Here is a 243,793-nt window from a genome sequence, read left to right on the forward strand (position 1 = left end):
AGTTAGAGGGAAAGACGGGTAATATACATTACGTACAAGAGCAAAGAGAGAACAATAAGAGTGGAAGATGAGAACGAAGTGTTCGGATTAAAAAGGGTGTAAGACAGGGATGTAGTCTTTCGCCGCTATTGTTCAATCTATCCAGGGGAGAAACGATGACGGAAATAAAAGAAAGGTTCAAGAGTGGGATTAAAATTCAAGGTGAAAGAATATCAATGAAAGATTCCTGATGATATTGCTATCGTTTGTGGAAGTGAAGAAAAATTATTATGGGATCTGTTGAATAGAGTCAACAGTCTAATGAGTACGGAATATGGATTGAGAGTAAATCGAAGAAAGACGAAACTAATCAGAAATAGCAGAAATGAGGGCAAGCGAAAGAATTTAACATCAGCATTAGCGATCACGGATTACATGAAGTTAAGGAGTTTTACTAACTAGGCAGCAAAATATCTCATGACGGGCGGAGCAAGGAGGACATAAAAAGCGGATTAGCACTGAAAAAAAATGCATTTCTGGTCAAGAGAAGTCTACTAGTATCAAACATAGGCCTTAATTTGAGACAGAAATATCTGAGAATGTACGTCTGGATCACTGTGCTGTACGGCAGTGAAACGTGTACTAAGGGAAAACCAGAGAAAAGGATAATTGAAGCATTTGCTACATAGAAGAATTATGAATATTATTTGGACTAATGAGGAACTAAGGGGTTATCTGCAGAATCGGCGAGGAAAGGGACACATGGAAAACACTAATCAGAACAAGTGACAGGTTGGTAGGACATATGTGAAAACATCACGGAATAACTTCCACGATAACACCTGAGCTGTAGAAGGTAAAAACTGTAGAGGAAAGTAGAGGTTGGAATATATCCAGCAAATAATTGAGAACGTGGGGTGCAAGTGTTGCTCTGAGATGAAGACGTTGCCACAGGAGAAAATTCGTGGCAGGCAGCAACAATCCTGTTAGAAGACTGACGACTCAAAAAAAATCTCGTTGACACACCCCACAAAATGATGAAAGGAAAAAAGTTTATTGTATACCACATTTTCGCTGTTCGTGCAGTAGAACTTCTGGATCTGGCGTGACCTTTTAAATTGTTACTTCATTACGGCGAATTCTGTTTGCAGAAAATTTTGCAGACAATATTCACATATGCCGTTACACTAGCAAAGACATATCATTTTACGACACATAGTTTAGGAGATATGTTGCCATAAACAGTGAGCTGCGTGAAAACCTAACTGCAGGATGAAATACGTTAGAGATATAAATGAAGTATGTGTCACAAATATTTGTGATATATGTTAAATAGATGTGCGCATACGAGTGAAGCCAAGAGTAGAAAGCTCATCCTAATCCCCTGGACTGATTTCATATAAACTTGGTACTTACTATCTTGAAAGAACTATTATGGGGGTATAAACCAGCAACCACCTATTGAGGTGAGGGTGATAACGTGTGTAATATCTCTTTCTATTCTACTAATTATCACTGCACAATTGTATGAGTGAATTACGTTTCCTACTTGACCATCTATATACTAGCAGAATCGATGCGCAAAGTAGTACAGTACTATTACTATTCCATGAGCGCATAATTACTCTTTGTAATATTCGCTCTGGTGTGTGTTGAAAGGACTTCTAGGATTTTCTCCGTGCCGAATAGTCGCATGGAATAATTGTAATTTTGCTATCGAGATTACTGGAAGAAAGAGATTGGAAATATATTGTATGCTAATCAAGAGAATATATACTGAGCATTTACATAAAAGGTCTGTAAAGGAATTAATTATATATGTCTTCTCTATTTGGAAATTTGCACGGATGTGTCATTTCGTTGATAATCAGAAGGGAACTTCCAATGAATCGAAAACGAACCTGCAATTATTAGATCCAAGAGCTCCATTATTTCGTCGGATGATTAAACTCTATCAAAGCAAACTTTCCGCTTGATCTGAGGTTTCCCGACTGACTACGCGACGCCAGAAAACCAAGACATTTTATTTACACAGGACTGCAGATCGCTTCGAATCATCGAGACTGCGGACGAGGAGAGTCATCGTACGATTCTGATTAAACAAGCAAAGCTTAATTATAACTTTCTTGAGAGACTGTGATGATTGTGATATGGCTGCTTATGAATGAGATCATTAATAAAATACTAATAACTAAATTTCCTCCTCACCAACAAACTGTATATACACAATATCAATTAAAATAATACTTGTGGATAGAATGGGGAGGAGCAGGAGGACAGAGAGAGAAGGGGAAGGAGGATATGAAATAACAGAAGACTGAGATAAATACATATCTGGGCAACGCCTGTTGTTCACAGGTTAATAATAATAATGATAGTCTTGTCTATTGCGTTTGTTCTACAGCATTTTCATTTACTGACGCGTTGTTCCACCAAGAAACGACGGAAGAATAAATTAACATAGTAATAGTCCTCTTCTGCTTTTCACGAAATGGGCCTCTCGACCTGTTGTGGCATCAATTCCATCTTTAAATGACAGTCCTATGTGTACGTCCCTGTTTCCTTTAGATCTGTATTATAAGGTCATCTCCGTAATAAAAATAATAATAATAAATAGAATAAGAAAATTACATAAACACAACAGTATTTAGCATTCTCTCATCACTGAGGAAACACTGGAAGACATATCTACATCTGGAAAAAATAACACAAAAATGGTTCTAGAGGAAATTAGGATCAAGACTGGTAGATTTCAAGAGTAAAGCTTGAGACTATTATGGTCTTGTTTAGCACTCAATCAGTTTTTATATGTACAAAATTCCAACTGATACAGGTTTACCATTAGAACAGGAAACAGCTGAATCTAGATGTTAGTCTGATGAACGTAAGATGACATTAAAAAATATATCGCAACCGAAACACAAATGACCGATCTCCAAGTAGCTGTATAAATGTTTCCTAGAAGCATAATTGTGTATCTGTCCAGACAATTGAGGAGTGAACATAAGGAAGGGCAAGATTCGTCTACTGCTTTGGAGAAGAGCGATAGGAAAATAATTGAACCTGCGGATAAACGCGACATCTAGAGGTATTTAGATCTGCGAGGATGACCGTTGTTGCATCAAAGCATAAAACGGAACATAACGAGCATGTTCATGATCAGTTTTTCCTCAGGTTTGGAAGTGAAACTAAATATGTCAGGGCCTTACAACCCGAAAGATCTCCACCAGCTACATGGAAAAACACGTTCAGCAACATTGACATATAAACTTCTCAAATGCTGATTTAGACTTTCGACTTTATTAACTGGACGGAAACAGACCTTTAAGAAATCCAGACTAAACTATAATGTATTTTCACTTAGTATGGCATTCAACATGTTAAATCAGCTCATTTTACTAAGGTTTGAAGCTCGTCATGATGTTCTTCCATGTTGTCGATTTAAAATTGAGTGGTTTTGAAAATAAGCCTTATGCAAACACAATTTGTTTATTTTTGATGAGCAAAAATTGTGTGAAAAACTGAGTGGAAACAGTACACTGAATAGCTGTTAATCGAGACACCAACCAGAGACGCAACGGGACGAAAAAATGTGAGTACAGAAACGCACATAACCCACGAAACAGATCTTGATAAATATGCGTTAATTTTCTTTGTGGCTAGTTTGCAGATGACATACTGTTCAAAAAACGACAAAAAAGAGCACGTAAAAGGGTGTAAAATAATGCAGTTCATTTAGCGATGTAATTTTAAGGTGCGAGTCTAAACAAAACAAAGCAAATTGCACATACTACAATTCTTTGGCCTACAGCAGTTAAATTATTATAAATTTAGTATTGTACCTTACAGAAGTAAAAATTTGACCCACAGAAGATGACACATAGGAGTCAAAACATGTCTAGGTACATACAAAAATAAGGGATTGTTTTTGCATTAGGCTGATTTTCAAAACAATCCAATGTTAAATAAGCTGTTGAAAGGGTGACTATGAAACGTGAGAAAGGTAGCAGCGGTAGGGTATTACGAGAAACTGATTAGCTGCACGAAAATCAACTTTGGAATCTTCGGCAATATTTTTACAATATTATCTTGTCATTTCGTACACTAATAGTAACCGCATTACTTCCACGCCACTCAACGTGGTAGAAATATCCAGAACATACTGAAGGCTAAAAAACAATTAACGCCAAAATAATTGTTCTCAAAATTCAGCTGTAGTGTTTTAGTGCAGAAAACCATTCTTACAGAGTCAGCGAATAGGACTCGAGTGACATTACAATGGGGAAGCAACGGATTCACTATGTACATTGCACGTTGCTGTGCAGGGCGACAGAGGGAGGAAGGGAGGGAGAGGAGAAGGTATTGGTATTGGGTGCTAAGAAAATTTAAGAAAGTATACTTAACATTCCATTTAAAAAGGACAGGAAACACTTTCCAGCGTTCATCATTATGATTGTCCATGTTCAGAATTAGTATCAGTATAAATGATATAGGCTCTGTCGGCTCAGTATGAGGGAAACGTAGGTCATATATACAGAAAAATGAATATACTCATGTGTCTCATGTAGGAAGAACAAGATAGGTGGTCGGCCGTGGATATTTTGAAGTAAACATTCGAGATACCATTTTTTTAACCATTTGCTCACAATAAGTCCAACTACTATTTTTCTTTCTTATCATTAAAGCCCTTTCGTACAGTCTGAGAGTTTTTGATGGCTATCACTGTTCGAAGTAGAGAGGATATAAAATGTAGGCTGGCAATGGCAAGGAAAGCACTTCTGAAGAAGAGAAATTTGTTAACATCCAGTATCGATTTAAGTGTCAGGAAGTCATTTCTGAAAGTATTCGTATGGAGTGTAGCCATGTATGGAAGTGAAACATGGACGATAAATAGTTTGGACAAGAAGAGAATAGAAGCTTTCGAAATGTGGTGCTACAGAAGAATGCTGAAGATTAGATGGGTAGATCACATAACTAATGAGGGAGTATTGAATAGGATTGGGGAGAAGAGAAGTCTGTGGCACAACTTGACCAGAAGAAGGGATCGGTTGGTAGGACATGTTCTGCGGCATCAAGGGATCACAAATTTAGTATTGGAGGGCAGCGTGGAGGGTAAAAATCGTAGAGGGAGACCAAGAGATGAATACACTAAGCAGATTTCTGAAGGATGTAGGTTGCAGTAGGTACTGGGAGATGAAAAAGCTTGCACAGGATAGAGTAGCATGGAGAGTTGCATCAAACCAGTCTCAGGACTGAAGACCACAACAACAACAACATCACTGCTTAGGTACCTCTGTCTCTTCCCTTTTTTGACTATATCTTCCTCTAAATCGCACTACTATTCTTCGCCTCTCTGCTTGGTACACGAGAAATAACTTTTGTAATCAATAACCTTCCATTCGCAAAGTGTATTTACGTGATCATTGTCCATCCTATTCAGTTTCACCATATACAGAAAATATTTTCAATTCATTTTTAGCAGTGTAGCTTTTATGTAGCTTGGGTTAACAGTACCTTACCTCTTGTGAAAAAGTTCTTTTTTGCCCTGTTTGATTCAGCTGTTTTCAGTTCTTGTTTTTCTTCTATACGTTCTGGAATCAGTCGTAAGTACGTGTGTTTGAACATAGTTCAATTAAATTTTTTTTATGACGTTGGTACTGAAGATGTGCTAGTGTGCAAATCTTCGGTAGTTACCGCAAACCATTGTCTACTAGCCCGGAGAGTATAGCGAGAGATCCTAGTGGTGGACTGACCTCACAGCACCACTGAAGTCAATGCTTTGTCACAGGAGTACTGGATAATTTACAACTGCCATTGACTATTAAAGTATCACTTGATGCAAAGATTAACATACAGTTCTCCTGAGGTACAATGTTCCACATTTACGAGGTACATTCATTACGAACCTTAACTATCACATTGGTCCCGTGCTATGAGATTGACTCCTTCAGATGAAGTCACGAACCTGGGCTGAGTTCCTGCGAGCTGGGAGCTGGGGGGCGTGGTCTTGAGGAGCGCCTCGCATACGTGGTTGGGGACTGCAGCGAGCATTCACTAATGTCTGTAGTATAGATTCGTGATGCCAACTTTGGTGTCGAAACGCGAATTTTGTACGATATGACAGTGAGACTTTTCTTTTACAGTCCCGTAGTTTTAGTGATTAGCGAGCTGTGAAGCGACTACGAAATTCTGAACTGTAGTGGCTGCTTTTCCACTGTATTTTTGTATAAAAATCAAACAGAATACATTGTGCGCACAGATCTATAATTTTATTCACTTAAAATTTTGATATTCTAGCGTAACGCCGATGAGGCGCTACAGACGTAAACCGTAGTGGTATGCTGTGAAAGCATTAATGAAAGACCAGTTACAAAATTTCTGACACAGGAAAAAATGAAAGAAACTTCAGTTAGGATGGGAAGACGTAGATTTGAAGCAGACTCCTGCTTGTCACAAGTTTAATGTTTCATCGCAGTCTGTTTGTATCAAAAATGCAAGACAGATATCATGTCTCGTAAGGCTAGCATATTACCCATTCTTTAACACATTGCCGGCCGCGGTGGTCTCGCGGTTCTAGGCGCACATTCCGGAACCGCGCGACTGCTACGGTCGCAGGTTCGAATCCTGCTTCGGGCATGGATGTGTGTGATGTCCTTAGGTTAGTTAGGTTTAATTAGTTCTAAGTTCTAGGGGACTAATGACCTTAGAAGTTGAGTCCCATAATGCTCAGAGCCATTTGAACCATTTTTTGTTTAACACATTGTATCTCATAAACTTTTACAACGACTGCTTGTAACGTGCTATTATTGTGGTTTTTGTTATAGGCTTCAATGAGAACACTGGTCAATCTGGTTTATGTCACCCACATTTTCATTCTGGCGGTGTCCTAAGACTGACGAGCAGCATGAATGAATCTCCCATCTTTCTTTGACTACATGTTAAATTGATACATATGCTAATTCCTTGGCTACCACAACAAATTTTGGTGTAATAGAATACTTTTATAAGAGACTCGTCAGTTACAGCTTTAAATTGGAATGGACATAGTGCCATATTTTCAGCTACTGGCTATGTACCTCGCTGATGTTCCAACCAACTGCTCACATAGGTTAGGTCTATACGACCTAACGACATTCTCAAGGTCAATTTTTTACACTTATAAAAATTCTGTAGGTGTGAATCAATCATTTAGCTTTGCAACACTTGCCATAGATGGGATATAACGACATACAGCCTCGGACTATGTGATCACGACATTTCTTTCTCAGTTTCGTACTTCATCTGGAATACCACACTCTATAAAATATGAAACTAAAACTTATGATATGGATTCTACAGAATTATATTGGATGGCGGTACTAGCCCCTGCTTTTTCTGCACGCTAAAGAAGGTAAGAACGTCGGCTTTGTTCATGCGCCACATTTTTGGAAGAAATCTCAGAATTAGAGGTAGAGTCTGCGAATTTTTATGTCACATGCAAATTCAAACGTCATATGTACATTGCTTCACATACGGTTCGAAACGCCATATTTACATGCGGTAACTACTCTTGGATATCTGATGAAGTATAACTTCCGAAACGCATCATATGAGAAATAAAATCATTCCTTGCCTGATGTTTTTTTTTACTCGTACCATCGCGACCAGTCGTCATAATTGAAGAACTACTGATTATTGTAATAATGGTCGCCTGCCTCCTGAAAGACTTGCTGTAACATTTAGATTATTGAAATCAAAACATTATAGAAAATCTTGAAATGCTTGTGACCTATATCTTGCCAGTGTCAATGGCGATAACTAGCAATAATGGTCGAGATATTCGATTCTCGGGATGGATGAAATGTTTATATACATAATTAAGTTTGTACAGAAGCCTCAGTGTGCAAGTGATAATCGCACCTGGCCACTTTTTCTTTCTTTAACAAAGATGATTCCTGCTTTCACCAGTGTGTGTAATTTTAAATATAGCTCTATACCCAGGTTAATATTTATGCTTCTAACTACAATGTGGGTATGAAAATTCCAGAACAACGTGTAAATTATCGTCATTTAAACCCATCACCAAATTTTCATGTTGGTGTAGTCCCACCTCTATCTTTTGACTCTAAACTCTGTCCGAACAGTCCTTGAAGGCCCAACGTCATCGACCGACCGCCGAGTCAGCATCAGCTCACTGCTGTCATGTGATGCTCGTATGGAGGGGCATGTACTCAGCCCATTGCTCTCCCGGACGTTTTCATTTTTTGTGAATGGATCCGTTAATGCCCAGTCAAGTACCTCCTCTATTGGTCTCTCAACAGCTTAGTGTACCCCGCTTGCCAACAGCTCTCAGCAGATCAGACAGCCACCCATCCAAGTGATAGCCTAGCCTGACCTGACTGCGACAGGTGTTAACACTCCGTCAAGGCCGTTGGGCCGCTATCTTTTGACACGCTTGAAGAATAACAACACTATCAAAGCTAACGCAAGAGGCCAGGGAATCAGGTCAGGCCATATCCGACAAAACACGGCTACGTCAGGAACTACCTGTTAATGTGACATAAACTTCCACCACAATGTCGGCTGATTACCGTACATCCGGCTCAGCCAAAAGACAAGCATTGCAATAAAAGAGACTCAACAAAAACAAATAGCCACTGTGGTGTGGTGGCCTGATTGCTTCACGAACGGGTCATAGACTCTGTTGGGGCCACGTGATGGGAAGCACACACACAAAAAGCCCACACAAATACTCCTGATTTGTAGGTTTGTAGACGAATGCATGCATCTGGCAGCGGCAAGCTTCGAGGGGAGGTTCAGGCTGGTCCACAAGCTGACATGAATCTTCAAGCTGTCATCATGAGACTTGCCGTCTAACTGTAAGCCTACTGCTGATTCTGCGTCCGATCTCGTGGACTTTGCTGCTTCCACCCAGTGAGGCGCCTCCAGGGCTACTTCCAGTCGCTGCCATCCTTCCATCCTGGAGGACTACTGTTTGAGACTGGGGCTAGGCAGTCACTCAGGCACCTTCGCTTGTGTGGGCATATTGTCGTATCTGTCTCCATATGTAAACTCAGGTATTACAATGTCTGAGAGCTGCTTTCCTCTACGGAGTCCACGGAGATTCTGCGCCGTCCGATGTGACCTGCTCTCAGCTGCAAAGTTACTTACAGTTATACACGCAGCCACACGACCATACGTCAGCATTCTCGCTGAGTCGCTGACGTCACCGTATGCTACCCTAGGCCGCAGGCTGCCTGCTTACGTCAGCGGTACCACAACAGCTGTCTTCAGCAGACGCTCTGGGGGTCGTTGCCAGCACCGAGCTTCGTTACGAATGTTGTAATGTGTTCACCAATAAAATGTCTATTTAATCACTGATGTTTCCGTCATGAACTTCAGCCTGCAGCCAGATAACCACTCGTTGTTCCACTATTCCGCCCAGGGTGGTGAATACCATCTCCTGACGCTACAAACCCAATTCCACCATCCATCGTAGTGGCCACACACCCTCGGCCTATACAATGGCATAATTTCTCTTCATCTGTACCGTAATCAATTATGGAAGTTCAGTGGTCATTCTGGTATGAATTTCTTTTCATACAAGGGGCCACAGCGATTATAATCTAGGTCCTGCATTCTGTCTCAGGTGCCAATGTTAAATGAGCACAGGCTATAGCAAATTTTATACTGCTGACAGGCATGATACAGGGATAGTCCGTTGCGATAAAGAGCACACCAAAATCGAGACTAACTTTATTTTTGCAGGAAAAGTGTACTGACTACTTCACGTAATGACAATAGCTACAACTTGGGACGGATCAAGGAACTGCAGGGAAGTTACGTCTGAGTACGGGGATTACGTATTCAAATTCTGACCATACTGAAATAATAAACACTACTTGGAATTTCACTCTTTGAAGGAAGCCGAAATACGGTTCCCATCTCTGGCGACAAGTTGTGTCTAGGCTGGCGTAGACCTGTAGTGATCGGTCTGGTTCTGAGACGAGACTTATATACGACTTGTTTACTTCCTTATCTTTATCGGCGGACCCAATCTTATATGTTATATAAGACAAGTGGGTCATCAAATGTGAGCTGTTATCACAGATTACGCGACAAATTAGAGTAGTTAAGACTGCGTAACAAGTTGTGTTGTCAGGATGGAAAGGTACATCATCTTGCGACAGCACTCATTGCTTCACTGAGGCTAGCCGTCGTCTCGTGCCATACACAGTTTGCGCAACACAGTACTGACGAAGCGCTGGTCAGTATATAGAGAAAGAACAGACAAGTCATTATGCACGTCACGTACCTACAACTGAGTTAACGGGGGGGTGGGGGTTGCTTAAAAACACAATAAATCCGAATAAAATTATCGAGAGAGAATCTGTTGTACGTCGTACTGTTTATAATTCCAAAAAGATTTATTCAGAATTGAGCAAATATTAGCAAATGAGATGACGTCAAACAGCAGTAAAAATATGTTTTCTAAGCTGTGTTCTATTGCTAATGAAGTCACTCTATGTGATTCTTCCGAGTGCTGTCAGAAATGTGGGTTGGGAATGAAGTCAGTCAGTAAACTGGCTGCTCACTGGGTTAACTAATTTTGGAAAAACTTGTGAAGGCATATGAGAGACGTAATGGAGACTTATGGGCTAGAGAAATCGCTTGTGCTCCTCGTTCTTTAGTGAACGGTTGACATCGTGGTCCTGAAAGTCATCGTCATGTATCAAGACATTTGAGCGATGATGCTGCGACCTTTTCTCAATTACTAGTTCCACAACATATATTGTGTTTCCCTGAGTATGTCTACGTCTTGTCGAGTAATGGTTTTTTTCACATGTGATATAGATGTACTAGCCAACGGTCTTAGAATAACTGCCACCTGTAGGGAAGAACGTGCTTACTACTACGGAGTGTAGGCAACAGAGGTCGACTGCAACCTAGTCAAAAAGACAATCCGACATTCGAGGGAAGTGATGTGTAGTGGTATACTCCTTTACTGCTTTCTCAGTGTACAGACTGAATAACTTCGGGGATAGGCTACAAATCTGTCTCATTCCCTTCACAACGACTATTTCCCTTTCATGTCCTTCGACTCTTTTACATGTAGTATGGTTTCTGGACAAGTTGTAAATAGCCTTTTGCTCCCTGCATTTTACCTCTGCTACTTCCAGAAGTTCAAAGAGTGTATTCCAGTCAGCAGTATCAAATTGTTTCTCTAAATCTACAAAAATTGAAAATGTATTATTCCTTTAGTCTATCCTGTAAGACAAGGTTTAGGATCAGTATTTCCTCACGTGTCCCTATATATGAAACACTCCTCTGGAGCACGCCCGAAGTTACTTCTACGATTTACGTCTGAAAACTTCTCTCTGTCCTCAATGACATCTGTCTTTGGTCTCCTAGAATCTCTACAGTCTATCACACAGTTGCACAGAGTTGTGCTGATGTTCCTTATGCTTGTATTTTGTTCGTTAGGCGGAAGTGCGGAACCGTATCGAATGCTTTCCGAAATTCAAGGAACACGCCATCTACCTGAACACCTGACCCTACAGCTTTCTGGGTTTCGTGGACGAAAAGTGCGAGCTGAGTTTCACTCGATCTCCGGCCTCCAGAAATGTCGTAATAAGCGTGCATAAAACATCTTCCAGAATTCCACAACCGACCTACACCGGAGATATAGGCCTGTGATCCTGTGCTTCTCTTCGACGACCCTTCTTGGAAATGGGACTGTCATGTGCTTCTAGTTATCAGGAGCACGTAACTCCTCTAGAGACCTACGGTTTACTGCTTCGAGAAGAGGCGGCAATTCGTTCGCATACTCTATGTAGGATCGTATTGTCATCCAGTTACATCCACTGACCTTCTTTCTGTTCAACAATTTCAGTTTCTTTTCTGTCCCGCGGTCACTTATTTCGATATAATTGATCTTTGTCCAACGATTTAACGGAGGCACTACAGGGCGACCTTACTGTGTGAAACAGTTTTTGAAAAAGATGTTTAGTATTTCCTGTGTCAGCCTCCATTTCAGTGTCATTATGGTCACAGAGTGTCGGGAAAGATGGCTTCCGTCCGTTTAGTGACTTTGCGTAAGACCAAAACTTCTTAGGATTTTCTGTCAAGTCGGTAGACAGAATTTTACTTTCGAATTCGTTGAACCCTTCACGTATTACTCTCCTTATGCTGATTTGGTTTCGTTTCGTTTTTATTTATTGTAGCTTTTGGTACATTAAAATGTTCAGTGAAGCTCTCTCTGCTCTCGTAGTGGTTTCCTAACATGACTGTCGAATCAGGGTGAATCTCACAACTTTGCCTGTCACATATCTGTTTAAACCCTATTGTATATTGCCCTCGAAACTTATCCATTGATACTTAACGTTGTTAAGGCTGGAGATGAAATTTTTGTCCTGATTGCTAAGGTAATGTGCAATCTGTTTATTGTCGCTATTGCTAAACAGAAAGATCTTCCTCGCTTCCTTTGTATTCCTATTTACTATTCAGTCATGCTGTAACCGCTTCAAGGCCACTGAATCTCTGTTCTACGCCAACTGAGTCGAAAAGTTCGGGTCTGTTTGTCACCAGCAGGTCTAATATGTTATCTTCACGAGTCCGTTCTCTGATTAACTGCTACAGGCAATTTTCGAATAAAGCATTTACAACAATTTCACACGATTCTCTGTTCTTACTACCCATCCTAACTATATGTGTGCCCCATACTATAACTGGTAAGTTAAAACCTCCACCAAAAATTATAACATAACCAGGAAATTTACACGACATATTCTGCAAGTTTCTCCTGTGTTGAGATACTAAACTACAAATAGTTAATGAGTACTTAAAGTTTTAAGCATCTACACCGAAGCGCCAAAGAAACTGGTATAAGCATCCACATTCATATACAGAAATACACTCCTGGAAATGGAAAAAAGAACACATTGACACCGGTGTGTCAGACCCACCATACTTGCTCCGGACACTGCGAGAGGGCTGTACAAGCAATGATCACACGCACGGCACAGCGGACACACCAGGAACCGCGGTGTTGGCCGTCGAATGGCGCTAGCTGCGCAGCATTTGTGCACCGCCGCCGTCAGTGTCAGCCAGTTTGCCGTGGCATACGGAGCTCCATCGCAGTCTTTAACACTGGTAGCATGCCGCGACAGCGTGGACGTGAACCGTATGTGCAGTTGACGGACTTTGAGCGAGTGCGTATAGTGGGCATGCGGGAGGCCGGGTGGACGTACCGCGGAATTGCTCAACACGTGGGGCGTGAGGTCTCCGCAGTACATCGATGTTGTCGCCAGTGGTCGGCGGAAGGTGCACGTGCCCGTGGACCTGGGACCGGACCGCAGCGACGCACGGATGCACGCCAAGACCGTAGGATCCTACGCAGTGCCGTAGGGGACCGCACAGCCACTTCCCAGCAAATTAGGGACACTGTTGCTCCTGGGGTATCGGCGAGGACCATTCGCAACCGTCTCCATGAAGCTGGGCTACGGTCCCGCACACCGTTAGGCCGTCTTCCGCTCACGCCCCAACATCGTGCAGCCCGCCTCCAGTGGTGTCGCGACAGGCGTGAATGGAGGGACGAATGGAGACGTGTCGTCCTCAGCGATGAGAGTCGCTTCTGCCTCGGTGCCAAGGATGGTCGTATGCGTGTTTGGCGCCGTGCAGGTGAGCGCCACAATCAGGACTGCATACGACCGAGGCACACAGGGCCAACACCCGGTATCATGGTGTGGGGAGCGATCTCCTACACTGGCCGTACACCACTGGTGATCGTCGAGGGGACACTGAATAGTGCACGGTACATCCAAACCGTCATCGAACCCATCGTTCTACCATTCCTAGACCGGCAAGGGAACTTGCTGTTCCAACAGGACAATGCACGTCCGCATGTATCCCGTGCCACCCAACGTGCTCTAGAAGGTGTAAGTCAACTACCCTGGCCAGCAAGATCTCCGGATCTGTCCCCCATTGAGCATGTTTGGGACTGGATGAAGCGGCGTCTCACGCGGTCTGCACGTCCAGCACGAACGCTGGTCCAACTGCGGCGCCAGGTGGAAATGGCATGGCAAGCCGTTCCACAGGACTACATCCAGCATCTCTACGATCGTCTCCATGGGAGAATAGCAGCCTGCATTGCTGCGAAAGGTGGATATACACTGTACTAGTGCCGACATTGTGCATGCTCTGTTGCCTGTGTCTATGTGCCTGTGGTTCTGTCAGTGTGATCATGTGATGTATCTGACCCCAGGAATGTGTCAACAAAGTTTCCCCTTCCTGGGACAATGAATTCACGGTGTTCTTATTTCAATTTCCAGGAGTGTATGTAAACAGGCAGAATATGGCGCTGCGGTCGGCAACGCCTATGCAAGACAACAAACGTCAGGCGAAGTTCTTAGGTCGGTTACTATTGCTACAATGGTAGCTTATCAAGATTTAAGTAACACAGCATCTCCTACGTAGCGATGAAGTGGAGATTTTCCCGTACGATTATTTCACAAGTGTGCTCTGAATATCAGGAATCCGGTAAAACATCAAATCTCCGATATCGCTGCGTCCTGTAAAGAGATCTTACAAAAACGGGACCAATGACGACTGAACAGAATTGTTCATCGTGACAGAAGTGCAACCCTTACGCAAATTGCTGCAGATTTCAATGCTGGGCCATCAACAAGTGTCAGCGCCTGAACCATTCAACAAAACATCGTCGATATGGACTTTCCGAGCCGAAGGGCCACTCGTGTATTCTTGATGACTGCACGACAGAAAGCTTTACACCTCACCTGCGCCTTTCAACACCGACATTGGACTGTTGATTGCTGGGAACATGTTGCCTGGTCGGACGAGCCTCGTTTCAAATTGTGTCGAGTGGATGGAATTGTACGGTTGTGGAGACGACCTCAGGACTCCATGGACTCGGCATGTCATCAGGGGACTGTTGAAGCTGGTGGAGGCTCTGTAATGGTGTGGGACATGTGCAGTAGGGATGATTTGGGACCCCTGATAGGTCTACGTACGACATTACGACACTGACAGGTGACAAGTACGAAGCATCCAGTCTGATCACCTGCATCCATTCATGTCCATTGTACATTCCGGAGTACTTGGGCAATTCCAACAGGACAATGCGACATTTTACACATCATAATTCCTACAGAGTGGCTCCATGAGCACTCTTCTGAGTTTAAACACTTTCGCTGGCCACCAGACTACCCAGACATGAATATTATTGAGCATATCTAGGATGCATTGCAACGTGCTGTTCAGAAGATATCTCGATCCTCTTGTACACTTATGGACAGTCCTGCAGGATTCATGATGTCATTCCCATCCAGCACTCCTTCAGACATTAGTCGAGTCCATGCCATGTCGTGCTGCGGCACTTGTGCGTGCTCGCGGGGGCTTTGCACGATATTAGGTAGGTGCACCAGTTTCTTCAGTGTAAATGAGATAGTGAACTAATGCGTAGTCCCCACCCGAGGAATGCCATGACTTATGACTCCTCCAAAAAATTTAAAAGCTTTATGCTAGCTTTAGTTTGATGAAATATATACGGGGGCTATCCACAAAGTACATTACGTTTTGGAATTAAAAATAAATAAAGTATTGGAAATTTTTTTATTATATACAGATGAAAGCCACACTTAAATACTACTTTTCTACATAGTTGCCATTTAAATTAAGGCACTTATCGCAGCGATGGAAGAGCTTGGAAATTCTTTCGTCGTAAAATTCGGCCGCCTGCGCCTTCAACCACGTGGTTACCTCTTCTTGAAGCTGTGCGTCGTCATCAAAACGCTGCATAGCCAACCACTTCTTCATTGCTGGGAATAAGTGGAAGTCGCTCGGTGCCAGGTCGGGACTGTGCGGCGGATGAGGAAACAACTCCCACTTAAAAGATTCGAGAACTTCACGAGTGTCATTTACCGTGTGGGCCCGGGCGTTGTCGCGAATCAGCAAGATCTTTGAGCCCAACTTTCCCCTGCGCTTGTTTTGTATTGCTGAGGTTGTGCAGAGTTTGGCAATACCTTTGAGAGTTTATTGTAGTGCCTCTTTCCAGGAAATCCACAAAAATCACACCTTTTCTGTCCCAAAAGACAGTCATTACGTGGTTGAAGGCGCAGGCGGCCGAATTTTACGACGAGGGAATTTCCAAGCTCGTCCATCGCTACGATAAGTGCCTTAATTTAAATGGCAACTATATAGAAAAGTAGTATTTAAGTGTGGCTTTCATCTGTATATAATAAAAAAAATTCCAATAGTTTATTTATTTTTAATTCCAAAACGTAATGTACTTTGTGGATAGACCTCGTATATTAAAATATTGGGTGGGAGTCATTCTTGTTTTCCTATAAATTTAATCTTACTACAAGTTGGATCTCTGACTTACATCCGTCTCTAATTTTAAAAAAAATTCCAGAATTTAATTAACAATGTTAAACACTGTCTTAGACGACGAATCGTTGAAACTACATTTTTTTTATTTCCTCTCAAACGGCTTCGGAAATGTCGGAGGTACTAGCACTTCTGAAACATCCATGCAAGATGCACAGGGAATCTTGCTGATTAATGAATATTTCGAGCTCTCATGTTACTAATGAGGATCACCGACGCAATAATTTCGGTGGCAGAGTTGTCTTCGTAGCTATATTATGGACACAAAAATGCTATTATGTTCCATTTTATTCCTGTCACACATCGAGCTCAGTAGAATAGAGCACTGACGATCTCTGGTGCCAACGGAACTTTAGTCAGAGGTAGCCGAGTGCAGTCCTCGCCGTGTGAATAGTTTTTGTGTCCAACTAGGGGAGTAGTGGTAGTGTACGGAACTTGTTTCGCACTTCTGTCAGCGGAATGTAAATGCCATACTACAAGTGACTGTATTAATGCGCGTCACGGTTACTGAGCTATTCGCACGAGGCTTCCATAGAGCTGTATAACCTTGCTAGAAAATTAAGCTGTGGACGAAGTTGTTTCTAGAGCAACATTGCTCCACCTGCAAGAACGACCTGTTTCTGTGCAGATTCGGGACAGAGGGGTCTGATTCCTCTCAGCACTAGAATCGTGTCACATCTTCTGTTGTGCTCCTGAGTTAATTAGAATGTCAATACACAATTATCATATTTATTTCTGCAGCCCCACTTGTTTTTCGCTACCTGCAGGATACTGATAATCGTGTGTCATGATTTATACAGTTCTTGTCTATTACTTATCTGGCCACACTTCACTGTGACCGGCTGAGACCGGGGCACTCCTTCACTTTTCCTCGGAGACACGTCTTCTGCACAGACACCACTGTAAGGCGAAAACTTCATTCTACATAGAAGAACTTATCATTCAAAACGTACTAAGATTCATTTTCTGTTTAAAAATGTATCAAGATTAATGTTTAATGAAAATAGCTCGAGCTAAAAACGTTGTAATAGATCTGGATTATTTTCCTTTGGTTCAAAATGTTATTGATCAATCTCCTGCCTGAAATGATGCATGTACTACAATCTAATATTCAGTAACACTGTATTTTGTATTGAAATACTGCACCCACAGTTAGAAGACGCTAATAAGAGAGTTTCTTAGCAGAGAACTTGAGATTAATTGGGAGATTCGCGATATTCGTACTTTCCCGTTATTGTGATGAAGAAATGCTTCGATATGTCATAGAATCCCACGCGTTAATTTCAAGTCGGCTCTTGTCGTAAAGAAGTCTCTGTAACTAAGATGTAGTATTACACGCGTTTTCCGATATAACTTAAGATAGTCATCAGCAACAATAGCAAACGATTTTCAGAATGCCAAGTATAAAGAGACTTTATAACATGAAGTGCTGTCCAATATTATCTAATCTCAACGCACAGCACAAGTTAAGAAAGCAACTTTTCAAATATCTTACAAGAAGAATTAATTTCAGTTTGAAACCACAGTTATTCGCAAAGACTGACATGTATCATTTAATATGTTTGCTTGATAATGTTCTCTTAACAACTGACGATGCATCAAACTGCAACTTTTGAAAACTATAGAAGTTTATTCATCAAAATATTGAATATCTGCTATTACTAAATTTATACGGATCTCGTTCTGCTTCGTAGAAATTCTGATTTATGTCGAAAACTTCCTCCACATCTGCAAATCGCTCTGAGGAGCCTGAGAGAATGTACTTCACGCTGTAGCAGTTACTGGAGCTTTCTCGCGTTCCTTTCGTGTACGGAGCGCAGGAGGTAAGATTCCCTTTGTGCTCGCTGGCAGCTTGAGGATGTTGGAATATACTTGTTACACGGTTTTACACAAGCAATCACGTAAACTGATGGTGATTTGGTAGCCATTTCAAGTACTGCTCGCCTGTTGTATTTGTGGAGTATGTGATTCTTTTCAAGAGTCAGTACGGCGGTGAGACCGGTAATACGTAGCGTTTCTGTAAGTTTCTGCTCTGCAAATCGAAACATCGAGGTTTTCCATAAGGTGTTGCTCTCTCTATTCTCCTATTGCTTGTTTAATAAAACACTCTGTTTTAAGATTATCTCACGAGCTGCTGTAAAGTGATTTTGTGCCATTTATGGTGTGTATTAGCAAAAGAAGCAAAATTAAATCCATCAAAAAGAGAAACATAGCCGTTACTCATAACTGATGCTGCTTCTTCAAGTCAGAAAAGGTTAACAGTTCAGACAAAAATAACCCAGCAACTTTGTTGCGACTTTGGCAGAATCCCGTAAACCATCATATTTTTAATAGTGAACGACTGGTCTGGAAACTTACAAACGGATTTTCTCCTTGTTCTACATCTACGAAATATGAAAATAATTTTCAGCGAATAGTATACCATCATTCTGTGCCTATCCCCATTCAGTGGTGATCCCCTTCACTTTAAGAGTCCTTTGATGTGTTAAAAATAGATTATATATATTTATAATCTATTTTAAGCTTGACCACTCTCAAGCGGTTCATAAAGTAATGACAATCACATTTTTATAACATTGTGATCCAGAGACACACAGGTACCACATTTGTTATTTCTAATGGAAAAATGCCGGATTTTTGCTATAGACTAAAACTGACCCAATAAAACTCTTTCGTAACTATGAAGCTGTGAACATAATGGCGACTCACAGAACCTTGCCAACTATTCGTGAAAGTCAATATTACTGGCGAATTAAAAGGTAAGAAGATTCATTCCCTCGCACTGTGCAGGGACAAGAACGGAAAGATGGTACAGTATTTGCTGTACTTTTTCATATGCCAAATATAACTGAAGCGCGGACAGTGACAGTCATAGTCGTCTGTTATTAAAAATACTCTGGGTTACAGGATTCCCCTGATCCTGCAATAGAATTCGCGATTTATTTTCGTCTGAGTTGTTAAAATTTTTTCTTAAGAGAAGTGTCATCAGTTACGAGTTTTGAGTAACACATACATTTATGCAACTGCCACGTAAAATTTTGCTTTTTTGCCAAAACACACTATAAACTGCTCAGATTTCCCTTTGAATAGCCATCGCTACAGAAACTTAAAATAGAATGTCTTATTAAACAAGTAATGGATGACCAAAGAGGTCAATATCTTTCAGAAAACGTCATTGAGTCGGATTTGCTGTAACATAAGAGAAGAAATAGCACCTTTATTTTCATACTAGCATATTCTTCTTTTGGTACCTATAAATAAATTTTTAAGTCTTAAAATAATGCACTGAAAAAAAAAATTAAATAAAATCTGTAGCCTCGGTTACATCAGCAAAGATAAGGAAGTTCCTTATGGTAAGCATATGGCAAAATACTCTCCTTATTGTGTGTTATCATTCGCAAAAATCTGGTTTCAATATCGCGAGGGGATTAATAAATATGAGGTATGTTATGAAGATATCTTTCTCGCACGCGTGCGATCGGAAGTGAAAGTGCTACATAAATTCCTTTTTTCTCGAGGTTGAGGATAGATGGCGATCTCCTCCCAAGTGTAGAGAAATATTAAATATCTTAGCTACATTTCATCCGTAGCAAAATACGGTGTAATATGCGCCAATCGCAAAATCATAGCGACTAATATTTTTCAATGCTGCGAGTATCACAATAAATATGACCATTAGGGAGACGATGGGCACTTTACCGTGAAGGTGACATAAATAGTTCTACGTAACTAAAAATCAAATTTTTTTGATGAGTTGTTGCTGTAAAATCTTGTGAGAAAGACTATAGAGATAATGGAGCGCTCATGACGTTCTGCCCGTAATGGCTCAGCTGTACCTTCTCTACCAGGCTAACCAGCGTTCTCTGTGTGCTTCCGCAGTCACGTATAGCTGTGCTGTGCAGCGCGGCGAGTAGCAACGAAGACTGCCGACTTTCTTTCTCTTCTTATACTTAGACCTGTGGAATAGGAAATGTACAGGAACGGGTATTTAGATAAAAAAAAGTATCACTGTTTGTGTGCATTGGTTCTTCTCAGATGATCAGGCAGTTCTGAAGATAATATATGCTTTACGCTAAGAAAATTGTTAGAAGAAGTTGATAAGTGGAGATTCAAGGTAAATTTTGAGAACACTGTATACCCGTTCAGTGGTGGAACTGTAACAAACTTGAAAGTAGTGGGCCAGCATGTCAAACTTAACTGGAAAAGATAAAAACAAATTAAGAGTTGTTGAAATGGACAAAGATCCTATGGAATATCTCAGCGAGACCACGTAAGAAATACAACGATTAGGGAAATGACTCAGAATCAAGAAAGTTGGCCTGGTACGGATAGACTTACAACGCGAAGTCCGCATGAGAAGCAGAAGGAAATTTTCTACGTCATCCTAGGAGAGTTGCGCCTTTAAACAAATGAGACGGGACATGCTGCAACAATGAGGACCAACCTCTGCAGGTTGGTGTCGCAACCAGATAAGCAAGTCACCAAATTCATCGTATTTTTTTTCCGTGTCTTAAATACTGTTTCACCTTTACGATGTTTCGCCGTGTTCAGATGTTCGAACCACTTATCGAAATGTTTTCGATGTCACACAGTATTTTATTGCGTCTACTCATCCCAGAAATTAAGAAAGGTAATCAGACCTACTTGAATCTGACGTTGGCACCTGTGTTGGAGTCGTAAGATGAGAGTCTGATGAGATCGCTATCAAGTGCTGAGGAGCACACTCTCTGAGTCTGCAGTTGTTAACTGTGTAACTACAGATAACGAAAATCACTCACTACATTGTTTTCAGCTCGTCATGAATGACTAGCCACTTTAAATGTCGATAAATGCAAGATAATGTGATTTATTAGCAGAGAAATGAAACGTTAGATTTGAAAACTTCTTAGCGATAGACTTCTGCATCCAACTATTCAGTCTGTATTAGTCGATAAAGAGCCGTTACGGTAGAATGAGGACATAAAATCTGTTAGAGAGACGGCAAAACACGAGTTTGTCTAATGAGTATGGTTGTATACTTATTACTCGTTGGACAACCATACTCAAATCACGAGTTCGTCTAATGAGTGAGTTCTTATAGAGAGTGGTAATTCTAAATGGAATAGAGTATAGAAGTAAGTGTGACCTGCTCTTTAATAACGGTTCAGTTCGAAATGCTTCAAAAATGATGATAATAAGTATTAAGAAGAAAAAGTAAAATCAACAGGTCAGCCACCAAGCCATGTTCGTCAGTGATGAAACACTAGAAGACACGTCTACACCTGACAAATGGCAACAAAACTATGATAACTGAGTCAATTAGGATTTGAGAGACAAAGAAGGTACAGTTTGAGCCCCTTATCTTTTAGCACTAAATCCAATTCTGTCTATACTTAATTCAAATTGATATAGTTTCGTTATCGAAAGCAGCAACGGCTTAAAGAATGTGTTAAATCGTCTGATGTACATGGATGACATTAAGCTACATGTCTCAATAGAAGCACAGATGAATTACGTCCTGTAAGCTGCAAAAATGATTGCTTGAACTATACCACGTCACTTGGTTAGAAGAATGGACGTAAGGAAGGGAAAGATCCACCCCACTGGATTAGAGGAGAATGTTAGATACTATGAACATGACACCTAGAACTAATTAGATCTACAAGGAAGACTGCAGATTCAGGTAATCATAAGACAACAAATACAGAGTTCATATATCAACGTAATATTCTCATCTTATTGTGATGGAAGCCTCAGGTGACGTCTTCCACGTTGTGTTTTTGAACTCTGACTGCTGCAAAACACACTGCATTTCCTTTTTCTGTTTACCCCGACATGTTTTGACACCTATGTGTCACCTATCTCGTTTTATTTATTTAAAAATGTTATACAAGTTTTGTGGTTGCTTTCTATTTTAAGTATAAAAATTATAAATTATGCATTTCGATTTTCGTTTTGTTTGCTCACGTGGAATTATTTTGAGGAAAGGGTTCGGTATAGGTTTGCTTGCATTTACGCCATTTTACGGTTTTACGGCATGTCAGCTGCGAAGCAGTCGGGAGAACTTAGAGAGTTATTCATTTTGAAGTATTTTTTAGAGAGTAGTGGTCGTGTGTGTCCTAGGTTTGCATTTCCCATCTTGTTCTACATCACTGACGTGCTTTGTTGTTTGGTTGTAATTACATACACAGTCTTCCACACCTGTTACACTTCGCCCACATCTGGTATCACTCGTTTTCGTACACAGGACAAGACGTGAGAGTTAAGTATCGGAGCTTTAGTCACCGAGAGACGCAGTTATTGTGTGCGTCTGTGTGTGTGAGTGGGTGTATGTGTGTGTGTGTGAGAGAGAGAGAGAGAGAAAGGGAGAGAGAGAGGTGGTGGACGAAAGGGGTTGAGAAACAGGTGATTTTGGAGTATCGATCATGTTTCATACACTATGTTTACTTTGAGAAATTTAGCGTTGCAAACAGTGCTTGCTGCATAGTATTGTGAGTTTTCTTTCCTTGAGTTACTGGTTCTTCAGCGTCGTAGTTATCCTCTATTATTAGCTTTTGGTAGAGTGTGTTACTTTCTGTGAGTATCGGCAGTTTCAGTATTATTTGGATGATGGTTTTCTTCTATGATATAGTTTGACGAAGTGAAGCGTGTATTGTTACTTTTTAAGGCTCTGGCGTGTTCGGAATACCTAGTTGCGAAGTGCCTGCATGTTTCACTTATGTAGACAAACTTACATAATTGACAGATTGTATAGCGGAGTCACGAACGATGACCGGTGAGTTTAGCCTTGTTCGACGCACCTACGTCACGCATTCTCCGACAGCCAATGTGAGCTGTGTAGTGCTCTGAGCGCTCTGGTCTGAATTTTGTAGCCAACGCGAGCATTGGAAGTGATCGTAACTAGTTATTTAGCAAATTTTTATTCCATTTGTTGTTAGTTGCCATCGCTGATGGTGATAGTACGCGACAAATTCTACATAAGTAAGCGGCAGACATGATTTGCAAGATAAGTGCTTTCTTCAAGCGGAAAGCGCGTGTATGAGCGTACGGCAGCTGTCGCTTGGAACCGGCAGCAATGCACTCTCCACCTGTGCCTCGACTTCTGTGAATCACTATAGTTCGTGAATCGAGTATATAATTTTGTTCAGTTTGTCTGTGTAGGTGTTGTTGCAGAGTTTTTTCTGTACTATTTTGGTTGTGCGCTATGCTTTTTATAGTCATTGTTTTTATAGTATGTTCGCCACCCTGTGGACGTTTTTGTTGTTGTGTGTTATAACATAGCATGCAACATTCCTTATGAAGTGTGCCGGATTTGCTGTGATTGTCACGTGTTGGTTTCACAGGCTCTTTGAGGTGGTTGATATTTTATTATCGGTTTGTCCGTTGCTCTTTTTATTGTGCTCTTTTTATTGTGTTGTTGTTTACTGTTTGTGTGTTGCACCTATTTTGGCTATTAGCTGTATTGTGTTTAGTTTATATCCGTTGGGGTTCTATTAAGTGACAATAATTCAGTGTCTGTTGACGAGTACGGCTATATAAGTTTACTTCCAAATCTCGTTCTGCGTATATAAAATATGATACCAGGTGAGGGAGGACTGCAAAAGATTTGATAAAAGTGTAGGTAATTTCAGCTGTGCCGTAAATCTGAAATTCACTGCACGCCGCTCGCCGTTCTTCTTCCCTCGCCGAGCGCTGCTGTCACGCAAGTGTTAAGACTATAGCTTGCAGTCTGTGGCGAAGCTAGCTCCGCTCCTAGCTGGCATGGGGCGCGGGAGACGGAGCAAGACTATTAGCTGCTCCGCTTGCAACAGGGAAATACTGTTCAATGAACTGTGCCTGAAGCCCGACCAACAGGCATTACATGCATTGATCAAAAATGATAGTGCATTGAGTATGACTAGTTTCTAGCTGAAATCTGGACTTGCCAATAAAATTTAAAAAGGACGACTGATAGCTGAAATCTATTATTTACAAGTCAATATAACAGTCTCTGAGTGCAACAGCCTTCTGAATGGAAGGTAACCTGCTAAAGACTACTGTTCAAATATTTTAGAGAGGACAATGCAATAATAGAGTTCCTGACATCCTCACGTTTTCCTGTTCTGTTCATAGAGTGCACACACTTTTCTTGGAAGAGCTCTTACATAGCGGGTTCGAATTATAGTACCCTGATAATTTTCTGTTGGCATTTGTCAGATCTGTACTGCATCAAAGTTTTTGCTATGAACAGAAAGGGCTATACCATCAGCATAGAGAAAACTTAATTTATTCGAAGTCAGGGGCTGATTCTTGTGCTATATGTTGAAGAACGTTGGAGGTAGTCCACTTCCTTAAGTAAGCTATTTTTCTGTGCTCTACAGTCAGTACTATGTCTTTGGAAGTCAACGAAAAACTATCACCGTTGCACAAGTAAGCTGATAAACTCCGTGAAATGTAGTACCTGGGAATGTTGTAGAATTTATGTAGCAGCCAGTGACTGACAATGTCATATGCTGTTGTCAGATCCGCGAAAGCCACACTAGTAACATGAGGAGTTTCAAACTCTTACTTTACTAAGATTCAAGAGCTGCCATGTGCAGCTACGCCCAAGTTGAAACGCTGGAAGTAGAGAACCAATAATACACACAAATCTGTTCAAAAACACTCGTTCTAGCTGTTTGTAAAGGCGGCTGAAAAGGCTAACTTGTATATAGTGCTTGGCAGTCGTTTCTTTCCTTCCTTGGTTTAAGATGAAGTATACTGTACTCTTCCGTCATATCTGTGGTATTTGGCATCTGCTGTTGCAAGTGTTGAGAACCTGTAGGATCCACTATTTTGTTGATAGGTGACAGGTCTTAATTTGCTCTAATGGAATGTCGTCTAAGCCGGCAACTCTAGCGGTTTTCTTTTTCTTGGCAGCCACTTTGAGTTCTAGTATCTGAAATAGGCTAGTAAGAGCGTCACATTCCTTCACCCCGACATAGTGTATCTCAGGCTTCGTGTTTGACTTCTCCATTCATGAGTAGAGGGTGAGTTACCTGGTCTACAGTGTTACTGTAATGTGCAGTAACCTTAATTGTGTCGTTATTGAGATGTTTGCATAATTTGCAGACTTTGTCGCTATTTCTAGTTAGATCCGCTTCTTCAACAGTTTCTATCCCAGCTTCCCTTTGAATGCTGTCACTGACATCAAGGGTTTATGACCAGTCTGTACTGCTATTTGTAAAGACTGGAACGCTGGCTAAAGCTTTATCTTTTCCTTTTCAGGACCACAGCTGATCATCAGGTTGGTGAAGGAGTATAGGTATTTAAACAACTTAAGTAAGGTATTAACACAAGGGTAGTGGTTGTAGGTCTTGTGCTGGAATTGGTATTAAGGTACACATACTGCTTAGAAAAATTCAAGAAGTAAGATATGTGACAGCCATTTATTGCTCTTTACATAGCTACATCACACTATTGAAGCAAAGTGAGTGCTGAAAGAGAGAGCGGCCACTACGTGACGACGTTGCACATGGGGTCTGCGTTGTCGGCGATGCAGTCGACCCAGGGCACCCAGGTGTTGTTCCAGCGCTTGGGGTCGGCCAGGTCGGTCTGCGTGGCGTTGGCCCCCGGCTGCGGCATCAGCGGTTGCGACAGCGTCTCCAGCCGCTCCAGCAGAGTGTCCACCAGGCCCTCCGGCATGTCAGCAGGCGCACCGTCGCCCGCCTCGCACGGGTCATGCCTGATGTTGAAGACGCACCAGCCGCTGCTGCTAGTGATGTTGCACAGTCCGTGGGCGGGCCGCTCCGGGCAGGACACGGTCGCCTCAGCGCGCAGCCGCAGCACGTCCTCCGCCTGCGGGGACGCCCCGACCACGCTGGAGAGCGCCTGCCCCACTGGACTGGCCAGCACCTCCTCCGGGTCGTAGGCCGCCGTGAACAGCGGGTCCTCAGCGCCGCTCGCCCCGGCGTAGTAGTCGTTGTTCTGCACACCTGCCGCACCTCGTTCTCGCTTCCCGCGCCCGGGTTCCCGGCTTCGATTCCCGGCGGGGTCAGGGATTTTCTCTGCCTCGTGATGACTGGGTGTTGTGTGATGTCCTTAGGTTAGTTAGGTTTAAGTAGTTGTAAGTTCTAGGGGACTGATGACCATAGCTGTTAAGTCCCATAGTGCTCAGAGCCATTTGAACCATTTTTGAACCTGCCGCACCACCACACCGCTTACGGTTTCGATTCAAACAACTTACGACATTAAATTTACAGTAAATGGCCCAACATCGTAAAAAGTACTACTTCTTCATACTCTCTCATTCCTCCCACACCTGCCAATTTTCTTCTCACCCCATCAGAAGGCGTAGTGTGCATTAAATAATTTACATAAATGTAGCGACCCTTCTTTGACCACTTTTTAGGGTTAGCAGCTGGTGTTGCACACATCTCGCGGAAACCACTACACGATGTGCGAACACCGTATGAGTAACCACTTTCTATATTGCACACTTTCCTTCTTTAGTACCGTCATCACTGGTTTCCAGAGCACACTGTCAATGGCAAAAATGTAAGAAATGGTCCCCTGATCTTCAACAATCGAATATCCATTATTAAATCTTACTGTGCCCTGTCGATTTTCCTCAGGTTTTTTGGTTTATATGCTTCCTTATCCTTCATGGCCAAAATCTGTTCACAAAATTTTACCATCATATAAATACGTGACCGAATCCTTCCACTTAAATATCTGATCAAGTTTCCCGTTTATCACTGAGTTGCCTTAAGACAGCAAATACAACACTTTTTTCGATCTAGGAAATAGGATTTCACTGAATATTAATACAGAAGAATATTTATAATACACACATCAGACTTGTACAGGATGTAATGGGCATAAGTGCAGATACTGCTGACTAAGGATGCTGTACTGAAAAGCATTACATCAGTATGTACATCATTTGCACACTAACAATTATAACTATCACAAGCCGAATTTGTTAGTCGTGGATTGTACCTGCCAGAGAATGTGGCAAGAGTAATCCATTAATACTAATTTTCCCCTGTAAATCAAGTCAGTTGTTGAAGGGTGGACGCTTGGACACAAAACGGTAAGTCTATACCGAGAGCTGTAGTCCACTTAATGATGCTGTTACAACTGTGCAGAAAACATCAGGTGGGTAAGGTGTTTGTGGGAAACCTCTTAGCTGGAGAGAAGAAACAACCTATACACTGATGTGTTTACACATTTAATGTACCACATATAAAGCTGTCTGCAGTTATACTCGTTACATCCCCTACGTGAACTCTATGCTCATCGTAGCCACAAAGTCTGTCACATATCACTTAATTGTGCACTGTTCGCTGTGCCATTCCACAACTGCAACTGTTGTGTGACGTGGATTGACCCAGTAGTACAGCGTCTGATGTATTTGATAGGTTCCAGACAACGCCAGTCCGGATATGGCTGCTACTGACCTTTGACCAGCTTCCAGTCGCCGACGCGGACTGCGCCGTTCTCGGCCACCTCGTCGTAGTTGAGGAGTATCTCCGTGCGCTGGCTGGGCTCTCCAGAGACCAGCCGCGGCCACATGTTCACGTCGTCCGGCAGGTCTGACGCATTACCTCCTGGAAAAGGCAGCTCCGTAAGCGACAAGGGTATGTTCCTACATTCAGGCTTCAGTGTGCACATACAGAAGAGCTGCATTGGATATAGCTGCTATGAAAACGGCATTCAATTTGCTTTTAAGGGATTTCTAACTTCAGTACCTAATGGACGACTTGCTAAATAACTGCCATTAAAACGACAATAAAATTGCTTTTAAGGAATTTCTAACTTTAATACCCGATGGACTGTCTGCTAAACTACACCCACAAAGTAACAGTAGAAAAGTCACAATAAATGACATTCGTAAAAGGAGTCGATGAACTGGAGTAGAAAGAAGTATTTTACTGTTCAGAGATGATAGTAGCTAGTCACCAGAAAGATATATGGCGTCAGACCTATTAGACCTTTCAAAATCCATACAAAGGTCGGGCCAGTATTGTGAAGACTAATGTTGTAATAGCTTGATTGTAGAAGCACTGGGTTATAATTATACACAATGTTTTGTTACGAGTAAGATTTACGTGAAATGTAAAACATTTATTAGCAATTTAATGTGATGATCACCGTGATATATATGAGATGTTAATTACAGATATTGTCATATTTGACTACTACCCAATGTGTCATAAAGTAATAATTTCAAAAAGAACACCATGTACAAAGAACTGAAATATATTCCATAGTCTGAATCGAATTTGTAGGTGAGCCAACTACGGGTCGGGCCACTGATGTGGATCTATTATTGTAAAGCAAAGCCGGCCGAAGTGGCCGCGCGGTTCTGGCGCTGCAGTCTGGAACCGCGAGACCGCTACGGTCGCAGGTTCGAATCCTGCCTCGGGCATGGATGTGTGTGATGTCCTTAGGTTAGTTAGGTTTAACTAGTTCTAAGTTCTAGGGGACTAATGACCTCAGCAGTTGAGTCCAATAGTGCTCAGAGCCATTTGAACCATTTTTTGTAAAGCAAAATCAGCTGGATGAGTCAAATAGTATGACATGAGGTAGTGGGAAAACTTGTGTAGCTATGTTACCCGCACAGTAGCCATTTTGAAAGCTTCCATGTTGGATGCAACTTTTAATTTTCAAATGGAATGGAGGTCAATGGAGATTTCAAACAGGCAGAGAATTATTAAATAAATGAAGGCAAGTTCTTAGATTTTCAAATAGGTTTGGTAATTTTGCTCTGTTTACTAAAATATATAAACGAATGTGAAATGAACGGTGCATGGTGCGCTGTCAGTTTGTTTATAACATTTGTTTTCTATCTTTTATAGTGCAAACCATCATCCGTGTTGAATATTATTAGAGTAACATGTCTTTTAAGTCTTATTGTTATTAACTTCTTTTTATTGAATTATACACGTATAAATAACTTTACGCTGTTTTAACGTACTCATCTATGGCTGACGCACATGACACACGTGGTTTTTATGTTGGTTTCACACAACTGGTGACGAACTGCGCTTTTCGGTTCAATATATGTGTGTGGATTAGTAATATTTTGTTCTTATTTGTACAAAGCATCAGAGATGTGTTTGTGACAACGCACTTCTGTAAATTTTTTATTGTTGTTGCCTTTTTTTTGTCCCAACCTATACCTGAAGATGATCTGAAACGCAGATTGAAAGTTGTAGCCGGCAGTAAAAAGCTTTTTTTTTTCAGACCGCGTTTGTTTACGTATTATACGTAGACAGTTACAAAAGAAAAACAAAGTTGCCTTTCTTTTGAAGTCAGTTTTATTCATTACGCAGTTTTATCTGATTGTTTTTCCTTGCAGGTGTCGTGAAAACTGATAGCGTTAACACACACCGCACGCGTTGATATCGTTCACGTATCAGGAGAGAGAAGCACCCGTGTTATCTCTGAGCATTTCAAGCAGTACCACAGTACGTTAGTGAAAATTACAGCGTTATTCCGTGAAACTGATACTGTCGCAAACAAACCCGAAGCAGGGCGACCGAAAACGGTGACGGATGGAGCAACAACGACTGCCTTTCCGACATCGTTAACTTATGAAATCCAGAGCGCAGTACTCTCCGCAGCTCACGGGGAAAAGCTGTCAGCCGTAAATGTCACTTTACAAATCGGGTACCTGCTGCTTGTCCTCTCATTCCGATACATGTATTGATTAAAGTCCACGGAGAACGGCTGAAATGGATGACAGCAACCTTGTAACGAGACGGACAACGCCCCAAGCTCATCATTTACCCTCGATGTGCCATCACCTGAATTAGCTTCGTACAATACAGAATGCAACAGAATTCGAGAATGGATAACACTGTGGTCAAATGAAAGACGCCATACATCTTCTAGTTCAATTCTCTGTCTGCTCGATATGTCACATCACTCCTCCATTTCAAAATCAAGAGTTGCAGCAAAAATTCCGACTTCCTAAATGGCCGCCATTTTGGTAACATAGTTTCAGATGTCTACATTTAAATGATGACCATGAAATTTGCAGTTAAGTGCCTGGCAGAGGGGTCATCGAATTACGTTCAAGCTGTTTCCCTGTTGTTCCATTCTAGAACAGTGCATGAGAAAAAAGAACACTTAAATCTTTCCGTGCAAGCTCTGATTTCTCTTATTTTATTACGATGATCATTTCTCCCTCAGTAGGTGAGTACTAACAAAATATTTTGAATTCAGAGGAGAATGTTGGTGATTGAGATTTTATGAGAAGATCCTGCTGCAACGAAAGACACCTTTGTTTTTCCACCCCATTTCTCGTGCCATATCTGTGACACACTCTCCCCCCACAAAACGAGCTACCCTTCTCTGAGCTTTTTTGATGTTCAAATGGCTCTGAGCACTATGGGACTTAACATCTGAGGTCATCAGTCCCCTAGAACTAACCTAAGGACATCACACACATCCATACCCGAAGCAGGATTCGTACCTGCGACCGTATCGGTCGCGCGGTTCCAGACTGAAGCGCCTAGAACCGCACGGCCACACTGGCCGGCATTTTCGATGTTCTCCGTCGGTCCTATCTTATTTAGATCCCACTCCACACAGCAATACTTCAGAAGTGAGCGGACAAGCGTGGTGTAAGCAGTCTCTTTAGTAGACCTGTTGCACTTTTTAAGTGTTCTAACAATAAATGGCAGTGTTTGGTGATCGTTCCAATTTAAGTTATCGGCAATTGTAATGATTAAGTATTTATTTGAATTAACATTCTTTACATTTGTATCGTGCGACCAAATTTAGCGGATTTCTCTCATTGCTCAAGTAGATGGCTTTACACCTTTAATTATTTAGAATCAATATCCACTTTCCACAGCGTTCGGATGTCTTTTCAAAATCATATTGCAATGTACTTCAATCGTATTATGACTTTACAAGACGGTAAATGGCAGTATTATCTACAGGCAATCTAAGAGAGCTGCTCAGATTGTCTTGTAAATCGTCTATAAAGCCCAAGAGCAGCAGAGGGGCTATAACATGTGCTTGGGGAATCCCTGATATTACTTTTGTTTTACTCGATGACTTTCCGTCAATTACTACGGACTGTTACCTTTCTGAGAAGAAATCACGAATACAGTCGCAAAACTGAGACTCCATTGTCTTGCAATTTGGTTGCAAGTCACTTGCGAGGATTGGTGTCAAAAGCCTTCTTGAAATCTGAAACTATGGATTGACATCACCTCTCGATGGCACTCATTAATTCGTGGGACTAAAAAGCTAGCTGTACTTCGCAAGAACGGTATTATCCGAATCCGTGTTGGCTATTTTTCTATAAACTGTATTCTTCGAGGTAATTCATAGTATTCGAACACAGTACACGTCCCAAAATCCTACTGCAAACCGACGTTAGTGATACGGGACTGTTACCAAGCACACTACCCGTATTCCCCCACCTCACCTTTCCATTTCATACTACTTGTCTTTAAATTTCAGTTTATCCACCCGTTGTGGCCTAATGATGGTGGTTCTACGGCTGTGTACCACACTGTTCCTCTTGTCACAGAGTAGCAGTACCTACGCAGTGAGACCAGTTGATCACCCTGTTACGCGGCCGGCGGTGTGGCCGAGCGATTCTAGGCGCTTCAGTCCGGAACCACGCGGCTGCTACGGTCGCAGGTTCGGATCCTGCCTCGGGCATGGATGTGTGTGATGTCCTTAGGTTAGTTAGGTTTAAGTAGTTCTAAGTCCTAGGGGACTGATGACCATAGGTGTTAAGTCCCATAGTGCTCAGAGCCATTTGAACAATTTTTTGTCCTCTACACAGTTCTACCGTTCAACACAGTCACCATTTACTTGTACAGATATGCGCTATCGCTGAACCGAAGCATCAAAACCAGTTTGGAAAAATTTAGGATGTGCTTCTTGACCCACGATTTTAACGTTAAATGAATCTCATCCAAGTAGTACTTCCCCCAATACATCACCTCTTTGTACAGACAGGTGTCGCCTGTGTACAATATACGAGGGTGTCCCATTTATCTTGACCACCCTAAATAACTCTGTCCAGATACAAATTACGAAACGTTTCAATGAAATGTTCTTTAGCCGTCAGGGGGGCATCAATCTGAATAATTGCCTTCGTTGTAGCTTTGTTTTTTACAAAGATATGAACACCGGTATGACTTTTTTTAAATGGCACCTTGTATTTTTTATTCGGTAATTCATTTCCTCTGCTAAAGACCTATTCAAAAATGTATCACAATGTACCATTCACAGAAAAACACAACGTTATTAATTACATAACACAACACTGACTTGGAGCTCGTCATCACATAGTCGTCTACTTGCTGGAGATGTCAGAAAAGTTGGGGAAGCCAAGTAAAAACATAACACAAAATTGACTTTGACTCTGTAGTGTCACCGCCAGACACCACACTTGCTAGGTGGTTGCTTTAAATCGGCCGCGGTCCATTAGTACATGTCGGACCCGCGTGTCGCCACTGTGTGATTGCAGACCGAGCGCCACCACAAGGCAGGTCTCGAGATACGGACTAGCACTCGCCCCAGTTGTACGGACGACGTTGCTAGCGACTACACTGACGAAGCCTCGTTCCTTTGCCGAGCAGATAGTTAGAATAGCCTTCAGCTAAGTCCATGGCTACGACCTAGCATGGCGCCATTAGTAACATTGCATGTATCTAAAGAGTCTCACTTGTATCGCCACAATCTCCAGATGTACCAAAAGGATGGATTAAAGTTAAGTATTCCAGAAGCTACGTACTTTTCTTTATAGCATTCATTATGTTGTGTCGGTAGCTGGGCCGACACCGTGAAGTTGAGATGGCTGAAAATGGACGCTAGACTAACGCAGACGGGCGTGAAGTACTGGAACAGGCTACGTTATTAATGTTAAGAAGAAAAGTACGTAGCTTGATTAATACTTATCTTTAATATCATTGTGGTACATCGATCTTGACGATACACAGGAGACTTTAATTACAATCACTGTATGGCTAATGGCGCCTTGCTAGTTCGTAGCCATTAACTTAGCTGATGGCTATTCTGTCTCTCGGCTAATGAGAGAGAAAGGCTTCGTACATCTGGTCGGTAGCTAGGTTCTCGTACAACTGGGCGAGTGCTCTCTCGTATCACGAGACCTGCCTTGGTGGTGGCGCTAGGTCTGCGATTACACAGTGGCGACACGCGGGTCCGACATGTACTAAATGGACCGCGGCCGATTTAAGCTACCACCTAGCAAGTGTGGTGTCTGGCGGTGACACCACATTCCTCCCCCGCAAATCGGCGAACGGTCGTGTGATAAGGCTTCCGCCCGCCGTGGGGAGGACCACATGTTGACGTATGCGATGAGGTGGGGAGCCTAACAACAGGCGAGGCTGTGCCACCCGCACCCGGCCATTCGGTCCGAGGGGAGCTAGGAAACGCCTGAAAAACTAGTCCAGGGTGCACGTCAACATGCGGTGTATGCGCCCGTAAAGAGACAGGAGGGACCGAAGGATCAACCTCCATTGCGTCGGGGTAGCCGACGCGCGATGACGTCATGTGGTCCGGAGCGGGCGGGAGTTCCATGGCGGAGGACAGCTGGTCACGGGAAGCGATCGGCGGCGCGTGACCCTGGGAGGCGCGTGGCGGCTGCAACGAAGCGTCGAATGCGGGCGGCGCCGGCGGGAGAACAAGCGGCGGCGGCGGCGGCTGCTGCTGCTGCGGCGGCGGCGGCGGCGCGTCGCCATGGGGCAAAATGGAAGGCATCGTCGGTAACACCTGGGGATGAGGCGAGCCAGTAGATGGGTCCCCAGGGCGCTGATCGGACGGCACCGTCGCTCAAAGGAGACGGGGAGCGGCAGAACCCGAGCGACGACAGAGGCGCAGCTGATTGAGATGCCGACGCACCTCACCAGAGGCCCCCAAAACCAAATACATCGCGCGGCCGAGGCAGCGAAGAATGCGCCCTGCGAGCCAACGCCGTGAACCTCGATAGTTGCGATAAAATACAACGTCGCCTGGAGCAAAAACAGGAGTCTGCCGCTGCAAAGGAACCTGATGCGGCGGATGCAGCAAAGACATCAAGGTGCGATGAGGACGACCGTGGAGCAACTCAGCCGGCGAGCGACCATCTCGGGGCTGACAGCGATACGAAGACAAAAAGAGCAACAATGCGTCCTCCCGAGAATGCGACTCTTTCAATTTCAACATCTGTGACTTGAAAGTCCGGACCAATCGTTCAGCGGCACCGTTGGACTGAGGCGAAAACGGCGCGGATGTCAGATGTTGAATACCATTGGCCTGGCAGAATGACTGAAATTCTGCGGACATGAATTGTGGGCCATTGTCGGAAACAATAGTCTGCGGAAGACCTTCAATGCAAAAGATAGCAGACAACGCTTGGATGGTGGCGGAGGACGTCGTGGAAGACATCCGGACAACAAAAGGAAAATTACTGAAGGCATCGACCAGAACCAACCATCGAGCATTCCAGAATGGACCAGCAAAATCAATGTGCAAGCGTTGCCAAGGGGAAGTGGCTTTTGGCCACGCAAAGACTTTCCGCGGCGGTGCGGACTGTTGTTCGGCACACGCCGGGCACGAAGAACACATATTCGTAATCGCAGCATCGATTCCGAACCAAGTACAGTGCTGACGAGCAAGTTGTTTCGTTCGCACTATACCCCAATGTCCTTGGTGAAGAAGCCGTAAAACAGAGGACTGTAACGAACGTGGGACCACGACTCTGGACTGATCATTTTCCGAACGCAGCAACAAAACACCACGTCGAACAAAAAGTCTCTCCTTGTGAGCAAAAAATCGGCGAACCAACGGATCCTCGATCCGAGACTTTGACAAAGGCCATTGCGTAGCAACAAAACGTAAAACAGTAGCAAGGACAGGGTCAGCAGCTGTGGCTGTAGCGACACGACGAAAATCAATCGGAAACGATTCGACCACGTCATCGGTTTCCGAATCAATGAACATGCAAGCAAGTTCGGAAGAATCGAATGCTTTATCCTCAGCAACAGGCAAACGGGACAACGCATCGGCGTTTCCGTGCTTAGCAGTGGACCAATACAAGATATCGTAGCGGTACTGCGAGAGGAAAATAGACCAGCGAATGAATTTCTGCGCTGTACGTGGAGGTACAGGCTTGGTCGGATGAAAAAGCGATGTCAAAGGTTTGTGGTCTGTGATGATGGTAAAGTGACGACCATACAAGAAATCATGGAACTTAGTAACACCAAACACGAGAGCCAAAGCTTCTTTCTCTATCTGTGAATAATTTCTTTGCGCAGACGAGAGCAATTTGGACGCAAAGGCAATAGGGCGATCATGGGAGCCAACTTTGTGCGCAAGCACAGCACCGATCCCGAAATCCGATGCATCTACCATCAACAAAAGGGGTTTCTGGGGATCGAATGGCGTAAGGCAAGTATTAGAAAGCAACGCCGATTTCAACTGGCGAAAGGCGCGTTCGCATTCCGTCGTCCAGACGAACGGAACACCTTTACGGCGTAAGCGATGAAGCGGAGCTGAAATGGAAGAGGCATTGCGCACAAATTTATTGTAATAATTAATTTTACCCAACACACTCTGTAGCTGTTTCACATTTTGAGGGGAAGGCAATTCTTGTATGGCACAGAGGTGCTCTGGACTCGGATGTATGCCTTGGGCATTAATGACATGTCCCAGGTATGGTAAGTCACGAGCAAAAAACACACATTTGTCCTTCCTCAAGCGAAGACCATTTTGCCGCAAGACCTGAAATAATGTTCGTAAGTTCGCAAGATGATCTTCTTCTGTCTGTCCGGAGATCACTATATCGTCCAGATAGTTTGCTGCAGTAGGGACCGACGCACAAATAGTTTGTAAATATTGCTGAAACAAGGCAGGGGCGGATGCACACCCGAATGGCAGTCTTTTGAAGCGGTACAATCCAAGATGCGTGTTAACCACCAATACGCGCTGGGATTCGTCGTCCACAGGTATTTGCAAGTACGCATCGGCTAGGTCCAACTTTGAAAAATATTTTCCCGGGCACAGTTTAGCAAAAAGATCTTCCGGGCGGAGCAAAGGAAAAGTAGCAGTCACTAGCTGTGGATTCACTGTGGCCTTGAAGTCCACGCAAAGTCTCAATTTTCCGGAAGGTTTTGGCAAAATTACTAAGGGTGAGGCCCAGAGAGAAGCTTGCACACGTTCAATTACACCCTGTGATTCGAGATCGTGTAACGTTCTTGCGACCTCATCACGCAATGCGTGGGGAACATTGCGCGCCCTGAAAAATTTCGGTTGCGCGTTTACCTTCAGTTCTAAATGTGCTTCATAGTTTTTAGCGCAACCTAAGCCCGGTGCAAAAATGTCTGCAAATTCGTCACACAGCCGAGAAACACCGTCTGTAGGCACAGTCTGATTCACTGATAGGACCTGATTTACAATAGACATGTTAAACAACTGAAACAAGTCTAGACCAAACAAGTTCACTGCAGAAGAAGAACGAAGAACGTAAAATGACACAAGTTTTGTTTGTCCCTTGTATGTTGCAAGAAGGCTGCACCGTCCTAACACAGAAATTTTCTGTCCGGAATATGTAGTTAGCTTAACATTTGCAGAACGCAACGGAGGTTTGCCCAGTTGTTGGTACGTGTCATGATTGAGCAATGAAACTGCAGCTCCGGTATCGAGCTGGAATGGTATCACTTTGCCTTCAAAGTCTAAGTCCACAAAAAGTTTATTGTCCTGCTGACGACAAGAGCGACCGTTTTGTGCAATTGGAACAGACACTGGTACAGAATCACTTGCTAATTGACGTGATTTCCGGCGACGTCGACGCACAGTTTTTGTGGGACGAACACAGTTACTGTTAGAGAAAGTGTCACTGGACGAAGCGGAATTAACGACATGAATGTCCATAGGCGAAGGACCACGAGCCTGAGTGTCCTTGGTTCGATTCCGGCGCGAAGCAAAGGGCCTGGAATGATTGTGATTGTCTGATCTGAGCTTTTTCTGGCAAACACTTTGAACATGTCCTGTCTTATTGCAGAAAAAGCAAATAGCTTGGCGTGACGGGCAATGTTCACGCGAATGTCTAGTAGCACACCGCGGGCATGATTTCACTGCATTTGTGTGCTGGCGCGGCACACCTGGCTTAGCACGCGGCGGCCGCTGTGTCGACGTGCGCAAGGCCCGGTTACCGGGCCGCGCAGCGCGTCCAGCGGGCCGGTTAATGTTACACACGGCTGGCGAAGTTTCAAAAGATTCCTGAGCACAGTCAAGTGTGTCCTGTCTATCCAATATGTCTATCACTTGTTGAAGGGAGGGATTAACTAGTTTCAAAATTTGCTCCCGTATGCGAACATCAGAAACGTTCTGTGCAATTGCATCACGCACCATGGTATCTGAATAAGAAAGACCACAGTCACATTCAAAGCCACAGTCCCTAGTAAGTCCTTGCAATGTTGCTACCCACTCCCTATTAGTTTGACCGGCCGTACGTTTTGTACGAAAGAACGTATACCGTTTTGCAACCACATTAACTGTATCTTTGAAATAGGCATCTAATGCAGACAAAATTTCCTCGTAGGACAGAGTTGCTACGTCGCGTCGGGGAAACAATTTCACTATCACACGGTATGTGGACACACCGACACAAGAAAGCAAAAACGGCTGCCGCTCTTTACCTTGAATTCTGTAGGCTGCTAGATGAAAGCTGAACTGGCGAGACCACTCGTGCCAGGTCTCATCGGCTGCCACGTATGGTCGAAAGGGAGGTGCAACAGCGTTTAGTGGCAGCGGTAGCGAAGAAGCGGCGGCGGCCGCATCGGTTTGAATGATACGTTGACCCTGGACGAGCTGTCTTAGGGCATCCAGTAACGCCTGCGTCTGCTGATTCTGCAAGCGATAAAATTCGGACAGTGCATCTGGAGAATGTGGCGAAGCCATGACACAATTAAATGTAAGCAATCAGAAAGAACTCTTATCGCTCGTCGCCAATGTTGTGTCGGTAGCTGGGCCGACACCGTGAAGTTGAGATGGCTGAAAATGCACGCTAGACTAACGCAGACGGGCGTGAAGTACTGGAACAGGCTACGTTATTAATGTTAAGAAGAAAAGTACGTAGCTTGATTAATACTTATCTTTAATATCATTGTGGTACATCGATCTTGACGATACACAGGAGACTTTAATTACAATCACTGTATGGCTAATGGCGCCTTGCTAGTTCGTAGCCATTAACTTAGCTGATGGCTATTCTGTCTCTCGGCTAATGAGAGAGAAAGGCTTCGTACATCTGGTCGGTAGCTAGGTTCTCGTACAACTGGGCGAGTGCTCTCTCGTATCACGAGACCTGCCTTGGTGGTGGCGCTAGGTCTGCGATTACACAGTGGCGACACGCGGGTCCGACATGTACTAAATGGACCGCGGCCGATTTAAGCTACCACCTAGCAAGTGTGGTGTCTGGCGGTGACACCACACATTACGTATCCTGTTTCAGACCTCACGCCATCCTGCTTTAGCTTAGCGCGTGCCTTTCGGCTTCCTCCCATTGTGTCTAGGCTGTCTTGTCTAGACACAACAGACTCTCCTGTACCATTGCCCAGGAGTAGAACGTTCAAAGGTCTCAAAGTGGTGACTCTGGACACTGATACACTGGTGCACTCGTTGGATGAAAGAATTATTTACTGCTTTCAGTGTTGCCTGCGGAAGAGAATTACAAGCAAGTAAGATAAGTTCCTGCATGTCCTCTGGAGTTTTTGGAATATACCCAAAGAAAAAAGTCCTGAGGATTTAAAGCAGATAAATGGGACACCTTGTATAAGAACCGTAGACGTCCCCCGCCAAATTATTCATTTACGTCAGTTGTTGCTACGATCTGTTCTTCGTATATTATGTTTTCACTTTCTTTTGTATGGGTAGTCATAATTGGTTTACTATAGAGGAACTGAACATACGTTTTAAAAGTAACGTAACACAAGACTCCAGACTGTACGAGAGTGTAGGAGAAGTCGACTCACGCCTCTGAACGGGAAGTTGGAGCCCCAGTTGACGTCGCTGCCCGCCCCGTTGTCGGCGACGAACACTATGATGGAGTTGTTGAGCATGTCGCGCTCGTGCAGGGCTGTCACCACACGCCCCACCGACTCGTCCATCTTCGCCATCACCGCTGTCAACACAAGAACACTCCCACTTATTATACCGTAGTCTACAGTCCGTGGTACACAAGTATAACAGATAACATTTCATTTACATTAGTTCCATCAGCTGTTAAAACAAGTCTGAAATGCAACTTCGCACACTTATCGTTCCATCCCAGCATCACCGTACTGGTGGTGAAGATGTTCATAGGGGGACGGAAAGCAGTAAGAGAGTGTAACCAGCGCTGTGAAACGGCTCACCTGCGAGTATGCGGCGGTCGGGGTGCGAGATGTAGGAGAAGCTGTTGATGAGGTCCTGCGGGGCGTTGATGAGCTGCGAGTGGTCCCCGGGGTGGCAGGCGAGGTGCGCGAAGTAGAGGAACAGCGGCCGCTCCGTGTCGTGCTCCCGGATCAGGCGCTCCGCCTCCTCGGTGAACACGTCCGTCGCGTACTTGCCGTTGTACTGCCACGCCGTCGTCAGGTTCTCGCGCAGGTCGTACCCGTGGGCTCACTGCCGGGGAAAACGCAGCACTCAGCTACCAATGGGAGAGGAGGTCGTGTTGTTCTCCAAGTCTTATACACTGTATGTCAAGGACAGTTGGTAATCCAGAAAATATCTACTGAAAAGATATCGCCTTCCTTATCTCAATATTAAACTTCAAAACCTAGCGGTATTCGGCAGAGAAAAGCCTATTATGGAGCCATTTTCTACAGAACAGCATGAAACAAGAAAACCTAAAGCTCGTCTTTAACATCTAAATGAACACTATGATATTTTGTGCTTAAAACGAAATCATCAACTCGCTCCACACTGCGTAGGCACGTGCTTGACCTGCAGAGCAGTTAGCCGTTCATACGTCGTCGCCGGTTGCAGTCTATTATTACAAGTTTTGTGTTAGCCTTATAGAGCCCGTCACATTCCTTAAAAACCTGGAGCAATATTTCGATGATAGGTGAAACAAAACGAACGCGTGAAATCAGCATCAGAGGGGCGAATAGAAAACATAAATATGTTAGAAGAATTCTGCGAAAACGCAGTACATATGTAAAAGAAAACATTGTAATACGTCATTGCAACCACTCCTAGAATATTATTCCAACCTTACGAGCCCTTATCCAACGCACCGAAATTATACAAAGGCATATTATGAAAACTGTAAACAGGTTAACAGCTGGAACGTACGTAAATATAAAGATTATGCTGAAGAAATTTGAATGGCAATCCTTGTAAAAAAAATTACTTGTTTATCGTAAGTGGACAGGCGCTTTAGCAACACACTGGGCCGTTCTGCTGCCTCTGGCATATATCATGTATAAGAGTAAAACCAAAGGTATTAGAGTGACACCATGGCGCATGAAGAGTTACTTTTCCTAAGTCGCATATGCGAATACCATAGGACAGGATGTCGGTACGACATTCCTACGGCCTGCATCGTACAGTAATGCTGCAGTGGACTACAAAAAATTGAGGCGGCGTACAGAACGTTCGGAACTCATCGTCAAATGTGGACATAGCCTGGAGCACTTGAGGCAGTGGATTATGTTTTTGGATGACAGATTATCTGCACTCCTGAGATGTAGATATGCGCCCTTCCTTACGACAGGGATATGAAGAACAGAAGTGTCTACACGATCTATGTAGGTGTTGCTGCTTGTGGTTCATAGGTTCATATTAACCACGATATATATCTATATTTCAATACTAATATATATATATATATATATATATATATATATATATATATATATATATGTGTGTGTGTGTGTGTGTGTGTGTGTGTGTGTGTGTGTGTGTGTGTGTGTGTTGTGTATACATGTATATATAATTGTTTTAGACAAATGTCGACAGCCAGTCTGAAAAATTTCAGAAAACAACAATCGAGCCAATCAATTCGTTGGAATGAAGCCAGTCAGCAAATTACAGTAAGTGCATAATTAAAACTGGAGAACAAGAGCTTCTCAGTAAAAATCACTCTGTGAGTAGCCGCAACAGGATGACAGGAAATCAGTACCCTACGTTAGTTTACGAAATATTTTAAGGAAACCTTATCATCAAATTGGCCATCAATAGTGCTGACGATCATGTACATAAAAGTGCTAAATGCGGTAAGGGCAAACCTAAATCCACAATAGAATGTCGTCTGTAAGTGAAATGTGGTCTCACCATTTGGTCCTTTTTTTTGTCGATCACATGCACAATGCTACCAGTACCGTCTCAGAACAACTAGGAAAAGATGAAAGCATCTGTACCGGCTATACACTAGCAGAGTACTGGTAATTATATAAAACAGAGAAACAGATGGGAAAGCAGTTTCTTGTGAGAGACAATGGTAGTTAAAGTAGTTTGTGGAAGAGATGTTTGGCACTGAAAAACCAACATAATTTCAGTGTGGTGAGAATTACACTACCTGTCTCCACTTGTTGTCGGTGACTGAAATGCCGACTATTGACCAAAAAGTTTGCCGCTGTATAGTTTATTGTTTAATGAGAAGCTGATACTAATAACTGTACTGATGCATAATGATAATTTTTGCCTTTGATATCAACATTTTTGGGGGTGTTTATCTTGCAAGCTGATTTGATTCAATTTTGCTCCATCATGTGTGGTACATACATTCATGAATGATTCTCCAGCCCAGTAGGATTGAGAACTTTCTGAGCTTATTTCTATCGCTGGAAAGAAGCGAGATGGTTATCCTGTCTGCAAATATGTAGTCGTAGTAGCCGACGCCGGCGTTCCAGTAGCCGAGGTGGGAGTCGAACCCGCGGTAGGTGGGCGTGTAGACCTTGGAGTAGTGGCCCAGGTGCCACTTGCCGATGGCCCTGGTCACGTAGCCCAGGTCCTTGAGGTACTGCGGCAGGATCTTGCCCTCGGGCAGAGCGTGGTGCTCGTCCCCCAGGATCACGTGGCCCTACATGCCTGCAACAACACGAGGGATCCATTAGTTACAGCGCTGACGCCTAGAGAGTAAATGCGTGGGGCTGCACACCTGCTGGGAACTGCAGAGCAATACCTCACCGAGAAAAAGATAGGCTCACTTCGAGGCCTCGCAGTGTATGACTGAAATAGAAGCCGCTATGTCACTCTAGTGGATAGTAGATACTGTTTCTGCTGAAGCCGTATGTGTTCACCGTGCTCTTGATTTCACTTGATGGCCGTGATTCAGCTCAAAGTTATTACCTAGTAAGACTATACTCTCGGGAGGAACGAAACTTTCACCTGGCCACCAACACTTGCTGACTTGTCTTTTCTCATGTGACATAAAAACCTCGAGGAGTATTTTGTTAATAACTCTAAGAAAGTAATGGGCACCTGTTTTGAGACTACCATGTGAAGCCTGACAGTCGACTAAACAACCTTGGTTTAATGTAATATATTACATGTATAAATAAAATCGCTTATCGGCCATGGTGCGAGGAAATGTTGGGTCCAACTGGAGACCATGAAAGAGAATGAATGAGCTTAAAGTTTTTTGTAGTAGTTCACACGAATTATTTAACATATCCCTGAGCGAGTGTTTTAGCGTTTCCCTGAGTGTTAACCGTGCATACTGATGAGACAGCTTCTTATTTTAAAAATTAATGGTACATTTGTTTAAATTATTTGCCAGATAATAATTTTTTGTTCAAAAGAACGTATAAGTATCAGTTTTTTCCAGTCATCTTCGTTATAGTGAACAGTAGCAAGACATGTTGAACGTACTGCAATTCTATAGATACTGAACTATGGGATCTCTGAATTCTCTCCGGACTCTCAAACCTCCCACAGTCTGACCTCTCAAATGTTAGACCAGCAGTATTCACTATTAGTACACTTTAAGAACAGCTTTCTTCAATTACAACCACACAGTCTATGGCATACCAAAGTGAAGCTGCACATGGTTTTAATAATAGTAACTAATAACAGAAATTCGGACTAACACTCGTTTCGAAAATTCGTGAAACTACCATAAAACGAAAAATAACAAATTATCACGTTCTTGTCCATACATACATTTCAAAAAAAAAAAAAAATATATATATATATAGAAAAATTTTAAAAAAACGTCTGAATGTGACGTAACTGTACATGTTCAAAGAAACAAGTAATTACACTTCCAGAAAGACTATGTATTATTCAAGAGAAAGAGCTTCAGAAATTGAGCAAGTCAATATCACGTTGATCCACCCCAGGTTCTTATGGAAGCGAGTTTTTCGGCTTGTAATTGATTGACAGAGTTTATGGATGTCCTCTAGAGGGATGTCCTGAAAATTCTATCCAGTTGGTAGGTTAGATCGTCAAAAACCCGAGCTGGTTGAAGGGTCCCTCACATAATGACCCAAACTTCCTAAGTTGAGGAGAGATCTGTCGAATAAGGAGTGATGGTCTCGTTTGTCATTTCTTTTCGCGGTAGGACCCCTTTACAGCACAGCGGAACGTCGATGATATTCTACGCCCCGTTTTGTTGCCCTTCATGGCAACCCATCCTGGGCTTACGTTTCTATTGCTTATTGTCCTACTTGTCAAAGCCTGTCTTGGCCAACAAGATTCCCAGATCTCTCCCCGGTTGAGAACGTTTGCATCATTACGGACAGAACCTTCCAACTGGCCTGGGATTCTGACGATCTAACGCGTCAGCTGGACAGAATTTGGCACGACAACGCACGGGAGGACATCCAAAAACTCTATCAATCAATGCCAAGCTGAATAACTGCTTGCATACAGACCGGAGGTGGACCAACGTGCTATTGACTTGTTCAATTTGTGAAGCTCGTTCTCTTCACTAAATCATCCAATTTTTCCGAAATTGTAGTCCGTTGCTTGTCTGCACACGTACGTCACATCTACCGATTTCCTTTCTGTTCCGACACTTCTCTCGTGGTGCGTCCTTTTTTTTTCGTCGTAGAGTGGATTTTATTTTATTTGTTAACAGCTATAGTTGATTTCATTAAATGTGAAGATTGTGTGCTATGTTAGGATGTAGAAAGTTCCAGAGATGATTTTTATTGCTTTATTTAGGGTCGTCGTGGACTGATAATCAATTCCGCACACTCAGTGCGAATACTCTTATGTGAATCAGTGCTAGCAGGCAATTTACTGGCTGCAGAACCTACAAATAATGAATTAATGGCAGTTTTAATGGTTCTAGAAAGAAAAAGTTTGGATTTACTAGGTCTACATCTTCGCTTCCGCCATTTTTTCTTGAAGTTCTGGGCTTTATTGTGAAAAACTTACAAAAAAATTATGATTCACAGTATTGCCCGTCGCTGGCAACTACATTCTCCCAGCTTTTCGATAGCATACGAATCCCGTGGCGGAAGAACTGGGCGTCTTTTTTTGGGATCCATGAATCGATTCAATTTTCCACTTGCCCATATGATCGAAAGTGCTGGTCAGCCATACTGTACGCCAATGTTCGAAAAAGGTGGTAGTCAGAAAGAGCAACGTATGGATAATACGGCGGGAGAGATAGGACTTCTCATTTCAACGTTTCCATGTATATTTTGACGGGTTTTGCGACATGGGGTCGAGCATTGACCTGCTGGAAAATTACCTTTACGTGTCCATCGCTGTATTGTGGTCGTTTGTGTTTCAGTTCTGGGCTCGAACGCATCAATTGCTTTCAATAATGATGTCTTGTGACTGCCTTCGTCTGTTTCAGTAGCTATGAAACGTTCTGTCTGCCCCCGCCATGCCGGTCTTCGACATCAAAATCACCGTTCTTAAGGCGTTGAAAGCATTCTCTGCACGTTCTTCCACTAATAGTTCCCTCACCATTGGTCTTCTTCAGCATTTTAAGAGCCACAGCCGCAGATTTCTTCACGTTAAAGCAGAAAATTAAAACTTCCCGCAAATGGCGAGAAATGGGAACGTAAGTTGACGTACTTAATCGAGAATAATCTTACAATGCAATCACAAATCGACTAATATTTTTATGGCATTATGTTTACAGATGCCTAAGCTTATTGTATTACACCTACGACCAACCACCTGAACCCCACTTGTCGCTACTGCCGTCTATTGCAAAACGGCGGAAGCAAAGTTGTTGACCTAATATTTTAAGACTGGCCTTGGAAGCGTTGGCTGATACAGAAATAAAACATCTCATTGGGGAAGACTGATTACTTTCTGTATTTATGAAACAACAAAGCAGTTTCATCTGCGAAGAAAGGTAACTTCCGGGTTAAGAATCTATGCTGTGGTGGAATGAAAGAAGGAGAACCGAAAACGTCTTCGGAGGTAAAATCAGAGCAAATCGTGCAGAAATTAAGATGGAAGATGGTAAAAGATTTTCGTGCATAGTATGCTTTTATGAGCCCTGACGATGAGAAAGTGCTATCGCTGAGTACATGATCGTCGCTGACGTCAGACTCACCCAGCCGGACGGCGTATTTCCCGGTCATGATGGCCGACCGGGACGGCGTGCAGACTGGCTGCACGTAGTGGCCGTTGAGGATTACCCCGTGGTACGCCAGGGCGTCGATGTTTGGCGTGGGCACCTGGTCCGAGCCGTGGAAGCTCACGTCGTCCTAGCCCTGCAACACGTTTTGCTACGTCACACACATTCTCCGGCTTACGATCACAGGTGTCTAATGAGACTAAAGTATTTTCTTTACTAACCACTTGGGCTTATCCATCGACCGTAATATACGGTTCAAATGGCTCTAAGCACTATGGAATTTACCTTCTGAGGTCATCCGTCCCCTAGACTTAGAACTACTTAAACCTAACTGACCTAAGGACATCACACACATCCATGCCCGAGGAAGGATTCGAACCTGTGACCATAGCAGCAGAGCGGTTCTGGACTGAAGCGCCTAGAACCGCTCGGCTAAAACGTAATATAACTAACAAAATAAAGATATGGAGGTGCTGAGGGAAAAAATCAAGTTGTCATAGATTATATCTGTTTACGAATATTGGGAGTGACATATTTGGAAAAAGTGAAGAGATCTCTGTTTCCTCCCTCCTTCAATACCTAAGCTAATGCACAACAAATTTCATAAGATTTTTTTTTGGATACCGTTTTCTATCGTTCCTGACGCTCATCTCGACTTAATCTGCTGCGTTAATGAGTAAAAGCCTTTTCAAGTATTGTTTCTCAAATCGCGTAATCTCTTTTGTATCTCACTTCTTCTGTTGCTAACATTTAATTTCTCAACATGAATTTCCTTAGAGTTCATAGGTACGAAAACTTTTTCCTTAATTGTCATTTTAAAATATGGTAAGAATTTTCTTTTTTTGTGTATTCTGAAATTTTCGCGCAATTCGTTCGGACTCTATTGTGCTCAGTTTCAGAGAGTACAGCGTTATGTTGCCTATCTTCTTTATAAGCGCTGTAACACGTGCTTTGTCTCTTCATTACTCCCTTCAATTCATTTTAACTTACCATCTCTTCTGTAGTTTGCTCGTCTCTAGGTTTGTGGCATATCATTTACTAATCCTCATATATCGACTGAAGAATGGATTGAAGACCAGACAAAGGTAACGTCTACATCTCGTAAGACCCGTAATTCTGATGCGGATTGACCACTGGCACAGTGAGTGGAGAGAATTTCATTACATGGACTGTAGAGAAGAGAAGACTCAGTGGTAGATCTTTGTCACTTAAGAACATCACTTTGAGACGTCGTATTCTTTGACACTAACGGAATGTAGACCGTTTCACGAGTTAGGCCTTAGAGACCTTGCCGTGTATACATCAGAGGGAGGAATACTGTGGTGTTCTACGCCACTGAAGCAAAAAGTGGCTACGCATAGCCAATAACGAGTCTACTAACTTTATCCATCCTGAAAAACATTGCACAGACTCTTCTAGTCTCAGTACATCTTCACCATCACTGCTTGGCATCGAAGTCCTAGGCTTTTAAAGACATACCGCTTAGACCCACCTGGCGTTCACATTTGCGGAATTTGTTGTAAACTGTAAGCTCTGGAGTTATCGCTTGTGCCTCGTTGCTGCAATATAGTTACTTCTGCGTAATCCCTGTGATGCATATGTAAAGTATCTTTGCAGTTTTGTGTACAACCTACTCTATTAGTACATACAGACATGACTGAGTTAATGGGTCTCCAAAAAAGTCATAATATGCTATCACAAAACGAGTCCAATAATTCTACAACAGATTAACGCCAGTGATATAAGCCTACAGCTGGGGGTACAACGGTCCGACGGCTAATCTTGAAAATTCATGAAACAAGCGTGTAGGTTACTATGTCCAGTGCACCTCAGGATAGGACGGCGACTCACCATGTCGTCGGCGACGATGAAGACGATGTTGGGCGGCTTGGCTCCTGCCTGCCCCACGGCGGCCACCAGCCACACACTCGCCACCACCAGCAGCAGTCGCATCCTCCCCAGTTGTCTCTGCCGACAGTCAGACACAGAGCAGGTGTCAGTACAATGCCTTGTTCTACTGGAAATGTACACATGGTTGTCATACTAATGAAATTCATTTGTAAGTCTTTCAGAGCCGTGCGACCAGCTTACAACTTCCAGTGGAGGAGGTATTTTGCAGCGTGTAACATTCCAACTAAAGAGTGTGTAGTTATTAATATTAATTCTCAGCCATACAATGAGTGTTCTTTGTATTGATTGTGTGATCTGAGAGTACATGCTGACTGCCCCTCCTGTGTTACCATCCATAACGCCTATTCCCGCACCTTCTACCCCTCCATGAGTGTGCCCCAGGGCTGCGTCCTCTCCCCTCTCCTTTAACTCCTGCACACGGCAGATATGCCCCTCCTCCAATAAACTCCTGCAGTATGCCGATGACACCGCCTTCCTTGCCCTCCCTCCTACCCTTCAATGGTCCCAACTCCTTCTCCAGAATCACCTTGATCTTTTTGCTGTATGGTGTAACCAGTGGCTCCTGAAAATCAATCCTTCCAAGACCCAGGCAATCATCATAGGCTGTACCACTCGCTCCTTCTGGCTCCTTGATTTCTCCCTTCCCATCTGCGCCTGTCCTGTCCACCTCTCCCCCACCCTCACCTACCTTGGCCTCACCATTGACTGTCACCACACCTGGATTCCTCATCTCCACTCTATCCAATCCCACCACCACCTCCGAATCCTCAAACTCCTCTCTGACCCAACGAGGGGGTTGAATCCCTCCACCATCCTACACGCCTACAAATCCTTAATCTGTCCCATCCTTGGTTATGCCAGTCCCGCCTCGATATCTGCCCAATCTAAATTCTATCCCTCCAGATCCTCGAGCACCATGCACTCCACCTCGCCTTCCGTATACGCCTCCTGTCCCCTAGCCAGATCCTCTAGGACCTGATTCCTTTCTCCCATCTGCCCCTTTTCCTCCCCCCTCATACCCTGGTTGCTCCTCTCCTTCTCAATCCCTGCCCTCTGCCGCACCTTCACCATTCCCCCTACCTTCCACCTCTACACCCTTCATCTCCTTTCCCAAAGTGGCTTCCATCGATTCCTCCTCCCGGATGATGCCCTCTTTCGCTCCATTTATCCCTCCTATCATCTCTGATCCTCACCCCCCCTCCCTCCTCTCTCCTTTCCCCGGGCTCCCTCTCCCCCCCCCCCTTCCATCCTGTTTTTTCCCTGTCTACCCTCTCTCTGCCTTCCTTCTCTCCCCTGAGTCCTTTTTCATTCCCCACCTCTGCCTTTCCCCACTCCCTCTTGCATCTGCCCTGCCCCCCCCTCCCCTATGAGTCTTCTCCCTCCATCGGTCCTCCCCCAGACCTTGTGTTTCCTCACCTTCCCCCCTTTTCTTCCCCTCATCTGTACAGCCCCCCCCCCATCTGCCTTTGGCAGTGATGTGTCATCTTCATGCCAACTTTTTAGTGCAGTTTTTTAAGTAAGTGTTAATTGTTGTGCGTCTTTTCTGAAGTGTTGCGAACAGAAATCATACTGTCACTGGGAGTGTTTTTTTAATTGTCTGTCTGCTATTTTACCTGTTGCTTCCTGTGTATTTTATTAGCATCGCCAACCCTTTGTTTTATGTTTTAATTTTCCGCTATTTTACAATTTAAGTCACGGTTTGTATCGCCTGATTTTATTATTTATTATCTTCTTTCTGTTTTAATAATTCTATAGGCTGAAGATCAGCGTACTAAGCTGCTGCCAGCCCGCCCTCTTTGGGGGGAATCGAAACTCAATAAAGGACAAAAAGATATGTGCTGCCATCGTTAGGTTTTCTTACACATGAATCTATCTCGTTGTACAGGGTGCCCTAGAAATATTGTGAGTAACTTAGAGGGGTTATAGACAGTGTCTCAACAAATCTAAAATAAGAACCCGTGTCCAGAAATATCAACCAACGATACTACAGAGCAGAGGAACATCAAGTAAAGCAAAATAAGGGTAATGAAATGTAGTTCGCATTAAATCAGGCGATGCTGAGGAAATTATATCAGGAAATGCGGTACTAAAGATAGTCGATGACTTTCGCTATTTGAGCAATCAAATAATTGATAATGGCAGAAATAGAGAGAAAAGATGCACACTGACAATAGCAAGAAAAGCAGTTTCAATAATAAGAAATTTTTGACACAAAATACAGTTTTAAGTCGTAGGAAATCTTTTGTTAAGTTCTGGTGTGCATTCTTGTACGGAGCTGAAAAGTGGAGACAGTTCAGACGAGAAGAGAATAGAAACTTTCGAAATGTGTAGCTAAGGAGAATGTCGATGAGCAGACGGCTAGAGTGGACAACAGATGAGAAGGTACTGGATCAAACTGAAAAAAAGGGCCACGTATGGCAAAAATTGACTAAAAGAAAGGATCTGTAGTGGGGTAAATCCTGATATATCAACAAATCAGTTTGATAATGTACAGTAGTGTGAGGACTAAATCGTAGAAGACCAAGGCTTGAATACGCTAAGCAGGTTCAAATGGAAATGAGTTGGCAGAAATGACGAGGACTAAAGAGTATAGTCTAGCTACAGGACGTTCGTCAAACTAGTAATTGCTCTGAGCACCATGGGACTTAACATCTATGGTCATCAGTCCCCTAGAACTTAGAACTACTTAAACCTAATTAACCTAAGGACATCACACAACACCCAGCCATCACGAGGCAGAGAAAATCCCTGACCCCGGCGGGAATCGAACTCGGGAACCCGGGCGTGGGAAGCGAGAACGCTACCGCACGACCACGAGATGCGAGCGTCAAACTAGTCCTTGTAGCGAAGACCACAGCAACATCCAAAGATACAATACCCTGCACACGTTGTTTTCTGTGTTCAGTCGTCCTTTCACGAAAGCGAAGCTGAATTCCGTCTCTTCGCTTAGGTATACTACGTGTACATTGTCGTGGGTACACGCACCGGCATTGTCAATTCGAAAAACAGGTAATTACATCTTAAGCAGGCCAGTGAATGCGCAGGCGTAGTAAGTTTGTACAGCATTAAAGATGTCGCAAGAATACATTTACGTAGCTTTAATCCCTTCACTTGCTGCTTACGGCGTACTTAATCTGACAATCCTGTCTTATCGGTGAAAGAACATGGGTCTTCATTCTATCAGTCACTGCCAATTCATTTTTTTTTCAACTGAAAGTTAGTGATCCGAAAGGATTTGATATAATAGGTGACACACTTGATTCATATTCGCCTGCTTCATGTGCTGATTATGATATGAATTAGCTAAATATAACTCTCATCATAATTAAGTTGCACGTTCCTCTCCCCTGCATTTACTATGCTGTCTCAAGTGTTTAGTAAGCCACATTCGGCAAATCCAACGAAGCTAAAGATTCGTAGGTAATATCTAGAGCACGTGTACATAAAGTCGAAGGTTTACTTTCAGAACAGGTGTAGTTTACGTATTCGTATCAACAGTGAATCACTATGAACTACAGTACTGTAAAGTAGTCGAAATACCTACAGTTTACGGCGTGGACGTTAAGATGTACCGAGCGAGGTGGCGCAGTGGTTAGCACACTGGACTCGCATTCGGGAGGACGACCGTTCAATCCCGCGTCCGGCTATCCTGATTTAGGTTTTCCGTGATTTCCCTAAATTTTCCTTTCGTTTCCTCTGAAAGGGCACGGCCGACTTCCTTCCCTGTCCTTCCCTAATTCGATAAGACCGATGACCTCGCTGTTTGGTCTCTTCCCCCAAAAAACCAACCAACCAACCAACCTTAAGATGTGTGCAGGCTGCTGTAGGCCTGTAGTGCTCCACCGGTTTTGAGAGGAGACTTATATACGTCTTGCTTTCATAATTATCTTGAATGTGGGAACCAATAGCACGACATTGAAACGTCCCCTTTGAACAATTTTACAAGACTGTGCTTAAACTGATACACAATATTTTTTAGCGCAACGCAATCTGACTTTCAAAATTCCCTACAAAAGAATGGCCCTGACTAACATTAAACTATACCTTTCACAGATCACTTACCTCACAAAAATCTTCGCTGCTCAAGCTACTGCAATACAGCGAGCGCCACTACTGCCAGCTAAATAAAAGATTCAAACTATGGAAGGCACTAACTACTGATAGGGATAGTTAGCAAATGAAAGATATTAATAGAGAACGAACAATGTATTTACCTTGATATCATCACAAGTCATAATATATATATCAGTTCATGACAAATTACAAAACTCCGCCATCTCTCTCCCCACATCCACCACTGCTGGCGGCTCACCTCCAACTGCGCAACGCTACGCAATGTTCACAGCCAGCTGCCTAACACTACAATGGCGAGTATTACAACAATGCAAAGCAGCCACAGACTGCACACAGCACAGCCAGTGATTTTCATATTGAGCGCTACGTAACGTTGCCAATAAGAAAACATAAACAGCCTACTTACATAGAGAAAACATAAACAGCCTACTTACATAGAGAAAACATAAACAGCCTACTTACATAGCCCCCATGCTCCCCACAAAAATTTTTACAAATTGGATGGGGCAGTGGCCAATACAGATTTGAAAAAATTTTTCATAATTACAATAACAAAGAAATCAAATGCACACACTTATTGATATTATGTTGGTCAAAAGCTAAAATTGTCTCACAGTCCATAAAGACAGTCCTAATCGTACATCATAACAGTAATTACAGGTTTTTTTTCACAAAGTCTCATTAGTAAAAGAAATTGCACACAGAAGTAGTGGATTTCCATGCAGTCTTGAAGAAGTAGTGTTGTCCTTCCAACGGAAAGACAGTGCTGACTCTTGACATGCTGACAGATAACGGGCCACAACAGAGCAAACCCACAGCAGAGTCAGTCGTAGTTTGGAAGAATATTGGTAGGTAGGTCATCACAGAGCAGACCCACTGTAGTCCTGGTAGAGAGTATGGTATTGGTGGGCCACCAGAGGTGCAGACCCACTGTAGTCCTTGTAGAGATAATGGTATTGATGGATCATCAAAGATGTAGACCCACTGTAGTCCTTGTAGAGATAGCCAGCAGCCATCTGTTGTGACTGTGCAGGTGCACAATCACCATTGAAGAGTCTTGCGGATAATATAGCAAGTCCATAAACCATCACTTGTGCACTCACAAAGTTTTTGGAATTGTCCTTAGAACCAGCAATGCTGTTATCCAGTCCCTTGCAGAATTATTAACAAACGTGCAAACACTAACAGTCCCTACTTCTCACATATTGTCCATGTACTATGACCAACAGAAACGTGTGCAGTGAAATGTAACTTACATGTTAATAATATCATGAACTGGTGACAATTACAATTTTATAACATAAGAATACAATAACAAAGGTACAAAATACATTATTAAAAACATAACAATACAGATAACATTTGTAGTAAAACAGGCTTTACAAAAGATTAGAAATAAACATATACATCAATGTTACAGGATATGTTTTCTTATTGGCAACGTTACGTAGCGCTCAATATGAAAATCACTGGCTGTGCTGTGTGCAGTCTGTGGCTAGTTTGCATTGTTGTCTGCCATTGTAGTGTTGGGCAGCACGTCCCCTTTGAACAATTCTTACAAGACTGTCCTTAAACTGACATACAATATTTTTAGCGCAACGCAATCTGACTTTCAAAATTCCCTACAAAAGAATGGCCCTGACTAACATTAAACTATACCTTTCACAAATCACTTACCTCACAAAAATCTTCGCTGTTCAAGCTACTGCAATACAGCGAGCGCCACTACTGCCAGCTAAATAAAAGATTCAAACTATGGAAGGCACTAACTACTGATAGGGATAGTTAGCAAATGAAAGATATTAATAGAGAACGAACAATGTATTTACCTTGATATCATCACAAGTCATAATATATATATCAGTTCATGACAAATTACAAACCTCCGCCATCTCTCTCCCCACATCCACCACTGCTGGCGGCTCACCTCCAACTGCGCAACGCTACGCGCTGTTCACAGCCAGCTGCCGCTGCCCAACACTACAATGGCAGACAACAATGCAAACTAGCGACAGACTGCACACAGCACAGCCAGTGATTTTCATATTGAGCGCTACGTAACGTTGCCAATAAGAAAACATAAACAGCCTACTTACATATATGAAACGTCCCCTTTGAACAATTCTTACAAGACTGTCCTTAAACTGACATACAATATTTTTAGCGCAACGCAATCTGACTTTCAAAATTCCCTACAAAAGAATGGCCCTGACTAACATTAAACTATACCTTTCACAAATCACTTACCTCACAAAAATCTTCGCTGCTCAAGCTACTGCAATACAGCGAGCGCCACTACTGCCAGCTAAATAAAAGATTCAAACTATGGAAGGCACTAACTACTGATAGGGATAGTTAGCAAATGAAAGATATTAATAGAGAACGAACAATGTATTTACCTTGATATCATCACAAGTCATAATATATATATCAGTTCATGACAAATTACAAACCTCCGCCATCTCTCTCCCCACATCCACCACTGCTGGCGGCTCACCTCCAACTGCGCAACGCTACGCGCTGTTCACAGCCAGCTGCCGCTGCCCAACACTACAATGGCAGACAACAATGCAAACTAGCGACAGACTGCACACAGCACAGCCAGTGATTTTCATATTGAGCGCTACGTAACGTTGCCAATAAGAAAACATAAACAGCCTACTTACATATATGAAACGTCCCCTTTGAACAATTCTTACAAGACTGTCCTTAAACTGACATACAATATTTTTAGCGCAACGCAATCTGACTTTCAAAATTCCCTACAAAAGAATGGCCCTGACTAACATTAAACTATACCTTTCACAAATCACTTACCTCACAAAAATCTTCGCTGCTCAAGCTACTGCAATACAGCGAGCGCCACTACTGCCAGCTAAATAAAAGATTCAAACTATGGAAGGCACTAACTACTGATAGGGATAGTTAGCAAATGAAAGATATTAATAGAGAACGAACAATGTATTTACCTTGATATCATCACAAGTCATAATATATATATCAGTTCATGACAAATTACAAACCTCCGCCATCTCTCTCCCCACATCCACCACTGCTGGCGGCTCACCTCCAACTGCGCAACGCTACGCGCTGTTCACAGCCAGCTGCCGCTGCCCAACACTACAATGGCAGACAACAATGCAAACTAGCGACAGACTGCACACAGCACAGCCAGTGATTTTCATATTGAGCGCTACGTAACGTTGTCAATAAGAAAACATAAACAGCCTACTTACATAGCCCCCATGCTCCCCACAAAAATTTTTACAAATGTTGTTGGGCACTGGCCAATACAGATTTGACAAAAATTTTTCACAATTACAGTAACAAAGATATAAAATGCACACACTTATTAATACAACGTTGGTCAAAAGCTCAAATTTTCTCACAGTCCCTAAAGACAGTCCTAATCGTACATAACAGGAGAATAGCAGTGTTTGTCTCAAAGTCTGAGCAGTAAAAGAAAATGCACACGGAAGTAGTGGATTTCCATGCAGTCTTGAAGAAGTAGTGTTGTCCTTCCAATGGAAAGACAGTGCTGACTCTCGACATGCTGACAGGTAATGGGCCATAACAGAGCAAACCCACAGCAGAGTCATTCGAAGTTTGGAAGAATATTGGTAGGTAGGTCATCACAGAGCAGACACACTGTAGTCCTGGTAGAGATTGTGGTATTGGTGGGCCACCAGAGGTGCAGACCCACTGCAGTCCTTGTAGAAACAATGGCGTTGGTGGGTCATCAAAGATGCAGACCCACTGTAGTCCTTGTAGAGATAGCCAGCAGCCATCTGTTGTGACTGTGCAGGTGCACAATCACCATTGAAGAGTCTTGCGGATGATATAGCAAGTCCATAAACCACCACTTGTGCACTCACAAAGTTTTTGAAATTGTCCTTAGAACCAGCAATGCTGTTATCCAGTCCCTTGCTGAATCATTAACACACGTGCAAACACTATCAGTCCCTACTTCTCACATATTGTCCATATACTATGACCAACAGAAACGTGTGCAGTGAAATGTAACTAACAAGTTAATAATGTCATGAACTGGTGACAATTACAATTTTATAACATAAGAATACAATTACAAAGGTACAAAATACATCATTAAAAACATAATAATACAGATAACATTTGTAGTACAGGCTTTACAAAAGAATAGAAATAAACATATACATCAGTGTTACAAAAATAGTGACATAAGTACATACATAAAATAATGAGAATAGTTTTCGAAACATTAATTTCACACATGAACATTGAAACAGAACAGAATTGTAAACAACTTTACAAAGAAAATAACATATTATTAATGCAACTTATATTTGAGGATAACAGTATTCCTCCTCATAGTGAATATAGCTTAGTATTAGAAGAGAAAAAAAATTCTATGAAACAGTACACAGAGACAGGAAGAAAACAAATACTCAAGGGTACACAAACACATTATGTAAGTAGGCTGTTTATGTTTTCTCTATGTAAGTAGGCTGTTTATGTTTTCTCTATGTAAGTAGGCTGTTTATGTTTTCTTATTGGCAACGTTACGTAGCGCTCAATATGAAAATCACTGGCTGTGCTGTGTGCAGTCTGTGGCTGCTTTGCATTGTTGTAATACTCGCCATTGTAGTGTTAGGCAGCTGGCTGTGAACAGCGCGTAGCGTTGCGCAGTTGGAGGTGAGCCGCCAGCAGTGGTGGATGTGGGGAGAGAGATGGCGGAGTTTTGTAATTTGTCATGAACTGATATATACACTCCTGGAAATGGAAAAAAGAACACATTGACACCGGTGTGTCAGACCCACCATACTTGCTCCGGACACTGCGAGAGGGTTGTACAAGCAATGATCACACGCACGGCACAGCGGACACACCAGGAACCGCGGTGTTGGCCGTCGAATGGCGCTAGCTGCGCAGCATTTGTGCACCGCCGCCGTCAGTGTCAGCCAGTTTGCCGTGGCATACGGAGCTCCATCGCAGTCTTTAACACTGGTAGCATGCCGCGACAGCGTGGACGTGAACCGTATGTGCAGTTGATGGACTTTGAGCGAGGGCGTATAGTGGGCATGCGGGAGGCCAGGTGGACGTACCGCCGAATTGCTCAACACGTGGGGCGTGAGGTCTCAACAGTACATCGATGTTGTCGCCAGTGGTCGGCGGAAGGTGCACGTGCCCGTCGACCTGGGACCGGACCGCAGCGACGCACGGATGCACGCCAAGACCGTAGGATCCTACGCAGTGCCGTAGGGGATCGCACCGCCACTTCCAAGCAAATTAGGGACACTGTTGCTCCTGGGGTATCGGCGAGGACCATTCGCAACCGTCTCCATGAAGCTGGGCTATGGTCCCGCACACCGTTAGGCCGTCTTCCCCTCACGCCCCAACATCGTGCAGCCCGCCTCCAGTGGTGCCGCGACAGGCGTGAATGGAGGGACGAATGGAGACGTGTCGTCTTCAGCGATGAGAGTCGCTTCTGCCTTGGTGCCAATGATGGTCGTATGCGTGTTTGGCGCCGTGCAGGTGAGCGCCACAATCAGGACTGCATACGACTGAGGCACACAGGGCCAACACCCGGCATCATGGTGTGGGGAGCGATCTCCTACACTGGCCGTACACCACTGGTGATCGTCGAGGGGACACTGAATAGTGCACGGTACATCCAAACCGTCATCGAACCCATCGTTCTACCATTCCTAGACCGGCAAGGGAACTTGCTGTTCCAACAGGACAATGCACGTCCGCATGTATCCCGTGCCACCCAACGTGCTCTAGAAGGTGTAAGTCAACTACCCTGGCCACCAAGATCTCCGGATCTGTCCCCCATTCAGCATGTTTGGGACTGGATGAAGCGTCGTCTCACGCGGTCTGCACGTCCAGCACGAACGCTGGTCCAACTGAGGCGCCAGGTGGAAATGGCATGGCAAGCCGTTCCACAGGACTACATCCAGCATCTCTACGATCGTCTCCATGGGAGAATAGCAGCCTGCATTGCTGCGAAAGGTGGATATACACTGTACTAGTGCCGACATTGTGCATGCTCTGTTGCCTGTGTCTATGTGCCTGTGGTTCTGTCAGTTTGATCATGTGATGTATCTGACCCCAGGAATGTGTCAATAAAGTTTCCTCTTCCTGGGACAATGAATTCACGGTGTTCTTATTTCAATTTCCAGGAGTGTATATTATGACTTGTGATGATATCAAGGTAAATACATTGTTCGTTCTCTATTAATATCTTTCATTTGCTAACTATCCCTATCAGTAGTTAGTGCCTTCCATAGTTTGAATCTTTTATTTAGCTGGCAGTAGTGGCGCTCGCTGTATTGCAGTAGCTTGAGCAGCGAAGATTTTTGTGAGGTAAGTGATCTGTGAAAGGTATAGTTTAATGTTAGTCAGGGCCATTCTTTTGTAGGGAATTTTGAAAGTCAGATTGCGTTGCGCTAAAAAATATTGTGTCTCAGTTTAAGCACAGTCTTGTAAAATTGTTCAAAGGGGACGTTTCATATGTCGACCCTTAGCCTAGGATACCTCACTGGAATCTTCTGATTTTTTCTTGTAGTTTGTGTATTTAGTGTAGATTTTGTTTATTGCTAGCGCGTAATTGTAGAGAGAATCTCCTTTGTAGTTGCAGTCTTTCATTGTTGTATAGTAAAACAGTTGTGGCATGCATGTAGATTTGCAGCAAGTATTTCGCAGCTGCGCTTGCAATTAACTAGATATTATTTTCAGTGCTATGTTAATGTGTTCTCTTATTTTTGATCTTCAAATTGTGTTTTTCTGTGTTGTCGTGTGAAATACTGTGACAATAATGGCGTGTGAAAAACGTAATACTAGGCTCCAAAGTAAACTGAGAAATGACAGTGAAGACGAAGGCAGTGTGTTAGCGCCGCAGAGTAATGAATTAACTGATGTTCAAAGTAGTAATTTGGTAATTGTGAATAGGGAAATGGAGCGGGCTGCAAACAATGGTGTAGACAGTGAAACAGGTAGTGAACAGGGAAGCATTATCGATCGATCGGTCGGCAACAGCTCGCCTCAGGAATCCGAAATGACAGGACACAATTTCGCAAATACTGTAGATTCAGGTTTTGGGTTATCACCGTTTTCTCAAATAAGTCAAGACGCATTTTCTGCTTGTCAAAATGTGAATGTTGCCGGTGCAAATGCACTGCCGAAAAGCGTAGAGAAACAGATTCCAGACACTAATACATTATTATTGCAATTAATGCAACAAATGGAACAAAATCAGAGACAAACACAGCAAAAGCTTGAAAAGTTAGACACAATGGAACAACACCAGAGACAAACACAGCAACAGTTAGACACAATGGAACAACACCAGAGACAAACACAGCAACAGTTAGACACAGTGGAACAAAATCTCAAAAAGTTAGACTCATTGGAACAAACTCTCGAACAAACACGTGAGGATTTAACTGCTGAGTTACATAACATTGAATCGAAATGTCAAAAAGTCTGTAATGACGTAAAAACTCAAATTTGTGAGCATTTTCAACCTATTTTTTCGCGTCATGAAAATGCATTACAGAATCACGAAGCAGCCATAAAAGAACTGCAAACTATTGTTCATGAAAATCACAACACCTTGCAAGCTAAAATTGACTCAGTTGCATCTACCGATTCGGTTACGCAACTTGCAAAAACTCAGGATAACTTAAAGGACACAGTAGATTCGATTTCAACACAAATGGACACTCTGAAACTTGGTTCAGAAAAACACACTGAGGAAATGTGTTCATTATCAGAGAAAGTAGATGAACTTTCGGATCAGCTAAATAATTTATCTGCGAAGGTAGATGATAATCTGAATGACGCAAAACCGGTAGTCTTTAATGACACAGAACAGAACGCACAAATTAGGAAACTGAAACAAAATCTGATTCAAATTGATACACAACACCAAAGAGAAATCCGGGAAGTACAAGATCAGCTGGCACAAGTAGTACAAGAATTACGTATTTCAGAGGACACTCGCGCCCCAATACGGGAAGAGGGACATACAAATACGGAACAGACACAAAATAATAACACAGGGCATTTCGGAAGTTATGAAAGAAATTGGCAATGTGCATCGAATTTTGAGATGGAACGGCCGACACGACCTAACAATGACCGATATGCGACTCGCCGACATGATGATTTTGACTATAAGCTGTTCATTACTACACGTAAATTCAAAACATTTAAGAATTCTGGCAACGACATTCATCCACAAGCATGGCTCCATCAATTCTCGCATTGTTTTCCTCCCAACTGGTCGTTAGAACACAGATTAGAATTTATGTGTGGCTACTTGGAGAATGAACCAGCTGTAAGAATGCGGTCGGTCATTCACGATTGCCACAGTGAAGGAGAGTTTTACCATGCCTTCCTCTCAGCATATTGGTCTCAAGCCACACAAGACCGGGTAAAACATAGCATCATAATGATGAAACGTTTCGAACAATCTGAATTTTCCAGTCTTATGAAATATTTTGAAGACATGTTGCACAAGAATCAGTACCTGTCAAACCCATACAGCCCCTCAGAACTCATCCGCATTTGCTTAATCAAACTGCCTGAACATTTACGACATATTATTTTGGCAGGGCGTTGCAAAGACGACATTGAAGCATTTCAGGGACTGTTACAAGAACTGGAAAGTGACACTGACAATCGCGGAACGCGAAAGCAGGAACACAACAATTACAGGTCACATCCGTCGCAATTCCGCGATGAAAGAAGTAATAACTTGACACGAGAAGGCTATTCTCATAACACAAATCGTGACCAAAACAGACACCACCCATATGACAACCGCTGGCAGAGTAATAATAGTTACAGGGAAAGATCACCTCTCCATGGTAATGACTATCACAGAGACAATCAGAGAAACAGACAATATGGGAACCAAAACAAGTATTATCAAGGGAGGCAGAATAACTTCAGACGCAACAGTTCGGCGCAGAGTTACAGTTCAGGGAGAAATTCTCCACCACATGACCGACAAACAAGAAACTATGTAAACTACCGACAAAACGACAGACGTGAATTTCATCAGAACTGGCGGGATTCTAACGGAGCTGGGCCCTCTCGGCAAGGCGAATTTGTAGAAGTTAGGTCTCCTAATCCCAATAACGACGCGCGCCAACAAAGAGACAATAGGCAATGACTCGCACAGCAGGCAGCCGCGTGCGCCCGCTGGCTCCGAGAAAAATAACATAAGACGCTAGCCTTGAGAAAAATTTTAGCATTCCTTACCGACGTGTAAAACATGACAATTGCTTTGCAGTTGAAACTCTGCGTACTAGGAAGAGTAAAGGTTTACACCACATTTCACATGTAAAACCGTTTATTGAAAGATAATCTGCCTTTTAACTTTGTCTTTGCCATAAAACGTTTCACTTCACGTTACTAGTATGCTTTAGAAACTGTTACCATGCAACAATGTTTGAAGTTAAATATCCAATCAAGAACCAAGAGAACTTATTTAAACAGAAATGACGAATGCATTGTTATAGTAAACAGACGTCACAGTGTTATTGTGTGTGTACATTCTTGCTTGTTTGTTGCACGATTACGTAACGACTATAAGGCTCACATACTTAGAACATTTACCAGTACTGCTAATGAGATTTTAATGCAACATTTTGGTTTATTTGAAAATATATTCTGAATTTAAAGTGCTTTCTGAGAGATACCAGATGACACAGAGGTTAGTTTATGTGACAGCTACACGATTTTTATCACGACGCTACTAATGAGTGACAATTTACAATGTTGCTTTTGCGGTGTATCTGTTTTATATCTGCACAGTTTTCTGAATTCTTCTGGAAATCAAAACGTGTTTTATTAGTAACTTTTGTGGTATAGCTACAAGGAGACAGCCTTTTCCATAGCACAACAATACGTTACAGCACAGTACTTTCTTCATCACAACAATAAGCGTAATAACTAAGATATCTCTACGCAAAGCATTTCACTTTTGTGTATTATGAGGTAAGTACATTGGCTTCTGCAGAACTTAGCTTTCAGAGGACGATAACTACGACACTTCCACACAGATTATGTTGCAACAAGACGCACATTTAGCGCTACAGTACACGTATTTGAGTGATTAATTTTGTACTTGAAACATTTATTTTTAAAGATTTTTTAATTAAAAAGAAAGTTTTCCGTGATACATTTCATTCCATTGCTGTAATCTGTATCACCTGAGGGTATAATTACATTAATCCTCAGGGGGGTACACGATTACTTTGTGTACCATGTGTGGCAACCACAAGGAACCCTAGCTAATATGGTATTTGCTTATACACCTGTACACATCGGTACCATATTTCTCTAACACACAAATTACTTTCTACGAGAGTTGAGAGAATTTCTACTAACTTATGAAATGTCACATGACTATTGAATGATATTTGTATGCTTTGGTTTGCGTAATTGCTTATTTCATTTGATACCTGTTTTCCAGCTGTGTTACAGCATTAGTTTTATAAAATAAACTTAGATGCATTTGCTAATGTGGACACTTTCTGTCAACAGATCTATTAAATGATAATTTTGTAATCCACATTCTTTAAAAAAAGGAGCACTTGGAAAGGAAAAAAACAATAAGAAGGAACTAGTAACTGCATTCATAATTTTCTTTTCAAGTAATTGGTAACTTTTTGGTAGAATAACTTCTTGTGGTGCACCACTTTAATTACATAGACATTAAGATGTGAATATACATTTCCCTTATCTGCATTGTTGTTTAGTGTAATATTTTTTCTGTTTGCGCTATGTCATGTTTAGGTATAAGTTGCTGCTGTTTGCCAGGCATAGTGTTATTGAATTTGACTTTTGCTCATTTAATGCTGCTCGGTTTGCCTTTTGTATTTTTTATCATTGCTGTTTGTGTTACTTATTTTGTGCTGCTGCATTGCCTCGTCCCTTAGTTTAGCATCTGAGCTCAGTAGATTTAAGTTAGCTTAAGAGGGGGTAGCCTCTAAGAGAATGAGTTGCGATGAATTGGAAGAAATGCATTGAGAAAACAGGTTTAGGTAGGATTTTCTTGGAAATAAATGTTGAGGTAAGAAATGTGTGAACATATAAATACAGAAAGAATGCTTAGATAGAATTTTTTTTGGTGGAAACAAAGGATGAAATAAGAGGAAAGATATATGAAGTTTTGGGTTGGACTGCAGTACCAAATGTTACACTGAAAACGAACCCTGTCCTTTCCTATTGGTGTTATCCCACTATGTGTTTGTGTACCCTTGAGTATTTGTTTTCTTCCTGTCTCTGTGTACAGTTTCATAGAATTTTTTTCTCTTTTAATATTAAGCTACATTCACTATGATGAGGAATACTGTTATCCTCGAATATAATTGGCATTAATAATATGTTATTTACCTTATAAATATGCTTGCACATTATTTATTCTGTTTAATGCTCATGTGTGAAGTTGATGTTTCAAAAATTATTGTGATCTTTTATGTATGTACTCATGTCATAATTCCACTGATGTATATGTTAGTTCGATTCTTTTGTAAAGCCTGTACTACAGATGTTATCTGTATTATTATGTTTTTAATTATGTATTTTGTACCTTTGTTATTGTATTTTTATGTTATCAAATTGTAATTGTTACCAGTTCTTCCAATTAAGTTACATTTCACTGCACACATTTCTGTTGGTCATAGTATATGGACAATATGTGAGAAGTAGGGACTGTTAGTGTTTGCACATGTGTTAATAATTCAGCAAGGGACTGGATAACAGCATTGCTGGTTCTAAGGACAATTCCAAAAACTTTGTGAGTGCACAAGTGGTGGTTTATGGACTTGCTATATTCTCCGCAAGACTCTTTGATGGTGAATGTGCACCTGCACAATCGCAGCAGATGGCTGCTGGCCATCTCTACAAGGACTACAGTGGGTCTGCATCGTTGATGGCCCACCATTACCATTATCTCTACAAGGACTACAGTGGGTCTGCACCTCTGGTGGCCCACCAATACCGTAATCTCTACCAGGACTACAGTGGGTCTGCTCTGTGATGACCTACCTACCAATATTCTTCCAAACTTCGAATGACTCTGCTGTGGGTTTTCTCTGTTGTGGCCCATTACCTGTATGCATGTCAAGAGTCAGCACTGTCTTTCCGTTGGAAGGACAACACTACTTCTTCAAGACTGCATGGAAATCCACTACTTCTGTGTGCAATTTCTTTTACTAATGAGACTTTGTGAAAAAAACCTGTAATTACTGTTATGATGTACGATTAGGACTGTCTTTATGGACTGTGAGACAATTTTAGCTTTTGACCAACATAATATCAATAAGTGTGTGCATTTGATTTCTTTGTTATTGTAATTATGAAAAATTTTTTCAAATCTGTATTGGCCACTGCCCCATCCAATTTGTAAAAATTTTTGTGGGGAGCATGGGGGCTATGTAAGTAGGCTGTTTATGTTTTCTCTATGTAAGTAGGCTGTTTATGTTTTCTCTATGTAAGTAGGCTGTTTATGTTTTCTTATTGGCAACGTTACGTAGCGCTCAATATGAAAATCACTGGCTGTGCTGTGTGCAGTCTGTGGCTGCTTTGCATTGTTGTAATACTCGCCATTGTAGTGTTAGGCAGCTGGCTGTGAACATTGCGTAGCGTTGCGCAGTTGGAGGTGAGCCGCCAGCAGTGGTGGATGTGGGGAGAGAGATGGCGGAGTTTTGTAATTTGTCATGAACTGATATATATATTATGACTTGTGATGATATCAAGGTAAATACATTGTTCGTTCTCTATTAATATCTTTCATTTGCTAACTATCCCTATCAGTAGTTAGTGCCTTCCATAGTTTGAATCTTTTATTTAGCTGGCAGTAGTGGCGCTCGCTGTATTGCAGTAGCTTGAGCAGCGAAGATTTTTGTGAGGTAAGTGATCTGTGAAAGGTATAGTTTAATGTTAGTCAGGGCCATTCTTTTGTAGGGAATTTTGAAAGTCAGATTGCGTTGCGCTAAAAAATATTGTGTCTCAGTTTAAGCACAGTCTTGTAAAATTGTTCAAAGGGGACGTTTCAACATTAATCTGGTGCTATTTCGGATACGGGATTCACCGCAAGTGGAACAGAAGCTGTTATCGTAGATAACGTGACAAATCATTGACACTGTGCAATAACGGTGTGTTGTCAGGATGACGCCGTGTGTTATCTGGAACAGCTTTCTCTGGGATCTGGGTGACTTGCGATAGCGATCGGTCACCCTTACGATGAGTCAGCAGTTCAGGGAGGAACGCAAGTCAAGATATGCGCTGAAGAACAGTAAAGCAACGTGCTTATCACTGGCTCACAATTGTACCAATGTGGCGAGTACACAAAAACCTAACAGTGCAGAGGAAATTCTTTCAGAGAAATGAATCTCTTATTCTCAATGTTGCAGGCCATCCATTTGCGAAGAGTAGAGAAGATTTACTCTTTGTGAATATGAGTTGAAAGATCACATCGCGGAACGAATTTCGTTTATTTTACATGACAAGTTTTTGGGTGATGAAACGATTTGTTTAGATCTGTTTCAATAATGAGAAACAATATCACAAAGATATGGGCGCAAATAGTAGCTTTAGTTTTTCTTAAACATGTTTAGTCTTAGAAGTCATTCGAAAAACACTTACCAAATTACCAGTCTCTTTGTTAGCTTAAAGATGCCGTTTAGAAAGACCACCGACTGAATCAATGTATTAGGGCAACACTTGTTCTGCATTTTATAGAGATACATACCCTGTCAGAGACAAAAAAATGGCTCTGAGCACTATGGGACTTAACATCCATGGTCATCAGTCCCCTAGAACTTAGAACTACGTAAACCTAACTAACCTAAGGACAGCACACAACACCCAGTCATCACGAGGCAGATAAAATCCCTGACCCCGCCGGGAATCGAACCCGGGAACCCGAGCGTGGGAAGCGATGTCAGAGACAGCAAATGAGTTAGAACAGCAGTTCAACGGAAGGACAGGGTGCTAAAGGAGAATGTAAGATGAACATTAACTAAAGCAAAACAAGGACAATGAAATGTAGTCGAATTAAAACTGTCGACGGTAAGGAATTCATATTACGCAACGAGACACTATAAGTAGATTTGAGTTTTGCTATTTCGGTAGTAAAATAGCTGATGGTGAACCGCGATAGAGACGATATAAAACAGTGGTAGTCAAGCTGGTCAGTACCGCCCACTAGTGGAAGTTCCAGCTTTCATGGTTGGAGGAAGGCGTTAGGAGTTTAAATCAAAACTCATTATATTTTCATAAAATTTTGACTTAAGTTATTTGGTCAATTATTATTATTATACGTCTTTACTTTCTTTGATTCTTTTTTTATAAGTTTTGTTGAGTAACTTCCCTACTTTATATACTGAAAAGCCAAAGAAACTAGTACACCTGCCTAATATAGTGCATGGATCACGTGAACACGCAGAAGTGACGCTTCACGACGTGGCATGGACTCGACTAACCTCGGAAGCAGTGCTGGAGGAAATGACAACCATGAATCCTGCAAGGCTATCCATAAATCCGTAAGAGTACGACGGGGTGGAGATCTCTTCTGAATAGCACGTTGCAAGGCATCCCAGATATGCTCAATAATGTCTGCGGAGTTTGGTGACCAGCGGAAGTGTTTAAACTCAGAAGAGTGTTTCTGAAATGGCTCTGAGCACTATGGGACTTAACATGTGTGGTCATCAGTCCCCTAGAATTTTGAACTACTTAAACCTAACCTATGGACATCACACACATCCATGCCCGAGGCAGGATTCGAACCTGCGACCGTAGTGGTCAAGCGGTTCCAAAGTGAAGCGCCTTGAACCGCACGGTCACACCGGCCGGCTCTGTGTTTCTGAAGTCACTCTGTAGCAATTCTGTACGTTTGGGGGGTCACATAGTCCTACTAGATTTGCCCAAGTCCGTCGGAATGCACAGTGGACATGAATGAATGCAGATGATCAGACAGGATACGTGTCACCTGTCAGAATCGTATCTAGACGTGTCAGGGTTCCCATATCACTCCAGCTGCACACGTCCCACACCATTACAGAGCCTCCACCAGCATGAAAAGTCCCCTGCTGACATGCAGGGTCCATGGATTCTTGAGGTTGTCTTCATACCCGTTTGCGTCCCTCCGCTCGATACAATTTGAAACTAGACTCGTCCGACTATGCCACATGTTTCCAGTCATCAATAGTCCAGTGTCAGTGTTGACGACCCATGCGAGGTGTAAAGCTTCGTGTCGTGCAGTCATCAAGGATACATATGTGGGCCTTCGGCTCCGAAAGCCCATATAGGTGATGTTTCGTTGAATGGTTCGCACACAGACACTTGTTGATGGCCCTACGTCGAAATCTGCAGCAATTTGAGGAAAGTTTGCACTTTTGTCACGTTGAACGGTTCTCTTCAGTCGTCGTTGGTCCCGTTCTTTAGGGCTCTTTTCTGGCTGCAGCGACGTCGGAGATTTCATGTTTTAGCAAATTCCTGAGATTCACGGTACCATATTCGTGATATTCATGGTAAACTCGTGAAATGTTCTTAAGGGAAAATCGCCACTCCATCGCTACCTCTGAGATGCTGTGCCCCATCGCTTGTGCGCCGACTATAGCGCCACGTTCAGATTCAGTTAAATCTTGATAACATGCCATTGTAGCAGCAGTTACCCATCTAACAATTGCTCCCGACACTTGTTGTCTTATATAAGCGTTGCCGACCGCAGCACCGTATTCAACCTGTTTACATATCTCTGTCTTTGAGTACTCATGCCTGTAACAGTTTCTTTGGCGCTTCAGTGTAGAACACCATTACTGAGGACGTGGAGGACGGTTACAAAATTTTATTATTAACGAAGATACAAAAGTAGACGGTAGGTGAAATAGGATGAATACCCTTGATGTAAACTGCAGAGTGGAACAGACAAGAAAAATGTTCCTCAAGAAGAGAAATTAGTTGATATCGAATATAGGTTTAAGTGTTAGGAAGTCCTTTATGGAGGCTGTTGGCTGGAAATGTAGCTTTCTATGGAAGGAAAACTTGGACATTTATCAGATCAGACAAGAAGAGAATAGAAGCTTTCGATGTGGGTGGTACAGAAGAATGATAAAAATAGATGGGTAGATCGCATAATTAATGAGGAGGAAATGAATAGAATTGTGGAGAAAAAAATTTGCCGCATAAATTGACTTGAAGGAGAGTCATTCTGTTACTTCAAGCAATCGAAAACTTAGTATTGGAGGGAAGTGTGGGGCGTAAAAGTTGTAGAGGGGGACCAACAAATGAATGCAGTAAGCAGGTCCAGAGGGATGTAAACTGCAGCAGTATTCGGAAATGAAGAGGTTTGCCCAGGATAGACCAGCGTGCTGAAATGCATAAAACCAGTCTTTGAACTGAAGACCATAACAATAACAACAACAACAACACTATTATGTTAAGCATGGCATCGTTGGTAACATAGTTTCCCGTAATTACTTACCACATATGTTTCACACGTTGTGATCCGTGATTTGGGTCTTTCAGATAGGTTACTTCATTGCTTCGGACTCACGAAATAAACTTACATACGAGTACGTCTCTCTGCTGCCAAAAGAAATATTGCTCCAGCGAACGACTCACTGTTGGCAGTTCGTTCGTAATTACTGTAAAATTCTCTTAACTGTTTTGCAAAAAAGGAAGCCACACCTTTGAACGGTCTATATATGTATTTCAATGAATAATTGGAGGGTTTTACGAGTAGAGCATCCACTCTATCTGTGCGCCAAGGAAGTACTTCATTTGCTGACCACTCTCCAGACACTATATGCAAAATTCGTACAACCAACCAAGGACACAGTCAGGAACACAAATTAGTAATGTCAAGTGAAAATATGATCACATCTAACTACAAATCAGCGTTTGCATAGTTCCGAAAGACATGTCGAGTGGTCTGGGATGCTCATGCGCCGTTTTGAAAGCAGATCATCAACCTGCCGGCTTTAGATTCGGTAGCCTGATGAGTCTCTCGACGCTAGATACCGGCACTGTGCAATTCGGTTCTCTGCTAGACACATCTTTTCGATCCATTGTTTTATGTGATCGTATGGTTACTGTTTTATCGGTTTAATACTTTTATCATGGTCTCCATAATCTCATTTGTTTGGACATGGGCTTTTCAGAAGATGTAAAGTAAATATGTAGAAGAAGAAGAATCGTAATGCATGCGGAAGTAACTATTGGTCTCACTTCTCCAAGAACGACGACTAAATCGATAAGCATGTGACAGCGCGCGCTACCTAATCTGTTCCGTAAGACAGAGAATAAAAATGAGAGTTTTCAGGGGTTCACTGGTGATAGAGAGGTAGGGTCAAGTGTTTTGGGTAGTCCTTGGGCTAAGACCATTTATAGACCCCAAAATAGGATCGCCTTACCCTAACTGTCCTACATAACGAGTACAGGGGCAAAGTTTGAGTATTACACACTTCGTGCTTTTACTTTAGATGTGGTCTAAGGCGCTCCTTAAGGGTCATCTGGAAGCAAAATTCAGTTCATTGGCGGTTCCTGAGAAAACCCGAAAAACACAGGTTTTTGGTACCAAAACCGAGCAACGGATTCCAAGACTACCATGCACAGAAAATGCCAGAAATATTTACAATACATTTCCAAGATCCCAAGCCCCAAAAACCTTGAAACTTTTCTTGATATCTTTATCCCGTTTCGAGATACAGAGGTTCAAAGCTACCCTACCTGCACACGAAAATACGCACGTAAAATACGGTCTGGGGGAAATATAAATAACAGCAGAAAAATGATCAAATTTTAAGGGTATATAATCTAGGCATTTATCTAGATGTACCATCTTCCTTTTTTTCAAATATCTTTATCCGTTATCGAGGAACACCCCATAAACATGCTTATCAGGTATCAAAAACGAGCCGCGGATTACAAGACGGCTATACACAGCAAATGACTGTAATTTTTACTTTGCAATCCTAAGATCCCGACCTCGAACAATAGTAAAAATTTTCTTAAAATCTTTATTCGTTGTCGAGGTACATAGATTCAGAGTTACCTTAGTTGCTCACGCAAGTTACGCACTTACAAATCCGGTGCAAGATGAAAAGTTTATAAAGTGACATAACACTGATAAATAAGTTGCAAAGATTGTCCGTTATCATCAGAATGGTTATGGGAACCCTGTGTTGTAGCACTGAAACATATGCAAAATTTTTATGCATATAAAACTCGTTCTCAGTTGTAAAATTAGCTTCATGTTGTTTCAATTTCACATAAATAAGCTATCAGATTGTACTGTCCCATAATGTTCTTTTGATACGAGCTATACGCCCTGTCGTGGCAGGGAAAAGAAGAAAACCAGTGGAAAAACGGAGTACAAGAAAGGTAAATATGCTCCTGTATAAAAGACTCTGACTTAAAAGTTGGTTCCAGCTGCCTCATTCTACCTTCCACAGCACTATTAAAACGTTCCCGCAGATTTCGGTGCCAACAAATTTAAGCTTTTTATGCTAAGAGCAGTCGGAAAGAGACAGCAAAATAATAAATACTGGAAGAAATTAGATAGTGGTTGTTGTACAGAAAGACCGAAGGAGGTAATGGCAGAGTGAGAGAAAGAGACGGACGCAGTGGCAATGGAACATAGTTGACAGATCAGTGCCAGTAAAAGAGCAAAAGAGTCAGTGGCATTAGGAGAGGAGTAAAGAGAAAGAGAAAGTGGAAGTGGATGAGACTCAGTCATAATGAGAGGCAGAGTGCATGACAACGACAACGACGATGAGAGAGTCGGTGAAAGTGAGAGGAGACAGCAGCAGTGGGAAGGACTGAATGAGATCATAACAGTAAGAGAGAGCAAGAGGGAGAAAATGACAGTGAGAGGAGACAGTAGTAGGACAGACCGAAGGAAACTGTGGCTGTAAGACAGGAGGCAGTGACAGAGATACACAAGGAACTAATGACAATGAGTTGGGCTGCATGACTGAATGAGAATGGGAAAGTGGGAGTGAGTGGGTATGAGCGTCATACAGCGATGGACTGACTGGTGTGAGCGAATTACAGTTAGAGGAACATATAAGAGGGAGAAGTGAGTTGTATATTAAAAAAGAGCGCAAATGTTCACATGCCAAAACCTTTGACAAAATTTTTGAAGGTACTGAGGATGGTAAAATGAGGCAGCAGGTGCCCATATTTTCAGTCAGTGTTTTAAGCAGGAAGAAATTCGCCTTCTTTGTTCTCCGATAGAAGTAATTTTCCGCTGGCCCAAGTATACACAAAGTCATATTTTACTGCGTATTGCTTTTTGTTTCCTATAAGAACTTACAATCCATTTGTACTATTTTATCTTTTCAGTCTGCCCATATTTCGCTGGATCATCGTCCTGCATTATTAAAACTGTTTATTAGTCACATGAAGACGGCATCTGGCTGTGTTAGTGAAATATCACAGAAATATCACAGCAGGCCGTGTAGCTGTGTTCGAAGCGAGTATTTGCACATAAATTTCTCTTCTTGAAACTTAGGAAAAAGTGATTTCGGTAGTAAAACGGTGCTCGTCATGCATACACTATTTAGCGTGTATTCAAGAAGAAGAACGAGTATGATAGAGAACTCGTGTATGTGCGATAAAGAAGGAAAGTGAGGTGAGAAAGGACACTAAATGAAGCGAGGTTTAACATTGCAGTGGAAATCATTTCTAAATGTATGAAATAAAATAGATTAGAGAAACATTTGATGGACTTCTGAATGATACTCGAAAACGTATACAGAAAATGAGATGCACAGTGTACATAACCCATCAAACAAGATCCTCTAGCACTCTTAAAAATTCACAGACCGTAAGTTCAGCATTGAAATTTAAATTCTGCTGTACATAATTTGAGCATCATTCAGAACCATGTCAAATGTTTCTCTAATCTGTTCTATTTATTGCTTTTAAACATATCATTTCACAAAACATTTGACCATTTTTATTTCAAACTTTTTTATTTCAATCGTTCTTTGTTGTTGTTGACAGTTAAATATCATATCAATGTAAAATTTTATGCGGAAAACATCTAGACCTTGAACAGATTAATTTCTTTTACACTTCGAAACACAAAATCACAGTGCTAAATAAATTTTTCTCATAACTATTTCTGTAACTGTCATGTAATTTCTATCATAAGTATTTTTCATTATTTTATTAATGTTGTCACGTAATGAAACTTCAAAGAAATTCAAACGAACTGATTACAAAAAATAATGCTGTAATTACGACGTTGTAAAAACGGTGGCCGAGTCAGGGAAGTTTGCTACCGTGTAGAGCCAAAGCGTGTTTGAAGTAAGGAATTTTGTCATTTTGCGCGTAAACGCCAACTCGGGCAGAAGTAATCGGAGGAAAAGAGTTGCTGGCGACAAGTGATCAGTTGCAGACGCGGTGCCTGGTAATGTATGGAATAAACGGCAAGATTTTAACATATGGACAGGCACATTATGTGGTTGTAAACGAGCACAGTAAATAGTTATCAAGAAGAATTAATATACAAGAAGAGCACTGAGGGTCAAAACTTCTTATATGGAACGACGATAAGAAAGAGCCTTTTGCCATACATTGTCGACGAATAGCGCCTTACATTGCTTCAGCAGCAACTCATTAAAATAAGATTCAACCAGTTTAACCTTTAGATTGTACAAGGATAGCCTACGTACTTTCTTTCTTAACTTAACAGCAAAGTATTTACTGCAGCAACTGTAAATAAGCGTTAAAGCCGGCCGATGTGTCCGTGTGGTTCTAGGCGCTACAGTCTGGAACCGCGGGACCGCTACGGTCGCAGGTTCGAATCCTGCCTCGGGCATGGATGTGTGTGATGTCCTTGGGGTAGTTAGGTTTAAGTAGTTCTAAGTTCTAGGGGACTGATGACCTTAGATGTTAAGTCCCATAGTGCTCATAGCCATTTGAACCATTTGAGCGTTAAATCAGCAATTTACCTAACAAGGTCCTATACTACCACTACTGATTCCGAGACTGATACATGTGAAAGACACTTGTTGTCTTATACACTGAAGCGCCAAAAAATCTGGTATAGGAATGCATATACAAATAAACAGGCAGTATACGGTGCTGCGCTTGGCAACGCCTGTATAACACGACATGGGTCTGGCTCAGTTGTTAGATCGGTTGCTGCTGCTACAATGGCAGGTTACCAAGATTAAGTGAACTTGAAAGTGATATCATAGTAGGCTCTCGAGCGATGGGATGCAGTTCAACCGACTTAGCGATGAATTGGGGATTTTATCTTACGACGATTTCATGTGTGTATCGTGAATATCAGGAATCTGGTATAACAGCAAATCTCCGACATCGCTGCGGCCAGGAAAAGATCCTGCAAGAATAGGTCCAACAACGACTGAAGAGAATAGTTCAATGTGACAAAAGTGCAAACCTTCCGCAAATTGCTGCAGATTGCAATGCTGGGCCATCAACAAATGTCACGATGCGAACGATTCAATGAAACATCATCGATTTGGGCTTTTGGAGTCGAAAGTCCACTCGCGTACCCCTGATGACTGCACAACACATAGCTTTACGTCTCGCCTGGGTCATTAACAACGACAGTGGATTGTTGATGACTGGAAACTCGTTGCCTGGTCGGACGAGTCTCATTTCAAATTGTATCGAGCGGATGGACGTGTACAGTTACGGAGACAACCTCTTGGAACCATGGACGCTGCATGTCAGCAGGGGACTGTTGTAGTTGGTGGAGGCTCTGTAATGGTATGGGACATGTGAAGTTGGGATGATATGGGACCCCTCATAGGTCTAGATACGACATTGACAGGTGATAAGTACGTAAGCATCTTGTGTGATCACCTGCATCCATTCATGTCTATTGTGCATTCCGACAGACATGGGCAATTCCAGCAGTACAATGCGACACCCCACACGTCCAATATTGCTACAGAGTGGCTCCAGGAACCTCTTCTAAGCTTGAACACTTCCCGTGGCCACAAAGCTCCCTAGACATGAAGATTATTTAGCATATCTTGGATGCCTTGCAACGTGCTGTTCAGAAGATATCTCCACCGCCTCGCACTCTTACGGGTTTATGGACAACCATGCAGGATTCACGACGTCAGTTTCCTACAGTACTACTTCAGACATTAGTTGACTCCATGCCACGTCGTGTCGTTGCATTTCTGTGTGCTTGTGAGGGCCCTATTAGGCAGGTGTACCAGTTTCTTTGGCTCTACAGTGTATCTCCGTATTTGAATACGCTGGCCGATATCAGTTCCGTCAGTTCACGTGATTTGCTTATGAGGATCTCTTCAACCTTTAGCCACAATTTAATAATTACGAAGAAAACAGGAAGAAGTTGTGTGGAACTATGAAAAAAATTAGAAAAATATACAAACTGAGTAGTCCATGTGCAAGATATGCAACATCAAAGAGCATATGAGCTCAGGAGCGCCGTGGTCACGTGGTTAGCGTGAGTAGCTGCAGAACGAGAGGTCCTTGATTCAAGTCTTCCCTCGACTCTAAATTTTATTTTCGCAAAGTTATGATCTGTCCGTTCGTTCATTGACGTCTCTGTTCACTGTAATAAGTTTAGTGTCTGTGTTTTGCGACCGCACCGCAAAACCGTGCGATTAGTAGACGAAAGGACGTGCCTCTCCAACGGAAACCGAAAACATTTGATGGCAAGGTTATAGGCCAACCGATTCCTCCACAGGAAAACACATCTGATATATTCTATACGACACTGGTGACGGCATGTGCGTCACATGACAGGAATATGTTGTCGACTCACCTAACTTGTACACTTAGCGAATGGGTAAAAAGATTCGTCTACCTCGCCCGATTTAGGTTTTCTTGTGGATGTGATAATCACTACCAAAAAAGTGATGAAAATATAAGAGTTTGTCACATAAATTGAAAGTAAAAAATTAAACTTTTCACTCGAGGGGAGACTTGAACCTAGGACCTTTCGTTCCGTAGCTGCTCTTGCTAATCACGGGACCACGGCGCTCCCTGACTACCATTTTCCTTGATATTGCCTATCATAGCATGGACTACTCAGTTTGTATATTTTACTAATTTTTTTCATAGTTCCACACAACTTCTTCCTGTTTCCTCGATTGATCTGTGTTCAGTTTTTCAAGGCCTATCCACTGTGCCAACTTATAACTAAATCTGATGGGGGTGCGATGGGGAGGTTCCCTTGTTAGTAAAGCCAAGGTGAAAGTTACGCAGTTTTAGAGCCACTTTAGATGGCGTTCCGTGGTAATCTAAGAAGAGACGACCCATTGGACTGCATGTTTGCGTACATTTTGAAGAGGTCTAGATAAAGATCTAGCAAAAGCGGTGTTTTGACTGATAATTCGTTCATAGGACTTGTGTCACAGACAGTTTCATATAATATATTGGCGCTATCAAGTCCATTAAACCAGAAGTTGAAATGAGCTGTTTATCACTCATTGTGATAGCAAGTAACTTCTGATTGTTCAATGATGAGACGGCTACTTCGACAGTCGATACTGCAGAGTCTTTGTGTTGGGTCTGACTCAGCTTGTCAGCTCTCACCTTAGTCAATCCTGACACACGTTCCCTATAATCAGAAAAATCACTGCCGAATACTGCCTATGGAATAAACCCATGATCAATTTTGAGTTCATCTCCCGCTGCAGATAGCGAAAACAATTATCATAGAAAGACTTTGCTATAGTGCCAGAAGCTGTGACATTGTATTTTATAACGGCCACAGATTAAATACCTACGCGTAAAGTGGTCATTTGCAGGACTTTCGCCTTCGTGTGCTACTTAGGTAGAATGATGCTTTTTCACTGATCGACGTACAAAGGTATCAATGCAAATAATGATTTAGGAACAGTTTGTAGTCAACTTTATCAGCTGTCGTAAATCGCTGTTGTTTGGAACACTTACGTCATGCTTCAGTGGTAAATGAGACTGTCGTTCGGGATGAGAACCTAAAAGGCTCCTAAATATTTGCCATTTACTGTACTTACCAGTATGTCGTGATACATTTCTTGGATATTTCACGCGTGTGGTTGTTGTTGTTGTGCATGAAACTAATTACTTTAGCGTACTATTTTTTTCTTAGTTTTCAAATGTCATTAACTTGTCAGAGTAGTTAAATAAGCCAGGTATACTTACCAGGGCAGTTCAATAAGTAATGCAACACATTTTTTTTTTTCTGAAACAGGGGTTGTTTTATTCAGCATTGAAATACACCAGGTTATTCCCCAATCTTTTAGCTACACAACACTATTTTTCAACGTAATCTGCATTCAATGCTACGGCCTTACGCCACCTTGAAATGAGGGCCTGTATGCCTGCACGGTACCATTCCACTGGTCGATGTCGGAGCCAACGTCGTACTGCATCAATAACTTCTTCATCATCCGCGTAGTGCCTCCCACGGATTGCGTCCTTCATTGGGCCAAACATATGGAAATCCGACGGTGCGAGATCGGGGCTGTAGGGTGCATGAGGAAGAACAGTCCACTGGAGTTTTGTGAGCTCCTCTCGGGTGCGAAGACTTGTGTGAGGTCTTGCGTTGTCATGAAGAATGAGAAGTTCGTTCAGATTTTTGTGCCTACGTACACGCTGAAGTCGTTTCTTCAATTTATGAAGAGTAGCACAATACACTTCAGAGTTGATCGTTTGACCATGGGGAAGGACATCGAACAGAATAACACCTTCAGCGTCCCAGAAGACTGTAACCATGACTTTACCGGCTGAGGGTATGGCTTTAAACTTTTTCTTGGTATGGGAGTGGGTGTGGCGCCACTCCATTGATTGCCGTTTTGTTTCAGGTTCGAAGTGATGAACCCATGTTTCATCGCCTGTAACAATCTTTGACAAGAAATTGTCACCCTCAGCCACATGACGAGCAAGCAATTCCGCACAGATGGTTCTCCTTTGCTCTTTATGGTGTTCGGTTAGACAACGAGGGACCCAGCGGGAACAAACCTTTGAATATCACAACTGGTGAACAATTGTGACAGCACTACCAACAGAGATGTCAAGTTGAGCACTGAGTTGTTTGATGGTGATCCGTCGATCATCTCGAACGAGTGTGTTCGCACGCTCCGCCATTGCAGGAGTCACAGCTGTGCACGGCCGGCCCGCACGCGGGAGATCAGACAGTCTTGCTTGACCTTGCAGCGATGATGACACACGCTTTGCCCAACGACTCACCGTGCTTTTGTCCACTGCCAGATCACCGTAGACATTCTGCAAGCGCCTATGAATATCTGAGATGCCCTGGTTTTCCGCCAAAAGAAACTCGATCACTGCCCGTTGTTTGCAACGCACATCCGTTACAGACGCCATTTTAACAGCTCCGTACAGCGCTGCCACCTGTCGGAAGTCAATGAAACTATACGAGACGAAGCGGGAATGTTTGAAAATATTCCACAAGAAATTTCGGTTTTTTCAACCAAAATTGGCCGAGAAAAAAAATGTGTTGCATTACTTATTGAACTGCCCTCGTACATATTTCATATCATCGATTCACTAGTCTAATAATTTACATTATCCTTTCTATTGCAGGATATAGGGATGATGATGAAGTCCTATACTCCGTAACAGAGCGTAGGGGACGACGCCGGAGACTCGCACCGCCGTACTAGGCAAGGTACTAGTGGAGGTGGTTCACCATTGCCTTCCTCCGACCGTAATGAGGTTGAATGATGATGATACAGACGACACAACAACACCTAATCATCTCGAGGGAGGTGAAAATCCCTGACGTCACCGGGAATCGAATCAGGGACCCCGTGGTCGGCAAGCTAGAACGCTACCGCGAGACCACGAGCTGCGGACAGCGCAATTTTACTTGTCTTTCTCTATAAGGAGTATGCCTTAAATGCTTCTCATAAATATGGTGAACACTGGCTTACGTGTCCTAGCACTGCTTCTGTCAACATTGCGTTTCATAGACGCACGTTAAACTCAACAATCTCTTCTGATGCACCAAACCTTTTGTTAAAGATCACACTCCTTCGGCCTATTAAAGCCCTTTTACATGATCGACGTTCTTGTCTCAACTGACCACTCGAAACAAGTGTGTCTACTGCAGCGTCTCTGGTGTTTCATTCCCGTACTTAGTCTTCTCTGCATTGAGTGGTCAATTTCGTTGACACGTCAGAGCCAAAACGGCCAGTGTTGTGAGAGTTGACTGCTGTGCTGTTTGGCATCTGGATGGTGAAAATGACGTTATGAGGGACTATCCTTTTTACAGAAAAATCGAAATATAGTAATAAAATTTAGAAACCTGCAATGACACTAGTGTTTATTAATGATAAGAGCAGAATTCAAAGTGAAAGTTTTTGTCAACGGTCGTGAGGTAAATTGTTCACACTCCTGAGACCTGAAACAACAGGAACAGTGTCATTCAAACATTTCAGAATATATACATTTATTTGCTGGAGAAAATATGTACTTGTAAACACGTCAGGCAATTTGTAGAACGCAGTAAATAGCGCCTCTTTTTGCTTTCTCCATTGTATCTTAGTTTCTTGTTAAGTGCCAAATAAGAGCGATTATTATTTTTCATGTCTAATAATCCTGACTTTTTCACTGTTGAATTAATTTTCATTAAAACATATTTATCTATTTACATTCTTATTCGTACATAGTCTAGGCTTTTTCCTCTGTAAAACGTAAGTAATTTTTGCTTTCAGGTATTTCCTTTCTCGTGTAGGAGAACTACAGTAGGGCAAAATACCGGGAACTTGTGTAATTTTTCAATGTGCCAAGAAAACGAAGCTAACAACATAATAAAAATTAAGAAGACACAAAAGTACAAAATCATTTTCTGGAGCTGGAATGAGATCGACCAGGAACAGGGTATAATTTCCTACGTTAGCAGACACTGCTAATGTTAAATCCTGCCTAGTAGTCGACATGGGGTGTCTAGGAAACCTGCTTTCTCGGATCGCAAGACAAAATTCAACCAAATCTTGTTAAAGAATTTTATTACAAAATGAGCGATTGCGATACTTAACTTTGTGTTACACCGATGTGTCGCAAGCAAAGGGCGACATACGAAATAATCAAGTTTCTTCTGTATAACAATTACAAAGTCTGATACATAGAGGGTTCAAACAAAGTAACAGGCTTTGATGCTTCTATGTTAGTCGCTAGCCTTGAGGATGCCGTTTGACTGGGCTGCGACCGGTCCAGTGAGGCGTTATGTCCTGTTCGCATAGAGGCCGCTGATGATGTGTTGTCGTCCTAGAGAGGGGTCGGTCAGAATGCAGTTGGCTGAAGTCCTATCACAGCTCTCTCGGCTCTATCGTTCCAGACTGGTGTGCCGGTGCTTGACTTTACGCCGTAATGGCTATAGTGTGCGCACGCGCAGTGTGCAGCATCATTGCAAATTGAGAACTATACAGTTGGCACAATCTATAGATGACTGACGTCATACACAAACTCGCATTGTGGTTGGTTGCTGATTTACACGACAGGCACAAAGAGCACACGCACTTTGAATGGTCGATTTTGACCAGAAAGTCGCTCGTGTAAAACGGACTTTACCCTCATTCTATCTGCATGAGTTCTGGTTTTATTCCATTGATAACTAAAAGACCAAGTTTCCCACAGAACTCTTGCATGCAGCCATGTGTAAAGGCAGTAGCTACAGATAATCCTGTGGATTTGCGACTGTTGTCATCCCTACACCAACTAAATTACCACTAACAGTTTTCACTAACTGGAAGGCTGTGAAATCAGATTTGTACCAGATCGATGGAACACTACAACCATCATTTCCCTGTTAACTGTTCAAAACAGTTCTCTAAATAGAGTGTTATTCGAAAGTATCTCTTAGTTTCAGAAGACAATTGTACTTGTCGATAGAGTGGGATGAATCTGAATGTTCAGAGAGAAAAATCATTTTAGTTCCAGGGGTAAATAGACACGTAATTAATAATAACCAGGGTTCAAATTAAATTATCACCTTTAAAGATAACATGAACCTCTGGCTACGCTATAGATAAATAATCACCACAACCTAGGATTAATATTCACATTCGTTGGCTTCCCCATTTCTCATCTAAACTGTCACCTTCCAACCTAACCTTGAGCTCAGGCTAAAATACTGATCAGTATATTACTACAAACTAAATTCATCCTCTGAGGTGAAATCGTTAATAATATTTCATCACATACAGTGCAAAAGTGCTGTATGCTATGTCTCATGGACGAACACAAGCGAAACAACTAAATTGGATGACCATCCAAGAGATAACAGTTGGTGCAGTAGACTCATGGAATTAAGCTGACAAATGATAAATAGGAAACCCTAGCCAGCAGATGAAGTCTTTTACTTACTTTACTTTAATAATTGTCACTTTGGTCTAGGAGACCATATGCATTCTCTACATTCCTCCATCAGTTACTTTTGTTCTCGGTTTTCATTGTTCATTCTCCTTTTCTCAGCCCCATTGCCTCTGTATCCCTGTTGAAATCATCCTTCCATCTTGTCTGTGGCCTTCCTTGCCCTCTTCTCCCCTGTATAGATTCTGAGAATGCTACAGTGGGTAGCCTTTCATCTTCCGTCCTAATCAGATGATGTGCCCACATCCGTCATCTTTTCTTCATCTTTCTGACAAATTCAGCTTTGTGAGTATAGATCTCTCAGTTCCTGGTTTTCTAATATCTCCCATTCCTATGACTGGGGCCCTCTTTGGGCCAAGTATTTTCTGTAATATCTTTCACTCAAAAACTAGCAAGTTTTGTTCATTTGTTTTCCTTAATGCGAGTGTTTCAGGGTTGTATTGCGCTATCAGGATTATTACACCTTGGTGTAGGGCCTAGCCTGATTTTAAAAGTTGTGAAAATTGCCTTCTGCACAGCACATATTGTAAGCCAAAGGTTTTTTTCTATTTGCTACTGCAATCCTTGCCTTAATATCATTTCCATTCGGTTCTGCTTGCTAAAAACGATCCCCAGATATGTATTTGTCTATTCTTTTAAAAGCTACTTCACCAACTGTCAAAAGGGCTCTATTAATGGGTGCCTTGCTCATGATCATGTACTCAGTTTTATCGTCATTAATTTGAAAATCTCTTTTCCTTGTAATATTTCTGTAAGAATTGGTCATGAACTGCAAATGCTCTTTGCTGCCACTTATTTAAAATTGTCCACATACACAAGGTGATTTACTATTACATTGTCAGTTCTTTTCCAGCTGGGTTTACTTTTTGGTATTCTGTCTGTCTTTCCAAAAATTAAATTAATTAAGAAGCATTGGGATAATATTTCTTGTCTGCAACCACTTCTGACTTTCAAATTCCCTGCCATTACTGTACTGATCACTACTCTGCAATCAATTTCCTCAAAACATGTCTGTACTAGATGTATTAATTTCTTCAATAATTTGAGACTCATTAGTGCATGTATATTTGTTCTGGGAACATTGACATGGGTGCATTCTCGACTCAGGAAGCACTGCTCATAACTGAAAATGGCACTCGTGCAGTGACACAACAATATAATTCAGCAAATATAATGCATACTCCACTAACGAGCTATGTTTGCACTGTGGTATATTTCAGTTTGTCAGCATGGACGACTGATGCAGTATTGTAAGGCTTTCTTGTCAAATTGATGATGATTTATAGGTAGTATTTTAGTGACTGACCTATTCAGTTAGAAATCGCATTGTGTTTGCTCACTTCTTGGACCCCAACCACACTTTGAAGTGACATACCCTAATAACAGTTGAGTTTTGCTCCTAGTTCGCGATGTGTCCTATGATGTGCTCGTGTTTTTCTGCAGCTGTGATATTGTTTAGTGGGATATGCATCTCCTCATTTTTTTCAGGCCTTGAAAGATGAACTGACTAGTACGATGTTTGTCAGTTGATTACAAGCTCTCAAAGCATGATTAACATTATGGACACAGAAAAACATGGAGCAATGTGGTGTGGAAAGCACTCATCTCTCTTGGAGTAGGCCCTAATGTTTAGCATCTGGTATATTGGATGTCCTAATGGCAAGAGTTTTTCTATGTGCGTTCATGCACTCAGTTAGTTTAGTGGTGCTCATTTTTTTCTAAAAAGTTGTGCAATGAACATTTTGGTTGGTAAGTGGTATGTGAGTTTTCACATGTTGCTCTGGATTTGATGTTGTAAGCTGTGCTGGTGGTATGGCTAGAGTAAGTGGTGGACAGTGGGTGCATGAGGTAAATTTTACAGCAGGAAAAGTTGCAGGAGTAGGGATAGTGGTCTGGGAGACACAAAGCTGTTATTGAGGTTAAGAGGGTGATGGAAGCAATGATGGGTGGTGTGGTAAGGCTATCAAGGCTTACGTTGGGAATGTCCTAGCCTTAGTGTACTAAAGTATTGAGGTATTTGAGGCCTGGGTAGTACAGAGTGAGAGGATTGCTTCTGAATTTCTTATGAGTGGGAGCCGTATTTGTCAGTGGATGGGAGGAGGAGACTGCCCGAGAGATTTGTATGATGTGGGTAAGAGCTGTGGGCAGGAAAGTGTGGGAGATGGTTGTTGAATTAGATGCCTAAGGATTCAGTTCTGGAACAGTTACGTTTGCCACGAATGCCTAGGATGAAGGAAAATGAACATTTTTGTGGAAAGAATCACAACTGTTGAAACTGTGGTATTTGCTTTTTGGTTGGTTTTTATATGAATTTAGGTTTGCATGTGAACTTCACTGAGTAGAGGCCAAGGAATTCGAGTTGGGTAACGAAGTTGAGCAGAAAGTGTAGTAATTGTTCTTTAATCAAATGTTAGGCCTCGAATCCAAATATGACCAATTGATGAGCTATTTTGTCCGATAATTCAAAAATGGGTACACAGCAAAAACTTCATACTGATGAATACAAAATAAATGTATGTATGAAAGGTGTGCTGAAAAGTGATGCTTCTGAATTTTTCATTCTGTTCTAAATATTCGTTAAAGCAGGGCTTCCCATCGTGTGGTCCGCGGACCCCTTAGGGGTCCGCCGGCTCTTTCTAGGGGGTCCGCGGCTACCTTTCACCAAATCGAGTAAAATAATAAGTAAAATTATTGAATAAAAATGCGAAAATGAAATTCATAATTTTTTTTTCTTGTGAAAAACATGTGTACTTTTACTTCAGGTCGTATTCCCAAGCAGCCTTTGCGGTTCCTAAGTGAGCACACACACACAGTTTAGTGCCGGAGATCGACTGTTTCGCAACAATAAGGGGGTCGTTTGACCGCCGGCTCACGGTGCTAGATGCGCTGAAACCCTTTACGCATGCGCGGAGCGAGCTTTGTCGGATTTATTATGTGAAAACGCTGCCAAGTACTCCATTGGTTGCAATATCCTGTGGAAGTGGAATGACCAAGAAGCGTAAGTACAACGAAAGCTATTTAGAAATGGGCTTTATGGAGACAAAGAAGGGTAAAGCTCAGTGTGTAATTTGTGCGCGAGTCCTTCCGAACAGTTCTATGGTTCCAGTTAAATTGCACCGTCATTTTGAAGATACTCACCCAGGTTTCCAGGCTAAAGACATCGATTTTTTCAAAAGGAAGAGTGCTGAACTAGCTGCTTCTCAGCATGCATGAAAACTCATACAAAAACAATTAATAGAAATTCATTAAAAGCTTCTTTCTTGGTTAGTTATCCAGTGGCAAAAACAGGCAAAGGTCATACCATTGCAGAAAATCTCATAAAGCCGTGTGTTAATGATATTGTTTCTTGCATGCTAGACGAATTGGGAACATGGCACGTGCATTAAGAAGTTTTCAGTTCCCATGGATTCCGCCCTGAAATTTAAAGTTACTGTGCTCTTGACTGACGAGGGGTCCGCCATGGATTTTTAACTGAAGAAGGGGTCCGCCAGCTGAAAAGATTGGGAAGCCCTGCGTTAAGGTATTACATGTCCTGTTTATTACTCGGTCGACTTTCCCATTTCACTCACACAACTTGCAATCCCCTGCCACTAGAGGGTTCTGAATTGTGGCGTATAACGTGGTGATGTGTAGCATAACTATGTCAGTGCATGAGAAACAGCTCAGAAAACTGAAAGCACGAACTGAAAGTGCTCGTCCACATATGGAACACTCTCTCCTTCAGTATAACAATGCCAGACCACTCAGAATCCAATGCCTTGGTTTCACTGCCATTGATCATCCTCCATACAGTCCCAATTTGGCCCCATCTGATCTTCACTTCTTTCCAAAATTTAGAGAACACCTTCGGGGACTTCATATTACCTTGGCATATAAGTGTGAGATTGCCAACCATAGACTAATAGTTACTAGAATTGCAAGGAACCATTAATACCACGCAGTATAGCTATTCCACGCCATTTATTCAATTCATTCTGTCACAAGTGGATGTGCACTTAGAAGAGTCAGAAAGGTGCCTTTATGTTACGCTAGTGACATGTCATACTGGTGGATTTCGGAATATATAGGTACCATGTTTTCCACACAGAAAGAAACACAAAGAAGCATGGATGTCACCAGATGGACAAACTAGAGATCAGATAGTTAGGAGCCAACGTGGAGCTGACTGCAATTCAGACCGTCATTTAGTGAGAATTAAGCACAGGCAAAGGATTTCACTATTGATTAAACAAAAAGACCACAAACAGAAGAGTTTTGACATTGAGGAACTAAGAAGAAATACGGAGAGCATATCAGACGAAAAGAGAAGAGGGGATTAAGAACGATACCGACACATCAAATGAACATATAGAAGTAATGTGGAAAAAATGTAAGGCTGCAATCCTCGAGGAAGCTGGGGAGGTTCTGGGACTCAAAGGAACTCAAAGGAAGGCAGATTGGTTTGATAAAGAATGTATGAGAAGAATTGAGGAGTGTAACATACCATGAATCGAATTATTTCAGAGAAGAACTAGAGCAAATCTGAATGAATTTGATGAGAAGATCCGTGTAGCTAAGAAAGTTTGCAGAATCAAGAAAAGAGCACTAGAAAAGAAAAAAACTGGAAGAAATTGCACAGTTAGGTGAAGAGAAGTAGGTACGTGAAATGTACCAAAAGATTAAACGAGGAAAGACTGTGTTTCAAGCCAGAACAAACATATGTAGAAATAAAGAAGGGGATATGATAACGGGGAGTAATAAAATACTCGACAGATGGGCAGAATACTTCCACGAGTCACTGAACCCAGACGTAGAAGAATTAAACCAAGAAGAACTGATGGAAATAGCTTATTATGGGCCAGAAGTCTTAACATCAGAACCCACACTGGAGGAATTGATATAAGCCATTAAGACCTTAAAAAAAAGCAGGGCACCTGGAGAAAATCAGATCCAGACAGAACTTCTCAAATATGGTGGGGAAGCATTGTGGAACGCGATACATAAAGTAATACTGAACATCTAGCAGGAGGAGAGCATGCCAATGGAGTGGAAAACGGCTATTATGTGCCCCTAACATAAAAAAGGAGATAAATAAAACTGCAAGAATTACCGAGGAATATCCCCGCTAAATACTACATATAAAATGTTCTCCAAGATTCTAACTAGGAGGCTTACTCCCTGCGTGAAGAAAGAATTGGATACTGTCAGAGTGGCTTTAGAAAAATGGGTCAACAACTGACCAAATATTCACATTACGCATACTACACTCATGCTCATAAATTAAGGATAATTGCAGAATATGGTGCCATACAACGAGGCACTACACAAAACTGGCGCTAATAGCATAGGCACATAGGGAACACACACGACACAGATCTTAAGTCCACGGTATTGGTGATAAGTTGAGAAAGCCGAGCGATTAAAGGCGCTACAGTCTGGAACCGCACGACCGCTACGGTCGCAGGTTCGAATCCTGCCTCGGGCATGGGTGTGTGTGATGTCCTTAGGTTAGTTAGGTTTAAGTAGTTCTAAGTTCTAGGGAACTTATGACCACAGCAGTTGAGTCCCATAGTGCTCAGAGCCATTTGAACCATAAGTTGAGAAAACCGTCCCGAAACACATGTGCTACAAAACGCCACTGTTTTCTGCTCATGTACCCCGACATCAATATGGGATATGATCAACATGCACAAGTACCCAGGTCGCACAATGGGTTGGCATATTCTGGATCAGGTGGTCGAGCAGCTGCTGGGTATAGCCTCCCATTCTTGCACCAGTGCATGTCGGAGCTCCGGAATTGTCCTAGGGGTTTGAAGACGTGTAGCGATATGTCTACCGAGTGCATCCCAGACGTGCTCGATGTGGTTTAGGTCTGGAGAACAGGCAGGTCGCTCCATTCACCTGATATCTTCTGTTTCAAGGTACTCCTCCACGGTGACAGCTCGGTGAGGCCGTGCGTTATCATCCATGAGGAAGAAGGTGGGACCCACTGCACCCCTGAAAAGGCGGACGTACTGGTGGAAAATGACATTCCGATGCAACTGAACTGTTACGTGTTCAAATAGCTTACGGATTTGCTGCCGGGTGCCGTCGTCGACCACTGCCGATATTTCGACAGGAGCACACCCTGCCATTCTCAAGGCACAACCGCAAGGAGGAAGCAATGTGCAAAGTCAACACGCAACCAAAGATAACCAACATCAGAAATATCGGTAGTGACTATTAATCAACAGGTGAGGTAGCACTAGTTCTGTCCCTCTGTTTTTAGATGAGAAAACGTGGGCCCTGTGAACCAAGGTACGAAGTACTCCTTCACGCTGAAATGGGTGGTGACAACTATCAGCTCGCAGATACAACTCAGTGTGAGTAGGCTTCCTATAAACAGAATATCCCAACGTACCATCAGTTTTGCTTCTGACCAACACATCAAGGAAGAGAAGGCATCCATTCTTTTCCACCTCCATAGTGAAATGAATATTCGGGTGGATTGAATTCAGGTGTTCCAAAAATCGGTTTAAATTCTACCATGAGGCCCAACAACAAAAGTATCGTCTACATATCTGAAAAAACACTCAGGTTTCAAGGTCGCTGACTCCAATGCACGTTCCTCAGAGTCCTCCACAAACAAATTGGCCACAATAGGAGACAACGGGCTTCCCATTGCAACTCCATCAGTCTGTTCGTAGTACTGAACATTGAATAAAAAGTAAGTGGACGTCAGCACATCTCGAAACAAATTTGTTAACTCGACACCAAACTTAACCTCAATTAGCTGCAACGAATCAGAGAGAGGAACGTCAGTGAAAAGAGAAACCACATCAAAACTCACTAAAATATCAGAGTCATTCAAACGCAGTCCTTGCAATCGACGTAAGAAATCTGCAGAGTTCTTAATGTGGTGTTCACACCTACCTACTAGTGGGCTCAACAAACTAGAAAGATGTTTAGCTACACGATATGCCGGAGCACCAACATTAGAAACAATAGGCCTCAAAGGGACAGCCTCTTTATGGACCTTAGGGAGGCCATATAATTAGGTGGTACAGCACAGTAACAATTAAGACTCTTGATAGTCTCCTGTGACAAAGAACTTTTCTTCAGGAGGTTATTAGTCCTTCTCTCAACACTCTTAGTAGGGTCAGTACCGATTTTGCGATACGCCGAATCAGAAAGTACACACAGCATCTTTTAAATGTAATCGTGCTTGTTCAACAAAACTGTGGCATTTCCCTTGTCCGCAGGTAAAATAACAATATCAGGATCCATTCTGAGTGAATGTCAGCTGCTGTAATGTTACACTTCGGTGGACTGTCCCCAGTCAATATACGGCAAGCTTCCCTCCTAAAATCTTCCGCAGTCTCGGAAGGTAGTTAATAAAATGGCTCTGAGCACTATGGGACTCAACTGCTGAGGTCATTAGTCCCCTAGAACTTAGAACTAGTTAAACCTAACTAACCTAAGGACATCACAAACATCCATGCCCGAGGCAGGATTCGAACCTGCGACCGTAGCGGTCTTGCGGTTCCAGACTGCAGCGCCTTTAACCGCACGGCCACTTCGGCCGGCTTAGACGCCATGAAGCTGAAATAATTCCTTACAAGGGAATCTCCCCATCGCACCCCCGTCAGATTTAATTCTAAGTTGGCACAGTGGATAGACCTTGAAAAACTGAACACAGATCAATCGAGAAAACAGGAAGAAGTTATGTGGAACTATGAAAAAATAAGCAAAATATACAAACTTAGCAGTCCATGTGCAACATAAGCAAAATCAAGGACAAGGTGAGCTCAGGAGCGCCGTGGTCCTGTGGTTAGCGTGAGCAGATACGGTACGAGAGGTCCTTAGTTCAAGTCTTCCCTCGAGTGGAAGTTTTAATTTTTTATTTTCAGTTTATGTCATAAACTCTTATGTTTTCAGCACTTCTTGGGAGTGATTATCACATCCACAAGAAAACCTAAATCGGGCAAGGTAGAAGAATCTTTTTACCCATTCGCCAAGTGTACAAGTTAGGTGGGTCGACAACATATTCCTGTCATGTGACGCACATGCCGTGACCAGTGTCGTATAGAATATATCAGACGTGTTTTCCTGTGGAGGAATCGGTTGACCTATGACCTTGTGATCAAATGTTTTCGGTCCCCATTGAAGAGGCACGTCCTTTCGTCGACTAATCGCACGGTTTTGCGGTGCGGTCGCAAAACACAGACACTAAACTTATTACAGTGAACAGAGACGTCAATGAACGAACGGACAGATCATAACTTTACGAAAATAAAGAAAGTAAGCTTATCACCCGAGGGAAGAGTTGAACTGAGGACCTCTTGTTCCGCAGCTGCTCACGCTAACCACGAGACCACCGCGCACCTATGCTTGCATTATACCTGATGTTGCCTATCTTGCACATGGACTACTCAGTTTGTAAATTTGCTTATTTTTTCATAGTTCCACTTAACTTCTACCTGTTTACTCGATTGATCTGTGTTCAGTTTTTCAAGGCCTGTCCACTGTGCCAACTAATAACTAAATCTGAGGGGGGTGCGATGGGGAGGTTCCCCTGTTAGAAACAAAATCTAATTGACTGCGAGTATAGCGGATCTTTTCACGAACAAGATCTAAACCAGCACGTTGCTTGATGCGATTGGCGGCAGGAGAATTAATATGATGCAGAACCTTAGCAAACGTTGGAACCACACTATGATTTCGACACTTAAAAAACGATAATGCACATTCCAAACTTACTCTACTGCTGCCAAGTTTATCCAACCTCCGAAGGCAACGATACATTTCCTCCCCATAGAGGTAAAGAATGAGAGACCTTAACTTTTCCCGGCGAATTGAATGTTCAAATAGCTTACGGGTTTGCTGCCGGGTGACGTCGTCGACTACCGCTGATATTTCTACAGGAGCACACCCTGCCGTTCTTAAGGTCTGACCTGTTACAGTTCCTCTGTCAAAGACACGCAGGAGTGTACGTGCACTAATCATAGTCGCACCCCACACCCTCAAACCACGACCTCCATACAGGTCCCTTTCAAGGACATTAAAGGGTTGGTACCTGGTTCCTGGTTCACGCCAGATGAAGACCCGGCGAGTATCAAACTATACCTGGCCTCTTCCGTGAACATAACCTGGGAGCAGTGTTCCAATGACCATGTACCTGACACCAGACTTAACGGGCTCTCCTGTGACCAAGGGTCAGTGGAATGCACCTTGCAGGTCACCGGGCCAGAAACCATGTTTGTTCAGTCGTCTGTAGACTGTGTGTCTGGAGACAACTGTTCCAGTGGCTGCGGTAAGGTCCCGAGGAGGGCTACCTGCAGTACTCCGTGGCCGTCTGCGGGCACTGATGGTGAGATATCGGTCTTCTTGTGGTGTTGTACACTGTGGATGTCCCGTACTGTAGCGCCTGGACACGTTTCCTGTCTTTTGGAATCGTTGCCATAATCTTGAGATCATACTTCGTGGCACACGGAGGACCCGTGCTACGACCTGCCTCCAGTCGCCCTAGTATTCTACCCTTCATAACGTCATCAATATGTGTTCTTTGAGCCATTTTCTACACACAGTCACCATTAGAACGTCTGAAAACGTCTGCACACTTACTCGCTGCATCGTACTTTGACATGCACCAACACACCTCTGCGTATGTGGACTGCTGCCAGCGCCACCGTGCGACGACCGCAGCTCAAATGCACCGCATGGTCACACCCCAAGGTGATCTAATCTGCAAACCACCCGCCACAGCGTTGTTTCACCATGTATGAGCATTAGCCTTAATGTATGAACATGAGTGTACTTGAAAAATGTTATGAACATCAAATAAACATATATCAGTTTTACATCGCTTTTAAACAAGCCTATGATAGCATCTCAAGAGTGACAATACGGAATGTGATGGAAAAGGCAGGAATATCTAATAAGCTCCTTAAACTTACTATAATGACCTTCAGTGAAACCAACTATAAAGTAAAAATGCTGGGCGAAATCTCCAGAGAAGTCGAAGGGAAGAAGGGACTGAGAAAAGGAGACAATATCTCCTCATTGCTATTCAACCGCTGCCTAGACAAAGTCATAAGTCAGATAGAGATAAATGGGGGTGGAGCCATTTTAATCGTTCACTGCAGTACCAGGCCTACGCAGATGATGTGGCATTACTCGCACGAAACACTGTTGTGCTGGTTGATACCTACCAACAACTGGAGAGAGGTGCTAGGGAATTTGGCCTGGTAGTCAATGCCGAAAAGACCAAATACTATGGCAATGACAAACCAGCGAAATCTATCAAACATTAGGATAGCCGGCAAGGAGTTTGAAAGGGTGAGAGATTTCAAGTACCTCGGAACGACTATCACAGAGACAAGCGACATCAGCAGTAAGGTGAAAGCTAGAGTAGCAGCAGGCAACGGATGCTACTTTGGCACACTACCTATGCTTAGGAGCTCACTTCTATCACGGAAATCTAAAATCCTCATCTACAAAACGATTGTTAAGACCAGTTGTTATGTATGGTGCCAAGACATGACTGCAAATGAGGAGAAGATCCTTAGCATTTGGGAGAGAAAGGTTCTGGTAAAATATACGGCCAAGACGGTTGGCGCATCCGTACAAATGCAGAATTATAACAACTTTTTGAAGAACCTGATATTGTCACTACTATTAAAATAAGAAGACTGCGATGGTCAGGACACATGGTCATAATGGAGGAAGACAGAACATGTAAGAAGATTTTTGATGGCAAGGCTGGGGCAAACGACGGAAGGGACGTCCCAGAAAGAGATGGATGGACGAAACTGAAGAAGACATTAAAAAACTGGGTGTCAGAGGATGGAGACGGAAAGCCATGGACCGGATAGAATGGCAGGATATTGTGATGCAGGCCAAGGTCCTTCAAGGGCTGTAGAGCCAAGGAGTAGTAAGAGTAGTAATAGGTACCATGCTTTTATGTCAAAGTGGAACGACAGAAATTTTTAACCCAATGAGTACAGATATCTATAGCATTGTACGTAGATCTACCACACCTATGTTTTGATCTACTAAACTGTGCGATACTGTAATAGATAAGAAGGGAAGGGATGAAAAATTATATATGTAGTTGCTCATTTGCCAGTATGTGAAATTATAGTCCTGAGAGCGATGCATCGTCTGAAAATAGCATATGTACAGGAGCAGTAGTGTTATCTAAAAAAAGGAATAATCTACAGCGTGAAGCAAACCAAGCGCTGTATCATGTGTGAGATACAGAGGCGAGCGAGTGCGGCGGGTTCACAGCTAGTAGCGCCACGTCACCTTAACGCGTATTGCACCACAATTTAGTATGAAATTAAAAATCAAAATTTATGTTTAAAACTTTGTTAAATTATAGTTTAGTGTAATAATGTTCCAAATACCAAGTCTTTATGTTCTAAACTTAATAGCTTACAGGAAAGTGCCGTTTTAAGAGAAAAATCAGAGGTGCTAAATAAAGACGCTAGGAAGCCAGAATTTGGTCAGAAGGTGCAGTTAGAAGTTATAAGTAAGTGATGCTCGTTTCCAAAACCGTAAAACAAAAATTAACGCCAGAATCCACGTTTTTCGGAAAAATCAGAGGCGCTAAATAATGAACTTAGAAACTTGAAAACTTGTTTTATGCTTCAGTACACCCCAAAAATAATAACAGAGAGTCCACGTTAATCTACCTCTTACAGTTTTTGAGTAATTAAATAAAAACTAATTTTGTAACTAAAATGTACCTAATTGTTGTAGATTAACTACTTGAAATTTTAATGATAGAGGATTTTGGTTAAACCAGATGATCAAATATATCAAATAATTGAGCTACACCAAGTTTAAGACTTGTAGCATAAATAGAACTGATACAAGTCTTAGCAAAGATATTGTTCAGAGTTAACAATCTACCGTTAGTTCCACTAAATAAATTCTATTAAGTAAGGTTTTCATTCTAGTGAGCTGAAACTTTCTACGTGCTTTCAAACTGCTTATCTGCATACCAGCAAAAATTGAGGAGTTTCTGAAGTAATTGGTATCTATATAATTAAAGATTATGTACCCGAGATAGCAGTCATTTGTAGACTGCCGCCGTATGCAAATAGACAGAGACAACAGATGTTTTCTCGCCAGTCCGCACCGGCACCGTATAAATACAGCCCCTGAAGCAGTAGGTTCACTTCACTCTCAGACAGTGTGAGGTCCACGCCAGTTCTGGTCGCGCTCTGCCTCGGATGACGTCAGAGCCGAGCTGTGACAAGCGCGTATTTGGCAGTGAAAACGGATAGTGAACTAGCGAGGACTGTACACCGTCCTGGATCGTTTAGAATTCGGTAAAATAACTGTTAGTGTACCGTCCGTGTGAAATTAAATTCCGCGTGGCAAGTGGTGAATTTACTTCCACTTTTATAGCGAGCATTAATTTTTGAACATTTATTGCGAACTTTCAGTTGAGTGATGTTAGACAGGGAGAAAAACAATCTGGTAGGAAGTTACCGTAGAGGTCGCCTCTGAACTGCTAAAGGTGCTGTTAAATTAGAAAGACATGTTTTCAATTGAACATAACGCAATTTTAAGTGTTGTTTGTGAGAAACTTTAACTAAATTAAATCTTGATTGGAACTTTAAACTTTTACTGAAGTCATAGTCCTGATCCCGCAAAGAAATGGGAAATAGACACTTTTCTTTCAGCGGGCTGGAGTGGAATGTGGCCGTGCAGACTGCAGTATGTTTCCCTTCGCTTTATGGCTGACCATCAAATTATTTTCCAGGCTCACGTGATTAAAGACGGCATCAAAACTTTATAACCAGTGAAGTAACTTACTCGCCGCCCCACAAGTGGACATCCATACGGCAATATACAAAGACAAAAGCAATAGCATGCAGACTAATATGATTCAGATACTTGTTTGCTACAGTCATATAATTCTTATGTGTGAACACTGCACTGCTTGTGACGATGGGCTTTGTCTATTTGCCAATAATTGAGTATGTCCACAGAACACTGTGCACCAATAGTGCACCCTCTGTGCACCTACACCACTGAAAAAACATTATGTCTACTCGAGTGATAAGCAATAGAGGGAGAGCCATGACACCAATATTCAGATGTATCTGCGCACATAGCAATAATTTTTTCTTAAACAATTACATAAAACATAATAGTGTTCCTCGTAATGTATACATTGTAGGTATCCATGAGTTCATGTGCTTAAATCATACACTGGAATACAAAACTTAAGGAGGAAAGTATCGTTCGCACTATGCGTCACTTCCAACTAACATGATGAGAGGTAGACATAAATGAAAGGAACTGCCGCAGCATAGTACAGAAAGAAACTAAAAAAAATACGCATTCTGACGAACAAAAATGAAGCTTTTTTCAAAGACAATAATTATACTGAAGTCATTGTGATTTATGATGGTCCCCTGGACATCAGAAAAGGTGGGACATGGTCCTCAATAGGGTGAATCATCGTAACGTGCTCCCTTACTGGCCACAACGTTGGTAACGAATTCTTGCAGTTGGGCGTTCCATTCATCCACCAGTGCGGTTGACAACTGATGGATAGTCCTTTTTGCATATAGACGTGCAGCGACGGTTCTCCCCAACACATCCTATACGTGCTCGATGAGATTTAGGCCGGGGAAACGCGCAGGTCTCTCGATTCGCGGGATATCGCTTCGTTCCAAGAGTTCGTCTATCTGTGCAGTTCGACGCTGTCGCACATTGTCATCTACAAAAATTAAGTGTACACATTCACATTAACAATATCAAAGTATTTGGGCATCAAAGTATATAAATCTACCAATCCTTAACCGTTCCAATAATTAATCTCATTGAAGTGCAGCATTTGTTGTATACGTGACGGACCTGATGGTGACGTTCCGTCAAGTGGATTCACACTTGTTATAGACAGTAATTTTTGCAAATATCATTTTTGTTGTCAAAGAACGAGTTTCAGTATTCACCATATTGTTTTCAAAAGTTAGTTTCTTTTTATACATTTAACAAGTTTAAATTATACCACCGCCTCCTCAAGAAAGTTTATTTTCTGTTTATGTGTCCACTGCATTGCACTGAGCGGAACACAATGACCAAATCTAAAGCATGATCTGCTTAGAAGTGTTGCACGTCCTTGCGTTGCCCTACGCAAGGCCTTCTCTCCTTTAGCTTGTTTGCTGTTGAGATGCATTTTTTTGTCACTTCGAGTTTTTGCTGCCACATGTAAGCCATGAATTTTTGCTACGGTCAGTTACATCACAGCCAAGACAGTAAGATCTCCATAGTTCAGCATCATGTCTCAAAATCATTATCAAGTTCAGTGTAGGTGAAGATCAGTTCAGATTACATTTCTTATGCAGAATTATTCTCATAGTTCTGTGTTACAATTGTGTGTGTATGATCATACTTTTGAATACGTGAATTTACAGGGTACTTTCATATAAACATTTTGGTTATTTATTCTTTTAAAATTCGTTTTGCAATTTTATATACCATTTTTATTCTGTTATTTTTATGTGTTGGAACTGCATGCGTTGTAGCACTATCTGCTGCTCAATATAGAATTTCACAGGACAGTTTCTTTAGGTTACGGTTTTGGTTTCCTAATTAATTTAGTGGAACGGTTTTGGTTTCCCAATTAATTTAACGGGAGCTAGTTGCAACATAGTGACACAGTTATACAATTTCATTTAGTTTTGGCGACTCATTTAATCAGATAGCTTTTATGTAGTGAAACCTCTAACGTTGTTCAGCTTTACAACACAGACACTCGAAGTTAAAAGGTAGGAAACAAGTCCTGTTTATATTTAGATCGCAACAAATACACATTTTTATTCATAAAAGATACATTTTGCGAATCCTTTGTTTAGGATGCGAGATTTTAGGAACTTTTGGTGATGTCGTAGTCAGATGAAGATTGTGTCTCATAGTGAAGCTTGAAAAGCACTTTGTGCAAAAATTGCGCATGTGCTGCTTTTCTGGCTTTTTATATTTTTCTTAGTGTATTATAACTTGTATTCTGATGTTTTTTGTTAGTTTGGAGAATTTTTTGTGGTATTTTCATGACGTTTTCGTTCGGTGAAAAGCAACTGTGCAGTCTGAGGTGATTGTAGTGCAAATTTTATGTTTGACATACATAGGATTTTCATTAGTTACTCATTATTTGGGACAGTTTCTGTTGTGAACAGTTCGTGACCGAATATTCTTTGGTTGTATTTCATTCTTGTTACAATCAGCATTATGACTACCAAAACCGTAGCTTTGTTGTCTTCTGTCGGCATGTCTGTTTAATCTGACTACACCATTATCATAGTATTGTTGCTAAAGATAAAGAAGGAAAATAAAAGAAAATACTCGAAATTGAACTAGTTGAGTATAGCAGGTCATAGGAAGACTATATGGCTGGGATGATACAGTCACAGGGAGAGATGATTACCAACTACAGGATTTGCCAGCTAAAATTAGGAAAGGGGTTCATGACGATTTTAAGCTTACTAGGAATCGTGCCGAGTGCAGACCCTATAATAATGAAAGAGAACTGCATCAACAGAACCAAACATATTTAGAAACAGATAAAAAGGTAGATGAGAGCATTTCGAATGTTGAAACAAATCAATGTCAGAACAAAGAGAAATTTGTAAAGAAAACAAAGTGCCAAGGGCTGTTTTCACTCCAGTAAATGAAAATAATGTGCAGCACAATGTTAAGTTACTATTTGCGAAACTGGTGAACAGGTGGAAGCAATGAAATTGCAATTCTAAACAGAAAAAGGATAATTTAGATATTATTTCCCATAAAGCTGACCAACTCACTACACAAATGACAAATTTGTCAACTAGCACCGACAGGAATTCAGATGACACTTTACCAGTTCATTTTCCAGAAAAATGAAAAAGTAGAGTTTAAAACAATCTGTAGATGGTAAGAAGCAAGCTAACCAACAACAGGAAAGGGAAGTAAATAGAATACTCTATCAGCTCACAGAAATAGAAAGAAAAAGTGACAGAGGTACTGACAATAATAATTTTGGTTATTTTCATGCAGATGTAGATTCAGATATTTTATTAGTCATTCAGCATTTGCACATGCAATAGACTTTGTCAGAAGATTTATTTATTAATATAACAAAATACATATTGACATTACCATTTCTAAAAATTCTTCTAAAGAACAAAATATGTTTGCTAGCAAGACACTGTGCAGTTTTACGTGAACTGATTTGCTTGGTGGTCGAGTGACATGTTTATATAATTTGTTATATATTTGGACTGCCATGTAAATATAAATCTTTCTTTGCTATCATGTTTTGTGGTAAGAGGAGAGTAATACTCATTCTTGTAATATAATATTGTATTTGATTTGCACTTAACAGTTACACTTAAAATTTGTAGTTCAGTGAGTACATAATAACACTTTCTAGAATATATAAGTTAATTACAGTTAAAATCTTATACATAGTGAAAAAAGATCTTGCAATGAGTTCTACTATTTGCTCTTGCCATTACTCTAATTGATTCCTTCTGAATTACACGAATTTCATTAAGTTTTTTGCTATATAGCCAGAGTATTAATTCGTATTTTAAAACAGACTGCAGAAAGGCAAAATATGCTTTCTTTACATATTCAAAGGTGACACATCACATCACTCTCATCAGCAAGTATGTTACTCCTCATAACGTAGCTGTTACTTGTTCTACAGGGGTACTCCATGTTAGTTTGTTGTCAAGTGAGAGACCTAATTTTTATACATTTTGATTTTTCTATTTCTGCAGTCTTTGATAAACTGAACCACATATTCTAAGTCTTATTTATATGCAATACTAAACCATTTGCACTGAACCAGGATGTTGCACTTTCTTTCACCAAATTCATTTTTTTGAGAAGGTCTTCAAATACATAGTTTACAGACAAAAAAATAGTATCACCACATACATATATGCCTTTACATTTGAATTTTCATGTAAGTCATTTAATTGTGCCAGGAACAGAACAGGTCCTAATTTTGATTCCTGTGGCATTCCATGTTGAGCTTCAAGTGTGTTTGATAACAGACCTCCTGAATTCACCACCTGCTTTCTTTTACTGAGATATGATTTCATTAATTTTAGACTTTTGCCAAAAATTCTATCGAATTCTAGTTTGTAATGCAAAACATGGTGGTAAACACAATCAAAGGCCACAGTTGTATCACAGAAGGTTAACTGTGTATGAACATGGTCCTCAAAAGCTGATAAATGCAAATGAATACAAAAACTTATGGTGTGTAGGCTGACATTCTTAGAAACAAAATTTATCTCACAAGCAAATTAATGTATGGTTGAGACGATACAATGAAGTGCATTAAAGTACACCAAAGAATGAGAATTCCAGTTGCAAGCGTTCCCTTACAGTTTGAAAGTATAAAATGTTATGAAATCAAGACCAAAAAAAAAAACAAAAAAAATTTCACCCAATTGGTCACTACTCTTTAGTGAACATGTGCAGTGGTGTACATAGGGTCCCAAGCTGTTGCAGTGCTGTTTCTATCTTTAGTTTTCTGCACTGCTTCCTACTGTCTTACTATACTCTGTATCTGTCAAAAATAGCTCTTCAATTATTGAATTAGCCAAAGAAAAAATTGGACTACTTATAATCCTGTCTGACTATATTACAAAAAAGTGACATAGGCCTGCTGCCTTATGGTATCAAAATAAGTTGGTTTGGAAATCACCAAGAATAAGATGATTATTTGTGGAAATCTGCAACTTACCAGGGTTGGTATGGTAGTGTGTCAATGTATTAATTGAATTAGTTAAGGGTTGTAAATTTGAACAGAATTTTCTTGCTGTGTAGAAATAATGATTAAAGCAAAGAAAGAATTTGCAGATGTGTGTGTTTGAGACTGAGAACTGATTACTGGATAAAGTCATGATTTTTTAAGAGCAATGCTAAGGAAAAGTTTTAGGTAATTAGTGAAATGAAGGAGGAGTAGGTGAGAATAATAGTTAACAATGAAATACATAAGGTGAGAAACGATGATGAAAGAATTGTGAGATAAAAAGAGGAAGAGAGAAAAGGAAGGTAAGATGGGGAAAGTAGAGAATATGATGCGTAAACGTCTTTAGTGACCATGTCATTATGTAAGAAAGAGGAATGGGTGGAATTAAGTGAAGTAAAATGTGGAAGTAAAGTGTCATTATGTTTCAGGAAATGAGCAAACAATGTGGAAAGTTATAATTACTGTAATGGCATGCATTATAAAAAATTGAAAACACATTTTCAAAATGAAACACAGGAAAGATACACAGCAATAATAAATTTTAACATCTTTGATTTTTGTATATGTGTACATAGCTACATTCTTGCATCTAACTGTCTACTTTCTTTTTTTTCTTTTTAGTTATGTAATAGGCATTGCTATCATTTTTACTATTGTATTTTCAACCACATGAATTGTGTTGCAATGTAGAATATATGGTATTTCTTTGATAACACTTTTCTATATACTAAAATGTCTTTTGTATATTTAAGGAATTTACAACTCCAAAGAAAGTTAAACATGTATTTTAAAGAATGCTATGGAGGAATTGCACTTACATGATAGAAGTAAGTAATAAAACAGATGTGAGATGTGCATCAGGGAAGATTAACAAAGAAGGTATAGATGTTATTTACCTTTTTCCTTGCAACATATGCAATACATTAGAATTTTCCCTTTAAAATTTAACTTTTTTGCCATTGCGCAGTTTCACTTATACAGTTGTAGAATGACCTTATGTAGAGATATGTGCTTCTTTTCAGCCCATCTTTTCATCCCTTTACAAATGATAATACTTAATGAAAATAAAATTTAGGAATATAATGGATTTAGGTAAACAGTAGTACATGCCAAAATGAGGTTCTAAATCTGGAGAAAAATCAGATGGGAGCAAAAAGTTTCATTTTGCTCAATGTCCTGGAGAAATCTAATATTTGATGGTTGGTGTTTATTTAGGTCTCTTCCTGTGTTGTGATGTTAATGGTTATGAAGTGATAAGAGGAAATATGTAGAGGTATATGGTATATACGTCCCTTTTCTAGCTGTTTGTGAATTTGGTCATTTTGAAAAAGCAAAATGAATGGTACAGAGGTAAATGAATAACGTGGTATTGTTGGATATTGAGAGAGGACATATGCTACGAAGTAAAGATGTTATCTGAAGAAAAGTATAGTTATTATCTGATAGTGGTCAAGTGCTGATGAAGCTGAATGCATATGAAGCTAAGCTAATAGGAGCAATGAAGAGAAAAGTGATAAAAAGTAAAAAAGGTAACAAAGATTTTTATAAATTCAATGCACAAAAAAGAAATGCTGGGTACTTTACTTGTGTCTGTTCCTCACTGCTAGTTTCAGCTAAGTTATATTTCAATCATTTATTCTGATTTAATCCAGACAAAAAGCTGAAAGTTAGGAAACAAAAAAGATCATTTATAACATTATTTAATAAATTATGTTCACTTTGGAGTACCAACTTTATTTGTCTTATATTTTCTTTGTTATTATAGGACAATATTTCAAGATTTCTTCTTGTGAGTTTCTGGTCACTAATGACTTTCTGGCAGGGTGTTTCTTGCAGCTAGTTCTTTGAATGGATTGAGTAACTCTTTCCTTAATCCAAACATGGTTGTTCCCTGTCCTGATATGTCTTGGTAGTTATTCCATTTTTTATGTGTGTGTGTGTGTGTAGTAAGTTAGTAATGGTTTGTGTTCTGTGTACAACTGAGTAAAATAGTAAAAAGTATCTTAAATGCATCCATAGTAATATTTCCTTTTAACTCTTTTTACCACTAATTATTACCATGTAATATCTTGACAATTACTGATGTGTATATTTTCTGTGTTGCTTGTTTTGTAACATTTGAAACATTTTACCTCTACAGGTGATAGAAATACCATGTTCACATATTTCTGCTATCATAATTACGCTACATGCATGTGCAGCTCTACATTAGTACCTTATAGATAATTTCTGTGTTCAACTTTTGTATTTGCTTTTATGAAAAAATTAGTTATGTCTGCTTAGATATGTATGTTATCATACATGCTATTTTTCATGTTCCAATCATTCTCTTCTGCCTTGTTTGGCTTATTCACTCTTACATTGTAAAGTATTTTCTGTTACGTTTCATGTTAAGGAAATAACCATTTTCACCAATGCACACAGACACCTACTCTAACCAATTGTCAAGGAATGAGTTTCAATATTCACCGTATTGTTTTGTAAACCCTTACATTGCCCTATACAAGGCCTTCTCGCCTTTAGCTGGGTTGCTGCTGTGCTACATTCTTTTCTTCTCTTTTTTTTAGAAGGGGGCGTGGGGGGGTTCCTCACTTTGAGTTTCTGCCGCCACAGAATAAGCCATGAAAATTTGTTACGGTGACTTACATCACAGTCAAGACAATAAAATCATTGACAGTTCAGCTTTGTTTCAAAATTATTATTATTAGGTTCAGTGTAAGTGAATCTTAGTTCAGAATACATTGCTTAGGCAGAAGTATTATTTTCACAGCGCAGTGTTACAGTCTGTGCAGAATACCATACCTAGTAGATGTGCAGACGTCAGGGCACGCATGAGGCAAGTGGTAATGGTGGAGTTCGCAGATACACGTTTAAAGGGAAATGCAAAGTGCTGGGAGGGGAAGTGCTGTTTTAAGCTGGAGCCTACATTTAAATTTCTTTTAAATATTAAGCGGGGCCCCTGCACGCCCACACTTGCACGGTGACCATTCTAAAAGATCTGTTACCATCTCTTTGGTCAGTATCTAAAAAGATTTCCACAAAAAATGCAGCGATGTATTTTCGCCTGGCTTTTTAATCATTAGTAATTTTCAGAGAAGTATCATGAGTGGCGAATTTTGAGTAAAATTTCTCGTGTTTCCATGTTAACATCTGCTTATTTTGCCAAAACACAGAGGTGTTCACACAGTCTCATCTCATTAATATGTACAGACGCAATTGCGAGAGAATTCTGAATCAGTGATTTGTTAAGTTCATTAAGTGAGGAACTGTGGAAAAGTAAGCTCATTATCTTATGAAAAAACACATCCTCAGTACAAAATAAACGTGTAATAATTTCACTTGCGCTGTTCCAAAACCCGCAGCATTTCCGTTTCACTAGCTGTCCACTTTTTTTCCCTTTGGGGCACACAAAAGTACATTTCTAATTTTTGGGACCCTCTAAACGTGATTTTTTCCTACAGTGGATGAAAAAAGTAAATACATAACGAACATATCTACATTTTTTTGTTTTGGAATAACTATAAGATACAAGTTTCACAATGATGAGCAATGCCATGTAAATTGGGCTACCCAATTACAATTTGTGCAGAATACCATACTTGGTAGATATGCAGACGTCAGGGCACGCATGAAGAGAGTGGTAGGGGTGGAGTTCACAGCTAGATGTTTTAAGGGAAATACCAAGTGCTGGAGGGGATGTGCTGTTCTAAGCTGGAGCCTACATTTAAATTTCTTTAAATATTAAGCGGGGCCCCTGCACCCCCACACTTGGTGATAAATTTTTATGTTCTAGATATTTTATCTGTGGAAGATTAGGAGACACTAAAAATCTTGTGAACCACCTGGTACACTACTGTATCATGACAAGGAGTCAAGCAACATTGCGATAGCGAATTATTCTGCGTCACTACTCTAACTGTTGATGAAGTCCAGGATGATTCTAGGCTTGACTGGTGCTCCCAATTTATACAGGGAATTGAAAGAAACAATACTTAACGTCTTGACTACCTCCACCGATAGCAACATACTAATGATTTGTGTATTTTGGATGCTTCTACACTGCAGCAGTGTCTCTGCTCTGATATCTAATTCAGTTACTCCTAATTACGTTCCCTACCTACTTGTCAATTTTTCTGTATCCTCCCCTAACACCATATTTCGAAGGGTTCTATTGTCCAGTGTTTCATTTCTATACAATTCTGCAGAACCAAACAAATGTTTTCAGAAACTGCTTCCTAATACTTAAACTGACATTCTGTATTGAAAAATATCTCCTTTCCAGAGAAGATAATTCGTTTAATTACACCTTTACTGTGCTTAATGGCATCCTACATTTATATTTCGTTATGAATATTTGTTATTGTCTATGTGACATAGTGTGGACACAACACAATAAGAAATGATTCAATTCACCTACAGCCATTGCCTTTATTTTACTTTTGTTGACGTTCATATTATAATCTCATTTCAAGATAACGTTCATTCCAACCAATTGACCTTCCAAGTTCTATGTGGCCTGTAGCACAATTATAATGTCACAAGCAAGTCTTGAATTTCTATTTCTTCTCTCTGAATTTGGATTCAGTTCCCAAATCGTTCCTTGGTTCTCTTTACTGCGTAGCCTACATACAAACTGAACAGTATGGGTAGAACCTGCAAACCTCTCTCACTTGCTTCTGCACTGCTTCTGTCATTCTATGTCTTTCTTCTGTTACAGTCCGGTATTTATAAAACCTTTCGTTTCCTGTATTTTATCCCTGATCTGAGAACTGTGGAGTTTTGAAAAGTGTATTACAACCGACATCAGAGGGCTACAGCTGAGTTATTTGGGTGACTTGAGAGCTGTGTTGTTAGTTGTGTTTCCTATATGAGCTTCACATCTGTCATTCTATGTCTTTCTTCTGTTACAGTCCGGTATTTATAAAACCTTTCGTTCCCTGTATTGTATCCCTGATCTGAGAACTGTGGAGTTTTGAAAAGTGTATTACAACCGACATCAGAGGGCTACAGTTGAGTTATTTGGGTGACTTGAGAGCTGTGTTGTCAGTTGTGTTTCCTACATGAGCTTCATAAGACATTATTTGTTACAACATATATCTGTTTACAAATTAGGAAACTGTTGTCTTATTCGATACACTACCTCTGGACTGGAAGGTAGTACGCTTCAAAAAAGACTGTAACAAAAATGGGAAATGAAGTTCTAATGAAAAATCAATTCTGTAAGGAGATGTCTAAATCTTTTTATTTATTCTGTTATTACATTTCAGAATAAAGGAGACAGGGAGAAGTATGTTATACCAAGACAAGTATCATTAGAGGCAATCTAGTGGATGATACAAAAAACTAAAACTCATTATACTCTACGCAGACAAAAAGTAATAAACGATAAGAACAATTAAAACAACGTAGTTAATAGTAGAACGAACAGAGTGGTGGTGATTTACATTTAGACTATGAAAATACTATAAATAAAGGAATAACCCTATAATAGATCAGTACAGATGTGAACTGACGTCTAAAGTTATTTAGACTGTGGACTTGAATCACATTTTGTGCTTGATTATTGATGGGCTGTCGAAATGGCTTGCTTAAACGAACTCAAGGGTTTGCTTGTGCAGTCGTACACCAGTGTGGGTGTCTCAGTCCTATCTGAGCACCGAGAATCCGCCACAGCATCAGTAGCAGCAGCGAACTCATTATGGTAACTACTGTGTAGTGCAGAACTGTCAACCTGAAACAGTTAAATGTAACCACATGTTGTTAAATGTAATAGAACCATACAATACAGCCTACAAGGCCGGTGTTGCCTTCCAACGTGCGATTAACTGATAGAGTACCACAGTCAAAACACGAAAGAGAACAAATTTGTTTCGAAACACAGATCGTATCTGCAAAATAACGCTTTCCCAGATTGAGTTGCGATTATTTTTCAATATTTACTGGCACGACGCATTTCGACTGCATGCTGCCATCAGTTAGATCGATATTCCACTGCTGTCTGGGGCGTGTCCAGATACGTCTTCGGCTTGGAATTTCATTGGCTCGAGTAGAGTTGTTTCCAGTAATGAGTTCCGCCTCCGATTGAGCGAAGACGCTCTAGGCAGCGATGGGATACCAACCTGACTATCGCCCTTCTTACGCCCCGGTAAGCAGGAGTAATGGTCTGGGAAGCCATTTCATTTCATATCAATACCCCTTCGGTTGTCATCTGCAGCACCCTCACGGCACAACGGTGTGTCAACGATATTCTACGCACCACTTTATAAATCTTCATGCAAGACATCCTGGGCTTAAATTTCAGCAAGATAATCTTCCTACTTGCTAAACCGTACGTTGGCCAGTAAGGTAGCCATATATATCCCTAGTCGGGAAAGTTTGGGGCGTTATGGACCAGTACTGGAGTTTGGATATCTAACGTGCCAACTGGAAGGAATTTGGCACGATAGCCCTCTGGAGAGTATCCAACAACTTTATCATTCAGTGCCAATCATCATAATTGCTTGTGTAAGGGGTACAGATGGACCAATGCGTTATTATGGTTCAAATGGCTCTAAGGACTATGGAACTTAACATCTGAGGTCATCAGTCCCCTACACTTAGAACGACTGAAACCTAACTTAACTAAGGTCATCACAGAAATCCATGCCCGAGGCAGGATTCGAACCTGCGACGGTAGCAGCAGCGCGGTTCAGGACTGAAGCACCTAGAAGCGCTCGCCCACAGCGGCCAGCCAATGCGTTATTAATTTGATGGGTGTGCGAAGTTCTTTCTCCTGAATAAATCATCCAGTTTTTCTGAAATTCTAATTATTTGTTTGCGTGCACATGCATATTATATTTACCGATTTACGACCTATTCGTTTAACTCCTTCGTGATTGTCGTGATGGCGTATTTCAACTCGTTAACCGCCATCTTATTTAACGTAAGTGTTTACTCACAGGTGTTTTAAAAGATGGCCACCGAATGACTAGTACGATTTCTATGCTTCTTAAAATGTAAGTTTTTAGCAGCATTTCATTCGTTACTTATTCACATGGTTATAAGTTTCTTTAGTTTATTTATTAAGAAAAACAGTAAGGATTTATCTGTAGGCTGAAGTTCCAAAAGGTGTAACTTATGTTTGGAAGCCTACAGAATTCCTTTCATTACACAGTTACCACATCCTCACGTACTTTAGGTATAATTCTCGTAGTGAATATCTAGTATCCTTTTAAGGTCATACAAGTGAAGTTTTGAGATTTTATAGTGCATTTTAAGAATAATCTCGTGTTATTTGAAATTCCATTTAACGCGCTTTGGAAGTAATGTAGGTGATTTATTGCGTTACTTGTGACGATTAGGACTAATGCGAACCATGGACCCCGTCGGTGGTGAGTTGGCCTGCGTGCCTCAGCGGTACAGATAGGCATACTGTATGTGCAACCACTATGGAAGGATATTTGTTGAAAGGCCAAACAGACGTGGGGTTCCTTGTGAGGGGGAACAGTCTTATCACGAGATGCAGCGGCAACAGCCTGATTGACAGGCAACAGTATGACTGACATGGTCGTGTAGTATCAACCAAAATGGTCTTGCTGCGCTGCCGCTGCGAACTCTCACCGATTGTCAGCTATCAAGTGTGTGGCCCCTTCCACGTGGATAAAGATGCATGGCAGTTAGCTACGTCAAAACGCTGCTCGGAGCGTAGTGGAGGAACACCGAGCCGGCCCACGCAGCACCTTCGGGGTCTCTGCGCAAGCCAGTCAGATCCAGACGCTCAGATGGCTGTGTCATAATGCGAGACAGTATCGCTCATTTTTGGAAACTTCGCCAGGCTATTCAAAGTTCATTCGCTCCCTCTTTCGCAAACCACAGTCGAGTGAAGATCGCTCGGATCGGCCTAGCGAATATATTGTTCTATGGGGACCTAAGACCACTGACGAGCCATACGCTTAGCATCTGTGTGTGTGTGTGTGTGTGTGTGTGTGTGTGTGTGTGTGTGTGTGTGTGTGTGTGTGTGCGTGTGCGTCGTGCGTGCTTGCGTGACATTTCCTATACTTGCAAATATTCGTGAACAATTAAGGAGTTCCCGATGTGCCACGTGAATGGATACACAGTTGCTGCTGAAGAGACTCTGCTTTCAATTCATTGTCATTTGTTCATACGATCATCATTCACAGCACCAGCTGAACTTAGGCACGGCACTTCTGGGGCGTCGACTTGTTTCTCAACGTCGACACTCGAGGCATATTACGTGAGTTCTAATCCAATTGCACTCGTTTTTCCCACTTTTGACACTATATTGTCCGAGTCTCTCCCACTCTAGAAACAGTTACACTTCTCTCCTCAACGCTGGAACAACATGTATATGTCACCTCCACTCAGTCCAGTCTGTAGCTCGTGCTCGCGGCCGCGTTATCGCTTCCCGAGTCCGGGGTCCCGGGTTCGATTTCCAGCGGCGTCAGAGGTTTTCACCTGCCTCGAGATGACTGGGTGTTTGTGTTGACCTCATCATTTCATCATCATTCATGACAGTGTTGAGATTTGACTGAGCAATGTTTGGGAATTCTTACGGTCACTGATAACAACGCAGTTGAGTGCTCCACTAACCATACATCATCATCATCCACTCAGTCCAGAGCCCGTATAAAAATCGACTCTTCGGTTAACTCAGTAACTTGGTTCGTTATCGTTTCGAGATGAAGTTCTGAAATTTCAGCTTTATAGCGAAAAAATTGGCATCCCCTCTGAGTCATCTGCAAACACGAATGGTTACAGAGTCCATGTAATTAGCATTTTTATGACACCGATGTTCCTCTCCAACAGGACAACATCCACACATCTGCTTCTGCTGTATTGCAACTAAAATACTAATGGTGTGTGCCAGTTAGGTGTTCAGTGGCAAAACTCATTTATTTCAGTGAGATCTTTCAGTCTCTTTCATCTGTTGGTATCAGTTATGAGAAATTTTGGTATTTATTAATATGTAGGTGTTATTTCAGTTTGCGTTTGGAATCACTGTTACTGAACTTTTGCATGTGAATGAAGTGCACACATAAATATTACAAAAAAGTAATTGTGTGTACAGTATAGATGTGTAGATGGAGCAAGTTTTGCAGGTCACGTAAATACCTTAGGTAAAGTCCCTTTCTTTAGGATTTTAATGAATAAAGTTTTTATTCGAAGAGAGAGCGATATTACTGTATAATATTAATATAAAACAATAAAGCAAGTATAATAGGGTAGAGATTTGTTGGGTAACACAATGATATTTGTGAGTCGACTGTAGTAGTTGTACTGAATATCATGATAAAAGAAGTACACGTACCAAAAATATTTCTTCTTGGCTGCTTCCAAGTTGTCGAAGCTCTCATTCAAGATGTAAAGGCGCAATCCACGCACACAGTTTTTATGATGCCACTCTAAGTCAACGTCTACTATGTCACAGGGAAAGAGCTTGCGGTCGGCTTCTCCCAGACGGCCCAGCATGCCCACCATGTTGTCGTCTTTGAAAGTCCACTCTCTAGTGGTGAATTTCTCCAGAGCTTGCATGACTCCATGAACACGCGAGTACACATTCCATAGTCTGCAACACAAACGCGGTGTCAACGTTGAAACAGAACCTCTTTGTCACGATTAACTTGAACAGTGAAGCTTACAGTTAAAAATAAAAATGAAATTAGGGTTCATATAATTTTTTTTGGTAAATCCTAAATATGGCAATGGCTCTTGTACTCCATAAATACAGGGCGAACATTAATAAAACCAACAAACTGGAGGGATGGATTCCTGACTATAAATGGAGGAAAAAAGGTCCTACCAACATGTGTCCAACATGCATCGTTGCCACAGTAGATGGCACTGATGAAAGGAAGTTCCTTTGACCACATGCTGTCTTTGTGTGTTGGAGCCTGTGTGATTGACACAGCATACTGGAAGCATCGGAATGGCCACTATTCATATCGGGAACAAGCTGAGATAGTATCTGTGTACGGCCAAGCATATGGAAAAAGTCGAGTGCCGCGCCATCTAACACGCTGCTACCTGAGCGGGAAGGCGTGCCGGTCCCTGGCACGAATCCGCCCAGCGGAGTAGTGTGGAAGACCTGTGTGGCGGTCAGCCTATGGATGGTTTTTAAGGCGGTTTTCCATCTACCTCGGCGAATGCGGGCTGGTTCCCCTTATTCCGCCTCAGTTACACTATGTCGGCGATTGCTGTGCAAACACTGTCTCCACGTACTCGCACACCCTAATAACTCTACCACGCAAACGTTTGGGCTACACTCGTCTGGTATGAGACGTTCTCCGTGGCGGGGGAAGGGGGAAGGTCGGGGTCCACTGGGGAGCGAACTGCACAATAACCCTGGGTTCGGTGTGTGGCGGCCGTGAGGTGGGTGGACTGCTGTGGCCTGTTGTGGAGTTGTGAACCACTGGGCTACGGCGGGACGAAGCCTCTCCGTCGTTTCTGGGTCCCCAGTTTAATACACAACACACACGCACACCGGACAGCTATATCAAAACAAGTACCCTCACTGGGACCAACCACAACATTTCATGCCTTTCTTGGCCGTTTATGTGATCAATGGTCCTTTCAGATTGACGACCGTGCAGGAAGGACTGTGCGAACACCAGATTTGTAGTACCAGGTTCTACAGGATATTGAGACGAACTCTAGTACGAGGTCGAGGCAACATGGTATAAGCCATGTACCGTTATGTGTATCCTGCATGACAACCGCTACTATCCCTATCACCTGCAGCGAGCACAAGGAACATCAGCAGTGGATTCCCCTCTACAGGGAGGATTTTGTCGATGGTTTTTGCACCAGATCAATTATGGGATTTCTGTCATCAGTCCTCTTTAAGGATGAAGCAACCTTCACTAGAACTGGCATCGTCAGTCTGCATTATTGTCATCTGTGGGCTGCAGAAAATCCTTGGGGCGCGGTTGAGGCGACTCAACAGTATCATTTCAATACCAATGTGTGGGTAGGGTTTCTGGGCGTCCACATACTTGGATCGATTACCATTCCGCAGTGCCTCCATGGACGAATGTACCTCGACTTCCTGCCTGGGATGCTTCAGAATGTGCCATCGGTAATACAACAAGTTACAAGATTTCTGCATAACGGAGCACTACACCACTTCCGCATAACGCTTCGCTGACACCTCAACAACATCTTCCTCAGATAGGGTGCGAAGGCCCTGTATCATGCCCTGCTAGATTACCGGGCTTAAACCCACCGAATTACCTCTGTGGGCATCTGAAAAGCGTTGTGTAGGCTGAACCAGTTCCTGATGTGCAGAGCCCTTAACAGTGTGTTCACGAAACCTGTGAGGCTATTCAGAGAGAAGCCGGAGCGGGCGAAAGAGTGCGGCAGTCCGTGATACCACGTGCTGAAAGCGTGCATTTCATCTCATGGGGGCCACTTTGAACATCAGTTGTGAAGTGGATGCGATGCAGCTCTCTACTGTGTTCTGGGACGATTTCTTGTCGTTGCACATTTACAGCCCATTTTCAAACACATCTTCACAGGACCTTATTTCTTCCATTTCCAATCAGAAACCCGTCCCTGCAGTTTGTCAGTTTTATTAACATTCCTCTGTATATTAATTTCCATAGATTTGTATTAGCTTTGATTAACGTCCACCTGCGACACTGAGTGGTCATCGCGTCTGACGCCACACTGGAGGATCTGGGTTTAGTCCTCGTTGCTTCAAGACATTTACCCTCGGCGAGACGAGCTTAATAGGGTGCTCTACGGCTTGTGAGACAACCGATTTGCTATTTCAGTCAGGCGACTTCAAGGTTTGGTGAATAGACAACGGATGGAAGAGCAGGCTGCTGAACTCGTACCGCATCTAAATGAAGTCATTGGAAAAAATTCGTTGATTTGGATGAAGCAGACCAAACAACGAGGTAATCAGTACCATTGGATTAGGGATGGATGAAGAAGGAAGTCGGCCGTGCCCTTCCAAAGGAATCATCCCGGTATTTTCCTGGAGCGATTTAGGGAAATGATAGAAAATCTAAATCAGGATGGCCGGACGCGGGTTTGGATCGCCGTTGTCCAGAATGCGAGTCCACTTGGAAAAAGGATGGCTCAGTGTACGGTTGTCGTAGTGCTGGTCTGTGAGACTGGTGTCTGAATTACCTTTACTGTTGTTAGATTTACGGCATTCAAGAAACCGTAACTGACTTATAAATATCACAACGAGCCCTTGAAAGTTAGCATCATATTGCTTAAGACGTGCAGCAAAACTGAAATGTACTAGCTAGCGGTTCAGTTTCCAACTAATTTGCAATTGTGTAAAGTTTTAGTGGAACTGTGTAACGACTTTATTAAAGTTCTGATGATGATTTCTGAAAGCACATTATTGCTGCTGATACAGTAGAATGACATTGTTATCTTGAGGATCTCTAAGGGTAGTTTCAATTCCCTGAGCGGAATTGTTTTCTTCCTTTGTTTATAGTGGAGGAGGAGGAGGAGGAGATTTATCGTCCTGTCGACAGCAAGGTCAATAGAGACGGAGCACAAGCTCCGATTAGGGAAGGATGGAGAAGGAAAGTGGCCGTGCCCTTTCGACGGTACCATACGGGAATGTGTCTTTAACAATTTAGGAGAACGGGAAACCTAAATCAGGATGGCTAGACACAGGTTTGAACTATCGCCCTCCCGAATGCGAGTCCAGTATGCTAACCACTGTGCTATAATCTACTCGGTTTGCTTGTAATGGAGTTTTTCTTCCATGAGATGTGAGAGTTGTGTATATCTGCTACATGTAAGTAACTGTTATGAGTAGATGTGCTATGTAGTGTGGTGTCAATGCTATTGAGGCAATCCGAGAGATAAGATGGCATCAAACCTGACTGGAGACACAGCCCGAAGTATCACAGAGGCTAACAATAAACTGCATCTAGAAATTGAACCTGGTGCATACGATATTGACGATTTAAAACAGACTGGAAAGGGATTGAGCTCCGTGCAAACATAAGTACACTTAAATCTGAAATAAGCACGGCGAATGCATCGATTGACTAAGCAGAAATGTTCAATAGGTCCACTACTGGGTTTCACAGACGCACAGGTTTTGAAGACGGATCCCAATAAATTTTACAAATCTGATCAGACAATGGATATTCCCCCTGTTGTTGAGTGTAACATTGCAACGAACTCATATCTCAACGATAGAGTGGTTCATTCAATTTACGGATCCTTTCCATGAGTTGGAACAGGGTATAAGATCGTTGAGACTTCTACCACCGCTATATACCTTCCAGTGACAGTTCAGACATTGGATTATATGGATTGCGTACTGTGGATAAGAATAACCAACTTGTTGACTTTCGCGGTGAGGAAATCATTCTGCGACTACAACTGCGACAAGATGGGCGTAAGGTATAAAACCAGTGCACACAGCCCACAGCATAGCACATCGTAGCAGAACCGCAAGATGATAACACTCTCGAACAACAAGTATCTTAAATCAGTAGGCTTGAAACCTCGCAATGACGTCGTCGCTTGATATATCTCACCCAGTGGAATATGAAGAGCGAATCATAAGCCAAGAATACTTCTCGCATAAGTCTTACGCTTCAACGACATTTAACAAGAACGATGAAATTAGGATTGTCATCGAGCTCCAAGACGTTTTTCATGCAGGAGTTTCATATATTTTCATGGAACCTCTAAGAAAAAGGATGGTAGTCATACAGCGGGATCAAAGCTTACACGTAATGCTTTGGCATACCTGTTCCAGGAAATAAGTTACGAACTTAATGGGGTAGAGGTTGATAGTACACGTAATGCTGGCATAGTATCACCCCTTAAAACTTCTCTCTCATCATCACCCTCGGATTTGAATGGCTTAGAAAATGCAGATGGTACATAGACGAGACTGTGGGCAGAACAGTAGAAGAGTACATTTACTACATGCGTACCTCTGAAAATGGTTATGGCGTACTTTGAGGACATGCTGCGAATTATTATGAATACTAAACAGGAGGTTATTCTGGTACGGAGCGCAATGGATAGCAGCTCAAGAGGTGAATCAGATCATCATCGGTAAAATTATACGGAAAATGTCGCACATCACTGTGGCAGACGAGGGGCGTTGAAAGCTTTTAAAAGTTCTGAATACCGGTACAAATCTGCCATTAACTTTCCGCTCGTGGGAGGCTTTTAAGTACCCGGTGCTACCGACAGGGAGCAGACGAACATGGGCTATTAAAACCTTAGTGCAGCTACCAAGATTCATCATACTTGCATTCCAGACAAAAGGAGGGGGAATTTAGCAAATGATTCCGCCGTATTTGACAACTGTAATTAAACTAATGCCAGAGTCTATTTGAATTCCGAATTCTATCCGTTAGACAGTTTACTGATACAGTGGGATCATGATATAGTGGGATCAGAATGCATACAGTCTAGCATTTGGCATGTTTGCAAGGTTCCGTGCTTCTTACTATGAACGTGTTGAAGAAAAAGGATGCCTACTCAGTCCACGGAAATTCAAGGAGCTGGCACCAGTCATCGTAATAGACTGTTTTAAGCAGAATGAGATAGCTAAATCAGAACCAGTAGATGTACGAATCGAATTTGAATCTTCATCAAATTTCCCAGAACACACTGCAGCGTATGCTCTAGTTTTACATGATCGTGTAATTAACTATTGCTCACTTACTGGTGTTGTGCAGCGTGCTGTGGCACGCCCAGAGCATTTCACAATGACAACTTGCTGTGTGAACATCGTTGCCGACATTCAAGGTTTCTATGATGATGGGTGTAGACAATCCACATTTAAAGATGTTGCATACACGGAAGATGCTGGTATAATAGAGACATTTTCAGCAAGAATTGCATCAGAGACCTTTCAAGGATGACAACTGTGCTAAAACACGGAGGAATGCAAAGTGGCTAACACGTTTTTCTCATGGACTTCACTGGGACGATCCTGGTATAAGTTATAAAGAAATGATGACGTCACTTCGAATATAGGATCATCCTGAGACCATGATTTACGTCAAATGCGAGGAGGAGATCACGTGGATGCAGCGAATCTTCAAGTTTGCACCTATTCAAGATCTGGAATTCTACCGGTGCTCTGCTATCCATAAGCTCTAAAAGAAGATGTGTGAAAATAGCTCCTACTTAGGTAGTATGTAGCCTTGCCCAGGTCCTTTGTTTGTGGCTTTGTTCAACCACAGGGGATATAATTTCAGCCATGTTTGCTATGTGTCTTTTGAAGCGGACACGATCACGAGGCGCCTGTTCCCGTAAGCCTACATGTGCAGTACGACAGGCGAAATCCCATGCAATCGTTACATATATTTTGTTTTCATTCATCTTAAATGTCACCTCTCTCATGCTTTAAACTAATATCTTGTGCATCTTGCACTGGCTTTACGTACATTTATAAGCGTCGGGGTTTAGGAAATAATAACAAAAACGTATGGTAACTAATAACAATTTTTTTATTCTGACATAAAAACTCACAGCAACAATACTGCTTTACATCCACAAAACTTGTTTTTACAATACACGAAGTAATACTGCTTTTAAATGCACAGTTCTTGTTAGTGTTTGAATATTTGTTGTTTACAGTTCACAGTTTTAAAGATAATAGTACTGATTGAAAAATTTTTTTGTACTTTACATTGTAGAGGTATAGTTTCTCTTACTCTAATACTGTAAGTATTACCGGCCCGCATCTCGTGGTCGTGCGGTAGCGTTCTCGCTTCCCACGCCCGGGTTCCCGGGTTCGATTCCCGGCGGGGTCAGGGATTTTCTCTGCCTCGTGATGGCTGGGTGTTGTGTGCTGTCCTTAGGTTAGTTAGGTTTAAGTAGTTCTAAGTGCTAGGGGACTTATGACCACAGCAGTTGAGTCCCATAGTGCTCAGAGCCATTTGAATTTTTTTGTAAGTATTACTAGCGAAGTTCGATCCAAATGGAAGACTTCATTTATACTTTGAACTGTATGACTCTAAACATTTTCCACCTCAAGCAGCTGAAATAACTTAATAATATAATGAAGCGAATGGCCCTAAAATGTTTATCCCAAACAGCTGCACTAAAATGAAATGGGTGGAACTCACACTTAAAACTAGAATGACTTGGATAGCTGTCGGTAGGTGAAACTTAAAAACTAATCTATTTACACATGCACTCATACACGCATATGAAGTGAAAAAACGATAAATACGGTAAACTAGTTTTTTCCTTCATTCACAATTTTTCAACTATTTTGACGATTTTGGTTCAATTTTTTAAATCTTTTTCATTAATACATTGCACATTTTTAATTTTTTTTACGAATTTTTATAATTTTTCCCAGGACATACTGCTTATACAGTCGTGTCTAGCTTATTTAGAAAAAAAAACAATATATTTACACACAGGCATACATATTTACACAGACATCCACATTCAAACCGACTCACAAGCATACACACGGACACACATAAGCACTCACACATGCAGGCACACCACACATCAAAATACAATATTTAAACTATGATAAAAGAGCCTTACTATTCGGCACAAGCTCTCTCTCAGCCAGTCACTCATTCTCTCTCTCATTCACACCGTCGGAGTCTCCCACCCTCTCTCGCACTTCAAGCAATTAGTGTGACTACGGGATGATTTCGATCCCGTCATCACAAATGGCTCTTTTACAGTCATGAGGTGACAATCTGACTTTAGATTGCAGCACAGTGTACACTCATGGTCTCGCGATAGAATACTAGTTTGCTGTACCAAATGCGGAAGTTGCGGCAGGGCGTATCAGACGCCATCGTACAGGCACTGCAAGTAGTCTTCGACCGTGAGGAGACGTGATGCCGCACAATGCACGTCCTTAGACCGCCTCTGGGTGGCTCTGTCTACTGTACGATATGCATATATTTTGGATCTTAGACCCACAAACTCCACATTCGGCAATCCATCCGCCTCATCTTTCAGTAAGCCGATAACCTCCTTGTCCTGAGCAACAATACCGTAAATACACTCCTGGAAATGGAAAAAAGAACACATTGACACCGGTGTGTCAGACCCACCATACTTGCTCCGGACACTGCGAGAGGGCTGTACAAGCAATGATCACACGCACGGCACAGCGGACACACCAGGAACCGCGGTGTTGGCCGTCGAATGGCGCTAGCTGCGCAGCATTTGTGCACCGCCGCCGTCAGTGTCAGCCAGTTTGCCGTGGCATACGGAGCTCCATCGCAGTCTTTAACACTGGTAGCATGCCGCGACAGCGTGGACGTGAACCGTATGTGCAGATGACGGACTTTGAGCGAGGGTGTATGGTGGGCATGCGGGAGGCCGGGTGGACGTACCGCCGAATTGCTCAACACGTGGGGCGTGAGGTCTCCACAGTACATCGATGTTGTCGCCAGTGGTCGGCGGAAGGTGCATGTGCCCGTCGACCTGGGACCGGACCGCAGCGACGCACGGATGCACGCCAAGACCGTAGGATCCTACGCAGTGCCGTAGGGGACCGCACCGCCACTTCCCAGCAAATTAGGGACACCGTTGCTCCTGGGGTATCGGCGAGGACCATTCGCAACCGTCTCCATGAAGCTGGGCTACGGTCCCGCACACCGTTAGGCCGTCTTCCGCTCACGCCCCAACATCGTGCAGCCCGCCTCCAGTCGTGTCGCGACAGGCGTGAATGGAGGGACGAATGGAGACGTGTCGTCTTCAGCGATGAGAGTCGCTTCTGCCTTGGTGTGAATGATGGTCGTATGCGTGTTTGGCGCCGTGCAGGTGAGCGCCACAATCAGGACTGCATACGACCGAGGCACACAGGGCCAACACCCGGCATCATGGTGTGGGGAGCGATCTCCTACACTGGCCGTACACCACTGGTGATCGTCGAGGGGACACTGAATAGTGCACGGTACATCCAAACCGTCATCGAACCCATCGTTCTACCATTCCTAGGCCGGCAAGGGAACTTGCTGTTCCAACAGGACAATGCACGTCCGCATGTATCCCGTGCCACCCAACGTGCTCTAGAAGGTGTAAGTCAACTACCCTGGCCAGCAAGATCTCCGGATCTGTCCCCCATTGAGCATGTTTGGGACTGGATGAAGCGTCGTCTCACGCGGTCTGCACGTCCAGCACGAACGCTGGTCCAACTGAGGCGCCAGGTGGAAATGGCATGGCAAGCCGTTCCACAGGACTACATCCAGCATCTCTACGATCGTCTCCATGGGAGAATAGCAGCCTGCATTGCTGCGAAAGGTGGATATACACTGTACTAGTGCCGACATTGTGCATGCTCTGTTGCCTGTGTCTATGTGCCTGTGGTTCTGTCAGTGTGATCATGTGATGTATCTGACCCCAGGAATGTGTCAATAAAGTTTCCCCTTCCTGGGACAATGAATTCACGGTGTTCTTATTTCAATTTCCAGGAGTGTATTATCGGCTGCGTGACTCGGTGTGTCAAATTCATTACCACGACACCTAATTGCTTCATATGGTTCGCAGTTCTTCACGCACTAGATGAAGCTATCTGTATCCGTATAAAGTAACCTTGGCTCCATGAAATGAGTTTTAGCAAACTCATAGTGGAAGCGGTACATGTGGAGTTAGGACATGTCCAGTATCCACATACCCAAATAGATTTCTTTCATAAACTCTACTGAAACCTTCGACATCTGCACAGCAACGAATTTTTCATTGAAAATAGTGCCCCCTTAAAATTTGGTCTGGCGATGCAGGTTCTTACGCACGAGCGCCCATCCCATTTAGTTCTAATCAAAATATCAGGTTCATTTCTTACATTCAGCACGGTTTTACCGAAAATGGAATTATTCATCAATTTGTAAAAGTCTTTTTCGAAATCACTAGTCTCAATCGTTCTCTTTTCGGTATTTAATTCAATATATTCGTTGAACCAGCGGGACTGATTGAAAGAAATAGCCTCATTAATTCTACCTATCTTCATCCCAAAGCTAGGACCCTGATGGAGGTTACGATAGTGAATTACATACCTCTGCTTGTGTCTAACAGTGGTCATCAGTTTAGGGTAGTGCTTCCTCGCGGAACTTGTTTCTCTCGACATAACGGCAAGTCGCTTGACATTACATGCAAACTAACAGGGTCTATAAGGTGTGCCTCCACCACATACCCTACATCAGAATCAGTCGCCAGACCCAATATTTTTCCACCTAATCCCTCTAATTCGTTTTTTGGCACCCATTGAACTCCACCAACCAGTAGTGGCTGCATCGTGGCACGCCCTTATAAGTTATTCACATTCAGATATAGAATATAACTTGAATCGAGGGATGCATTAAGCCCCTCACCCATATGTGGATTATTTTCCTTGGCGTGTCTATGAATGCACTGGCAAAGTCCTCCCCAGATCTCACGCTCAAAGAAAAGAAACGTATCGGCATCAGTCAAAATTTCAATACTGCGCCTCGTTTTCTTGAGCATTGCGTCCCAGTACAACCCAGGTGCCGTGTAATAAAAGGCAGGGTCCAGAGAATATGTGCCCATGCACACACTACGGAACTTTTTAAAAACATCTGCAAGCAACCGCACATCAGTGTCCATGTATAGTCTTCCGTATTCACCAAAATTTGGAATGTTGAATTCCCTCCAGTCATTCACAGCATGATCGTAATCTGCACTAGTTATGGCATCGCCTGTGAGAGTACTGTTAAATGCAGATATGTCGGGTAGCCTGGTTTCATCGAGTTTCACCTTACTATCCATATATTCATCAGGGGAAACTTCTTTCCTAGACACAAGCTGAAACATCTCCTCTTCAGGGTAAGGAGAACGGATGATATGCATATCCTTCTGAGATAGAGTTTCTGGAGTGGCGCCTGCAGCGAACGTAGTGTGTCAAGGTAGCAGAGTGTAATTTTTGGCGTCATTCGTTTCGAGAATCAAATATATTTCTCAACACTCTCAGGCAGGACACTGGCCTGATTTTTCTCCTAACCAAAACCAACCAATTGCTCAACTAGAAAGTGAGCCATATCCACTTAAATTATGGAAAAAAACGGGTATGTGTCCTGGTAATAGATACTTTAAATTCCATACATTGTCAGCTGCACCGCTGAACTTACCCGTAATATGACGATGATCTCCACGCGCAGTTTCAACTTTTCTATCTATGGCAGCCCACAAATATGATAGTTAACTGCGTCATTGTATAAATTTTTTATCCTCCTCCGTTTCGGTCATGCGGATGTTGGTGCTGTAAAGCCTATCAACATCCCATGATAATTTTTCAAGCTCAGTGAGCAACAAAACCGCAGGATTATCTCCAGCATAAGATTCATAGCGGTTAAGAGTTGAATCATATGAACAGGCAATTTGGTACACTGCCGCATGTGGTACTTGTTTTTGTGTGAAGGTGGTGTGTGAGGCTAACGGGTTCCCTTCACAGCGGGTAACAGGAGCCAAGGAGACACTCGAAGTCTGTGTATACAACAAATGGACATCGTTTCTGGTGGTGAGAATTGTTGAATTTAATGAAGTTGTTTTCTTCTGTACATAACAACACGTGCCGGTTCCTTGGATTCGCAGTCCGTCACATGTCTTTTTAAATGCTTTTCTTCTGAAAAGTTATTTAGGCACCTGAAGCAAATGTGTTTCTTATCCTTATCTTTCGACAGTTCGCTACAAAGGAGGCGGAACATATATTTGATCCATATGTAATGCTGATTATCACCTTCAGAGAAGAGTAGCATATTTACATGAAGATGATGCTCACCTGCATATTTCGAAAAATGGAGTGGTCCGAATATAGCATGCTTGTCCTGCTCATCTGGCCTGCTTTTCTGCTTCTTCTTCAGGCCATAAAAGTGAACCGAAATTCTGGGATTTTTGTGCCTCAAATTTTGTTATATCCTGAATCTTTACGGATAACTCGATATGTTCAAAGTTATATCATTCACGAATGTTGACCTATACCGTATCGAGATGTGCCTTCTAGATTTTGTTTAATTTTTCTTTTACAAGCCAGGATAGACCAAGCAAAACAAGTGATATCTTTTACTTTTGAACGTTAATGCAAGCCTGTTTCTTCTTAATATCCTCAGAGAGTTTGATATAACTGGATCCCCCTTTTAACGGATCATAGACATTAATATGGATTTCGTGGTGTGGTGTTTGGCTGAGTGCTTTAGCTGACCCTTAGCTGACTGTGAGTAATAAGAGGCGGCTGTGGTGGCCTCCTTTAGGAGCATTCAGGCTGCATGGAGGGTGCTCCATAATGCTCCTGCATCTTTGAGCCTTCACCATCGCCAGTTTTTGGGGTGGGAGATCGTTGCTCTGACTAAACCACCCATGGACGCCAGATGGTATGCGTTGGTTTGGGGGCAGGATCTACAGCAGCTGCCTCTCGCGCGGCAATAGGTGGCGCTTTGCACGGCCGTGCACGCTGCTCGGGTGTGTGCTTGACACCTGTCCCCACAACCACCACTCTGGATGCACGTGCCACAGCAAGCTGTAACACACAAATAATGGGAAAAAAATTAAGCACAATGCTCAAAATTTTAAAAAAATATATGCTGTAAACAAGTAACAAAAATGTAGTAAATTACCATTCCTCAATAGTAATTATAATAATGATAGTCACATTATAATCACCTATTATATTCTGGGTGCCAGGATTGAGCTGTTCAGTCGATCCTTCTGGTAGTTCTTCCACCCAGTCAAATATCTCCATCTCCTGTTCCAGAAGGGAGAAATGGCACAGCCTTTCAGCAGCCACCATCTCACGTTGCCACTGAAGCATCTCACCCTCGCCGGAATTGTTGTTATTGTGGAGTCATCGATCCACGTCATGGAAGTCGCCTATTGATTATCAGAAACAACAACAAAAAATTTGGGCCGAATTTGACTACAGTGAGATATTTATTATACATAACTACGAAAAATTTAAATAAATAAGTAAAAGGTTCATACCAGATGAAAGTGATGACTCCTGGTCATCATTCTCGAACCGTACCCCTACTAGAATCTCATTTTCCTCTTGAGCAGTAGCAACATCTACAACAGTGAATAATATATACCCCACACAATTGTATATGATGTAAAAAAAGTCAAATGGCAGTATATTACAACTGTACTTACTTTCTTGCTGCATTTCAGACTACAGCAGCAGCAGCAGCTCAATGTCCATCAGGTCCTGCTCTAATGCTGGTACAGTGAGATCAAAAGTTTTATAAACTTGTTATGACCTGAATACAAGAGTTGTTTTCTGAACATGTTAACTACCACACAGAATTTGGAGGTGTAGTAACCACAACCAACTGCGGGAACGCCTTGGGCTGCGGATCGGAGCCGCCAGGCGGGGAAGCCGCCGGCGGTGGAGCACGCACCACCGGGTAAACACAAGGACGAGTCGGGCGACAGACCAACGACAACCGACAACAACCGACCACGACCGACTATGACCGACACAACAAGGAAGAGATAAACAACGGAGATTTGTAGAAACCACAACACCAAACACCAACAGTAAATCCACTCGGAACCAGAGCCAGGCAAATGTCAACAACGAGCAACGACAAGAACGCAGTACCGCCGAGATAGAAACTCAATCCAGAGCGAGTACCAGACTTACTGCACTAGGTTTTTCTTTATTTTCTTTATTGTTATTTTGAAACTTGTGTACAGGCAGGCCAGCAGCAGCATACTACGCCGCTCTTGGGCCTCAGAGAAACACAAAAGATACAAATGAAGAGTCCAAGATAAAATTTGTTCAGACACTTCGACACATACATAGACGACAATTGTCACACGTGAACGTAGGTGCACAAAACGAATAACACTGAACCACTTAAGCACAAAACGACGGCACACACAGAACACGAGGCGTTGATCTCCGGCGCGCGAATGTTCACTAACCGTGTACGAGTCCGGCGACCTGCCAAGAGACGAGGAGGGGGGGTGGGAGAGGGGAGAGTAGATGCCATGCGCAGGGGTGACAGAGGGAAGGCAGGCAGGAAGGGGGAGGGGAAGCCCGGGGGAAGAGGGGTGGAGGGAGTGGACGGGGGAAAGGGAAAAGGAAGGGAGGGAGGGTGCCTAAAGGAAAGGACACAGGAACTGGGGGGGGGGGGGAGGATCAAAGTTGATAGGAGGGGTAGATGGAGGGGAGGAGGACATCATCAGGGAGGGGGAGCTGGCGGAAGCCACCTTGGGAGAGGGTAAGGAGGGTGGAGAGATGGAGACTGGGTAGGACGTGGGAATACAGGTGCGGCAGTGGGCGGGGGTGGGAGAGGATGGGTGAGACAAGCGGATGAGGAGGATCGAGTTTGCGGGAGGTGTACAGGATCCGTATCCTTTCGAGGGAAAAGAAGGAGGTGGGGGAAGGCGATGAGATCGTACAGGATCCACGTGGGGGAGGGGAGACGGATGCGATAGGCAAGGCGGAGAGCATGGCTTTCAAGGATTTGGAGGGATTTATAAAAGGTAGGGGGGTGGGGGTGGAGATCCAGGCCAGATGGGCGTAACAAAGGATAGGGCGCATGAGGGATTTATAGGTGTGGAGGATGGTGGAGGGGTCCAGACCCCACGTACGGCCAGAGAGGAGCTTACTGCACTAGGGAAGAGCGGGTCCCTATATACGAAACCGGAGGGAACGGCTATTGGCTGCTGTCTGCACGTGGTGTAGCGGTGGCGCCCTGGCTGCACGAAAGCCGCTGCGCGGAATAGCCGCCGCGGACGCGGAGCCCTCTATGGGCTGACCAATGTCCATTTGTTCTGGCGCGTGTTCGACTTCCGCGGCATGAGGTACTAGAGGAGGTGTACTTACATGATGGTAACACAACATCATCTGCTTGCTGGAGACTTTCAGCTTCCAGTTGGCATTCTAGTTCCATCAACATTTCGGGCATTAATGCTGTAATAAAAGGAACTTTTATAGCCACTTGTTACAAAAATGTATCACAATCTCGAAAAATTTTAAATACTTTCCTACGAAATTTTATAACTGTCGCAATTTTAACTCTTAATTTTTTTATAAACATTTACATGTCTGTTGACCCAAGTTTGGCCATTTCCCACCACCACTGCCAATAGCATCACTGCTGGCTAAGCGTTTCATGTTGCAGGAATCACATTGCCACAACTATGCGCTGTCAAAGACTGGTGATGATTGTGGTGGGGATTTGGCATTATATAGTTTTAGACTCCAACCTCTATTTTGTAGAGGACCAACAGGAACTCAGAGTGCCATACCATCAAGTTATAACTTGCCTTATTTTTTCTTCAAGCAGGCTTGGTGTAGCTGTTTGAGGAAAATATCACATCTATTTGGGGAGGAAAGAAAGATCTGAGACAAACATCCTTTGTTTGTTGGCAAGTGGCTAGAATATTGGATGTAGCTGCTAGCTGTAGAAAAACAATCTTTGTTCATTCTGAAGGAAACATATAGCTTGATGTTTCTTATGTCAGCTGCACCCTTCGAAATATATGTTGTTGTTAGTCAGGGTATAGCTGTGGTGTGTGGACACTAGCTTCGCGTTCTTTTTCTTCATGGTGCAGGCAGTTGCTGTGCGAGACAAAAAAAAATTCTGTAAAACAAGTAAAGACCCCTTTCCAAAAACATCCTGTGTTTGCCGGCAAGTGGACAGAAACTGGATGCAGCTGCTAGCTATATAAAAACACTCTTTGTTCAGTCAGAGACAGATAGTCTGACACACCCAATGGCAGCTGCATCCATAGAAATAAATGTTGCTGTTTTTCTTGGGACAGAACTGTGGGAGAAGACACTAACCTTTGAAAACAACTCTCTTGTTGGTGGTAATAACAAACAAAGCATGCCTTGAGAGCAGCATTGAAGACCGATTTCCAGCTTCTATGTGCTGCCCCCCTGATGGAGGCACACATGTGGTTATCGGTAGACCGCCGGACACGAGGCCTAGTGGTACATGCGTCGCAGATGTGTCATTAGGCCACCTGAGAGTTAAGAGCTAGCGTGGCATGGCACCTTTCATGTCAAAAGGCGCACAATTGACCAGGGGCGGTGTAGGCATGGCCCGCAGTGTCCCACGTTGCGAGGCAGTCATCGTGAATGCAGCCGGGCTGGCAAGGGACTGCTACCTGATGCAGGGATTGGTGGCAGCATGGAGCCAGCCATGCCGGTATTGCACCAAAGCCCTGCAGAGCACCGCGGCGCGTCTTAGTGACTTTGCGATAGCAATATACAAATCGATGAGGTGATCGGAAGTTAAACAAAAGTATCCCTGTCCTATGAAATGAAAATTATGTCCTTCTCAGAGCATAATTCTCCGATTTCCCGTCCTCTGGATTATTTTTTCTTTTTTTCATATCTCTACTGCCTATTCTCGTTTTATAAACAATTTGCGTTAATATTATGTTATCTGAACTGACAGTCGATTTGTACAGCGAAAATTCGGAATTGCTGCAAAAACAAAAATTCGAAATTTCCGCCAGTAGGGTAGGTTGGGGGAGGGAGAGGGTGGAGAGGGGGGAGGGGGCTGGAGCACACGTGCAGGCTGCGAAAAATACGTGATGTCATCTGGGGGTGGGGATGGACATGGTCATCTGCAGGAGTGGCTGGGGGAGGGGGGGGCAGGGAGTGATTATTTGGTAAATTTAATTAATTTGCATATCAATTTGATATCAACATTGCACCCATAACCACACTATCCTACTACTGTCCTATAGCACTGTATCCCTGCAGATTTTAGTATCTATTACTGAGAGCTCAATCAGGTGGCATTAGAAAAACATAGGTAAATCAGTACAGTTTCTTCATCAGTAGTACCGCATGTCCAAAGCGCTGAACATCTATATTGCCTTTGTAAATTCGATCTCCACTTCACTTTTTTCGAATTTACAGTTGGCTACACTGGGTGTTCCACTCACCTTGCTATGGCGACTACGTCTATTAATCTATTTCAACTTCTTCATGAAAGAAACATTAGTGTTACTGTCATACTCCACTTGTCATTGTTGTAAATAAATCAACAAGTCATATTATAGTCTCTATGACAGGAAAGAACTGTTAAGTCCTACTACATATTCTCGACAGTGAAAATTAAACCGGCCTGCTAGAGAGATGGCCACTGCAGCGCTCTTTGTCACTGATCAATTTCTCTGAATGCAATTTCTACTCCAAGTGATGCTTGTGCTTCTCATTATTTTGTGACAGTTGTGAAACTACCTGTGCGTTACAAAGGATTGTAATCCATTAAAGTGAGTAATTATTTTTACGATTATATTTCTTCTGTATTTCTTCCACACACGCTTTTGCTGGACTCGAACAAGATCCACATAAAGTAATCGAAGATGCAATGATCAGGGTTACATGAAGTATTGCTGCGCTGAGGAAACATCAGATCTAAATCAAATAAGAATTTTTCTGTAACTGGTGGTGAAAATGGCAGCCTGCCACATGGCTGTTTTAATATGCTGTAACAGTCCACTTCTAAGATACTTTTATCAATCTCAACCTTGTGCTTTCTTCTACCATAATAGAAGTGAGGTTACAGAATTGATTACTGTGTTAGATTTTAAGAGAACTATAGGTTGAGTAAATATTACTATGAAGTTGAACTACTTGGACACGCTGGGAAAATAGCAGTCTCTGTCACTAAAAGACAGAAATTTACAGTTTTAATGTCGCTTGTAGTGTGAAGTTATCGCTATATTGCTCGCATTCACCTCAATAAATGTAGAGAAACTGTGGAAAATCTCAATGAAGATGCCCAGATGACGATTTTATTAATATACCTGTCGAAAATATATTAGATGTAACATCTCGCTCAGTCTCTTGCATTACACATACAAAAAGCAAACTATTTATAATCAACTTCAATAACTACGTACATTAAAACTATACCATTTAGTACTGAAATATTTATCGTTGCTAAGTTGCTAAAAAAACGAAATGGAGAACTTTATCGCTCCTCAATAAGAGTATCTCTTTTACAAAACTTTCAGTGACTTTAAGAGTGGTATAGCTAAGTAGGTAGGGGGCAATGTAGATAGGCTACATGCGTCATAGACTAAGGAGCAACCTTACCTAGGGGAAGCATGCAGCCTTCAAGATGCTGCAATATTAATTATCAACACTATCCACACCTTGACACATCACCTTGACCAAGTCTCCTAAGTATAACATCGCAGGAAATTCGAACAATAGTATAGGTATAGGGGTTCTGGATTCCTCCCCTTGTGACATCATCCAAGATTTCATGCACTGATTCCGTATTCCGAATGCTCCTATGATATAGGTCTATTGCCTTGTGTATAAAATGGCGGGAAATTGACAAACTGGCAAGATGTTCAAAATAAGAAGAGGTTCCCCCCATGTGTACAATGTCACTGAAGACGCTGGGCATTTGTCCTGAGTGTAAGATGACAGATGAGTCAAAAGTCCACAATAATCATTATTCTGTTGGTGTGAAATTCATAAATCCAAGGTGGTAATCCACCATAGTGGCCTGTGTTTACTTCGTAGATTCTTACTTAAATTGCGTGTGAGTTTCGTATAGGAGGTGTAATTTCGAGTTTTAGTTACTGTAATCGTAAATTCAGGCAGATTGTAGCGCAGCCGTTAGGCATTTGTACAGGTTAGTTCATACAATCTTTGCGTGTTTCCCTTGCGTTATCTAGGCACGGACTCGTGTTTCAGTAACTGTTGTTCAACATCGATTAGAATGGACAGGTACTGTGTTTGCTGTGTTCGGATGAGGGCTGAGTTGGCATCCCTTCGCTCACAGCTGCAGGTGGCGCCGACTTCGGTCGCGCAGCTTGAGGCTGTTGCCAATGCGCGCCACTGTGGGAAGCCGGACTTGGGTATCACGGGGATGTCAACCTCGTCCCGTCTGTCCCCAGATCGGTCTGCCGCTGTGGTTGCCCCGGTTGCTGCCCGCAGTGGGGCTGAGCCCTCGCCTGTGATTGATTGGGAGGTCGTTCCAAGGCGTGGCAGGCAGCGAAAGACGTCCCCGGAGACTGATCAGAAAGCCTCGCCGATGCGTCTGACAAACAGGTTTCAGGTCCTGTCTCTGGCTGAGCCAGATGCAGCTGCCTGCCCTGTTTCACAGGATGTTTCTCAGCCTTCAAGGTCCGGGCAATCGCAGAGGGTGGGCTTATTGGTAGTTGAGAGCTCCAATATTAGGCGCGTAATGGGGCCCCTTAGGCATATAGCGGCTAAGGAGGGGAAGAAATCCAGTGTGCACTCCGTGTGCATTCCGGGTGGAGTCATTCCTGATGTGGAAAGGGTCCTGCCGGATGCCATGAAGAGCACAGGGTGCAGCCAACTGCAGGTGGTGGCACATGTCGGCACTAATGACGTGTGTCGCTTTGGATCTGAGGAAATTCTCTATGGATTCCAGCGGCTATCTGATTTGGTGAAGGCTGCCGGTCTTGCTTACGAGATGAAATCAGAGCTCACCATCTGCAGCATCGCTGACAGAACCGACTGCGGACCTTTGGTGCAGAGCCGTATGGAGGGTCTGAATTAGAGGCTCAGACGGTTTTGCGACCGTGTTGGCTGCAGATTCCTTGACTTGTGCCATAGGGTGGTGGGGTTTCGGGTTCCGCTGAATACGTCAGGAGTTCACTACACTCAGCTGGTGGCTACACGGGTATCGGAGGCCGTATGGCGTGGACTGGGTGGTTTTTTAGGTTAGAAGGCCTCGGGAAAGTACGAGGTGGGCTGCAATCTCAAAGGGTGCATGGCAAATACAGGACGTGCTTGGGTCAAGGAACAGTCTGAATTGTAGTTGTAAATTTTTGTAGTTGTGCTGGGAAAGTCCCTGAGCTTCAAGCGCTAATAGAAAGCACAGAAGCAGAAATCGTTATAGGTACAGAAAGCTGGCTAAAGCTTGAAATAAGTTCTGCAGAAATTTTTACGAAGTCTCAGACGGTGTTCAGGAGAGATAGATTAGGCAGAATTGGTGGTGGAGTGATTGTGTCTGTCAGTAGTGATTTATCTTGTAGTGAAGTCGAAGTAGATACTCCGTGCGAATTGGTATGGGTGGAGGTTATACTTAACAGCCGAACTAAGTTAATAATTGGCTCCTTCTATCGGCCCCCAGACTCCGATGATATAGTAGCTGAACAGTTCAGAGAAAATTTGAGTCTCGTAACAAATAAATACCCCATTCATACGATTATAGTTGGTGGAGACTTCAACCTTCCCTCGATGTGTTGGCAAAAATACTTGTTCAAAACCGGTGGTAGGCAGAAAACATCTTCCGTGATTGTCCTAAATGCTTTCTCCGAAAATTATTTCGAGCAGTTAGTCCACGAACCCACGCGAATTGTAAAACACACTTGACCTCTTAGCCACAAACAATCCAGAGCTGATAGAGAGCATCATGACTGATACAGGGATTAGTGATCACAAGGTCGTTGTAGCTAGGCTCAGTACCGTTTCTTCCAAATCCACCAGAAACAAACGCAAAATAATTTTATTTAAAAAGCGGATAAAGTGTCACTAGAAACCTTCCTAAGAGACAATCTCCATCCCTTCCGAACTAACTATGCAGATGTAGACGAGATGTGGCTCAAATTCAAAGATATAGTAGCAACAGCAACTGAGAGATTCATACCTCATAAATTGGTAAGAGATGGAACTGACCCCCCATGGTACACAAAACAAGTCCGAACTCTGTTGCAGAGGCAACGGAAAAAGCATGCGAAGTTCAGAAGAACGCGAAATCCCGAAGATTGGCTAAAAGTTATAGACGCGCGAAATTTGGCACGGACTTTAATGCGAGATGCCTTTAATAGGTTCCACAACGAAACATTGTCTCGAAATTTGGTAGAAAATCCGAAGAAATTCTGGTCGTATCAAAAGTACACAAACGGCAAGACGCAGTCAATACCTTCGCTGCGCAGTGCCGATGGTACTGTTACCGACGACTGTGCCGCTAAAGGGGAGTTATTGAAGGCAGTTTTCCGAAATTCCTTCACCAGAGAAGACGAATGGAATATTCCAGAATTTGAAACACGAACAGCTGCTAGCATGAGTTTCTTAGAAATAGATACCTTAGGGGTTGCGAAGCAACTCAAATCGCTTGACACGGGCAAGTCTTCAGGTCCAGATTGTATACCGATTAGGTTCCTTTCAGATTACGCAGATACAATAGCTCCCTACTTAGCAATCATATACAACCGCTCGCTCACCGATAGATCTGTACCTACAGATTGGAAAATTGCGCAGGTCGCACCACTGTTTAAGAAGGGTAGTAGGAGTAATCCATCGAACTACAGACCTATATCATTGACGTCGGTTTGCAGTAGGGTTTTGGAGCTTATACTGTATTCAAGCATTATGAATCACCTCGAAGGGAGCGATCTATTGATACGTAAACAGCATGGTTTCAGAAAACATCGTTCTTGTGCAACACAGCTAGCTCTTTATTATTCGCACGAAGTAATGGCCTCTATCGACAGGCGATCTCAAGTTGATTCCGTATTTCTAGATTTCCGGAAAGCTTTTGACACCGTTCCTCAAAAGCGACTTCTATTCAAGCTGCGGGCCTATGGGGTATCGTCTCAGTTGTGCGACTGGATTCGTGATTTCCTGTCAGCAAGGTCGCAGTTCGTAGTAATATACGGCAAATCATCGAGTAAAACTGAAGTGATATCAGGTGTTCCCCAGGGAAGCGTCCTGGGACCTCTGCTGTTCCTAATCTATATAAATGACCTCTGTGACAATCTGAGCAGTTCTCTTAGGTTGTTCGCAGATGATGCTGTAATTTACCGTCTAGTAAGGTCATCCGAAGACCAGTACCAGTTGCAAAGCGGTTTTGAAAAGATTGCTGTGTGGTGTGGCAGGTGGCAGTTGACGCTAAATAACGAAAAGTGTGAGGTGATCCACATGAGTTCCAAAAGAAATCCGTTGGAATTCGATTACTCGATAAATAGTACAATTCTCAAGGCTGTCAATTCAACCAAGTACCTGGGTGTTAAAATTACGAACAACTTCAGTTTGAAAGACCACATAGATAATATTGTGGGGAAGGCGAGCCAAAGTTTGCGTTTCATTGGCAGGACACTTAGAAGATGCAACAAGTCCACTAAAGAGACAGCTTACACTACACTCGTTCGTCCTCTGTTATAATATTGCTGCGCGATGTAGTATCCTTACCAGGTGGGATTGACGGAGGACATCGAAAGGGTGCAAAAAAAGGCAGCTCGTTCTGTATTATCACGTAATAGAGGAGAGAGTGTGGCAGATATTATACGCGAGTTGGGATGGAAGTCATTAAAGCAAAGACGTTTTTCGTCGCGGCGAGATCTATTTACGAAATTTCAGTCACCAACTTTCTCTTCCGAATGCGAAAATATTTTGTTGAGCCCAGCCTACATAGGTAGGAATGATCATCAAAATAAAATAAGAGAAATCAGAGCTCGAACAGAAAGGCTTAGGTGTTCGTTTTTCCCGCGCGCTGTTCGGGAGTGGAATGGTAGAGAGATAGTATGATTGTGGTTCGATGAACCCTCTGCCAAGCACTTAAATGTGAATTGCAGAGTAATCATGTAGATGTAGATGTAGATGTAGACATACTAGCATAGTCTCGATGATATCATAATTCAAAATAGATTCCCCATGTGGCCCATTTAGGTTTAGTGGTACAGATCTATGACATAAGCATTTAAAATTGGAGTACATGCAATGCTTACATTGATACCTCATCAAATGACTACACTAAATGCCAAAATCAACACACACACACATATTGTATGCTATTGTAGACACTGACCTTAACGTAGGATTATTCGCCTTTCAGATACTATCCTGGATCATATGTGGCTGGATCCATATTCAGGAATTATTGCACTTACAGATCAACTACTAGCACTCGTCAGACTGTGCAGAGGTGCATTGATCTCGAACAGTAACCCCAGATGTACTAAATTCTAGATCCAGCCTGAACAGTATTCCCTGATGTACCACAAGCTGGATCCACTATTAGCAATATCCAACACCTAACTCACTCCATCCCAATTTCAGTCCAAAAATTGTCGACAGCTCTTCCTGTGCCAACTGGAATGCTTACCTTTATGTTGCAGCCTTCGTGCAGCAGGTCTTGTCAGATGCTGCCTCTGTCCAGAGCCATAAAAAAGTTATATATCCTCATCGCCCCACTCTCCCACTATAAGCTGCACTTCTCCTCCTTGAATCCCATCACTCATATCGCTCTCCTTCCTACGGATTCGTGACTGGGATACACTCAAATGACATCAGCGAATACAGTGAAACATTAGAAATTTACTCAATGTCAAAAACTGGCGCCAGACTGCTCCAACTATCCTATTTCTACTACTTTTCAAGATCGCCATTCAGAGTCACAAGTAGATTACTGTAAAAACCAAACTCTTAAGATAAAAAAGATATGTAAAAGACGTCCTTGCGTTGTATTGTGCCGTGTTGCGTTAATGCTGGGATGACTCCCTAGGCCAGCTGCCTCCCAGGCTCCTGGCACGAAGTGTGTTCCCATCTCTGGCAGTTGGCAGACGCTTTCTTCTATGTTAGGCGTGTCTGGAACAGCTTGTGTCATGTAATGTGGTCTGAATGCAGGAGATGTCCGCTTTTTGTCTGATATGGGCTGGGTGACGCCCACAACTGGTACGCCCTGTAAGGCAACGCAGTTTTCAATTTCATTCTTAAGGCCACATGATTTTGCATTTGAACATGTTCTAATTTTGGAACTGGACGGTTTCTGTCCTCTAAGGCATGTGGAATGTAACCCTGTTAACATGTGAATACAATATCTATTTACTTGGCCTGAAACACATTCACCTAGCAAGGTTCTCTTGTATGGAGCTCCACATGCCATGGTCACAAAGATGAGGAAACTCCTGTACAGTAAGTGCTTAGAGGCTGCAACAATCACATACTTTCTGTCACATAACAGTGCTATTCTTCTACATCTACATATCTACATCTACATATATATTCCGCTAGCCACCAAGCGGTGTGTGGCGGAGGACACATTTCGCGCCAAAGTCATATTTCCCCCTCCACTGTTCCACACGCGGATCGCTCGAGGGAAAAACGACTGTCTGAACGCCTCAGTACGAGCTCTAATTTCCCTTATCTTTGAATGGTGATCATTGCGGGATTTGAAAGTTGGTGGTAATAACATATGCTCTACATCCTCGCCGGCCGCGGTGGTCTAGCGGTTCTAGGCTCTCAGTCCGTAACGGCGAGACTGCTACGGTCGCAGGTTCGAATCCTGCCCCGCGGGACTGCTACGGTCGCAGGTTCGAATCCTGCCTCGGGCATGGATGTGTGTGCTGTCCTTAGATTAGTTAGGTTTAATTAATTCTAAGTTCTAGGCGACTGATGACCTCAGAAGTTAAGTCGTATAGTGCTCAGAGCCATTCGAACCATTCGAATCCTGCCTCGGGCATGGATGTGTGTGATGTCCTTAGGTTAGTTAGTTTTAAGTAGTTCTAAGTTCTAGGGGACTGATGACCACAGATGTTAAGTCCCATAGTGCTCAGAGCCATTTGAACCATTCTACATCCTCGGCAAAGATCGGATTTCGGAATTTAGTGAGCAGCCCCTTCCGTTTAGGGTGTCGTCATTCTGTAAGTGTGTCCCACTTCAAACTTTCTATGAGGTTTGTAACGCTCTCGCGATGGCTAAATGTACCAGTCACGAATCTTGCCGCTCTTCTTTAGACGTTCTCAATGTCTAGAATCGCACCCAACTGGTAAGGGTCCATACAGACGAACACTACTCTCTAAGACTGGACGAACTAACGTATTGTAAGCAATTTCCTTTGTTGAAGAACTGCATCGCTTCAGGATTCTACTAATAAACCGCAATCTAGAGTTCGCCTTGCCCGTTAAATGTGTAATCTGATCATTCCATTTGAGATCATTTCGAATAGTCACGCCCAAATACTTGACGGATGCTACCGCTTCCAAAGACTGGGCATTTATTTTGGAGTCGTACATCAAGGGGAATTTTCGCCTTGTTATAGGCAGTAGGTTACACTTGTTAATATTGAGAGATAACTGCCAGTCATTATACCACCCATTTATTTTCTGCAAATCCTCATTGATTTGTTCACAACTTTCGTGTGATACTACTTTCCTGTAGACTACAGCATCATCGGCAAACAGTCTAATGCCGCTGTCAATACCATCAACCAGATCGTATATGTAAATCTTAAAAAGCAGCGGACCTATTGCGCTGCCCTGGGGCACACCTGAAGTTACGCTTGTTTCGGTTGAAGTCACCCCATTCAGGACAACATACTGCTCTCTGTCTGTTATAAAACTTAATATCCAACCGCATATGTCACCGGATAGACCATAAGCGCGCACTTTTTGGAGCAAGCGACAGTGCGTAACTGAGTCGAACGCCTTTCGAAAGTCTAGAAATATGGCATCAACCTGGGAACCGGTATCTAGAGTCTGTTGTATATCATGCGCAAAGAGAACCAGCTGTGTCTCGCAGACCGGTGTTTCCTAGAACCGTGCTAGTTTCTGCAGATGAACTTCTTAGAGTCTAGAAGGGTCATTAAGCCGGAACACAAAATATATTCCCTGATTCTACAACAAAACGATGCCAGTGAAACTGTCCGGTAATTATGTGCATCCGATTTTCTCCCCTTTTTACAGATCGCTGTGACCTGGACGTTGTTCCAGTCCCGTGGAACTTTCCGCTGTTCCAATGATCTCTGATAGATGATGGATAAGAATGGTGCTATATTTGTAGCATAGTCAACATATATCCTTTAAGTAACATCGATTTCTTTCTGTATACAGGGTTTGGTGCGAGTGGAATTTTAACCTGGGCCATTTCTGTAGTGTTTTGTACCGTAGGACTCAAGGGAGAGGACTTTGTTGTGGGTACCAGTGCACTATTTCTACAACACAAATTCACATGTGATTAATTCGGTTCTTTATTTACATGACCTGGATATTTAACTTTAATATAGTCCATGCGTTGTGGTACAAGCTATTCAGAAATAGTCCTCTTGCAGACAATATTGGTAATAGTCACAATTATGGTTGCTATGCACTGGCATAGCCTGTGCTGAACTATGCCGCCTCTCAAATTAACGACAGACGCCAACCTGGAGCAGTGAGTCGATTCAGAGAGCTGGTGTCTGAGTGACTGAGGCCCTCCAGTCAGCGGTGGAGGCCTAAATACTTGCGGTAGAGAAGGCGTTGGAGGTGTGTTGATTGCGAGGGTGCTTTGGCCTCTCCCCTGATAGGCGCGCTTGATCCAGTGGCTACTGTCGGTCTTCGCGCTACATCTTTGCCAACCGGTATGCTTGCGACAGCTCACGCCAGCACAGTTTCCAAGGAGATTTGTGTTTGGAATCTTTTATACCCAACACAACATCGGTTCTGTGTGACACAAACCCCATATAGGTTTCTCGCAGTGTATAACATGAAATGTTTACGAAATCACGTTCAATTATGAAACTTCCTGGCAGATTAAAACTGTGTGCCAGACCGAGACTCGAACTCGGGACCTTTGCCTTTCGCGGGCAAACTCTCAAGACAATTGCCCTGCTTCCATAGTGATATCACAGGAGTGGAGGAAAAACCTACCTATTTTGAACTTCCCACAAATTTTGCGAATTTACTCCAATTTATACCAAAGGCAGTTGAAATTTATCAGAGAAGTGGGGGAAATCTGGCATCAACGCAAGACGTCACCGATTATACCAGAAGGGCGGAGGGAAGTGTGGCAACAATGCAGACTGTTCTGCAATGCAAACAGCTGTAATACTGTTCGGATTTCCAAACATTCGGTACTTAGGAGAATTGGTCAGAGGTCTGCTGTGATGGCTGAAGCTGTGGAAGATGTCGGCCATTAAAACTGTGACATATGGAAGACTATAAGTTTGTCCCAACGCTACATTTGTCCCTTAGCTCACGGTGCAGGTTAGCTATCCACATTGCCCCTGCATTCGTACCCACTTGGCTATAATACCACCTGGAATGAACATTTGTCGTAACATGTGTTAACTCAGACGTCAATAGCATTACAGATGCAAGTATTTATCAGCTCTGTACGTCATTTGAAACCACTACAGGTGCTTCGGCCATCATACAAATTGTAGTTACAATTGTAATTTTGGTAACATGAGTAGTGTGGTATTTCCAATTCTAATAAAATACTTTTTCTAAGCATTAAAAGTTTTAAATCTTTTCATACACAAGTACCCTACGTGTGCAATTAAACTCAATAACTCAGTTTTATTGGGCTTCACAAAGAAAAGTTCTGGAAAAGACTAGGATAGTTAGTGAGGAAGATATGGAAGAAAAGCCGGCACTACTGTTAAGATAACTCATAATAAATTGGACTGGAACTGTAGATGGCACGACTTCATCTAAGACAGACACATTTATTTCATTATGTGAATACATTTATTTATGCTGTTGTACAAGCGACAATGGGGGAAAATATGACTCATATCAAGCTGTTCAGCAGAAGACTTTTCAGGATCTAATGCTTATCCTGTGGTATATGTGTGAGAGAGAGAGATAAGTTTCACTTCCAATACGACTACATTTACGACTGATTCAATGCGAGGAGAGAAGGCAGTTAAAACCTACTTCAAGAGTGCTTTAAGCATGGTGCCAAAGGACAAAATGTGTTGACGTGCCGTATCTTTAGGCATAATACAAGTTATCAGCAGTTTCTAATTGCTGTTAATGTCACTGGCGACAGCCACGACAAGCAAATGGAAAAAGCCAAAACATTATCCCTCCTATTTTGACGATGTTTCACTGTGAGAGTAACATTCAAGTCCTCTTAGTTAAACCATATGTACTGCCTTTCCCCTACGTATCACTTGCAGATGAAATATCCAAATTGTGCAAATCGCACAGCAGATTACCATCTCAGCAATAATACAAATTTATCGAGTCTGAGTCACTGTCATGCTTTTCAATAGACCAACTTTACAGCCATTGCTGTATGTGCCGAAACCTTGATGTTTATTTTCGAATTTTCACTTTATGTCACGTCTGCGTATATCACTAGTATGCAGTGACCTGACGCAGTACAGCAGAAAGCATTACCAGGACATAAGAATTCAGTTCTCACGCTAGCTGGAGTAACCCCCAGACCATCTGGCGCTGCCAGTATGCAACTGGGGGAGGCGCAGCGGCTAACTGTAAGACAGTCAGATACATCAGCCTCCTGTGTGTAGTGAAACCACAGTCATTACGGCGAAAATCAAATGATTTTGTTTAGTAAATATTTACTAATAAAAGTCACTTTTTCCACGACAGGTATTAGGAGAAGCCCACAGGTCATAAGTAGTTACTTACACCAACATTACCACGCAAGACATTAGTCTCTTCATTAAAGAAATGAATAATATTCAAGCTAACGGAGTTGTACGAACAGATACGATGTTTCATGAATGTAAATACGAAATCTCGATTGCTTCCCATACTCGCTAGTCACCGATGGGGTGCCTCCCGAGCGAGTTCTGTCACAGTTGTGCGGTCCTTCGTAATTTTTTGTCAGGGAAGTCATAGTTCGTAGTAACAGACGGAATGTTGCGGAGTAAAACAGAAGTGATATGGCGTTCCCCAGGGTAGTGTCACAGGCCCTCTGCTGTTCCCTACCTTTATAAACGATTTAGGAGAAATCTGAGTGGCCGTCTTAGGTTGACTTGATGATACTGTCGTTCACCATCTAGTAAAGTCGACAGAAAATCAAACCCAATTGCAAAACCATTTAGATAAGATATAGGTATGGTGCGAAAATTGGCAGTTGACCCTAAATAATGAGAAGTATGAGGCCTTCAACGAGAGTGCTAAAAGGTATCCATTAAAGATCGGGTACACGATAAATCATTCAGAACTAAAGCCCGTAAATTCAACTAAATACCTAGGAATTACAATTACGAACAACTTAAATTGGAAAGAACACTTTAAAAAGTTGTGACGGACACAAACCAAAGACTGCGTTTTATTGACAGAACACTTAGAAAGTGTACCAGATCTACTAAGGAGACTGCCTACACTACGCCTGTCCGTCCTCTTTTAGAGTTCTGCTGCGCGGTGTAGCATCGTTACCGGCTAGAATTAATGGAGTACATTGAAAAAGAGTAAAGAACAGCAATAATAGAGGAGAGAATGTCACGGATATGCCACGCGATTTGGGTGTAACATTTAAAACAAAGGCGCTTTTCGTTGCGGCAGGATCTTCTCATGAAATTTCAATCACCATCATTATCCACCGAATGCAAAAATATTTTGTTGACGCCGACCTACATAGGGAGAAACGATCATCACAATAAAATTAGGGAAATCAGAGGTCATACTGAAAGATATTGGTGTTCATTTTCTCCACACGCTTCGGGAGAGCGGAATAATTGAGAATTGTTGTGAAGGTTGTTCCACGAACCCTCTGCCAAGCACTTAAGTATGATTTGCAGAGCAGACATGTAGATGTATATGTAAGACCTTGCTCCCGACAAGTGCTAGTTTTGAGATAATAAGTGACGTATTGTTTCATCATCATCACTTTACGGTGTTTTCGCCAATAAACACATCACAGTGGCATCCACAGGCGGATTTCAAGTAATGTAATTACGCCAATCTTCACTTAGAAATACAAGGTGTAGAACTGCACTTTCCAGAGATTTCGATGGCGCTGCTACGACTTCCACTAGTGACATCAACAATGAGATCATCATGCAAAACAGGTAGGAGGAAATCCTATGTGACGTGTCAATAAGATACGAGAGGTGTCCAGAAAGTAAGTTCCAATCGGTCGCGAAATGGAAACGACTATGAAAATCCGATAAAGTTTTGCACAGATGTGTTGGACAGTGTCTCTAGTATGACCCCAGATAGCATCACGTCGCTCTTCTCATTTCTGAGCTCACACTGAGAGCGTAAAGATGTCTAGAACATAGTGTCTCTCGCCAAGTACGAGTACCTGGTGAGAAATTTCGCCTGAAGCTACGCAGAAAACATTACATAACTGTCGTGCGGTTTCTTCTTCAAGACAATTCTCAGCCACATTCTGCAGGGGCAATGAAGATGCTCCTGCATCGTTTTCAGTTGGAAATGTTTACCCACAGTACAGACAGTAATTGTCTCTCTGAGTTTCATCTCTGCTCACATTAACCGCCTGCTATGAAGACAACATTTTGCCACAGACAACGAGCCGTAGGCCAGCGTAGAGAATTGGCGGAAAGCACTGGCGGCTGCCTTCTATGATGAGGGTATTCGAAAGTTGGTACAACGCTACGACAGGCGTCTAATTCAGAACGGCGACTACGTGGAGAAGTAGCTGGAAGGTATAGCTAACTGTAACAAATAAAACGTTTCTAATTTTCACTGTGGTTTCCATTTCGCGATCAGTCGGAACTTACTTTCTGCACAGCCCTCGTAATTCAAGGAGGAACTTTCTTAATACCTGCAAATCTCGGATGGAAAAGTGGGCCAGTCATACTGTACATCTCTTATACCAACGCTTACGGGCTTGGAAGCTAGAAGGAGACGCTTCAGGAGATTTAATAAAGTAGTGGGATCTTGCATTTGGTATCTCTTGCGAGGGAAAATCCGATTCCATTTGGTAACTTCCGGCAAAAATGAATTATTTGTTGTACATCTGTGCTAAAAATTCGAAATGCAGTTCGACAGAAAGTGCGACGGAAATGGAAGCAGAAAGCGACCAATAAATTTACAAAGTGACTGAAATTTATGATTTGTAGGTAGCAACATGAAAACTGTGCCCGTCACGGCACCTTTTAAATGGAACAATGGCTGTTGAAATTAAAAAAAACTAAAAATAGGGTAAATTAGAACGTCAGTTATGTTTGTTCCATGATCCTAGTGCAAGGCACGATGTTGTAATGTTTACTTACAGTCTGCATCTACGTATACATAGATATTCCGCAAGCCACCATACGGTGTGTGACGGATACCACTACTATCCGTTTGCTTTCCTATCCCACTCGCAGATAGAGCGACGGAGAAACGACTGGCTATACGCTCCGTATGAGCCCTTATTTCTCATATGTTATCTTCCTGGTTCCTACATGCACTACTTTTGGAGGCAACATAATCGTTCTGCAGTATACTTCAAATGCCTGTACTCTAAATTTTCTTAACAACGTTCCTCGAAAAGAACGTGGCCTTCCCTGAGGTCCCGAAGTGTGTCGATACCCCTTGCGCGCTGTTCGAACCTAGCTACCGGACTCTGAATTTCTTCGCTGTCCTCCTTCAGTCCAACCTGAGCTGCCTCAAGAATACGTTGCACTATCGTCCTATATGCAGTCTCCCTTACACATGAACCAGACTTCCCTTGAATTCTTCCAGTAAACCAAAGTCGATCGTTTGCCTTTCTTACCACAGTCCTCCCGTGCTCGTTCCATTTCATATCGCTTTGCAACGTCCAGATATTTAAACGACTTGAATGTCTCAAGCACCACATTACTAGTGCTGCATCCGAAAATTACGGGTTTGTTTTTCCTACTCATCCGCATTAACTCACATTTTTCTACAGTTAGAGCCAGCTGTCATTCATCACACCAAATACAAATTTTGTCTAAGTCGTCTTGTGTCCTCCTAGCGTACACCACAGCGTCACCAGCAAACGGCAGCTGATTACTGCCCACCCTTTTCGTCATATCATTTACATATAGGGAATAATAGCGGTCCTATCACAATTCCCTGGGGCGTTCCTGACGATACACTCGTCTGTGATGAAGACGTCGGGGACAACATACTGGGTTGTATAAATTAAGAAGTCTTCGAGCCTCTCACGTATCTGTGACTCTATTCCATATGCTCGTACCTTATTCAACATCCTGCAATGGGGCACCGTGTCTAACGCTTTCCGGATATCTAGAAATATGGAATCTGGCTGTTACCCTTCACCCATATTTCGGAGAATATTAAATGAGAAAAGAGCAAGCTGAGTTTCACACGAGTGAGCTTTCTAAAACCATGCTGATTCGTGGACATAAGCTCCTCGTTCTCAAGAAAATTTATTATACTCGTGCTGAGAATGTGCTCAAGGATTCTGCAGCAGACCGATCTTAGATTCATCTAGACTTGCTTTACGCGACCAGGTAACTTCACTGTCTGCAATTTTTCTGGTCCGTTGTTTTGCCATTGTGATACACAGAAGTAATCTGCACTTTTTTTCCAGTCGCTTGGGACTTTGAGCTGAGCGAGAGATTCGCGATAAACGCAAGCTAAGTGAGGGGCCAGTACCGTAGAGTATTGTTTGAAAAACCGAACTGGGATTCCATCCAGACGTGGTAACGTACACCTTTGCTTTCAACTCTTTCAGCTGTCTATCTATGACAGGGATGCTCGTTACTATATCGTCCATACAGGTGTCTGTTCGATGATCAAACGACGGTATGTTTGCACAATTCTCCTGCGTGAACGATTTCTTGAACGTGGGATTTAAAATTTCGACTTTCATTCTGCTATCTTCAACTGCCACGCCAGACTGGTCAATAAGTGACTGAATAGAAGTCTTAGACCCACTTAACGATTTTACATAGGACCAGAATTTTCTCAGGTCCTCTGCCAGATCGTCTGGTATGGTATGATAATGGTAGTACAGGTGTATGCTTCGCGCCTAGATCTTTTCACACGCGCACGAATCTCTACTAATCTTCGCCTGTCCTCATTTGCGTGTTCTCTTTTGAACTGAGAGTGTAACAGCTTGTGGTTTCTCAGCATTTTCTGAATCTCGTTATTAAACCACTGTGGGTCTTTTCCGTACTTAATCCACTTACTAGGCACATAATGATCCTGACAACTATTTACAATCTGCTTAATATTTACACATAATTCCTCTCATTCTACGTTACTGGAACTAAGTGATGTCAGTTCACTGTGTAAGTGAGATGCTAACAACTCCTTATCTGCTCTTTGTAGCAGAAAGCTCTCCTACTAACTAACTAATTTATTAACTTTCGTAAACACAGTTGCTACAATGATGATACGACTGTTAATCTCCGACCTATTTGTAGCTACAAGGTCTAAGATATTTCTATTGCGTGTGCGCTGCCGAAAAAGCTGCTCAAGACAGTTTTCAGAAAACGAGTTCAGTAGTACTTTGCATGACTGTCTGTGTATACCCCTACAATGAATCCATAGACACCTTAGTCTATATTCGGTAGGTTAAAGTCCCTCCGACTAGTAATGCATGACCTGGATATTTACGCGCTACTGGCCATAGATATTCTTTGAATGGTTCTAGATCTGTCACAGAAGAAACGGGTGGACGGTAAAAACATCCAACAATTATCTTGGTTTCACCTAGACTTGCTTTACGCGACCAGGTAACTTCACTGTCAGACCCAAACTCGACCTCAATAGAGACAATATTTTCGTCACTTGCAATGACCACTCCCCGTCTTATGGCCTCTAATATGTATTTCCGATATACGTCCCATGACTTCCTAAATGTCTCAGTGCTCTCCACTTCGGGCTTCAACCAGCTCTCTCGCGATAACTTTTCTGGAGGACAGTAAATTCGGGAACTTTATTACGAATGCTTCAACATTTGCTGATAAAATTTTGACAGTTGTAATGTCAGACCACGGTCTGACATGCTGTGTAGTGACTGGCGGGTGTGGAGAAGAAGGAAGATAACGATATCAAACGAGGCTAGTACAGCGACGTAAGCAGAGGAAGCATCGCAGCGGCAGAGAAGGGGTGAGGTGGGGGCCCATGCGCCGAGGTCCGTAGTTCGACACACGGACGAGACACCAGAGCGGTTTGTTTTTTTCGACGCCTGCGTCGTCTATAGAGTACTAAGTTAAAGTTCATGTCGAATGTGTAGAAGTTTATTAATGATAGCGTAATGTTGTTCAGAAGTGGCAGAGTAAGAAAGTGAAAGTGTAGAACAAAACACGCCTGTAGAAAACGTACTTTCGTCAGAGAGTGGGGATACGCTTTCTCTTGTCAAATCTGAGGAAGGATCTCCAGTTGGAATGAGTGATATAGTGGGAACCGTGGAAATGCCGTTAGCAGCTTTAGAATCAACAGTAACCATGAATGACTCAAACACTCAGGCAGTTGTTAGTGACGGTATTATCACAGGAGATGAAACTAAGAAGAAGAAAAACATAGATTTGAATATGCAGGAAATGTTTCCATCCCTGATGAATAAACTAAATGTGGCTAACAATAAAAGAAGAAACTGCTAGGACTTCTAACTAACAGCTAATAAGCTAAAAAAAAAACACTGATAAATTAGAGGAATATATCATGGAGTCTGACAAAAGATTTAAAGAAGCAGATGAGACACTAGGGAATCTAATACTGGAACAGAGGACATTTGATAAGCATTTGTCATAAAGAATAACTTCTGGGATGATCACGGTAGTAAATCGTAGTACATGTATTAATGAATTCCAGCAGAATATTAAAACATCAGATGAAAATTTCAAGAATAAGACTGAGGAACGTGACATGTCAGTGTCCAGTTTAAACAACAATATCGATAGAAGTGCATCAACACTATCAAACAGAATAGATTCAGTTTAGAGTTTTGTAAAATCTAATACTAAAGAGATATTTGGTAGTGTTGCTGGTATTCAGCAGGAGGTAAGTGATTATCCTGAGAGAGGCGCTGATGTCTTTGCTGATAGGGTAGAGGAAAAGTTAGATTCAAAATTAAGAAAACTTTTTGCTGGCAATAATAATAGTGGAAACATTAAAAATGGGGAACAATAGTCAAAGGTTTGTACATTCCATAATTTTGGGCAAAAGGAAGATTACATCCCAAAGCATTTGTAAAACAATTTCCGAGGGTGTTACCAGAGAAATGGGACGACGCGAGGAAGACTGGATGGTCACCAATAGACTGGAAGTGCATGCTTTGTCATGGGGAACGAGATAAGGGGAATCGTGTCAGTCATACAAAGGGTTTAGTGAGAAGTTCTTAGCAAATATTGGTCTAACAGTACATAATGCAATGTAAGAAACAGTATTTTTGATGGGAAAAATTTCTTGTGCAGTAGGTATCACAGTTATAAAAATTACTTCTGAAGTTTCTGTGAAAAGAATTTATGTCTAGATAACACATTGCGGTAGTATTCGTCATTCTGCCAGTGAGTGTACAGGAGAAATCAAGAGAAATTTATGAAAAGTGAAGATATTTTACAAGCGTTAGTCTAGTTAGATGCTTCATCAGGAGAGGAGACATCCAATAATGTTTGGGAGGTATGAACTGGCGGTCAAAAGAAAGTGGAAACTGGCAGGCTCACAGTGGAGATCATAGTGAGACAAGAGAGAACGAGAGGCACAATAATGGTTTTAATAGGCATGGGTGGAACCGAGAAGATACGAACGAGTGAAGTAACAGACGATATAGGGAACCTAATGAGAGGAACAGTGATGACAGGTTAGAGAGATGTCATGAAAGAGATGACAACGGAATGGAAAAATAGAAAGCGGTTTCTTTGTGGTATGAACACGAACTCAAGTGACGGACGGACCAGTGACAATGACGTGGTTGATAAAATGAGGTTCTGGTGTTATTAAGAAGTTCTCCTTAAGGAAGACGAAGAATACCAATACATGTGGGAATTAATGGGATAAGGACAGTTGTGGGTACTGATACAGACAGTGAATTGTGTTCCGTAGCAGAGCGACTTTATGATCAAAAAAGAGGTACCAATACTACCGCTGTACGGAGTTAAAGTTGTCGATGAGGTAGTTGGCAAGAGTAAAATGATACAGAATCAATTACCTATTATTGAAAGTAAGAGTACAAGGAGTAGTGCTGGAGATTAGTGTTGTGGTGGTTCCATCTTGGGAAAAGTCATTAATTCTATAAATAATTAGCTGAAGAGTCATACATCCCGGACAGAAAATGCTTATGCGACTTACTTTTATATGTATACGATATATTAATATCAGTATTAGGATTCATTTTAATGGAGCTGGCGATATTTAAATTAAAATGCCACAATGGTAACTAACTTGGTGATAAGGATAGCTAATTTGGTGATTTGGATTCTAAATATGGTGATACATTAACGTAATTTTTAAATACGATGAAATTATTTATATATCTCAAATTTTTCAAATGTGTGTGGAATCTTATGGGACTTAACTACTAAGGTCATCAGTCCCTAAGCTTACACACTACTTAACCTAAATTATCCTAAGGACAAACACACACACCCATGCCCGAGGGAGGACTCGAACCTCCGCCGGGATCAGCCGCACAGTTCTCGACTGCAGCGCCCTAGACCGCTCGCTAATCCCACGCGGCGTTTATATATCTCTGAACTTTTTTCTACACAATGAAAAGGAGCATAGTGAAGCAAGATAGTTAGCAAAAATTACATATTTATAACAAAAATAACATTTACAAAGATGAGCTCAAATACCGAGTATATTGCTCAGGTCCAAATTTAACATTAATTAAAGAAAAGGGGCTGAATAACGTTAACTGATCAGCTCATATTAAGGGACTATTTATTCCTATCCAAACTGTATAATTGTAAACATCACTTAAACTGCAGATATCATACATGTAAATTAGGTTCCACTGTAAATTCGCTTTGGCAGAGTTCTTAGTAGGGAGTGTGGCATAATGAGCGTTGCGCCCATTTCTTTCAATTTTTTTTTCTTTCGTCCCTTGAATATTGCCATAAGTCCAGTAGTCATCATTGGAAATGGTATTTTTTTAAAACATTTCTGCCTTTTATTTTGCTCGTTCTAGAAGGTGAATCCAAAACAGTGCTTCTTTTTCCTTTGTTAGTTCGTGGACTACTCTTGGTTCGTATCCACAAATGAGCCTAGCCTTTGGGTCAAGAGTGCTTTCTCTCGTGATCTTCCTTCGCACATTTCCTGCTGGTGTTCATAGGATACCATTGACTGGATATAATGAGATTATTGAGGTTGTTGGAGTCCGTGGCATTTCAATAGCACGTGCCTTCGAACTCCCACCTTATGACCTGCTTGCATCAGGAACTGCTAGGCCTACCTGCGGACCAGGGCACTCAATGAGCTCGGATGGAGCCATTTTTCCACAAGACTATAAGGCATTTTTTATATTTTTCTCTGAGAAAGATTTTACCAAAGGCATATTGAAGATGATAAAGAAGTTTCTTTTATTTGTTTCCTCTATTGGGTTTTTTTGCCATGTAATCGCGCAGTTCAGCTCTCCGAGCACTCTCGATTTCCTTGTAAATGCCAAAGTCCAGAGGCTGGAGCACACACGTGGTGTGAGAAGGGATTTTAAGTAAACGGATACCATTTTGACTAGCGAGCTCAAGCAGTTGTGGGGAAATATGTGTTCCACGCCAATCTATCGGCAACAGCACAGGTGCTGAACTGCTACATTCAAGCAAAATTGAAACCATTCTGAAAACAGCACTTTAGTAGTCCACCCCTTTTCAGACAGACAAAGCTGAATGTAGACACTCCCTCTTGTAATCACTTTCCATCGAGAAAGTAATAAATGTATGCATCCTACTGCCATTAGCACAAACACAGCGTACCAAAGTCATAGTTTCTCCCCTTTCTAAGTATGTGTCTCTGTACACGAACTTCTTTTTAATCTCAATTACAACCTTCTTGGGCTTGATCACAAACATCAAGCCGATTTCGTAGACATCGTAGACAAGCCCAGTTTCTTTATGGCATCCGAAACTATGCCAATGTAATCGTCGATCATAACAGGATTAGTTTTGGATTACTGGTGTGCAGATAAATATTCAAATTCAGTCCATATCGACGTTTATAACCGAACCACCGTTTCTTCCTTGCAGTTTTCTTTGAAGTATTAAAAAATTTCTCACGATAATATGCACCTGCCAGTTCATACGCAACCACCTTCACTTGTTTGGCAGTAAGTCTAAATTCCATCTCTTGCATTGTAATTGTGCACTTCAATAATTTCTGTTCTAATTATTACACTGAAGTCACTGGGTGACCTAATTTCTTCAAACCGACAGCCCTGCCAGCATCTTGATTTTCTTTCAGGAACATTTTCAAGGAGCTCCAAGGCATCTCATTTTCTTTTGCAACTTCCTGAAAGCTACTACAATTTTGCTAAACTATTCTTACCTCTTACCTCCCTTAACATTGCACTAGAGCTGTAGATACGATAGATTCTATTTCCTTCCACTGATAGCACACTTTGCCAGCCGGAGTGGCCGTGCGGTTCTAGGCGCTACAGTCTGGAGCCGAGAGACCGCTACGGTCTCAGGTTCGAATCTTGCCTCGGGCATGGATGTGTGTGATGTCCTTAGGTTAGTTAGGTTTACTTAGTTCTAAGTTCTAGGCGACTGATGACCTCAGAAGTTAAGTCGCATAGTGCTCGGAGACATTTGAACCATTTGATAGCACACTTTTACGTTTACTGTCTATCATTTCCACTTTACAGTAAAAGAGAAAATATATCAGTCATATCTAAGTTGGTGATTCCACCTAATTTGATATAGGCTGTATGAAATTATTTTTGCTAAAATAAACCTTAGTTCTATGAGTGCTATGCATGTAATAATGTATAAAAGCATTGAAAACTGCAGATAGCAATTTAAACATGAATTATGATTCTTTGAATTTGTGCCTGTGAGCTTACTTCATAAACATGCTTGAGAAACATTGTTGTTTCACGAAAATGCTAAGCCGATTTTTTTTTCCTTTATTGCATTTCGATTCCACAACCCTCCCCCCCCCCCCCCCTCCATCCGTGAGGGGGGGGGGGGGGGAGTGGCTGGTTGTAGCGTAATATGCTGCTCTACAGCCTACAGAAAAGTTGAAAAACATAAGGGGAATAGAAACAATCAAGAAAAAAGGCGATAAAACAGTGACATTATAAAAAAACTGTAAAATGGCGGAAAGTTGTTGAATTTAAAATATTAAACCACTGTGATGACGATGTAGATAAACACAATAAGTAGACAAGCACAATTAAAAAAACAAGGCGGCAGTCTGGTTTCTGTTCACACGAGATAAAAAACACAAGTAGCGACAGTATGGTGGTTGTTCGCAACACTGACAGGTGGTGCACAACACTAACACTCACTTAAAACAGCACTATGCAGGTTACACGGTTGCAGATGGGGGGCGGGGGAGGACCTGGACCGATGAGGGGAAAATAAGGTACCCCTTATTTTCCAACCACGTTGCATTTCACTTATTTTACAAATTAACGTTTTATGTCGTGTCGGCAGATATCAGCTGCATTCAGTGAGCTCAAGCACTACTGCAGAACCCATTAGCAGGGCGTAAGAATTCAGTTCTCATGCTAGCTGTAGTAAATCCTGGACAGTCTGACGCTGTCCAATATGCTGTTGGGTGAGGCGCGGTGGTTAACCGTAAGTAGTCAGCTATATGAGCACACCCTGTGTAGGGAAACGACAGCCATTATGGCGCTAAACAAGTGATGTTGTTTAATAAATATTTACTAATATTTTACTACAGGTATTAGGAGAAGCCTTACCGTCCATAAGAACTTTCTTACACCAATATTACCACATTTCTCTAAAAAAAATGAATAATGTTTAAGCTAACGAAGTTGTACGAATTGTAGATACACGATGTCGACTATGCGCCACATTCACTAGTCGCCAATAGTATGCCTTCTGAGAAAGTTCTGTCGTACAAGACCATGTTTCTAAAAGGGCTAATTTTGAGTTATTATGTGATATATTGTTTCATTATCGTCATTTTACGTTGGTTTCGCAAGTAAACATAATAAACGTATCATAATGGCATCTACATACGTATTTCAAGTAATATAGATATCAGCATCGACACTTAGAACTACAGGGTATAGAACTGCACTTTCCTGAGAATTCGATGGTGGTGTTGCATCTTCTGCGAGAGACATCAATCACGAGATGGTCACGGCAAAAGGACTCTATAGCTAGACTGAGACACTTCTGGAGATTTAATAAAGTGACGGAAGCTGGAAGCAAGCTGGAATACGAATAATGATAGCATATATTTGAAACGAAATTTATTATCAATCCATCAAAAGTCTTCATTGCACCAATCCATGCTAAATTTTGCAAATAATGTTTAACGATACATAGTTTATAGTTTTCGATAGGTCCTCCCTTTGAAATTATACACCATTTGCCGACTAGATTTGATTTGTTCTGAAGTCTTCTGCAGTGTAGAGAAGCATAATATTTAATATTTATTGTGCGACTGCTGGGCTAATAATGGTTTTCCCAAAGTTCTCAGTGAATTCAAACTAAAAATGAAGCAAAATAAATTACAACATTTCTTTGAGAGTCCAAGTACCGTAAAGTTATCAACAGTCGTATTTTGTTGTTTTATTGTCAGCAAAATCGATTTTCGGTCACTTAGTGACCATCCTCAGTGCTGTAATATACAATTAAAATTGATAGGCACTGGTATCAAGCTATAACCACAAGCTTAGAGCGCTCACATAAACTAAGAAGTGTAAGACGGCAACTGGGATTTTGTTTACAATTTCGAAAAGAAATTACTAAGGCGTATGTGTAAGGTACCCCTTATTTTTCAATCACGTTGCATTTCACTTATTTTCCAAATTTCCTCAGTGACCGAAAATCGATTTTGCTAGCAATAAAACAACAAAATACGGCCAATGCTGATTTTCCTTCCAGTTCTATCCGCTATTTGGTCGTGGTGCACAAAACACAGCATGTAGTCGCCAATCAATAAGTTATCAATAGTGTTCGCATTAGTTTTACTGCATCGCTGTTGTTAAGTGCATATAATTAAGATTAGAAAATTTACCACGTTCTAAGACGAGTCATTTACATTACTGTTTTCTCAGAATTGTTTATCATATTGAGTGAGTACCTTTATTAGTCATATTCACTCTCAGCTATTTAAAGAGTAAATTCAGCACTGTAGGCTTGTGGAACGCGGCATTGGAAGTGCCAGTACATAAAGGACTGGGGTACTTACATTGGTTCCCTCCCCTTGAGAAACAGAAAAGTGTCTACAATCATGGCTGGAATTAGGTGCAAGAGGACGGCTACGACGACATATGCCGACTTCTGTTTGAACATGAAGCCGTAGGAGTGAGAGATATTTTTGATGCTGGGAAAATTTGAGGCATAACGTCCATCTTCTAATATGGTACCCCAGGACTTTGGATGGCGAGCAGTCGATACACAGTTGTAGACGAGCGGCCGACGTGCTGGCAGTTGTGTCAGATGTTGCCTGGTGTGTCTGTACCTGCAATAGATAACACAACACAAACAAAAGGAGTAAGTGGGCCGTTCGTTATATGTGATTACTAGTAATGTGTGGGTACAATTTAACATAGATCCGCCAGATTTCTTCTCTTCACATTTGTAACGGATGTGGCATTAGTGATGCACACGATTATGAACTCAATCACTATAACAACCTAAGCACGTGGGCACACTAAAGGAAAATTACAACAAAATTCCACTATTAGAAGAATTATACAAAAACAAGTTGTAATATTCAGGAAACAAATCACCATCGTGTTAAACGATGAAATTATTGAGTGGATAAGTAATGGAATTGAAAATCGGCAAACATGATTGGATGAGAATATACACTCATGTTGATAAATTGAGGATAATGCTGATACATGGTGAAACAACGCACTGGTTGGCGGTTTGCGGGTTTAAATCACCTCGGCGTATGACCATGCGGTGAATTTGACCTGCGGTCGTCGCACGGTGGCGCTGGCAGCAGTCCACATACGCAGAGGTGTGTTGGCACACGTCAGAGTACGGTGCAGCGAGGAAGTGTGCAGACGTTTTCAGACGTGCTAATGGTGACTGTGTTTTGAAAATGGCTCAAAGAACACATATTGATGATGTTATGAGGGGTAGAATACTAGGGCGACTGGAGGCTGGTCAAACACAGCAGGTCGTAGCACGGGCCCTCCCTGTGCCACAAAGTGTGATCTCAAGATTATGGTAACGGTTCCAGCAGATAGGAAACGTGTCCAGACGCTACAATACGGGACGTCCACAGTGTACAACATCACAAGAAGACAGATATCTCACCATCAGTGCCCGCAGACGCAGGTAGCTTTGCTCGGGACCTTACCACAGCCACTGGAACCGTGGTCTCCAGACACACAGTCTACAGACAACTGAACAGATATGATTTATTCGCCTGGAGACCTGCAAGGTGCATTCTACTGACCCCTGGTCACAGGGGAGCCCATAAAGCCTGGTGTCAAGAACACAGTGCATGATCATTGGAACAGGGGTCCCAGGTTTGTTCATGGACGAGTCCATATACAGTCTGAACAGTGATCCTCGCCGGTTTTTCATCTGGCGTGAACCAGGAACCAGATACCAACCCCTTAATGTCCTTGAAAGGGACCTGTGCGGAGGCCGTGGTTTGATGGGTAGGATTATGATTGGTGCACGTACACCCCTGCATGTCTTTGACGAACTGTAACAGGTCAGGTGTATCGGGACGTCATTTTGCACCAGTATGTCGCCTTTTGAGGGGTGTAGTGGGTTCCACCTTCCTCCTGTTGGATGATAACACGCGGCACCACAGAGCTGCCATTGTATACCTTGAAACAGAAGATATCAGGCGAATGGTGTGGCCTCCCTGTTGTCCAGACCTAAACCCCATCGAGCACGTCTGGGATGCTATCGGTCGACGGATCGCTGCACGTCTTCATACCCCTACGACACTTCAGGAGCTCCGACAGGCACTGGTGCAAGAATGGGAGGCTATACCCCAGCAGCTGCTCGACCACCTGATCCAGAGTATGCCAAACCGTTGTGCGGTCTGTTTTCGTGTGCATGGTGATTATATCCCATATTGATGTCGGGGTACATGCGTAGGAAACAGTGGCGTTTCGTAGCACATGTGTTTTCGGACGGTTTTCTCAACTTATTACCGGTACCGTGGTCTTACAGATCTGTGTCGTGTGTGTTCCCTATGTGCCTATGCCATTAGCGCTAGTTTTGTGTAGTGCCACGTTGTGTGGCAACACATTCTGCAATTATCCTTAAGTTATGAGCATGAGTGTAGATTGCGTCATGAAAAATATGGCTTACTAAGATTCTTATTGCTTCACACCTATTTGGAAAGGGCTATTTAAGAACGCTACTATCGCAGTTCAGAACGCATTGATAGGATACGATCGTGGAAAGTTCTCACCAAACCCTGCGAACTACTTCACCACAACTCTCGTAACGAGTGTCTTCCTGCGCACCAAGCCGCTTATTCGGGAAGAACCATGCGGCTGAGGGAATTGCAAAGATGCTACTACCCCACCAAGACATAACTGTCACCTGCCTGGTTGGGGGCTCAAAGGTCATCGTACCATAGGCAGCAAGTCACAGACTCACCATGTGTAACAAAGATCCATGAGATATAAAATTAAGCACGGTGGAATAGCAGCCACGTCTCATTCTTAATGATGTAAGCTGTATCCAGTGGGTCCAGATAACTTGGAATGGCAGTGGTATTTGCTGAATCCTCTGTTAAGTCATGACAAAACACACTTTTACAACACAACTATTACAGTAACAAAACAAAGTACGCTTCTAACAAGGAACCCCGTGAGTGCAAAGTCGCAAATTCAGTTTGTAGATAGGCTCACGTGTATACATCAACCTTCGATGGTATGTATGTATAACGTTTCACAAAATGAATATCATCAACATTCAAGAAATGTTCAAAACAAGCCATTACTTGCACCATGAAGACCTTATGAGAAATGGTGCTACGGTAATTACAAAGGTTCGCATCATCATGATCGATGGCGAACTCCTTGGGAGCTACAAAGCGTACAGGATGTTCAGTTGGATATTCGTTCTTAAGGAACGAAGTATATTGGTGAAACGGGGTGATAAGAATTGATGGAATGTGATGGCATGCAACCGAATGCAAAACATTGTGTAGTGGAGCTTATCGTGAAAGTGGCTGTTCTTTAAGGCGTAGCTGCAGATAGTGCAATAATATGTATTATAACACGGAAAAACAAACGTCGAAAGGCTGTATTTGTTCGGTGGTTGCAGGTGGTATGAACTGAAATGTCATACACCGTTCAGGAGGGATAATTTGCTCTAAGGAAGTATGATTTTTATGCGCAGACCAGGAATGAAGCAAAAGCAATTTATTTTGATCAGCTATTGGCCAAAAGCAGTGCTCGTACCATACTTGTAGTTCTCTTACGCTCATTTTCCCACTCTTTCTTGCTGTGATTTAAATATTCCCCACCGCCGATGAAAGATGATAAACACGATCATAGCCGTCCGTCGCGGCCGAGCGGTTCTAGGCGCTTCAGTCCGGAATCGCGCTGCTGCTACGATCGCTGGTTCGAATCCTGCCTCGGGCATGGATGTGTGTAATTTCCTTAGGTTAGTTAGGTTTAAGTAATTCTAAGTCTAGGGGACTGATGACCTCTGATGTTAAGTCCCATAGTGCTCAGAGCCATTTGAACCATTTAGAAACGTTTGTAGGGGAAGACCGTCTCCAACTTTTTGCAGCACACTAAATAATTTTACAGCCAATTTACCATACAGATTAACAGTCGGCTTCATTGTATACGAATGAGTTAAGGCATTGATAGTTTATCTTGTTACAGCACTCTTGGTGCATCTGACTTCCAGGGTTGCTTTCATATGCATTTCATCTTCAAATCTCGACTCGTCGGAGATGAGAACAAATTCCTTACAGAACGATGGGATAAGTTTGTTTAGCTCATCAACAGATTTTTGGGCCGATTCTGCAGTTTTCAGTGCATCGCCAAGTTGATGCTTTGTTTGAAACGCCGTTATCTTACGTCTTCCAGTTTCGTAGCACCCTTTGAAGTTACGTAATCACCCACTGCTCCCCTAGAAATCACTTTAATATATGATGTGCGTATCGTATTGGCTCACTATCATGCACATCCTGTAAATTGTATCGAAAGTCATTGAAAGGCATCAACACAGTTTTTATAACACGTGGATCTTGTCCTCCTCCCTTGAATATCTACATATCTATAATTTTTCTTACGTTCTGCACGTTCATATTGCTGCGGACTTATTCGGAATCTGATCATGACTTTATTTTATTTTATTTTATTTGTGTGTGTGGCGATGCGGATGATCCTCAATGTATGTAATTATGTTTAGGATCCGCTCCCTGGACAACGACTGCCCTTTACTACACCTATTTCAGTATCACATTCTCTTGTTAAGCACCTCTTGTCATTGTACTTCTCATGCACATTGTCCGTACGGTCGACACCACACATTCCACTGACTCATCTTCCAGAAAAGCTAATACGAGGTGCATTCAAGTTCTAAGGCCTCCGATTTTTTTCTAATTAACTACTCACCCGAAATCGACGAAACTGGCGTTACTTCTCGACGTAATCGCCCTGCAGACGTACACATTTTTCACAACGCTGACGCCATGATTTCATGGCAGCGGCGAAGGCTTCTTTAGGAGTCTGTTTTGACCACTGGAAAATCGCTGAGGCAATAGCAGCACGGCTGGTGAATGTGCGGCCACGGAGAGTGTCTTTCATTGTTGGAAAAAGCCAAAAGTCACTAGGAGCCAGGTCAGGTGAGTAGGGAGCATGAGGAATCACTTCAAAGTTGTTATCACGAAGAAACTGTTGCGTAACGTTAGCTCGATGTGCGGGTGCGTTGTCTTGGTGAAACAGCACACGCGCAGCCCTTCCCGGACGTTTTTGTTGCAGTGCAGGAAGGAATTTGTTCTTCAAACCATTTTCGTAGGATGCACCTGTTACCGTAGTGCCCTTTGGAACGCAATGGGTAAGGATTACGCCCTCGCTGTCCCAGAACATGGACACCATCATTTTTTCAGCACTGGCGGTTACCCGAAATTTTTTTTGGTGGCGGTGAATCTGTGTGCTTCCATTGAGCTGACTGGCGCTTTGTTTCTGGATTGAAAAATGGCATCCACGTCTCATCTATTGTCACAACCGACGAAAAGAAAGTCCCATTCATGCTGTCATTGCACGTCAACATTGCTTGGCAACATGCCACACGGGCAGCCATGTGGTCGTCCGTCAGCATTCGTGGCACCCACCTGGATGACATTTTTCGCATTTTCAGGTCGTCATGCAGGATTGTGTGCACAGAACCTACAGAAATGCCAACTCTGGAGGCGATCTGTTCAAGAGTCATTCGGCGATCCCCCAAAACAATTCTCTCCACTTTCTCGATCATGTCGTCAGACCGGCTTGTGCGAGCTCGAGGTTGTTTCGGTTTGTCGTCACACGATGTTCTGCCTTCATTAAACTGTCGCACCCACGAACGCACTTTCGACACATCCATAACTCCATCACCACATGTCTCCTTCAACTGTCGATGAATTTCAATTGGTTTCACACCACGCAAATTCAGAAAACGAATGATTGCACGCTGTTCAAGTAAGGAAAACGTCGCCATTGTATTTAAAACAGTTCTCATTCTCGCCGCTGGCGGTAAAATTCCATCTGCCCTACGGTGCTGCCATCTCTGGGACGTATTGACAATGAACGCGGCCTCATTTTAAAACAATGCGCATGTTTCTATCTCTTTCCAGTCCGGAGAAAAAAAATCGGAGGCCTTAGAACTTGAACGCACCTCGTACTTAATCTGTCACTTTTTCTAACTCTGCGAAATTTCTTGGTTTCCTTTGTAACAAAATGTCAGCTTCATGAATCGTCGTTGTACATATAATGCAGTGTTTACTTTATGGCCATTGCTCTGCCTTGTATCAACAGCACTAGCGCCGTTGTGAGTTACTCGTCGACTAAGCAGTTCAACTACCCTCAGTAGCCTCATGTTATGCTCACCGTTGGAGACCTCCAGTCCCACCCTTGTTGCCATTAGCAGCCAATATTGTGTTTGCGTGGTCGGGGCGTCGAACACCGTAAACATCATTGGCCTTTTGCGACCTCCTACTCAAGGGGATCCTAGTAAGTATCTCCATCCCTTGGTAACTGATAACCGTCTATCCTGGACAATATCTCGAGGAGCAGGGAGGAGAGTTTGGCGAGGAGTTCGTATGCAGCCAACAGTAGCCACAGCGAAGTGGTGCCTCGCGAGCCGCTGTTGGCAGCGCGGCGGCGGATGTGGCTCACGGCGAAAACGGTAGAACTCGGCGGCTGGCAGGAACGGCAGCGGTCTCGTCAGGCGTGGTCCGCGGTTCTAGATCGCCGGAGTCCGGGACGTGGCTGGCCTTCTCTACAGCTGCTGCTGGAACTCCAAGGGCTGTCTTGGTCCTCTGAAGGTGGCGGAGTTCGCAAGACGAAGTGTTTTGCCTCCCACGCAAGCGATGATATGGTTCATTGATTTTTCGAACTCTTTGGTTTCGTCTACAGAGGCTTCCTACGCAATGAGGAGATGAGGCCATCTTGTTGTGACGCTGCGATGGATCTTACGGTCCAGTGTCCTTAATTTCATGTTCCTTGACTGTCGTGTCTTAGAATAAAAGGTATGGGTAGTCGATCGGAAACTGTCTTGCAGGTGTGGGACTTCTGCGATGTCGTGGACGACACAGATGCAAAGTCTCTTGGTAGGTGCGTAGCCAGGTGGAGAGCGCAATTTTGCAGGCGTTGGAGCTTTTTCATGTGTTCTTCGGCTGCCTTCTCCCCGGACGACTGCAGCATACTCAGCCACAGGGCGGAGCAGCGTCTCGTGACATCGAGACGTGGAGGAAGTGTGGGAGTCGGGTTCAGCAGAGGATAGAGCTTGCGTAAACGATATGTGCGCTTGAATTTCAGTTGTTGAATGAGGATGTCAAATTGATTCGATATTTCTGGATTTCAAGAAGACATTTGACACCGTAATTCACAAGCGACTTCTAATCAAATTAAGCGTCTATGGAATATCGCCTCAGTTGTGCTACTGGATTCGTGATATCCTGCCAGAAAGGTCACAGTTTGTAGTAACCGATGGAAAGTCTTCAAGTAGAGGAAGTGTTATAGGCCCTCAGTTGTTCCTCATCTACATAAACAACTTAGGAGACAATCAGAGTAGCACTCTTTGATTTTTATCGAAGATGCTGTCATTTACAGTATTATAAAGTCATCAAATGATCAAATCAAATTGAAAAACGAATCAGACAAGATATCTGTATGATGCGAAAATGGCAATGGACTCGAAATAATGAAAAGTGTGAAGTCATCCACAAGAATACAAAAGTAATATGCTAAATTTCGGTTACACGACAAATCGCACAAACTTAAAGGCTGCAGATTCAATTAAAATCTTAGGGATTACGATTACGAATAACTTGAGTTGCAATGATCACATAGATAATGTTGTGGCTAAAGGAAACCAAAGACTGCGATTTATTGGCCGAACACTTAGAAAAGACCTACAAAAGAGATTGCGTACACTGTGCTTGCACGTCTTCTTCTAGAGTACTGCTGTGCGGTGTGGGATTCGCATCGAATGAGGACGGAGGACGTCGAAAAAGTTCAAAGAAGGCAGCTCGTTTTGTACTACCGCGTAATAGGGGAGAGACCAGCACTGGTATGGTACCTGAATTGGGGCAGCAGTCATTAAAATAAAGGCGTTTTTTCGTTGGGGCAGGATCTAGTCTTGAAATATCAATCATTAATGTTTTCTTACAGTGGCCCCCAATCTACATAGGGAAGAATGACCATCATAATAGAATAAGAGGAGGTAGAACTCGAACAGAAAAATTTAAGTATTCGTTTTTGAGAGTAGAACTGCGGAGAAATAGCTTGAAGGTGGTTCGACGAACCCTCTATCAGGCATTTAATTGTGAATTGCAGAGTAACCATACGGATGTAGATGTGCTAGTAAGTGGACGATCCAGAGTCACGCCGCCATGGGACAGGGCTGCTGCCGACGTCAGGCGTCACATCGTCCGGAATGGCACGACGAGTGACCACCACGAACTGCGTCATCGATCAGTTAAGGCGGAACTTGACAGCCAGCTCGGCGGAAATAACAAGAGCTGACGAGAAAAATACGTCGTTGAAAAGATAAAAGACCAGTCAACTCGTCTTTTTAACAAATTATACAAGTATCGTGAACATGACCGAGAACTTGCGAATGTAGGCCAAGCCCTACCACAACGTTGGCACAAATACAAGGCGCCTAGAGCCATTATTGCACCCCCACAGGAGCATCAAAGATGATGTAATGTTCAGTTATTTGGTGTAGTTACTGTCCATCACTCGTACGACTGCATAACAAACACCCTCAAGGACCCACAGAGAGCCCAACCTAGCCGGCCGAAGTGGCCGTGCGGTTCTAGGCGCTGCAGTCTGGAACCGCGAGACCGCTACGGTCGCAGGTTCGAATCCTGCCTCGGGCATGGATGTGTGTGATGTCCTTAGGTTAGTTAGGTTTAACTAGTTCTAAGTTCTAGGGGACTAATAACCTCAGAAGTTGAGTCCCATAGTGCTCAGAGCCATTTGAACCAGAGCCCAACCAAGGCCCTTTGCAATCGATTACACAATAAAGTAAAACCATTTCTCACACCTTGCCACTCCAGAAGAAAAAATCGCCAAAGGCGATCACTCTTTGCACACAACATGCAAAAAAAAAAAAAAAAAAAAAAAAAAAGAAAAGAAAAAAAAAGCCCACTCGTCTAGTGTGTCACTGGCGATTTGCAGTCGGCGGCGGAAGGCGTCGGCGTTCGTGCTTCTGCTGTACAGCGCCGTATCGTCAGCAAGTGAGCTGCCTGGACGCGGACTAAAAAAATGGTTCAAATGGCTCTGAGCACTATGCGACTTAACTTCTGAGGTCATCAGTCGCCTAGAACTTAGAACTAATTAATCCTAACTGACCTAAGGACATCACACACATCCATGCCCAAGGCAGGATTCGAACCTGCGACCGTAGCGGTCACACGGTTCCAGACTGAAGCGCCTATAACCGCACGGCCACATCGGCCGGCGGACGCGGACTAACGTGGGCTTCTGCCGTCTAGGTATGAGTTTATGAGGCGAACGTGGGACGTCAGTACCCACTGTACTAGTATTTTGAACATGAGGCCGGGGTGCCTGACGCTGTCAAATGCTCGTCAGACACCCAGGAAGACTGCACCGAAGTACTCACAGTGAGCTATTGCTTCGAAGGCCTCTTCAGCCAGGCACAGAAGCTGATATTCTGTCGGGTGGCCTCGGCTGTAGCCTTATTCTGTGTAGTCCATACCGTTCGGTTCCGTGCGTTGGCCTCGGTAGTGACCTCATTTTCCATTCGTCAGCCAAGGTTGCTATTCCGTACACTACTGAGGCCTGTTAACGATCGGCCCACCTGCTTAACGATCGGCCCATCTGCTATGCTGAGAGGTGGTGAGGTGTTGGTAAGGCCGTTTGTTTGGTCCAGTGCGGTTTGACTGCTCAATTATTTTTTTTTTTTAGAAATATTGTGTGATTTTCAGTTTTGGATGTGGAGTTCATATACGTTACTACTCATGCATTTCAGCCAAGAATCATGGAGGTGGACATGGTGCAACTGGCGCTGTTAAGGAGAAGGCAAGAGCAACGAACACGAGCAAGGCAGCTTGAGGAAATGTGGCACCGTGCACATCGGCAATATAATCTGTGGGACGAGACGTACCCTTTGAAAAGCCTGACAGCAACATTGTCGCAAGGTACTGATTGAGCATGAAGGACGCCCATACTTTGGTTTAGGAACTGTGGCCTTACATGAGAACCCATCAAAGGTGTACAGCCATCTTTTGTATGGGAAGGTATCTTTGTTTAGCAAGTCATGAAATGAGTAAATCAGTTGGAAAAAGCCTTATCAGTCATCAAATGTTTAACAAAGATACACTCCTGTAAATTGAAATAAGAACACCGTGAATTCATTGTCCCAGGAAGGAGAAACTTTATTGACACATTCCTGGGGTCAGATACATCACATGATCACACTGACAGAACCACAGGCACATAGACACAGGCAACAGAGCATGCACAATGTCGGCACTAGTACAGTGTATATCCACCTTTCGCAGCAATGCAGGCTGCTATTCTCCCATGGAGACGATCGTAGAGATGCTGGATGTAGTCCTGTGGAACGGCTTGCCATGCCATTTCCACCTGGCGCCTCAGTTGGACCAGCGTTCGTGCTGGACGTGCAGACCGCGTGAGACGACGCTTCATCCAGTCCCAAACATGCTCAATGGGGGACAGATCCGGAGATCTTGCTGGCCAGGGTAGTTGACTTACACCTTCTAGAGCACGTTGGGTGGCACGGGATACATGCGGACGTGCATTGTCCTGTTGGAACAGCAAGTTCCCTTGCCGGTCTAGGAATGGTAGAACGATGGGTTCGATCACGGTTTGGATGTACCGTGCACTATTCAGTGTCCCCTCGACGATCACCAGTGGTGTACGGCCAGTGTAGGAGATCGCTCCCCACACCATGATGCCGGGTGTTGGCCCTGTGTGCCTCGGTCGTATGCAGTCCTGATTGTGGCGCTCACCTGCACGGCGCCAAACACGCACACGACCATCATTGGCACCAAGGCAGAAGCGACTCTCATCGCTGAAGACGACACGTCTCCATTCGTCCCTCCATTCACGCCTGTCGCGACACCACTGGAGGCGGGCTGCACGATGTTGGGGCGTGAGCGGAAGACGGCCTAACGGTGTGCGGGACCGTAGCCCAGCTTCATGGAGACGGTTGCGAATGGTCCTCGCCGATACCCCAGGAGCAACAGTGTCCCTAATTTGCTGGGAAGTGGCGGTGCGGTCCCCTACGGCACTGTGTAGGATCCTACGGTCTTAGCGTGCATCCGTGCGTCGCTGCGGTCCGGTCCCAGGTCGACGGGCACGTGCACCTTCCGCCGACCACTGGCGACAACATCGATGTACTGTGGAGACCTCACGCCCCACGTGTTGAGCAATTCGGCGGTACGTCCACCCGGCCTCCCGCATGGCCACTATACGCCCTCGCTCAAAGTCCGTCAACTGCACATACGGTTCACGTCCACGCTGTCGCGGCATGCTACGAGTGTTAAAGACTGCGATGGAGCTCCGTATGCAACGGCAAACTGGCTGACACTGACGGCGGCGGTGCACAAATGCTGCGCAGCTAGCGCCATTCGACGGCCAACACCGCGGTTCCTGGTGTGTCCGCTGTGCCGTGCGTGTGATCATTGCTTGTACAGCCCTCTCGCAGTGTCCGGAGCAAGTATGGTGGGTCTGACACACCGGTGTCAATGTGTTCTTTTTTCCATTTCCAGGAGTGTAGTTATTCCGAGGAACGGTAGACATACTGCTCGCAACCAGTCAATAATAAAGTCTTACAGCATCCTGGTAGCAGGTTTTATTTCACATATACCACACATAAGCAACAGACACACAATGGCAATGCCACAAAGCCATTGTCTCTGGGATGTGAATATAGTAACCTTCTCGTCTACTTCCGCCATTTCCACTGGAAACTTAAATGACCAACGCTACTCACTGTAAACATACTTTCCGAAAACAACAATGGGATTAGCACGTCTGGTAGTTGTGTCAGCTGGCCGCGTCGGGTGTCGAACCCTGTACACTGCGGACACTGCGCTGCACTGTGCGAGATGCGCAGTCGTCAGGAGAGCATGCCAGCGGCTGTGGTCACTTGTCTTTGATTCGCTGGCGCAGGGAAAGATGGCAACAGGGCACGGGCCCACCTCAGTTCCTCGGGTAGCATACCGACTCGCTACCGAACGTCTTACGAAAATGTACAGAGGCTCGGTTGCAGTAACTCTACTGCTCGGAGTGCACACGTATCGAACTGATGACAGAGCGACCGAATGATAAAGAATAAGGCTACATACCTCCTATGTATGGAGCGTGGACCTATGTAGGTGCCCGCAGAAGGATACGGCGTGGTACCATGTGAACAAGTGACAGCACCAACGAAAATGGTGCCCACTGATGGCAGCGCTGCACGCTGCAAATCGCACGTGATATAGTGGCGAATCTGTCGCCCCTACACGCTGTGGCAGCTGCTGGAGGCTCGATTGCATACAGTGCCTCGCCTCGTCTATTTAGTAACAACTTCGTAGATGAGGCAGGGGCCATACCTGGCCCTTTAACAAACAAGTGTGGTGGTTGAAGTGTGCAGGGGTAGCCCTGCATACAGTACAGTATTGATAATCCATTCAAAACAGCAACATTGTTGACAACAGTAACATACTACCACACCTCCACGACCGTGCCCCTGCTGTTGCCGATCACTGGATCATAGAAAAGCCAGCTGCTTCTGGTACCTGACCACCATCACCACAATGCCGGTGGTGCTCTCATCAAATTTTGTTGGGCACCAAAAGTCACAAATAGCCACCTTCTTTGTGGACTTTGCCTTAGGAGTAGACTTTGGACTGTGTTTGGTTGGTTGATCTGGGGGAGGGAACCAAACAGCGAGGTCATTGCTCCCATCGGAGTAGAAAAGGGTGGGGAAGGAAACCAGCTGTGCCTTTTCAAAAGAACCATCCCCGTATTTACCTGAAGCGATTTAGGGGAATCATGGAAAAACCTAAATCAGGATGGCCAGACACAGGCTTGAACCATCGTCCTGTGTACTAACCACTGCACTACCTCGCTCGGTGGACTTTTTCTTCTCGCTTCTGACAGGTACGTCAATATTCGATAGGGGAGCCCAGTAAGAGGGTCAGAGCCCAGTAAGATGGTCATAAACTACATTACAACAAAGTTTTAACGTTCGGAGGACGAATCGTCACACCTGAAATTATAGTATGTGCAACTAAACTGTTCCCCAAAAAGATCAGTGATTGATCCAAAACTTCGAAGGTCAATTATCCATATGTATTACTAAGCGAATGTCCAGAGTGTGGTACTATATGCAGGTCGCCTATTTACCGGTTTTCAGTGGTAACAAGCATTTGATTTTCACGTAATTACTGGCCCCAATTTAAAATTTTAAAATGCTTTTATAACCTGCTCAAGAGACGTTTTAATATGTATCTCCTTCACCACTGACTCTGTTCACAACACACTTTGCAGAAGTATCTACAGATGTCACTGAATACACATGAGAAGTTATAACATTGTTCCAAACGCAGTTCAGGAAATATGACGTCACATACATTGACATGCGAGAAATATTTATCCAGTGTTCTATACTGAGAGCCCCTATCGACTTCCAACAAAGTTTAAGCAAAATTTCAAATGTTTTTTTCAAATTTTCCTCATTTCAACGCTTAATTCCAAATACTTAATATAAATTCGTTTGTAAAGTAACTAGAGGTTTGAGGCTGTTTTATACAAAGGGCGTTCAAAAAGTTTTGCACAGTCGTATCTAATTTTTTTATTTTTTATTTTTTTTTTTTTTTTGCAGGAGGAAAATGAAATTTTTTGTGAACATACTTGGAACATTTGGCTATAAGTTGGTAAAAAAAGTATTTTCTTTTATTTAGAGGTGAGCCATAATGGACCGTGAAATAGATATTAGGTTGCTACAACAGTCGGTGCTGGAGTTTCTCTTCAAGACCGGCGATGACTCGGCCACATCGATTTACAGGAAGTTGCTCGCTGTTTATGGGCAGGACACAGTGGATCAGTGGATCGCAGCAGTATCCATCGGTGGTTGCAGAGGTTTAAAGAAAGTGATCTCTCTTTACTGGACAACCCACGAGGCGGTAGACCATCGACGGCAGTGAGTGATGTGAATAAGGAGACCATTGATCAAATCATCCGAAATGACAGATGTGTGACAACACGACAGCCTGCTGAAATGACTCGTTTGTCATTGGGTAGTGTGATATCAGTGGTACAGTCACTAAGGTACAGAAAAATCTGTGTACGTTGGTTGTGTAGATTATTGACAATAGAAATGAAAACGATGAGGAAGAATGTGTGCGAGGGTCTCATGAAGACCTTCACTGAAGAGTGGAAACAGTATTTTGACGGCGTCATTATCCAGGATGAAACATGGTTGTTTTTGTCAAAACCTGAGAGCAAAACCCAATCCATGGAGTGGCGTTACCTGGGTTCCCCTCGGAAGAAGAAACCAAGACTTTCACGAACAGCAGGCCGAAAGGTGATGGCCTCCTTCTTCTGGGATCACTGTGGTGTCATTTTCATTTACTTTGGAACCTGGCTCCACAATTAACTGGGACCGTTACTGTTTGTCACTGGACAAGCTGCGACGTGCCATCAAGACCCAAAGACTACAGCTTCAGGGGTCGGCTTATCAGACTACACCATGACAATGCCAAACCCCATACAGCCCTTATGACGCAGGAGAAAATCAGGAAAATGGATTGGAAAATTGTTTCTCATCCTCCCTACAGCGCGGACTTCGCTCCCTCTGATTTTTACCTCTTTGGTGATCTGAAGGCGCGGTAAAACATTTGAGAGTGAGGAAGACCTTATTTCCTGTGTCAAGCGATGGTGTAAAATTCAATCCCCAGAATATTTCCAAAGTACTTTTACATCATGGAAAGAACGTTCGACCAGATGCGTCACGACTCGCATTCGGGAGGACGACGGTTCAATCCCGCGTCCGGCCATCCTGATTTAGGTTTTCCGTGATTTCCCTAAATCGCTGCAGGCAAATGCCGGGATGGTTCCTTTCAAAGGGCACGGCCGACGTACTTCCCCGTCCTTCCCTAATCCGATGAGACCGATGACCTTACTGTCTGGTCTTCTTCCCCAAAACAACCCAACCCAAACCCAGATGCGTCACAGCTGATGGAGGCTACATTGAGTAGGGTCAATGTATAACTAAATGTTCCAAGGGTGGTTACAAAAAATTTCATTCTCCTCCTGCGAAAAATAAAAGAATTAGAGAAGACTGTTCAAAACTTTTTGAACGCCCTTTGTACATGCGAGTTCGAGTCTTTAAAGAAGCACGGTTTTGCTGCCGTTGTCACTAGTCGGATGCAGCGTCATGTTATTTCCACCAACAGTTCCGTGCCAACGGCTGCCGCTTGAGCTGAAAGTGACTAAATCAGGAGGTGATATGTCTACAAGTGTACTTTATAATCTGGGCAATCACAGCCCGATAAATCATGTTAAGAAATAAAACCGTTTCAGCTGTAAAATCCTCTTGTTCGTAGGCACTACCGGTTTCACTGTACCTACAACTGCAGCTTCAGCTGGCCAGTGGGGCCGAGCGGTTCTAGGCGCTTCAGTCTGGAACCGCGCGACTGCTACGGTCGCAGGTTCGAATCCTGCCTCGGGCATGGATGTGTGTGATGTAGTTCTATGTTCTAGGGGACTGATGACCTCAGATGTTAAGTCCCATAGTGCTCAGAGCCATTTGAACCATTTTTTGCAGCTTCAGGTGAAAAACTGTGTATAAGTGGAAAAACAATCACTTAGAAAAATAAATAACCCGAAACCTTAGATGAAACCGTAATGCAGATTCTGAAACGTCCCCTTTGAACAATTATACACGACTGTCCTTAAACTGACACACAATATTTTGTTAACGCAACGCAATCTGACTTTCAAAATTCCCTACAAAAGAATGGCCCTGACTAACATTAAACTATACCTTTCACAAATCACTTACCTCACAAAAATCTTCGCTGCTCAAGCTACTGCAATACAGCGAGCGCCACTACTGCCAGCTAAATAAAAGATTCAAACTACTAAAGGCACTAACTACTGATAGGGATAGTTAGCAAATGAAAGATATTAATAGAGAACAAACAATGTATTTACCTTGATATCATCATGTATAAATATAGCAGTTCATGACAAATTACAAATCTCCGCCATCTCTCTCCCCACATCCACCACTGCTGGCGGCTCACCTCCAACTGCGCAACGCTATGCGTTGTTCACAGCCAGCTGCCTAACACTACAATGGCGAGTATTACAACAATGCAAAGCAGCCACAGACTGCACACATCACAGCCAGTGATTTTCATATTGAGCGCTACGTAACGTTGCCAATAAGAAAACATAAACAGCCTACTTACATAGAGAAAACATAAACAGCCTACTTACATAGAGAAAACATAAACAGCCTACTTACATAGAGAAAACATAAACAGCCTACTTACAATTCTACTTACTGGAGTAGGGTCATGATATGTATAATATACTACTGGAAAACCCAGGGATCACAGTCAGCCCCATGCAAAAGATTATCCCCAAAACGGCGTACGTCCTAAAAGTAATAATATGGTCGGAAATGCTCCGTAAAAGGAAGAAGCTTACCGAAAACAGAGATAGGCACCGACTTGGGTAGGGCGCATCAGAATGCCCAAGCACTGTTGAGAAATACGATTAACTGGGCAGCAAGCAGCTCCGGCATGTGAAACGGAATGTGCGTACAGACACTTCCCACATCGGCGCCTACGTCTGTTTTCGGTAAGTTTCGTACTCTGTAACTGAACATTATCACCCTTTCCATATTTGCAGCATATCATCCTGTTTCTGGGTACGATTTAGTTTACTTATTGTCTTTCCTACACTACACGTTAGTTCGCCTCTTTCAGTCTGTCTAATTTTCACGCCATGTGTAGTTTACTAGCTAAAACTTCAGGCCATGGGTTACGCTCGCTAGTTATAGTATCATTTTTATTTTAGGTTTTAATGCGCATCCTTACAATGCAGTCCATTTTCCTGGGCATATTTCTGTTAAGGCAGGAAAAGTTTTTAGACGATGGACTGTCACCTAGGTTCCACACGACAGTGGGTGTTCACCTCTACATGCTGACGTTCGGTGCGTACCTCCTAATCTCCTTTTTATCCATTGTGACGTTACGTAAAATTCCTGTTCCTTGTTTTTACGCTCCCCCGTTGTTTTTACGGGAGCGTTATTCATAATATCTTATTACTTTTAGGACATACGCCTTTTTTGTGATAGTCTATTGCATACGACTGACTATGAACGCTATGTTTTCACGTAATATGTTACGTGTATCATGGTTTGACCTCAGTGAGTGCAATGCGTATCACGGTTTCATTTTAGGTTTGGGATTATTTATTTTTCTACGCGATTGTTTTTCCACTTATATACAGATTTGCACTTAAAGATACAGCTGTAAGTGCTGTCAAACTGGTAGTGCCTAAGAAGATCTGAAATCAGTTTGTTTGCATTATTTCACGGTCCTTTTTTGCAGAACACAGCGATAGTGCAGGTTTAAACCCTGACTTATTGCTACCTGCAATACTGTTTTACGTTTGATGATGACCACTTTCAGTATCACAATACTATCACTTCAAATCAGTAAGCTAAAACGTAATGGTCCACATTTTCATGACAGTAATTAGACTGACCATCTCCTATATTAAGCATACTTTTCGAACATATAACGGTTGTAGTGGACATCTCAAGATTGTTTTGTAGTAAAATGAGAACAGGTAATCATTAACTGTGTATCAGTAGCGCCAATGAAAAATAAAATTCTATTGACATTCATAGAAGTTTGAATGATGGATGATAGACAGTCCCACAATATTTATCTAATATCAGATATCCAGGGACCGGGAAGTCCGATAGCGCCGTCATGGTGCTCCTCTGGTCATTGCGGATACTGCTGGCTGTGTGGTATGGCGTTTTATACAGGTGGGAAAACACAAAACGTCTGCGTTAAACAATCGTGACCTCCAGAAAGAGATTTTCACTCTGCAGCGGAGTGTGCGCTGATATTAAACTTCCTGGCAGATTAAAACCATATGCCGGACCGAGACTCGAACTCGGGACCTTTGCTTTTCGCGGGCAAGTTTGGAAGGTAGGAGACGAGGTACTGGCAGAAGTAAAGCTGTGAGGACGGGGCGTGAGTCGTGCTTGGGTAGCTCAGATGGTAGAGCACTTGCCCGCGAAAGGCAAAGGTCCGGAGTTCGAGTCTCGGTCCGGCACATGGTTTTAATCTGCCAGGAAGTTTCAATCGTGACCTCAGTTGAATGTGATCTCTCTACCAGTTTTCGTATCAAAAATGGTTCAAATGGCTCTGAGCACTATGGGACTTAACTTCAGAGGTCATCAGTCCCCTAGAACTAGCCTAAGGACATCACACACGTCCATGCCCGAGGCAGGATTCGAACCTGCGACCGTAGCGGTCGCGCGGTTCCAGACTGTAGCGCCTAGAACCGCTTGGCCACCCCGGCCGACAGTTTTCGTATCCTAGTTCGTACAGAGCACATTACACACAATCCAAGAAAATATTTCAGGAACGTTCTACTGACCCCTAAGCTGCTCCCGTGGTACCATACTACTCCAGCAATGTTAACTGAGTGTCTTTTATCCTTCATTTATCTACAACTAGAATTGTGTGCGTCTTTTCTTGACCAATTGTAAGGTAGGTCTTGCCGAACTGCTGTGAGGGACAAGGCTCTGTCTTCTAGTTACCTAAGGTAGTGAGCTGTTCCTCTGTAGTATGTTGATGGATAATAAAAAAAGAATTGCATTCGACTCGTGAATAGCACATGGAGGTATATGGTTAAACTATTGATATGGTTTTTAGGCAGATACCTAGGAATGGTTCACGCTAACAGAAAAACACTCAGAATAACTAATATTCCAGAAGTATCATTGTAGACAAGGTATCCAGTACAATGACCAACTCGCTGGTGAACATACATGAAATAGCGGGATGCACAAATACAGATAGCCTTAGCGCTGCATACACAAGGTACAGAAGGGCAATGCATTGGCGGAGCTGCCACTTAGGTTATTCACGTAAAAAGGTTTCCGACGTGATTATGTCCGCACGACGGGAATCAACAGACTTTGGACGCGTAATGTTAGCTGGAGCTAGGCGCATGGGATGTTCCAACTCGTTAGGGAATTCAATATTTCGAAGCTCTCAGCGTCAACAGCGTGCCAAAAATACCACATATCAGGCATTGCCTCTCACCACAGACAACCTTCACTTAACGGCCGAGAGCAGCGGCGTTGCGTAGATTTCTTCACGTTAACAGGTAAGCAACTCTGTGTAAAATAACGGCAGAAATGAATGTGGGACGTACGACGAACGTATCCGTTATGATATGGCGACCTAGTTTGGCATTACTTAGCTATGGCACCCGATGGACGATGATGCGAGTGCCTTTGCTAACAGCACGACATCGCCTGCAGTGCCTCTCCTGGGCTCGTGGCCATATCGGTTGGACCCTAGGGGACTGGAAATCCGTGGCCTGGTGAGATGAGTCCCGATTTCAGTTAGCACGATCTGATGGTATGGTTGGAGTTTGGCGTACACCCTACCAACCCAAGGTTGTCCAGAAGCCACTGTACAAGCTGCTGGTACCTTCATAACGGTGTGGGCTGCGTTTACATTGAATAGACTAGATCCTGTGATCCAATTGTACCGGTCGTTGACTGAAAATGGTTATGTTCGGCTACCTAGAGGCCATCTGCAGCCGTCCATGAACTTCATGTTCGCAAAGAACGATGGAATTCTTATGGATGACACCACGTCACTGGAGCGTATTTTATCACGATTGGTTGATGAAAATTATGGACAGTTCGAGCAAAGGGCCATCCTGATCGTCCGACGTGAATCGCAGCGAGCATTTATGGTACACAATCGTGAGATCAGTTCGTGTACAAAATCCTGTACCAACAACACTTTCGCAGTAAGCGTATAGAGGCAGCATGGCTCAATATTTCTGCAGGGGACATCCAGCGACTTGTAAAGTTCACGCCACGTCGAGTTGCTGCACCAAGTCAGCCAAAAGGAGTTCCGACGTGGTGTTAGGAGGTATCCCATGACTTGTCACCTCAGTGTACCGTCGGGTTATCTATTTTATTTCGAGGTTCCCTAATCTTTAAATGGAAATTAATATCTCTTTTACATTTTGGAGACGAAGGAAACCATAATAGACAGATTCCTTACCTGCTGAGGCACAATATTCCGAAATACGATTTTTGATGCGGGCACTTTGAGAAATTTTAGTGTCTCCTCAAAATGGCGGCAACCGTTCAATTCTGCTAATTCGTACGGATGCTCTCTTTTTTCGAAAGTTCGAACCAAGGCAGTACCTGAAACTTTGTGGACAGACTAGCTGTTAGTCCCGGCATGCAGTCCCCAACCGCAGCTCCTTTCAGCAGTTGGTACTGGGTGTACGTTTTGACGTCAGAAGCTGACTGGAGAATGGACACTGGTGTCATAAAACCCTGAAACACAACCACTCATTTCCCATTCTGCTGGCTTCTCTTCGGACCAGTTGTAGCAGCCAGAGACTCCGATGTAAACATGCTCTGCTCCCGACGTTTGCCTCTGTGAGTCAGTTCACAGTTGGGGTGTTCATTACCTTTAGCCGAAGATAATAGTGTTGCTCACACATAAGCGTCACTGATTTCACTTGGCGTGCGCGGCTACATCGCCCTGTCCATGTCAAACTGGATCTTCAGTCTTGTGGTGTATCCACGACCAATGAACCTTTGTCGCCTCAATCGTTATCCCATGGAATCAGCCGTGTTTTTCAGTTGTCAGGATTCCCAAACCCACTCAACTCTTTCCTGTAAGTCAGTTCATCATATATTGAATACGTAATGACTTGTACACTGTTATGCTTAAGGCTGTTGGGAACCATCAGGAACACTCCAAAATAGATCAGTGATAGTACAGAGAGCGGGCAAAAGTAGTAGCGTTTGGTTACCTGAACTAAGTAGTAATACTAGAGTCCTGCAAATTGCAGGTGCGCTGGGCAGCAGTAGTAGGGGGATGTTTCTCTTCAGAAATTTAACCGCTAACTCCATCTATTGTCTAGACGCTGTTGTATGGCGTCTCAGTGGAAGATGGCCACGAAAACGCACGTCTTAGCAGAGGGAGCAAGCTTAATACAGGTTACAGTGCTGCTACGCCAGTTCCCACTCACATAAGGACTGAGGAGGGGCCAAGTGACGTAAAACACTGTTGTTGCTGGCCATAATAGAAGTTTAGCTTTCATCTTAACGCTGTTGCTGCCAAACTCGAAGTTTGTTAATGTCCAGAAGCATCCCCTACCTACCAAGTAGGAAAAGGGGGAGGTATCTAAATGTGGTTGGCGAGAGGCGCTCATGAGGTGCAGAGCCAATCAGATAGGCTGAAGCTTGGTTAAGTGCCAGTGGGTTGGTGGGTCGACTATAGGGAGGGAGAGATAGTGAGGGACAACGATTCTTTAAAAACCCATGTTTTCGTAATCAGATGAGTTCTCAGTCTGATATTTAGGACGCCGACTCTGTGTCGCTCGTACCAGCCTTGGCCAGCTCTGATGTCCGTTTTTCTCACTTGGAGTGCTTGCTCTCAAGTTTGTACTTAACATGCTGAGAGAGCTCGCTACTTCTGTTAGTGCCCCCACCCCCCCTCCCCGTGGATTCAGCCACTGACTTCTGTTGCCCAACCAATTGCCTCCTTTGCTTTTTCTAATCTTTAGAATTAGCCTTTAATGTAGCAATTAGTCCCATTGCTAGTAAGCAGTGTCAATCAGACACCTGAATTCCGTGAGTCTCGTGCTGCAAGCATCCTGTCGAGTCCCAAAATCCGTGTCTCTCGTAGCTGCCCTGTGAGAACCTTTGGTACTGATCTAAGTCGTCAACCTGCCTTCACTGGAAATTTGTCTTTCTGCATTTCCTCCTCACCGCTCGGAAACTGCAGACTGGCTTCAAATCCCTGTTGTAGTATCCAGCGGCCGGCAGGAAAGAACTAACAGTTAATTTGAACACACTTTATTGTAATTAAACCCTACTTGGCATACACTGCGTTTTGAACGCAAGAGAAACAACAAAAACCCTGCTACTGTTGTGGTGGCAAATCAGATAAGGAAACATGACAATGGAAGAAAATACTGACCAAAATCTACTCTACAAAATACAAAGTACTACTACAATGCTACAGCTAATCAATACAATGCTAGGGCCGGCGTAAGTACTGGCCGGAGCTGTCCCTAGCGGTTGGTAAACACTGCCGGTCTGACAGTCCAGGCGTGCACATAAAGCCAGGTCGGCGGAGTGCTACATGAGTCATATGAGTTCCGATTGGTGAAACATTGTCACTTGTTGTTTGGCTAAGTAGTCCCATGTTTACTTGGAAAATTTGTTATTGCTTCTGTCCGCTGGCGATGTTTCTCTCTGCGCTCCTGAAAGAGGGTCGGCAATCCATCTTGCGTGTCGGTTGTGTGGGCCCTCTAAAAATTACGATACCTGTCTTCCGCTGGCCGCGGTGGTCTAGCGGTTCTAGGCGCGCAGTCTGGAACCGCGCGACTGCTACGGTTGCAGGTTCGAATCCTGCCTCGGGCATGGATGTGTGTGATGTCCTTAGGTTAGTTAGGTTTAAGTAGTTCTAAGTTCTAGGGGACTGATGACCACAGATGTTAAGTCCCATAGTGCTCAGAGCCATTTGGACCATTTTTGGACCTGTCTTCCCTCTATCCCGTGTTAGGACACGACAAGTTGTGCAGACGACGTTTCAAGCATTTTCTAATTTTGTTTGTTGGTCCTTGTATTCATTGGTTCATATACCTTTCGTGGCTGCCATGTTTGTAAATTGTATTCAAAGTGGGCACTGCTCTCGGCTCTATATGAAATCCGATGAAATACATCTCACTGTTAATCATTAACCCGTTTTATAAGTGTTGAATTCCCTGTCAACCGTCCTCACTTCTCTAAGTAATTTCTGATCATTCTTACCTGCTGCTCTACTCTCAGTTCATGACAATAATATTGAAATACATCTTACCTATCTACATTAAACTTATTCTCATGACTGAAAATCACTTTACAACATTCTAAAGTCCACGACATACGATTTTCTGCAAACTGCTATCTATCCTGTTTCTGTTTGGGTGTTAGAGCAGGTTTCTGCTGTCTCTCTTGAATGCGAGGCGTTTTTCATGTGGCAAAATTTGTCATAAAGAGTGGCCGTTACTGGCAAGTGTAAATCATCAAACAACTTGAGTAGAATAATTTAATGGTACTCTTGCTTTACCAAATGTAATCGTTTCGATGCCTCAGATAATTTTCTACTTTGCCGATTTTTTCCGTTCTGTCCATATGGTGCTACCAGTCTAATGAAATTATCAGTCACTGTACTTGAAAATTTCTGCTTCTTTCCGATTTGATGATTAGAGTGTCCCATTTCCTTGTACGCAATAATTTTTGCTTTTTCGTCATATAATAACAGTTTTACACGTAGTGCTGTCACAATAGTGGTTTAGTTCCACAAGACGTTCTGTCTCTAGTGCTGTCACGTATTCACACACCAACACCGTATAGATCTGACTACGTTTATACTTACAACCTCTACCACGTGTATCGTTGATGTCTTGTTATTTGCTGGACTACTATCAAAAATGGTTCAAATGGCTCTGAGCACTATGGGACTCGACTTTTGAAGTCATCAGTCCGATAGAACTTAGAACTACTTAAACCTAACTAACCTAAGGACATCACACACATCCATGCCCGAGGCAGGATTCGAACCTGCGACCGTAGCGGTCGCGCGGTTCCAGACTGTAGCGCCTAGAACGCTCGGACACTCCGGCCGGCACTACTGACATCAAATGCGAAACAATTTCACTGCGTATGTCCATCTACTGTATCTCATACTGTTGTATATACACTGTGCACTATTATTCCAACTGACAATGGTAATTTTCCTAGAAATATCCATGCCTTTATACTGATTTCCAGTATTGCATAAAATGTGTGGCTTGTGGGGAGCTGCTCAGCCATTGTATCCTACTGTTTTTAACTACCTACACACAGGCATTGAGTTAGCTGGACTGCTGGCAGCACTTTGGAACTCATTCTCATTTGATACGATTTTTTTATACCCTCCATCCACACTGCTCGATAGTCCACCCCGTCTCTACAGGAGATCTACCTCGTCTTGCTTTATCTGCGGTTGTTCCATCATCTTTTCAGTTTGCAGTCACACCAGCAACAGTCGACATGGGTAGCTTTAGATGGGTTCCTGAAGTACTTGCATCTCCAATGTGAAGTCGACATTCTAAGTTACTTAGCGCTCCTGAGTGACCCATTCTACTGTTACTGCGTCACCATTGACATCATGGCAGCCTCCTCTTACACTTGTGGGTCTGTCTCTCTTAACATGTCTTAGTCAGTTCCACGTTACGTAGGCATATCTAGATACTCTTCATTATATAGCGTACAAATTCACTTCTTTGCAGCATGCAAATATCGTCTCCATTAGGGAGAGGCAGTTGCTGCGGCCTGAAAATTCTAGGGCGAATTATTTACGACCTGCCGTCGGGCGTTTGGGCACAGTTGGGAGAGGCGTAGAGGGCAGGGAGTGCTACTCGTGCTACAAATGGCTTCTTAGGCACATGACAGAAAGTGAGCGCTGAATCCCCTTCTACACTTTTTTTAAATGTGCACAACACGTGACTGACATCAAGAACTATACTACATAATCATCACATCTAAGGGGTGGTCTTATTAATGCACCTCTGCAGGTGCAACGCAGAATGACGTGAGGCAACCGTACAGTCTGTACAGTTCAAGACAGCTGCTAGAAATAACATCAGCCTGCGGCGATAATAACTCCTCTCCAGGATTGCAGCTCTGGTCTGGTCAGGGTTAGGAACCCTGTGTCATTTCTCTGGAGCGTTGTGTATCCAGCACTGTCGATAGCGACTTGTATTTCTGTTTCCGTCTGGTTCGGCCTGCGCAGGCGCTGAGGCGGCTGCTGCCCTCTGGAGCGTTTTTCGCGGGGGGCCGCGCGCGCTCGGCTCGACAGTTGGATTCGCACCGAGCTGGTGGTATTTTGCCTTCCGCCCCGGCACGGAGATGTGGTCTCGTTGTTGGCGGGCCTCGTTGATTTGGCCGTTGGGCGGTGTGGCGTGTTGTTGATGTGGTGTAGTGGACAACTGATGGATCCCCGCACGCCATCGTTCGAGATTCTCCGCTTCTGAAAAGGGTGCCACGATTTCGCTTGGGTTTCCGCACCCAGGAGTTGTAAGGACTGCAGAGCAGGCTTTCTGTGTGTTTGCTCTGTCCGGTCTGGGTGGCGGGGTTCGTTTCACCTTACTTCAGCTGTTGTTGATACTTTCTGCGTGACTCCGTTTTGGCCGGAGTCTAGATGTCGAGTTTTCTGCTGGTGTGTACCCGGTCGTCGCCCCCGTTTTCCCGCCTGGGGGGCAGCCGTATCTGTTGGTGGGAATTATTTGGCAGTGTGTGTTTTGCGTGGACCCGGTGTGCTCACGCGCCCTGATTCTGAGTTGAAATTACTGTGGTCAGGCTGGCTCGGTTGCTGGAGTGTGTGTTATTGGTTTTCTGGCTTGCTGGGGACTGCGCGCGCTTGTTCCGTTTTGTGATATGGCAGCAGTCTGATATTTTTATGTGTGCTTGTTAAGTTGCTAGTAATTGCTTTCAGCCTTGTGCTTCTTTATTTTTATTTAAATTGGAGGGCATTGTCATTTGCCTGTTCTTTTACCTTTATTTATTTGTAGTGCCAGTTAAGCCTAAGTCGATGTCTAAGGTGCTAGCAATTGATTTTAGCCTCGTGTGTACTTAATCCTATTTAAATTCTTGGGCATTGCCGTTTGCTTGTTCTTTTACTCTTATTTATTTGTTGTGCCAGTTAGCCCTAAGATGATGTCAGACCTTGGTATCTGTCAACCTTATTTTGGCTACTAGCGCTCAGGTGCAATATTGCCGGGCCTATCTCTGATTTTGTCATTAATTGAGATCATTTTAAACTGTATTTTTAGTAGTAGGTTTGGCAAGTGCACTTGCGTATGGTATTTATTATGTTCCTCCCTCCCCCCCCCCCCCTCTTCCTCCTTCGTGTAAACTGATTTTGATAAGATTGCTAGGTGGCCTGCGTTCTTTTATTACCTATGTAAGTTTACCTGTTGCCGCAGTCGTAACATATTTTGACTGGCAAGCGGCCCATGTTGGCTAGAGTTTGAATGTGGTCGGCGCTGTTGAAAGCAGCAAACTTTCTGTAAGGAAGCAAATGTTGGGCTTTGCCGTACATATATTTATTATTTGAGCTAGTCATGTACGTGTTGTTGTGTTAAGGGTTTTAGGACATTTTTAATTGAGATACCTTTTGGAAATTTTATCACTCTTTTAAAGAAGGTATAGGAAGGAGTAAGTTCGACTGAAAATGTAATTGTAAATTATATATTTGCGCTTCACATTATAAAATTTAACTGTATTAGGTGAATGTATGTAGTTTAATGCACAATGATTATTTGTTAATGTATCAAATTGTGAACAGTTTTGTTTGTGGCAGTGATTCAAACGACACAAATAAGTTTCTCTGTTCACCTGTGGCATATAACATTTTTATTACCTCGTATTGTAAGCAGCTTGATTTGTTTGTGCCACTGTAATTTGTAAGCCACAGTGTAATTTATTACAATTAATTAATTGTTTTGGGGAAATAAACCTTGAATTATATGTCCCCTTTTCATTAACCAAATCCCATCCAAATCGTCCGCTCAAACCCCTTGAAGACTACGACAGCGAACTGATACAGTAACATAGTAAGAGCGAATTCCACCTGTTTCTACAAAAATGCATATTCAATTCTTGCGTACCACGTTTCAGGGCACGTGTGACATCTTCAGTAGGTCATTATTTTATTTTATATCTTAACCAATAATTCGAACTTCAGACACGACAGTTTCACTATTTTATGTCACACTTTGCATGTACTGTGCAAATTTATAGTTGCCTTTCACCTCACTCAGTGAAGTTGTAAGAAACAAACTTCATCGTCATCTCCATATCGCTTTTACTATCTACATATTTACCTTTATCTCATTAAATTTTTTATACCTACCTGATAGGTTATTATTGAGTTACTTGTAGATTTTATCGAGTTAGGGTTACTCGTCCATCAGATAGTAAAACATAAAACCGGAAGGACAACAATATCCAAAAGATATCCTTTGTGCTATTACTGCGTTTAGTGAACTACCCGTGTTTGTCATTTTACTCCATCTTCAGTGTCGATTACGCATCACCAAGAAAGAAATAATTAGCATAGATTTTCAATTTTTCGCGTATCTACTGAATGAAAGTCAAAATGCTAACAATAGCAATGAGTGAAAAACATGTAGGTAATACAAATCCAGGTATTTTTTGCCAATGACCATCAGAAAAAGTTAGTTTAAAGCATTTTATACATCAAAGGTTACTGGACACCATTTTAGACGGATGCGCATATTTTTTACCTATTGTGGTTGAACTAACATGTGGTCACTGGCTTGCTCTGCTCTATGTTAAAGATGTCCACATGAAGTTATCTATTGTGGTCGTACTTCCATATAAATTACATAATACAATAATCTCTTCGTATCACAGAAACATGTTTCACAAGTAACACCTTGAGTGTTAGTTCACAAAAGGCGAATGATGTTTACTGCTTCCGACACCCCACATATTGTCTACCATGCAACCACATATTAACTGCTAATGGCAACAGGGGGCGGGTGAGCACAGCATCAGATCACCGAGCGTAGTTGAACTGCTTAGTCGACGAGTACCTACAACAGTGCTACAGTGCTAGCGGTTGTTATACAAAGCAGAGGAATGGCAGCCATAAACAAAGCAAAAACAGCATATATCGACAGCAACAGTTGATATTTCATCAGGAAAGAACCCAGGAATATCGTAGAGAGAGAGAGAGAGAGAGAGAGAGAGAGAGCAGTAGCAGATGAAATATTGGCGTCTCTGCAAAATAAGTAAGAGGAATGTGCGATGTATACGCTCGACTGTGCGGACAATGTACATGAGTACAATGATGACGATATGTGCTTAACAAGCGAAAGTGGTATTGAAACAGGTGTCGAAACATGTAGTTCATCATCGTTGTCGTACAGGGAGCCGCAAATACCATCTCCAGAGAAATATAGTAAACGACAATCATTGTCCAAGGAACGGGTACTAAAAATAATTATGTGCATCACTAGGAGCGTAGTGAAAAGAAAACAATTATGAGTATGTGTGAAGCAATATGACCGTGCAATGCATAAGAAAAATAACCGATATACAAGCAAAGGACTAGAATCACTTGTTACAAAAAATGGTGTTTGCACGTTTCAAGAATGCTCGATACTATTTACGTGATGTTCATAATAATGACGTACTACGTTATGCTCATCAAACTGCGTGCGACTTAGACCACAGTGATTTATAGGGAAGCAGTAGGTGGTTGCACAACTTCAAACAGTGCTGTGGAATTGAGAGACGTAATATGGTGAAATTTCAAATAAAGCGCCAACTTGACGATGCACACAATACTGCGGAATCGGCCTAGAAATTCATCCCATCGTCCAGTAAGGAATTTGTTTTCAAATCCGATCAATCGGGATTTGAAGAGGAAATGCATATGAGAGGTACCCTGTAAATCAGAGGTACCAAGAGAGTTGTATCAACATCAACCAACATCAATGCTTAACGCATCCGTATAAAATTATGATGACTGTTAATCCGGATACAAACTGGCTGGAAAGCTTGTTATTGTGCTGCGAGATGGTGGAGTTGCTCTGCCCCCTACGATTGCTCGTCGTGTGCGTGATCTTGCAAGGGCAGAAGCGAATATTTAAGTCACAGCAAGCAGGAGTGAGAAAATGGGAGTAAGAGAACTACAACTATCGTATGACCACTGCGTTTGGTCAATAGCTGGTCAAAATAACATGCTTTTGCTTGATTCCTGGTCTGCGTGTAAAAGTCATACACCTATAGGGCAAGTTATCCCTCCTGAACAGTGCGTGATATTGCAGTTCATACCACCTGGAACTACTGGTCAAATTCAGCCTTTGCATATTTGCTTTTTCCGTGCCTGTAAAACATATTATCGCACTGTCTGCAACTACGCATTAAAGTATAGCCAATTTAAGGATAAGCTCCACGACAGATTGTTTAACATTCAGTTGCGTGTCATCGCATTCCATCAGTTCTCATCACCCTGTTACACCAATACGATTCGATATGCATTCTTTAAGAGAGAATACCTAGCTGAACGTCCTGCATGGTTTCTAACTACCAAGGAGGTCGCCTTCGATCGTGATGGTGCAAACCTTTGTGATCACCTTAGTGCGCCCTTTTTCATTAGGCTTTCATAGTGCAAGTTAATAGTTTGTTTTGAACATTTCTTGAATATCGACGATGTCTATTTTGTGAAGTTTAATACATACCTCCCACAGAAGGTTGATGTCTGCACCTCCCGGACACTAATTTTTTGTCTTCCTCCTGATGTACACGATGAGTCATTAGCAGCTAACATTTTTTTTTGTCGTAACTGTTAAAATAGCACTTTCAAATGAGCCTTACTACGAACAGAACTTGCAACCTTGCACTCGGGTCAGTAGCAGTGCAACGCAATTTAAGGCAATCGATTCTCTTCAGCAATTCATGGCGATCACGGCTTCGACATATGAAGAACTCACCAGGTGTCCCACGCGCAGGCGATGGTTGCGTTGGCGACCATATCAGCTGGCACAGCATCCGCCATTGCGCCTTCGTCCGTTATCACGGAGTGCAGAATTCCCAGAGCACCCCCGGCCACAATCGCGCTGGGTCCATACATGTTCCCCAGCCAGAATGCCACTGGCTCCTTGTTTGTAGCCATCACTGTAGGGACACACCAGTTTTAGCCAGCCTCGCAAATGTGTACCACCAAGTGGGGAGAGCTCTATCGCTGCTTGAGGTAGTGTGGTCGCCGAATGACGGGTTGAATGAGGATGGTTTGGGGGGGGGGGGGGGGATGGAATGTAACTCGGATTCATTACTCACACTGATTTTCAGGTTACCAGGATTCTTTTGCTAGGAGCACAAATGTATTGCCTGCCTATAATATTTCTAATTCAACTCTATTATTCACTTCTTTAAATTCTGTAGGATTGTATTGTATATAATTTCGGGGTGTCATTTGCACGACATATCCATCAGTCATTTGCGTTCAGCGTCTACTGCTCTATTTTCTTTATTTTTATTTATTCGTGTACTGTAGACCCGTTATACAAAAGAATTGCATGGATATGGAACGAGTCACAATATAAATTAACACAGTAGCCTACTTGTCTATGCTAACAAATATAAACTGCAATTGGTGTATAAGAAACAAAGTATATTAATAATTACAGTCTTAAGCATTTTCTGTGGTAAAACAAAGGTATAAAACGATAAAATAATAATTTACAATTTTCCATATTTAAACTATACATTAGCAGGAATTCGATAGTGTCATTTGCCTGAACACGAATTCCCATACTGGTAAAAGATGGACACTCCTGGAAATGGAAAAAATAACACATTGACACCGGTGTGTCAGACCCACCATACTTGCTCCGGACACTGCGAGAGGGCTGTACAAGCAATGATCACACGCACGGCACAGCGGACACACCAGGAACCGCGGTGTTGGCCGTCGAATGGCGCTAGCTGCGCAGCATTTGTGCACTGCCGCCGTCAGTGTCAGCCAGTTTGCCGTGGCATACGGAGCTCCATCGCAGTCTTTAACACTGGTAGCATGCCGCGACAGCGTGGACGTGAACCGTATGTGCAGTTGACGGACTCTGAGCGAGGGCGTATAGTGGGCATGCGGGAGGCCGGGTGGACGTACCGCCGAATTGCTCAACACGTGGGGCGTGAGGTCTCCACAGTACATCGATGTTGTCGCCAATGGTCGGCGGAAGGTGCACGTGCCCGTCGACCTGGGACCGGACCGCAGCGACGCACGGATGCACGCCAAGACCGTAGGATCCTACGCAGTGCCGTAGGGGACCGCACCGCCACTTCCCAGCAAATTAGGGACACTGTTGCTCCGGGGATATCGGCGAGGACCATTCGCAACCGTCTCCATGAAGCTGGGCTACGGTCCCGCACACCGTTAGGCCGTCTTCCGCTCACGCCCCAACATCGTGCAGCCCGCCTCCAGTGGTGTCGCGACAGGCGTGAATGGAGGGACGAATGGAGACGTGACGTCTTCAGCGATGAGAGTCGCTTCTGCCTTGGTGCCAATGATGGTCGTATGCGTGTTTGGCGCCGTGCAGGTGAGCGCCACAATCAGGACTGCATACGACCGAGGCACACACGGCCAACACGCGGCATCATGGTGTGGGGAGCGATCTCCTACACTGGCCGTACACCACTGGTGATCGTCGAGGGGACACTGAATAGTGCACGGTACATCCAAACCGTCATCGAACCCATCGTTCTACCATTCCTAGACCGGCAAGGGAACTTGCTGTTCCAACAGGACAATGCACGTCCGCATGTATCCCGTGCCACCCAACGTGCTCTAGAAGGTGTAAGTCAACTACCCTGGCCAGCAAGATCTCCGGATCTGTCCCCCATTGAGCATGTTTGGGACTGGATGAAGCGTCGTCTCACGCGGTCTGCACGTCCAGCACGAACGCTGGTCCAACTGAGGCGCCAGGTGGAAATGGCATGGCAAGCCGTTCCACAGGACTACATCCAGCATCTCTACGATCGTCTCATGGGAGAATAGCAGCCTGCATTGCTGCGAAAGGTGGATATACACTGTACTAGTGCCAACATTGTGCATGCTCTGTTGCCTGTGTCTATGTGCCTGTGGTTCTGTCAGTGTGATCATGTGATGTATCTGACCCCAGGAATGTGTCAATAAAGTTTCCCCTTCCTCGGACAATGAATTCACGGTGTTCTTATTTCAATTTCCAGGAGTGTATTAAGTTGCAAAGTGGCAATAGCAAATATTACAAGTAAAGTATTACATCTAAGCTGCAATGTAACATTAAAGAATTGATTAAGAGAGTAAAACGCTTTATCTGGGAAGATATTCCTTCAATTTACTTTTAAATTTTGGCATTTCACTGGTAAGATTTTTTATGTCATACGGGAGTGCATTAAACATCTTTATGCTTGAGTAGTATACTCACTTTTTGTATCAGCTTTTTCTGTCAACATGAAAGTCATGTTTTGTCCTTGTGTCATAGTCATGATAAGAAGTATTGGTTTTTTGCATGTGTAGGTTCTTAGCTGAAAAGCACGTAAGGGATAAGATATATTGTGAGGTCATTGTTAATATTTTGTGTGTTTTTAAAAGATTTCTGCATGAATGATTCCTGTTAGCTCCACTTATAATTCGAATTGCTCTTTCCTGAGTTAAAAATACTTTATTTGCCATTGGTAGGTTACGCCAGAATATTAAGCCATAGGATAACAATGAACGTAAATAGCCAAAATAAGCAGCCTTAACAGCATCACTATTAGCATAAGATGCTGAACTGTCTATCTCTTTTTCTCTTTCTATGCTCTTCGCTGTCTCTTTTGCTTTTGGTTGTACATGTACTTGGTCTTCAAAATGAACGGCTACTGCCTGATATCAACTATATACAGAGTCAGACATATCGCGGAAATGGAAAATGCTTTTGATGTGCAGTTTTCACAGAATGAATTGGCAGTCAGGGGCTCGTATTGTTACCCAGTACACAGATTGTAATAATACTTACAAAGTGTATTTTTGTGTAAACATACACTTTGAAACGTCCCCTTCGAAAAATTTGTGAGTTACTGTGCTGATAAACCTCTTACATTATTTGATTTTCAAACAGCTGATCAGAACTGAACGTACTCAGCCATTTCGCTCCTCACCTATTCTGATCAACACTAAACTGACACACAATATTTTTATCGCAACGCAATCTAACTTTCAATAATCCCTACAAAAGAATGGCCCTGACTAACAATATCCTATACCTTTCATGAATCACTTACCTCACATAAATCTTCGTTACTCGAACTACTGCAATACAGCGAGCGCCACTACTGCCAGCTATATAAAAGATTCTAACTACTGAAGGGACTAACTAACTACTGACAGGCATAGTTAGCAAATGAAAGATTTTGATAAAGAACAAACACTATATTTACCTTAATAGTGTTCAAAAGTCATTATATATATATATCTCCCGTGTGGGGTTGTTGGTACCCCCATCGGGCGCCTCCCCGGGTGGCGGATAGGGGAAAGCTTCCTAGATATAGGTGGTACTGGGGAAATGAAATACCCAGGGCGGACCAAAAACCAATAAACCTAGTGGTGTCTGTTCAGCATCTGGCGGCTAGTGGTCAGCGTCTGTTCCTCTAGTTGAGGCGGCTGCACAAAATCTTCTCGAACTCAAAAATCGAGTCGTATACCTGTGGTGTCAACAGAGATCACCACAAAAACTAAAATTCAACTTGAACGCATGATGGAAAAGACGACCACAGAGTCACTACCCCAGGCACCAGTCGATAGACTGGATTCACCTGATCATCGGATTCTGGGGGATCAGGGACACCATGCGGAGAAGAATCGGAGCTTCTCAAAAACTCGTCACACTCTCAAAACGAAACGTAAAAATTTTATTGGTACAATTAATGTGAACACCCTCACTAAAACAGGCAAATTAAAGCAACTCACCAACGCAATGGGAAAATTTAACCTGAAAATCACTGCACTGCAAGAGACAAGATTCACAGATGAAGGACACTTTAACACAGAGTATTACAGGATCTACAAGGGCAAACCTGCCATAAAAGTAAGAGACAAACTACCACTTTTCGGAACAGGATTCGCCGTACACACTTCCGTACTCGACTCAGTTATTGACTTCACGTCTCCCAATGAAAGAGTCTCCCTGTTATCAGTAAAATCAGCTAATAAAGCATACACTCTGATCAATGTGCACGCCCCCACAAATCACCGTAATAAAATCTACCCTGAAACAGTTGACAATTTCTGGGAAACACTAGAAGAAACAACAAATAAAGTACCTAAGCACCATGTGAAAATCTTAGTAGGCGATTTTAATGCACAATTAGGGAAGGAAAAAAAATTCAGAGATACCACTGGACCCCACACCAAACACAAACGTACCAACAAGAATGGTGAAAAACTAATCGACTTCTGCAGAAACTTTGGACTTAAAATAATGAGTACCCAGTTTCAAAAACTTGCACATAAATTAACCACATGGAGATCACCCAGTCTTAGACAGGGTGAATACCAAATAGACCATGTCGCAATTTCCAAAGAAAACATAAAAGAAATTCAAAACATCAGAACCCGCAAAGGTGTCTTTGAATCAGATCATCATCTTCTCCAAATAAAAACAAAATTCCAACCCAACAGAATGCTAAAAAGGCCACCCAAAAGTACCAAACCAGATCCGGAATATCTGCAACTGAACAAAGAAAAAAATCATCATGCAAATTAATCAGGAAAAATCAACAGACTGGAAGAAACTAACAGAGAAAATTCAGGAAGCCCTCAAATTAGGACAACCCCCTCGCAACAGGAAACATCGCTGGTGGAATGCAACCTGTGATGAGGCAGTTGACAACCGAATAACTGCATGGAAAAAATTTAGCAGTCATAAAACTGAAGAAAACTGGGAGAACTTTCTTAAAACCCAAAAACAGACCTCAAAAATAATTAGAAAAGAAAAACGGGGATATGACAACAACAGACTCTCTGAAATCCAGCAGGATTTCATCAAAAATAATACAAGAAATTTTTATAAGACTTTCAGAGAAAACTTACAGGGATACCAAGCGCCTAGCTTGTGCTTCAAGAAACCCGATGGCTCTTTGGAAATCAACACGAAAAATAACTGCAAAATCTTAGCCCAATATTTCAGTTCCCTCCTCAACTGCGAACCACCCCAAGAAAAACTTGTCTTCTCTTCTCCAGTATTCACACACCCAGACTCACATACCCCTGATCTTGAAGAAATTATGGAGATAGTCAAGCAGTTGAAAAATAACAAAGCACCAGGAGAAGATGGGATCATCGCTGAGTTCTGGAAACTAAACGATCCTATACTTATGCATAAATTACACCGTATAATATCAGACATATGGATAACGGAGCAGATACCAGAGGACTGGAAATGCGCTCTAATTCACCCGCTACACAAAAAGGGCGACAAGACAGACATGAACAATTACAGAGGAATTTCCCTGCTCCCAGTCGCTTACAAAATCCTTTCCAAAGCGCTTTTAAACAGGATAGAATCCCAAACAGATACACTAATTGGTGAATACCAGGCCGGATTCAGAAAAGGACGGTCATGTGCGGAACAGATCTGGTGCTTAAAGACAATATTACAAATGAGGAAATGCAGAAACACAGTAGTTACATTCATCGACTTCAGGAAAGCATATGATTCAGTGGACCGTGGAACCCTGTTTAAAATCATGGAAGGATTTGAGATCGACCGAAAGACACGAAAAACCACAGAACAGACACTTACAGGAACAACGGCCAAAGTGAAATTCATGGGCGAAGTATCAGAACCCTTCGAAATCAAATCTGGAGTCCGACATGGGGATGGACTATCCCCAATCCTTTTCAATATTGTTCTAGAAAATATAATCAGGGAATGGGAACCTAACGTAAAGGTTATCCAAATTGATATCAAGAAAGAGAACCGAATTAAAGTCAAGTGCCTTGCTTTCGCTGACGATATTGCAATTATCACCAATAACAGAACAGAAGCGATTCACGCAGTGGAAAAACTACATGAAATTTCACAAAAAACCGAACTACAGATATCTTATGAAAAAACCCAATATATGGAAAGGCAGCCAGAAAATAAATCCCCTTTAATAACAAAATATGGTAAAATTGCACAAGTCTGCCATTTTAAATACCTCGGTGAAACTATACAGTCCTCAGGATTAAACCGAATTGCCAATGAACAAAGAATCACCAAGCTCCAGAAAGCCTACAAGCTAACATGGACGCATTACAACAAGAAGTGCATTTCGACAGACGCAAAATTAAGGCACTATACAACAGTGATTCTTCCAGAAGCAATCTATGCAGCTGAAACAATGGTGATTGATAGTCATTCTAAAATTAAGGAAATAGAAAAGTAGGAAAGAAAAATTCTCAGGAAGATTTACGGTCCAATCAACAAAAATGGCATTTGGATGAAGAGACCACAAAACGAGCTCTATAGAAAGATCAGCATAGTAACAGATGAAATCAGAAAGCGCCGAGCCAAATTTTATACACACATCTACAGGATGGAAGACTCCAGAACAGCAAAGAAATTATTCAATATTATAACAAGGAGTAAATGTGGCACGGAATGGCTGAAAGAAGTCCAGAGGGATCTACAGCAGATCAACATAAAAAATCTCGAAGATCGCACCGAGTGCCGGCATAAAATCACAAGTGTGAAGTTTGGGGAAAGAACATCGCGTCAGCCTGGTAAAAATGGACAGTGGAACGGAAGAAGGAGCATTCTGAGAGGATGAGGAGGTTTTCGGAAGCAAAGAAGAAAAACATCCGAAGATGAAATTATGAATTCAAGTTCAATCGCTCTCCTAAAGGGCAACAATCGTTATAATAATAATAATAATACATATATATATATATATATATATATATATATATATATATATATATATATATATATATATATATACAGAGGGTGTTACAAAAAGGTACGGCCAAACTTTCAGGAAACATTCCTCACACACAAAGAAAGAAAATATGTTAGGTGGACATGTGTCCGGAAACGCTTACTTTCCATGTTAGAGCTCATTTTATTACTTCTCTTCAAATCACATTAATCATGCAATGGAAACACACAGCAACAGAACGTACCAGCGTGACTTCAAACACTTTGTTACAGGAAATGTTCAAAATGTCCTCCGTTAGCGAGGATACCTGCATCCACCCTCCGTCGCATGGAATCCCTGATGCGCTGATGCAGCCCTGGAGAATGGCGTATTGTATCACAGCCGTCCACAATACGAGCACGAAGAGTCTCTACATTTGGTACCGGGGTTGCGTAGACAAGAGCTTTCAAATGCTCCCATAAATGAAAGTCAAGAGGGTTGAGGTCAGGAGAGCGTGCAGGCCATGGAATTGGTCCGCCTCTACCAATCCATCGGTTACCGAATCTGTTGTTGAGAAGCGTACGAACACTTCGACTGAAATGTACAGGGGCTCCATCGTGCATGAACCACGTGTCGTACTTGTAAAGGCACATGTTCTAGCAGCACAGGTAGAATATCCCGTATGAAATCATGATAACGTGCTCCATTGAGCGTAGGTGGAAGAACATGGGGCCCAATCAAGACATCACAACAATGCCTGCCCAAACGTTCACAGAAAATCTGTGTTGATGACGTGATTGCACAATTACGTGCGGATTCTCGTCAGCCCATACATGTTGATTGTGAAAATTTACAATTTGATCACGTTGGAATGAAGCCTCATCCGTAAAGAGAACATTTGCACTGAAATGAGGATTGACACATTGTTGGATGAACCATTCGCAGAAGTGTACCCGTGGAGGCCAATCAGTTGCTGATGGTGCCTGTACACGCTGTACATGGTACGGAAACAACTGGTTCTCCCGTAGCACTCTCCATACAGTGAAGTGGTCAACGTTACCTTGTACAGCAGCAACTTCTCTGACGCTGACATTAGGGTTATCGTCAACTGCACGAAGAATTGCCTCGTCCATTGCAGGTGTCCTCGTCGTTCTAGGTCTTCCCCAGTCGCGAGTCATAGGCTGGAATGTTCCGTGCTCCCTAAGACACCGATCAATTGCTTCTAACATCTTCTTGTCGGGACACCTTCGTTCTGGAAATCCGTCTAGATACAAACGTACCGCGCCACGGCTATTGCCCCGTGCTAATCCATACATCAAATGGGCATCTGCCAACTCCGCATTTGTAAACATTGCACTGACTGCAAAACCACGTTCATGAGGAACACTAACCTGTTGATGCTACGTACTGATGTGCTTGATGCTAGTACTGTAGAGCAATGAGTCGCATGTCAACACAAGCACCGAAGTCAACATTACCTTCCTTCAATTGGGCCAACTGGCGGTGAATCGAGGAAGTACAGTACATACTGACGAAACTAAAATGAGCTCTAACATGGAAATTAAGCGTTTCCGGACATATGTCCACATAACATCTTTTCTTTATTTGTGTGTGAGGAATGTTTCCTGAAAGTTTGGCCGTACCTTTTTGTAACACCCTGTATATATCAGTTCATGACATCCAGTCTTACAAATTTACTCTGTCTGATGGACGCACATCCAAATCATCCGTTCTCAAAACTCTGACATTTCCCCACATCCACCACTGCTGGCGGCTCACCTCCAACTGCGCAATGCTACGCGCTGTTAAAAGCCAACTGCCCAACAATACAATAGCAAATTCCAACAATGCAAAGCAGCCACAGACTGCATTCAGCACAGTCAGTGATTTTCATATAGAGCGCTACATGGCGTTACCAACATAAAAACCTAAACAGCCTACTTACAACTTTTTAAATGGAGCAGTGGCTATTGACATTAAAAAAAAACCTAAGTTTGGGTAAATTATAAGGTCAGTTTGTGTTTGTTGCATTATTCTTGTGTGAGTAGTTCACGATGTATGGTATTTCGAAAAGTATCCACACCGACACTTGTTTGTGCCATCCAACCTGTGTAGTTGCTACGTACGATGTTTTTATGTTTACTTGCAGTTTGCACCTACACATAAATAGTCGTAGATACTCCGCAAGCCACCGCACAGTGCATGGCGAAGTACTCCTTGTACCACTAGTCTGTTCCTTTCCTGTTACATTCGAAAATAGAGCGAGGGAAGCACTGTCTATATGCCTCCTTATGAGCCTTTATTTCTCGAATCTTATCTTCGTGGTCCTTACGGGCAGTGTATGTTGGCGGCAGGAGAATCATTCGGCAGTCATCTAGAAACGGCAGTTCTCTAAATTTTCCCTATAGTGTTTCTCGAAAAATAACGTTACTTCCCTCCAGGGATTCCCATCTGGGTTCCCGTAGCACCTCCGTAACACTTACTCGTTGTTCGAACCTATAGGTAACAAATCTAGCAGCCCGCCTCTGAACTGCTTCGATATCCTCTTTCAACCCGACCTGGTACGGATCCTAAACACTCGAGCAGTACGCAAGAATTGGTGGCACCAGCGTCCTATATACGGTCTCCTTTACAGATGAACCATACTTTCCTAAAATTCTCCCAAGAAACCGAAGTCGACTACTCGCCTTCCCCACCACAGTTCTTTCATGCTCGTTCCATTTCGTATCACTCTGCAGCGTTACGCCCGGATATTTAATCGACTTCACTGTGACAAGCAGGACGCTAGTAATACTGTAAGCGAACATTACAGATTTGTTATTCCAGCTCATCTGCATTAACTTCCATTTTTCCACATTTAAAGCTAGATGCCTTTCATCACACCAACTACAATTTTTGTCTGAGTCGTCTTGCATCTTCATACAGTGACTCAAACCTCGACACCTTACGGTACACCACAAAATCATCAGCAAACAACCGCAGATTCCTGCCCACACTGGTCACCCAATCATTAATGTATACAGAAAACAACAGCGGGCCTTCCTTGGTGCTTTCCAGGGATCTTGAAATATGAAAACTCTATTGTACTTCACACAGTGTATCATGCGAAAAAAGGGTAAGCTGAGTTTCACACGAGCGATGCTTCGTAAAACAATGCTAATTCGTAAACACAAGCTTCTCAGTCTGACAAAAATTTATTATATTCGAAATGAGAATATGTTCAAGGATTCTGGAGCAAGCTGAAATTAGTTATATTGGTCTGTAATTTTGCTGGTCCAGTCTCTTATTCTTCTTATATATTGGAGTCACCTGCGCCTTTTTCCAGTCTGTTGGGTCTTTATGCTGGGCGAGAGATTCATGATAAATGCAAGCTCGGTAAGGGGCCAGTGACAATGTCTTTCATACGGGAGTCTGTCCGATGGTCAAATGACAGTCTGCCTGTACGAATCTCCTATGTGAACGATTTCTTGAATGTGAAATTTAAGACTTCAGCTATCATTTCGCTATCTTCAACTTATACAGTAGACTCGTCAACAAGGGACTGAATGGAAGCCGTAGAGAGTTTTAGGTTGGTTCGTTGATTTGGGGGTGGGAACCAAACAGCGAGGTCATCGGTCCCATCGGATTAGGAAAGGATGGGGAAGGAATTCGGCCATTTGAAAGGAACCATCCCGGCATTTGCCTGAAGCGATTTAGGGAAATCCTGGAAAACTCAAACCAGGATGGCTGGACGTGGGTTTGAAACGTCGTCCTCCCGAATATGAGCCCAGTAAACTCTCTTAGCGGCTTTACATAGGACCAGAATTTTGTCGGGTTCTCTGGCAGATATTTTGCCAAGATGTGACGTGATAGTTGTTGTATGCTTCACGCATAGACCTTTTCACAGACGCATGAACAACTACTAACCTTCAAATGTCGTCATTTGTGCGTTCTCTTTTGAACCGAGAGTGCAACAGCCTCTGCTTCCTCAGCATCTTCCAGATTTGGTTATGAAACCATGGACGATCTTTTCCATCTTTCATCCACTTACTAGGTATATAACTCTCTGGACCATGATTTACAATCTGCTTAAACTTTTCCCATAATTCCTCTGCGTCCATATTAGTGAAACTAAGTGATGTAAATTCACTGTCTAAGTGAGATGCTAACAACTCCTTATCTGCTCTATCTAGCAGAAACACTCTCGTAGCCTTCTTGACTGATTGATTAACTTTTGTTACCATAATTGCTATAGTGACATGATGATCGCTAAGACACTGCTGGCTGCCGAGCTAGCTACTCAAGGAAGTTTTCAGGAAAAGTGTTCAAAAGTATTTCGAAATTAATCCATAGAAATACCAGTCTCTACTCGGTAGGTTAAAATCGCCTCCAACTAGTATTGCATGATCTGTGTATTTCAGCGATACTGACCGCAGACTTTCTTTGAATGACTCTAGAATTGTCACAGAAGAGTTGGGCAGCCGATACAAACGTGCATCAATTAACTTGGTTTCACCTACACCAGTTGTACGAGACCAGATAACTTCACTGTCACACTGGACTTCGACCTCAGTGGAGGCAATATTTTTGTCAACTGCAATGAACGCTCCCCCTCATGTGGTCTCTAACCTGTGTTTCTGACATACGTTCCTCGGCTCGCTAAATATCTCAGAGCTTTCTATTTTGTGTTTCAGCTCGGTCCCAAGAACAATCTGAGCACGAGAACTTTCCGGAGGGCTGTAAATTCGGTACTTTATTACGAAAATTTCGACATTTACTGATAAAATTTTGACAGTCAAAGTGCCTTTACTCTGAACACGGTCTACATCTACATGGATACTCTGCTAATCACATTTAAGTGCCTGGCAGAGAGTTCATCGAACCACTTGCACAATTCTCTGTTTTTCCAATCTCATAAGTAATAACATCCATATCTTTCCCTTCGGGCTCTGATTTTTCCTTATTTTATCATGGCGATCGTTTCTCCCTATGTAGCTCGGCGTCAACAAAATATTTTCGCATTTGGAGAAAGTTGGTGATCGGAACTTCGTGAGAGGATGCCTCCGCAACGAAAAACGCCTTTGTTTTGATGATGTCCATCTCAAATCCTATATCATTTCAGTGATACTCTCTCCCCTATTTCTCGATACTACAAAACGTGCTGCACTTCTGTGAAAGTCAGTCCTGTCTGGGAAGAATCCCACACAGAGCAGCAGTATTCCAAAAGAGGACGGACAAGCTTACAGTAGGCAATCTCTTTAGTAGATCTATTACATTTTCTAAGTGTCCGGCCAATAAAACCCTGCCTTTGGTTAGCCTTCCCCACAACATTTTCTGTATGTTGTTCGTAATTGCAGTTCCTAGGTATTTAGTTGAATTTACGGTCTTTATATTTGACTGATTTATTGTGTAACCGAAGTTTCACGGATTCATTTTAGCACTCATATGGATGACCTAACACTTTTCGTTATTTAGGGTCGATTACCAATTTTCTCACTGACTCTCTTTCTTGTTTATCGACCGGCGAGTGCTCATCAGAGCACCTCAGACTATGGCCTAGCGTAAAAAACGCTCAAGTGCACTCCATAAGTACTCTGCTACCTTTATACAGGCACCCCTGACCTCCCAAGGGGAGTTTTACAAGTCCCCACAGTGTACTTGTGTGTTCGTTGAGTGCATTCCGATTGTTTAGTCTTTGTTGTTGTTGTTCTGGTCTTCAGTCATGAGACTGGTTTGATGCAGCTCTTCATGCTACTCTATCCTGTGCAAGCTTCTTCATCTCCCAGTACCTACTGCAACCTACATACTTCTGAATCTGCTTGGTGTATTCACCTCTTGGTCTTCCTCTCCAATTTTTACCCTCCACGCTGCCCTCCAAAACTAAATTGGTGATCCCTTGATGCCTCAGAACATCTCCTACCAACCGATCCCTTCTTCTATTCAAGTTGTGCCACAAACTCCTCTTCTCCCCAATCCTATTCAATACCTCCTCATTAGTTACGTGATCTACCCATGTAATCTTCAGCATTCTTCTGTAACACCACATTTCGAAAGCTTCTGTTCTCTTCTTGTCTAAACTATTTATCGTCCACGTTTCACTTCCATACATGGCTACACTCCATACAAATACTTTTAGAAACGACTTCCTGACACTTAAATCTGTACTCGATGTTAACAAATTTCTCTTATTCAGAAACGCTTTCCTTGCCATTGCCAGTCTACATTTTACATCCCCTCTATTTCGACCATCATCAGGTATTTTGCTCCCCAAACAGCAAAACTGCTTTACTACTTTAAATGTCTCATTTCCTAATATAATTAGCTCAGCATCACCCGACTTAATTCGACTACATTCCATTATCCTCGTTTTGCTTTTGTTGATGTTCATCTTATATCTTCCTTGCCAGACACTGTCCATTCCGTTAAACTGCTTTTCCAGGTCCTTTGCTGTCTCTGACAGAATTACAATGTCATCGGTGAACCTCAAAGTTTTTATTTCTTCTCCATGGATTTTAATACCTACTCCGAAATTTTCTTTTGTTTCCTTCTCTGCCTGCTCAATATATAGATTGAATAACATCGGGGAGAAGTTACAACCCTGTCTCTCTCCCTTCCCAACCACTGCTTCCCTTTCATGACATCGACTCTTATAACTGCCATCTGGTTTCTGTACAAATTGTACAGTCTTACAATGCAGAAAAAGTCGATGTGTTCATGACGTATGGAGAATGTAGGAAGAGTGCAGTTTATTCTTGAACGGTGTATGCGACCAGGTATCCCAATCTACGTCAACCATCTCGGCAATACTGGCAGAAGTAAAGTTGTGAGGATGTGGCGTCAGTCGTGCTTGGGTAGTTCAGTTGGTAGAGCACTTTCCCGCGAAAGGCAAAGGTCGCGAGTTCGGGTCTCGGTCCGACACACGGTTTTAATCTGCCAGGAAGTTCCATATCAGTGCACACTCCACTGCAGAGTGGAGGACGCTAGTAATACTGTAAGCGAACATTACAGATTTGTTATTCCAGCTCATCTGCATTAACTTCCATTTTTCCACATTTAAAGCTAGATGCCTTACATCACACCAACTACAATTTTTGTCTGAGTCGTCTTGCATCTTCATACAGTGACTCAACCTCGACACCTTACGGTACACCACAAAATCATCAGCAAACAACCGCAGGTTCCTGCCCACACTGGTCACCCAATCATTAATGTATACAGAAAACAACAGCGGGCAATTATTTATCAACCTCTTCACCCAGTTACTTGAAAGTGGTAGTGTAACACCTAGACGAGGCAACAGAATGAAACAAGCGACGACAGAACCGGGGGAAATTAATGTTCTTGCTGCTGTTGCAGTTGATCCGCACGTACTCCCCCGCGCAATCGCACGAGGAAGTGTCCTATGCATTCTCTACCGACACAAGTTCCATCCGTATTACATTTTGCTCCATCAACAGCTGTAAAGAAATGATTGTGGGAATCGTGTTAACTTCTGTAAATGGGCACTAGGACAAGATATTCCAGATGTGTTATGTCTTGTTTGGCGATGAAGCCACATTTATCACTCATTGCCAGGTAAACCACCGAAACATTCACTATTGCTCTGTTGACAATCCCCCTTGGTTTCATCAGGTGGAACGTCGGCGTCCATGGAGTGTAAACGTGTGTTGTGGGACAGTGAACCATCAGCTCATAGGCCCATGTTTCACAGTCGGAACACTGAACACGCACTAATATCGCAGCCCACTAACAGACCATCTACCATGGATTCTAAAATACGTTCCTCTGCAGACTAGGAGGAACCAGTGGTACCAACTTGACGACTGTCCAGCACGTAGTGCGTGAAGCACTACAGCATACCTTCACGAATTATTTCCAGATTGTTGGATTGGACGCAGGGGTCCTGTACCTTGGCCGGCCCGTTTCCCGGGTTTGATGCCTATAGACTTTTTTCTGTGGGGAAATCTGAAAGATGCTGTCTGCAAGGACATACCAACTACACCCGATCATATGCAACGACGTATTCCTGCAGCTTGCTCGGACATCTCCGCTGAAATCCTAGCACATTGCAGCAGCCCTTCCGTACCAGTCTGGAAGACGTTGCGGGTGGTCATTTTGAACACAGCATGCGATGGTCCATTGTCTCGTTACTAGTCAGATTACACTAACCAGTGTATGCACTTGTCTTGTTTTTTACTGTACGCCACCACAAATGAAATGAGCGTTTGGCGTCATTGGCCGGGAGGCCCCTTGTGGGGCAGGTACGGCCGCCTTGCTGCAGGTCTTATTACATTCGGGCTCCAGATTTGGCGACCTGCGCGCCGAGTGGGGATGAAATGATGAGGAAGACAACTCAACACCCAGTCCCTGAGCGGAGAAAATCTCCGACCCAGCCGAGAATCGAACCCGAGCCCGTAGGACGGCAATTCGTCACGCTGACCAATGAGCTATCGGGGCGGACTACGTCATCACAGGTATTGTACAAGCGTCGGTGTGGGAACTTACCAAAATATCATGTCTCGTAAACGACTCGCAGCAGAATCAAGCAACAAACATCACTGACATTCTAATTCATCCTATTTTTAAGTTGTTAATGTCAACAGGCACTGTTCCATTTAAATAAAGTGTCTGTTTGTAGAAAAATTAAACTTTCTAAGTATTATTGCAATTTGTTCATTGGCTAACGATACGAGCCCCTGACTATCAGTTCATTCTGTGAAAACCGCACATTTATAGCTGTCCCCATTTCCACAACATATGCAGTGCATATTGTAGGTGATTCATCCGGTAAGTACTGGATGTAGAGAGAGTTCCATATGTTTGATCGTTAGAAATACGATTAATAGTGACAGTTATTTGCCCAGTCCACTTTCCTGTGACAATGACGCTTCATTTCACGATCCTTCCTTTTTTTTGGTTGGGGGGGAGGGGGGGGTCAACCGTCTTCTGGTTGGTTTGATGATGCACACCACGAATTCCTCTCCTACGCTTACCTGATCACCTTATATAGCAACTACATAGAACACCCTCAGTTATATCTAATGTATATTCCAATTCACAGCCTTATTTGATCGCAAGTCTTCCAGAGTTCGATTAAACTCTCCCTCGAAAATGGAACCCATATATATTCCACATCGAGTCAAAGTTCTACTTTTACCATGTCAGTGGACAGTTTCTTCACCTTCGTAGAGGCATCCAGCGTTATCCTCAAATGTTCAGATGTGTGTAAAATCTTATGGGACTTAACTGCTAAGGTCATCAGTCCCTAAGCTTACACACTAGTTAACCTAAATTATCCTAACATACACTCCCATGCCCGAGGGTGAACTCGAACCTCCGCCGGGACCAGCGGCACAGTCCATGACTGCAGCGCACTCAGACCGCTCGGCTAATCCCGCGCTCGTAATCCTCCCATCTATACTCTCTCTCCACTGCCGTTAACGCTGGAATTCCTCTTGCGCTATTAATGTTCAAGATTTTGCATTTAGTTTCCTCGAAAGTTGTTTTGACTAGTCTATATCTGAATCAGACCTTCCAGAGATCCGGAGATCATTTTTTTTTCGATCTTTCGTATTTTTCTTGCATCCATTTCGTTTTAGCTTTGAAATGGGTCTGCTTCTTCCCATAATTGCACTGACACGTTAAGGTGACACTACTCTGTCACATTCAAAGACACACACACACACACACACACACACACACACACACACGCACGCACACACACATCCTCACACGCACAAACGCACAACTCACACATCCCCAGACACACTTCCATATACTGTATGCACAATATGTGATCAAAAGTATCCGGACACCTGGCTAGAAAATGACTTACGAGTTCGTGGCGCCCTCCATCGGTAATGCTGGAATTCAGCATGGTGTTGGCCCACCCTCAGTCTTGATGACAGCTTCCACTCTCGCAGGCATACGTTCAATCAGGAGCTGGAAGGGTTTTTGGGGAAAGACAGCCCGTTCTTCACGGAGTGCTGCACTGAGGAGAGGTATCGATGTTGGTCGGTGAGGCCTGGCACGAAGTCCGCGTTCCGAAACATCCCAAAAATGTTTTACAGGATTCAGGCCAGAACTCCGTGCAGCCCAGTCCCTTAGAGTGATGTTATTGTCGCGTAACCACTCCGCCGCAGGCCGTGCATTATGAACAGGTGCTCGATCGTGTTGAAAGATGCAATCACCATCCCGAATTGCTCTTCAAGCAAGAAGGTGCTTAAAACATCAATGTGGGCCTGCGCTGTGATAGTGCCACGCAAAACAACAAGGAGTTCAAGCCTCCTCCATGAAAAACACGACCACACCATAACACCACCGCCTCCGAGTTTTACTGTTAGCATTTCACTCGCTGGCAGATGACGTTTACTGGGCATTCACCTTACCCACATCCTGCCATAGGATGGCCATATTGTGTACCGTCATTCGTTACGCCTCACAACGTTTTTCCACTGTTCAAACGTCCAATGTTTACGGTCCTTACACCAAGAGAGGCGCCGACTGGCATTTACTGGCGTGATCTGTGGCTTATGAGCAGCCGATCGACCATGAAATCCAAGTTTTTTCAACTCCCTCGAAACTGTCACAGTACTTGCAGTGTATCCTGATGCAGTTTGTAATTCCTCTGTGATGATATGGATAGATGTCTGCCTATTACACATTACGACCCTCTTCAACTGTCGGCGGTCTCGGTCAGTCAACAGACTGGAAAAACCGTTAAACACAGTACTTAATCTGAGGGGTCTGTAACATAACCTAATTCTTACACGTGAATGTAGGACTTCCCGCTGTGCATTGCTAATGATATATGCTCGGGCTTACATCTGGGTTGTTGCGTTAAAAATCCGCGAACTTCTGATGTCATTCTTATCATCGTCTGGCGAAGTCAGTCGTTTTTGCCAGATGGTGATTAGAACGACTCTCATCGAAACGTCGAGGAATTTGACAGCAGCAACCCGAGTGGGAGCCAGAGAAGGTTTCATCAGCTCCCTTCTTTATACATATAGCCGTTATTCCTTTTCTCTTACTGGTCTACGATAGTTTGCTATTGTCTGTCACTTATCATCATGTATCTATTCGATTCCAGTGATCCCCGAATGAAGTTTGTAAGTAGGCTGTTTAGGTTTTTTTATTGGTAACGCCACCTCTGTATAAAAATCACTGGCTGTGCTGTGTGCAGTCTGTGTCTAACTTTTTAAGATTTTGTTCCACTGTGTCTAACTTTTGAAGCTTTTGCTGTGTTTGTCTCTGATTTTGTTCCATTGTGTCTAACTGTTGCTGTGTTTGTCTCTGATATTGTTCCATTGTGTCTAACTGTTGCTGTGTTTGTCTCTGGTGTTGTTCCACTGTGTCTAACTTTTGAAGCTTTTGCTGTGTTTGTCTCTGATTTTGTTCCATTGTGTCTAACTGTTGCTGTGTTTGTCTCTGGTGTTGTTCCATTGTGTCTAACTGTTGCTGTGTTTGTCTCTGGTGTTGTTCCACTGTGTCTAACTTTTGAAGCTTTTGCTGTGTTTGTCTCTGATTTTGTTCCATTGTGTCTAACTGTTGCTGTGTTTGTCTCTAGTGTTGTTCCATTGTGTCTAACTTTTGAAGCTTTTGCTGTGTTTGTCTCTGATTTTGTTCCATTGTGTCTAACTGTTGCTGTGTTTGTCTCTGATATTGTTCCATTGTGTCTAACTGTTGCTGTGTTTGTCTCTGGTGTTGTTCCATTGTGTCTAACTTTTGAAGCTTTTGCTGTGTTTGTCTCTGATTTTGTTCCATTGTGTCTAACTGTTGCTGTGTTTGTCTCTGATATTGTTCCATTGTGTCTAACTGTTGCTGTGTTTGTCTCTGGTGTTGTTCCACTGTGTCTAACTTTTGAAGCTTTTGCTGTGTTTGTCTCTGATTTTGTTCCATTGTGTCTAACTGTTGCTGTGTTTGTCTCTGATATTGTTCCATTGTGTCTAACTGTTGCTGTGTTTGTCTCTGGTGTTGTTCCATTGTGTCTAACTTTTGAAGCTTTTGCTGTGTTTGTCTCTGATTTTGTTCCATTGTGTCTAACTGTTGCTGTGTTTGTCTCTAGTGTTGTTCCATTGTGTCTAACTTTTGAAGCTTTTGCTGTGTTTGTCTCTGATTTTGTTCCATTGTGTATAACTTTTGAAGCTTTTGTCCCATATGTTGCATTAATTGTAATAACAATGCACTGGTGTCTGAAACATGTTCCTCAGTGCTTTTCGGCAGTGAATTTGCACCGGCAACATTCACATTTTGACAAGCGGAAAATGTGTCTTGACTCATTTGAGAAAACGGTGAGGACGCAAAACCTGAATCTACAGTATTTGCAAAATTGTGTCCTGTCATTTCGGATTCCTGAGGCAAGCTGTTGCCGACCGATCGATCGATAATGCTTCCCTGTTCACTATTTGTTTCACTGTCTACGCCATTGTTTGCCGCCCGCTCCATTTCCCTATGCACAGTTACCAAATTACTACTTTGAACGTCTGTTAATTCATTACACAGTGGTGCTGGCAAGCTACGCTCGCCGTCATTATTATTTCTCAGTTTACTTTGCAGCCTAGTGTTACGTTTTTCACACGGCATTATTGTCACAATATTTCACACGATAACACAGAAAAACACAATTTGAAGAGCAAAAATAAGAGAACACATTAACATAGCACTGAAAATAATATCTAGTTAATTGCAAGCGCAGCTGCGAAATACTTGGTGCAAATTAACATGCATGCCACAACAACAATGAAAGACTGCAACTGCAAAGGAGATTCTCTCTATAATTACGCGCTAGCAATAAACAAAAGCTACACTAATTACACAAACTACAAGAAAAAATCAGAAGATTCCAGTGAGGTATCCTCGGCTAAGGGTCGGCATATGAAACGTCCCCTTTGAACAATTTATACAAGACTGTGCTTAAACTGACACAATATTTTTAGCGCAACGCAATCTGACTTTCAAAAATCCCTACGAAAGAATGGCCCTGACTAACATTAACCTATACAAATCACTTACCTCACCAAAAATCTTAGTTACTCGAACTACTGCAATACAGCGAGCGCCACTACTGCCAGCTAAATAAAAGATTCAAACTACGGAAGGCACTAACTACTGATTGGCATAGTTAGCAAATGAAAGATTTTAATAGAGAACAAACACTGTATTTACCTTAATAGTCATAATATATATAGCAGTTCATGACAGTCTTACAAATTTCAAAACTCCGCCATCTCTCTCCCCACATCCACCACTGCTGGCGGCTCACCTCCAACTGCGCAACGTTACGCGCTGTTCACATCCAGCTGCCGCTGCCCAACACTACAATGGCAGACAACAATGCAACCTAGACACAGACTGCACACAGCACAGCCAGTGATTTTTATACAGAGGTGGCGTTACCAATAAAAAAACCTAAACAGCCTACTTACAAGTTGTGCTGAGCACAGCACATATGCAACTACTCCAACTAATCGTTGATTTTCTGTATAGAAATTCGAAATTCTTCTTTTTGATGTTTCTGACTTTTGGTGAAAGGCACTATACATTTGATTTAATTGTGGTTATGCAATCTGGTGATAAAAAATATGAGATCGTGTCGGCGTAGGATGATGATGCTAATGATGATGCTTGGTTTGTGGGGTTCTCAACTGCGCGGTCATGAGCGCCCATACAGAATCCCAAATTGTACACATCTAGCCACTGTCACGAATGATAATGATGAAATGATGAGGACAACACAAACACCCAGTTCCCAGGCAGAGAAAATCCCTAACCCAGCCGGGAATCGAACCCGAGACGTCGTGATCCACAAGCAACAACGCTAGCCACTAGACTACGAGCTGTGGACTAAGCGTTGGAAGTCTCCTGCCTCTGTAGCCGTCCATAATTGCAAAAGTATTGCCAGTGCAGCATTTTGTGCACGAACTCATATCTCAATTATGTCCCATAAATGTTCAGTGGGATTCATGTCGGGCGATCTGCGTAGGCAGACCATTCACTCGAACTGTGCAGAACTTTCTTCAAACCAGTCGCGACCAGTTGTGGCCTGGGGACATGGCCCACTGACATCCATAAAAATGTCATCGTCGTTTGGTTGCAAATGGTGTCTAAGTAGTCGAACACAACCATTTCCAGTCAATGAACAATTCAATGGTACCACCAGACTTAATCCACTCCATGTTGACACAGCCCACGTCATTATGGAGCTACCACTAGGTTGCGTACTACCTTGTTAACAACTTGGGTCCATGGCTTCGCCGGGTCAGCGTCACACTCGAACCTTAACATCAGCTCTTGCCAACTGAAATCGGAACTCTTCTAACCAGAACACTGTTTTCCAGTCATCTAGGGTCGAGCCGATGCGGTCACGAGCCCAGGAGAGACTCTGCAGGTGATTTCGTGTTGTTAACAATAGCACTCGTGTGGGTCGTGTGTTGTCATAGTCCATTAACGCCATATTTCACCGCACGTTCTTAGCGGGTGTGTTTGTCGTACATGGCACATTGATTTCCGCGAACATTTCACGCAATGTTGCTTGTCTGTGAGAACTGACAACTCTACGCAAACACCGCCGCTCTCGGTCGTCAAGTGGAGGCCGTCGGCCACTGCGTTGTCCGTGGTGAGACGTAAAGCCTGAAATGTGGAATTCTCTGCACACTCTTGGCGCTATGGGTCACAGGATACTGAACTCCGTAATGATTATCGAAATGGAATGTTCCATGCGCGTACCTCATTCAGCGTTCAAAGTAAGTCAAGTCCTGTCGTGCTGCCATAATGATGTCGGAAACCTTTTTACATGAATCACTTGAGTGCAAATTACAGCTCCTCTAATGCACTGCCTTTCATACCTTGTGGACGCGATATTACTGCCATTTGTATATGGGCATATCGCTGTCCCATGACTTATCACCCCAGTATATTTCTTCTGCGACGAAAGTTCATCTCTCCACATGTAGATGGGTTGGACTAAAATGTGGAAACAATGCGAGAAACAGACGCTTGAACATACTGTACCGCCAGACAAGTGTCAGTAGTTCTCAGAAGTATGTTGATGATGATGATGATCATCATGATGATGCTTGGTGTGTGGGGCGCTCAACTGTGCGGTCATCAGGGCCCGTACAAAGCCCCAATTCTTACACAGTCCACCTTTTTTGCCGAACTCAATGTAACCACTGTCACGAACATGGAATCATGAGGTCGCAAAGTACTGTTGCCAAGAGATTTCAGATCGATTCCGTATTTCTGGATTTCCGGAAGGCCTTTGACACTGTACCACACAAGCGGCTTGTAGTGAAATTGCATGCTTATAGAATATCGTCTCAGTTATGTGACTGGATCTGTGATTTCCTGTCAGAGAGGTCACAGTTCGCAGTAACTGACGGAAAGTCATCGAGTAAAACAAAAGTGATTTCTGGCGTTCTCCAAAGTAGTGTTGTAGGCCCTTTGCTGTTCCTTATCTATGTAAACGATTTGGGAGACAATCTGAGCAGCCGTCTTCGGTTGTTTGCAGATGACGCTGTCGTTTATCGACTAATAAAGTCATCAGAAGATCAAAACAAACAGCAGAACGATTTACAAAATATATCTGAATGGTGTGAAAAATGGCAGTTAAATAACGAAAAGTGTGAGGTCATCCACATGAGTGCTAAAAGGAACTCGTTAAACTTCGGTTACACGATAAATCAGTCTAATCTAAAAGCCGCAAACTCAACTAAATACCCGCGCAGTTGAGCGCCCCACACACTAAGCAACTTAAATTGGTAGGAACACATAGAAAATGTAGTGGGGAAGGCTAACCAAAGACTGCGTTTTATTGGTAGGACACTTGGAAAATGTTACAAAGGAGACTGCATACACTGCGCTTGTCCGTCCTCTTTTAGAATACTGCTGCGCGGTGTGGGATCCTTACCAGATACGACTGACGGAGTCCATCGAAAAAGTTCAAAGAAGGGCAGCACGTTTTGTATTATAGCTAAATATAGGAGAGAGTGTCACAGAAATGATACAGGATTTGGGCTGGACATCATTCTCACAAATTTCCAATCACCAACTTTCTCCTCCGAACGCGAAAATATTTTGTTGCCACCGACCTACATAGGGAGAACGATCACCACGGTAAAATAAGAGAAATCAGAGCTCGTACAGAAAGATACAGGTGTTCGTTCTTTCCGCGAGCTACATGACATTGGAATAATAGAAAATTGTGAAGCTTTCAGGCACTTAAATGCGATTTGCTGAGTATCCATGTAGATGTAGACAACACAAACACCCAGCCCCTGGGCAGAGAAAATCCCCAACCCCGGTTTTGTCAGAGCTAAGTCAATTCGAAACTGGGCAAATCGTTGGTGCTCCTATTATGGGTGCTTCCGTAACCAAGATCGCCAAAGTGTCTGGTGTTTGAAGAGGAGCCGTATCGAAGATGTATATCGTGCAAAGGGAAATGGGAAAAAAATATCATTCGAAAAGGCACAACTGGGACGAAAGTGTGTGCTGAGTGATCGTGGCGGACAGTCACTGACACGGCTTGTGGCGAAAAATAAGTGTCAATATAATTGAAGATCTTAATCGCTATTAATACTTCATATCTTTTTCAAAATATACGCCTCAACGCGTTTCGGATACAGCCATCAAAAGAATTTGTCAGATAAACAGAACAAATGAGAAGTAACATTTTCACGAGAAACCCAACATTGTATAAAACGAAATGTAGGCATACCACATTTAAAATCTCGATACACAGTATCTCGTAAATTCATACGTGTTTTTGTACCATAAAATAGTGCTGTATAGTGTGGCAGCCTACCAGAAATAACAATCTGTGGTCGTTAGATGGTTTCAAGTACGTCTACAAATTAAGCATACAGTCATTTCAAGACAGTTATGCATAAACGTAATGAACTGGACCTGTCACCTTCTACAGATTGAACCTACAGTCATGTCACAAAAAACTACGAACTATCATTTCGTAAAAAGTATCCTGTACAATCCAAATGGACAATTGCGTTCTTAAAAACAATTCAAGGTGTTGTTGTTATTGTTATTGTTGTTGTTGTCTTCAGTCCAGAGACTGGTTTGATGCACCTCTCCATGCTACTCTATCCTGTGCAAGCTTCCCAGTACCTACTGCAACCTACATCCTTCTGAATCTGCTTAGTGCATTCATCTCCCTCTACGATTTTTATTCTCCACGCTGCCCTCCAATACTAAATTGGTGATTCCTTGATGCCTCAGAACATGTCCTACCAACCGATCCCTTCTTCTAGTCAGGTTGTGCCACAAATTTCTCTTCTCCTCAGTTCTGTTCAGTATCTCCTCATTAGTTACGTGATCTTCCCATCTAATCTTCAGCATTCTTCTGTAGCACCACATTTCGAAAGCTTCTATTCTCTTCTTGTCCAAACTATTTATCGTCCTTGTTTCACTTCCATACATGGCTACACTCCATACTAATACTTTCAGAAACGACTTCCTGACCCTTAAATCTATACTCTATGTCAACAAATTTCTCTTATTTAGAAACGATTTCCTTGCCAATGCCAGTCTACATTTTATATCCTCTCTACTTCGACCATCGTAAGTTATTTTGCTCCCCAAATAGGAAAACATGTTTACTACTTTAAGAGTCTCATTTCCAAATTTAATTCCCTCAGCATCACCAGATTTCATTCGACTACATTCCATTATCCTCGTTTTTCTTTTGTTAATGTTCATCTTATGCCCTTCTTTCAAGACACTGTCCATTCCGTTCAACTGCTCTTCCAAGTCCTTTGCTGTCTCTGACAGAATTACAACGTCATTGGCAAACCTCAAAGTTTTTATTTCTTCTCCATGGATTTTAATTTTCTTTTGTTTCCTTTACTGCTTGCTCATTATACAGATTGAATAACATCGGGGATAGGTTACAACCGTGTCTCACTCCCTTCCCAACCACTGCTTCCCTTTCATCCCCCTCGACTTTTATAACCGCCATATGGTTTCCGTGCTAATGGCAAATAGCCTTTCGCTCCCTGTATTTGATCCCTTCCACTTACAGAATTTGAAAGAGAGTATTCCAGTCAACATTGTCAAAAGCTTTCTCTAAGTCTACAAATGCTAGAAACGTAGGTTTGCTTTTCTTTAATCTTTCTTCTAAGATAAGTCGTAGGGTCAGTATTGCCTCATGTGTTCCAACATTTCTACGGAATCCAAACTGATCTCCTCCGAGGTCGGCTTCTACCAGTTTTTCCAGTCTGTAAAGAATTCGTGTTGGTATTTTGCAGCCGTGACTCATTAAACTAATAGTTCGGTAATTTCCACATATGTCAATACCTGCTTTCTTTGGGATTGGAATTATTATATTGTTCTTGAAGACTGAGGGTATTTCGCCTGTCTCATACTTCTTGCTCACCAGATGGTAGAGGTTTGTTAGGGCTGTTTCTTCCAAGGCTATCAGTAGTTCTAATGGAATGTTGTCTACTCCCGGGGTCTTGTTTCGACTTAGGTCTTTCAGTGCTCTGTCAAACTCTTCACGCAGTATCATATCTCCCATTCCATCTTCATCTACGTCCTCTTCCCGTTTCCATAATATTGTCCTCAAGTACATCGCTCTTGTATAGACCCTCTATATACTCCTTCCACCTTTCTGATTTCCCTTCTTTGCTTAGAACAGGGTTTCCATGTGAACTTTTGATATTCATGCAAATGGTTCTGTTTTCGCCGAAGATCTCTTTAATTTTCCTGTAGGCGGCATCTATCTTACCCCTGGTGATATATTCCTCTTCATCCTTACATTTGTCCTCTAGCCATCCCTGCTCAGCCATTTTGCACGTCATATCGATCTCAATTTTGAGACTTTTGTGTTCCTTTTTGCCTTCATTTACTGCACTTTTACATTTTCGCCTTTCATCAATTAAATTCAATATTTCTTCTGTTACCCAAGGATTTCTACTAGCCCTCATCTTTTACCTACTTGATCCTCTTCTGTCCTCACTATTTCATCTCTCAAAGCTACCCATTCTTCTTCTACTGTATTTTTTTCCCCCGTTTTTGTCAATCGTTCCCTAATGCTTGCTCTGAAACTATTTACAACCTCTGGTTCTTTCAGTTTATCCGTTTCATCTTCTTAAATTCCCACCTTTTTGCAGTTTGTTCAGTTTTTGTCTACAGTTCATAACCAATAGATTGTGGTCAGAGACCACATCTGCCCCTGGAAATGTCTTACAATTTAAAATCTGGTTCGTAAATCTCCGTCTTACCATTATATAACCTATCTGAAACCTTCCAGTGTCTCCAGGCCTCTCTCATGTACACAACCTTCTTTCATGATTCTTGAACCAAGTGTTAGCTATGATTAAGTTATGCCCTGTGCTAAATTCTACCAGGCGGTTTCCTCTTTCATTCCTTAACAAAAATCCATATTCACCTACTACTTTTCCTTCTCTTCCTTTTCCATCAATCTCTTCGTCATCTGCGGAGCTAGTTGGCATATAAAATTGTACTACTGTGGTGGGCGTGGGCTTCGTGTCTATCTTCGCTACTATAATGCGTTCACTACACTGTTTGTAGTAGCTTATCCGCACTCCCATTTTTTATTCATTATTAAACCCACTCCTGCATTACCCCTGTTTGATTTTGTATTTATACCACTGTATTCACCTGACCGGAAGTCTCGTTCCTCCTGCCACCGAACTTCACTTATTCCCATTATATCTAGCTGTAACCCATCCATTTCCCTTTTTAAATTTTCTAACCTACCCGCCCGGTTAAGGGATCTGACATTCCACGCTCCGATCCTTAGAACGCCAGTTTTCTTTCTCAAGCTATGCCTTTAAAATTATAGAAGGCACAGCTTAAGCCTAGATGACGAAACCCTCGTACGTAAAATTCTAGTAGGGTGTAAAACAGGATATTTTGTACTTAATATTTTATGTAATATGCTATTGGATATATCATATTGTCGATAAAACAGCAAAGTACTGAAAGAGGGGTACGTTTATGTTCATTTATTTTGTCTTCTGGCTACCGGTTTCGATAAGCAGTAGCATCCTCAGACCATCCCCTAGCTCATGGTCATCACGCTTGCTTCCCCAGTTGGTGTGTCAAGGACAAAATAAATAAACTGCCATTGTAAATACAAACATATACACTGAGGTGACAAAAGTCCCAACACAGCGATATATATATATATATATATATATATATATATATATATATATATATATATATATATATCGCTTACATAGTCCGCCCCGACAGCTAAAGACAGATTGCAGTCCTACGGGCCCGGATTCGATTCCCTCTGGGTCGTGAATTTTCTCCGCTCAGGGACTGGGTGTTGTGCTGTCTCCATCATCATTTTATCCCCATCCGGTGCGCAGGTCGCCCAATGTCGTTTCGAATGTAATAAGCCCTGCCACGCAAGGGGCCTCAAGGCCAATAACCCCAAACGCTCATTTCATTTCCATCGGTACACGAGGCACAAAAGAGCACTGGACTGGCTGAGCTGTCATTTCTACTCAAGCGATTCATGTGAAAAAGTTTGCCACGTGATTATGAACGCACGATGCGGATTAACAAACAGTGAACGCGGAATGGTGCTTGGAGCTATGGGACATTCCATTTCGGAAATCATTAGGGAACTCAGTATTCCGAGAACCACAATGTCAAGAGTGTGCCAAAAATGTCACTTTCCAGGCGTTACCTCTCACCACGGAAAACCCAGTAGCTAACGGCTTTCACTTATCGACCGAAGGCGATGGCGTTGGTCTGGAGTTGTCAGTGCTAACGGAGAAGGAATACGGTGTGACTCGAATGAAAAACAGCCCACAGTTGCACTAAATTATGTCTATTTTAATCCTCGACCATGGTTTCAGATATAATAATATAGCCTTCTTCAGAAGTCATACACACTAATAAATGAAAAACGTCTTAGCCCAGCGGCTGCGTCAAAACCAATAAAATAAAATCAACAGACATAAGCCTGTTTCGAACATAAGTAAAATTACTGGTTATCACTGTTAGCATTCAACCGCGATTCTTATACATATATTTTAACAACGCGTTTCAAGAGACAATGCTCTCATCATCAGGTTGTAAGGTCTATGTCATGAAATTAAACGGACTAAAAAGACAAAATACCATCACAAATAGTTGGCAAGTCCATAGAGTAAAACAGAATTAAAAGTATATTGGACTGTGGATCCTCGTCATACATCGAAGTTGTTGACACAAGTCGATGGCCGTCCCATAGCTACCAAATATGCTGTCGCACTGTGCCGGCTCGGGAGCTGTTGTGGACTGACGTGCCTAGGTCTTGTGGCGTGGTTACAGCCGTGTGCTTGACGGTAACGCTATGCTATTGGGCGCCTTATTTCCTTATTGCATTGGTCTGCCATCGTTAGCCTCCCGCAACTCCGTCAGTGACATGCTACAAGTTTAAAGTCGCATACCTATCCTAAAATAATTCTAAAAACCCGCTAAAAAATCTCATTTCTTTAAAATTATCTTGTGAATTAATAATATTGCTTTGTTTCTTTTCATAGATAGCTATCTCGAATTCCTCTAGTAAATCAAGTTTCCTCCCTTTCCTTTCTACATGCAATATTTCCACGCTATGCTATTAAGGGGATGGCCTGTTTCATATATATGGTTCGCAACAGCTGATTTGTCATAATTTCCTAACCTGAACGCATCTTTATGTTCTTTATACCGGATCGCGAATGATCTTCCTGTCTGCCCTATATATTTTGCATCACAAGTTCTGCACAGAATCTTATAAACTCCCAATCTTTCAAACTTATTTCTCTTCTCGCCAATATCGTGCTTAAGGCTATACCTCACTAGGTTATTAGTCTGAAAAGCTATTTTAGCATCGTATGGCTTAAAAATATTTGCTATCTTTTGTGAGACAGTTCCGTAGTATGGCATCGTGATAATTTTCACTTTCTCTCCATCAGGTTTTTTCATTTTGCGCTTATTACTTTTCCGTAACAGTTTTTTAACTATATCTATTCTGTAACCGTTATTCATCACTATTCTCTTAACGGTATTAATTTCAGTATCCCTATCTTTTTCGCTCATAGGTATATTGACTGCCCTATGCACGAGACTACGGAAAGCAGCTTCTTTATAAGACTGCGGATGGCATGAATCATTCGGGATCACGGCATCAGTGGTAGTTTGTTTTCTATAAACGGAGAACGCATGTTTGTTGTCCTGCTTTTTTATATTCAGGTCCAGGAAACGTAAACAATTGCCAGTTTCATACTCCACGGTAAATTCTATTTTATTATGTGCATCGTTGAACTTTTTTACTATTTCCTCAATGTCCTCACGGGATCCATCGACAAGTAACAGAGTGTCGTTAACATAATGTTTGTAATAAACAATTTTATCCATAATGTTATCGTCAGAATTTAGAACTTTATCTTCAAGGTCGTTGATAAAAATGTCCGCCATAGTTCCTGAAATACTGGACCCCATGGCTAACCCATCGTCCTGAATATAAAATTTGTTATTAAACGTAAAACAATTAAAACTTGTAATGAGCTGTAGGAGTTCAATAAATTCAATTGTGTCTTGCGCTGAAATTTTACCGTATTTAAGGAAATTTCTCTTAATGATTTCTATAGTTTCGTTAACCGGAACACTGGAGTATAAGTTCTTAACATCCAACGAAACCAAACGGGAAGTGTCAGTGACTGGCGTATCTTTAATTTCACCTATCATGGTCATACTACCACGCACAGAATAGTTATTTTTATACACGTAAGTCTTTTTCAGAATTTGGTTCAACAATTTCGTTATTTTATATGCCGGACTATTTCGACCGTTAACAATCGGACGAACCGGATGCAGATCTTTATGTATCTTCACCTGTGATCTTAATTTGGGGGCCGTTGTATTCATGATAACACATCTTCTTTTTTCGGCTTCTGTCAGCAGGAAGTGTGTGCGTTTAAGAACATTTTTTAGTTTAATTTGGAAATTGGCTGTTATGTCTTTCGGAATTTCCGTAATGCTATTTTCAACAAAGAAGGCTAAGGTCTTCGAAACGTACTCCTCCTCTTTTAATATTACGACCGTATTCCCCTTATCCGCTTTCGTGGCAATAGCTTTCACTCCATTAAGTTTTTTATTTATAGAATCGACAGTTAGTCGGTCTGCTCTAGTCTTATGATTAACACTATTTCGCTTATTTAGTTCATTTTTTACTATTTTATGTAGCTTATGACCGACATGCCCGGTTTCATTATTATTTAATTTGGCAATTTCTGTTGTCATTTTAGTGAGGGCAATTAATTCTTTCGCGATCTTCTTGTTAAACGACTGCTCAATATTAAATTTTAATGCCTTATTTAACATTTCTACTTCTGTATTATCAAATACAATATCCGTTTTGTTAACCACCCGTCGATAAAAGTCTAAAGACGAAAGGCTTTGTTGTTGATCTTTTTCATCTTCACGCGTGTTATTACTTAATTTACGAAGTTTTTTATCTTGTTTTTCTTTTTTCTTTATAAACTCCTTCTGTAGTATTTTGTGAAGTCTACATGTAACCACTTCCCATACGTTCACCGGTAATATTTCCTTGACCTTAGTCTCTGCTTGAACTGTTTTTTAATTAAGTCTTTCTTTTTATACAGATATTTAATTTCTGCGCGTATCCAAAACTTTTTTGCTTTTTCAACAGCTAGTCGTCCCGCCCATGACTTGCAATCACAAAGTTTCAACCTCACGTAATTCGGGATAACATGATTCTTCACACATTCTTTGTTAAAGTTTATGTTTGCGGCCAATGCTCTCATCATCAGGTTGTAAAGTCTATGTCATGAAATTAAACGGACTAAAAAGACAAAATACCGTCACAAATAGTTGGCAAGTCCATAAAGTAAAACAGAATTAAAAGTATATTGCTGTGGGTCCTCTTCTTACATTGAAGTTGTTGACACAAGTCGATGGCCGTCCCATAGCTACCAAATATGCTGTCGCACTGTGCCGGCTCGGGAGCTGTTGTGGACTGACGTGCCTAGGTGTTATGGCGTGGTTACAGCCGTGTGCTTGACGGTAACGCTATGCTATTGGGCGCCTTATTTCCTTATTGCATTGGTCTACCATCGTTAGCCTCTCGCAACTCCGTCAGTGACATGCTACAAGTTTAAAGTCGCATACCTATCCTAAAATAATTCTAAAAACCCGCTAAAAATCTCATTTCTTTAAAATTATCTTGTGCATTTATAATATTGCTTTGATTATATTAAGTAAAATTACATATGGCACCGTATGTCCTCCACCGTATGTACTCCACCGTATGTCCTACTGCAGTATAACAGAGGTATAACAGAACGACATCACCTGCAACGGCTCGCCTGGGCTCGTGACCATATCGTTTACACTCCAGACGACTGGAAAACCGCGACCTGCTGAAGTGAGTCCCGATTTGAGTTACAAAGGGCTGATGGGAGGGTTCCAATATTGCGCACACTCCTCGAAGTCATGAACCCAGGTTATCTACAATGCTTTATGCATGCTGGTGGTCGCTTCATAATGATATGGGCTGTGTTTACATGCAATAGACTGGGTCGTTTGATCGAACTGAACCGATCAGTGACTGAAAATGGTTATATGTGGCTACTCGGACACCATTTGCACCATTCAACGACTTTATCTTCCCAAGCAATGATGCACCATATCACCGGGCAACAATTAGTTGCAACTGGTTTGAAGAACATTCTGAATAATTCGAGCGAATTATTTGGCCACCCAGATCGCCCGATGTCAGTCCCATCTAATTGTTATGGGATGTAGTCAAGAGATCAAATGGTTCAAATGGCTCTTAGCACTATGGGACTTAACATCTATGGTCAGCAGTCCCCTAGAACTTAGAACTACTTAAACCTAACTAACCTAAGGACATCACACAACACCCAGTTATCACGAGGCAGGGAAAATCCCTGACCCCGCCTGGAACCGAACCCGGGAACCCGGGCGTGGGAAGCGAGAACTCTACCGCACAGTCAAGAGATCAGTTCGTACACAAAATCCTGCACCGGCAGCACCTTCGGTATATAAGCAGCTTAGCTCAATATTTCTACAGGGAACTTCCAACGGCTTGTTGGGTCCATGAGACGTCCATGTGCTGCACTTCGCGGGCAAAAGGAGGTTCAACACGATATTAGGAGGTATCTTGCGACTTTTTTCCCTTAAGTGTACTTTTTCAACATCATTGAATATCGAATAATTGTAATTAACTATTGCACAACCTATAAATTATAACTTCCTCTGAATGAAATGTAGAGTAGTAAAGTGTACGTACTATGTTTTAGTAGCAACGTAATATTTCACCCCACTTTAATATTCTAGGTGTTAATATAGCTATATTGCAACTTCTTCTTGTTTTCGTGAGTTGATTATGGTAATAATGACATTGCCATTAAAATATTTAGCAAGGGTATTAACTCATTAACATAGAAAGAGCTGTCGACTTCGGACTCGTCGCCGTCTTTCGGCTGTCGCGTTTAGTTGTGGCCACGCCTGCCACGGCCAGTGGGCAGCGCAGTCGGTGGACGGCAGACGAGCGACATCCTGCGGTCAGCCAGCCCCACTAGCGAGTCTTGGACAATATCAAAGTAACCAACTAAGTCTGAAATAATTTTGTTCATTAACAAGTCTCTGTTGCAGTGAATAAAGTTTATATTTTCCTCAAATTCGAGTGCTTATAAAATAAACTGCCGAGACTAACAGATTTGGTGTTGGCCAAACGGGCAGGAACCTTGTACTTCGATGTAGAGAGCACCCATGTGATCAGAGCAACAGTGCTCTCGGTAGTCATCTCAACACCGGTAAACATGAAATAATTTAGAAATTTTACACAAGGCACCCAAAAGCTACACCCTAAACGCATTAGAAGAAATGGAAATATTTGTCCATGGTAATGAGCTCTTTGCAGGCATTTCATAACCAGTACATCACATCAACATTTGTTGCTTCTGCTGCATTAGAAGAAATCTGATTGCCGTACACGTATGCTGAGGGATACTGTTGAACCGTGGCTATAGCTACGAAATTTCTTTGCTTAGCGACTGAGGTAATCTCACGTTCCGAGAACAAAATGTTTATAAAAATTCTGAACTTACCAATGGAAGGCCTGATAACTGAGGCGGGTAGTCCAGCAGCGTGAGTGCATATTACATCCTCAGCGACTGCTTTTGTGAAGGTATAAGTGTTGGGCCAGTCACCCAATATCCTGAAACACAGATGCATTCATAAATATGCTGCTAATTCTGCCCCTGAATTTAGACAAATCTTCCGAATGAGATATTTTAGCAGGACTCCATCACAAGTAATGACGCTGGAGAAGTAGTACATACTAAATACAAATATTAAAAAAGTTTTGCATCACCCCAGTTCCCAGAACTGATGAAGACAGACATTGACTATGGATACTGTCCCTTTGACTGTTCAGAGATGTCAGTAAACACGCCCAATAACGTAAACAACCATGCATGAGCAGCGCCTATTGCACGGAGGGGTCAGACAGCCGATCAGTTCCACTCATTCCCCCAGGAAGGAAGTACATGCTTCGTGTTCTATGTAGTTCAACCACGCCTTGACGGTCAATACCGCGGTTCGATCACGTCCGCATTGTTGCTTTGTGCCAGGGGCGGCTCTCAACAAGGGAAGTGTTCAGGCATCTCGGAATGAACCAAAGCGATGTTGCTCTGACATGGAACAGATACAGAGAGACAGGAACCGTCGATGACAAGCCTTGCTCAGGCCACCCAAGGGCTACTACTGCCGTGAATGACCACTACCTACGGATTGTGGCTCGGAAGAACCCTGACAGCAACTCCACCATATTAAATAATGCTTTTCATGCAGCCACAGGACGTCGTGTTACTACTCAACCTGTGCGTCATAGGCTGCATGATGCTCCACTCCCGACGTCCGTGGCGTGGTCCATCTTTGCAGGCACGGCACCATGCAGTGCGGTACAGATGGGCCCAACATCATGCCGAATGGACCTGTCAGGATTGGTATCACGTTCTCTCACCTGTGAGTGTCGCATATGCCTTCAACCAGATAATCGTCGGAGACGTGTTTAGAGGTAACCCGGTCAGGCTGAACGCCTTAGACACACTGTCCAGCGAGTGCAGCAAGGTTCGATGCTGTTTTGGGGTGGCATTATTTGTGGCCGACGTATGCCGTTGGTGGCCATGGAAGGCGCCGTAACGGCTGTACGATACGTGATTGCCATCCTCCGACCGATAGTGCAACCATATCGGCATGATATTGGCGAGGCATTCGTCTTCATGGACGACAATTCGTGCCCCCATCGTGAAATCTTGTGTGTGACTTCCTTCAGGATAACGACATCGCTCGACTAGAGTGGCCAGCATGTTCTCCAGACATGAACCCTATCTAACATGCCTGGGATAGACTGAAAAGGGTTTTTTTTTTTTTGTGGACGACGTGACCCACTAACCATTCTGACGGATCTACGCCGAATCGCCGTTGAGGAGTGGGACAGTCTGGACCAACAGTGCCTTGCTGAACTTGTGGATAGTATGCCACGACGAATACAGAAAGAGGTAATAGAGGTACCGGTATGTCCAGCAATCTGGACCACCGCCTCTGAAGGTGTCGCTGTATGGTGGAACAACAAGCAATGTGTGGTTTTCATGAGCAATAAAAAGGGCGGAAATGATGGTTATGTTGATCAGTATTCAAGTTTTCTGTACAGGTTCCGGAACTCTCGGAACCGAGGTGATGCAGAAGTTTTTTCGATGTGTTTAAGTAGCGATATCCCTCACTCCTGGAATAAATCCGAACAGACAGTATTTAGACCATGTAATTAGTCCTGTACACATGTGGACCGTGTTGTCACTGTGCTACACGTGTTCAAAACTTAAGGACGAAATTAGCTTTCACATGATGCCCACTAACATGCCTCTATGAAACTTGGAACACACATAGAAGAAACTGTTGCAGTGTAGACTGAGATGGCGAAAGTCATGGGATACCTCCTCATATCGTGTCAGACATCCTACCGTCCAGCAGTGGAAATCTAAATGACTGTCGAGTTCCTGTGGATGAAGTAAGACTCCTTACACAAGTCAGAAACCTGTGCCTTTGTCTTCAACAGACCTATTTCAAAGAGACTTATACTCCTGGGTTTTCAGCTGCCAATAAATGACAACCTCAATCAGGAGTGGGCAAAAGGTTGTGTGAACCTAGTTGTCAACGACGAATCCAACTCGTTGCTGCTCTTCCTCAACACCAAATTGAATGCAGTGGATGCAATAGTCCCTGTGTCTTATAGGATGACAAGAGGCTCATTATATTCCCCCCCCCACAAATGACTACACAGTACCTTAGCTTTCGGTGATCTTCTTATGCAGTTACCCCATCCATTCATCCTTTGTGGAGACTTTCATAAGCGTAATGTACTATGGGACTGTTGAGAATCTCATTTCATGAGCATTATCTGCCATAGATCCACGAAGTGATGTCCTCGCTGATACTGCTTAGCGGGCAAGTGGTCGATAATATGCACTTCAGTGACCACTTCTCCATCTACATGCATCCAGGAGAGGAAACTGTGCCAGAATGTAGGTTGCTAAAGTGCATATTCAGAAAGATTAACTGCTGTGAAAGCGCGGAAGAATTACCGGACTTGTTGAGCAGTACAAAATATAGACTTAGAGTAAAATGAAGACAGACAAAAATAATGAGATGCGACAGAAATGAGATTAAAGGTAAATTTAACATCAAATTGAGGATCACGCAGTGCTACCTTCCCATGTGAAAGAATATTATTATTTTCGCTACCGCTGTAATAAAAACTGGCAGCATGGTGCGTACAGCAAATGTAAAAGAAAAAAATTTCCTTAAAGGCTCTTTTCTCTATGAGTACAGTTGTGTAGTTTAGGACTGACTATGGGCTAGTAAACACTTCTGACAACCCTTACTATAGCAGAAATTTTCGGAAGTTAATCACTCACAGAGGCAGTAACTGCGCCAGTTGCTCGTCGCCCATGATGTTGAGCAGCTTCAGTAGCTCTTCAGCATTCAGTGCTGGGGGATAGAACTCCTCATCAATTTCATCCCTTGGGGCATTCGAATATGCCGTTGACATGTAGACAAAAGCCTGCAACAAAGAAATTATGGTAAATATCTCGCACGCTTTTGAGAATGTTATAGGAGAAGTTCCTGGAAATGTGTAGACTAACAAGGGAACCTCACCATCGCACCTCTCTCAGATTTAGTTATGAGTTGGCACAGTGGATAGGCCTTGAAACACTCAACACAGATCAATCGAGAAAACAGGAAGAAGTTGTGTGGAGCTATGAAAAAAATAAGCAAAATATACAAACTGAGTAATCCATGCGCAGCATATGCAACAAGGAGAATGCGAGGTCAGAAGCGCCGTGGTTCCGTGGTTAGCGTGAGCAGCTGCGGAACAAGAAGTCCTTGGTTCAAGTCTTCCCTCGAGTGAAAAGTTTAATTTTTTATTTTCAGACAATTATGAAAGTTCAGGCACTCACACATAATCAACTTCGCTCTCAAAAATTCCGGGACATGTTCAGATTTGCTTGGAGATATGCAGTATTTGACGGTCTACACACGGAAAAATTTGAAAACGTTAAAAACATGTTTTGACAGAGCACAGGGAAAACTGTGTGACTGTGAAACTGTTGCATTCATTTGTTGCAGTTTATGTGACAAACTCTTATGTTTTCATCACTTTTTTGGGAGTGATTATCACATCCACAAGAAAACCTACATCGGCAAGGTAGAAGAATCTTTTTACCCATTCGCCAAGTGTACAATTTAGGTGGGTCGACAACATACTCCTGTCATGTGACGCATATGCCGTCACCAGTGTCGTATAGAATATATCAGACGTGTTTTCCTGTGGAGGAATCGGTTGACGTATGACCTTGCGATCAAATGTTTTCGGTTCCCTTTAGAGAGGCACGTCCTTTCGTCAACTAATCGCACGGTTTTGCAGTGCGGTCGCAAACACAGACACTAAACTTATTACAGTGAACAGAGACGTCAATGAACGAACGGACAGATTATAACTTTGCGAAAATAAAACATTAAACTTTTGTCTCGAGGAAAGACTTGAACCAAGGACCTCTCATTCCGCAGCTGCTCACGCTAACCACAGGACCACGGTTCTCCTGAGCTCGCATTATCCTTGATGTTGCATATCTTACGCATGGATTACACAGTTTGTATATTTTGCTTATTTTTTTCATAGTTCCACACAACTTCTTCCTGTTTTCTCGATTGATCTGTGTTCAGTTTTTCAAGGCCTATCCACTGCGCCAACTTATAATTAAATCTGAGGGGGGTGCGATGGGGAGGTTTCCTTGTAAGAAGTAGATATCTCCTCCATTCTTCTAAAGTTATAACTGCTATCACATCTACATCATCATTATAGGAGATGATTTCAACCCTAAGCACAGTGACAATTGTGGCATCCATAGCTGAAAGTTTGTGCATCGATCCTGATTTGGTTTTTGTGCAAACACTGACTAGTCTTGGGCTGCACTTGTCAGTTGTCTTTGGAAAAGCAAGAGCCAAATGTTGATATGACCAGTGATTGTCACCGTTGTAAAATCATGATGAATGATTTGCCTCCTGCTTGTCAACAGCTGCAAATGTTGGCAGCAGTTCAGCAGTAGGATATTGCCCCTCCAAACTTTGCTGCTGATGGAATGTTACGATGGTCTCCAGCTGCGAATGAACTGTGTGGCTGGCCAACTACAAGCGTTTCCCATGTTAACTTGACGATAACTTGAATGTATTTCAGATCTTTTTGTCTGCTGCCATACAATACTTCTATTGGCTTTTTATCTAGACCCGTATCCTGAATTTGTTCCCTTTTGACACCATTTATCAAGCACCACAACTAGCTTAACTTTGGATATCAGTTTATCAGTTTATTTATTATTTCAAGACACCGTAGTTATTTTGACTTTGATACACCATTCCAGAGTGCTAATTAATGTAATTATGTCTGGTGCCTCCATCGCAGTTTATCAACCACGACTTTTTTCGCAATTTAGCCTACGAGTAATGTGTGTCAAAGCCAAAATGGAGAGACATACTCGAACAGTATAACTATCAATTCTAAAACCTACCAAGTTATCTACTGTTCTAAACAAAGCTTAATAGTTATAAGGTTCACCATTCGATTCATCCTCAGCAGCAGGCTAAATATCCTTTACCCATAAGAAGGTTTTGCGTACTACACTTTAGAAACAAGGTAATTGCTTCTAGGACAATACGTGATTAATCTGAGCCAGCATTCACCTTGAGGTTGGTCATGCGCTTGACAAGTGCGATGACCTCGCAGGTGGATGCCACGTTAGTGAGGGTGGCGGTCCGGAGGTCCGCATCGAACCGCACAGCGGCAGCCGCGTGGAAGACGACAGACACCTTGCTGGTGAGCATAGTAGCATCTGCAGGGCTGATCCCCAGTCCCGGCTGAGTGCAGTCTCCCGCTATGGGTACCACCTTACGTAGGTAGTCAGGGCATGCCTGGCGAGCATTGCTGAAGATCTAAGAACAGCGAAAGTAAAACACCTTACTTTGGGGCTTTATTATTCACTGTGTAATCTGTGTGGCAAAAGAATTATTAGTGGGTCTCTAAATCTTCCTTTGAGCAGATTAACTACTGGATGATGTAAGAGTGCCATTCCTCGAATTTCTTTTCAGGTGATGGGTAAATAAGTCAGCCTAATATCTTATTTTGAGTACAGCGAAACTGTTCAGATTTTTAATGTTGTAGTAACATTAGTTTCAGTGAATGGTGTAACAAATGTTGAGTTTGTAAGGAATAAGAAGCTGATAATTTGTGTGGGTTGCTATTAAAACAGAGTGATTTAATTATAATTCTAAGAACTGTTATGGATGAACGGCAGCTTGCAATACCCTGGTTTACATGCTCAGATGACAAGCTTAGGAAGAGGAAATGCAGCGAATGCACTGACTGATAAAAAAGTAAAGCATCACGAAGTGCAAGAGGAAACGAAATGAAACATCACAGGTTAAGAGTATGACGTCGCACACTCTTTGTCCTGGATGTATGTACTGTTTTGGTTGGGAAAGGTATAACAAAGTCCCAGCCTCTCCTGGCGCAAGCTTGTCCGTAACTATTGGAATTTGTTCCTGATATCCTGATTACTGAAGCAGGGACAGAGTTGAGATTTGAACTGGTTTCACACTTGTTGTACTGGGAACAGATCTGTAGACCTTGCTAGCCATAGGAGTACCTCGAAACCACTCAGACTGTTCATAGAGGCATGTACAATGTGTGGAAGAGTATTGTTCTGTTGGAAAGTGACACCAAGATACTGTCGCATGAGAGGTAACAGAAGAGAACACAAGATGACTGTGAAATACCGTTGTGCAATCAGATTTCCCTCAATCATGTGTGACCTGAAGAGTAATACTTGATTTATCCACACACAATGACTTTTGAAAGAAAGAGACTTATCTCCATGTTGTCGCCATGCACGCCGACGATGATCATCTGGAGCAGTGAAGAACCTCGATTCATCACCGAATGATCAGCATACATAATTGAAAACGCAGTCGTTTACGTTTTGGTGTTTACGGCAGCAGACGCCTGTGACAGTGTTAGTCGACCAAATTATTATTTCACCTGGCAGTGAGGGCGCTTCGATCAGTTTATTGTGAATTTTTATCACTAGATTTCTCTATGACACGCTGAAAAACTTCATAAGAAACGCACAGTTGTCTTGAAATCATTCAAAGGATGATGACTTTTCGCAACTGTACTTGTGTACTGTAACGCCACCACGTGTTTTCTATAATTGCTACGTGACGCCAAGTGCAGTAATGTTGTGGACAGGTAGCAGCTCTCTATTCCACCGGCTATCTCACGAATAAAGCAGAATGATAAAGAGTGTTGCAGGTATTCCATTACCTGCTCTTTGGATGGCAGATATAGATATAAAGGGGATTATGAAATTATGTTTTATTATAAATAAAATAAACCTTAAGTCTTCTGCAACTGAATTTTTTTCTTGTATACCACACATATTTTGGTGATTCATATTTTGCGTCTTCAGAGATCTGTAATAGATATAAAATTATTTAATTACATATACAGGGTGAGTCGCATAACATTACCGCTGGATATATTTCGTAAACCACATCAAATACTCACGAATCGATTCCACAGACCGAACGTGAGGAGAGGGGCTAGTGTAATTGGTCAATACAAACCATACAAAAATGCACGGAAGTATGTTTTTTAACACAAACCTACGGTTTTTTAAATAGAACCCCATTAGTTTTGTTAGCACATCTAAACATATAAACAAATACGTAATCAGTGCCGTTTGTTGCATTGTAATATGTTAACTACATCCGGAGATATTGTAACCTAAAGTTGACGCTTGAGTACCACTCCTCCGCTGTTCCATCGTGGGTATCGGAGAGCACCGGATTACGTAGGGATCCAAAGGGAACGGTGATTGACCTTAAGTACAGAAGAGACTGGAACAGCACATTACGTCCACATGCTAACACCTTTTTATTGGTCTTTTTCACTGACGCACATGTACATTACCATGAAAGGTGAGGTACACGTACACACGTGGTTTCCGTTTTCAATTACGGAGTGGAATAGAGTGTGTCCCGACATGTCAGGCCAATAGATGTTCAATGTGGTGGCCATCATTTGCTGCACACAATTGCAATCTCTGGCGTAATGAATGTCGTACACGCCGCAGTACATCTGGTGTAATGTCTCCGCAGGCTGCCACAATACGTTGTTTCATATCCTCTGGGGTTGTAGGCACATCACGGTACACATTCTACTTTAACGTACCCCACAGAAAGAAGTCCAGAGATGTAAGATCAGGAGAACGGGCTGGCCAGTTTATGCGTCCTCCACGTCCTATGAAACCCCCGTCGAACATCCTGTCAAGGGTCAGCCTAGTGTTAATTGCGGAATGTGCAGGTGCACCATCATGCTGATACCACGTACGTCGACGCGTTTCCAGTGGGACATTTTCGAGCAACGTTGGCAGATCATTCTGTAGAAACTCGATGTATGTTGCAGCTGTTTGGGCCCCTGTAATGAAGTGAGGACCAATGAGGTGGTCACCAATGATTCCGCACCATACATTTACAGTCCACGGTCGCTGTCGCTCTACCTGTCTGAGCCAGCGAGGATTGTCCACGGACCAGTAATGCATGTTCCGTAGATTCACTGCCCCGTGGTTTGTGAAACCCGCTTCATCGGTAAACAGGTGGAACTGCAACGCATTTTCTGTTAATAATGCCCATTGACAGCATTTCATTCGATGATTAAAGTCATCACCATGTAATTGCTGATGTAGCGGCACATGAAACGGGTGAAAGCGGTGATGATGCAGTATACGCATGACACTACTATGACTCAGTCCACCGGCTCTCGCAATGTCCCGTGTACTCATGTGTGGGTTCATGGCAACAGCAGCTAACACACCAACTGCACCCGCTTCTCCTGTGACGGGCCTGTTACGGACCCGTTTGCGTGCTACGACCATACCTGTTGCATACAGTTGGCGGTAGATGTTCTGCAATGTGCGGCACGTTGGATGCTCTCTGTCCGGGTACCGTTCTGCATACACCCTGCAGGCTTCAGCTGCATTTCGTCGACACTCGCCATAGATGAGTATCATCTCCGCCTTTTCAGAGTTCGAATACACCATGGTCACAGTTCCTACAACACTACACTGTCACAGACGTCTGGTAACACGGTGTACTACAGTTGGTTTGCGTGCAGAGACGAATGCAGAATAACAATAGCAGCAAGCGCTACATGCGGACACTGCGACAGCTAGACCAAACCACAACAGTGCACTACAGCCACACTCGTAAACACGGTCGTCATCGTAAACATGTCCCTGCAGATGCTGCTCGCCGACCGTGGCCCGTGTTTGTCACAACACGCAACTGAATGTCGGAGGTTTCAAGCGTCAACTTTAGGTTACAATATCTCCGGATGTAGTTAACATATTACAATGCAACAAACGGCACTGATTACGTATTTGTTTATATGTTCAGATGTGCTAACAAAACTAACGTGGTTCCATTTTAAAAAAGACCTAGGTTTGTGTTAAAAAACATACTTCCGTGCATTTTTGTATGGTTTGTATTAAACAATTACACTAGCCCCTCTCCTCACGTTCGGTCTGTGGAATCGGTTCGTCAGTATTTGATGTGGTTTACGAAATACATCCAGCGGTAACGTTAGGTGACTCACCCTGTATATATTAATAAGGGATTTGCAGGTATTCTTTGGCAGATTGTTTGAGTCTAGTTATTTCTATTTATAATTATATGGTTGTGTTTTGTTATTTTCGTTCATTTGCTGTCATATTCATGCAACCATTTGTTGTCTTGTTTGTGCGAAATGCACACATTACAGGTTTCTTCTGGTAAATATTTCTTTCCACATAACCTATACTGTAGCACACTGCACATGCTTGCACTGCATAGTCACATGACTGATTCAGGTATCATGATAGAGATTAATTGTGGGTCTGTGGTGGTGGGTGATCTTTTAAATTCTTTTATTTACTTTATTTGCTTAGTTTGAATAATGACCTTTGAATAATTTAACAATTCATTCAGTTTGCATAAGGAAGGCCTGCCAATGCAAAGCCCAGTCTTATACATACAAGCAAATATCCAAATGAATTTTTACAGAAATAATACTGACAAATATATTTACACATAATACAAGGGCACAGATATATAGATATTATACACCTCATAGATGAAAAACAAGAACATATAAACAGTTTACACACACAGATAAATAACATACTCCACAACATTCAGTTCGCCATGGAAACAGAAACAGGTGAAGCAATACACTATCTCAACATAAAATCGTAAAATCTATCAAATGATCCAGCAGACATTTTCAGAAAGGATGCAGCTACGATAACGATAATTAAGCAGGAATCTTACCACCCATATTCTCATAAAATAGCAGCAATGTGCCAATGTGCCATATGGTATACAGTCTGTGCAAAATACCTCTAAGCAAAAAAAAATAGCTATCAAGAAGAATGGCACATGATAATTAAGAAAGCACAAAGCAATGGATAAAGCAGCAACATAACACACCAACTGCTTGATGCAAGAGTAAGAAAATACAGACACAAGACAGCAACATAAAAAACAATCCAAATAAATCAACAAATAACAACAAAGAATACACACTCATGCCAGAAACGACATAATACAACGAAAAATGGCAGCACAACCGACTGACACCCAAGATTAGTATCGTCTTCAAAAAGCATAAAAATTTATGTAAAAGATAAACAGCACAATACAAAGGAAAATAAAAACTGTGACAGAAAAGAAAGATACATAAAACAGTTAAGGAATATATGAATTAACATGTAATATCTGGAGCTCTAAATACGTTTGGATGACTGAATAATTTTTAACATCAGGTCCTAAGAACATGTAAAGGCATTTAAGTGTTAATGTAACTGTATATATGCAGAACATTTAGTAACAGAAAATGAATATCACACTGGTCACAAAAATATTATTATGCCATAATAACAAAAGAAGAGATTGCTCACCATATACAGGACGAAAATTTCATACAAAAGGCCATAAACAAAAATGAAAATATTCTCAATGACATATATATATATATATATATATATATATATATATATATATATATATATATATATATATATATATATACTTCAGTAGCAAACGATGGAAGTTTCTTATCTTTATGGTGAAACATAATTGAAGTTAGCAATTGAGGAAAACGGAAGCAATTATATATAATAGGGTTACGATTCCTTCCTTGTGGTGGTCAGACATGGTTGACCATAACCTCAATGATGAACATTTGTGGTCTTATGTACTCATGCACTCAACATTGGACCACTGTCACATATGAATTCCCACAAATCTGGATTTTCCACGATCCAACCAGCTCGCCAAATGGAAACTTATAATAAGCATCTCCACATTCTTCCAATGGTCACCTAACATCTGACACTGTTCACTCACATTATAAACTCAGCAAGTACCTTTGACAACACTAAACATGACCAAAGCAAAAATACTCTGGTGGTCATTCTATTTGTCAAAGGGCAAATCTAATCATTTACATATCTGTCAATAGTGTGTATATGTAAAATTTACATTCCCATCTGACCATGTCTACTGCGTGCTTGACATTTTTGTTCAGGTAGTATTTATAAAGCGATACTGACCAAATATCCTAAGGACGAAAACAATTTCGTAGTATGTTGTGACAGTAACTTCGTTACAGGAGGACAAAGCCTGCTGCTGATGATGATTAAGGATTTGAAACGACTAAACATCTAAGGTTACCATTCCGCCACAGGACAGAATCTCTATACCTCTTCTTTCTGTGTCTGGCGTTAAACCTATGTGTAGGTGTGATAACGTTTTCTAAAGATTTCAGTGGTTTGCACCTGATGTGGGATGTGGGTGCCAACCCAGTATTTACCTAGTGGGATTGAGAGACCATCTAAGAAACCTCATCCACTCTGGCTAGCTCACCAATACTGCTCGTTAACCGGACCAGGTCAGGCTCGCCTCACCAAGACCTGGAAGTGGCGTGTCAGTGCAGTTGGCTATCTTCACGAGTGAGGAGAGATTAAAGAAAACTAGGTTAGTCAACATCATAGGCTAGGAAAAAACAACGATACAGGAAAAGGGACTCTAGAATTAAGCGATTTCAAGGATTGCCACCAATACATTTCTCTAGATTTATAAAAGGTATACATGCTTCAAAAATTCTGGACACACAAACGAGAGCTTTGTGTGAAGCAGAAGAGTTAGTAATTCAGTGAAGGATTGACTGAGTGCTCAAATTTTGAACTCACAGAAGTAAAAGAACTGTAGTCTATGCAGCCTCCTTCATGACTGTAGGACATAGTGCGGATTTGATGGTGGAGTCCTGTGGAACGATGGGGCGGAAGTGAGACAGCATTCAATTAACAGTCATTATTGCTGAGAGTTCTCCAATCCGTCTCTCTTCGTCTCATGGCGGTCTGTGACGCTGGAATTTGTGGCAAAGCGTCTGTCGCTCAACTGAAGGGTGTGGTTTGGCTTGTTATTATGGAAATCGATGTCTTAATTGGAAGCTGAACCTTCACTTTTATCGCTGAAATGATCTCTGCCACATACTATGGACCCTGATAATTAGTAACAAGCTTTTTTGTTCTGCAGTTTGATGTATACAGGTTTTTTACGAAAACCCACTGACCCACACAATATAGCAAACATTTTCTCCACACATAGCCCAACTTCTCCTGATGTTCGAGTGACTTTGTATTCGCTTGTTTGATCTTCAACCAAACTTCTCTTAATCATTTCTTGAACTTTTCTACTGACTCATTAGCACCTAATTTAGTTTTCAAAACATGGAAAGGAGATGGTATCTATCTTATACCACCTTTTATGGTAAAAGACCTTACTGTAGAATTATATGCTGAACGACTTAATGAATTTACGTGTCCCAGTTATCATGCTGACAATCATACAATTACTTAAAATTTTCGAAATTGTGCAATGAACCCTTTCAGTACAAGAATGGAAAATACTTATGCGAAGTTTTCAGGTATGAAGCACGCGGCACAACTACTTCAACAGATCTGACATAAAATTTGTACCTGAAGCTCTATTTCTACATAGGAAACGCCAAATGTTAATATCCAATTATTAACCATCTCGTTTGTGACTGTGCTTACACCCTGTTCTGGAATCACTATCATTGCTATAGACCGGGAAAAGTGATCTATTATTGTCAGAATATACTTTACTCAGCTTCTATTCTATTAAATGGTACAAGAATAACCAAACTAATAACGTCAAAAGGTTTTGTCGCTTCTCGAAATCTTTGTATCTGTATACACCAGTGACTAATAACGGCTCTATGCGCACATGGGACCCAGTCCCTCACATATCAACATTTTGCTTCCTGGCCCTCCACAAAAATATTTCGGCTATATACCTGTCTGTCGTTCTATGTCCCCTATGACCCGTCAACAGGTGATCAAATGCTTGTTGCAGTATTTCATTCCTGAACAATACAGGAACAACCACGTGCACACCACACACTTTGTACTTCTGCACAGCAAGCCATTTTGTGCCATGAACTGGGTTTGCAACCTAAAACCCTGTCAGTCTACGTCAGCTGCTGTGCCTTTTGCCTAGTGCCTGCAGAATTCCAAAACCTCCAGCTTAGTGCACCAATGTTAGTGTTTGTCTTCCGTGCTTTATGCTTCACTTCATAATTAATCTCGCTTAGCTTCATTGCACACTATGTTATTCTACTGCAAGGATCTTTCAGTCCCAATAATCACCTAAATGAAGCACGATCAGTAACTACCTTAAATGTTTGTCTGTCTAAAAAACGCTTCTCCTGCTTTGTAATTTTGCAGTCACGCGCCTAATGTCCAAACTCACAACATTCAAAGCACTGTGGCTGGTGACATTGCTTCTTCACATGACCCTCTCGTCCACATATGTAGCATTTGAAGTCAAAAGAGAAGACACCACTGTTATTCCGTTTCGGAGTAGCAATATCTCTCTCCCCCAGCTCTGTAGCAGTTCTAATAGCTTAGGACAAATTACTACGATTTTCCGTCCTCACCTCTTGTGACATACCTGCTGAAATACCCCTCAAAAACACGCGTAAGGCCCCTCTCTCTTCTTCCTGCAGGAGAATTAGATCCGCCTCTGCACTGTGCGTCAGTTCGTAAGTCTGCGATTTCTGTCAGAGAATAGCTCTACTAATTGTTCTTTTATGTTAATCTCAAGAGCTTCTCCCTGAAAAATATGGCACTGCTTGGTTACGACAGGGTTGGGTAAGCCCTTCGGCCAGATGATCACATGTGTGCTTTTTTCTAAGTCACAAACGTTTTAGCGTCACCTGATACCCGTAACTAAGCATCGAACAAAGTCCCTAAGCGAGCTGCTTTCCTCACATTATCCAGAGAGGCTGATAGATCCTCGAATGTCAACAGATGAAACTATCTGCCATCAGATCAGTGGACGGGACAGGTACAATTACTATGGTCTTGGCAGTTCCCAGTTGTGACACATAATATTTCCAGTTCCCTATGCATCCATTCCCTAGCGTGACTTCGTTCTATTTTATTCTGAAGCAACATGGCTACCTGACTTCTCAAAACTTCAACGGCCTTACTTACAGTTGCTGCAAGCGTTCCTGGCCGTTGTGTAACCTCCATTTTAAATTATAATCCGGAACAACTGGAAAACTAGTATATCGACGCAATATCAATAAGAAAGTAAAACTATATTAATCTTTTCTACGTATCATGGACCAGTGGGACTCACTACACTGCCATGGTTTGTGGCCAAATCTTCTATAAATTCTACACCTTACTGGCACTGTTTAGTAGACGGTAATTCGGCCCTGATAAACTATAATATTGGCACCTAGCCGGCTATAAGTACTCTTCTCTGCAGTTACCCCAGAAGTTCAATATGTCCACAGGTTCTTGTGGTCTCAAAAATGTCACTTTGAAATTACTATGCAGGTCCTTCTGACCCAACGTGGCCCCAAAATAAAAGAGGAAAGAAAACAAGCCAATAAAGAAACTATCGTTAAATTCAAAATTATGGCCAAAATATAAATGAAAGAGGCAATATCAACCTAAAAGTTTGATACTCAAAAATTAACTTAGAAAAATAGTTTCAAGACACTTTTGGAAAAGAGAACACCTAAAACATGGGAACAAATTCAAAAACACATAGTACAGACAGCAGAAGAAACCATTCTCATTGCCAAAAAATGGAAACATGCCTGGTGGAATGATGACTGTGACGAACCAATCCTAACAACACTACGAGCTTGGAACATATGAAATGCAAATAGAAATGATAAAAATAGAAACTTCCTTAAAAAACACGAAAGCAAGCATCAAAAGGCCTTAAAAAGATCAAAGTATAATACATGAAACACCAACTAGCATCAGTAGACTCCAACTTCAAACAGAACAATGCTAGGGACTTTTACAGAACTTTCAAAATTAACTTAAAGAAATACACTCCACCTAGCCTATTTTTCACGGACCCAAAAACGCAGAAAACGGCATACAATAGCGTAGGGAACCGTGGACTGCTTCCTGAATACTACGAAGAACTACATAACTGTGATCCACAGAAAGAAAAATGTAATTTCGATATTGTAAACCGAACACCACGAGACTCAAAGCCGCCAACCACAGAAGAAACAAAAGGAATCGTAAAATACCTTAAATATAATAAATCACCTGGAGAGCATAATATAGATACTGATCTATGGAAGTACTTTTGTGACAATATGATACAATGTCTATCAGAGTAAAGAAATCTGGACAATACACAGCTTACCACCAGAATGGACATCTGCACTAATACATCCACTACATCAAAAAGAAGAAAACAGACCCTAGCAATTATAGTGGAATCTCCCTCTTACCAGTTACCTATAAGATCTTGTCTTAGGCGCTTTGAAAAAGAGGAGAAGAAATACTTGACAAGCAGCTAGGAGAGTATCAGGCTGAATTTAGGAAGGGAAGGTCATGTGCAGAACAAATATTAAACTTGAAGAACATATTAGAAATGAGGAAAATCAGGAACTTGAAATATGTAATTACTGCCGTGGATTTTAAAGAAGCCTATGATTCAATTGACAGAAATACACTGCTTGATATCTTAAAAGAATTTGGACTCGATACTAAAACAACTGAAATAATTAAAGCAACTTTGACAAATATAAAATCTAAAGTAAAATTTAGGGGAGAGCTCTCAAAATAGTTTGAAATAAAGTCAGATGTTCGACAGGGAGATGGTTTGTCACCTCTGCTTTTCAATTTTGTGTTAGAGAAAGTTCGAGAATGGAGGGAGGCCATCAATACTAAAGGGATTCAACTAGGAAGAAGTCCAAACAAGATCACTGTCGACTGTTTAGCCTTCGCAGATGACATGGCATTGATTACAGATTCGCTAGATAATGCCCAAGAACAAATAAGAGAACTGCAAACACAAGCAGCCAAAGTAGGACTACAAACAACCTTTGAAAAAACAAAGTCCATTACAAACATTTGTGACGCTCCTCAAAATATTGAAGTTGACAACAATACAATACATAAAACAGATTCCTTTAAATACCTAGGATAGTGGATTACATACAATGCAAAAGAAAAGACAGCTTTAGAAACTAAAGTGCACAAAATGGAAAGAGCGTTTCATTTTACCAAAAACATTTATAACAAAAAATCCTTGTCCTGGAACACGAAATTAAGACACTACCAAACAGTGGCCAGACCTGAAGCTCTGAATGCAGCAGAAACACTTAAACTAACAAGATATGGAGATCTTGAGAAACCAGAGAAGGTCGAAACAAAAATTTTACGGAAAATACTGGGAGCTATAAGAAACGATAATGCTGAATACAGGTTAAGAGCAAACAGAGAGCTATATTTGAAAACTGAAAAACTAACTGGTGTAATGGAGAAGAGAAGACTACAGTTTTTTGGACATATATTCAGAATGGATAACAACAGACTAACCACATGGATATTCACATTACTCAAGAGCTACAAATCCAAGCCCGCATGGCTCACAGAGACTGAAAAAGACATGGAAAACGCTGGAATTACAATAGACACAATAGAAAACAGAACACATTTCAGAAAGGCAGTTCAAAAGGCAGAATTTTAGGAGGGAAAGAAAACAACTAGGCAAAAACGAACTCAAGAAGAAAGAGAAAAACTCTCTAAAAGGATGAAGGAAATTTGGAAACTACGGAAATGTAATACAATGAAAAGTAGTTTATTCATCGTACAATCCGAATGGGTTATTCGAAAGAAGAACAAAGATTGGTTAGTCATCGTGCTGCATAATGACACATGTTGATGGCTCCTGACGTGCTGGTGTGGCTCCTTGATAGCGACAGCCGTCAGCACTCCTAGCGCCCAATTCGTAGAACATCAGAAATCACAGCTTATTGTCAGATGCCGCCTGCTACATGAGTGCAGGAAACTCGAGATGTGATGGTGGAGTCCTGTGGAGCGCTGGGAGCTAATGAGACGTCATTGAGTTAACATTCATTTACTTCCGAGAGTCTTACAATCACTCTGTCTGCCTCAAAGTGCTGTCTGATGGTGGCGTCGCCGAGCCTGCATTGCACAGAGACATAGAGTAGCACGCCAGCGCCTGGCAAGGAATGTGCTGGTGCAGGATTCTTGCATTTTCTTAGGTTAGCGCTACGACCCTATCATAGGTGGATAGTGTGGTTGGCGTGTCGCTGCAGCCCAGCATGGCTGTAGACAGTCACAGTGTTCTCACTGAGTGAAGCTGTGCTCCGGCTCGGCCCCAGATGTATGCGTGTCCCTATTGCTGTTTCCAACTGTGACACAAGGAGCAGCTCAAGAGGCGGTCTGAGCATGTAGCTGGTAGGGCAATACGTGTACTGTCCAGTAGTGGAGGCATATACACCCTGCTCCAAGGTCGAACAGTTCACAGATGGACAGATCGGTCCTTCATTCATCGAAGACCGGCCTGGCTTCGGGTAGTCGTGGGCGTGACTGGCAGGAATGCAGCAGTTGCGGGCTTGTAGCAGTTAACCGCACGCTGGTGGCAGTTGGTGTCACTTCGTTGTACTCAACAGATCATCCTCCAAAAGGTAGAGCTGTCCTTCCATCGGTATCATTGATTCCGATGGAGTGGCTAGAGTGAGTGGAAAGAGCGCGAGGTTTTTAGAGCAGCCAGTACCTGGCGACAGAATGTGCTCCCATTTTCTGATCCTACCAACGCTCTTGACTAACCTAATGTTTAATGTATGGGCTTCAGAGCGTTCCTTTATACAAAATTTGCAGTCCAAAAGGCGTTCTTGTGTTATTCCTAGGTGAAGCTATTACACATAGCCCCATTACAGCACTGAGTCCGTCACGCACTGTCATCTATCTGCTGTGTCAGGTGTTCATGACGGCCTCTGTTGCACACTCTGATGCAATGAACACACGACCTGTATGTACTTCAGTTCTTCTGTTGACATAGGTTACACCATCATTGCGTACTCAATGGACGTGCTCTACTTGGCATCATCCCAGTTAGTTCCAACGAAATTTTATTTCTCAAGTTACTTACTATTCTGCTGTGCAACAGTACCAGGCGACTGCTAAGAGTTTGTGTTGTATTTATAACTCATATGGTTTTTTGAAAACAGGGGCCACATTCAAGCATCTAAGTTGTTCATGCAAAGACAGGAGCAAACACATTACCCTCTGTGGCAAAAATTGTACCACTCTTCAGACCTATATGTTCTATTGGTCGCAACTATCAAAACAAACTGGAGGGACCAGAAAGCTTACCAGCCAAGAGAAGCAGACAATGTGAGGTCACAGTCGTCTCACAATAGTAATACATGTGAGACAGTTCCTGTACAAATATTACACTCGTCTATTGTCTCGATTTACTTGTATTCAGTTCACGACCGACAAGTCTGGGATTATGACCTCCCTGTACGTGAATGGAACAGCGAGTTCTTGCAGAGGGAAATTCACAGTGATGTAGTCACAGCCGATGGGATGCTGTGGATGACATTCACTATCAGGCCCTCTGGGTGCATAACAACTGGATACGAGAGAAGTCAGCAATAATCATCATAGTGAGGTGTTCTTCTGTCACCACCTGCATTCCATTGTTGTAGCCATACTCCGATGCTGTTGGGGGCCATAGTGTGAAGCACTCCATCGCACACTCCACTTACGGCCAGTGGGTGCTAACTAGGATGCAGTCTACAAAGTCAATGATACTGCCCTGGTAACCCACTGCTGGCCACTGATAACATCAGGCATAGTGCTAGCAATACAGGCTGAGTTGTGGCCAATGTGCTTCGCACTGAGTGTGCACCTCCACTGCTGCAGTTGGCAAGATGGTGTGGCTCGCATGACTGTCGTCTCGTTCCGGCGAGGATAACTGCCTGTTGTCCACACCACTTCTGGCTGCTATGAGTGAAGACACAGTGTATTTTAGAACAGTAAACGCTTATTTGTTAATGAAGTTTCATTAGCACTATATATATATATATATATATATATATATATATATCTGATGACTTTTCATTTGCTAACTATGTAGTTAGTGCCCTCCGTAGTTAGAATCATTTATTTAGCTGGCAGTGAAAAGTCATCATATATATGCTTATGGTGCTTCGCACTGAGTGTGCACCTCCACTGCTGCAGTTGGCAAGATGGTGTGGCTCGCATGACTGTCGTCTCGTTCTGGCGAGGATAACTCCCTGTTGTCCACACCACTTCTGGCTGCTATGAGTGAAGACACAGTGTATTTTGGAACAGTAAACGCTTATTTGTTAATGAAGTTTCATTATCACAATATATATATATATATATATATATATATATATATATATATATATATATATATTTTGTGATATATGATGACTTTTCATTTGCTAACTATGTAGTTAGTGCCCTCCGTAGTTAGAATCATTTATTTAGCTGGCAGTGAAAAGTCATCATATATATATATATATATATATATATATATATATGATGACTTTTCATTTGCTAACTATGTAGTTAGTGCCCTCCGTAGTTAGAATCATTTATTTTATTTAGCTGGCAGTATTGGCGCTCGCTTTATTGCAGTAGTTCGAGTAAGGAAGATTTTTGTGAGGTGAGTGATTCATGAAAGGTATAGGTTGTTGTTAGTCAGCACCATTCTTTTATAAGGATTATTGAAAGTCAGATTACGTTGCGCTAAAAATATTGTATGTCAGTTTATTGATGATCAGAATAAGTAAAGAGAGAAATGTCTGAGTACGTTCAGTTTTACTCAGCTGTCTCTGTATCAAATAACGTAGGTGTTTACCAGCATAGTAATTTATAATTTTTCTAAGGGGATGTTTCAACCTATCGTATCATCCAGTCATCAGATGGCTACATCTGGCATCAGCAGTGCCTGCATCTGGCGTCAGACATGCTGCTGTCTGGGATCATTGAATCTGACATCAGTGGTCCAACAACCTATGGCTCCAGTAACAGCTGCAGTACGATGTCGTGAGTGTCTCTTTCATTTTTATTGTGGCCTGTTTTTCGTTTGTTTACGGCCATGGTGAAAGCGTTGTGACTGTCACATGAACTTGAAAGTTTGGCTTGTTAAGCCATAGGAGCTAATAGTTTATCTCAGTTTCATGGTAATTGTAGAGAGGTTCAATTGTGTTCGGTAGGTTGCCTGTATTGTAATTGGACTGGACAAGAGCTGCCATGTTTACGTGCAGTGTCAGCTATTGTGTGGCCATGAGGCACAGCAGTGTTTTGAATCTCGTTGAGCTGTGATTTGGAGCAAGGAGTAATGTATTTCGCACCAGAATTGTATGTATTGTCGTGTAATTTTGCTATTGTGTGTTTGGTTGGAGGTTACACAAATACCAGAAACACGAGCAGTGACTGCACAGAAAGCGACTGAGAGCACTGCGGAAGCAACTGACTGAGTTGCAGAAATGTAACGACGCACTGGATAACGACGCACTGGACAGCAAGTGGGCAAACAGTCAACCGCAGATTTGCATACGCAAGTTGAGCCAGTAGAGCCTAAAGCTCTATTTCCCGTACCCAACGCTTCAGTTGATTCCGTTAGTGATTTAAAGGCTGCCGCACAAGAAGGGAATTGGTTGGATAAAACTTGTTTAGTTATGGGCAGGCTACGTTTGGTTGGCGAAGCCAACTCATGAGCCTTGTGTCATGAAGGACTCAGGAAAACACAGACGTTTGAACAGTTTGAGAAGGGAATTTACAGTATCGAAAAAAAAGAGAAAAGTATTTCAAGGACCAGCTTACGAGACTGTCACAGAAACGTAACGAATCAATGGAGGCATTTTAGGATAAAATACTTATGAATTAATGCAGAATGTGGACGTGAGTTAAACCCTTTTGCAAGCAGCTGAAAACAGGGCGTTGGATGTGTATGGAAAAAAATTGCTAGTGGTTAAGTCGAATACCAACGTTCTGTTATTAAGGTAGTTACACTACTTGAGGAAATAGATACTGTGACACGGAGGATGGGAAGGGTGGGATATTTCTTTCGTCGTAGTTGAAAATCTGGACGCTCATTCCACATGAAGAAGCTGTGCAGCGAGTCCAGTGTTGCTCATGTGCAGTAGCGGGCCACTAGGCGCTTGAGTGTGCCAGTAATAATCAGAACGGATAAGGTCAGGTCAACCGTTCGTTAGATGCGAACGGGAATTCCACAACCTCTGGATGACGTTCCAAGTAAAACAGAATACTGTAAAAGCCACTGCAGTGACGGACTGTTGCCTGGTCAGCATATTTAATGGAATGAACCATAGTTTTTTTGCAGATACGGTGGCTCATGCATCGGTAGCTAATTTGGACCATCTAGCTAGGAGAAGGCTGAGGACCGCATGATGAAGTGGGTCAGAATAATGTGCCATCATAAGGAATCGACAGCGCTCAATTTCAGTACTGGAGCGAAGAATTTTCAGGTCTGTGGAGAAGTTGTCAGTTGTCAGTGACAGATACTGTGTGATCCTGGGACTTGAATTTATAAATAAACATCGTGCAAAAATTGACCATTTGCACTACACTATCGAACTCAGAGAAACCTTGTTTTAGCTGTGAATGAGCATAGCTAGTTGCTGCAGGTTTAACCAGTGATGAAGGTGATACCGAATAAACTGCATATACATAAACTAAATATCTGTTCACCTGAGTGAAATGTTGCGTATTGTTGAGCCCCTAGAGTGCAATAATGAATTCATCACATTACCGTGCACATACGAATGTAGTATGCATGAATCAAGTAGATGAGGCTAACATGGTTCCCAGGAGTATAGATAATATAGGCACGGACGAGGAGAGCCTGCCAAAGGGGTTAGTGATTGCCAATTTGTATATCATGGCTGAGGATGATCTCAAAAGGTCGGAAGATGACCCAGGCATGATCAAGTTGTCAGCCGATCTGCACTGCACAAGAAATTGAAACATTTAGTGAGAAAATATGCCCGCTATGGGAGCATTGTTGTTAAGATTTGCAGATCTATTTAGTAAGGAAGAAATACCAAAAGATAGTAATGCCCCAGTGTACAGAAAACCATACAGAATTCTTAGGCATTTGCCACCATTAATGGGAAAGTTTATTGACCAGCAGTTGGCTGATAGTATCCTTGTGACGGTCCATGCCATGGGGTGTAAGCGTGATACTGTCGCAAAAAGTCATCAGGTGGCACGAGAAAATATGGGTTTTGTTGTGATTACCACTACCTGAATGCAATGTCTATTACATATGCACATACAATACCAAATATAACGGGGACTCTAGGAAATTTGGGTCAGTGTAACTATTTCTCGATGATGGATCTAAGAAGTGGCTATCATCAGCTGGGAGTGGTTCAGAAGGACCATCCAAAGATCGCTTTTACAGTACCCTAGGGCCATTATTAATACTTTCGAATGCCATTTGGTCTTAAGAAAGCGATGGCTACCTTCCAGAGCCTACTAGATGGAGGGAGAGCATGTGTAGAAACTGGAGGAAGTTTTCAAGAGATTATACATACTATAATTAATGCTATCGATAAATGTGACTTAGCAGCAACGCAAGTGGACTGTTTAGGTCAGCAAGAGGGTGTCAAAACAGATCCACATTCGAGCTATAGAATCCACGATAGTGTGCCACAACAGACGACAAAACAGCTTCAGACGTTTCTTGGACTCTGTAGCTGTTGCAAGAAATTTGTGAGAGGGCTTGCTGAAATTCCTATGCTATCGATAAATGTGACTTAGCAGCAACGCAAGTGGACTGCTTAGGTCAGCAGGAGGGTGTCAAAACAGATCCACATTCGAGCTATAGAATCCACGATAGTGTGCCACAACAGACGACAAAACAGCTTCAGACGTTTCTTGGACTCTGTAGCTGTTGCAAGAAATTTGTGAGAGGGCTTGCTGAAATTCCTATGCTATCGATAAATGTGACTTAGCAGCAACGCAAGTGGACTGTTTAGGTCAGCAGGAGGGTGTCAAAACAGATCCACATTCGAGCTATAGAATCCACGATAGTGTGCCACAACAGACGACAAAACAGCTTCAGACGTTTCTTGGACTCTGTAGCTGTTGCAAGAAATTTGTGAGAGGGCTTGCTGAAATTCCTATGCTATCGATAAATGTGACTTAGCAGCAACGCAAGTGGACTGTTTAGGTCAGCAGGAGGGTGTCAAAACAGATCCACATTCGAGCTAAACAATCCACGATAGTGTGCCACAACAGACGACAAAACAGCTTCAGACGTTTCTTGGACTCTGTAGCTGTTGCAAGAAATTTGTGAGAGGGCTTGCTGAAATTCCTATGCTATCGATAAATGTGACTTAGCAGCAACGCAAGTGGACTGTTTAGGTCAGCAGGAGGGTGTCAAAACAGATCCACATTCGAGCTATAGAATCCACGATAGTGTGCCACAACAGACGACAAAACAGCTTCAGACGTTTCTTGGACTCTGTAGCTGTTGCAAGAAATTTGTGAGAGGGCTTGCTGAAATTCCTATGCTATCGATAAATGTGACTTAGCAGCAACGCAAGTGGACTGCTTAGGTCAGCAGGAGGGTGTCAAATCAGATCCACATTCGAGCTATAGAATCCACGATTGTGTGCCACAACAGACGACAAAACAGCTTCAGACGTTTCTTGGACTCTGTAGCTGTTGCAAGAAATTTGTGAGAGGGCTTGCTGAAATTCCTATGCTATCGATAAATGTGACTTAGCAGCAACGCAAGTGGACTGTTTAGGTCAGCAGGAGGGTGTCAAAACAGATCCACATTCGAGCTAAACAATCCACGATAGTGTGCCACAACAGACGACAAAACAGCTTCAGACGTTTCTTGGACTCTGTAGCTGTTGCAAGAAATTTGTGAGAGGGCTTGCTGAAATTCCTATGCTATCGATAAATGTGACTTAGCAGCAACGCAAGTGGACTGCTTAGGTCAGCAGGAGGGTGTCAAAACAGATCCACATTCGAGCTATAGAATCCACGATAGTGTGCCACAACAGACGACAAAACAGCTTCAGACGTTTCTTGGACTCTGTAGCTGTTGCAAGAAATTTGTGAGAGGGCTTGCTGAAATTCCTATGCTATCGATAAATGTGACTTAGCAGCAACGCAAGTGGACTGCTTAGGTCAGCAGGAGGGTGTCAAATCAGATCCACATTCGAGCTATAGAATCCACGATTGTGTGCCACAACAGACGACAAAACAGCTTCAGACGTTTCTTGGACTCTGTAGCTGTTGCAAGAAATTTGTGAGAGGGCTTGCTGAAATTCCTATGCTATCGATAAATGTGACTTAGCAGCAACGCAAGTGGACTGTTTAGGTCAGCAGGAGGGTGTCAAAACAGATCCACATTCGAGCTAAACAATCCACGATAGTGTGCCACAACAGACGACAAAACAGCTTCAGACGTTTCTTGGACTCTGTAGCTGTTGCAAGAAATTTGTGAGAGGGCTTGCTGAAATTCCTATGCTATCGATAAATGTGACTTAGCAGCAACGCAAGTGGACTGCTTAGGTCAGCAGGAGGGTGTCAAAACAGATCCACATTCGAGCTATAGAATCCACGATAGTGTGCCACAACAGACGACAAAACAGCTTCAGACGTTTCTTGGACTCTGTAGCTGTTGCAAGAAATTTGTGAGAGGGCTTGCTGAAATTCCTATGCTATCGATAAATGTGACTTAGTAGCAACGCAAGTGGACTGTTTAGGTCAGCAGGAGGGTGTCAAAACAGATCCACATTCGAGCTATAGAATCCACGATAGTGTGCCACAACAGACGACAAAACAGCTTCAGACGTTTCTTGGACTCTGTAGCTGTTGCAAGAAATTTGTGAGAGGGCTTGCTGAAATTCCTATGCTATCGATAAATGTGACTTAGCAGCAACGCAAGTGGACTGCTTAGGTCAGCAGGAGGGTGTCAAAACAGATCCACATTCGAGCTAAACAATCCACGATAGTGTGCCACAACAGACGACAAAACAGCTTCAGACGTTTCTTGGACTCTGTAGCTGTTGTAAGAAATTTGTGAGAGGGCTTGCTGAAATTCCTGGACTATTGAAGAGGCTGCTGAAAAAAGAAGTGACATTTCAGTGATAAACTGACTGTGAAACTGCATTTCAGAATTTAAAACCAGGATTAACAGCGACTCCAGTATTGTTATATCCAGAATTTAGTAGGGAATTTATTTTATTGCGCGTTGTAAGGAATCTAGAGGTTGGATGTTTTCTTTGTGAAGATTTGTATAGTAAGGAACACATCAAGATAACTGAATAGATCAGAAAAGAGCTATTCTACGACAGGGAAAGACATGTTGGCTGTCATTTACGGTGTGACATGCTTATGTTGTTACTTGTATGGTGAAAAGTTTAATATTGTATCGGACCACAGTACTGAAGTGGTTACAGGGACTAAAGGAACCACTGAGTAGGTTGACATGGTGTGTTTTGAAGCCTTTTTGATTTTGATTATGAGTTGATACATAAATCTTGATACATAAATCTGGAAAAAAGCATAAGAACACAAATAGTTTAAATAGAAAGGTTGACGCTTTGCAAATGTTGGACGGGAACAATGCCACGTGGCAAAAGGTTTCAGCACCTAACAGTGACAGTCGACTATTTAGGTCACTGATGCAGTTTATGAGACGTGAGGACTTGTACAGAATGATGAAAGGCAGACCATGCATGAAGTGTGTGTAACTTAGAGGGATGAAGTGCTGAAGCAAGTGCTCAAAATGTTAAAATGTGTGTGAATTCCTAATGGACCGAACTGCTGAGGTCATCGGTCCCTAGGCTGACACACTACTTAAACTAACTTATGCTTAGAACGACACACACACACACACACACACACACCTACACACCCATACCCGAGGGAGGACTCGAACCTCCGGCGGGAGGGGTGAAGCAAGTGTATGACAAAGTCTTAGTGGGTCGCTGTAGGTGGGAAACAACTGACTGGCAGGTGGTTGGAAACTTTTGGTGGAGGATAAGAGAACAGTACATGGAAAAATATGTCAGGAATTACCTGAAGCGTCGAAACCACTTGCAATGCCGAAGATAGATATTCTGGGCCCATTTAATTGTACACCCACAGGTAAGCGTTACATATTGACTATAGTTTTCATTTTCACACAATGAAGCAGCTTTGCAGATAGTTGCACATTCACAAGCTTCAAACTAGTCCCTGCGACCCTCAATCTAATGGAAGAACAGAGTGCATGGATCGCTTGATTTCAAGGATGCTGAGTCCTTTTGTGAGAACCAATCATGACGACTGGGATGTCTATCTTCTAGTTGTCATGTTTCTGTAAAGCTCTAAAATTCAAGTGGGACTGGTCTCTTACCATATAAGGTGGTGTATGGCAGAAAAATTCCTGCTCCCTTTCATGAGAGAATCCTGTGGATCGACGAAGCAGGCTTTCAGTGAAGCAATTTTCATAAATGTTACGTGATGTTTGACAGAGAGTGACAAGAGCGAATATAAAAGCCCCCAAACGTTAAAACGACCCCAGGACAATGTGTGGGTTGGCCGCCACAGTACCAAGCAGGCCAGTGTGTTTTGGTAACGAATCCCTACACATGTGAGGATTAGAAAATTATTGACCTGATACCAAGGACCACATCAGATCACAGAAATGACACCATCTGTCTACATTAAGCTGCAATTACGGATAAAAACTGCTGTGGTTCCTGTGGGACAAATGAACTATTTGAATGACCTGTACCTACTTCGCCGCAATTGCCTATATCGTCATCAGTCGGGGATAATAAATTGGAAAAGCAGAAAAAGCAAGAGAGGTCACACAAATTACCTTACGCACTTACACAACATCATCAAGTAGCATGCTAATCTATTTTCTTTTTGTGTGTGTTGGCGTAGATTGCAAGTGCTGACCCGAGATGAAGGGATTGGCACAGGAGAGGAATTCGTGGCGGGCAGCATCAAACCAGTCAGAAGATTGATTCAGAAAAAAATAGGGGTATTTTTTCGATAATTTTATGGGTTTGGAGGCCGGAGTAATGTTAGTTGTTTTCAGTACTGCACTTTTTTTAAAAGGGGGAGGACACAAATACCTTTCTTCTAGGTGATGTATCACCAGTAGTGTTCAGTTGTTGTCATACACCTCTTCATGGCAGGATAATCGTATGCACTGAGGAACTGTGGTAGTGTCAGAGAGAAAGTGTTATGATCTGTGCAACTAGAGTTGTTCAGACTGAAGAAAAGGTGAGCGAAGTAGAGTGTAAAAGGGAAGTACCGTCGCCACAACCTTATTTCCAGAGAGTGAGCATGTGTTAGATCTATTCAGTTTCCCCAAAAATCATAAACTGCAACGAACAGGGAAATCCCAAGGGCATGCCTAGGATGGAATTGCTGAACAGCAGGGTACTAAAATAGTGCTATGATCTGTGTCATAGTGGTCATGAAATATTGTCTTCTGACTACAGTCACCGGTACAACTATTATTAATTTGACACAGTCAATTTTATATTGACCAGAGAAGCCGCTGAATGTAATGTCAGCTCAGAATTTAGCCTTCCTAAATGATACATTGAACCCAAAGTTCGTTCATTAGATGAATTAGCAACATCACAGGAGGGTCAAATGTCAGCAGAGCAGAGACTCAAGCATGTACGACAATAGTAGACAGCTTCATGACGTCGTGACTATTAGTGTCACAATTTCCAGAACTATAGTGGTTCTAATACAGATTTGTGTAATCTCCATCTTCATTGGAGGAAAACCTGTGTGTCACAGAGGTTCACCACATCAGCTGATACCTGTTAGCTGGACTACTAATAATGAATAAGGAATAATTATTGGAGCATAAGAGTAATATGTTACTTATTATGTGAGGAGGAAACAAGACAGTAAACTTGAATATGTGTCGGCTATATTATGGGGAAAGGTTACACTAGTGGAAAAGTAATGACTTAGAAAACGAAAATAATAATAAGATAAGATGTTTAGTGAGTTAAACTCTGAGGAGTGAGGTTGTCAAGAACAGATTAAGAAGGAGAACTCTGGACACGGACTGAGCTAGAGCAAAGAAAGATAACTGAACTGAACAATGTAAACTTTGCTTTTAATATTTGTTAAGACTGTTCTACCAAAGCATCGAGTCTGATCCAAGACAGATTTGTTAAAGAAGGAGAGAATGACGCGCCACAAAATAATAATCTTGGGAATGGAGTAGAATTTAAGAAGTCTTCCATTGCTAACAAAGAGATGAGTAAACCAGGTCTATACGCAACTGTCAGATTGAATGCCAATGGGGAGGCACTACTGCTTTTATAAGGTAATGTGGCTACAAGACGATGGTAACTGCTACATACCATAAAAGCTGAGTATCCAAATCGCTAGTACAGCAGAATGAAGAAGTAAGCCATACGTCAGACATAACAACGATTATTCAGAGTACTGACACTGCATAATACAGCTGCTGAAAGGCAATGTTCAGACATCTTCCAGCCACAGGTAAATTGGCCATAAAACCTTCCAGTGAAGAAAAGCAGGCCAAGTGAACATCACGCTTGCAGTGGCAATGAACGTTGGAGTGGTCCTGTATATGTATCCAGTGGGTTGCTCTGCTTCATCTCAGTTTGCAACCAAACAATCTCGGGCACGACCTGTGTTATTCTATCCTCTGTTCGTGGAGAGTGTCTTTGAATTCTGATGGAACAGCCAGTCCTGCTAGGAGGATTTTGACACTGCAAGCCGCAGTGCTGCCGTTCGAGTCAAGACTGGTGGACGCTGTGGGTGACATTCACCATCAGGCCTTTGTAGCTGGTGGGCCAGTCAAGGATTGTCACTGTGTAGAGGTGTGCCACAGCCACCAATCGATTTTCTTTCCCTGTAGATTTACCATAATAGTGTCATGGTCCACAGTGTGACCCAGTCGCATATTGCACACTGTGTACAGGGCCAGTTGGTGCTTACCCGGGTGCAGACTATGATGTCGAAGAGAGGAATTAAGTAATCCACTGCCCTGCACTGCTAACACCAGAGACAGGACAGACAGTGCTGACTGATCTGCCGGCAATGTGCCATGACGTCTCTGGATATTGAGTACCTGTCTGCACTGCTGCAATGTCCGAGATGGCGTGGTGGCACAGTCAATAGCCCTGGTGGTCGCTGCCACTCCTCACTGCCGTGAATTAAGACACAGTGTAATGTGGAACAACAAAAGCTTCATTGTTAATGATAAAAATTAGGGTCTTTGGGCACAGAGCAGGTCACCTCCCACCAAACCACCCATGCGTCAGGGGTGTCAGTCCTGCCTCTTGACGACTCAATAACGTCACCGGACGTACTGTCCCATCACTGTGTGGTTACAAACGTATCCAGTTTCAAGGCTTAGTTTCGACTAATTATGTACATCATTAGTGATTGTAGACACATGCACGAGTTGCATTGTATTTGGATACTGTCGAGTGCCAAATTATTCTGTTATTGTTAGTGTTGACACGAGCAGTTTCTGGTCCAGTATCTCTCGTAGGTTTACCGGTTTCTCCAGATGAGAATGTAGTCGTTCCCGCAGCGGCACGCCCTTCTTGTCCCTGATGAGCACGTAGACCGTGGAGACGCCGGGGCAGGAGCGCAGCAGCTTCTCGAGTATCAGAGTGCCAATGAATCCGGTGGCGCCTGTGAGGAGGATGGAGGCGCCGTCGTAGAAGTCAGCCACCTCACTCCACCGCTGCAGTTCCCCTGGCGGCAGCCAGTCCACAGGGAACTCCTCCAGCTCCCTCGCCTCCTCCTCTGGCGTCATTACGCGGGGGTGGATTTCACAGCACGGCATTCTGGCTCTGCACTGCTCTGTACCTGGAAAAACCACTACTGGCCATTAAAATTGCTACACCAAGAAGAAATGTAGATGATAAACGGGTATTCATTGGACAAATATATTATACCTTAACTGACATGTGATTACATTTTCACGCAATTTGGGTGCATAGATCCTGAGAAATCAGTACCCAGAACAACCACCTCTGGCCATAATAACGACCTTGATATGCCTGGTCATTGAGTCAAACAGAGTTTGGATGGTGTGTACAGGTACAGCTGCCCATGCAGCTTCAACACGATACCACAGTTCATCAAGAGTAGTGATTGGCGTATTGTGACGAGCCAGTTGCTCGGCCACCATTGTCCAGACGTTTTCAATTGGTGAGAGATCTGGAGAATGTGCTGGCCAGGGCAGCAGTCGAACATTTTCTGTATCCAGAATGGCCCGTACAGGACCTGCAACATGCGGTCGTGCATTATCTGGCTGAAATGTAGGGTTTCGCAGGGATTGAATGAAGGGTAGAGCTACGGGTCGTAACACATTTTAAATGTAACGTCCACTGTTCAAAGTGCCGTCAATGCGAACAAGAGGTGACCGAAGCGTGTAACCAATGGCACCCCATACCATCACGCCACGTCATACGCCAGTATGGCGATGACGAATACACGCTTCTAATGTGCGTTCACCGCGATGTCGCCAAACACGGATGCGACCACCATGATGCTGTAAACAAAACCTGGATTCATCCGAAAAAATGACGTTTTGCCTTTCGTGCACCCAGGTTCGTCGTTGAGTACACCATCTCAGGCGCTCCTGTCTGTCATGCAGCGTCAAGGGTAACCGCAGCCATGGTCTCCGAGCTGATAGTCCATGCTGCTGCAAATGTCGTCGAACTGTTCGTGCAGATGGTTGTTTTCTTGCAAACGTCCCCATCTGTTGACTCAGGTATCGAGACGTGGCTGCACGATCCGTTACAGCCATGCGGATAAGATGCCTGTCATCTCGACTGCTAGTGGTACGAGGCTGTTGGAATCCAGCACGGCGTTCCGTATTACCCTCCTGAACCCACCGATTCCATATTCTGCTAACAGTCATTGAATCTCGACCAAAGCGAACAGCAATGTCGCGGTACGAGAAACCGCAATCGCGACAGGCTACAATCCAACCTTTATCAAAGTCGGAAACGTGATGGTACGCATTTCTCCTCCTTACACGACGCATCACAACAACTTTTCACCAGGCAACACCGGTCAACTGTTGTTGGAAACTTTCCTCATGTCAGAACGTTGTATGTGTCGCCACCAGCGCCAACTTTGTGTGAATGCTCTGAAAAGCTAATCATTTGCATATCACAGCATGTTCTTCCTGTCGGTTAAATTTCACGTCTGTAGCACGTCATCTTCGTGGTGTAGCAATTTAATGGACAGTAGTGTAGTTATGTGCTGTACTGTGATTTCCTTAATTAAGAAATTACTGTTAAGAACTTTATTGAGCCATCTTCTGGCTTTTGGCTTTGTATTTATCCGTTTCGAGTGCTTTTGACTACTGCTGTAGATATGACAGAAATATGGGCTGAACATTAATAAAGCCGATAAACTGCAGGGACGGATTCCTGACTGGAAACGGAGGAAAAAAGGTCCTATAAACATGCGTCTGGAAATGGACAGTGTACGTGTGACAACAACAAATCTTTGCAGAACACAGTAAGGAGCTGCATCGCATCCACGTCACAACAGTGGTTCGAAGTGGCCTCCAAGGGACGCAATGCGTGCGTTTGCACGTCACAACATGGATTTCCACAGTCTTTCGCCTGTTCCGACCTCTCTCCAAATAGCGTCACAGGCGTTGTGAATAAGCTGTTGAACGATCTGCACATCAGAAACTGGTTCAGCATACACAACGATTTTCACCTGCCGCGTGGGTAAAAAACCAGGGGCTTAAGTCTGGTGATCTAACAGGCCATGCCACAGTTCCTCAACTGACTATCCAACGTTCAAAATTGGTTCAAATGGCTCGAAGCATTATGGGACTTAACATAAGTCCCCTAGGCAACTAACCTAAGGACATCACACACATCCATGCCCGTGGCAGGATTCGAACCTACGACCGTAGCAGCAGCGCGGATCCGGACTTAAGCGCTTAGAACCGCTCGGTCACTGCGGCCGACCCTATGTAACGTCCGGGGAATATGTCGTTGAGATGTCAGCGAATTCTGATGCGGAATAGTGGTGGCGATCTGTCATTCAGAAACCACATAATCCGTCACATTGCCAAAGACACATTCTCAAGCTGCTCAGCCAGAATAGTCCGCAGGATGTTCAGGGACGTTCCTCTATCGAGGCGTTGTAGGATAATAACCAGTCCAAGTATGTGATCATCAAGAATGCTTGTCCACACAATTGTACTGAACCGATGCTGATGAGATGCTTCAATCATTCTCCGAGGATTGTATCTTGCAGATGATTATGCAGACTGATGATGCCAGTTCTGGTAAAGATGGCTTCGTCGATAAAGAGAGCTGATGACAGGAATCTGATAATTGCAATGGTATGGTGTAAAAACCATTGACAAAATCGTTCCCATAGAGGAATATCCTCTGCTGATAATCCTTGCACTCGTTGCAAGTGATAGAGGTCGCAGCTGTTGTCATGCTGGACACACATAACGGTACTTTGGCTTAGGCCATGTTGGCGGGCTCCTCGTTTGGAGCTTGTACTAAAGTTCATCTAAGTATCCTGCAGAAACCGGTCCTCCAAACCCGCTGAATGCACAGTCTGCCTCCTCCCTGTACATTCGTCTGTCTGATAGGACCCATAACCACACAAATACCCAAAATGGACTTGAAACGTTATGTGATATGCTTGGTGTCTGTGAGGGCACTTGTTTTGGTATAGCCGTATTGCCTCTCGACCCTTTCCATCTGCTTGGCCGTACACACACACACCATCTCGGCTTGTTCTCGACATGAATACCGGACCATTACGCTGCTTATAGTACGCTCCATCAATCACATAGCCTGCAGCATAAAAGGAACATACGGCGCTTGGTCAGGGGAATTTTCATTCGTCAGCACCATCTACCGTGGAAATGATGCATTTCTGGACACATTTTGATGGGAGCTTTTTTCCAGTCAGGAATCCGTCCTTGGAGTTTGTCGGTTTTATTAATGTTCGGCCTAAAAGTACTGGTACAGGACATAAGTTAGATTAAGCTGTACCGAAGCAACATTGCAATGATAAAAATACTAGTGAGGTTTATTTAAAAAGTTATGTGTCCAGTGATAACGTGAGAAACACGCACGTGTCAAGAATACAAAGACTGTATAAATCATTACACTCGAAGTATTCTTTGGGTTCAAGAAGATTTGTGCCTTGACGTATTTGTAAATTTCAAATTGCATGTGTTGCATATAAAATAGTGAATGTAACTTCTTAGATTTAATAAACCCTTAAAAGAGTTCACTCTTACATATTTCATTACACGGCATGAACATAACGCAAGAATTATAGCGAAATATTTTACTGTTCAGGCTATGACATTGGAGAAATGAGAAGGAATTTTAAAATGCGATGCGAGGAATATGCAGAAATCAAAAGGGAAAAAAAGGTTGGAAATTAATCCAACGCAGCTCACATGACAAGGGAGGGTCACACGGTGCACAATATCGGAAACAATCTCATAATCCTTCATAGAAGAAGAACGATTTATATGAAGAATTAGAAATGTACACCTATCTCAAAAATTTCCAAGGAAAGACACTAAATGGGCAACATATACCTAATGGCATCAGTATTTTGGACATCTTCCATTTCGTTGTTGATGATTTCCTTTAAAGTTACTCAGAAAATTAGTAGATGTAACTAGACATTTGCAAATATGTTTCGTAACGAGTTCATGTAGCGTCCAAGCTACTTCTGTACTTACCTGTGGTTCAACTTTTCCACGCTAGAGGACGTAATTCTACACTTGGCTGTCCCGTCAAATGTAGCTATT

The 243,793-nt window shown here is 42.7% G+C and overlaps 1 protein-coding gene and 1 pseudogene across 1 annotated transcript; both read right to left on the reverse strand.

Annotated features, from left to right (window-relative positions):
- Window positions 1–25,818: 25,818 nt before the first annotated feature.
- LOC126419609 (arylsulfatase I-like) lies at window positions 25,819–47,767 on the reverse strand (annotated as a pseudogene).
- A 55,693-nt stretch (window positions 47,768–103,460) lies between these two features.
- LOC126419610 (putative fatty acyl-CoA reductase CG5065) lies at window positions 103,461–239,782 on the reverse strand. Its single transcript, XM_050086799.1, has 8 exons — window positions 239,519–239,782; window positions 215,201–215,449; window positions 212,878–213,023; window positions 210,010–210,119; window positions 176,992–177,175; window positions 173,440–173,583; window positions 107,170–107,427; window positions 103,461–103,593 (listed from the first exon to the last, which is right to left on the reverse strand). Exons 1-8 carry the CDS (start codon window positions 239,780–239,782, stop codon window positions 103,461–103,463), a joined length of 1,488 nt encoding a protein of 495 aa, XP_049942756.1.
- Window positions 239,783–243,793: the final 4,011 nt, after the last annotated feature.

Source organism: Schistocerca serialis, chromosome 9, assembly GCF_023864345.2.
Source record: "Schistocerca serialis cubense isolate TAMUIC-IGC-003099 chromosome 9, iqSchSeri2.2, whole genome shotgun sequence".
Taxonomy (NCBI): domain Eukaryota; kingdom Metazoa; phylum Arthropoda; class Insecta; order Orthoptera; family Acrididae; genus Schistocerca; species Schistocerca serialis.

Excerpts from the sequence above, each read along its gene's own strand:
- LOC126419610 (XM_050086799.1), bottom strand. The coding sequence starts at position 239,782 with ATGACGCCAGAGGAGGAGGCGAGGGAGCTGGAGGAGTTCCCTGTGGAC. Across the intron at positions 173,584-176,991 it reads GCCTGCGCGTGGGACACCTG|CTCAAATAATAAATATATGT; the intron begins GTGAGTTCTTCA and ends GTACATGACTAG. Across the intron at positions 103,594-107,169 it reads GCCAAGAAGAAATATTTTTG|GTTGACAGTTCTGCACTACA; the intron begins GTACGTGTACTT and ends TAACTGTTTCAG.